General features: G+C 40.5%; 1 protein-coding gene across 17 annotated transcripts; it reads right to left on the bottom strand.

The window, feature by feature from the left end:
* Positions 1 to 7,595: 7,595 nt before the first annotated feature.
* Positions 7,596 to 138,203, bottom strand: SORBS2 (sorbin and SH3 domain containing 2). Of its 17 annotated transcripts, XM_066380185.1 has the most exons (29): positions 138,148 to 138,203; positions 101,543 to 101,592; positions 97,028 to 97,120; positions 91,582 to 91,608; positions 91,238 to 91,356; positions 89,783 to 90,424; positions 84,285 to 84,320; positions 81,706 to 81,844; positions 77,831 to 78,003; positions 73,052 to 73,118; positions 71,924 to 71,968; positions 69,196 to 69,385; positions 66,468 to 66,582; positions 58,236 to 58,394; positions 57,458 to 57,544; positions 55,631 to 55,687; positions 50,280 to 50,329; positions 47,766 to 47,953; positions 41,096 to 41,184; positions 39,655 to 39,701; positions 35,156 to 35,270; positions 34,943 to 35,071; positions 32,565 to 32,768; positions 27,472 to 28,248; positions 25,218 to 25,406; positions 21,160 to 21,267; positions 15,512 to 15,561; positions 11,406 to 11,512; positions 7,596 to 9,737 (listed from the first exon to the last, which is right to left on the bottom strand). In XM_066380185.1, exons 2-29 carry the CDS (start codon positions 101,550 to 101,552, stop codon positions 9,676 to 9,678), a joined length of 4,074 nt encoding a protein of 1,357 aa, XP_066236282.1. In that variant the 5' UTR covers positions 101,553 to 101,592; positions 138,148 to 138,203; the 3' UTR covers positions 7,596 to 9,675. The 17 variants fall into 17 exon arrangements, with proteins under 17 accessions (XP_066236282.1, XP_066236281.1, XP_066236298.1 ...); XM_066380184.1 differs by lacking the exons at positions 21,160 to 21,267; positions 25,218 to 25,406; positions 27,472 to 28,248 and adding an exon at positions 44,113 to 45,687; XM_066380201.1 differs by lacking the exons at positions 21,160 to 21,267; positions 25,218 to 25,406; positions 27,472 to 28,248; positions 84,285 to 84,320; positions 89,783 to 90,424 and adding an exon at positions 44,113 to 45,687 and having other exon boundaries at positions 91,238 to 91,293.
* Positions 138,204 to 232,602: the final 94,399 nt, after the last annotated feature.

Raw genomic sequence — 232,602 nt, forward strand, 5'->3', positions numbered from 1 at the left:
ATACAGCTGTCTAGCAATTTATCTTTGATAATGAAAGAAATACCAGACCCATTAATCCGTGTGCAGATGTCTGCTAAACTTGTTGCCATGTCGTCTGACAGCTGACCAAAGGCATAACTCTGTGTGTTGAGGGCTGTTGGGTGCATGGGAGGTCTAGATAGCACTAGCTCGGAGTTTATGAGCATTTTGAGATACCTCCATTAGAAGAGAGAAGGAGAAGAAGAGAATGAGGGAGAGGGAGAGAAGACTATATTTCAGAGGTCTCATTATAAATGATTTGAGCAAATAGTCTCAGGGTTTTTCCTGGGAGTATGTCAAAAGTCAACATGGCTAGTTCGAACTCATTTCTGTCCACCACTAACTTTGTTCCTTTGCTGAGGGGTTAGGAGGAAAATGCCGATAGTTTTAAGGAGAAGCTTATGCTATCAGCAGCTCTAAGAAGCTAAGTAATGATTATAGTTTGTACAGGAACAGCCTCTGAACAGAAACAGCCTTTTTCTTATTAAAAAGGAAGCAGATCTCATTCCCCATCTGGTCAATGGAGACCTACACAGGTTCTGAATAGCTTGATGTCTGCATACGTGTATTTTTTTTTCTTGTTTTTAATTGAACGTCCTCTATCGATATTAGTCACTTAAGTGAGCTCAGCGGGATCACTGAAGAGTCATGTCCTGCTGTGTCAACAGCTCTGAGTCTCAGGCTCCAGTCGAGATGTTGGCGGCATTCAGTCAGGAATTTTCAAGCCAGAATGTCTCAAATGCCAAGTTGGAGTGGGATTTTGGTCTTGATATCATATTCCTTGTATCAAAGCTCATCTTCTGAGTAAAAACAGTGGCACTGGCTCAAATATAGGCTAGTGTCTTTGAGCAAGGGCAGCAGGAATGTGCTACAGATTGGCATTGCATTATAGACCCAATAAAATCAATATTTATACCAGTTTAATTTTGAGACCAACCTTACCTGATTAAAAAATAATGAGTGAGTAGAAAAGGCATACTGATTCCTTGCCATTTTGTCCAAGGACATTTTTCCAGCATAAGTATTATCTGTAAATTTTGAGTTCATACCTCATAATGGCCTTATCAATTCTTAAATTCTGTAGAACAATGATATTTCAAATTATTAACTTTCATATTTCAACACTGCCCATAAAGATATATATATATACAGGGGTAAGAAAAAGTAGGTTTACAGTTGTTTTTATGGAAACTAAAGCAATAATTAATAAATAATACAAGAATAAACTCTGTTTTGTATGCTCACAATTGTAAACCTAGTTTTGCCCACTCTGTATATGTATATGGATATGTATATGGATATGGATATGTGTGTATATATATGTCACACGATCACTCAGTGACAAATGCAGTTGATTGAATGTTTCTTAGGTTTTTGTTTTGTGTGTGTGTGTGTTTTAGTGAGAGAGAGAGAGAGAGAGAGAGAGAGAGAGAGAGAGAGATGAGTAGCATCAACTTGTAGCTGTGGCTTCTTGTAGTTGTTCATTGATTACTTTCTCATATGTGCCTTGACCGGGGGGCTCCAGCTGAGCCAGTGACTCCTTGCTCAAGCCAGCGACCTTGGGCTCAAATCAGTGACCTTGGGCTCAAGTCAGCGTCCATGGGATCGTGTCAATGATCCTATGCTCAAGCCAGCGACCCTATGCTCAAGCTGGTGAACCCAACACTCAAGCTGGATGAGCCCATGCTCAAGCTGGTGACCTTGGGGTCTCAAACCTGGGACCTCAGCTTCCCAAGACAACACTCTATCCACTGTGCCACCATTGGCCAGGCAATTGAATGTTTCAATGCCATTCTCTGTCCCTTGTGAGAGGGAAAGCAGCAAACTGCTGACACTTTCTTTGAAGGCTGTTCTGACTGTGTATTATTTGAAATGACTTCTTGAAGCACATGGTTGAGCACACATGGTGAAACAAGGTAGATCTAATAGTCTGGTCTTGTGAATTGGGTACTAACTAGAGATCTCAGGAGTCTGAGGGCCTGAGGCATTATCTGAAGAGATCCAGCTACCTTTTGCTGTTTCTTTCTTGCCCCTTCAGCTCACCCTGCCAAGTTGTGTAATTATAACTTAGAAACGTGCTGTTCTTCTCAGGGACAGTGTCACCATCCTGGAAGCAGCCCTTGCAAAACTTGGGGACCTAGAGTTCTGAGAGTTAGCAAGAGGACAATTCAGAAATTCCTGGAGCCTGTGGAGACATACCAACAAACGGCTTCTTGACAGACCCGTACGGAAAGCTTCAGCATCCAAGATGAGTTTAGCAAATGGGCCAAAAAGAGATGGTGCTTCAATACCTAGCCTTATTTTCTAAAGGCTCCACGAAATGTAGTTCAATGACTGAAGACTCCATAAAGATAGTTTTTACTGAACCTCCCAAACTCACTGGGGGTGCTCACTGGGCTCTAATTAATGAGCAGATATGTAAGACAATGGAGAGAGCTTAGGTCGGAGATAAGGACCCCTCTCCTGAAGGGTGGATTGATGGGGGGGGGGGTTCCTCATCTATGCAAGTTTGGGCATAAGTAACAAAGCATAAGAGATCTTGCTAAAGTTTTGGGGCCTAGATTTTTTTTTACATTACTGCTCCCGTCTGTTGGCGTGGCTGTGCGTGTATGTATTGTGCACAGGGGAGGGAGTGAAGGGTGTAAGCTGAAGGACTCAATAGTTATCTGTTCTGTCCTTTTGGATTCAAAGCTTGAGCACTTTGCTAACGGCCAGTGTGGTCTGGATGTCATGCCCAACTGCTCTGTGGTTCACACGTTCCCGTTTAACACCTCTCTTCCTTCAGGCCCTCCTTAGCTGTAAAAATGCCTAATGCATGTAATGGCTTCTGGTGCAGAGATAATAGTTTCTTATCTCTCTTTGTTTCTTTCTTTCCTCTTCCAGTTCCCCAGATTGCAGCATTCTCGGTGGTAATTCTGCAACTTTTGTTTCTTGGTTTTGAATTAATTACATTTTCCTAAGTCCTGAGGATTTTTGACTTTTCCTCATTCTTTTTATAAACCTTGATAATGTCAAACTGACTTGAAAACATGATTTATTCATTTTATTTCAGAGTCCTGCTCAATATTATGTGCAGGTTATAAAATAATATGTTCAGTATGACCCCACTTTGGCCCATATACTACACACATATACTACACACACACACACACACACACACACACACACACACACACATACACACACGCACACACACACACACACACTCTACTACACATGTGCAGAAAAATACTCTGAAAGGATATGTTCTGAAGTATAATCTTTACCCTAAAAAATGGGACTCTTAGTGAGTCTATGTTTCTTCTTTTTGTTCATTTGTATTTTCTAACATTTCCTACAATTATGTGTCTGTTGCTGTGTAAGTAAAAAATACTTTAAAAGTCATTCTCAAGCTTTCTGTAATATCAGTTACAAGATCTGACAGCCACCCACTGGTGTTGTTAATGGTAATTTATTTAAATGACTTATTTGAAGTGGCACTTATTTTTGGAAAACGCTGGGACAACTGAGTCACCCCATCATACTTTAGGGAAAAGGATGAAACCGGAAACCCCAAAGGAGCAGGTGAAGATTTGCTAGGCAGAGGTCTGTCTTGTACCGAAAGGTTTTTGGGTCAAGATATATATGTATGTGCATGAGCTCAGGCAGAACTTTCCTGAGCTGTGGAGCGGCTGGATATAGCGGTGAGCTAAGGTCCTGGTCACTTAGTGAGTCACCCAGTAGAGAACGGCTAGTCTACGTGGCTTGGGGCTTTGTAAACTGAAGAGATGTCCCGCGAGCACACCGTGTTCCTAGAGCACGAAGGGCTTGCCTGTCCCCGAGTGACTCAACGTCACCAAGCACTTCCCAGAGCCGCCATCAGCAGCTGCTCTGGCTCACTGCCAACAGCCTCCGGGGCCTTAATAAATCACAGCTCAGGGGCGAGCTCCAGCTTAGTTAAAACAGGTCAGTAATTAAAATCATATTCTCTTGGGTCACTGTATACTTAAAAAAAAAAACACCAAGTTAGCCTTCCTTGCAGACACACTGTTTTACTGGATTGAGCCTACACCCCCTTTCTTGTCATCCTGTGCCCAGCAAGATGCTGCTACGAGCAGGTGGCTGTGTATGGTGGCCGATTGTGAGAACGCTGGAGCAGAAGGCGGGAGAGGGGTGTCGTTGTTTAACGGGGAGTGCCCTGTGACCAGCAGTGTGTGCAGCACTGAGTGGTGCGGGCTTGGGAGAGGGACACCGGCTTCTGAATCCGGTTCCCATCACATCACGTTTTTGCCACAACCCCAGAGCCTCGGCCTTCTCACCTCTCCAGGGGGCACACGGCAGAGTCCCTTCTCGATTTGTTGTGAGGATAGGGACAAGGCCCACCTGTGAAATAACAGTCTGGTGTAGAGCAGGCTTTCAGTTCTCCCTTCCCTCCAGTCAGCTCCCAGGGTTGTTGCTGACAATGAGCACAGACCAAGGGTTCACGGGATTTTTGTGTGAAGGGACAGATAGTAAATAGTATTTTGTGGGGCAGGAGGCGAAATTGAGGGTATCACATACATACTTACATAACAACAACAACAACAACAACAACAGATTTCACCAATTTTTGATGCTATTCAAAATATAATAATAGGGTAAAGTTTTTTCTAATATAGATAAATCTACTAGTGAAAAACAGGCTTTTTTTTTTTTTCTGGGGAGACACATTTCACTTAAACGGGGTTCAAAGTTAGTATTCTCTATCATCAAATTGATGCCAGTGACCTTCTGGATAGCTGTTCTGAACTTGCAGGCCATAAAAATGCAGGCTGACCCTGCTCCACGGGCCATGCTCTGCCAATTCCTGCTCTAGACTGTTCATTAGTAATGACAGTTTCTGCTTGCGGTTTGACCCAGGCACCCACGATGAGCAAATACAGGGGGTCCTCGGGTTACGACAGTCTCAACATACGATGTTTTGAGTTTACAACACTCACTCCCATAAAAACTTGAAAAAACTGAGACATGAGTGTTTTGGCTTATGCCGTTAGTGTCAAACGTACGGACTACGTGAGCAAACTAGTTTGGTTGCACGTGGCGGAAGAATATAGTGTGCAGTAACACATACAGGACAGTGTATTTATGTCTTTAAACTTTTTCTGTGGCTCAGTTGTGTTTTTATGTTCTAGATTATGATTCTAACAACTGTGTTAGGATAGGTAGGTGACTTAGGCTAGGGTGTGTTTTGACTTACATCAAAATTTGGTTTATGTCACTGTCGTAGGAATGGAACTGTGTTGTAACCCGAGGATCCCCTGTAACCTAAAATAACAATTGAGACATAAACAACTGTTGGAGGTACACAATCTGGAAAGGAAGAGGATGAAATCCTTAAATGAATGAGCTCTTGGAAGCTGACAGACTGCATAGTCTATCTGATCCAATGACTCTTTAAAGACTGGAAAACAATAGGAAGAAATGATCAGGCCACATACACAGATCAGTAAGCGGAGAGAGAGCTGGAGCAGTGAATGATCATGGAATGAGACAGTCACTCTAGCAGGTTCTGTCTGCTTTCCATCTGCTCAGAAACGAGCATGCCTGTTTTTAGTGAGGGCACAGCTGCAGGAAGGATTGAAGCTCGGCACATGAAGTATCAGAGGACCCTTCCTGGTGACTGACCTGCATGGCCAGTTCATGCACCGATGTGAGCAGGTGGAAACTGGTGAAGAGACAGACACAGCGCTTCACAGGCCTCATGTTATTGTGTTCACCACAGTGGATCCAACGCCACCTACTGTGGCAGTTCTCAGGGACATAAATGAGATGCATTGAGTAATTTTTGGTGTGTTATGATGAGTGTGCATTGGCATATAATCAAGTACAATCAGTTATTAATAGCATCAGTTCGGAAGCAAGGAAAAAAAAATTCACTATTCTGCCCTGAATCCTGGCGTGTACAGTGAGGAGCGTGGCAGGAGGGTCTCCGTGGCTGCGGCCTTCTGGACCCCACAACAGTGCCTGGACGGCTGGGACAGGAGCCCGGGCCCAGCGCCATCTGGGGAGGGGCTTCCTGAGCTCAGGGCTGAGGTGGAGCTGCACTGTCCCTCAGCAGGTGTCACAGAAAGGCACGAGTAAGCCAGTCTCGGGTGGGACAAGGAAATCTAGGTGTTTTTTTTTTTTTTTCTGAAGCTGGAAACGGGGAGAGACAGTCAGACAGACTCCCGCATGCGCCCGACCGGGATCCACCCGGCACGCCCACCAGGGGGCGACGCTCTGCCCCTCTGGGGCGTCGCTCTGCCGCGACCAGAGCCACTCTAGCGCCTGGGGCAGAGGCCAAGGAGCCATCCCCAGCGCCCAGGCCATCTTTGCTCCAATGGAGCCTTGGCTGCGGGAGGGGAAGAGAGAGACAGAGAGGAAAGAGGGGGTGGAGAAGCAAATGGGCGCCTCTCCTATGTGCCCTGGCCGGGAATTGAACCCGGGTCCCCCGCATGCCAGGCCGACGCTCTACCGCTGAGCCAACCGGCCAGGGCCGAAATCTAGGTTTTGATGCATGGGTTTCGCCATCCCAGATTTTTATTCCTAGGGTGCAGGCTGTTTCACAACAGATTCACCCAAAGGGAGAAGTGGGAAGCGACCCGAGTGCACAGACCTGCGTCTCCCATCACGGGATTCAGATGTACGTCGTTCAAACGCCCAGAGAGGGTCTGATGGAGACAGGAGCAAAAGAACATGGGGCATAGTCCTCACAAAGAGGAAGTCCTAATATAAGTGTGTATTAGTAAAAGTGGAAAGCTGATAGATAGTGGAGTTATGTGGTGGAATAGAGCGGTCCAGGGTGAGTATTGAGGTTAAGCAATGTGACATCTTTGGTAACTGAATTGCCCACCGAGGAATGTAAGTGTTTCTGAATTTGTGCACAATAGATGTGGCAGAGGGTTGAAACACACAGAGCCAAAGAGACCCAGATATCTTCGAAGGGATCCCGGGAGAACTAGCTGGCTATCTATCTACTCTTTGCGTGGGAAAAATAAATGATACCCAACTGCCACATGTAACTTGTAATTCACTGAAAACTTATGGGTATCATGTGAGTCTAAATGCCAGGGGTGATAATGCTTTTAGGGCAAGTACCTTAAATTTTAAGCTAGTTGAATTGGGAAAACGCTTACCCCTTCTTGTAATTAAATTCCCCTTAGAAAAAATAGCTGTTTATAAAGCAGAAAGATTTTAATTTTTTTTTATTTACTGATTTTAGCAGAGAAGAAGGGGGGGGGGAACATACATCAATCTGTTACTGTACGTGCCCTGACTGGGGATTGAACTGGCAACCCCTGTGCTTTGGGACAATGCTTCAACCAACCGAGCTATCCGGCTAGGGAGATTTAAAAATATTTTGATGTGTTACTGTAGCAGAAGAGCAATTTTTAGCCAAGGTGTATTTAGCAAGCAGGATTTGGTGGTGGGTTTGAAATATATTTCTTCCCTGAGCTGATGCAGACACAGCTTTCAGAGAACACAGAGCAAATACATGAATTTTCTCCTAGTTTATGTAACAAATTGGGATTAAAACACACAATTTGCTTAAGGATAAATGTCAAGAAGAAAGACTGAAGTATACATCCAAGCAAAATTTATTAGATGTCTATTCGAGAAAAACACAATGACCTTTGTTTGTAAGAATTCAAAGTCAATTACCTGAAAGCCAGGTATGAATATTTTTCCGTTTAAAATCAGATACAGAGAGTAGAAACAGTAATTTTCCTTAAATATGACAGGCAAAAGGTATTGGTGTCTTTTCTCATCAATGGCATGGAAGGTAATTACTCATTTATCAGCAAAGCTGCATGCAGTTGACCTAATTTCAAACCCAAGGCCTTTAAAATATATATAAAGCTGGTTGTGAACTTGACAGTCAACAAGGTAGGCTACTCACAGATGTTTTCGGACCTTCTTCCTATTGAAACTCCTCTGTACTCAGTATTTATGTACATCTCAGTTTGGCTGCTAAGATCTTTTAAGTTCATAAACTTTTGCATGAATGCTATTTCACAGACTGACACTATCAAGGCGTGCTGATGATCGGTGGGATATGGAAAGGGTAATCTTTAGCTTAGTTTAAGTGAAGGATAAAGACCAAATTAGGAAATCCCCTTGGTTTCTCAACAACTAAATAGCCTGTACAAAAAAAAGAGCAAACATATGTACAAAAATTGTAGAGTCTACATACATTGTGAAAAGGTCAATCACTGTCCACAGAAGAAATGCCATAAAAAGTTTTATCTTTAAGGTGCTCAAGATCCAAATATGAATAGTTCTTATGCAAAGTCATAAGAAATACAAAGCTAGTTCTCAGGGTGTGTGCAATTCAGGCACTGTTCACCACATTAAATCTTTCAGGTTCCAATATCATCTTGTAAATTTCTGCTTCAGGGCAGAAAGGTAACCTGAATGATTTAACATTGCCTCTAAAAAGTGCCTGATACATTCCAAGGAAATATTTCACACACACCGGGAAAATCAGGCTCAACATATTCCTGTCCTCAAATGTAGCCAGGATTCTGAGTTCCATAGAAGAAAAATAATTATCATAGTAAAAATAACTGTATTGATCATAATCCTTGCTAAAACCAGCCTTAATACTTGTGATGCTTCTAAATGGCTCTATTTCTATAAAATAATGTGTGGGAATTCTTTTACACTTCCTTAAAATGTACACCATATCACACAGATTGTCTGTTCTCCTACAATCACGGATGTCTATGTGCACACACAGTGAAATCTCACCTAGGAATATTGCTTACAGATACTTTCAAGTGTCTATGTTCGAATTACTGTTTGCACCTCTCACTAACACTGCTTTCATTTAAATTTTATCAGATAAATAAAACACTAAGAGCTCATTGTTCATGATGCTGATTATTACATTTTAATATAAAATAGCAATGCAACTTTACAACACAATATTTTTTTGTAGTCTAGCTAAAACCTCTTAATTCTCATGATTATTAACAAAAGTTCTTATTTACTGAACTGTCTGCACTTCTTCTAAAAAGTACAAGAGAATTGCAGGAAAAGACTGCTAGTTGAAAACTCACATTCAATCAACACAAATCACACGCATCCGAATGAACTTTCCTATCTTCCTTTAGGTTTTTGTCATCACTGTGCACATTACAACATATAAGTGCCGGCAAACAATTGCTGACGTACAGTTGTCATATCGTGTAAACGAGGACACTAGGCAAACTCGTGAAAGGAAAAGATACCGCCAAGCTACGAGTGTGAAAATGCACACCATGGTCTTCAGTAACAAACACCTCCTGGTTGCCTGAGGGGAGGAACACCTTCCCAAGCGGACCAAGGAGCCTTTTTCAGACACGTTCATTATTTTGCCTCAACTATTGAACCCTTCACTTAAAAGTGTGACGGTTTTCTTTCTGATCCCAGCACAGAGACTTTGCAGTTCAGAGCAGAAAGCAGGAATATGCACTTTCACACAGAACAAGTCTGCCTGTCTCCCCACGGCCCTGGCAGTACGTTGCTGGTGTGTTGGGGCAGGTGGCGATGGTGACGGTGGGCGATGTCGATGGGAGACCATAAGGCGTGACAGCGGGGCGGGGGCTGCGGGGCTCTTCCAGGCAAGGTTATGCAGACGTGGCGCTGAAATGCGGCTTACACGGCAGGGGGCGTGGTTCACAGCCTCTTGACGTAGTTTCCAGGGAAAGTACCGAAGAATTTGGTTCTTCTTGAGGTTCCTGCGAATAGAAGCGATAGATGAAAGGGGGGTAATAACAAGGAAATATCATTTCACGTACGCGGGCTGGGAATTTCTTCCTTTGCGAGGCTTCACTGCGAGAGCAAGCCCTGCAGGGTTCGGGGAAGAGGAAAGCCACTGGGAGGCGTTAGGAAGGCCGGGTCAGCAGTTCCATCTGTGGGGGCCACAGCCTCTTAGGATGGAGCACTGTGCTTCTCTCTCAACCTGAAGGGGGACCGCCCTGCCGGGGTGGTGGATTTTAAGGATAAATTCATAGGAAACAGAGGCAGAGGCTGTGGCTGCCACGTGGCGGGGCTCCTTTATTATTTCCCTACCGGTTGCCTGTCTGTAGAAAGCCCTCCTTCCTTCCTCTGTTGTCCCCTCCATCCTCCTAGGACCTTATTTCTTTCTCCCCTCTTTCCTTTATGTCCTGATATATGCTACTCTTGTCTACAAACGTTCTCTCAGAAAACTTCAGTCTTCCTTTAAGATGGTAAGAATGCGGTTGTCCTTTCAGTGGGCAGATGGAACTTTTCTCTACCTCCTCCACAGATTAAAGCTCAGATGAATCCCTGGACTTTTACGGTAACTACAGCAGAACTGGTAAATGGGTGAGCCATCCACTTGACCTTATTCTCTCAAATTGAGCCCCACTGCTAACAACAAACATTCTCTACTGAACAGAGTATTAATCCTTTGAGCAGTGAGTTTTTTTTTCATGCTTGCTGATCCCAGGGAGTGAGGTTTGGTTTTTTTTTTTTGTATTTTTCTGAAGCTGGAAACGGGGATAGACAGTCAGACAGACTCCCGCATGCGCCCGGCCAGGATCCACCCGGCACGCCCACCAGGGGGCGACGCTCTGCCCACCAGGGGGCGTTGTTCTGTCGCGACCAGAGCCACTCTAGCGCCTGGGGCAGAGGCCAAGGAGCCATCCCCAGCACCCGGGTCATCTTTGCTCCAATGGAGCCTCAGCTGCGGGAGGGGAAGAGAGAGACAGAGAGGAAGGGGGGGGAGGGGTGGAGAAGCAGATGGGCGCTTCTCCTGTGTGCCCTGGCCGGGAAGTGAACCCGGGACTCCTGCACGCCAGGCCGACGCTCTACCACTGAGCCAACCGGTCAGGGCTGAGGTATTTTTTTTTAAGTGAAATTAGTTCCAGTTACAGTTTTATTAACTTAAAATCATGTTTGCCTGATAACCGATTTATGGAAACAAGAAGAACATACATTTGCCTTTTTATAATGTTGCTGTAAACATTTTTAAAATAAAAATTTTTGTATGATCATACTCGGGATGGTCAGAAGGCACGAGGACATACGTGAACATTCGTACTGCTCAAAGGGTTAATATTTCTTATCTAGGGAACATTTTTGTCATTGTTCTTAGATCTTGGTCTTTCCCAGTTGGTGCTGTTTAATGACATTCTCTTCTCCCAGTTGAACTGGAAATAAAGCTAGCCGAAAATCACATCTTCCTGAAACAGTCAATATTAAACTATGTGCTATGTTCAAACCGCAGTTGCCTTGGGATGGCACAGTGCATGAGAATGTATGAGAAGTCAAAGGCATTATGAAATCAAGCAGAGCCTGACTGTCACGTCACGCCATGCAAGGGAGCAAACACAGGCACACGTGAAACGGTCCAGTGTCTCTGACAGGAAGCGCACACTTACCCACAAACCAGCCATCGTCACACTTTTCCATGACGTCAATGACGTCGCTTTCTCTGAGCTCCAACTCGTCTTCGTTCCTAGGAGTATAGTTATACAGAGCCTGAAACCTTAAACAGGACAAACGGAGGCATTTAAAAAAAATCTGTAAACCTTTGAGAAACTAGAAAATATATACAATATCAATTTTGCTTTTAACATTTCTATTCTTACTAACGTTATACTTTTAGGCAACTGTAAGTCTTGGGGAAGCATGTAAACAGAACGACTTAGACTCTCCTGGGAATTTAATCACTCTGGTAGCCTTTCAAAACTCGCAATGAGGAATAGTCATGGAAGATGATCATATCCATGAGTAGGAAAAACACATTTTAACCTTTGTAAGTTAGACCCACATTTCAATGGTCAGTCATAGATACCTAGCTTCCAGATATTACATAATAGTACAGAATATTAAAGAAGCTCCAAGTGCCTTATTCAGCGATATTTAGAAACAAGGAGTTGCTGTGTTAGCTAGCTATAATGAGAAAGAAATCATTGCAGTTTGCAAGTTGGATTTTCAAATGATTCTAAATTGAGATGTACAAAATGTTTCAGACATATGTCTTCTAAATCACTATGTGGGAAGTACTACTATAAAGGAGAATATTATTATTTTTTTCACCAGGAAAAATTCTTGAAAGCAGTTTACTTTTATAGTTTGAGTCAGTGTTTCCTGAGGAATTACAATATGAAAATCTGATGTTGAAATGAAGTGGATATATTCTATGATCAATTATCATTGAGCTAATCTCAGAGTAGACAGATTATAGGCATAAATTCCTTTTTAAAAGGTCCCGGAGCAATTGTGTTTGATGTAAAAAGCCTCTCTTAAAATAATTTTATGTAAAGAAGAATTACTGATAGAATGCTACTACTTTCGTTTCTCTGAATTTTTTGAGAGCATATATTTTGGTGACATTAATCAGTAACAAATTCAGACATTAAATTTTTGGTAATAAAATAGCTTTCATTTTAATGCATATTAACATGGACTGGCATTTTCAAAAAGTGAAGACACAAATTCTAGCAGCTGATGGGGTCAAGAACCATTGAATGTGCAGTTAAGAAAACTTCACAGCCCTTCTCAAGGTTCTCAGTATTGTGAGGGGGATTTCAAAAAATCAGTGAAATTAATTCTGCTTCTTTCTGAACAGTTATATAATTCTGCCAATGTAAGGAAATAAGAACCTATTTCAGAGCATTTTGGACTGTTTAAAGCCAACTTTGAAAAGTTGACAATATTGAATACTGCTCAAGAATAAGAAAGGTTTATTTCTGATTCCTTCATTCAGTCAGAAAGTCCTATTTTGGTAGAACGAAACTGCGCTATCAGTTGGACTCAAACATCGTGTCACAAACCAGGGACACGGCTCCACTGGCTTTCCTCTCTGTCCATGAACTCTATCAGATTGGGGACCTGGATCAAGTTGGCTTTGGTGGGTGGAGGGTGTCTGGGAAGGGGGGGTAAGATGTGGTGCCTGCCATATTTTCCTAGAGAACGTCATCTTCCCTGGCTTGGGACCAATGCCCGAAATTCCGACACTAGCGAGTTCTTCCCCATTAATATTATATTTTGTCCTCCTGGTAAGACTGTCCAGCTGCTTGTACTCTTTGAGATGGGGCTTCTGGGGTCATGTGTTGAGAGAGGATACTGATTATGGAGAAGGACAGAGAAAAGTAGCCACAGTCTCAGAACAGTGGCAAAAAAAAAAGACAGGGAGGTATTGAATACCAACGCGACTTAGTTTGGATGTTTGCATAGGGCCAGCTCTGATTGGAGAAGTCAAATAATTTCGTTGTTTGCTTTAAGGATTTGACTTCGTGGCCCTTGATGGGAAGGGATGATATGTTTTGTGTATCCGGCAGTGGGGGGTGGGAGGTGGGAGTTGATTTTGACAGAGTTCCTTTCCCCATGTCACACCAGAGCGGGAGCGAGAACCATTCATCCCTGGCTGCTAACTCAATGGGCTTGCGTGGCACCTCTCCCGCTGGGAAATGCGGGTTCTCTGCGGCAGCTTCTGGGGCTGCAGCTGCCCCCAGGCCCGGCTCCAGCCACTCACCGGGACAGGCCTATTTAAGGCCACACACCCCAGCTGCTTGAAGGATCTCAAGGTCCCAAGAGCTAAAAAAACCCAAAACTGGCATGAACCCCAACTTCACTTTGGTGTGATGAAAACCAGAGTGCCTGTCAGAATTTACTTGCCCTTCTGGTTTAGTTAGACCACAGGAAGGGGCGGGTGACAGGGAAACAGAAACACAGCTTTCAGAAAGCCTCCTGCCTCATCTGGCTTTCGTGGTCAGTGCTGCACGACTGGAGGTGTGGCCGGGCTACAGTGAAAAACGCTATTTGGAAAGATGGTGGTGGTGGTGGGGGGTGTCTCAGAGACACATCTGTCTTCTAAATAGGAAATGCCCGGCCACACTGGAAGCTTTCTCTAACTTGTGACTTTCTCTAGAACACATTCCACCAGAATTCTGAATTGTAGCGACATAAAATGTCCCTATTTTCATTCAAAACCGATTTTTTAAATGAAAGAGATTGACATCCCATTATCCTACTAACTGCGGTTGTAATCAAATAGAAATTTAGTAAAGAATGGTTTAAAATGTCCAAAGCAGGACTTTGAGAATGTGCCTTCTCTTACCTGTGAGCTCAGTGGTTTCATAAACATTCAAATTACTACGATTAGGAGGACTCCATATGACATAAAACAATGTACCTGTTCATTCATAAAAATCCTTAAAAGCTGTTATTATAATCTGTTGGTAATGCAGTAAACCTTAACATCCCTGGAATTTATTTTTTTTGTGATGTGATCCTATTGTCGTTTGCGTAAATAAGAAAACAAACCGAAACTTTAGAATTACAGGTCATATTTAAAATTTTTCCAGTTAAATGAGACTTTGAACGGTTCTTATTTCTAACTTGTTTTTATCACAGTTTTTTTCTTAACAGGACCTTCTGGTTGTCCTCGGAGATAGCCGGTCTCAGGGGAAAGGCAATTTCTGAAGGGCTCGCTTTTAGCTAAGTGTCAGGTCTGCGCGAAATGAGGGGACACTTGGTGATGCGGGCACCATGCCGGCCCTGGCGGGCGGGCCGCTCTGCTCTGGGCCAGAGGCCTCGGGAGTGGCTGGAGGCTCACAGCTTGTGCTCAGATACGCCCGCCTCTCCCTCCAGGGGACTAGCCAATAGGAGGCTGATCACCTCTGATCCCTCCAGGGGACTAGCCAATAGGAGGCTGATCACCTCTGACCATCCATCACGGGCAAAAATGGAGCAGAAAAAGACACACGAGATAGGCGTCTTAAGGACAATGCCTGACCCCTTCAGCTGGATTTAACTTTTGTGTCAGCAAGAAGAGGGCATTTGGAAGTGTAAATTTCCATACTGTCCTTTCTGAATATCCTTCTCAGAATGCAACTTTGCAATGATGTCACTAATTTTTCACGTCACGTCTACTGTTGCGTTCTTTCCTGTTCTTTAAATATGTGCAGAAACAATGTTAGGAGATTTTTCTGTGTCTTTAGAGCTGTTGTTTACTCGAATCTACATGGTGAGTGAACAGAGATGGAGATATTCATAAATCTCAGAAATCACTGCTGCTTTGGAAGGCTTCTTTAGTGCACAAATCAGTCTTCTTGGCAAATCACAGGCTTTTAGAAACTAGCTTCTGCCTGACCTGTGGTGGAGCAGTGGATAAAGCATCAACCTGGAAATGCTGAGGTTGCTGGTTCAAAAACCTGGCTTCCCGGGTCAAGGCACATATGGGAGTTGATGCTTCCTGCTCCTCCCCTTCTCTCTCTCTCTCTCTCTCTCACTCTGTCTCTCTGTCTTCCCTCTCTATAATAAATAAATAAAATCTTAAAAAAAAAAAAAAAGAAACTAGCTTCTTCTCTCTGTTCTGAAAGACGGGCACTTGCAACCCCTCTTTATCTAGGAGGTCTCGTGTTCGTTCCTGCGATCTCTTTCACTTGGGTAGTTGGACCGCCCTCTACTTTGGTGCACCGACCATCCGTTGTGCGGGTCAAGGTTAGTCTAGAATCTAGAAGATAAGAAGAATACTTACGGTTCCCCCCCACCTTGAATGCTGTCATGAGTAAACGCAGGACGCTGTGGCTGAAATGAAATGATTTTCAATGTAATCAATGTTTAAACTGGCACTAATTAAAAGATCATTTGGATAATGGCATGATACTTTTCTTGACATTTAGTATTTCCTGTTGTAAAAAACCAAGAGGAAGAAATAAAAAGCAAATAAAGGGTTTCTACAGGATTAATGATTAAAATATGTGGAAGGGTGCTTCAAATGAATTCAGAATAATCCAGGATCAGATGTTTTGAACATAGCTACAATCTAGCCTCAAGTTTTAAGGAAAAGTCAGCGTTTAGTCCCATTGATTTTCCAAAGGCCAGGAATATAGCAAGAACATAGACACCAAATCACTAGAACAGGAAGCCTGGACATCTTCATACAACCTTATTCTTCAGCATTTTCTCAAACAAGCAAAAATAAATAAATAAACTGCATTTAGTCCAACAGCAAAGTATCCACATTCATTCTAATATATTTTCCTTCACACACAACATTTTCACATACAGTACAGATGAAAATATCACTAGTCAGACATCTCGTGCTACATTTGGATGAACACTCTATTCTCAGTGTGGGTAAAACACATGCATTTTTAAAAAAGAGAAAACAGAGAACTTTAAATATAATGCAACAAACAATATCCAGGTAACATGTAACATTTTACCTTGGAAGAGAAATATTGGTAGAAATTCTCAGTGCACTGAACTCTCAAAAGAGTTTCCTTTCTTTTTAAACTAAGCTTCAAGACCAGTATCTGTAATAGATACTTATAATATTGGAAATGACAAGCCTTAGCATCTCATATATCCACATAAATATTGCAATGAATAAAAGTTAACATGTTTGTTAAATATGTAAACTCAATGTCATTTATACTGACTACCTTAATGTTACCTTTCAAGGGGAAATATTATAATTTTCACACCATGTTTCAAAAGCACTCTCTTCGAGATGATGGCTACATGGTAAACCATGGTAATGAGGTAAATCGGAGTCTGCATGGCTATTATCAAGTGGCCCCTTGATGACTATGGCATTAGTTATTAGATAGATCCGTGTTCTTAGGGCCAGTTCCTGAACCCCAGAGTTATGAGTAGATTACTGACAGGCCGGCTAATTTTTTCCTACAAATTGTCCATAGAGACCCCACTGGTCCAAGGTTGGATGGGAAATTCTGGGGTTCCTTTCAGTCTGGGAGTATTAATCTGTTCAATTCCTAAATTCTTTATCCATTCTCTTTCCATTTAAGCTGTCTAGCTTAAAAAGACTAGGTACTTACATTTCTGAAATTTTAAACTTTGTCTTAATTGGAAATGTTGTTAACAGTATTCTTAGAAATTTCACTCAGTAGTCTGTGCATGGAATATATGAACTTAAGACTAAAGAATAGATAAAAATGATTGGACACATGTATGACTTAAGAGAGTACAATACTCCTGTAAGTCAATACAAATTACTAGCAATGTATATATTTATTATTAAAATGATAAACTATACCATTTAAAAAAGATGAAGACTAAGCTCTTTTTCAGTCATTTTAAGGTTATTTAACATTACTAAATCAATTTAAATATATAAAGAGGCAAATATAAGTTATTTATAAATATGTGCTATTATATTTCTTTAATGTCTTATCCAGTCATCTACATATATAACTTTGAATGCAAAAATAAGAAGTACGTATTAATTGCCATTGATATTTTGTAATAGTGTTCCATTCTTCTTTATTTTAAATTACTGCAGAATAACGTTCCCTCACATATCTGTTTTATGCAGGTTAGTTCTGAGCCATTTTCTTGTTTCTTTATTTGTTTTGAAATTAAGATTGTTATAGCCTTTTTTCATTATCATAGATAACAACGCTATGAACATTTTATACAAAGAACTATTTTCTTCTTTTGAACTGTTTCTGAAAACATATTTCCAGGAGTAAAATTTCTGCCCAAAGATTGTACATTTGAGCTACACGCTACTGAAAAGCTCATGTTAGTCACTCAAACATACTGTATACAAAAAAATATAACTTTAAAAATACCTGAACTACCATATTTCCAATCACTTATCAAGATAGGTGCTGTTCTCTCCCCAAAATAGTCACAGCACATTTCCAGCACATAACAAAGTTATAAATAACAAATATTATTTGTTCTTGCCTGAAGAGAAAATGTTTTGTAAAATACATTTCACTGTGCTCTAAAAACGGTGTGCTTATTCCTGAATATTTAAATCATTCTAATACTTTTAAGTTGGGTAAAAATTTGAATTTTATGTGTGGCATCCAGGGCTCAGTGAAAGCCTGGATAGTATAGTTTCCTTATGCTAAAAAGTGAATACAACTTTAAAAATCAGATTGTTTATTACTATAAAACAATCTACTCTTAAAATCAGTATACCACCATTTTGTTATTGTCATTACAATTTTACCAGTTTAGTTCAATTTTACTCATCTCATAAATCATTTAGATGAGTTGTCCCTTTGACAACGATAGAAACTGGCTCCCCCATCACACAGGCCTCTGTGTCTCGAGAGCTGGCGCTCCTGGACACGCCGGCCAGTGAGGTCTTTGCTTTCGCCCGTCTCTCCCATTCTGTCTTGTCCTTCCTACCCTTCAAAGGACCCTCCTTTACTTTTCTCCCCCCGAATCACCAGTGTTCTATAGTCTTCACATTCTCAGGCCAGGATTTATCACTGCTTTTATTAGCCTGGAAGTTATTTACTATAAAGGTGAGTTTTAGAACATCTCTAAGTTTACCTTTAACAGGAATCATTTCCATGTGAGTGTGTACGGCTGGGAATCCATTGTGAGGAAAGATGACCATTACAGTATTTTAGAAATATTTGGTCATTAGAGAACTAAGTGGCATTAATAGATACAGTTATGTCTCTGGTGTTGGCATTGACTATATAACCTTGGATACCCATCTAAACTTCCTGATCTCTAAAATCAAGGAGTTGGCTGAGATGAAGATTAAGACTTATTTTTTCCTCTCAAGTAATCCATAAAGGAATCCACATTTCCACTGACATATTTCCTGAGTTTTTTATGGGTGTCATCATCATCCTTAATTGACATTGGCTAATTCTCAAGTGTCTCAGTCATGTAAAAACAGTAATAGTAATAACTCAACTTTCATTTTACAGCTCAATACACCAAAACCCAAAGATGATTCTTTAGTATCACAAATAGGTAAAAAGAAGAAAGAATGATATATTTTGACTCTTACTCTTTATTGCATAAAAGATTACTATGATGGAATAGATGGCCTAAGTGGGTTAAAATAAGCATCTTTATTTTGCCCTTTAGGTAGTTGGTTATGTTCTGTGTAGATACTCAAGCCTATTATCTTAGGGGACTATCTTTTGCCTTTCCCCTTGGTATTAACAACCATGGGCACAAACCTTGAGAAAGAGATCTGTGATGTATCTGCACTCTGTTGCCACCTAATGGTGAGTAGGAGCAGCAACATGCCTTTAGTCAGCTCTCACCACGTTCCTTCCTTCAGCCTGGATTCATTTTGAAAGGGTATTTTAAAGACCACAGAGAGACGTGGGATTGATACTCACCTGTTTGTTTTTTTTTCTGACCATGTTTTCCTCATCCCACATTTTAAATTCATGAGAAAGGGTCACTCTTTGGCCACCAGAATTTTTGGTCTATGATTATTTTTATTTTAACTATCTACTCAGGAATTTCTATTACTCATAACTTCGGAGCAGTTTAATTTAGAGGAATATACCCTGAACTGTGAATTTTTGAATGTGGTTCGCAAGTGAACAGATCACAGACACTGTGCTGAAAATTCTGGGTGAGAACTACATCGTGCTTGTTTTACCTTGATGAGTCCTAAGAGTACAATAAAATTTAGGAAGCCCAATGGAGCATCATGCTGTTTTCATGGAAGCCTAAATATTTAACTTTCTCCTTGGTAACATAACAATGATTTTTTTCTCTTTTAGTGTAGCTATTTTTTTAATGTCAAAAATGAATACCCTTGAGACAGATTTTAAGTACATGCTAATTTTCAAAGAACCAAATTACAAACCACGGATCCTACAGGAAGCTGATTTGAAATTTCCTAAAATCTCTGGTATCAATGAAATATATACTTCCCTATCTCAGAAAGTCAGATACAGTTTGTCTAAAACCCACCTATTTATCTGTCCTTCTGCATACCCGTCTCTGGATGATTACCTATATCTACTTTTGAGTAATTCTTAAATAAGGATTGACTGTTACTTTAAATACTAATATTTGAAAGAGTTGTAAGTAGTTCTAGAGTTTTAAGTCAATTTTTTCCCCCAGAAAAATTATTAGTTGTAGTACTTGCTAACTAGAATTAAACAAAATTTTCCTTTTAACACTATCATGTTTATGCTTATAGGTTTATTTTTCCTTCTTAAGTTATGAAGTTAAATCAAACTTTGCATAAATCTAATGAGTATATAGAAGATTTATGTCCCACACAAGCACATATAACATACAAATACATAATGCAAAGGTCTGGCAACAAAAAAAAAACTGAAGGTGACCTAAAGCATACCATGTCACTGACCCATGGGAAATTTGAGGAAGGCCATATTAATTATGGAAAAAACTTTTTTTGGGCTCTGGAAAGCCCTTTCTGTGGAGTCTAAGAAGCTCTTCAAATCAACATTCCTCTTTCTCTATGGCAACACAAGTCTCTGCCTCAGAAACAAAACGAGGTCTTATTACGCAAAGCACAAAGTCCAAAAATGGCATAAACACAGAGAAGTCTCTACATTTTTAAAAGTGGAAATTTTCTTTGTAACAGCCCTTAAGAACTTGGAGATCCACAGTCATGTAATAGAGCATGTAAGGTTAAACCAGGTCCACCGAAATAGAAATGGTGAAAGGGCTGGCTTAGGCAGAGACGAAACTTCCCAAGCCCCTTGGCGGCCTGCCTTCCGCAGAATTGACAGTACCATTTAAAATCCACTCATTGTAAAGCACTGTCCATCTTATTGGACTGAGCAGTTAAAGGGAAAAGTAATTGACCTTTAAGTCCAATGAAGGCTGTTGTCCTGAGTCTGCGAGAACCTGGAATCCAGAGGAGGAGTGTTGGTTTAGAAAGGGTCACGGGGTGAATGGAGCACACGTCACCAGAGCAACAAGATATTTTGCAACAAGGATTATAGATTAAAAAAAAAAATCCAAATAAAATGAATGACACAGAAGCAAACATTACCGGAAGCACAAGAGTTCAGTACTATATGATTGGCGGTAGTTTTATCCTTTGCACTAAAGACAACGACTGGAAAGCAAGGATTTCCAGAGAACACAGGCACAGAAGCATGAGATGATGAAGACAGATCTAGTGGAGAATTTGGTCATGTCTTTCTGGATTGGGGCGCGCGCACACGCACGCATGCGCACGCACACAAACACACGAAAGGGATGCACATTTCGCAAACGCTTAGGGTAGGATTTTCACGTCGATCTGATATCATGCTCATCAACAGTCAGTCACTTCATCTCAAGGGTACCTCTACCCTATGTTACTGGCAAAGGACAGCAAGGACAAGTAAGGAAGAGCCAGCCTGTGGAAGGTGTGCGTGTGTGGCCAGGGTCCCCGGCTCAAGGCGGGCGTTCCGTCCCTACCCTGTGGGAACCGCTGAGCCCTCTGACAGGTGAGCTGCAGGATCTCCTAGACATCACTGGGCTACGCGGAGGCTTACCCAAGACAAATATCTCGCTTTTTAAATCAGCCTGGAAAAGCCACAAGAAGTTCGTTAGTTCTCGTCTTCATCCTACAGCCTTCAAGAGGAGCTTTCCTGTGGAGCGCTTTCATGCACACACAGCACACCAGACTCCTGCTCAATCCCGGGGCGGGCAGGACGCTGTAGCCGGCGGCCCCTGCTTTGCACAGCGCAGGCATCAGCTTGAATCTGAACCCCCAGGCAGAGCAGAGAACCGGTTGCAAAGAGAAGCAGGCACAGAAAAGATGTTTGGGTGCAATGTCCGTGCCTAAGAACTTACGGCTTTGATAGAAGGCTTCACAATTGGGTGCAAGACACCCTCAGATCTGGCCTGTTTTCTTTGGGCTTATTTGAATAGTTACAAAGTAAGAGGGAGGGGCACTTTGATCCCTAACCATCTCAACTCACATAGAAAGTGGCAATTATTTGTCGGGGGGGAATTTTCTAACAAAACACATAAAAAGAAAATAAGACTTTTCTGGGGAAAATGATGAACTAGAATTAAAAACTGAATATTGTCCTACGTCCAAGCACTGCGTGATTATTTTGGTATTCTTTCAAAGCAGGATTTTAATACGGCAGTGAAGAAACCGACCATTCCTTTGTTTTCTCTCCAGTAGTGGACGGGACCTAGCCATGTATTGTGTGGTGTTTGGTTTGGCTTATGAGAAGTTTAGCAGGATCAAAGGACTTTTAAATAAAATCATGTGGTTTTCTCAACTCTTATTTAGGAAAATTTTCATAATAATCAGTGATGATTGACCCAAGCTCTGCAGTCTCTGGAGACGAAATGAGATAGACATTTTTCTGTTAGGGCTTAGGCAGAGGAGGCTCGATGTCCTTCAATACCCATCCTCATCTCTCTCCCTCCTCAGTAATGGAATCCCGGATGTCAGGCAGGCACATGGCCGCATCCCGGATGCCAGGTAGCACAAGTCTACATCCCAATCTTTTGGGTATTCAGATGTGTTCATGTGATAAGTTCTGACAGATGGGGTATGCAATTTCTGGGAAGTGGCCTTCAAGAGGTATCAGCTCCCTCTTTTCTCCTTCCTGCTTGCTGGAACCAGGAAGGGACTGCCGGAGCTGGGGCAGCCACTTTGCAGCATGCAGTGGGAGCTTCTCTTTCAGGATAGTGATGTGCCCATATCCGATGGGACCTTGTGGCTTCCCTAACGACTATATAGCCACATACCAGCCCGGGATGTTTATATGTATGCGTGGGAGGATGCACTTCTACCTTGTTTTAAGCTATAATTATTTTGAGTTTGCTGGCACGGTGGCTATCCCCATCTTGATTAATACAGGGGAGTCTGTCTGTAAACAGCGGGGCTCACCGAGAATAACACCAGTTGTGGGATGATGGGGATCAACAGCTGGCAAGATCATCTGAACATATTAGGAGGAATCAGGGCTTAATTTGATGGTGGAAACTGTGGTCAAGGGGACCATCTTCTGACGGGAGGGCTTTAGGGTGATGAGACTGCCTCAGAGGACCACAGTAACTGCCTTTCCTAAAAGAAACCAAGTCTCCTCATCTCTTCATAAAGAGCTTCCATTGCAATTTAAGTCCTCATGTTATAAATCTCTTTTTAAAAATATTTTCTTAGATGGAATTGGAAGCTCTGTTTGTAAAAACATTAAGGATTTTAATAATTTTTTTTATTATAAAAACTATTATTTAAAGAAAAATGCTCAGAAGACCAGAAAACATAGTGGATTCTGATTTACATGTCACACTCATTATTTATATGTACATTTCAGTCTTCTGTCACTTAAAAGAGGTTGTAAATTTTACTTTATGGAACATTTTGGATTGCGTGTGGCAAACTTACATTGCCTCAGGAAATACTTTAAAGGAATAAAATTGCATTAAATTAATATGGGTTAAGTCAAACAATGGCTGATAGGGGTTGGGCAGGTTGTAATGGTTTCATGCATATTATTCTATGCCTTTTAAAAGAGTAGAAAAAGTTTATTTTCTCCTGGCTTTTAGAGCTGGGTTACTTTCCTTTGTAATGAACTTAACTTCTACCATCTTTGAAATGGGAGAAAGAGGAAGCCCTCTTAAAGGTCTCAAGTCAGCTCAGTCTGTTACTATGTCAGATGTGGGGTTAAAATATAATAATGATCTAAAATTTGTAGATGATTCAATTTGTATTTATATTTACCAGCATAAACAACTTGAGTCAACTTATATTCTCTCTGTGAATAGAAAGTAAGGTTTCAAAAAACTCAGTGAGAGATTAAAAATTATTTGCTCTCAAATATGAGATAAAACAGAGAAAAAAACAACTTGTTTTTTCCTGAAGGTACGGTAGTTATTTGATGTAGCTATTAAGGTATTCTTTTAAAACATCTTTTTTTTTTTTTTATTTTTTATAAATACCTCCATTTTCTTCTAGCATTCTGCCAGCAACTGAAGCCTAAAGTATGTTATGAGATGAGCTTGGTTCTTGCAGAGGAGTACACCTGTTTAAATCCTTATTGTGCCCCTCCTAGTACAATGTGGAGTCCCCCGTCTCTCTAAGTTACAGAACGGTCCTGCAGTTACTGTCCCCCTTACGGACTAAGTCTAAGGGCTGGAGAACAAGTAGAGGAAGGCAAGGGAAAAAATACTTTGGCCTTAAAAAGAAAACCACAGAAAGAGGAGGGAAGAGGCAAATGCGTAGTCTTAGACATTATCCAACTATTATTATTATCTTAAAAATTCCCCATTTATTTCCTGCCAGCTAAGATAAAACCTCAAAGGGCAAAAAGCAATTAGTCTTTGAGTAGTCTCCTCTTGCAGACATTTTTCCTTCCATGCGTAAGAGGAGTTCACACAGGCAGACTCTCTCGGCGGAGGGCTTTGAGGACGGGGTTTGGAAGATTGCCTCGTGGCACGGCTCAGGTGCCGGTCCCTCCTAGGACAGAAACTCGACTCTGCCGGAGCCTCTGCTCTCCCTGCCACTCCTCTGCCCAGGTTCTTGCTGCCAGTTCTAACGACGGAAGGTGAAGGGAGTTATTGTTTGAAGTCTATTACCTTTGGCTGAAAGGGGGAAATTTGGGATCACTCTGATCATAAATGCAAAACTTCTCTATGACGGAATGAGCTCATTTTGTGATTGTCATTAAGTCTCTTTCCAAGGCTGGTTGTTCATTTTTTTTTAAAAGTCTTTTAAAATAATATCCTTAGGGGGAGTTAAATACCACCAGAGTGGTCAGCCTGCAAGTCTCAGAGATAGATGCTTTGTTAACCCTTTGAGTAGCGAGTTTTTTCATGCTTGCTGTCCCCCGGAAGCGAGTTCTTTTTTCAAAAAATGAAATCAATCAATTCCAGTTACAGTTCTACTAGCTTAAAATCATGTTTGTTTGATAACCAATTTATAGAAACAAGAAGAACATACATTTGCCTTTTTTTTAATGTTGCCTTGCACATGTACCATTGTGTTCTGGATGGTCAGCAGGCATGAGGACGTACATGAACGTTCGTATTACTCAGAGGGTAACTCCTAGGAGAGAAGCTGCCTGCCTGCACCCTTCTTTCTCGCTTTGCTCAGTCCTGTGGGAGAATAAGGCTCAAGGCAGTGGAGCCAAGGCGCGCCCCTGTCCTCGGGCTCTGCTGAGCCTGCGGCTCGGTGCGAAACACCAGAGGCTAAAAGCCCAGTAAGAAGAGACAGAATGACAGGTGCACAGCTGATGCCTCTGAATGGGATGGTTCTCCTGTGGACCCTCAACTTGGGGAAAAAAAAAATCTAAGTTTTCTGTTTTTCTCCTTGAGGTGGGGGATAACTGTTCTATAAATATATATATTTTTTAACTTTTTGGAGAGAGGCCATGCTGATGATGTTAAAAGTTAGCAATCAATCTTTACACGGCTTTTTAGATCTTGTAAGATGGCACAAAACTCAATATAAACATCTAATTAATGAAGTCCCTTTAAAGACATGCAAGAAACCACACGCAAGATGCAGTTACCTTTAATTTTGGCGCACTTGTTTCCTGTTGGTAAGAGTATTTGGGGAGGAGAGGAGGTGAATAGGACTGGGCGGGCGGAGAGAGTGTGGAGCACAGCTCAGAGGCCCAGGGAGAAGGAAGGGGGTGGGGGGGAGGCAGACAGCTGGGGAAAGGCACAGATGTTCCATCTCCCGAGGAAAATGAAGGCGGCTTAAATATTGAGGAGAGACAAGATGAGATTATGCTTGTGTCTAAAATGAGGTTACATGGCCTTTAGATAATATTCCCCATATTTAAATAATTTTAACATTAACTTATACTGGTAAGTGACATTTATGACACCTTCTTGCTTTAAAAGTACTAGCTGTTGGTCCTGGCCGGTTGGCTCAATGATAGAGTGTCAGCCTGGCATGTGGACATCCCGGGTTCAATTCCTGGTCAGAGCACACAGGGGAAGTGCCCATCTGCCTCTCCACCCCTCTCCCTCTTCTTCCTTTCTATCTCTTTCTTCCCCTTCTGCAGCCAAGGCTCCACTGGAGTAAAGTTGGCCTGGGCGCTGAGGACGGCTCCATGGCCTCTGCCTCAGGCACTAGAATGGCTCCGGTTGCAACGGAGCAATGCCCTAGATGAGCTGAGCATCGCCCCCTGGTGGGTATGTCTGGTGGATCCTGGTTAGGTGCATGTGGGAGTCGTCTGTCTCTCTGCCTCCCTGCTTCTCACTTCAGAAAAAAAAAAGGTACTAACTTTTTCTTTTAAATTTCACTGAAGATTTCCAATAGGTATGATCAGTTTAATTTTTTGGATGTGGGAGATAAGAACCCCCAAGTCCATAAGGAGTAAGAGTTCCTGGGAGTCAAGCCCCACATCTAATCATGTCTTAAAATTAAATTGAACAGAAAATTAGTTATCTAAGTAATGAACTTAGATTCCTGCTTGACTGACTGCAGTGAATGCTCTCCATTATAAAGGAGTGTGTTGAGTTTTTTGAAATGTAGGCGTGGCTGGGTTCTTTGTTCAGCTGACATTTTCTCTCCCGGTTGAGGAACAGCTGAGCCTCAGGGTTCTGTGACTGTCCAGGGACCTCACAGGCACTGACCATTATTTAAGCCCAAGAAGACCTTGTGTACGCCAAGTGCCTCTACATTTGTTATTGGTTAAAACCTTAATAGCTAATTATGAGGTTTAAAAATGACTCAGTTTCAGAAAATTTTCAACAGAGGATCCATGGGGCAAACCAGTTGCATAGTACCATTCTCTTTGTTTTATAATTTCAATATTTGCCAGTAATCATATTTGCTATTTAGTTCACAGGTTACATATTTGAGATATCAAGTTTTTATTTTTTAAGAGAGAATTTTATAAGCTAAAGAGGGTATTATCCCTCTTGAACAATTAAAATTGTTGCCCAACTTTCTTTGTTTTTAAAATGAAAATGGAGGACCCATTTTTTAAGTAGTTAGCAATTTGAAGAAAATCACCTCTGCAGAAAGAGTTAAGAGGGAGCCAAGGGCCTGACCTGTGGTGGCGCAGTGGATAAAGCATCGACCTGGAAATGCTGAGGTTGCCGGTTCAAAACCCTGGGCTTGACTGGTCAAGGCACATATGGGAGTTGATGCTTCCAGCTCCTCCCCCCCTTCTCTCTCTCTGTCTCTCCTCTCTCTCTCTCTCTCTCTCTGTCTCTCCCTCTCCTTTCTAAAATGAATAAAAAAAAAAGAGGGAGCCAAAACACCATCTTCCTTCCTTCCTTCCTTCCTCCCTCCCTCCCTCCCTCCCTCCCTCCCTCCCTCCCTCCCTCCCTTCCTCCCTCTCTCCTTTCCTCCCTCTCCCCCTTCCTTTCCCTGCCATTATATCAAAATATGGTATATAATTTTCTCATCCTGGAATTAGACTAATTTTTTTTGTATCAATTTCCTCACCTCTAAAGTCAAGATAAAAATGTAACCCACCTTTTGAAAAGTAAAGATGTGAAGTTCTTAAAATAGTGTCTGACACTCCATAAGAGCTCAGCTATTAGCTATCATAATCAGTTTTGAAACATTAGACTTATAAATGATAAAAACTTTAAATATGAATTTATAGTTGTAAATAATGGAATTATGTTATATGTTTACATCATCTGATTAAAATTTGGCGTTTTTCCATATACCCCTCCACCCCAACTTACATAGTGCTTGTTTCTTATAAGGAAAACTCTTAAAGCCATACTTATTAACATGCACTAGCTAATTGTAGTCAGACCGGTTAGTTCTTCGGGAATCAGGTACCGTTCAAATACCTTGTTGCTGGTCTGAGCTGCACTGCGGTCTTCCTGAGGGGCTCTGGGCTCTGCACAGGTGGCTACTGCGTATTCTAAGTGGCCAGGCTTCCTGTCCGCTTCCTCCTCTTCAATGTACAGGCTTGCTGTCACCTCTGGGCCATCCTGGCCACACCACAGGGCATCTGGCTCTTGAGATTCTGGCCTCCTTCGGATGCCTGACACCACCCCCTCACAAGTTTCCTCATCCTCCTCTCCGATGATGGGGAGGGTCTGGGGCGGGGGACCCACACCGGTGTGTGCAGAGGCCACAAACTTATCGCCCAGGACCTCAGGCACTCTCTCAGGGGCTGCTGGGCCTTTTCTGGCTTTTGTCAAATCTACGCACTTGTTTTGAGCTGTCTTTCTGAGATCCTGGAGTGGCGTGGCCTCGTAAGGCTGGACAGTGGTCGGGGTCACACCTGGGCCAGGGAATGGTGGCCAGGAGGCAGGTGACAGGGCAGGTACTGATGCTGGCGGCAAAGGGAGGGGAACTGTGGGTTCCTCTTTAATTTCGAGGGTGATCTCCTCTAAGGTGCTGGGTTGGGTTTGTTCATCTGAGAAGGTTAAAGAGCCAAGCTTCTCTAATTCATCCAAGAAGGTGTCCAGAAAAGAAGATGGTGTTGGGGTCATAGGGTTTGCCGGCGGACACTTAGCTGTCAGGGACAGCCACCCGGGGGCGACCCCCTGGAGCGCTCCTGTGTCTGGGCCAGCTGAAGCTTTGTGTGTAAGAGGAGGGGCTGGTGCGCTGGAAGCCAACTTAGAAATGAGCGGCAATATGGAGTAAAAAAAAAAATAAAATAAGATAAACCAACAAAATAATAATGTATCCAAACACAGAGACAGAAATGCAGAAAAGGGATGGTAATGAATACAAAAAATGTTATGCTACGGTATAGATTTGAAGATATTTTGCTGAATTTAAAACATAAACCCATTAGCATGTTAATTAGAAAGCTATCTGAAAATGAAACTCTCCTAGTATTTGGAAGGGGTCTTAGGTGTCCAATGACAAAATAAATCTGTCATAGAGATTATAAGGACAGACAGCCAATCCTTAAGAGATTTAATTTAACAGACTTTCTCTTTTAAGCCAGGTTTCCAGATACTGACTAAGTAGTAGAAGTGACTTTGCAATAATATTAATGTATTATAGCATGAACCCCCATAATGAAACCTTTCTTCATTTCCTGAATTTGTTTACTCTTCTTTCTTCCTACAGCAGTGCCAAATCTTTTGGGCATTCGTAATTTTCCTACTTATGTTTGCAAGGTGATTATAACATATGGCGTAAAATAATTTTACATCGTTCTACACGAACACATTTCTAAATGAATCAGTTCTGAAAAATATGCTTCGAGGACAGAAACCCGTGATCAGAATGAAACTAAACTTAACGTGGACTGCTTCAAAGTTTTTTTAAAAACCCGAAGTAAATGATTACATTGAAAGAGAGCGTATGATGTTAATGGGAGGACTTTCTGCTAGGACTCCCATTCTTTCTCAAAAGCTTCATGTTTTATGGAAACCTGAGAAGGTATAATTTATGAAGCTTCATCTTCTGAAGTAAAAACATATTCTGTGTATCTTAATACTATTGCTATATTCTGGATATATGGAACACAACAGAATGTTTATGTAAATTCAGAGTTTTAGGCGCGCTGGTAGCTAACATTCTCACACATGTATCTATCGTTGCCGGGCAAGAAATAATGGCACACGTGATGCATGAGAAGGCCTTGAGAGAGGATGGGGTGCCTCTTACGTTAGTTCTTTCCAGGTAGATGATTTTGGTTTGGAAAAAAACAAATCTCCAAGAAGGATTTCTAAGCTGCACTTTCTAGTTGGCTGTTCAGGATGAGATTCACTCTGCACTCAGCACTCTGGGTCCCAGGCCTTAGTATCTATCAGTGCAGAGTGAACCGCCACTTAACTTTTGACTTCTGTGTCCTATTTATATAATATAGGAATGGGGCATTAATAGAACTTATTAAGCTTTTTGTTTTAAAGCAAATATGTCATGTGTGGTGGGATAAATGAGACAAAGTGTCATAAAACTCATGTGAGCATCTTTCAGAAGGTTCGGGACTCAAGTGATACAATTACATGTGGTCCATTACTGGATAGATAGATACTCCTAGTAAGTCCTGTATATATTTAATTTTGATAAAGTAGAAATGATCGAAGTCTTTTTTGATAGCCCAGAGAAGTTCCCTTGTTGACCAGAGTCCTGTTTTATGCTCGATGCCATACAGCACATTAATAGATTTTGAAAGTCTGCGGAATATATAATAACTCAAGGTGATTACTCTTCACTTTCACTTTCTGTCATGTACAGGAATATTATGTGAGAAAGAAAGACCTTTAAAATCTATTGTTATCATTACTACCCCTATCACTGCTACTGCTCCAGTGTCATTACCACCATAATCATGACTGAAAATCAAATTAAGTATCCTGGGATACCCATATCATAAAAATATAGCTATGATACGAAAATCATCCTACCTTCCAAAAGCATTCGAATTGCATTCTACTATGCTAAAAGCAGAAATAGAAGAAATATTATCAACTTACATTTGAGTTACCCCTAAAATACAGTATGTCAAGAAATGTGGTTTGAGTATGTCAGTGATTCATAAATCACTTAATGAACTCTTTCCTTTATTTACAAACATCTGTCAGAAAATAGGGTAACATATGTTGGTTATCATTGGTTAGAATAACTTTTTTTTTCCTGAAAATGATGGGAGTTCAACACTACTGAGATGTTTCATTTATTAAGCCAATGACATTACAACATAGATTACCAGATGGAATAAAACTATTAAATTTTTTTTTTCAAATTATGGATGTAAGCTTTTCAACATATTTTTTTCCCCAGCAGGGAGAAAAAAGTGCTAATTAGTTATCTGTGATATTTATACATTTCTCCATAAAATGTAAAATCAGGCACTCTAAGGAAAAAACTTAGGAAACTGAAAATACATTTAAATCATATTCTCAACAAAAATTAAAACACTGTAATGTAAGACATTACATTGCCAAATATTAACTGGGACATTATGAGAGAATTTCTTAAATGTTAAAATAAGCCTTTGTAGATACATGCTTATTCTTTCTTATAAAATTTTATGTGAAGATATAGTTGCTTTAAAATCTATCTGGTAGTTTGTTTACGACTGAATGGAGGATAAACCAAATATATGGATGAAGATTCTTATCTCTTCATTTATCAGTATGAACTACTAAAGGGAGAATGTTGACCTCTAAATGCTAAGCTCTGATAGTCAAGTAAAGATACTGAAGAAGATTCTGGAAAACCTTATAACCAATCACATAAAATTTGGTGGTACTAAATGGTCCCATTACCCCGTGAAAAAGGATCGAGAGTAATGACTTTGCAGCTGAAACCCAGTCTTCAAAGAGAAGAAGAATAAATATAATGTCCCAGCCTTAGCCCTTTTAAAGAAAATGCTTCTCGGCCCTGGCGGGTTGGCTCAGCGGTAGAGCGTCGGCCTGGCGTGCAGGGGACCTGGGTTCGATTCCCGGCCAGGGCACATAGGAGAAGCGCCCATTTGCTTCTCCACCCCCACCCCCTCCTTCCTCTCTGTCTCTCTCTTCCCCTCCTGCAGCCAAGGCTCCATTGGAGCAAAGATGGCCCGGGCGCTGGGGATAGCTCCTTGGCCTCTGCCCCAGGTGCTAGAGTGGCTCTGGTCGCTGCAGGGCAACGCCCCGGAGGGGCAGAGCATCGCCCCCTGGTGGGCAGAGCGTCGCCCCTGGTGGGCGTGCCGGGTGGATCCCAGTCGGGCGCATGCGGGAGTCTGTCTGACTGTCTCTCCCCGTTTCCAGCTTCAGAAAAGTAAAAAAAAAAAAAAAAAAAAAAAAGAAAATGTTTCTCTTAAAACAGGAGATTGGTAGATGATTTCCTCTTGTAAAACCCTCCTAATACTCACTGCACTGAGTAGTTGGGGTCACTGCAGATGTTGCCTTGAAAGGAGCTTGCGTTGGAACGGGAGAAGACTGCGCGCATGTTCCAATAGTGGTTGCTATGTTGATGCTAGTGGGCTAGCTCTAGATGCTTTAGTTTCCCACGGCCTGGCCTGGATTTTAATTATTAATTAAAGTACTTCATAAACTATGCAACTTCATACAATTTTTAAGTGTTGAGTAGTACTTAAAACATTTTGGACCTAATTACTTGGTAATTTAAAGTTTTATACTTGGAGGTTAATGAAAAGGAGAAAAAAAATCCCTAAGTACCATCCATCAGTACACATTCTATTATAACTTCACAGAAAATGAAGAAAAAAATCACATTGTGAGTAAAGGAAGTAGGAGAATAGCCTTTTCTAATTAACCAGTCCAGGAAGCAAAGTTCCTTTTAGACTAAATATTGAGAAAGATAATTATCTTCAGCCACTAGCTCAAATAAAGTAGTAGAACCGGCACATAATTTTCCTAAAACTAATTAAATGCACACGAGGATTTCTAATGACTAATGACATTTCCATTCGAGCTAATAAACAAACTGACTTACAGAATGTAATTTTAAAATGTTACTCTATTTCTCTTTCTATATTTAAAAACCCTGAGATTTTTATAGAATTGTGTCAACCCCATTTCCATGTATAGTTGAACCATTTTGAAATATATCAATTTATCTATTAGATGCATATGTATGAAGATGTACATATGTACCTAATCCATAGGAAATATACATATATAAATAAAATTAAGCTTTAGAAAAAGCAAGTTTCAAAAAAACTGATTTTCACAAAGCAGATATATATATATATTTATGTATATGTATCATATGGCGTCTCAAGATACTAATGTTTTCTCTTTCAGTATTTTAACTTGAAAATGAAATTCTCAAAACCAAGCATTCAGCATTTATGCCAGCACCCAGAAGAAAAATTAAATTATATTGACTTGACTTTTCACTTACACGTATAACATGGTAATCTTTTGCTTTGTGATAAAGATGATATTCTAGCCTAATGCCCTAAAATCACCTCCTGAGTATCTTACTCCATGCTCCCCAATGTTAGACTGACAGGCTGTCTTCTTACCTTATTTGAACTTAAGCTGTGGATTCTATCACTCGAATAGCTGTGAGGTATTGGAGGATCAGGGTAATCCTCGGCACCTTTGGGTGGATTCCTCTTGACGACTTCTACATAGGAAACAGGGAAGATGCCTTGTCTGGTGGTTCCTGGAATTTTACCTTCATACCAGTTTTGATCAACTCTTTTGAGAAGAATAATTCTATCTCCCTGTAATGAATATTAGGAAAATGCATTATAAATAGAGCTGCGATAACACAAAAAATAACTGTCAATGTTTTCTAATAAACACTAGTTTTCCATTTGGGAAAGTTTTATTCTGCCAGTTTTATTTAGTCAGGAGCATGCAACTACAGTCTCAGAAGTCATTCCCAAATTACAGCTTATCAACATATAGGCAATTTAATCATCTATTCATGACATCCTTCCCTAGGGATGCTTGGTTACTGTGAACGGGCTTATACCAGTTCATACTGGTACTGTGTAAAATGACTTGTGTAAGTTGCAGCAAAACTTACAGCCAAAAGCAAAAACGGTTTAATAGGCAATGTCCCAAAGACAGTAGCATCATCCTATCACTGACAGATTCAACAGAAGAACCTTCTGTAGGAAGAGCTTCAGAAAAGTGTAGCTCGGCTCTCTGGGATGATGTGTCTGAAACGAGCTGCAGAAATCAGTCTCTATAAGGGATGAAGTGGGAGGATTAACCTACACATGCGAGCTACTGCAAAGAATGAAGAGTGGGGCAAGATGGCGCTCGAGATAATCCGTCACCGTGCCAAGGGCCGACACCCACCGGGTCGGCATCAAGACGGTGGAACACCAGCGTCCACCCTGAATGATGGGTGGCTATGCCATAGAGGTCACTAAATATCATATTTATATAGAGCCCCCGGCTTTCGGAATAGTAGAACTTTTTAGAATCATTATTCCTGCTACCTATAGTGATCGAGCCAATGCCACAAAACACAAGTTTAAATTTTAACTCAAGCCCACATGTAGCCCAGAAATAAATAGGCAAGATGTGGTTAAACAGTAACACTCTGCAGCAGCACCTGACGGGATGACAGAGGTGACACAGGGTCAAAACTTCTGCACAGGAGGGAGGCCTTTTTCAGGTGGTTGGTACTCGAGGTAAAAGTGACCTTTTTGCCACAATGCTGGATGGTTTTTACAACTGGCCCACCGCCACTGAGCAGAGCATACCCAAAGCAAAGTGGATCTCCCTACGTCTTAAAACTGCACTGCTTTTCTCTGCCATACACCAAGCCAAGGCTGTTGTTGCTAGGCTATTGCTTGAGCTGTAAATTGTGTTGGCGGAAGCTTCTCCATACAGTATGAAACTTAAACTGAGCTAGTTCGTGTAATGCTGTGTTGCAGCTTGGAGGGTAGGGGAGAATCAGTTGATGAGGCAGAACCCGGACTCAATGGGGTGAAAGAGATGAGGTTGTAGAGCCAGGACAGGAACCGTGGTGTTTCCCCTCGTCGCTGCGGGCTCACACCCTCCAACAGGCAGGCGAGGTCCCAGGACCGCCCTGCGCACAGGGGTCCCCAAACTTTTTACACAGGGGGCCAGTTCACTGTCCCACAGACTGTTGGAGGGCCACCACATACAGTGCTCCTCTCACTGACCACCAATGAAAGAGGTGCCCCTTCCAGAAGTGCAGCAGGGGGCTGGATAAATGGCCTCAGGGGGCCGCATGCGGGCCCGTGGGCCGTAGTTTGGGGACGCCTGGTAGTGTCTTGTGTGCAGACAGGCAGTTACCTCAAACAAATGTATGGGATTGCTTAGCAAACAACAAAAACGGTTCATTTAATCATTTTCAACCGTGTGAAGTAGCAAGTCAAACAGAGGCCTTTTCCATGTCATTGAGAAGAGGTACTAGAACGGGATAGGTTGCTGGTGAAATTTGGGTCAGTCATGAGGCTTAGAGAAGGAAGAATGCTCCCCAGGAAGAAATATCTTCTTTACCTTAGGACCTTTCTTCAATTCCAAGATAAAAGTGTTATTAATTAAAATTTATTTTACAATGGAATGATAAGGCAGCAGAACAATATTTGCAAGTATATTCAAGTGCTCTTCCTTTTGACCCCTTTCCACAAGTATAACTCAAGGACGTCAGGCCAAAGCACCACTTGGAGAAGAACTGGGGACCCCCAGACTGCACCATGGAGGGAGAGTCTCTCTGAGACGCTTTGAGTCCCACAGGGGACCCCATCTGGACACGAGGAGTGGGAGGAAACTGACTCAGGGCAGCCTGAGGGAGTCCTGTGTCCTTTCATTAAGGGAACACACAGACATGTCTAAGGAAGAAGATAACCTATTTGAGTTTTGAAACCACCCGGCCTTTCAAATGCACCAGTGAAGAAAACAGCCAGGTTACCTTCCTCAGCGAGAGCTCCACGTTGGTGTCGGCGTTGAAGTTGTATTTGGCTATAGCCTCTCCGATTTCCCCGGGCTGGGCTGGGGGAGGCGGTCTCGCGGGCTGTGCTTTCTCAGGAGGTGTGAGTTTCTATGAGGAAAACAGTCATTTACTCTGGAGCTGTGAGGGCTCTGGGGCCGGCAACCACGTGAGCAGGAAGGGGCAAGGACTTACCTCCACGTATGAGATGGGGAAGATGCCCACTCTCCCGTGGTGCTCTCCCTCATACCAATTCTGGTCAATTTTCCTGAGGATGTAGACAGTGTCTCCTTTCTTAAATGACAGCTCCCTGGAACAGACATGTTCAAGTGGGTTTTTTTTTTCTTCTTGATGTAGAGCAATTATTTTTAAAAGCATTTGGCTAGGAAATATGCTTCCAATATTTAAAAAAAAAAAATCTCTTGAGCCCATTTGGATATTTTCCTTAAAAATTCTTAGAATTCACTTTTAACATTATAACTTTAGAAATGATTTCAAAAGGAGCAGGTACAAACTTCATGTCTGATATAAATCACAGGTAGATTAATACAAAATTTAATAGCGGGACAGACAATTGCTGTCTAGTCATTAGTTTATAGTAGAGAAGTTGCAAAGCTTGGTATAATGATGGAGTGATTTTGTACTGATGTTTTTTTCTCCTGAAGCTGGTGAGCTATTTAGCTAGTTAGTTGCTTTTCTCTGTCTCTTTCGGTCTCCTTTTCACATGCTAAAGCTTACAATAAAGAAAATAAATATCGTTTAGCCTTAGCACAGAAATGTCAACACCAGAAAAATTTTTGTGTGGACCGTTAAAGCTGGTTGACAACCATTTAAGTAAAATATTCTTATGAGGAATTAATTTTGTGAAGCAGAAAAGTGCTTATTCTTCAATGGGGCACAAAGATAAACCCATTTTAAGTGTGAAGACACGTAGATTGCTTGTTGCCTTCTTTTTGTTTTTTCTTTTTAAAGAAAAAATATTTTCAAGGTACTATGCTTGTCCATTTGGGCTCTTTCTAAGGAGATGTTAGGTATGCTTGGATATTTAATTTTAAGTGATAGGGACATTACTCATTTTGAGTAACCCATGATTAAATTCTCACCCTCGATCAGTTTTTCATGGCTTCATCATGCAGGTCACTGTGTCTGTGTGGTATTTTGCCTCCACAACTGTGTTTTGTGGGAGGTCACTTATTTCATAGGTTTTCCCAAGATCCCCCCTCTCCTACACATCTGCCTTCCTACTTCAAATCTTCTGTGTTAGTTGGTTCAGAAGTTTGAGTTGAATCATTTTTGTGTATGAGATATTTGATGAAGAGAGGCATATATCACATATGAACTATTTCTCATTGATTAAAAGAATTAATTGAAATAACCATTGCACATTAAAAGAATCATTACACATTTAGAAGCGCTAAAATCTTCACATTGAAAAAAGTGCATTACATTTTCAGTGACCAGGAAGACAAGGAAGAGTCCCAGAGCCTTACTCCTAACACACTACCTCCCTCTGTTATGTGTGTGCCTGATAAGAAAACAAAAAATGAAACAAAAGTTTTCATGTTTGTAATCCAGTAATGTTCTTTGTGCCAGGTATGTTTTGTTTCTGGAAATGAAATTAGAAAGTTTAGCTTTTAAAAAGAAAACAATCATGTAAATTATAGCCAGCCAATTACTTTTCTTTTAAATGTGAAAAGAAATCTTTTCTATTTGTAAAGGCTTGTATGTAAAATTTTGAAGTCATCTTTTTTTTTTCTTCTGAAGTTGGAAACAGGGAGGCAGTCAAACAGACTCCCGCATGCGCCCGACCAGGATCCACCCGGCATGCCCACCAGGGGGTAATGCTCTGCCCATCTGGGGCGTTGCTCTGTTGCAACCAGAGCCATTCTAGCGCCTGAGGCAGAGGCCATAGAGCCATCCTCAGTGCCCAGGCCAACTTTGCTCCAATGGAGCCTTGGCTGCAGGAGGGGAAGAGAGAGACAGAGAGGAAGGAGAGGGGGAGGAGTGGAGAAGCAGATGGGCGCTTCTCCTGTGTGCCCTGGCCGGAAATAGAACCCGGGACTCCTGCACGCCAGGCTGACGCTCTACCACTGAGCCAACCGGCCAGGGCCTGAAGTCATCTAGATAAAGGCCAGTAGTCTTACTTAACAGTTTTCAAAATTGTGGCTCTCTCAACCGAGAGTTAGAATTTCTAGGAAGTCCCCTTTGATGAGTTCACGCCCCCTTCCCCATTTTGAATAGTGGCATTGACAACCTTTGGATGTGTTATTTTATCTCTTTTTTCCTATTTCACATTTGAAACATTACATTCGGCGAGTTACTTAGCTCTATTTAAAATTTTTAAAATTATTTACTTATTTTCTAGAGATTTAAAAATTTTGTTTGTTTGCGTCCCCTTTCTCATTTCTTATGTTGTACATTTATATTTTTCTTTTTACCTTGATTAAACTTACCAGAGGTTGTTTTTTTCCAGTTGAATTTACTGAGGCGACACTAGTTAACAAAATCATACTGGTTTCACGTGCACAGCTCACAGCACATCATCTGTACACAACATTGTGTGCTCACCACCCTAAGTCAAGTCTCCTTCCATCACCATCTATCCCCCTGCCTTCCTCCACTGCCCTCTCCCCTTCCCCTGGCAATCAGCACACTGTGGTCCATGTCCATGACTTTTTTCTCTTTTTTGCTCAATCCTCCCCATGTCGCCAGCATCCCCCCCCCCCCCGAGAGCTGTCAGCCTGCTCTCAATCAGTCTGTCTCTATTTTGCTTGTTAGTTTCTTTTGTTCACTCCACTTAGGAGTGAAATCATGTGGTACTTGTCTTTCTCTGACTGGCTTATTTCACTTAGCATAGTGCTCTCCAGGTCCATCCATGCTGTCACAAAGGGTAGGATTTCCTTCCTTTTTATGGCCATGTAGTATTCCATTGTGTAAATGTACCACAGCTTTTTTATCCACTCATCCACTGATGGGCACTTGAATTAAACTTTCATTTATTAGGTAAAAAAAAAAAAAGCTTTTAAAGTAGATATTTATTTAAAACAGATATCCATCTCTTGCGTTTTAGACGTTAGCCATGAAAAGCACTCACATCTAGTTATTAATTGAAATTATTTAAAAATGAGGCTAGTCCTTCCGTAAAGTTCAGCGTTGTGTGGGTGTGTGAGCCTTTTAAAGTTGCCAGAGTCATCCATAACCTTGACTTTTGTGTCACATGGGTAATTATATACAGCAGCTCTGTATATCTGAGAACAGAGCAAGAGGAATGTGATTAAGCGGCAGTAAGAGAAATTTCTTTATGGCAGGGGAAACATGTTTTTGTTCCTAACATTATGTGATGATTTCCATGGGCGATTATTTACTCTGCTTCTCTGAGGGCCCATCCAACAGATGTAGCTGCTTTAAGAAGGAAGACCTTGGAGGAAGGATGGTGCAGACAACGCCTCAGCAGGTCTGTGCCATTTACACTCCCACAGGCGGTGTGTGAAGAGCGGGGTCCCCAGGCTCTGCTAACCTTTGACTGTCACAAGGGGGAAATGAAATTCACGTGTTCTCTATCGGTATTTTGTAAAACGGACATGTGTCCTACCAGTTGCCACACCGTATCCAAAGAACAGTAGTTAGGACCAGAGCACATAAACACAAAGCAGATGTTACTTCTTCTCTAATGATGATGGTGATGATGATGATAAAGGTAAGCTTATCTTCAGGAATTTTCTTTTAACACCAGATTTAAGCCAGGTTTGACATATTAATTTCTAAATAGCATTTTTCTTATTTGGTTCATTCTCTATCTCAGCAGCCTTAGCCAATTCTGAGTGATTTTATTTTTTATACGTCTTTCTTAGAGACATTTTCTGGGACAATGAATTTATATAATATGAGCTCTTATGAATAAATATTTTGGTTATTATATATATTCAGTCTCAACTACACAGCATAATTTTATGCCAATTTACAATGAATTGAATATTTTGAATTCTAACAGAGGCTAGTTTCTTAAACAAGGTCTGGCCACTTGGGCCACAATGAGGTGGACGACTCCCTTCCATCTGAGCCCCTACGCATGTACGTAGTACTAACTTTCCTCAACTGCATGCCCATCTGGTGAACGAATTCCTAAAGAAAAAGGTAAAAAAAAATATATATATATATTTTCACCACAGAATATATATATATTTCACCACAGAAGTATGAAAACACCAACATTAAAAGACCACAGGAGAGAACTTTGCTTAGCATCTCTAAGCTTTGCATGTTGAGACATGGAGGTTTTATGACAGGAATCTTTCTACACAGTTCCTAGTCTTTAACCGCACAAACGATCCTTGATATAGTTAGATAAATAAATGTTTTCAAATTCTCCCAGGTAGTGTTAATCACTCCCCAACACTTTATTGTTGGGGAAATTCTAGAAACAAAGATTCTTTATTTTTTGTTTTTGTTTTACCTATCCTTTTGAATTCACTGAGCTGTAATATGTTTAGTGCAATTTAAAACTCAGTGATTCCCAAATAAACTCAAATGAAAATAAAAATGACCATATCCCAATTAATTCAGAAGGAACAATTTAATGAGAGTGGATTGCTGAATTATTTGTAACATATCTCATTGCCATAGTTATCTCTTAAAGGATTACTAAAGTATTTAAAGCCAACTTAAATCATGTGATGAATATTTATCTTACTTACTTAGATGTCTGAGCCTTAAAATCATAAACAGCTTTTGCAGGCAATTTCTGAAAAGGAAGGTAAGTGATTAGCATTAACTTAAAAATTTGAATATCCTACAAGAAAGCAATTTCATGTGAATTAAAGAGAAGTGAAACCTCAAGGAATGATTAAAATATATATAATGTAAACTCTTTGCAATTTATGAATAATCAATCAGTTCTTCATTTAGATATTTAGGCTATAGTGAGAATATGGCTTATTCACCATAACTACTGACTATCATATTCCATCTTAGTAAGTAAGGCACATGAATGCCATCATGGGGAATAAAATGCCTGCAGAGGATTCTGTACTAGGTAACATTTCTGCTGTAATCAGGGCATTTCCTGGGATAGTTGTGGAGGGTCAGTTGATCTACGTCTTGTGTACTGACACAGCTCCTTCTGAATCATAATAAAAGGACTGGTAAAGGCATGAAGGAAGTCATCATCCTTTTTTCTAAACACTTATTAACAGAATACTAGAGAAATATTAACCTAATTGTCACTGGGAGGCTAGTTAGTGGCCAAAAGTATAGTCTTGATGATCTTGCCTTCCCTGGAGGGGTCAGGACTTCCTTAGCACACAGTAAGCCAGCTACCCATCTTTCAGTCAGACATGATGTGACATGTGCTCCCATCAAACCTTGGGGCCCACAGATCTGATGGGGACCCCTGTAAGCTAGCTACTCCAGCTCTTCCTTTCCTACTTCCCAATAATTCCCTCATCCCACTCTTTCCCCCTGTGATTCTGGTGAACTTCAGGAAACCTGGACCACTCCTGACTTCTTTGGGAGGGGGGTCCCACAGGCCCGGGACTGTATAAGACACCTAAAGAGATACTGGGGCTTCCAGTACAAGACCAGCACTCAGACTCCATCAAGCCTTCATGGCTCCAAGGCAGTGTGAACCAGAGCTCCCGCCTTGGCTCAGGGCGTTGGTCGAAGAGCCAGTATGTAGGCGGTTCTCATTAAGTAGGACAGTGGTTGTGGAGGGATCCTCTCCAACAAAAGCAGGCTAGCAAAAATTATTTATGTAGACTCTGTATTGATTTGCAACACAGTTGACCTGAGGCTCTCCCCTACATCCCTGGGCCAAGAATCCGTACAGGGGAAACCTCCTTCCTCCACGGGTGGCCTAGCTCAAGACTCTTTTAGATCACAACTGTTCATTCCTGGGTCAGGATGCAGAGAGACCTCACTGCCACATCTGGACCGCAGCTGGAGGAGATGGGCAGCGAGGGTCAGGATGCCAGCTGCTGCAGTCCTTTGCTCACAATCCAGGGAAAACATTCTAAGTTTCTCCGTTGTCATTTGTGCTTTTAATCTAGGTTCTTCACTGGTTTTGGACGTAACTTTGACTGGCAAGTGCTTTACTGAGTATCTTGTTGAAAAGAACTCAGATACCATTGAACCAACTACCTCTTTTTCTGGAGTTCCTCTTCTTTCCCTTGGTGCGCTTCTCCCCAAGTCAGTCAGAGTGGACGAGTAACTTCTAGGGGACTCGCGGTCTAATGGAAAGGACAGGGCAGAGTGAGTACCCACCCAGGAAATGCACACTTGTGTAGCCATTTTCCCTGGAGGCAACTATTTCCCCCCTTAAATGTGGAGAGACATCACAATGGAGCACATGGGTATAACACTCATAGACAATCATAAAGTTGTGATATGAGACACTAAAACAGAGCATTTCAAAAAGAAAAATACCTGAGGTTGCAGAAGTGGTATAATCGTATAGATAAACAGAACTGTTGCATTGCTGATGTAAGTACACAGCAGCATCCGGTCCAGAAAGTTCATAGCTGCAAGAATTTTTCATCTCAAAGACTTTGTAATATTTTCTATTTCTAGTCTCTTTTGCTTCCAATTTATAATTACTATTATAAGGCCTTTAGAAGATGGAGAATAACAATAATTTATAGAAATGGAAGAAAGAAAAAGAAAATATGATGACAGAACTATGGTCATGACCATTCTCTCTCTCTCTCTCTCTCTCTCTCTCTCTGTCTGTCTCTCTGTTTTTAAACGTTTATTGAGTCTTGAGATGTCATCTGGAGGCTTAATGCTCTATTTTCTCCTGGAGCTCAGCTAGTTTATCAAGAAGTAAATATTTATTTCAAGAAAAAAAGAGATAAAAAAATCCTCTAAACAGAATGGATCATATCAGTTGCTTATGAAATATGATACATATTGTATTGTTTTTGTGTCCCTTAAATAAAGTATAAATAAATACTTTACAGTATTATGATTGCAAGGATTTCTTAATGGTATCTTAAACCTTACACATTCACATGTGGAAATGTAACTAGAGGTTAAAAGTATTCCGGTAGCCTACGTTATAAAATTTTGCCAGTATAACTGGGTCAAAATTTGTTGTAAATTCTTTCTCTTAGACCTTTAATCCATTTAGTTATCCTGAATAACAAGAAGTATTAAATATAAAATAAATCCATCTGTAAGGTAATGAAAAATGTTGATTCATTAAAAAAATTATAAAGGTTTTGACTACTTTGATTAAAAGGAAGAATTATCTACATGTAAGAGGTGGGGTATCAGTTATGTGACAGAAAAAGATAAATCTCTAACTCTCTGCAAAGTGTGGATTCCAAAGCCTTTAGGCTTAGGAAGGTAACATGGCCATAAATATTTCAGGTAAACTTAGCCAGTTATTTTCATGAATGCTAAAGGATTATGTGCAGTATATCTTTCCTTGTGCAGTATATTTTTCCATGTAAATTAATATACCTTTATGATCATAGGGCTCTCATAATGATCATAAATATCATGGAATATGAACTATTTTTCACTGGGCTACACACAACTGGAAAAGTGGATATTTTATTAAAATACAAAATACTCTTTACATGCATTTCAAAGCCCTCTCAACCCATGTTTCAAGGATAGTACATACTCGATCTGCACGTGAAATTGAGAGTTGATTAAACTAGGATTTTGAAAAGCTAGAAAAGGTAGCTAATTTATTAAAAGATAGATTCTGACGTGTCTCAGTCAGTGAAAATTTCAAATAGTAGAAATTGATTTTCAAAATTCTAATTTATTGTTTTTCAATCATGTTTCATACTATAAATGGAGCAAAGTTCAATACTAATAATATAGTAAATTTGGACAATGATAATTAACAATTGAGCCATTATAGTACAAAGAAACTTGAATTATTACTCTTTTTTTTTTTACCTATAAACATTATATTCTATATCACAAATTCTGAAATACTAGGAGTTTGAATCTGTTACTGCTACCTTCTCTCTGCATGACCTTGGTCAAGGTTATTGTCCTCTCTGGGTCTCAGTGTCCTTAATTGTAAAATAGTGCTTATAATAATACCTATCCCCTAAGTTTATGCCAGTGCTAATTAGATAATATATGTAAAACATTTTGCCCTATCTGGTGCATTGAAGACTGTTGATGGTCTAAGTTTCAGCCTAGAATGTTTATTCTGACTTCTTAAAATTTACATGGAAAACAGATGCACTTTAAGAATTAATGAAAAGAATTGTATAGTGATATCAAAACACCTTGTGTTTTTCAGTTAGGTGACTCAAATATGTCCTCTGCATCTGAATTGCTATTAGTCTTTGTGTTGCCACTTCAAGGAGATAAATCCATCTATGAAAACAGAGTTGAAAGTCACTTTTAACCTAAGTGGTCTAATTCAAGTGTCACTATAGAATTGTTTAGTAGAAACAGAAAATAAATGAATTAATGAAATGGAAAGAGAAATAAATACATTGAGTGATGGAAATGAGATTTATATATATATATATGTACAGCTTAAAGATACATTCACAAAAATTTAATCCCAATTGTATCTTTTTAAATGGGGAAGTTATTAAACAAGTCCTAGTCTCCTTTAATCATCCATCAATTACTTCGTTACATATTTCAGTTGTGCATCCAGAATGTTCTGATATAGTATCTTTTATATAGAATGTGAGCAAATTATTTATTGGGTGAATGACTACAAAGTTAAAAAATAATCAAGGAAAAGACTATTTGTTAAACTTTTGGTTTTGGTTCATTTTCCAACAATAAAAGAGCTAACACAAAGTTGTTAATCTGTTAAGGATATTGACATTCAATTATGGTTTCTGTCTGGAAATCTTTTTAAATTGGTAAAATGTTTAATTTCTTGTTTCACTGTTCTTAACAGTTGTTTCAACTCTAACATTAAGCTTCAAAGTTGTTTTCCCTTTTGATTTTGAATGAGTAAATTTTTGTGAATTGAGGATCACTTTAAGCCACACATCAAGCCCAACTATCACAAGGGCAAACGGGAACTATTCAGTAAGACACGTTTGCACAACAGCGAGGCCAGGTGGTCTCACAACGCAGGAATGATGAGATGTAGAAATGGCAAAGGACAGAGCTGGCGGGTGGGTATCTGAACCACAAGGAGAAACAAAGAAAGGGGCGTCCACCTTGGAGACTCAGTGCGCTCTCGGGGTCTGGGTGGTGGTAGGCGTTGTTATTGCTGTCCATATCTTGGAAAGAGGCACTGTGAGGCATTCTCCCACCATCGTTCTGGTACAGTGGGCCGTGCGTAGCACCATCTTGAGGCAGTGGGTGGAAAGGCTGGCGCCCCGGGCTCCTTAGAATCTTCAGGGACGAGTTCCTCTCGGGAACGTCGGGCATCAGCTCACTAATAAGACGGTGCAGGATACTGTTGTCTGGCAAGCTCCCCCTTCTCTTTTCAGCTTTAATTTGGTCGCAAATGTCTTTCAGGGCGGAGTCCAGAGCCTCGAAGACAGACGTCTTACTTTTTGCCTTTTCAGTCTGCTTTTTGGGAGTGGAACTTTTTTTCCTCCGGAAAGGCACAGGGCTGACGAGAAACGCGAGTTTAGAAAGGCCGGGGTCCATGTCTTGTCTTCTGGGCTCCTCGGGGTTTTCGTGTTTGGCTCTTTCATGTTTCAACATCGTGGTAAAGCGCGTGTAGGAGGCAGGGCACCTGCCTTTGCAGGAGCTGACGAGGTGCCGGTGATGGTGATGGTGGTGGTGGTGGTGGTGGTGGTGGCTGGCGCCGTAGAAACTCTCCGAGGACGTGAAAGAAAAGTGATCGAAGTCACTCTCGCTGCAGAAGGACGATCCTTCGACGTGCACGTAGTCACTGTGGTCGGACACCACCCCGTCCTGGTCGCTGTCGGAGAACTCCACGTGGGGTCTCGGTTGGTCCTCACTGGTGACTTCGATGTGAATCGGCACCAGGGCTTTGGATTTGTGGCCCCGGGGCCCCTGGCAGGGGTGTCGGCTTTGACTTTCTTCCTCCAACAAAGACTCAATGGAGAACCGCCTTTGGGGGCATAAACCGTTCTGTTGTGGTTCTAGGATCACAGGAGACAACATTTCATCTCCTAAATTCGGCATGGATTTTGACTTCTGGATCAGCTTCTCAAATTCAGAGATGCGGGTGGGGACCATGTCCCTGGGCACCTCCTCGGTGGAGGACTGGCTCCAGCCGTGGAGCAGACCCTTGTTTGGTGGCTCATTTTCGTATTGCATTATTCTCGACTTCACGGAGCAGATCACCTCTGAACTCATCAGATCCTTCCGGTTGATGCGGTGCATTTTCTTGTACATTTTCAGGAACCCTGGGGCGTTGTGGGCGGACCTGTGGCGGAGCCGTGATCTGCCCTCCGGGAGGTACGGGGACGCCCACGGGACGGGGCAGCTCTCTTCCGGGTCCTCTTCGCATAGCAGGGAGCCCATGCTTTCCGACTTGGCCTTCGGGTCTGGGAAGCTATCGCTGTCATCGTTTAAGAGGTCGTCACAACTACGGGATTTGATTTTGGGGGACACCGTTTCTTCAGTGCTGCTCCAGACCTCAGCGTTCTGCCGGGCCATCTGCCAGCCGTTTTTGAAAGTAATGGCTCTCTGTGAGTCACACGGGACGTCCAAATGCTGTCTGTAAGTGTTACAGTAATCTACCTCGTTGGAGGGGTTACCGTTGAGCCCTGAGTAACTGCAAAGGGATGGACACATTTTGCTATCGTCCCCACCTTTTAATCCAGAGCAGCGTGGTGGAAGAGAGACATTTGAAGAAGTTAAAAGTTTCACAGAGAGGACAGCATGTCAGTTAGCATAAGACAGCACAGCAAAGAGAAGGCAGTGTGGGTTAAGCCAGACACTGATTGTTACACATGAAGCTTTGACTTTAGAGAACAAGGTCTACATCTGGAGTGTGATAATACCTTTTCAATGATTGTAGCTTTACAGATATTAGAGTTAACCAAACCATGTAGAAAAAGTAACTGGTGTAGTTAATCAACCATTTCTATTGAATACTTCATATATCTTTCTTATAGAGTATAGCATCTTATAAGCTAATATAGCATGATGTGGCAGTAATTTAAAGGTTTAACAGCTAATGACAAAAGTGATACAGATTTAATCAACCTAATAGGGTCAGAATTTGAACCTCATTTGATATATAATAATAGAGAGGTAGAGCCTAATTTGTAAATTTATATTTCATTAAAACTCCCACAACTGTATTAATTATTTTTTCATGAGCATTAGATAGAAAAGGCTATAAGATAAAATATTTTCCAAAATTGCAAAATCAAGATGCTTTAAACTATTGCTGCTAACATCTTTCCAAGAAAAAATAAATTAAACAAAACTCTCCTTAAACAAAACTAAGTTGCCTCTTTAATTGCTCTACCTAGAACATTTTATTAGGCAAGGTCTCATAAGGATAACTGGACATAATGTAAAACTTTCATCAGAGATAAAGTCATCTTGTTTTTCTGGGGGGGGGGTGGTCATTTAAAAAAATAATTTGCAATTATTTGATAATAGAGAGCTGAGCATGACCTTAATTTGGAGCATCTATGCAAATACCCTTTTCATTTGCTCTGCTGAGTTAACTAATATGAGAGAGGCCAAATGCATCTAATGATATACATTTTCTTGTTAGAAATAAACCTAGTGGAAGAAAATGTCTCTATTGACAGCTCCTGCTGTACAATCTTCCCCAAATTCTTCAAAAGTAGATAAACACATAAGTAAGTAGGTATGTAGTTCTTAGGAAAGGAAGTGGCTTAACACTCCCTAGGATAAAAACAAATGTCTAAATCAGTCAGAATTCTTTTAACTTTTGGGTGGTATCCAAACATAATGAATCAGTGGTATTTCCTGACCTATGTGTTACCTTAAGCTATTTGCTTGCATAAATGAGTAGAATCGGATAAAGGTGTCCTTGTTAATTTGAGGAAAGGAATCCTGAAAGGGGTTCACTCCCTCTGAGGCTTCCGGTCAGTATTCACAGCTTTACCAGGACGGGAGGAGAGCTGGTGTCTTCCATTTATCCGGACTCTAAGCATCAAAACCAGCCTGTCTTTTGCACACACACCTGCTGCCTCTCACCTTTGACTACCATGTGGCAACACTTTTAGTGCCTGCATTTGCTCTATGTTGTGTCATGGGGACTTCTGTTAGAGCTCGCTTTCCTCACACATTTCATGTTCCTTCTCTGTTCTGTTACAGCCTCAGGAGACTGGAGGAGACTGTGGTCTAGACTTAGGTGCGTAGGGACGCTGGTTCAATTCCCAGTCCCCATCTTAGCAATATTCCTGCTACGGTGGCAGTAAAGCACTCGGCAATATTTCAGAGACTGGAAGGAGTGACTTGCTCCTGTTCAGCACAACTCAGAGTTTCCAGGGAGAAGACAGGTCATATGGAAAAAGGGCTTGGTAATGTCTAAATTTTATCACTGTGGCTGAAAACCAGTTACTGGTTGTATTATAGAACAATAGAAAAACTTGATAATATGCAAATATAATCTTTTAATAGCCTGACAATAAATTAGTTGCTAGTTTGAATTTCTCCATCCCAACCATAAATGATATATTTGGAAGAAATGAAAGCATTAACCCATGATAGTCAGAGTCCCTTACGCCACTTAAATGGCTCCCCAACCTGAATTAAGTCTGTGTAGAAAGAAAGCTATTGTTCCCAAACTATATTTAAATGCTAACGACCTCTGGATAGTTATTACTGGTCCAGCTGTCACAGGGAACTGTAGGGTCACACTTAAGCTAGTGACTTGTCTACACTTCAGTGTATTGCTGTTTACCTTTTGCTCTGGACGGGGAAGAAGGGGAAGAACTAACGAAGGACTGAGTCAGGATGGCGCTAGGTCCTGGGAGGTCCGCCCGGCCAGGGCTGGTCCTGCTGGCCCGTGGATCCCCCAGGCCCCTGGGCTGCCCCACGGCCGGCTCGCTCTTCCTCCTTTTCCTGAAGTCGCCGGCCAGGCTTGCAGAACTGAAAGAAGGCATCGGGGTAATGTGAACCGGAAAGACTGGCGGAATATGATGGGAACAGTGTTATCATTCTTATCTCTACCCCCCAAACGGCATTGATAGGAATTCCTCCCTTGATATTAAACAGTACTTTTTTGTAATCATCTCTTTAAAATAATGGATCAACTTTATTTTTTTAGAGCAGTTTTAGGTGACTGAGAAGTGATTGGAAAGTACAGAGTCCCACCCACACATTCCCCTGCACAGAGCCTTCCTATTACTGACAACCTTTATTAGTGTGGTACCTTCATCACAGTCGACAAACTATTCTGATACATCATTATTAATATAATTAGAGTCCATTTTTTACTTGGGTTTATGTTTCCGTGTTGAGCATTCTGAGTTTTGGCAAATGTGGAATGACATGTGTCCATCCCTGCTGTATTCTATAGAATAATGTCATGTCTATAAAAATGCTGCACATTGTACCTGTCATCCCTCACTCCCCTGAACACCCGGCAACCTCTGATTGTTTACTGTCTCCATAACCTTGCATTTTTTGGAAGGTCCTATTCATGGAACCAACAGTATGCAGCCTTTTTAGATTGGCCTCAGTCATTTAGCGTTACGCCTTTAAGATTTCTCTGTCTTTTTTTTTTTTTGGCTGATAGCTCATTACTTTTTATTGTTGGATAATATTCCATTACATGGCTGGATCACAGTGTGTTCACCCATTCAGCTACTGAAGGACATCTGGGTTGCTTCAAAGTCTTGGCAATTATGAACTCAGCTGCTGTAAGCATTCATGTGCAGGTTTTTGTGTGGATATTAGTTTGTAATAATCTTTTAAAGTAAAAATTCGCCAATTAGTGTAATATGTCATAACTGACAATTCACTCTTACGAGCTGTGTCATGTCTCTGTTCTCTATAAAAGGGTCTAACAACATGAATAGGTCCAGAGGAGGGATGCCAAGATGGAGGAAGGGACCAGAAAAAGGGAAGACATCCTGGTGAGACAAATTTCTTATCTGAGGGCTTGCCTATGGCTCTTCTAATAACCATAGCTTTAAAAAACTTACCCTGGAATTCCAAGGTTTTCCTCTTTAAATAATGAATGACCAATGATTAAAGAGTCCTTTCATTCAATTGTATTAAATGGTGCTAACAATCTTAAGGCAGGAAATCTTTATCATGGTTCTGGGTCTGAGTACAGTATCATTTAAGACAAACGTTAGTGAACAGAGATGTACATCACACAGCATGCTGTCTGTCAAATCCCTAGATAAAATTAAACCAGCGGCAGCAGCAAAAGCACACCAGCTCCTACAAGCCAGCAGTATGCTATTTGCTTTCCTGACATTAAGGTCCTATGGAGCCCACAGTGTCACTGTTTCACAAAGGGGTAAATGGGACACACACTCTTCGCAAGGGTAGAGGTGGAGCGAGCCAGATGTTAGAGTTTGTCTGCACTCTTTGAAAGAGGACGCCCCATCTGCTCCTGGACCTGTTTTGCCTTCATTCTTCTTTCGTGTGAGGGTCTGTGAGTCTTTACAGCAATCCTTGGGTCAGATTAGAACTCTAAATTTCAGACATTTTATGGGCATATATAGGTGGAAAAAAATATAAAAGCAGAGGTTGGGGGAGTGCTTTTTTTAGTGACATGAATGCCATTGGATAGCCCTCATGAACGCAATTTACAAAGCTTTCTTCTTTGTGTAGACATCTATACATGAGGGCACATTAATGTCACATAAATATGTGTTGTTGAGGATACAATATGGCTGGGAGTTTGAATTATTTAATATTGCTATTGAACTGTGTCTGAATTTCTGTAATATTTTAAAGTCAGTATGATATTCAAAACCCACCAACAGAACTTACCTTGGTGGACTTTTAAGGCAGGACTACTAGTGTGTTGTAAGCTATTTTGGTTCCATTCTACTTTGTCCCTGCTCCGCGTTAACTGTGTTAACTTAGTAAGTTATGGAGCCTAAGTGTCAGTCTGCTCAGAGATGAAATGGGGGTAAATGGTACTTAACTCATAGTGGTGTCTTAAGGATGGAATGTGTTTATGTACTTAGAATGTCTGGAATATAGTAAGCCCTCATTTAAAAGAGACAAGGAAGGGGAGAATTTCTCAGTTTGTAAAGCAGTTCAGAAATATTTCACTTAACTTTTATAAATTCTTAAATATGAGCATATAAAATAATGCAGAAACAAAATAAAACAACTTCATAAAGTACAGTGCTTAAAATAAAAATGTGATACATAGTCCTCATTACTACTTCACTGAAAAAAAAATCACAGTATACCATACTCTAGTTGTATCCTGTACTGGCATTCTTACCTAGAGGGTCTTTCCAGGCTTCTGTCTATAGAGGATTGATACAAGGAGGCCTGTGAAGATAGAATAAGAGTACCATGAAAATTTTTACCATGGCAAAATTTATTTTGTCCATGAACAGTAAGTTAGGTATGCTAAAAAGAATATTGTAAAAATTGAGATTAAAACTACCATTTATTATTACCACCAAAAATATCTTCCCCCAGAAGAAATCAGGCCACCTCATATGTCTACTTTCTTCTCATCTATTTTCTCTTCTGATACTCTGCTCTGGGTTTCTCTGTTTTACTCAAATCACTTATAACCTAAACACTGCCTGAGAAAAAATAGAAAAATCAATAGCCACTCCTTTATGTAGAAAATTGACTATAAATAGAAATTTCCTACAGAAAGGAATGGTGTGATTTTTAAAAAATTGTAGTCATTCAATCTTTATAAAACATAAACTCTATTTTTGTCATGTTGTCATATAAAATTTAAGCAAACTTGAAACACCTTTCATCTGTCAATGTAGACATATTTTAATAAGAATCACAAAATTTGGCTTGAAATTAAACTAAATTACTGCTACTTAAATCAGATATAGATAATATCTTCTAAATAGTTATGTTCCAGGTTAGTTTAAAATAAATGATTGAATGAACTAACATATAGCTTTTTTTTTAAAGTCCATTTTTAACATTTTGATCAGAAAATCAACTTTGAGTGGTTCATGGTTTTAGGAACAAAGAAATATAGGAAATACAAGTTGATAAATAATTCCAAATGCATATTATACACACCATTTTCTTATTACTTCATTTTGAACACTACAATGAAATAGATATTAAGCTAATATGTTACATAAAAAATTTTCACTTCCCATGGCCATCTACTGGAATAATTGCGAAAATATCTAAGAGACAAGAGGATCAGTATTGAACATTAGAATGTTAGGTGACACTGCTGAGCAGTGTGGTATGATGTCTAGAATGCATGGAAAAATGCCTATACTAAATAGTCTTAGCTTTTGTCATATTTGATGATTAAATCATCATCACAAACAAATTGGTCTCACGAGGAACTGAAATTATAGGTTGAAAATGTTCTTTTGTATGAACATCTAAAGATGTCAGCCAGAAAGACAGAATTCACACATTTTATCTTAAGGCTTTACCACTAAGAAATATTTTACCAGAGTGCTAAAAACTTTCTTAGTGGAAATTAAACTACACTTTAAGAGCTATGTCTATAACTAGGGTTTTTATTTGTAAATTAGCACCAATTAACTAGTTATTAGTATGTAATTTTTAGATTCTTTATATAGATCAATCTGACAAGCCTCTTTATGCAGAATTTTAAAATTGCTTCTATTCAGTAATATATTTTTTACTTCCATCTTACTAAATGAGAATGGAATCTTGCCCAGAAACAAACAAAAGAATCCTCTGTAAGAGAATATTTCCCCTATGTTAGACAGAACAAGTGTATGCTAATAATTTTAGTTCCTAAAAAACATTTAGGTCTCTAGGTTTTCAGCAAATATAAAATTAGAAAAAAAATGTGTGGTATGCTGATCTGATAAGTTTACAAGATTATTTTAACTCATTGAACTCTGAATCAGACACTGGAAAGGTGGGAAAATAAATACAAAATAAGAAGGAAGGCCACCAAGTAAATAAATAAAACCAGATACTTATATATTGATTTAGAAATATTAATTCTACATGTGTGCAGAAGAGCAACACCAAAGAGCCCCAGAACATTGCCATCAGTGTGGATCACTCCTCTCCTGGGACACCCAACCACAAACCCCAGTTGGTCATCAGAAAGTGTCAATGTCAGAGTACTCTTAGAATACCCCTGGAAGGCCCTGGCCGATTGGCTCAGTGGTAGAGCATTGGCCCAGCATGTGGAAGTCCCAGGTTCGATTCCTGGTCAGGGCACACAGGAGAAGCACCCAACTGCTCCTCCACCCTTCCAGCTCTCCTTCCTCTCTGTCTCTCTCTTCTCCTCCTGCAGCCAAGGCTACATTGGAGCAAAGTTGGCCCGGGCGCTGAGGATGGCTCCATGGCCTCCACCTCAGGTGCTAGAATGGCTCAGGTTGCAGCGGAGCAATGCCCCAGATGGGCAGAGCATCACCCCCTAGTGGGCATGCCGGATGGATTCTGGTCGGGCACATGCAGGAGTCTGTCTGCCTCTCTGCTTCTAACTTCAGAAAAAAAAAAAAAAAAAGAATACCCCTGGAGTGATCAGAAAATTTGAATTCCCAGTTTGTGATGAGCCTAAATAATAAGGTAATATAAATTAAAACATTGCATAGGGAGTGAAAGCTCTATACTTCTTATTGTTTTAGACTTAGGCTAAGAAGCTACAATAATTCCTCTTTGTGTTGGTTTCCATACTCCAAAATAACCTGGAATGGACTGTGTGATTTTATGTATACTGTGAGGAAAAGGTTCAATATTAAATTATAAGGAAACAGTAAGAAGTCTAGATAGATGACTAAGAGAAAATCTTGTATGATAAATGCAGGAATGGTACTCAACCTGAAGTGGAAGTTGCCTCCAGAAAAGAGGTCACCTGTTTTACCAATAATGATCTACTGAGTATGTATTCACATGTTACCATTATTTTAACACATCGAAACAAAGGTCATTTTAAAAAGTATAGACTCTTCCTATTAAGTGACCACATGATTATACTTTGTTTAAAATTCCTTAATTGTTCTTCATGAATGCCAGTTTCTCAGTTACATGTATAGATTAGGAAATATGTTATTTATGGCATTACTAGGCACTTGATAAATAATAGCTAAGGTATGTATAATCAGTTGCAACTTTTACAGAACAGTTTTACATAGGTTATTAAACACAGAATTCGGTACCTTATTAGAGTATGTTTTTATACTCTGAAAAACCATAAAGTGAAATTAATGACATAATTAATTACATAATTAACAACATAATGCTATCAGAATCATACAACACTCCTCTCAATCCCAAAGAGATAATAGCAAGTCAGCTTAACCATCAGCAAAGTGATTTTTTATGATTTTTAAATTGCCACTGCCTAACCATATAGAATGCAAAAAATAAGTTTCTATTATGTTTAGCCCATGAATTTAACAGAAATTAATAGTTAGTAAGAAATAGACTTAAGTACATAATATGTTTCTTAAAAATTTGAACTCTAAATATATCTCTTAGAAATGCTAAGAATTGTGGTGTAAGGAAATAGCTTGGAAGTGAAGGTTAAGAGATTTGTTTTATTTTTAATTTCGCACTATCTTACTATGTTATTTTGGACATTATCTCCTAAAAGAATTGAGCTCTACTTGTCTTGACTGAAAAAATAAAGGAGTTAAATATGGTGAGCTCTAAATTCTATTTCCATTTTCCATGAACCAACTGCCTTGAAAACAGTCTAGAAATATCTGACCAAAACATATGAGAGAAATATCTGACCGAATTGAGTTCCAAAGTAATTCCTGGGTTATTCATCTGTTGAAATGATACCCTTTCTTCAGATGTGAAGAAGGCATAAGAATAGAACTGCTGTTATATTTGATTTTCTTTACATTACATGCCCATCTCCAAAAAAAAGTATTTAGAAATGACTGAATTCACTAACCCAGAATGTTTCTGATTATGCTGTTTTACTTTTAATACTGAAATATTTTGATCACTTATGTTTAACGTACACCCTGATGTACAGCTCAGGGGAAATACTGTGAAATTGTAGATTGAAGCTCTAGAAAGTTGGCCATTTCCTTCGGAGACTGTGCTTGCATTTCCCATTTTTACCACCATGTGTCAGTAGTGCTTCCTGCAGCACAGGTGTCCTACTAGCTTTGTTTTATTTTCTAGTTGCACTGAGAATATTTAACTGAGTTAAGACTTTTCAATGAAAATAAAATATTTCTTAGGTGTTTTTGTATTTACTAAGGACCACAGAGGAACTACTGTTCAAACACCAGTTTATTTATTTCATCCTTGCTGCTTCTAAGAATTCCCACAGGGAGGTTTTTATAGAGCTGATGTTTTATTTTAGCAAAACTGTCACTTTCGCTTGTGTCTACTAATGAGTCCTAAAATCTGCTTTCCAAAATATTTTATGTTTCTTCATAAAAAGCAGGATAAAGAACTTTTGACTCTGGATTATTTCTGCCTTTTTCATTTCTCTCTTTGACCAATTCAAATAAAATCTCACATTGCCTGGCATAATTTATTTTTTACCTAACAGATTGTCATGAACATTTCTCAACAGAGACGGCAAACGCATTTCATGTCCTATGCCTGTGATAATCTGTGACAGTGGCTGCCGGATGGCAGTGTGGAGAAGGATCAGTAACATCTGTCAAGGCTGTAGAACCAGAAAGCCGTGACATAGGTGCCAGTTGTCAGCCCTATTCTTTTTTTAGCATTTAAAAAAACCTTTTCAATGACAGTGTACATCCAATATTACTTTGTATTAGCTTCAAGTAGACATGTCGGCCCTCTTCTTGGTTTTATTTGATGCTAACGTGCACAGATTGTATCTAGGAAAATGAAAGCATGAAAGTACATGTCAAGAATATGTGAGATGTAAACAGCTCATTAGCTAAGAATATGAACCGTCATTCTGTCCCTCCACACATGATGCTAAAATGGCTCTGAGAAGCCTTCTAGTAGTGTTTTAGTCTAATCAAAACAGGTGCTGCCTGACCAGGCGGTGGCGCAGTGGATAGACTGGGATGCGGAGGACCCAGGTTCGAGACCCCGAGGTCGCCAGCTTGAGCGTGGGCTCGTCTGGCTTGAGCAAAAAGCTCACCAGCTTGGACCCAAGGTCGCTGGCTCAAGCAAGGGGTTACTCGGTCTGCTGAAGGCCCGCGGTCAAGGCACATATGAGAAAGCAAGCAATGAACAACTAAGGTGTTGCAACGAAAAACTGATGATTGATGCTTCTCATCTCTCTCTGTTCTTGTCTGTCTATCCCTATCTATCCCTCTCTCTGACTCTCTCTCTCTGCCTCTGTAAAAAACAAAAACAAAAAAACAAAAAAAACAAAACCAAAAAAACAACAGGTGCTTGCTTATTCTATGCACGAAGACCACTACTCTTGATTTTTGATGGTCACACTCCTGGATACCAAGACTGCATTGATAGTACCACTCAGTTATGGTTGGAATGATTCTTCACCCACATTTCAGAAAAAGCCAATGCCTTTGGTATAATTCATGGCCAAGGAATGGTACTGGTGATAACACCACGATGCAAAGGGAAATTTTTCAAAAACAGCTGAGACACTACAGTGAATTGTAAAACACAGATGTCCAGAATCACAGTAACAGCTCCTACGAGAGAAATCTGAAAAAGAGAAGAATTCGTCTTTACCTCATTGGAAACACCGGAAGAATGATCTTGAACATAGTCCAGAGCCTTTTTAGGAGGCTGGGTGTCGATGCACACCACATAAGCAGAAGTGCAGAGATGAAATGGAGGAGAGTCAATGGCAGCAAGGAATGACCATGTGGAAAAGGTGACAACAGTTAGAAATCGAGTGACGACAGCATCAGATAAACATAAAGAGTGATACGAATGGAGCAAAACGGGGGGGGGGGGGGGAGGAGTCTAGGAGGAAGAGCGCCACGTGCGTGAATATTCTCAAGCACTGGGCAAAATTACTGGCGATGTGATTAGTGTATTTAATGATTCATTTCATTAAATCGAATTAGCACTCCTCGTCTGGAGCCACAGAGGAACGCGAGGTTTATCAAAGAAACATTAAAGGAGCAGTGGACAAGTGGGTAGCATGCTGGTGAGTTTTCATGTGTGGCTGGAAATGATTATAGAAAAATGCTGGTGATTTAGGCTCAGAACAGAAATAGGTAGAGTCCCTATAAATTGTCTGATCAACAATAACAGTACATATAAAATAAAACTAGAGCATTTGTTTCCTCTGAAATAAAATACACACACGTGGCTATTTAGATGCAAATTAGAAAAGAAAATGAGAGAAAATATTCCTCTCATTAGGCATAGAAAGTCTGATTTATATTTATTTACAATCACTTTTGGTCTAGTTCAATATGATAATGAATCTAACCAAGTCTCCTTTGCATCTTAATGGACAAAAGGGACTACTATAACCACTCAGTAGGGAAAATGCCATTTAGTATATGAGCATATAAATCAGTCTATCATATGGCAAAAAAAAAAAAAAAAGAAAAGAAAAAAGATTGTACTGTTAGTAAAATTCTGTGCAATGATAATCAGTATGTTCTTCGAGAGTTTAAAATTCAGAAACACCACCAGTAAAAAAGTATAAAAACTATGTAACCGACACTCCTCAAATGTACTGCTGTTGCTGGATAAATGTTGAGTTGATAAAGGAAATTGTTAGTTGAAGCCTGGGTTGATTCTTTATGCCCAACAGACTGATTCTCAGAAAGTCTACCTTTGGTGGTGGCTTAGGGACTACAGGTGTTGTAGTGGCTTTTAGTAGCAAGCCTAGAAATCACAGTCCACAGGATATCCTTATTTTGCCCTTTCCTCCCACCCCTAAGAGTAAAGGAGGTGTTCTGTGGTGGACTCTTCCCGCAGTATGTTAGAGTGGGAATTGCCCGGAGGTTTTTTTTTGGTTTGTGTGTTTATTTGTTTGTTTGGACTGCGCTTAACATCTGACTCAGCTGCTTACTATCTTGGGCAAATTACTTAACCCCTCTGGTCTCTGGTTTCTTCTTATTGGAGGGGCTTTGTGAGGACTCACTGAGAAAATGACCACAGACCCACCACCCTCCACGTGCTTGGCGATTCTTCAGCAATCGGGAGCTATAATATTAGTAATGATTGTTGTTATAAATGTCATAGTGCTCTTCTGAGTGAACTCGACCAAAATGGACTGTAAACAAATAAAAATATTCTGTAAATCTGTAATTTTCTGACTACTCCAAGACAGAACCTATCTCAGCATTTTGAATGCGCTGAGATATAAGTAATCCTAGCGAACGTGTTGGTGGTAAAGGCTACAGAGCAAGCGTCTGAGCACGTCGAGCCATCTGGCACAGACACGGCTGTGGTCTACGCTGTAGCCAATTTGTGTATCTAAGTACACACTCAGCTTTTGTTCTCTGAATGACACCTATCTCTTCTGGTAATATATTTCATAAGTCAAACAACATTCTCCTAATTTTCTTATATTAAGAGTCTAGCCTCACTTACCGGGCGTCCAAACTCCAGTTCTGAAAAGAATTTATACCAGGGCTCATTTTCTAAATCTATGTCATCTGGACGTATGCGATCAGTAGTCTGGAGCAGACGTGAAGGAAAAGGGAAGGAAAAGGCACACTGAGCTGAGTGAGGGAGACGCTGCGTGGGATGAAAGACGCGCGCGCAATCACACGCACACGTGCGCCCACTCGCCCCACAGACCTCAGCCGCGGAGAACACAGGAAGTAGAGTAAAATGAGTAAAATTAGGGTCTGGAGATGAGCTTCGATAGCATCACTGAGACCCCTAGTTGTCTCCCCTGCCCACCATTTCTGCCTGTGCTCCTTGGCTTAGGGGCATTAACAGTGAAAAACTGTCTGTGACAGCGAGAAGAGCGTCCACAGCACATCCGAGTGTGGACACGGGCTCAACTCCACCACCAAGGAGCTCTGCTGGGTGGGTCGCGGCGTCGCCCCTGCCCTCACTGGTCCAGCATGTCCATCTGCAGTGTGCAGACAACTCACTCAGGTGCAGGCAGGTGGAGAGCCCGGGGAAGCGGGAGGGGAGAGGGGGGCAGAGGTACAAGGTGGGGGAGGAGTGAGAGGTGCAGGGGGACTGTTAGGGGTCGACCGGCATGGAGAACCTGGGCTCTGGGTGCAGAAGAAGAGGGGCAGCGAGGTGGAGGTGATGGTGAGTAGCCAGCCGCTGATGGTCTCCTAGCCTCAAGGACAAGGACGTCACCTCCACTTCCCGACAGGCGTTAGGCAAGTGAAAGAAGGAAGGAGCTCACCCAGACGGGAGAGAGAGCCGGGGTGCTCGGGCTTGGTGTGGGGAGCCCGCTCCTGGGCGGAGGGGAGGGGCTACCCGTGACTTCTCCACATGGTGACAGAGAAGTGGGCTTCCAGCCGGGTTCCCTTGGAACAGGTGTCGGAGTTGTTGGGAGAGGGGGCTGTAAGAAAGAGGGGGGAGCAAAAACTGATTCATTAGGTAGAGGCGCTTGAGGGGATGGAGGGGACAGCAGCATTAGCACTTTGTGCCCTGCCTCAGGTGGAACAGGAGGGTCCCTGGGTGAGAGCTCAGGATGGCTGGATGGCTGGAGAGAGGTGAAGACGAGGAGCCTCTTAGGAAGGGAAGATAGATCCTGTTTGGTGAGATGCCCTCACTATCGCCATCTCCCTGTCCACCTGGAGCTGAGGGAACGGGTTTGGGTGGGAGCTGGGTTTCTTTGCACTGTACTCTGGAGGCTTAGGGGTGGGAGAGGGTGAGGACGAAAATCCTACCCTGGTTGGGTTGGCATGCTAATTTAGAGAAGAAGTCAATATTTATTGTTGACGTGCTCTCCTTCAGTGGTTTCTAAATATTGTATTTAATACAGAAAAACTAAGAGTGTTAATGCAGTTCAAAAATATATACACAATGACTTTACTAAGAGAAAACACAGCCATGGAGCACACTCTATACCCATCAGTATCCTTAGAGCTTTCCAATAATTCATGCCTGACCAGATTGATTTGAGCTATTGATTTTCTATTAAAAATGGATGCTTAAAGTACTACATACAGGTTATCATTTCTTTGATAATTATGACATGGCACTAATCAAACGTGGTGCAATTGCACAGTAGTATTTTAAGTCAGGGAAAGAACAAAACCAGAAACCTTCTTAAAAACCATAGCTCCTGGATGGGAGAGGACATATTCTTTGTAATACGGGTTGCTTTGCGATAGTCTATATTCCAACAAAAGCCATTATTTCGAAAATAGCTTGTTCAGAGTGTTTTACTGGGTTTTTTTCCCAATAGTTTTGTTAATAGTATCTAGTCTGTAGTTCTTAATCAACTATATCCAAAGTCTCTAGAGATGTGCTCCTCCCTCCACAATATTTTACAATATGAGGTTATAATGGTTACTACCTATAGTAATAGAAAAGGTGAGACATCATAGCAAAATAGTGACAGGGTCTAAGTTACCTGACTTGTGCGGTGATCATCATTTTAAAGGCTGTGTAATGACCCTTGGAAATGTTGAGGACGGGACACCAGGGAATAAAAGCAGACTATGACCGGATGTTTGGATAGTAGTCACAAAGCCTGCGGCTGGCTGAGCCCAGTAAGAAGACACTCACATTTAAATGATAGCTGCAGCATGTAACTGTTTCCTGGAATAGTTCAGCAGAAGCTGCTTTTTTAGGGTAAATGACATTAAAAAGAATTTTTTTTTTCAGCAAATTTTGTTCCGCCTCTAGAGGCCTGGTAATTCTTCCACTGAAAAACTAATCTTTGGCTTTTTCAAAACAATGCTCATTGTTTCTAGTGTTACGTACTAAAAAAAAACATTATTAATTCTTGATTGTGTAACCTCTGCTTGCAAGTCGAGTTATTGTTTTGCTAAGGGGAGTTAGACATTTCTCTTAGAGGAAACATATTGATTTTAAAAACATATTCAACAGCAGGGGGCAGCCCATGTACTAAACACATACATATATTTACCCAGGGTTACCACTGCACTGTGACTTGCACTTGAAGAAACTACATAAAGAAGGATACAGCCAATCCTGAGTTACAGAAGTAGATTTCTGTTGTACAACATCGAAAGGGAAGCAGAATATCTACCATCCTGCACCCCACCTTAGAATGGCGGATTCTGAAGATTAAAAATCAAATTTATAGTCACGATGTGCAGCTCCCTAGAACCCACAGCAATAGCAAACGGAGGAAACGCCCCTTACAGTGATGACTGGTCACTGTAACTCTGGAATGTAGTGGAAGGCACATGCTGAGGAATGCTCTCTCTGCTGTGACTGACCTAGTGAGTCCCGCTGGCCATGCGACAGTTACCTGTGCTCCATAGCAACCTGAGACCATTGCTGAGATACACAGAGGCCTCAGGATGGTCGGTGACACACACCCAGATGGTCAGCCAACAGACAGAGACACACTCATAATCTCACTAAATCAGCGCTTTCCACTTGTAACCTGAACGTTCCTTTGAGTTGTTCGTGTGAATATTAACACCCAGAAACTCATATAGGAGGCTGTATTTGCTCGTAAAAGACAACAAAAGAGCAGATAAATTGTTGCACATCTTCCTAAACTTATTTTTTACTTCTCCCATTTTGAAATGCCAGGCAAACCTGTGCTTAACACAGAAATTGTGTCAACAGTGCAGAAGGAATGGCTCGAGAAAACCTAAAACTATTATGCATCACACATGACTCTCATTTCAAGGCAACCAAACTTTTTAAAGTTTCTGTGTTTTCTACAGTTTAAAAGCATTTTGTTGCTTTTCAGGTTACTAAAAATTCTACCATTCTCAGTATTCTCATTGCAGGTAAGCGATTTCTATATGTTGTTCAAACAAGAAGCTGTGTCACTATAATTTGGTTCTTTAAATTTTATGCTCATTAGAGTTTTAAGCTTTAATGGCACTGGCTCCTATGATTTATATTTATTGAGGCTTCACAATAAGTACTCTCCATGTTGTTAGTTGGGGTGATTCTTTACAGTTTAAACCATCAAATAAAGCCAGAATTTTTAGTGTAAGTTTTGAATGACAATTTTCATTGATGAAGAAGCTTAAATTCGCTGCGGGTTTAGCTGCCTTTCAGCTCTACATGGTGTTTGCAATGGTTATTCCTTCCTGTGTCTATAGTTATGTGCTGGGTTACTTATTGCACAGAAAGGTAACAGCTCCGTGTTATTTACATGTTTAGCAGGCACAGAGAGGTCCTAAACAAATATTTCATTTAAATTTATTTTATTTTGATGAAGATCGCCTATAAGCATATCCAATCCAATGGGATGTCAAGTTTCTATTGATATAATCCCAGTAAAGAGTGTGTATGGTTGTCTCATAGGATAAATTGGGCTTGAAGTCAGTTAAAGATAGACTCCTGGTGCTTGCAGAGTACTTACTGAGATCAAACATTAGGATCATTTAATCAACATTTCTAAACTTGCAGTCCAGTGAATATCTATGCACTTTAAAAAACTGCATTCACTTTTACTTTCATACTAAATAAAGTAAATGCATATGCCCTGTATTTCTAAGGAAGAGGGGATCCTTTGGACCAGAGGTTGGGGAAGGACTTGATTTACACAGTTCTGGTCCTGCTACTCTCTGTCCCGAGGGCATCGTGGAAATAGTGAACCACAATCACTAATAGCAGTGCCTCGAATCTCATGTGTGTGCTTTGACGGAGACACACTGTGTCTTTTGCCACCAGAACTATAGTTTCACAGATAAGCAACAAAACAGGAATTTGGTCTCACCAGCTTGACCCACTCACGGCAAGGGTAAAACCTATATTCATTCATTCACTTATTGATTCAATGAGTATTCACTTAACACCTACCATGTGCCAGGCATTGTGCTAGGTGCTGGGGATACAACTGGTGCACCAGACATGGTCCCTGCCTTCAAGGCGCTTAAGTCTAGTGAGGGACACAGACAAGAGGCCATTGCAATTCAGTGTGGTGAAGGGGAAATGCAGCCGGCTGCAGGCACACAGCAGGGGGCGCTCTACACCTGGAGTTGAGGAGTCGGTGGTGGTGCCCTTGGGAGAAGTGAATGAGAGTTTTCCATGAGAAAACTCACGGAAAGGCCGTAGAGAGAGCCTTCCTGGCAGAGGGTACAGTCTGTGTCTAGCGGGGAAGGAAATGCTATCTCTGAGACCGGAATATAGTGAGTGAGCCAGGAAGGACAGGAAGACACACGAGGCTGGAGAGGTCAGTGGGGGCCACACCGTAGGATTTTTTTTTAATTATATAAGGAATTTTGATTTTGCTCTAAAGATACTTGAGAGCCAGAAGAAAGTTTTGGACAGGAGATTTTACGAAGGTTTGATAAAGATTGGAGAATTGGGGAATGGCAATCCAGGCAGGGAAAACCGAATGGGCTTTCTCCTGGCCGGTAGGACTTCGAGATTGGTGGGGGAGAGGGGAATCCAAGATGACATCTGGGAAAACTGGGCAGATAATGGAGCCATCTAAGAACTGGAAAGGGCCACAGAGAAGTACCTAGCTGTTTATAATTTACTTAAAATTCAATCAGACAAGAGTAAAGTGACAGGAGAGCGCACTCAGAACACCCTGGAGTCCCTGAGGGCTGCCCATCTGCTCCTGCGTCACCCTCCTAGAGAAACCTGCGGTCCCTCCTCTACATCTTGTGTGTTCAAGACACTCCGGAAGCCATGTGAACTAGGTCAACACACAGCCTGTGCCTGCAACACCCCCGCGCATTTGCCGCCCCAGCCCTTCCTCTGATTTAGAGAGGCAGGCAGAATGAATCCAGGGTTGACAACACCAAGGTCATAGCCTCGTTCTAGAATAAAAAGCCTGGCCAAAATGATACTGAGGACTAGCTCAAATCATTTCAGACAAGACTGGCCCTCAGCAAAAAGGAGGGATGAAAGTGTTGGTTCTTCCCATTTCTTCTTAAGTGAGCCGTTCTCACTTCCTCCCAAGCGTCTGGGTCCCTGCCACTGCTCTCTCCCGTGGCTGCAGAGACGTCCATACAGACTGTCCAGTGGTTCCTGTGCTCCAGGCCTTTTTATTCCTCTTAGAACAGCGAAGCATGCTGGTCTTGTGTCTTAACTGCTCGGGGCTCTGCTTGCTGGTTAAATCAGTCAAGTACACCAATTTATTGTAAATTAGCAAATAAAATTAGTTATACTGCAAAATAATTGAATAATCACATTAATTGCGGTGATAATGACTGCTGGCTAACTGTGTTTCTCGCTCAGTGAGTCCTGGCAGCGCAGCAGTCTGGCGGTGATGAAGTGTACCAGGTCTGAGTCGGCCTGGCGTCAATGCCGAGCTCCCACGCCTCCCCGCGGTGCAGCCCTGGGCAGAGCTACTGAGTGTGTGCTTCAGGCCCTTCTCCCACCAAGTGGAAGTGCCTTATGTCTATTTCGTAGGTTGCGGGGATCTTTACATGAGATGTGGTAGAAATGACTAGTTACAGGGCCTGGCACATAGTAAGTGCTCAGTAAAGATCTGCACCTATTGTTATTGTTGTTGTTGCTATTTTTTAAACTAGGAACCTTCAAAGCTTGAACCAAAAGACATGAGTAACGTGAGAATTTCAGTCACAATGACAGGGCCCATGAATGAGCTGTTAAGGAGACAAGAGGGGGGTTCTTAAGGTGCTCTTGTTTTAGGTATAGATCCGGTGGTCTATTTCACACAAATGCAGGACTACCCTATGCATCCATTAAATGATAGACTCGAAGTCCCTCGAGGGACTGTCTCATTCCTGATTGTGTCCCTAGCACCTGACAATGTCTGGCACGTAGCTTCCCATTTCAAAATTATTGAGCTAGTGCTCAATAATTTTTTAAAGGAGTAAATAATAGAAATGTCCTGGTGGAAAAGCTTCTAAAATCAGTCCTGTTCCCTGACCCATAACTATCAAAGCAGTTCCATACAATCATCCTAAGAATATCATCATCCTGAGAGCATCATAAATTGTTAGAAGATCATTAAGTTTTGGTATTTATGTTTAAATCAGAGACTCATTATTTTGCATAGTTATTTTGTTTTTCAACTTTATGCAATGGTGGCATCATGATTTAATCAATTCTCCTCTGAGAAATCATGACATTCAATCACATAATCTAGTCAATGGGTTTTAAGTTCGAAATGGAACCTGCAAATCAGTGATGTTCCTTTTTTTCCCCAGTTTTTCGGTTCAAGTTCTGTTACTCTAAATGATGAGTTCTTTGAAGAAAGGCAAAGAGGGCTGAGATAAATATCACACATGAATTATATGATTATAAGGTTTTTAAACATGTTTCTCAAGAACATAACCATAAATACAGGGTTTCAAAAACTGTATCAAGGACACTCATATTGGGTGTGGTGAGACCAGGGTTTCCGAGCAAATTCTAGGGCTGGCCTTGCTTTATGTATGAAAATATGTTTTCTGGAATACTCTTCAAGGAGCTACCAAAGAAAACCCTTTCCTGTTGACTGACACCTAAAGTTCTTCTAAGAGGAGGCAGAACGTAAATGGCAGATGATTTCAATTGTTACTCTGGGAGCAGATTTGGACGGAGACGTAGAGGAATCAGTTACAGGGTCCCGAGGGCACTGACCAGGGAGGGGAGAGGACTAGTTACAGGGTCCCGAGGGCACTGACCAGGGAGGGGAGAGGACTAGTTACAGGGTCCCGAGGGCACTGACCAGGGAGGGGAGAGGACTAGTTACAGGGTCCCGAGGGCACTGGCCAGGGAGGGGAGAGGACTAGTTACAGGGTCCCGAGGGCACTGGCCAGGGAGGGGAGAGGACTAGTTACAGGGTCCCGAGGGCACTGGCCAGGGAGGGGAAAGGACTAGTTACAGGGTCCCGAGGGCACTGACCAGGGAGGGGAAAGGACTAGTTACAGGGTCCCGAGGGCACTGACCAGGGAGGGGAAAGGACTAGTTACAGGGTCCCGAGGGCACTGACCAGGGAGGGGAGAGGACTAGTTACAGGGTCCCGAGGGCACTGACCAGGGAGGGGAGAGGACTAGTTACAGGGTCCCGAGGGCACTGACCAGGGAGGGGAGAGGACTAGTTACAGGGTCCCGAGGGCACTGACCAGGGAGGGGAGAGGACTAGTTACAGGGTCCCGAGGGCACTGACCAGGGAGGGGAGAGGGCTAGTTACAGGGTCCCGAGGGCACTGACCAGGGAGGGGAAAGGGCTAGTTACAGGGTCCCGAGGGCACTGACCAGGGAGGGGAGAGGACTAGTTACAGGGTCCCGAGGGCACTGACCAGGGAGGGGAGAGGGCTAGTTACAGGGTCCCGAGGGCACTGACCAGGGAGGGGAGAGGACTAGTTACAGGGTCCCGAGGGCACTGACCAGGGAGGGGAGAGGACTAGTTACAGGGTCCCGAGGGCACTGACCAGGGAAGGGAAAGGACTAGTTAGTTACAGGGTCCCGAGGGCACTGACCAGGGAGGGGAAAGGACTAGTTACAGGGTCCCGAGGGCACTGACCAGGGAGGGGAAAGGACTAGTTAGTTACAGGGTACCGAGGGCACTGACCAGGGAGGGGAAAGGACTAGTTACAGGGTCCTGAGGGCACTGACCAGGGAGGGGAAAGGACTAGTTACAGGGTCCCGAGGGCACTGACCAGGGAGGGGAAAGGACTAGTTAGTTACAGGGTACCGAGGGCACTGACCAGGGAGGGGAAAGGACTAGTTACAGGGTCCCGAGGGCACTGACCAGGGAGGGGAAAGGACTAGTTACAGGGTCCCGAGGGCACTGACCAGGGAGGGGAAAGGACTAGTTACAGGGTCCCGAGGGCACTGGCCAGGGACGGGAAAGGACGCAGAGAGGGACACTGGGGACCTAGAGACCAAGGGGCGAATGAAGAACCAATTTGTTAAATTGCACTTTGGGGAAGCAGATGGTTAGTTTCCAGTTTGTATATTTTTTGTTTGCATAGAATTAAAAAATAAATAATTGTAAAATGCTCCAAAGTTAAATATAATCTTGATCCACTAGATTAACAATCAATCAGGAAGTTTGAGGCTTGGTCACCTGAGAGAGATTTAATAAGAATCAATTAAAACACCATTAAACAAGGCACTTAGAAAATATCCCCTGATGCCAAAGAAATATGAATAAACCTATATGGAAATGAAATGATTGAACAGCCTGGGCCGGTTGTGTTGATGAAATTAATGAATAATTTATCTCATTAGTAATGTAGACTGGCAGTGACGTGTTGCATTTTTAAGTGTTGGTACTTTTTAAAGAAAAATTAAACTCAGGGCTATGATTCAGCATAGTTATAGTTACACGCAAATAAGTCCTATATTTGGTCCGTAGGGACAATACATATTAATGAATATGCATCTTCAATTCCGAGACAAGATGCACACATCATGATACAAAATAAAAATGGTTTCTAAATAATGCCAAATAAATAAATTACCTTTGCGACAAGAATTGCTAACTGATATGAAATTCAGGTTTACTAAGCACCCAGGAAGCCCAGAGAATGGGAATTGTTAAATGACAAGTCAAGTGCTTACTGGTCTTTCATGCTGCAGAATCGATGACTTCCCGGGTTCGTATTCAAAAATACTCCTTGGCTCCGAACGAAATTTCCTTGTGTCGACTTTTCTGTCTGGAGGATCCCAGTCATGTCTGGAAATAACCAGCAAATTGTGCATGAAAATACTTCTCCATGCTTAAAGCAATTGTATATAACCACTCACTGTTTTCAAGGTTAATTTTAGGACAGATTAAAAAAAAAAAGTCTCCTAGGATAAAAAATAAATCTGCCAGAAATACCACATTTATGTTTTCTTTTACATAAATGGTTTAAAGAAAGTCATTTATTTTATTTTATATTATGTTTTCCTCTATTTTTTTTTTTTTTTTTTTTTTTTTTTTCATAGTGATTGTTTTCCTGCCGGCTCAAACACTCACACAAGGAATGTGCAGATACATAGCCAGTGATCTGCTAGTAAACGCTTGGGTCATACGCAATGGCAGCTGCGTATGTCTGTGTTTAGAATGAGTGGTGGTTATGCTCCATTAAGTTAGCTGAGTTTATCCCACTACTCTGACCCGGCATCCTTGATTCAAAGTGACAGGGGTAATGCACACGCTGTGTTTAATTTTGCATATTACGCAAATGGCACCACAGTTTGTGAAAACTACCAAAGTGTCACTTGGATTGCAGTCCACAGGAGCAAGCTGTGGGCACGGGGGATTCTTCCGCAGCGTTACCCTTGGAAACCAGAGTCAGGCGGCTTATCCCGTCCCACGGGACACCTTGGAAGCAGCTTTTTCCCTGAACTAATAGCCTTCGAGAATCATCACCAAAGGACTTCAAAAATAAAGCTTTTTACGTAGTTGGGCTAATGAAAGCTTCCTAGGGAAGATAGATGGCTTTTGAGGAAGAAGGATTTTCCGACCGTAGTCTGACCTGCGGAGTGCGATGGCTTTCTGACTCCATGGCACGCTGGAAACAGGTGCTCTGAGAGACGGGAGAAGTAGGGGCAAGTGCTGGTTTAGGGGCAAGTAAATTGATGAATAATAACCAGCAGAGGTGTTTTGAGCATTACACAAAACATCTGAAACCCATCTGTATGAAAGCCATCTAGAAAACTTTAAGATTAGCAGAATTCTTAATGAGAGATTTATGTTTACTAAACACACAGAGCAAATAGTATATTTACATCTGAGTTAATTCTGTTTTTTTTTTTTTTTTTTTTATGACAGAGATACCATTGATGTCTAGACAGTGATTTCTCAAATTTAAGACATCACATTTCTAAACATATAATTCATCATAAGAAGATTGGTATTAAAATGAGAATCTTCCCACATATGAGGTATGTCCATTTTCATGGTGTCTTACACTCTATACAATCATCAGTTACTCTTAATGGTACAATGCAGTGTTGAATAAAATATTTTTGAGATGGGTATGATAGAAGAATGCTTAATAACCAGTGATAGTACTGAATAATTCTTATATCCTTATTTATTTATTGCCAGTATAACATAAGCTATGACTTTAGCCAGAGGTAAGTTTGAATCCTGACTTACATGAGCTGAGCAAGTTGCTTTAATTTTCTAAATTACAGTTTCTTTCTCTCTAGAATAGGTTTTATTTATTTATTTATTTATTTATTTATTTATTCTTTTTCTTTTCCAAGTGAGATGAGGGGAGACAGAGAGACAGACTCCTGCATTCACCCCAACCAGGATCCACCCTGGTGACCCCCTTCTGGGGCCAATACTTTGACCATCTAGGGCCATACTATTTTTAGAGTCTGAGGCAGAGGCTTCATGGAGCCATACTCAGAACCCAGGCCAATGTGCTCAAACCAATCAAGCCATGGCTGCAAGAGGGGAAGAAAAAGAGAGAGAGAGAGAAAGAGAGAGAGAGAGAGAGAGAGAAGGCAGGGGGATGGTGGAGAAGCAGATGGTTGCTTCTCTTGTGTGCCTTGATCAGGAATTGAACCTGGGGCTTCTACACACCAGACTGATGCTCTACCACTAAGCTAACTGGCCAGGGCCTAGACTAGGTTTTAAATAAAACTTATCTCATTGGGTTGTTCTCAGAATTAAATGACATAACAGAGGCAAAGTGCTTCGCCTAGTACTTGGCTCACGCAAACTTTCTATAAAGATTACCTATAAGTAGGATTATTAGTCATAACCTTAATTTTCAAGTGGCCCAATAAAAGTGTATTTATAAATTTTTACTCTTGTGAGGATAGTTTCTATAAAAATAATTCAGTGGGGAAATAAAAATTAGTACTTGAAACACTGGTGGAAATGAGTCACAGATAGACACTTATTAATGAATGCCTTATTTATGATTTATAAGTAACCTTTCTACTTTCAAAAAGATATTTTGCATATCAGAGGGAAATTTTAAATTATTAATAGACCTAACCTTTCAAACCCAAGGCAACTGAAAACTGACGTCATTGTCTCTGACCTGCTGTGCCAAAGGGAGTATGTCACGATTATTCCTATTTGCCTTCTCAAATGCATTTGATAAAAAAGTAGACACTGTGCTCATGCTCTGTCAGGCCTAACTTAGATCACTAGGATATTATGAACCAAGCTGCGAAAGGGTTTACTCTAATCTTAACAGAAGAGGTCAATGTGGTACATGTCTTGACTAATAAGATTATTCATATACTATCTCCATCAATTCTTCTACTGAATACCATGTATATATATATGCCCACTAAGCTAAATAATATAGGTCATTTTGAAGGGGAAACGCCTTACTTTTCCGTTGAAGACCGATCTCTGGGTCGAAGCGGTGGGACTGGAGGAGGAACGTGGGGGGGAGGGACAGGGGAGGAAGCATCCTTAAAGACATCCGTGCCATTGTCCGAGTGGCTTTTGGAGAGGGGTCTGTAGGTCTGGGTCTTTGCAGCAGGATGTGACTGAGCACTGTAGGGTGAGTTGTACAGGCCTATTGTGAAACACAACACAACAAAACAAAACAGGAAAAAATAACATTTTAAAAGTGCATTGAATTATTTGTACCCCATAAACTATCCAATGTTCTTGCCAAAATTATAATCAGTAAGCATATTCATAATGCATGCATTCATCACAGAGATAATCTGTATTAATTTATTAATCTTTATTAATATATTAATTTGTTATTATTGTATTCTGTACACAAGCATTGATTACAGTAAATCTTTGTCAATTATTTTAGAATTAGTAATAATTCAGACTAGTACTAGGTATAACTTACAGGTACTCGGCAAATTTTCTCCTGGATAACACAAACTAATGACATAGTTAAGATTTCAGTGGAAGATGAAGAATACTTAACAGAACTGTGTCCAAATATCTCCTATTACTTTAAAAGCTCTTTGATTTATGTGTGATAATTAACATGTTAATTGCAATCAAACAAACTTCTGAGCAAGTTATATATGTACTGTGTGCAAGGCTTAGAGAAACAGAAACCCTTAATAAGCTGATAGTGCATCTGGGAAATGAGACACAAATAGAACTGTAATTGAAAATATTGGTAACGTGGTCAAGGCCAAATGCGAAAAATATACTTCAGTAATTAAAGGATTTTAGAAGGTGATGGATTGGTCAGAGAAGATGTTATAGAACCCAGGGCCCTAGAGTTGTCCCTGAAGGATTGATTGGTTTGGCGGGTAGGGAAAGAGGGTAGCAGAGATGACACAGAGACAAACAAGAGGGAGAAATAGCAAGACATACAACAGCAGGATGCAGGCTCGGTAGAAAGGGAAGAGGCTGGTTGTAGTTGCTTTGGCTACTGAGTAAATGGTAAAACTCACTCTAAAGAGCTCTGCCAGGCTATATAACTATTGTTCGGATTGCTAATTACTAATGGATACAAAACAGCAATACTAAAAGTAATCACAAACATTCTGAATTTCCTGCAACCTCAGTCTTTTGAGCTAAGTTTACTTTCACTTGTCTTCTTCCGAAGTTTCATGCAAAGGGCCATGACAAAAGGAGATGAGGCCTGCGCTTATTGTCTTGCCCGAATTCCAGTCAGATTTCAGCTTCAGAGCTTGTTAAACAAAAGATAACAGGCCCTGCAGGGGAGTTTCTTATGCAAAGCCCCAGGTCACCAGACCAGACTTAATTACAGTTTAGGCCTCTTCCAGAAATGGAATCTTCAACCAATCAGGAATTACCTGGTGAGCCCTCATTAGCTCATCAGCCTGATAGGCCCCTGCCATCCCCTAAGGGAAAGTCACCTCAATAACCAATCGCTTTCTCAAATAGTATGCCTTTCCCGCCCTGCTCCCTGCCACCTGTAAGTCGGTCATTTCCTACAACTCCTCCGAGTTCCGAGTTCCTTTCTGCCTGTTAGATGGATGCTGTCTGATTTATGAATCAATGAATAAAGCCAAGAAGATCTTTACAATGGACGACTCAGTTGAGCTTTTTTTTTTTTTTTAACAAGCTGAACACAAGAGGTGAGTTCCAAGTACCTGTGGCTAGGAATAAGGTGGAGGAAACATCGTAGTGGGCCCCCTGCTACTGAGTGGAATATGGGGAACAGAAAACCAGAGGTCTTGTCACTTCTAAGCTGGTTTTCCTTGGGTTTTGTTGCTGTTGTTGTTTTGTTTTCTCTGTATTTGTCTTTGGAGACTAGATGTAGAATCCCTAAGAGCTCGAGGGCCTGTGCGCTGGCTCTCAGGTGTCCAGGAGGGGGGACCTCGTGCAGTTCTGAGCCAGGCTGGCGGGGGGGGGGGGGCTCCCACCAGTGAGGGTGCAGCTGTGTAAGGGGAGGCGAGACTGGTCCACGGAGTCAGCTCTAAGGAAAGGAAAAGCAGACACCGTGCAGTGGCCTGGATCCTGAGCGCTGTGTGGGACCCCCTGATGTGACATTTAGGAAAGAGTGGTGGTGAGAAACATTTTTTAAGGGTTCCCTCACTTTAGCCTGCAACCATTTCACAAGATACCAGCACGCGCAAATCCAAGTAGAAATGCCCGGAATTGAAGTCATTCATTCCATCCTGACCCCTGGCAACTGTGAGTCAGAAAAGTGGCCCAGCAAAGTGGGGTTTTAAAAAATTCTTCAATGAATGGTTGCATTTTGGAGCAAAGCATGGACAAGGTCACAAAATACTGTGCTTGACTTGTTTTTTGTGAAGTGTGTCCGCAAGATCTTACGCAATGGTAATCGCCCTCTCCTCTGATAAAAGGAGATCTTTCTCTTATTTTGTACCAGATACAGTGTGTTCTTTCAGGCTGGCCTCCACACTTGGGTTAAACATTCCTGAGCAGAGAATCAACTCGCAGTGAGATAAGCAGTATTAGTTCTCATTTCCATGAGAAAAGATCAATCCTTTTGTTATGCATGCACTGAGAAAAGGGGGGAGAAAGAATCCCTCTCACTGTGTAAACTGAAGACATGCACTCAGCCACTCAGCGTAAAGAGACCCTGAAGCTCCTCGAGCATTGCAGGGCGTCACGTACGCGTTGCGAGCAGGGAAACCCATCCTACCTGCGTTATATGTGTAAGGAGTATTATACATGTCTGTGTCATCATCTAGAAAACGAAACATAAATATTATGGTGATACAGATTCCGTCACCAGAGCACAACAAGACAGCAGAACTTCAGAGAAACAACAGGAATTTGTTAGCAAATCAATGTATTTCGCCTCATTCAAAATACCATTAAAAAATTATTTTTTCAAAAACAAGAACTACATGATTCCATACATTGGTGGAACATAAAAAACGAGACTAAGAGACATGGACAAGAGAGCGGTGGTTACCAGGGGTGGGGGGAGGGAGGACGCAGGAGGGAGGGAGGGAGAGGGGGAGGGGGAGGGGGAGGGGCACAGAGAAAACTAGATAGAGGGTGATGGAGGACAATCTGACTCTGGGTGAGGGGTATGCAACATAGTTTAATGACAAGATAACCTAGACATGTTTTCTTTGAATATATGTACCCTGAATTATTAATGTCATCCCATTAACATTAATAAAAATTTATAAAAAAAAAAAGAACTGTACATCTGAAACCTGTATAATTTTATTAACCAATATCACCCCAATAAATTCAATAAAAAACTCAAAAAAAATTATTTTTTCAAATATTGTTTCTTGCTGGGCCTTTGCAGTTTGACCTGTCTCACCTGTAAGGTATTTACTTGCTCTGTGGTCCCCTTTACAGCATCAGTCCCTGCACCTCACCTGCCAGGTAGCTTTCTCCTCTGGGTCATCACTTTCCTTTAGTAAGTGCTCTAAGTATCTGTCAACTCAGCGAGACTAACCTACGCTCACTCTCCACATAAGGAGCAGACATGTGTGGACAGAGGAATAATGAGTGTCTAAGCAGACAACACGCCATGCTGGTTCAGATTGTGGATAAGGAAGGATGAAGGGAACAGACCAGAACACCGGGCACCTCTTCACGGTCACCTTTTAGCAGGTCAGGGGTGGGGCAGGAGCACAGGGGTCTGAGATTTGAGGGGTGATACAAGGAGGAATGTTCAAAGGAAAGAGTGAGGGCCGTGAAGTTTGCTAGGGTCTTGACATTGGGTGGACTAAAACTATACAAAAGGGATAGATACACATGCAACCCACCAGGACCCGACAGGTCACAGAGCAGCATACATACATACCCGGCTTGTGCACCATGTGAATTTGCTTAAACATCGTCTTGTACCAGTCCTTCGGTCTGTCCACCGTCTGGAAAGGAATTGGCCAAGAGTCAGAAAACTGCTTCCAAATAAATATTGTTCCTTAGTGTTTTTCTTTCTATATTTTATCTTTGTTGAGAGCAAATTTTTGTTCTATGATTTAAACAAATCTATTTTGTAACAGTATCAGTAATTTATCCAGTTATGCATACAGTGTATAAATATATTACTCCTTGTTTGAGTTTTGACTTAATTGGAACATTAAATATGCTCTAATTTTATTTTATCTAGATCATAGTTTTGCCCAACACTAGACAGTTAATATTTGCACAAGCATATTTATATAAAATTTGCTGAGTAAAAGTTATAGCGTGCTTATATTCTAGCGTGCTTCACTCTTTTTGGTGATAATTATCATTATTCTTAAATAACTTTTTAGTGAGCTGTTTAAGACATTATTTTTAGAATTTCAAAGGATTTTTTTTTTTTTTTACTCAAACTGTATTCTGGTCAACTTAGAGTCAGAGAAATAACAATTTGATATTTTCTAGCCTAAGTTACTAAAATATTAAATGTAATGATTCGATCCAGAGTCTAAGAGCAAATCTAAAAATACAGATATCGTTTCAAAAAATTTTTAACCTGATAATTTAATATATATAACATTTGCTTTCATAAATTGTTAATTCCTTGAGAGTAGAGGCTTCCCTGTATACAGCCCACCCTGTTGATATGATAGAGACAGTGGGTTGTAGTGGGAACACAAAATTAATGTCAAGTCAACCTGGATTGAAATCTTGGTTCCTTTAACTACTGTTTCCTGGCAATATAAATTTGGATGTTAGGTAACCTCTCACAGCCTCAGTTTTCTCCTCTGTAAGATGAAATAATTATATCCACATTATAGGAGTGTTATGGAAACTGAATGAGATGATATATATTAAAAGATCTAGAACAATGCCTACAATATAAGAAGTAATAAATAATAACAATAGGGAATAAAAAATAACTGTAGGGAATGTCAACTATTCATAGAATAAAATAATGAATAAATCCAAGTTATTGGATGGAAGTCTACCAAATTGTGAACCTGTAAAATTAGACACCTTCATAATCATAATCAAAGATTTTCCTTGTCAAGATCTTTATCTCATCGTTTTCAGCGCTACTAGCGCAAGAAGCTCAACTATTCTGTGCATAGTAACTAAATATGCCACATTTTCCGAGACAATTCTCTCGATATAAAATATTCTGTTAGGATCGCCACAAAAATATTGTTCTCATTAGACTCAGCTTTGGTTTCGATTTTTTTTCTCTCTCAGAAATGTGGTCATTGTATTTTTCATCTGGAAACTGAAGGTTTTGTGCTATATCCAAGTTTATTTTGGTGTGTGGGAGTGTGTGGTTCTTGTAATCACCACAAATACAGATGACCATTAAGGGCTCCCTGACTTTGTTGTGAATCATCTCTTCATTCATTCCAGGCTCTTTCTACAATGAGGAAACTATGGGGAGTGTTGACTGACCTCACAGTCAAATGGTGGGGAGCTGGCGGGTCGGGGTGCAGCAGGGGTAGAGCAGGAGCCTAGCTATTATTTGCTGGTTGAAAACAAAGTAGCCGATCAAGTTATCATTAAGGGACATTTGTTTCCATAAGAGATCGATGCCTTTTTCATTAAACCTTATTTCCTTTACAGTATTCAGCAACGAAAAAGAAGGCATAACCTTGTGCAGCAATGTTTTCCTTGTGCAGCAATGTTTTTCCAACCATACCTGGACACAACCAATGGCTACAGGGACGCCTACTAAGTAAGTTATACCACTGTATATGGCAATGTATCCTGACAGACAGGGTGTTTTTTCTTCCCTTGCCGGAGGGCACAGATCAGGCAGGATCTCAGCTCTGCCATCTGCTAGCTTTATATGGTGAGCCAGAGATGCCAGGAATGCCCAGTGGGTTGGCAAAGGGGAATATGAAACTGGTAAAAGGGAACACACAAACTCTGTGTCCTGTTCTAAAAGAAGTCCTCTAAGTATTTAAAGTTCCTTTTATAAATGCCATCGTGGGGATTGTTATGGCTAATATTGAGATTAAGTAAACAGGAGTCTACTTGAATTTGAGGATGTTTACTTTTATACATGTCCTTCAAAATTATTTTGCATGGACACTGACTACTAGGAATTCCCTATCCAGTCATTCTAGATCATTTTGGCTGAAAACACCTGAATTTTTCCATTCTTAGAGTTTACAGAACTCTACCTTGATTTATCATGCAAGGATTTCCCAAAAGGGGAAATCCACGTATATCCTCCACACCAGCATACAGTTGTTCTATTCTGTTTTTGCTCCTTTCCAGCTTTGAAAACGCTAACGGTGTTGCATTTGAACTAGAAGAAAAGAGTCTTGTATTTCACCTAACTAGCTGGCCTTAATTAGACAATGTCATGGGATCTGAACCCTAGTGGTTTTTGTTGTTGTTGTTAGAAATGGCAGTAAAAAGGCTAACACAGACGACCCAGGTCACGTGAGAGAGGGCGGTCGCGGGAGCCCCGGCCCTTCATTCAACTATCTCAAAGGTACATTTGTTGACTCTTGGCTTCCTAGAGTTTCTGGGTGACTTTACAGAATCCCGTTTTTGTGGTATACACTGGTGGTCTAGCAGGAGACGACAACACGATACACTGAGACGAGACACTGAGAAGGCGCTGCCTTTGCCTATGCCCTCGGGCCGACAGTCCACCTGAGGCAATTGGAGTCTGATAATCACCACTTTCTATGTGGATGAGAAAGAAAACAGCCCTGGAGATTCCTGGCCTGCAGTGGCTCAGAGATAGCCTGACTCAACATTTATAAACACAGCTATACTTGGGGATGTGCTCGGCGAGGCAGAAAAATAGGAGACGCAAATCAGAGCCTTCCCAGACCTAGCCCTTCTTTGTAAAGCATTATGAATCTGGAGAAGAGCACCACTGTACATAAAAATTATACTGACTTTCTATCTGATGGAAGGGAGTCAGCACTGAGGGGTGAGTGTGTGTGCTTACTTATGCGTGTCTGAGCATGCTTTTGATCTGGCGGTAGATAAACAATATAAAATTTTAATACCGTACTACTTGATTTTCACTGTCTACAACATTTCAGCTGTTTCTTCTTTTTAAAAACCAATAGGCAAGGCCTTGCTATTTAAGAAAATTATGTCTTATGGGTTAAAAAAGAAAGATCCAGCTTTGCACATTCATATATCACTTGTTGACTTAGAAATACACCCAGAGATCTCTTACAAAATATTTTCAGACAGAATCTATACCTTTATAAAAACCAGAGCTCTCCTAATTTATGTATATATTGTGCCTCAAGGATCAATGAAATAAAACCAGTGACACACCTGTCTGACATTGGATCCCTGCGTTATCAGGAGGAAAAAATGTAAACATAACCATTTTGAGTCAGAAATCTTAAAAGGGAAACAAACGACCAAACGACTTTCACCAGAAACATGAAGTCACCGTAAGATTAAGAACGTCACGCTCCCTGAGCTTTCCCCTTCCCTTCCATATGACAACCATCAGTTCTGACCGAGAGAGTCCTAACACTTTATAATTATAATTAGTCCCATTCCATGTTCTCAGAATCTAGTGAACATAAAAAGCCACAGCAACTGCTCTAACAGATTTACTTCTTGGCTTTCAATTCTAATACAGATGCTTGGAATAGTTAATTTTTAACTCTTTTCTCTGAATATAGAACATGTCATCTCCATATAATAAATGCGAAATCAAAGAGAGAAAACCCCTTCCCCCCCCCACACACACTTGGTCTCAGCTTGAGTGTTTCCAATCCGACCACTGCTTTTCTCTGATCTCTTTCCCATTCTGTCCCTCTGTCCACTATTGTCTCTGCTCCCCCCCTCTGCATTTCCAGGGCGGTAGCTCTTAGCAACGTCCCAGCCAGGTATGTAGGTGTTGCGGACAAGTGCAGGCAGCCACAGCTCCATTCTTGAACCACCCCCCACGTCACCTGCAAAGGTGCTGCTGCTCTCATCCTGGCTCCCAGGTCCTCCTTGTCGCGGCTAGCACAAACCCTGTCTTCAGGGGGACTGGCTCAGCGAGCAGCTGCCTGCCCGGCTCTCAATAGCGGCCTCCGCGGCTGCTGAGCCGTGCCAGAAGGGGCTGCCCCGGCACACTGAGCAATGCTTTGGCAGGGTTTAAAGACTAAGAAAAAAATCCAAACACTTTCGCTTAGCGTCCCCGAGAGCTCTCAGCAGGCACAGCGGAGGAAGGATGCCCAGAGGCGTATTTTTCTTCAGGTTTTTTCTTTTGATGACATTAACTCCCTTCAATTCAATCGCCTCACCCCCCAGCTCCCAGTTCACAGCCCCTCATCTCCTGGTGTTAACACACTTCCATTTCAAGAAACAAATCACTGGCTTATTTGCAAAGCACGTGAGAATTCAATGCAGCCAAAAAATTCACATTTTCTCAGTCCTTCTCTTTCCCCTCTATTGCCCTAATTTACTCTTTGGTGAAAGGTAACACAAAACATACTTTTGTTGTTTTAACAAAAATCACAATTTTCACGATTTTTAATTAAAACGGAGAAACAGATGGTGTGAGCATCTCCAGCTCTCCCTGCCACACATCATAATATTCATGGGAACTCAGATGGCACAAGAGGGCGACCCTCCTTACACCAGCCGGAGGAAAGCACAAAGCCACGACAATCCGTCCTTTGTAGAGTGCGCGCGCGAGCGCAGCCCCTACCGTTCTGATTGCTGTGGGGATCCCGGATTCGTCCACGGGTCCGATCCCGGGATAGTGCGGGGCTTTGATGACGGTCACCCTCTTCTCTTCCTCGGAGGATCTGTACAGCGGAATGGAGCTGCCCAGGGTGCCGTCCAGAGATTGGGCATGCTGGGGGTACGCCTCTGCGGAGTCTGCGGAGAAAGTGTGGCCACACAGAAGGGACGTGAGGCTCAAGGAGTCACAGATTAATGAGATGGTGCCTCTTTCATATTTATGCCCAAATGTGAGAGTCTGCGTTTCCACCACGATCTCTTCTAACTCATTTACCTAAATCCTAGCCGCTCCTTGTTAACATGGAGGTGTGTATGGAACAGACCTGTAACAAGGCCCTCACCATTTTATGAACAAAGGCAAGCGGAAGAGCCGGTGACCTGCGGCAGCCACAGCAAGGAAGCACTAGACGCGCACTGTCTTATCTCATCCTTCTCATGATCTTGTGAGGGCAGCAGCGGAGACAGCTTGGTGATTTCCTTCAGGTCGTAGTTCACATTAAGAGTATTTTTGTGAAACTACTGATGACCATTATTTAAAAGTACTGAAATGTCCTCTTAGGACAAAAGATATGGCTGTTGAGTCTATGAAAGTGATTTTATAAAAATAAAGTGGAAACAAAAATCACATTAACACATTATCTTATCCAAACATATACTTGGATGTGAAGGCTTATGGATAAATAAATGGTTTTAAATTATTAGTATTAATTTCCATGTAAGTAGACGTGATGGCCATATCTTCGCTTTTAGTTTAAAATACCAAAATCCATGACTTATGAGTATAAAAAATTGCCCTAAGCATATAAATCAGGTGAGGTTTATCATGTTCCTATCTTCATGTCATGTTTATTAACTTTTGCTATACTTTCATAGAAAAGGAGAGGACTTAGGGACTTAGTGTATTATGTATTCTACTTAATCGTAGTCCACAGATATTTATGAAAATCAATATTATTGCCATTCTTCTGGTATAACTGATAATATGATTTCCCATTTTTTCCTTTTTGTTTTGGTTTGCTTTTTCTTTTTTTTTTTTTTAAACAATAAACTTCAAAATGTTCGTGACCAAGAATGTCCTGGCCATGGCCAGTTGGCTCAATAGTAGGGCATTGGCCCGGTGTGTGGAAGTCCTGGGTTTGATTCCCAGTCAGGGCAACAGGAGAAGCACCCATTTGCTTCTCCACCTTTTCTTCTTTTCTCTATCTCTCTCTTCTCCTCCCGCAGCCATGGCTTGGTTGAAGCAAGTTGGCCCTGGGCACTGAGAATGGCTCCATGGCCTCACCTCAGGCGCTAAAATAACTCGGCTGCTGAGCAATGCACAGCGGCCCCAGATGGGAAGAACATTGTCGGTCCCAGACGGGGGTTGCTACGTGGATCCCGGTCAGGGCACATGAGGGACTCTGTCTCTCTGTCTCCCTGCCTCTCACTTGACGACAAAAAAAAAAAAAAAATTGTTCTTTGCCATGGTTTGTCAGATCTCTCATTCAGAAAGTTCCCTTCTTATGTGGATATGGAAAAGTCCTGATGTTTCAAGGTAACATTGATTCAGATATACACATATCACAAAAGATATGACTGTGCTTTGTAGAAAATTTACATAAAACTTCATATATAAGATTTTAAAAAGTTAAGGATAAGAATAAGGATAAGTAGAGATAAGCTAAGTGTTATAACTGCTATTAGTATTCTGAATATTGTCTCTTTAGTTTGCAACAGAAAAGCATTTTCAATCCATTTCTGGTTAAGAATGAATAAGGCAAGGAATAAATGGCTTTATGGACCATTGTATATAAAAGTAATCTTTTCCAAGTAACTCTAAATTAAGACACAATGTGATATTTAGCTCTGATTTTCCATTTAATTCTAAAAAGAATTTAAGTGGGAAACCAGGATCTAGTATTTCTATCAAAAAACAATTTTTTTGAGCTCCTTGTATGTGCAGCGTCCCAGCCTAAGCAAACACTATGAACTCTTTCTTCATTTAAGGTTCATAAAATTCTATGAACTTACAGCTTATATCATACAAATTAGGCTTTTATTTTATTATTCTCTTATATGGCCCACTAATTCATTTTTGTAGTCTTTTGTTCTCAACTAAATGTAAAACTTGTCTGGGGCAGGATAGATTTGTATATTCTCCTCTGGACCTATCTGAGCATTGGCCAGCTGGAATTTGTTCAAAGTTTATATAAAGGATTTCTTTCCATGTATATAGTTTATATATAAAAATCTACCCATTGGTATGTTCTAATATAAAACCCTGTTTACATGCAAGTATTTATATATTTTTGTTTATTGAGGTGGAAGGGAAAAAGTTGTTTTCATTAAGCCAAGCAATGGGGAGATTCAGATGTTGAAAGTAATTATTTGGGAAAATATTATGGCTAGAAAATCTGTAGAGTTTTATTACAGATGTGTGATAATGCAGAGCTCTGTAAAAAATCTATATAAAATGGGCTCTTGTTAAATACTACCCCAATGACTGGGTAAGGGGAACATTTTGACACAAGGACATTGTACTTTCATATACTCTAAAAAGACATCATTGTAAGAGTCACAGAAGATCCCAGGAGCAGCATTAGAAAAGGCGCAAGTATATTTAGACTTTTCTTTAACGAGTCTCATGGCTACATGTAAGTCCTAGAGAGATTTCGTTGACACAGTGCACACATTGAATGTTCCTGGGTAAACTGGTAGCAACATGTTATTTCAATACCCAACCAGTGTTCGGAAGCAAGGATGCAGCTGGCTGTCAAAGAGGACACGTCAAAGAAGCCCTGTGTTCTAGCACCTTTCTCTCTGTGGTTGGGGGCCAGAGGACAGTCCCCTCCTACTTCACTGAGAGCTGTGCCCTCCACCTTCCTCTCTGCTTCCTGCTAGGCCCTGGAAGCTTTATTCAACGTCATGAAACCTTTATTCAGCTTGAATTCATATGATGGTTTGATTTTGTCTGTGTCAATGTTCTCATTTATTATTATTAATATGTTTACATTTTTAAAAAGTAAGCAAGATTTATGACATTACGTCTTTAAACCATTCTAGTATATTCTGCCACATAAAAATGTATCTATCATTACATAGAACAGTTTTGTGTGTGTGTGTGTCTAGAAAGCTTCAAAGAGGTCATGAGCCCCGTGAAATTATATGCTGAACATTTTTTTTATACCTGTTCAAGTGTTTATTCTGTTATTCTGGAGGAAAGCTAAGTCTTTTGTCTAAGTCTTAATTCCCCAAAGGTTAAGAACTAGGTCTCTGTGAAATTCTGGAATCATATTTGAAGGAACTCACATTCCTGACTGATGGTCTTTGGGCTCAGTTTGAACAGTTTACTGCTTTGTAAGGCAGTAGTTCGGTGTGTACTACGTTGTGAGGCAGACTGTCCTCCTGTTAGGCTGTTTTAACTGTTGACCAGTTAGTTCTTCTTTATATAAACCAAAAGAATTTTCTACAGTGGACCAACAGGGTGCCTCGAACATGGATGGTATTTACCCTTCGCGGAAACGCACTGTGTGAATGTTCTCCTGGTGATGTGAATGCTTCTCTCCTAAATAGCCCATCTTTTTCTTCCTACCTCACCATCCCCAGTATCTTAACAGCCTTCTTCAGAGGAAGGCACGGTAGCAGTCATTGCTTTGGAATAATAGCTGGGTGCCTATTTCTTCCGATGTTGAATACGTGTGTTTCCTAATTCCTTCCCGAAGATTGGGTCATTAAATCATGAAGTGTTGAATGTTTCTGCTTCCTTTTAAAAAATTACTTTGATACTTTATATTTTCATGATGTGGTCCGCACTTGCTATTTTGAGATCGTCCTGAAAATCATGACTATCACATGACTTACCGAGTGACCGGCCATGCTGCATGATAATGCTTGAATTGAGCGAGCCCGGCAGAGAGTACGCTGAGGGGGAGAAGGGCCTCTGGTAGTAACTCATGGGACTCACAGCACCTCCCGAATTTCCATTCACTGTTATCTGGCTCTGAGGAAAGTGCAGAGACACCCTGTTAAAAGCACAGTCCCCTGGAAAACCTCGTTCCTTTAGATGACAACAGATGACTTCATTCACATGACAGGACAGATGTCAAGTGTTTATTTACTTTGAAAACTGCTGTTTAGGGGGACAGGAGACCTATTTTCAGTGTCTTCTCAATCTTCCTTTATTCCTCAACATCGCTTTCTTATGTGTCAGATGGCTTAGGAGGTGATTAAGCAGCAGCTGACGAGTGGGCGTGTCACTCTGCCAACAGAGAGGCCAGCGGTATCAGCAGGAGACAGCACAGTAAGCCCGGAGGGCAGGCTTGCTCCTCCAGTCTTGAGTTAAATGGTCAGGACACTGTCACATTGGTCTGTGTGTGCAATTTGAAATGAATGTCCTTGGACATGAGGAAAGGATTGGTTCTCAGACTTGGGGACATCCTCATGAACCCATGTTTCCAGGGCCAGGTGGTTATTAGTATAAGGAGCACAGTTGTTCGGACTTTTAGATATCGTAAACTAATCTTTTCTAGAAGAACCAAGTCCCTGGTAAAGCATCAGAAAGCTCTGGCATCTCCCTCCTCCAAGCTCCTTTATCACTTTATGGGGCCTCTGTTTGGTTTCTTAATTAATTTATTGTTTTGATTGCTGTATATCTGAGTATTTTATATCCCCAAAGGTATTTCAAGATTCTTGTTGGAGAATGATATATATATGCTTCTTTCAGAACATATTTTATAACATGCATCCTGATGCTAACAGCACGGTAGAAATTCAGCAGGTGCTCATCCTAATTGAATTGAATCGGCTTAGTTCACAGAGGCGGAGCTTTCCGCTAGGAACCATGCCTGTCTGCCCACAACACAGATCGGAGCGCTGTGGAGATCACGTAATGCAAGCGAAGGAGACAGAGCGTTAGTGAGAGCATGTGCCCAAACGCTTCAGAGCTCTCAGTTACCATTGGTGATTATCTGAGAATATTTTTGCCTCCTTGCCCAAATCAAGCTTGCTCGATCTTCATAACTATAATGTTATTACTGCAGTTATAATGTGTTATAATTAATGTTAAAACAGGAAAATTTTTATTAAAAGCTATCACATTACTATGTTACTAAACTTAGGAAAGTTGACCTAAATCCCATTTTGTCTATGTGCTTATTTAAAACTTCATTATAAAATCATTTTTTTTAAGAAGAAATATTCCCTTTTTCTTTGTCTGAAGTTATATGCCTTTTATGTTGAAGTCACAATATACTTGAAAGTCTGTGTCATAAAGCATTTTAGCCATTTGTAAATCATTGATTAGAGATTGCTGGTCATATAGATGTATTGAAATGACATAGTATACATGGGAAATATATATTGCTTTAAGTGGAAGATAAATTATTGATAGATAAAACAATACATGTATTCCTAAATTTCTATACTGGAATGGCTCAGGAAAAATAATTCCAAAAAGTTTATAGGGTTCAATTTCTACAGTGTAGGTTAAGATTCTTTACATCATTCATCCTGTAAGACAGATAGGTTCAAAGGATGAAGGTGCTGTTGAAGGGGCAGCAGGAAGAATTAGCACGATGTAGTCAGCAACCGTGAGAAAGAAGGCTGCCTGACCCACTCACACAGAACACAGTCACATGAGTCTCTGAGTGAAACTGTTAGCTGCCAAGATACAATACTGGGTTACAATTTCTGAAAAATTTTACTTTCTCTATAATCCAGTCATAATACGGTTATATGTGCACTCATCTAAATTTCTGAAATAACTCTTATTAAGGCAGTTCACTGTTGGATTCATAAGTAGAGCAGCCTGGTGTAAACATAAGTGACTCTACAGTGAAGGAGGAGACTGGAACTGACTTTCTCAGCCTGACGTGGTCTACGTGGGTGACTGTCATGGATTTCCCTGGTGGACGACAGAGAATCGGTTTACTGATCACCAACACCCATGCGAGTGCAAACCCTCGGCAGCAGAAGGAGAGGGCAGATACGAGGCAGTTCTCTTGGCCTTTGGAGATCTGTTTAAACAACGGTGGGGTCAAAGGGAGGAAGAGTAACTCCATGCACGGCAGCACGGGATGCTAAGCAGATGCCATCTGCCACGGCAGACCGCTGACCCATGCCTGAGGAGGTGACTCCTAGCTGTCAGTGGTGTGAGAGTCGGCTGTCCACGGTTCATCTGGGGCGGCCGAGGGCCCTCACCCAGGAGCAGGGGAATCTGTAGTGAGAGCCTGCGGGACTGTGTGGATAAAGTGGTCAGGAGCAAGAAGGGGTCATATAAACAGAGGTCTGTGCAGGGGTGAAGGCCCACGTCAGCCGGTGTGGCATGGTAAGGGATGCTGGCCGGTGGCCTTGGTTTGGGGAAAGTATTTCGGTTCAAAGGTAGCACAGAAGGGAACACGAAGAAGGAGCCGTGGAGGGGTCAGTGTGTCTGTGAAGCATACCTCTGGCACATTGGCAGGTGAGTTCTGGTTTCCATGCTGAGTTTGAGGAAGAAATAATAAGAGGAGATATAAATGATCTGAGAAATAAAACACGTTTTTGTAATGTGGCAGAGAAAGGCAAGCCATCGGTTTTATCTGCAAGCGCTTTAAGGAAGTTCGGTCAGAGGATTAGGTGCCCACACAGCACAGAAACAGCGTGAAAATGTGAAGAAAGGGACTCCAGTAAGTGTTTCTGGAGATGAGACCAGGGTGCACACAGCACTGATTGTTAGTTTGCACGGGGGCTTGAGAGTGTTGGCATAATGGACTTTTTTCATCCTCAGAAGTTTTAGGTTTTGTACTTGTGATGTAAAGTGACATCAGGTTGTCTATGGGTCCATAGGATTAGTTTTCCCTTTACTAGAAAAGTCTTTGTAGCCTACCTACTGCACCTTTTCCCTCCCTGGAAAATGTCCCCCAAATATAACTCAGAAGTCTGCCTACCTTTTTATGATTAACAAATATAAAGACTGATCAAACTAAAGATAACTAAATGGAAACAAGAATTTTGTTTTCTTTCCACTCACTGAATCTCTTTCTTGATTTCAGAGTAAAATACTAAAAGAATTAAACTTTAAAATAGCCTAATCGTGCAAAGAGTGGTAGCTGTGTGTGACAAGGAAGTGAGCAAGGAGACCAGCCACCAAAGCGGTTAGAATACACCCTAGTTGGTTAGAATGACAGCTGACCTACCTACCAAATCACAGGTAAAGGAGAAAGAAACAGAAGGAGAAAGAAAAGGTTTAACTCCCCTGAGGCTACAGAGCCCAAGAGGCTCAACATGGTGGAGGGCTCTCTGTAAAAGGAAGAGAGCGGATGGCCCATACCAGGTGTGTGGCTACCACACAGGTCCAGTGTGATGGTGAGCACCAACCTCAACGTGAGTGAGTGAAATGCTGAAGCCAGCTGATGTCTTTGGACTGGCTTTCGCTCTGCAGGGCCTAGAGTCAAGTTTGCTTGCAATTTGAACTCTTCCTTCACCACCTTGTAACTTCAGAATAGAGGGTTTTTTTGTTTTGTTTTTTGCTTGTTTGTTTTTGGTGTCTGGTGTAGTGCCAATGGTAAGATAGGTAGTCAAAAGTATTGCAGAATATTAACTTAAGGATGGATAATGAATTCAAGAGAACTGTATAAGCTCGGAATCTTGCCTAGTAAGGACGTACGTGGTGCCAGTGGTGTCTTTGGCCATCATTTTCATAATGTTGATGTCAAGCAGGCTGTTGACCTTTTTATGTCATAATTAATATTCCTTTAGACCTTTAATTGAATATTTAAAAACAAATCTACTATATCAGAAGTTCTCTCTCTTTAAAAATCTAATGAAAGCTTTTTATCCTCTTGTGAAAAATATACAAATTCCTCTAAGTATACATAAAATTCTGCATAAACTTTTGAGGTTCATAAACATATCCTTAATCTAATAGGTTAAGAAACTCTAACTCTGGATAAAAAGATTTTCTATTCTATTTTTATTTAATATGTCTTTTTGTTATTGTTTAAACATATCATTGTAAAAGTGATACATTCTCTTTTTTGCTGTACATGGTTTTAAAATCCCTAGAAATAACTGATGAATGTCTTAGTTATCCAGAACTTAAAATATTTTAGGAGAATCTATCTGTGTTTTTAGTAAATTTTTATAATAGTTACCAGTTTTATTGGAAATAAAACTGCAATAATATGGAGCTATAATATAATAATTACAACTTAATATGTTAGAATTTTGCTACAGGTCTGAATGTATAGCGCAGTCTTGTGTTGCATAGTGTCAATGGAATTTCACATTAATAATGCAGTTTCACTAAAGAGGTTAACATATAACATGAATCTCTTTTAGTTTTACTTATGCTAAGTGAAAATTCTGTTAAACAATATAAATCATGCAAAAGACTTGGAGTTGTCTTCTCAAAGGATTTTTTTCCCCTTAAAATTAAAAGGAAAAATTTAATGACCGTAATTCACATGGGATTGGCTTGCCCATATCTTTTGGAGTAGAAATCATGTCAAGAGCTGAAGCATATTCTATTTAAAACCACTATTGTTGCAAGTATTATGATTAGCTTTTACAGCACTGGGTCCAGGAATGGCCTGTATCCATTTATGTGTTCTTCCAAAGGGACTGTCTACAGGAAACAGACTGTTTCACTTTTAAATTTCTTTCACTGTCTTCTGATATGCTCATAATTTTGAGTCTGTGTGTGTGTGTGTGTGTGTGTGTGTGTGTGTGTCTAACAGCTGAAATGCCTCCAGGTGAGTCATACCACACTTCAATTTCTACAGATAAACTCAACAGTTCAACAGTCTATTGGTCACCCACACAAAAGCTTTGAAATATTTGGGGATAGAGATGTAAATGACCTCTTAAGACTGGTGGGGGCTCCTTTCACACACTGCAGATGTTCACGTAGAGAAATGCCCTCTTAGACACAGCGGGAGAGAGAATTGCAGTGTGCGTGTTCCCCAGAGGATGTGAGAAGGGTAAGAGGAAAGAGGAAGGTGTGAAAAGGGAAGAAGGAAGTCTTTTCTCAGTCTGGACCTCCTTACAGGAGGAAAAAACAAACTTAAAACAAGAACAGGTTTTTTATTTGTTTCGTTTTGTTTTCTCTACGTAAGTGTTAGCAGATCGATGACTGCAGAGAATCATCATAGCTGTTTGTGTCCCTGTCTTTTCAAGACCATGTAAGGTTAGGTTGTTTCAATATAATAAGCCAAGGATCCCCAACTTTTTATGAGTTTCAGTTCTTTTTTACTGTTGAGCTATTGGAAAGGAGAAGCACTGGAAATACTAGCTTGCTGCTGTCTGGCCTCTATAAAGGAAACGGATCGTGCTTAAACCTCAACATTTGAAAGAGCACCTTGTTATTCAAGATAGCATTGGGCCTCTTGGTCCAAATGAATTCAATCCGGGATGCCAAGGGGAGCCCGTGGCTGAAGGGGATAACTATATTTAGGTGAAAGCCCTTGAGGAGTTAGGGAGTCAGGGCATTCAGGAAGGTCGAGCTTTGCCAGTGGAAAGACGTGTGTTGACTTGGATGTAGGCATTACGAGCTCAAGTGCATACCCTGGCCAGCGGTGTATCCAGACTGCAGGCCAGGTGTTAGATAGAGTGGTAGGGTGAATGGACAGAGCACGCCCTCCTTAAGGTGCCAAATTAAAAATAAATTAATTCAGTGGCAACCAAACAGAACATTTTCATAGTCAGAAGTTCCCAGGCCATGACTTTGTTGACTTAGTGGATATAAAGGTGGAGGGAGAGGTGAGTAAGGGAAGTATCTTGGGTGCAAAATTTAATGGAGTGATGAGAAACTCAGTGAGAAATAAGCACTATTTCAATGCAGTCTTAGAAAAAAAAGATCAAAATCAATGCCCCCTAAAATTAATATGGAACAAAATATCAAAAATTTAAATAATGACCAGTGCCCTATGAAGTCATATTAAAGACTGAGGAAAAGGACAGTCTTGCATCCTGGCTTTTTAATTCAGGCAATAATATCACAATAAAATGTTTTCAAAATCTGTGTTTTCCTGATCTCATTTTCAGTTGAGAGAATAACCATGTTTGATCATTTCTCCTTGACCAATGATAATCTTAGACCATTTCTGACTAATTTAGAATGAAGTCAAATTATAATAAATTCTATTTTGGTATAAATAAGATATTTCAACTTAAAAAACTGTTCAGTTTTAATCCGTCTCAGGTTCTAATTGGCTTAACCTATTCCCCTTCCAACTTCTTAATGGCTGAGCTTCTAGACCTTATTTCTTAAGGAACATACAGAAAATGTTAATACCAAGCACAGGGATTTGACAGGTTTTATTCTCCTTTTTCGATAAACCTGAGAAAATATCTAGGAGGGAGTGAAATAAAACAATCTTTATATTAAGAAACTATTTGTATTTATTGGTTGTCAGTGGCATTATTATTTTTTCTTTCTCTTCACCTGTTAGATATAGGTACTAAATTTCAACAAAAATAAGGAACTTACACTGACTTACTACTGGGATCATTTAGAGTTGACAGTTGAAAATAAATGACAAAATAATGAGAGGCCCTGGCCGGTTGGCTCAGTGGTAGAGCATCGGCCTGGCGTGCAGGAGTCCCAGGTTCGATTCCCAGCCAGGGCACACAGGAGAGGCGCCCATCTGCTTCTCCACCCCTCCCCCTCTCCTTCCTCTCTGTCTCTCTCTTCCCCCCCAGCAGCCAAGGCTCCATTGGAGCAAAGTTGGCCCGGGCGCTGAGGATGGCTCTATGGCCTCTGCCTCAGGCGCTAGAATGGCTCTGATTGCGGCAGAGCGACGCCCCAGATGGGCGGAGCATTGCCCCCTAGTGGGCATGCTGGGTGGATCCCGGTTGGGCTCATGCGGGAGTCTGTCTGACTGCCTCCCTGTTTCCAACTTCAGAAAAATACAAAAAAAAAAAAAGAATTGCTGAGGCCTCGCGATGGGTTCTTATAGTGGGTTGTATTATATCATTATCCCTCTCACTGGTAAGATTTTAAATTTCCGTGGTAATTTCAAAATAAAGAACTTAAGAGTGCTTGTGCAAAAAAAATATCTTTACCTCCCACCCCACCTCCTGCTACGAGAATCAGCCTCCTCTCCTACGGCCCCTCAGAGGGGATGAGGAGGCTGTCTGGCAGCCAGGTGTGCACAGGTGACCCCATTTTACGGGCCATACCTGATTGTTCGGGAGGGGGAATAACCGAACTGAACCGGGCCAGGGAGGCCCTGCCTCCTGCCTGGGACTTTGAGTTACAGAACACTGTAACTCAGGTAGTATTGTTCCCCACAACCCCAGATGCAAGTGGATACATAGTTAGAGGCAGAGAATGTCATGGAAATTCACAGGTGGCTTGAAGTAATGAGGGATGGAAACTAAGAGATGGGAATGAAGTCAACTCCCAGAGAGGGGAGATGGGAAGTACGTGTACCTGAGGTGAGAAAGAGCGAGCAGCTAACGTCATCCCCAGTTCCTCCAAGGCCTGGCGGTACCACCTGCATTTTATGACTCAAGATTGCCCTGTAACCTCATAATAAAACCTTTTACACCAGAGTTCTTAACAGCCTTACAGTCTCGAGTCAACACTTCAAAGTACTTCAAGCACCGAAGTGGTCTGCAGAGTCTGAAGTGATAATTGGCCTTCGATGATCTCTAATAAATGCCTAGAGGGAAGACACTTGTAGAATATGATTTCTGGATGAAAAATCATATATATATATAATATATATATATAATATATATATATTATATATATATATATATTTTTTTTAAACTAAAAGAAACCTAAAAATGTATTGATGAGTTTAATAGGGTTTTAAATAGGAAGATGGTTTCTTTCTCCTTTCCCTTCTGGATTGGACAATAACGAAGCAGTACGTTATACAAGAAGCCCAGAGCAAAGGAGTGAGGGTTTCTGCAGGACACCTGTGAGAAGAGATTGGAAAGTGCAATGTATCACCCGGCAGTCTGAGGACTGAGAGGTCGCAGCAACTGCAGATTTTTGTCTCTCATGCTGAAGAGGTATCTTTGTAGTCTCTGGAGGAAGCTCAGGTGGCTGTTTGTGGCTTTCAGGATCGTGTCCTGACTTGGGAGCTATCTGAATGGAAAGAGATGCTGTGTGTATCTCAGGCACCGGGGGAGGGGGTGGTGAGCAAGGCCTTTGGAGGAATGATGGTACGTCAGCGGACTTGGAAAACTGTGGAGTATGAAAGGGGATGCTACTCCCTAGGTCCTGGTTATGGATTAGTTTCAATGTAGAAGTTTTCCGAGTTTGAGAATCTTGCGTGTAGTCCTCTTGTAGAAATGAGGTGCTCGGGTCGGCACTGGGTGGGGGACCTGTACTGGAAGCTGGTGGCAGCAGATTAGTGATTTTCTGTGTATATGACACAGTTGTGTTAGATTCTTCAGAATATACAATTGTCTGGCTGGAATTGTCCTCATTAGAATGCATCATTCCCTGAAGAGGCTTTCTATTAGTAAAGTACTCTGTACAGGAGGGAACTTGTGTGTTAGTTACTAATTGGTCTAAAATGTCACCCTTTGTGTGATTGGTTATCAGGGAGCTATGAAAGCTCTCTTTTCTGGGTGCTGGAAGGGGTGCCTGGACGGCCAAAAGCATCCGGAGAAAGAAAGAATGTTGAAGGAAAAAATAGAGAGAAAGTCAAGAAGTTAGTCATTAAAGAAATCAGGGTTACTCCATCCTTAGAGTAAAGCAATGCTGTACCTTCTTACTATGCTTATACATTCAGCTGACTAGATTGAGCAATTTTAATTCATTTAGAATGTTTTATTTTATTATCAAAAGCTACCCTCTAGGGAAAAATAGTTTTTAGAGAGAATATATTATAAGGTTTGTCTCCATCAACATCCTGGGAAATTACGTTAAAAGTGAACATATGTTCTCTTGCATATTTTTAGGCCATGAAGCATACATATATATTATATATATAAAATATACATACTTTATATATAATTTATTTACATTGTTTTGATAATACTTTTCATGCTGTGGCACAATTTTCCTAATATCTCCAACGCAGAATTCGTTTAGTTAATACAATGAGCGGTTGTAAAACTCCTATTTATTAAGTATATAATGTATTGCTGACCTTGTAACTTTGAAGTCTAAGTCATCAGCTGACAACTTTTTAAGAATCAGAAAATATCCCAAACATTAGTTAGAAACTGACCTGCCTCTATCAGCTGAATCAGAAAAAAACAAAACAAAACCCTGTTTTGAACTTAAGACTTGTCCTCCATGTTATAAATGCAAGTCTGACAAGCAATACAAAAGCAAAAACATTAAAAACAAAATGTATCAAAATACGCACAAATTCCTAGAAAAGAGATGCTAAAGTGTTGGTCTAATCATCTGGCTTTAAAATAACAGGGCTGACAGGGTGTGCAGGCGTACCTGAGTTGGCGATCTTTTCTCCTGAAGGTTTGGTCGAACGCTTCTAAAACCTTTTGCTGCAAGAGAGGAATATGTAGCATCTCCGTTCAGTGTCTCTTGATCATTGTAAGATCTCCAAGCTTTTATTAAGGGAACACAAATTGGATACAAAAATATCTACATTCACTTTTAACATTTTTTGAAATAAAAAGAAATTTGAAGTTTTCTTTAGGAATGTAATTTAATATGCATAACTGTACATACAATTTAACTTTTCTGTGAGGTTAACAATGTGGTTATGAATATGTTTAAAAAAAAAATCTCAGAACAAATGGAATGGTTATTCAGAAGAGCTTTTTCTGTACCTGAGTCTGGTGACTGAGAATCACGCCCTAAAGAAAAAGAAATGTTGGAATTAATATGAGGGTAAAGGAAATGTACAATTGACTAAAGATCATTTGCCAAAGAACTACATGCATTTTTCTGGGCAACATTATTTCAGTTCTAAAATTCTGCGTATAGAAAATATACCTATGAGAGGTTTGTACATTGATTTTTACTTCAATTGGAATATTCATTATGTAGTTATAAAACATAATTAACATGTATTGCACTGACACTCCCCCCTTCAATTTTATTGCAACCACGTAATTTTATCTTATTATTGCCCAAACTGAATATATGAATTTCTAATATCAAATTAAAGCATCAAAGGGTATCTGGTTTGAGCACCGTTAAGTGTTCTTGTAGCATTGAATCTAACCACCAGATTCTTAGCTTTTGATGCCCTAGTGTTACCATGTTCCACTCCTGTGTTAGGTAGCAATCAATTTTTTTGTAGTTTGTATTTTTTTTTAATTTGAAGAAAGTGTAAACGTGTCTTCCATAATATGTGATATTTCAAATCATTCTCTAGACATTGAAATTTCTTATTTTTTTATGATAATTGCTAATTTATATAGTATGGATTGTAACTCCAGCGAATTCAAAATCAGAGTAATAAAATGAGTACCATAGAGTGAAAATAACTGTGAAGAATTATAGGTGAAATGTTTACTAGACCCCGTTTCTAGGTGTTGATGGGAACAGAAATGACTGAAAGTCTCAATTACTTGGATGATAATGAGGACTCTATTCAGCACACAAACGTAGTGTGACGCGCAGAGCCGTCATTAGAATTCTGCTGTGAGGCAGTCAGGGAGAGAGATGTACTAACCACCGGGTTACAACATGCTGGCGGTGGATACAGAGCACGTTCTGGAAGTTGGAACTTGGGGAAGCGGCAATGGAAAGACAAGCAGCATGAACAGTAATAATTATTATTTGTGTTATTAATTATTTTCTTGGGACCAGGGATTTCATTTTACTCTGGTCTGATGTAACTGAGCTCTTATCAAGAAGAATGTGCGGGAATGTCCTGGGGATGGAGGCGGGAGGAGCCCGATGCTCGGAGGTATGCGAGGTATGGATGTGGTGAGGATGAAGAAGGTATATTGAGAAGAGCTGAAGAACATTTTTTTTTTTAATTTTCTTTTTTTTAATTTATTTATTTTAATTTTTTATTTATTCATTTTAGAGAGGAGAGGGAGAGACAGAGAGAGAGAGAGAGACAGAGAGAGAGAGAGAGAGAGACAGAGAGAGAGAAGGGGGGAGGAGCTGGAAGCATCAACTGCCATATGTGCCTTGACCAGGCAAGCCCAGGGTTTCGAACCGGCGACCTTAGAATTTCCAGGTCGACGCTTTATCCACTGCGCCACCACAGGTCAGGCTGAAGAACATTTTGAAATCAACTTCCACTAATTGATAGTTTGTAGAGGGCCAGTTCGTTTGCTTACTGGTGATCACATTACAGATTATGGGAACTTGAGTGAGATAAGCATTAGGTGTGAGAATCGGAGGACGGTCATTCTAAGCTCAGTGAGGGGTTCCCCTCCTCCCCCATACTGGGCCCAGGGATCTCCAAATGCAACTGTACTCTATGTTATAGGAAATATGAGATAGTAGTCATGGTGTGCTCTACTGAAAAGTCATGTTTAACATAGTAGACATGAATGTGTAGAGTTGCAAGAAAGGAGAAAAGAATAAAATTGGCAAAGATGAAAACTTCAGGATGAGCCCATATTTTAGTGAAGTTAATGTTTGTGATTCAAGTATACTCTTAGGAGGGTGGGCTCTTAAGGGCATTCAGGTGTACTACATTGCAGTTTCTTTAAATGAAATACAACTATAATATTTAAAACACCCAGTCCTGATTTGCTATTTTATTTTGATTCTTCAGAGGTGCTGAAGGATAAATAACTTCAGATATTGTTGACCACAGCCCTGCTTTTAGTTCATCCCTTCCAGGAAAGCTTAGGAAGGGACAGCAAGCATGGTTAGGAGCAGGTGACAGAAAACACGAAGGCCTCCTGGATCCATGTCCAGTAGAGAGAATACAGCTTTAAAAAGTGACTTGGCAGATGCATGGGGAGAAAGGGTTTTGTCCAATATCTTGAATACTATCTAGGATCATTCATTGTGAGAACATGGAGCTAGAAGTCTAGGGATCAGCACTATAAATGTCTAGTGTTTGTTAGCAGGTGGCCATTGCTTCTCTGAAAGTCTAAGATGAGTTAATGGGACAGATTGATCATTCCCTGGCTTTTTTGCATGTGACTATTAATAGCGCTTTGAGGATGAAGAACTACAGTCTCCTCACTGGTGCAGTGAGCACTCCTGGTGTCCAGGCAGGGGGTGGGGGAGCACACCTGTCAGAGAAGTGGTCGAGGCCTCTGGGCTTGGTGTCAGGGGTTGGGCTGGTCCCCTCAGAGGCCCTTTCCAACTTTATGATTCCAACACTTAAAATCTGATGTGGTATATTAGACATTATAGACTATACTTTTCTTTAAAAGCATGATGATTTTAATTCTTATAGCTCCCTCCTTTATGGGGCGCAGTTACTTTGTAAGAATTGATTTAAACATATTAGTTAAATTCAAGTGAACTAATAATTAAATGCCCACAGTGTTTTTAAGTACTGTGATAAGCCTTTTTATTTATTTTCTTCATTTACCCTCATTTAATTTTGACAAATCTTTGGGAGTCTAGGAAACAATTAAGTTCTCTAAGAGGTAGGAAATTGACAAATTCTATTATTATTATTATTTTTAAGGAAACCCGAGCAAAAGACAGGTGAATTTTCCTCAGGGTCTAAAGCATGCAGGTGGTGTTTCTTGGCACAGTGTTCTGGTCACCACAGCAGGTCATCCTTACCAGTGTTACCTTAGACTGCCAGGTGGTTTGGGTAAAAATAAAATGTACTTCAGAAAGGCTAATTGTTTCTCTATACTCATTGTTTTGGTTCTAGCTTAGATTTAAAACATTTGTGTGTGTATGAATTACCAGTGGGACTCTACTTTTTGAGAATGAAAAGGAGAAAGACTGATTTAGGGTAAGAAGAGTTGATGACTGGCAGCTTTTGAGAGGTGAGAGAGAGAGAACCATAAAACTTTTTTACTTAAAGGCTGGAGTGTTTCAACAATATCTAATGCAATAAATATTTACTAATCCCCTTTTGATTAAAGACTATGTTAAATAAGGTTTTAGGAAAGCTACCATAGAATGTGAAGGGCATAAAAAGGAGGTGATTTATTTCTTCAAAATGTCATAAAAACTTCTTTTAAAAAGGGATCATACTGGCCCTTGCTGGTTGGCTCAGTGGTAGAGTGTTGGCCCGGCATGTGGAAGTCCCAGGTTTAATTTCCGGTCAGGGCACACAGGAGAAGGGACCATCTGCTTCTCCACACCTCCCTTACCCCTTCTTTCACACGCTCTCTCTCTTCTCCCACAGCTGTAGTCAGAGCAAGTTGGCACCAGGCACTGAGGATGGCTCCATGGGCCTCACCTCAGGTGCTTAAATAGCTCAGTTGCCAAGCAACAGAATAGTGGCCCCAGATGGGCAGAGCAACACTGGGCAGGGGGCTGCTGGGTGGATCCTGATCAGGGCGCATGTGGGAGTCTGCCTTTCTGCCTCCCCACCTCTCACTTAATAAAAAAAAGGGGATCATACTTACGTGGCTTAATACAAAAGAGGTTTATTTTTATGTAAGAAGTCCAAAATTCAGGGGACTTCATTCTCCATAAACCTAATTCCTAATCATATAAAATTTAAAATGACCCATAACCACTACAAACTTATTACTGAAGATTATTTCATATTCCTAAAGTGTTAAATGTTTTCTATTATTTTGATTCTGAAGCATTAAGTATTTCCTTTTAAGTTCAGTACTCTATATGAAATTGCTGTTATTGTAGTGTTGACTCCAAAGGGCGATCTCTGATACAATCAATATTATTCCTTTCGTGGTTACTTTTATAAATAGCAACAATTTGGCATTGTGGAATCAGTGCTGTATTCCCTAGCACGTGCGTCAGTCAGGGTCCACATCTGAGTAGCATGGGCTAGAATTTTACTTGGTTGAAATGTCAATAATATTCGTGGCATAGGCATTTCGATTACCTAATGGCTCTGGACTTTATTTACTTTTGTATTTCCCTTTATTCCCATTTCCCTCAGGTAACCCATGTAAACACATCTGTAGTTTCTCTAACAGCTTCTCGTGCTCATATACACATGAGCAAACATGTACACATGCATATTTAGAAAGATTTTTTTTAAACCAAATTGTATGACATACATTGCAATAAAACTTACATTAAAAAAATGCAACATATATTATGGAACCACCTGGCCTGGTGTTTAAACTTGGACATTGAAATCCACTTGTGGATTGGAGGTGCCGGGCAGGGGCAGCGTTCTCCACATCGAAGACTGTTTTCCTCAACAAAGCCGGGCAGTTTAGGATCAAGAACATCCTGAACATATAATTAACTACTAAATGTGTGTGTGTAAAGGACACTGACATGCCCAGTGAGAATTAAAATAATTTAAACATTTTCCATCTCTTTCCCACTGCTGCTCCCAAACCCCACAAATGTAAATAAAAAACAAAGAACCCCCCCCCCCCCCCCCCCCCCCGCTGCCAGGTAAGCAACTGAAGGTGTAGGTGTATTTCTGGGTCTGGAGTAATGGGGTTGACGAGCTCACTTTTGATGGCAACGTCCCCTCTCAGAGCAGACTGTGCTACAAGCTGCGGTAAGTCATGACAGACACTTCCTACATAGCCACCTACCTTAGTCGATGCTTCCATAGCGTACTCCCAATTACTTCCTAGAGCATAGTTGTACCTGTGGTTGCACCTGAATTGTCATTGCATCCAGATGTTTAAAAATAAGTGTTAGAAGGATCTTTGCTGACTAGATTAAAGGAAGGCTTAAGGTCTCTTTCAAAACAAATAATCTATCATCCAGTTTGCAACTTTTGGTGAAGAAATGAATTAATAAATATTTGGTTTTCTACAAATCCCTCTTTCTGACCTCCCATGTCCCCGCCCCTCAACAGTGTTTTAGCTTAAAACACAACAAAAGCATGTATGAGTTACCTCGATTAAATATTATGCTTCTTTAGTTCATAAGAGAGAGAAACTTAGTTATTAACTCTTGCAGTACTTAATACATTTTTGGCAAGTGACTTGTTTTTAATTATATTTTAAAAATATTTTCTACACGATATCAGTTTCCTTGAGCTTTTTTAGTTTTAGAACAGGAACAGTCAGGAGGGATAGGAGCTATTCTTGAGACAAGAAAAATAAGAACCTGTGGGACATTGAAAAGGGATTTACAGTCACTTTCTTCATCTAACAAGATAATTCTGGAAAGAGAGAAAGGTCAGATAAAGCCATTCAAGTGTGACGTTCTGTGAGTTAGTTATACCTGCAGCCAATAGGTTTGGAGAACTCTGAACTCTCTTCACAGATGTTAATGTAACAGACATGGCGGCACGTTTGCGAGCACACCCACCGCTATCTGGAAGCAAAAAAAATGACATAGCAGAGGCCACAGCAAAGGAGAAAAAGCACATGCGACATCATGCATTTTAAGTGAAATCTGCCAGACAATCATGTGGAAGGTGAACAGTCAGAATTAGTAACCATGGACTCTGTCAGCAAATTGCACAACCATCCCAAACTAAAACAAGCAAACGAAAACAAAAGAAAAGAAAAAAGCAGGGGTCTGTTTTAGCAAAAGATGCCAATGCTTTGGTAAAAAAAAAAAAAAGAGTCAGATTTACTTAACATTTTATGCTTTTTTAAAAATAAAAACACAAATATAAAACTCAACTTTGCTTATGCCACTTAAAGACTATTAAATTTATAAGCAATGTAAACTAGCTTTTAGAGTTATGGATAACCTCTATTTCAGGATTAAGAACAATGGTATAATATACTTTTGTGTTCATGATTTAGGTTTACTGTATTTTAGCTATTATGATTCCTGAAGAGAATTAAGTACCTCTTGCAGTAAACATTTTTAACTGATATAGGCATGATATATTTAATATACAGGATTCATAAATAAGCATAACATTATGGAATGTCTATATCTTTCCATAGCTCTTATCAGTTGTGGAAATAATTAGCCTAATTGAAAACAAAAATAATATTGATATATATATATATTATTGAAATGAAAATGTTTTAAAAAACTAGTTTTTATACTTTTGAAAATCTATAAATTTACACTTGTGCAAATCACAACATGAAGCAAAGTAGGCAAAAATGTACCACCGAGCATAATGTGATACAAGTTTAGAGTTACAAGACTTCTAACATTGGAAGGTTAAGGTTCTATTTACGAACAGATTCCAATTCCATTCCCACATTCCTTTGTAGATGGAATGTGCAATAAATAGTTTTTCTCATTCCCCTGGAACCGAAACAACTTAAATTTAATTTATTTTGAAAGTTATAACAAGAGAGAAAAATAATGTAACCACCAATATAATATAATTATTATGTATTCCTGTTGGCTATTCTGTTTTTCTTTCTCTTTATTTCCTTTTTCATTTTTCAATTGTGGTTGACATACAGTATTATATTAATGTCAGGTGTACAGCTTAGTGATTAGATATTTATACTTTTTATTTCTTAAAGAAAATTATCCTCTTTTTTATTGTACATGAGGGAACTTAAGAGTGCTTGGGAGTATGACTTGAATTAATTATTGGTAAATCATAAGTAGTAAGTCAGTAGACCTAAAAATGGGTAGAATGAGTCTCCTATCAAAATATAATTTCTTAAATATGTATAAAATACCAATTTCCTAATGCAGATGATAAAATAGGAAAATAACTCGAAACAACAAAGTTAAGTAAAATAAATCAAAGACATAATTGTAATTCCATGACCAAACCTAGAAAGACATAAATGGTGAAAACAGACAATGAAAGATGCCTTCAAGAGAGGCACCAATAGGATTTAGCAAACTCTGCAAACTGAAAAGAGCTATGAAGGGATGAGCATTTCTAATAAAATGGAGATAATGTCATTGAATATGTGGTATGCAGTAGCTATGATGGTCTAACAGGGTTCTATAACCAAAGGTGTTGAAAATGCCAACTGATGGCTCTTGAAGAGATTTACTCTTTTCGTTCTATTCATTCTGAACATCTGAGAAGAAGCAGTGAGAGGATTTCGGAATGAGGAGATCCAGGGTCACTGCTTACATCCATGGTTCCCAAACTGTGTGTGGAGATGCCCCGGGCTAACTCAGTTGATTCATTAGGTTTCGGAGGGGTATTTTACATTTTTGAGGAAACTCAGTGATATTTATCAGATACTGCATGAACTACTTGAAGATATTTTTTAAATCTTAAAATGAAGATGCTGTCTTGCACACTTTTGGTCATTCTGAAGAATCCTAATGCTACTCTCACCCTCCCACTCATTAATGACCTGCAGGGCTACAGTCATGAGTGACTTGTACCTGCTTCCTCCCAGATGCAAGACTCTTAGAAGCTGTTTCTGCTGCTGAAAACACTCACGTGGGCAAATCACATACAATGAATCACTTCATGTCTTTCCTTTCTTCCATAGCTAAGATTTGCCTTAGAAAATAATGGATCACGAATTCTTAGAGGGAAATGTAGCATCTTTTGTATGTATCTTTATATATCATTCAGATCTTTCAATGTGAGAAATGAACACATTTCCTTTGGCTTGTTCTACTATGTATTTGACTAAAAAGCAAAGAGCTGCTTTGCTTTAAAATAATCTTTTTTCTTAAATCTGAGTGACTGACACATAGATATTTAAATAGTGACATAAGTCTGTAGTGATTGATAGGTAGATAATGAAGACTAATTTTATTTATTGGGTATTTAAGCACTCATTTTTACTCTGTTTTGCTGTACAGCAACAGTGCTTTCTTCACCTTCCTACCACAATATTTATACGTAATTTTAAAGAGTGGTAGGTTTTTATAAAAATCTTAAACAAAGGGTTAATCGCTTTTTACCCATTTGGTATACATAAGTTTGATATCATCTTTTCTATGCATATATATGTAGGTTTACCCATATAAACAAAATAACTGTGCAAATTAGCATTCTACATAGAACCAAGCTCATTCATTTGAAATGAGAGGGTGTTTAGAGGGCTTTATTCCTTCTGCTATAGCAGTGACTTGGCCCAAGTACCCAGAGACCTAAAAAATACACAGATTTCTATTTGCCTACTTTGCCATTAGGAATTAAATTTTATGAATAAGAAGGTTAATTGAATGCATTGATCATGAATATGGTTTTTTTAGTATAATTACGTATTATACCTCTTTCATAATAGGGTTATAATTAATAGGAAAATCAGCACTCCACAAAGTGAAGGATCCTGGGAAGTTATGTCTGAAGTCAATTTAAGTCTGAGAAGATGCCTCCGAACAGTTATGGAATTCTGTGTCTTCCCATAGTTATTATTAGTTGTGGAGACAGAACTTTCTCATGTGGACATTCTGTTGGAGTGACTATACTTTCACAGCAGGACTTATCCTAGTTCATCTTTGTAGGGGCTGTCTATTCTTCCTTATTATTTTAAACATAGTAACACATTTTATTTATGTCTGTTCCTAATGGTTGGGATAAGTCAGCACTGAAAAAAGTAACAGAACAGCTTAGACAACTGGCAAAATTACAGAGGTGTGGCCCCTGCCACCACCGCTCTGCCCCCCACCCCCACCCGGTGGTCCACATGTTGGGAGAGGAGGGGTAGACACCTGTGGCAGGAAGCTCATGACAGGTCTGGCATCTTCTAGGCTCTCCCTGCTTCTGATTTGCCTCCTTTAATCTCTTTTATCTAATAATAGTTTTTCTTTTATTTCCCATGTCTAATTCCCACACCTCCAATTCATTTCTAAGGTCAAGATTTCTCTTGATTTCTAAGCTTTCCTTCCGCGTATGTTTTGCCTTCAGTAGCCTCATCTTGGGTGTTGCTCTACACATGTATGAGTTGACTGCATCTTCAGGGGCCAGCTGACCTAGATAGAGTTCAGAGGTCAGGTGGAGCAGGTTTCTGCCAAGGGGCAGCCCCAGGACCACGGGCGGTGAGGCACATGTCTCCACATGATCTCGGGATTAGATTCTGGTCCTCACCAGTGGCTGCAATCCCATGAGGCACTTTGTGATAACACGAAACAGCAGACTTTCCAGTCTTTGCTTGCAGACAGGAAAACAGTAGTTTTTAAACACGAGTTACAGAATTTCAGTAAGAAAGTTGTTTTCAAAAATTACTTAATACTGAGTATAAAGATTTCAGGGGGGAAAGGTGAAAATGTGTGCTAAAACATTTCTACTATGGAAAAGAACTCATATGTACATAGCATGCATTACAAACCCTTGGATAATTAATCTGTATATGCTACAGAGTTCAGAGCCATCCATATTGTTAAGCTAATTGAAGATACTGTTCTCACATGTAAAAATATAATGCTGATGACTTCAGCTGTATTGTGCCTATGGATTAATGAAGCTGACTTCATATGAGACTTTGGCACTATCTGTTGACCGTCAACATAAAGGGTTTATAGAATGGGAAACTTTAAATATTTTCTACTAGAGCAACGTGCCTTTGAATTTAGCCTGTTCTAAAAGGGGTTTGAAATGTATGCATGCAAATGACATACTACCTCTTCCTAGGGTACGCAGGAGTAAATTTCAAGATATGATTTACAGAAAAGGGAGTAAAAATAGATAAAACCCAAAATTTTGCTTTTGATTGCTTTAAGATTGGAGCACGAAGACAAAGAAATCAGGTAATGAATTTAAACTATCTGTCTAATCGAAAACTTAGTATCACATTTAGGATCAGTAGAGTGCTAAACTAATGATTTAGGGCAAAGGTAGTAAGTATTTAGAGAACAAGGCTGAAAAGTTTAAAGCTAACAGAAATGGCATACCTGTATTCATTTTGACCTTGGAGGGTTTGTTATTAAAGTCTTCAGTTTTCCTGTAGAAAAAAAATGATGTATTAATTTGTTCACTAGCATGTGGAACAAAATATTATGAAAGTGTGATCATTATTTTTTGTTTTTGGTGTACCTGTGAGTGAATAATTACATTATCATTATTCTTATTTAAATCAGTGTTTAATATGGTGGGCAGAATTTATAATTCTACTGAAGTTAAATTTCAGTTATTATTAGTCTTCTTATCATAACCATAAACTTCAATTTTTATTTGAGGGTGATCATTAATGGGTGAATTGAAGAGACCTTCTCATTTTAAAAACTCAGTATTTTTCACAACACATTTATACTAACAAGTTTGTCATTTAAGCCTGAAAAGATCATTAGTTATAAGTGTCATCTTTCAGAATTTTAAAATATACCCAGGAACTTTGAAGCCATTACTGTACATTATTCAATTTATTATATTCAATTCATTACTGGGTCAATTTATTGCCACCAGATACTTAATGGGTTTAATATATATTTTGAACAAATAACCAAGGAAGATGAGATTCATTATTTCTTTTAAGATGCAGGAAATAAGTGGTTATTACAAAGCCATCCCTGTTTCAGTATCAGACGCTGTGGTTTCTCCCAGCAAAGTGTTTGATGATTGAGATGAATTCATTAGAAATGGTTGGCGGCATGGTGATTGTTGTAGAAAACAGTTTTTTAATGTTGTGTATTATTTTTATGACGCGTGAGATGACTTTGTTCTTTCCCTGGCATATTGTCGTAGCCCATTTTTAGAAATTCTGATAATATCCACACCCTGTGACCACAGAGGAAGGACATGCTCTCATAGGAAGCAAATCTCGTAAAAGCAGGAGCCCTCTGAAGATGTTTCACCCCAGCCACTCTGCCTTGGTGCCCGGGGGGTGAGGGTGGGGCTATGGATGGATGAACACGAACTCGCCCAGTGACACACTGAGTTTCCATGTTCATTAGCACTTTAACATCTGATAATTAAAAACATCTATTTATACTCTAAGGAGTGGAGGATAACATTGAAACGAAATCACCTGTCATGAAGTGTCAAGAGAAACTTTTGATAAATAAGTTTTTCTTTGGCCTCTTTAAAGAGCACCAAATGAGCTTCCTGGCTTTCTTGTCTCTGTCCACCCGGGTTCTAGCCCTCGCCACATTTCAGAGCGTGTCCCCTGTCCTCATGTGTTCTGCTTTCTTCATCCTCTATCATTTTCTTTCCATATGGCCACTGAAGTTCACCTGATAGAACGCTTGGCTTTTTGTTCATTACTACTGTGAAATTCTAATAATAAAATCAAAATGCAAGCACCAGCTAAATATAATGACACCTGTTTTCTCTCCCAGGGTGGGGGAGGCAATAGTGAAATAAAGGAGCATGAAAAAAACACACTTAAATGACATGAGATATAATTATGAACCAAGAAGAAGAGGATTTTCTCTTTTACGACTAGATTGAATTAATGAATGCTTTGGCACTCAACAAATACTAGAGCAATGAGCATATAGAAGGAATAAAACCACAGTATTGACATTCACCCCAAGTTGTTTTTGAGAATTATAAACAAAAACAGGTGATAGTCTTAGAGTGTTTGGGGCTCACCTGATTGTGTTCAGTGTTATATTGAACATTGAAGGTCCAGTACCATGATGCTATAGCGAATTTTACTATAAAGTTTCATACACCAGTTGACTTAAAAATATGATTGGGGGAAACTTTATCCTGACAGATCTTATCCCTTATTTTACAGTGTGTGCTGATAAACAGGCACATTTCTCCACCCGCCCCCCCTTATTTCCAGAATACACTGAACAATGACACATGGCTAAGAAACTCTGCTTGGTAGCCTTACCACCACCTGTCCTGAAGAGATGCCCACGCAGCCAGGGAAGAAGGCAGTGGTCCAGGCAGGAGCCTTGAGAAAGCTCTGCCAAGCTCTTTATTTTCATCTCTCAGTAGCAAAACTCCTAATCTATTCACCTTAAATGGACAAAAGCAGTGGAAAGGAAAAGCCTCAGGGGACGTCTGTGACCAGGGCTGGGGCCACGGCTAAAACAAGAAGGGATAAACATTCTCCACAAATTGACCACTGTCGGGACACTCCCCAAACTCCACTTTCTCCTTTTCAGAACACTTGATGTTTAAAACTGTTTTTTAGTTTTAAAACTGAATGACAAAGGGAGTGTTCGGGCTGGAGCAATACTGATTGATAAAATATCCAGCGTTGGAAGGTCAGGCTCTCAGAGCACAAACTCCACTAATAACAAGGAACAGTGCTTGCATACCAAGTTAGAGAACGAACTGTCAACGTTTGCTGGTTGAACTCAACTGCATTTGTTTACAAACTGACACTCAGTCAAACAGGGTTAGCAGGGACAAAGACAGGCGCCACAAACCCTTGAACATTTCATCTTTAAAGCGACATATCCCGTTACTTAGTAATGTCATTTGTGAGGTTGTTAGACTCCACATTGTTTCAGATGTCAAAATGTAAAATGGCTAACTTCCTAGTCAGGTGGGACATCTACGTTGCTAGAAGCAGCGCTATGCTGGTGGACCTCCAGCGCAAACTGAAACCCAAACGCTGCTTGGGCGACTGAGAAAAAAACACATGATTCTATTTCCATTATTTGTGCTAAGGCCACGAGCAAACCCAGGACTGAGAGCGCTCTTCAGACAATGTCAACTGCAGCGAACCTAATCTTTTTTGCTTTGTTCTGAAAAAAAGTGTCTTTGTGCTTATAGCAAGCACAGATTATTCTGGAAAGCTGCAGATTCCAGAGTGTTTCATGCTACCGGAAAAGACAGTATTTCAAGTATTTCCTTCCATTGGAATTGAACCAGGGCCAAGACCATGAAAACTGTGATAAGATGTAGATGACCTTAAACCTTGACAGATAATCCACAGAGCAAAGAACTCTGTGCGTTAGAGTGTCCAAATGATTGTCAACAGCGGGTGTGGAGCTCTATTTACTTCAGTTCAGTTCTTGCCGACGCCTTCTATAAAAGGCAACTGTCTCTGTATCCGAATTTGTGTTCAGCAACAGGTTTGCTTACTGTTTGGGTCAGAGCTACTTCATTCCCGGCATGCACATGGCAATGGGCTGTGTTGGTTGTTCATGCACGGGCAACGGCATCAGCTTGTGTCTATAGTTTTCTAATTCTGCTTGAATTTCTTTCGCGTATCAGGCATCCTATTTTTACCTGTGTATCAGAACGGGCTTTTATTCCCAACATGCATTTGACAGTAGACCGGATAATTTAACTTTTCAGTGAGGGTCCTAAGAAGATGTTGGATTGTTTATGCACAGGCACCGACATGATTTTGGGCCCACAATCTTGTAATTCTGCTTGAATCCTTTTGATCAGCAGGCATCCCGTTCTGAAGGGGAGCAGATGTAAGTCCTTCCCTCGGTTTGGGCCAAGAATTCTGTGTGCCATTTTAGTTTTAGAGACTTGAATATAAGCATTGAGGTCATCTGAAAATCTACAGGACCAAGTTTTAGCTCAGTTAATGTGAAAAAGTTGCTCAAGAGATTTTTCATGGAATAATCTGAACCCAATAACTGCTAGGGTTATTTTGAAATTAACCTATGACAGTTCATATATTATTTGGAAGAAAGGACACACAGTCTAAATGGTAAGAAAACATTTAAAGATATTCAATTTTTTTAGAGATGTATTTTAAAAACAACACATAAAAAATGATGCATATTAAGGTTATGCATCAGATTTAACCTGATATTACTTTGAAATGGGATCACATGGACCATTCTGAATAAACTACACCGAGTGGTCAGTGCATTTCTCTCTCTCTCTTTCTGACTGTGGTTGGATTAGAAGTACTCATAAATGCCAAATGATTTCATTTTTAAATTATAGTCAAATGACTTAATTTAGGTTGATGACATTTATTTTTATTTATCTTTCCTAATACTATGTCAAATACACTGCTTTGAAATTTGCACAGGAAATACCCCAAGTAGTTTATTTTGTCCTTTATAGTCCCTGAGTTTAGAAACATAAGGACCCATCTCAACCCCTCTTCTGAATGGCTACTTTTAATTGACAGCAGTATATGATGTCAACTCAGAGATCCCTTTGCCTCTCGGTGGGTGGTACAGTTCATCACAGTCAACAGTGGGGAAAAACAAACAGTGGGGGCTGGTTGTGCGTGCTCACCCCCCCACAATGAGAACTCAACTCCTCCCGCCCTTCCTGAGCTAGTGGTGCCCGAAGATGGGTCCTTAGTCTGGGAGCTAAGTTATCCACGGCCTTGATGCATGAATGCTGGGGTCAGAACATATTCATCATTTGGAGGAATAAGAAGACATCACCATGAACAGTGAAGAACAAAAGCACATGAGACCACTGATTATTTTTACAAGAATATACAAAGTATTCTTTTTAAATGCACCAAATTTCCCAATACCTGGAAGAATTTCCTGAAGAAGAACACCCCCTGTTTTTCAAGGAAACTAGCAATTTTCCTTTTGAGGCTTTATAAATGCAAGCCAATGAAAATACATCTTTTTCCTAAAGACTGTACTGGTTAGAAGTAAGTAGTCATCACCTGTAGATAATTCTCTCTCTGATGCTGTTCCAAAGCCTCAGAGTCTGTAAGTCACTCTCATTTAACTGTGAAAGAATGCTGACTTCTTTACACTAGTTCTACTAAATGATCTTGAGGTTGAATGCTTTAGTATCTTCATTGCATGATAGCTTTTACTTTTATGTGGTAATTCTTAAGGATAATAAGAAACATCTAAATACTTACAAACACATCCTTTTTTTCTAAGACAAAGTCACCTGTGTAACTTGATAGATTTAGAAAAATTCCATTGGTTTCCACTATGCATCCATATATCAAAAGCCAAACGGATTCCTAATATTTATTTACTTTTTTTTTTAGATTTTATTTATTCATTTTTATTAGAGAAGGGAGAGAGAGAGAGGGAGACAGAGAGATAGAGAGAGAATAGGGGGAGGTGCAGGAAGCATCAACTCCCATATGTGCCTTGACCAGGCAAGCCCAGGGTTTTGAACCAGCGACCTCAGCATTCCAGGTCGACGCTTTATCCACTGCGCCACCACAGGTCAGGCCGATTTCTAATAAAAATCAGTAAGATACCGAACAGAGGTCTGCTGAGTCAGGTACATTATCAGAGACATATGAGGAATTAGAGTACAGGAACCCATGCTATAGGGGAAGTGCACAGTGTTGGAAGAAGAGGTCTTAGAGTCAGGCAGAGTTGGATTTATATCTCAATTCTGCCATACCCAGATATTTAAATGACTTAGACCAGTGTCATTATCATCTTCAGCATTAGCAACAGCAGCAGGATCAAATCTATCCCCTCCCCAACTGCAGCAAACTGGCGCCATTCCCATTCATTAATATTTCAAATAGTGTGAGGCAGAACTTTACCTTTGATTGAGTCTTGAGAGAATAACCTAGACTTTCTTAAAAATACATGGAACATTATTTTATTGGTTTAGATTGAAATGTGCAATTATGGTGTTTTGGGTTAATTTATATGTATTTTTCCATCTTCTAATTATCCTATCTCCCAACTTAGCAACATAATGGAATTGAAAAGAAGTCTGTTTTCCAAGCAGTTTTCTTTCTTCCTTAAACAGAGCCTCCTCTAGCTGAGCTCCGCCCCCACTTCATATTGCAGGGAACAAGAGGAGATAGACATAAGAAATAGTTCAACCCACACTTGCCTCCTAGCCCAGCTAAGTCACTGCTACTGAACCTAAAGGAATGTGACACTTAAGCTTACGACAATTAGTCTTTTAAAAACCCCTTTCATTGCCTTTGACAGCTTATAACCCAAGATGATGGCTGGAGGAAAGGGATGTCTATAAAATGTCACATAAGAATCATGTGACAAATTGCAGAGTGATAAAATCCTGATATCAGCGATTCCTGTTTAGCTTACTAAGTGAAAATATCTTCCTTCCTTTTCACCAGTGTATAAAGTATGATAAATTTCAATTTTGAGGAGTGAGTCTCTGATCATTTAAGAGAATCATTTACTTCTTCATTTCTAATTTGGAAGAAGTAAAACTGTCCCTAATGGCAGATGACATAATATATGTAGTTCACGCCCTAAGACTCCATCAAAGAATTGTTAAAACTAATAGACACATTCAGTAAAGTTTCAGGATGCAAAATATGAAAAAATCGGATGCATTTCTGTACACTAATGAAATACCAGAAAGAAAAATTAATAAAACAACCCCATTTACAATTGCATCCCAAAATACCTAGCAATAAACTTACCCAAGGAAGTGAAAGATCTGTACGCTGAAAACTATAAGACATTGATCAAAGAAATGGAAGAAGACAAGAATAAGTGGAAAGATATTCTATGCTAATGGATGAGGAGAATTAACATTGTTAAAATGTTCCTATTACCCCAAATAATCTTCCAATTCAATGCAGTCCTTAACTGGATTTCAATGACATTTTTTTATAGAAATAGAACAACCAATCTTAAAATTTACATGGAACCACAAAAGATTCTGAATAGCCAAAGCAATCTTAAGAAAGAACAACACTGGAGGCATCACACTTCCTGATTTCAAACTAGTGAAATAATCCTGCTTATTATCAATTGACTACAACAGAAACGTCATGTTTTTCTTCTGATTGAACACACTTGCTTCCGACCACTTGAGATCATGCGGATACAACTTAGTGATGACCGAGGTCACTGTATACTGACCATATTATTATAAACTTGTATTTGTATATGTTTCAAATATAAATGGTGAAACTCTACTTGCCCCGTGGAATTTGAATTTGGGGGGTGGGAGGTGGTACAAATTTGCCCCAGTTTTGGCCTTTGAGTTGTAAAAATTACAGAATACTTCTCTTACAAAGCTTATCTAGAATAAAAATGTATGCTAAATCACTTCACATATCCCTTAAGGCAATTTGACAAATTTTAGAAAATCCAAAGAAAAAAAAATAATGGCCCAATTGGGAGAAATACTGTCTTTGAAAAAATTTGAATTTATTAAAATTTCAAACTTCTGATATTTTTGTTCAACAGTGGACAGTTTATGACAATATTAATTTGGATCTAATGAAAGTAAGTAATAATGATAGATCTCTTCTATTTTTTGTTAACATTATTTACTTCTGATACCAGAAGTGTAATATTAGCTTCATCATTTGTATCCTACTGCTATACCTTGGGAGTACAATAATGGTTCTCTAGATTTTAACAAGAAATTTGGAAAACTCCTTCATGACATCTCTAAGTACCACGTGTAACAGTGTTAGGGGGAATCATGTGTGAATGAAAAGTGTTCAGGAGTGCCTTCCCTGGCTGTGTGTCTTCGACATTTTTATTTTGGGGAAAAATAAGATGGCGTGCTTCTCAGCTCTACGGCAGGTATATACATACACAAGAGAGGGCGAGGTAGTAAGAAGGAAGACAGGTTACACTGACAGGCTGAATTAAACTTTATCAGGGATAGACAAGAAGTTCTGAGACTCAGCTAAACCCAGTCATTTCATGAGTAGGTTGAAAAGGTTGACTTCTCATAACCTTATCTGAACTAGAAGTCCAGGACGTTAGTTGGTTGTGAGCTCAGTGTGATTGAACTATAATGAAATAAGTATCAATATATCAATGAACAGTGATTGTTCAAATCAAGGGAAGATTAGGTCCTGCTTTCCCAGCCATGTTTGGGCCTCATTGTCTCTATTTTAAAACACCCTCTTTTTGTGTTTGTCCCTGAACTAGAGTGGCATGGGTGTGACTTCCTAAACAGCCCTGGGAGGCTGTCACTGGGTGCCGAAGGAAGTTGAGGTGGGGCCAGTGGGTGATGCGGAGGACGGACTAGAGGGAGCGGCCGGGAGAGTGTTGGGAGCAATGGGAGAAAGCACTGCCATGCACCCCGATTTTCTTTGTTCATCTCAGGGACTTCATCCCAGTGGCTTTTAGAGATAATGCTCTTAAATAAGCCAAACTTAGGCTTCGCATTGACAGGAAGACAGATGGATAGGAATAGTAGTAGAAGTTTCGATATTCTCTTAAGATGTTCCTGAATTTAAGAGACATGGTATCCAAATGAGACTTTCTCTATGCCGTTTTTTTGCTATTTTTTAAAAATCAAATTCATTAGAGTGGCATTGGTTAATAAGATCATACAGGCTTCCAGTGTCCATTTCTATGGTACATGACCTGTATATTGCATTGTGAGCCCACCATCCAAAGTCAAATCACTTCTGTCACTATATATGTGATATATGCTGCGTTTTTTACAATGTGGTTGAAAACTCTCATCAGAACTCGGTGCTTTAAGGCTTCTGAATTACACAGCAAAACAAAGGGTGATAGCGAGTGCCCTTCGGTTCAGCAAAATGCCAACTCCAGTGACCTCATTTCTAGTTCTTCCCCACTCACATGTTCTCGGCATTCTTTGTTTTTATACCTAATATAGTCCTCATACCCTGCCACTATTTAAAGCTAAACCTTTCACTCAATACACCAAAAATAGGCAAAGAAAATATACAAATTTATACTGAAATTATACATTGGAGAACTAGTGAAAGTTACTTGACCGGAGACTTTGCGGTTTCATAACACCCTTACTTATTGCATGATGGCTAACTCTAGAAACGCTTTTTAAGATGTTGTTGGGTGTATGGAAACATATGTAGTTAAATTTTATTTGATTTACTTGGCATTAATCTCCCCTCCCCCCCTTATCTATGGAAACAAGCTTTCCACTTTTTTCCTTTTACTCTGTCTGATCTTTTGCTGCTCTTTGAAAAGCAGGAAAGATTTCATCCTGACTTCCCAACTGCAGGAGGAGGGACCTCTTTTAGGGCAGGCTGGTTTCATCTATAGGGTGGGGTGTGGAATAGGGTCATGACCTTAGAGACCCACACTAGGCATTTTGTTCAGTGGACTCTACTGTGCTACATCAGGATCACAGGTGGAGACTATGTCTGCCTGGACATCCCCATGACAAATGCCTGAGACTCACTGACGTCAATAACGTTTCTTCTTTTTAAATAGAAAGCAAAAGCATTTCCTCACTTCTCTTGCAGCATTTGGTAATGGAAAGCTAGAAACTTTGTTGTGAACTTTGCCATAGTACTGAATCCAGCAAATCTATTTGAGGAGAGTGGTCACTTCTCAATAGCACGTAGAAAACTTCTAATATGTACCATTATTGTTGGGATGTTGGCTGTCTGCTCTTGGTCAGAGTTAAGGGTAAGAAAAGTTTTCAGGAGTGCCTTCCCTGGCTGTGTGTCTTCGACATTTTTATTTTGCAGAAAAATAAGGTGGTGTGCTTCTCAGCGCTACAGCAGGTACATACACAAGATAGGTATAGGTAGTAAGTAAGAAGACAGGTTACATTAATGTATCAAATCAATAGGTTATACACTTTAAACTTACACAATGTTATATGTCAATTATATCTCAGTTAAAAAGGGGGGGGAATGTAGATGATATTAGGAGGGAGTAAAAGGTAACTGACAGGCCAAAAAAGTTAGCAATTTTCTTGTGGGAGGGGGCAACGTCAGAAATATATATACATATATGCTAATTCTACAGCTAGTAAGTGACAGAGTCAGGATTGAAGCCTTACATATGAATGTGTGCTTGGGCAAATCATTATATTTCTTTGGGCCTAAGCTTTTTAACTTATAAAATGAAAAGTTTGTTTTAAAATTCAAAAGCTTATAAAGTCCTTTTATGGTATGAAATTTGCCAATTATAAACTCTTCTTACATTTAGTTGACTAATATTTATTTGACTTCTATGTACAAACAAACTAATGTGCTTAGTAACATGATTGAAGTATTTGATATCAAGCAGACTCTAAGTGGAAGTCAATATTTTAATGATTTATTTATCTATTAATATTCAGAAGTAAGAGACTTTATAGATTCCTGTTTCTAACAGCATCAGAATGAAATGGGTACGGATTGAAATGAGTCCAAGCTATCATCCAAAGCTGTCTTCCCTTTAGCTGCCTAGTTTACTTCAGTCCAGAAATCGGACCTACAGAACTCTCACTGTATAACATGCCTTCCCGTATTACCTCCCAGTGCCTTTCAACTGAGATGATCAGTTTTAGGATTTCACTTGCCTAAAATACTATCCATTTTATAACTACCCCAAAACCATTTGTATAAAAACAAACTTTGGTCAATAAACTATCACCACCTTTTTTAAACTTTTTCATCCTGGGTGGTGTGGGGGTGGCAGGGACATTGGGGGTGACAAGAATCATTGATTTTTTGTTTGTTTCTATTAGAGTTTGCAGTAGAGAAGAACTTCAAAACAGATAGGTCACAAATGCAGTTTCGCATTCCAAATGCTACATTCTTTCGCGTATCTCTTATTTCAAAGAGTAGAGGCTATTGGCCTTTGAGGAGACAAAAGGCTAAAAGATCTAAGCACATTGTGTTCCAAGCCAATATTTTCATTACATTTTCTTACTGGCCGAATCAGTCATGTCATCACTTGCTAAATTACAACAGCATGAGAAGTGCAGTGAGTGAAATCTCAAGTTATTTTTTCGTGTGGATGATGTCAGTCTTATATATGACCCACAAAGCTTTCAATCAGCCTGTTCCCCTTTGCAGAAGTTTTAGAATTAGCATAAATTATGATCAGATATATGTGGCTCTTTGTGAGACCAACTATGTGGTAAATGTAGCATTCATTTAAAATGACTAAGAAAGACAAATTAGGGAGAAGTATAAATTATGGAATGTTTGTGACAAGATATTTTCTTTCAAAAATATAGATAAACTCTCAGTCCAGGAAATAATGATAAAAATAGGACATTTGGGGTCATATTTTAATGAACACATAAGAATGATTTGTACACATGACATTAATTTATATGTAGTCAGTTTTTCAAAAGGCTTATTTTATGTAGTTTAAGTATTTATGGTAGCATTTTATTTAAGAACCTATTATCATCAAAAGTATACAACAACCTGGACCCTCATCGAATTAACCCAATTTCTAAGTTGTTATGTCTAAGTTACAATTCAAATATATTTCATATTTATTTCCCAGTTTATGCTTCAACCTCACCCCATTTTTTCAGTATTCCCTACCCCAGAGGATGGCATCATTCATTCATTATTGAATTCATTCATTAAAATGTGAGCACCAGGCATTGAATAAGCAGAACCCGGGGTTTACCCATGACATTTCCCTCTCCCTCAACTCTATGTTTCTGCAAACAAGAGACATTGAGCTCTGGAATGGACAATATGCCTCAATCTTGGCGCCAAAGTTCACTTGGCCAGAAGATTTGGGTATGAGAGAATAAGTGGTCCCCTGGATATTACACGGGGAAAATATAAAAAGGTCAGTGCCCCTGACTAAACAGGTATTGTACGTTTTAAAATTTTTTGCGGCACACCAGTTGAAAATCACTGATTTAACCAATAGTAAGTTACCAATTTACATCATGTACTTTAAACAAAGTCATCTTCGCTCTGTGAACCCTAAACACTGACATGACCTGTCATTTTGTTTTTTCAAGAGAAGACCGATGATATTTATCTTAGAAAAATTCTCAGCACATAGGATGTTTATATCTATCTTACCACTCTATATTCCAACAAAAATTAGCTGCAAACAAGCAATCCCTGGACTCTTTTACCTCTTAGTTATTTGTAATATAACATTAGTAGAATTGATTATAACAATGGACAATGATTGCTGTTATTTTTGGGGGAGGTATGTCTTCAGTATACACAATCTGATAGATTGTAATCCTTGGGTGTGACAGTCTTATCGTAGGTCCACCTACCTCTTCCTCCCTTTCTTCTTTATCATTAAACCCCTACACACCCACCATCTAAAACTTTGATAAGAAATTACACCTAACCAGATGGTGTTGGCCATTACTCTATCCTTCCCTTCCACACCCAAAGTAACTATCATTACAATTCTATGTGGCTCATTCTCTTGCTTTCTTTTTTATGCGGTTTCATGGACTATATGTCTCTATAGTTATTTTTTATCTTTATACTGATGTCATCATGCTGGATGTAATTATATTGCTATGATTCATTAATATTATCGCCTGTTTCAACAGTGTGTTCATTTTGCCTCCTGAATAATGTTCTAGAATTCATGCATCTACTTTCTTATTCATTGGCATTTGGATTGCTTCTAGATTTTTGCTATTTTGAACAATGCTGCCATGAGTGTTTATTGTACATGTTTCTTATGTCTATGCTTGTTGATTAGTTGCTTGCCAGAGAACTTAAATGGTAATAATGGCTCTTGTTTCAGTGCTGACAGTATTTACATGTATATTAATTCATTTGAGCCTCACAGCAATCACATGAGGTAACAACTATTGTTGTTTTACTGATTAAAAAAATGAAAATTCAGAGAAGTTAAGAAACACGCCTAAGGCCACACAGCTGTTAACCAGCAGAATCAGGTGTGGGAACCCAGGTAATTTGGCAAATTGTTTAAGAACATAGAGTTTGTTTTGTTTTTATTTCTCAAAGATTTTATTTATTGATTTTACAGAGGGGGTTGAACAAGAAGTAGTTGCTTCATTCTAACTATTCGTTGGTCACTTGTCATATGTGTCCTGACTGGGCAAGCCCAGGGTCTTGAACCAGCAACTTCAGTGTTCCAGATTGTTGCTCTATCCACTGCACAAGCACAGGCCAGGCAGAGTTTGTGTTCTTAAACACTGTGTTATAATGTCTTTCTTAGATCTAAAAACTCGAAAGGTTATAATAGTTTATAATATATACCTTGGCTATTGACCAAAATCTGAGCATAGAAATGCTATCATTTGGATCAATCAATGTATGGAACACCCTGTAATCAGCAATACTGAAAATGCCCGTGAGTATTACAACTGCCCTACAACACATTTCATATAGACTTTCTTGTATATTTTTAATGAGAACAAAAATCTCTTGGTAAATTTGTTTCAGTGAGATGACCACTGCTTGTGATGCTAAAGATATACCCTCAGGACAGTGATGGCAGTCCTCTGACAGCTCTCTCACGGTGACATCTCTAAGTACGTCACCCTCGACCACTACTACCGGCTGCTCCGGGCCCGTCTTTGTTCCCCTTAAGGAGCCTGGGCTTCTTCTAGGCCAGGCATCCCCAAACTACGGCCTGTGGGCCACAAGCGGCCCCCTGTGGCCATTTATCCAGCCCCCCGCCACACTTCCAGAAGCTGCACCTCTTTCATTGGTGGTCAGTGAGAGGAGCACTGTATGTGGCGGCCCTCCAACGGTCTGAGGGACAGTGAACTGGCCCCCTGTGTATAAAGTTTGGGGACCCCTGTTCTAGGCCTTTGTGCGGAGGCAGCTCTCACAAAGCCAGACCATGAGTTGAAGGCTGAGGTGATTTGGATTCTTACTTCCCAGCAGGGAGATGCTTCTAGATGAAGAGCAAAAAACGCTCAGCTGTTAGCAAGGCAGCATCCTCAAAAATGCACGGGAGTCGCGGCGAACATTTTATGCACGTCCGCCCTGAAATTTATATACAGCACTGCGAAAAAGAAATATATTCAGCCCAGAAACTTTATTTTGTCAGAGATACAAAGTAAAAGACAAAGGCAGGAAGCACAGACGGCATTTGTTTACTTTGCAAGCACCGAAGCCATCGTGAGAGCCACCCTTTGGGGCTCCACTAATTTCTTGTTCATCCTGATTATGAAGGTGTAGTCTCAAGAGGAAGAATGAGCCATCGGATGGATGAGTCATGTTTTAGTTATAATCACAGAAACACTCAAAAATGAAATCATTTTGTTCAGCTGAACGAACCCTATAAAAAGTACATTGCTTCATACACATTTGGCAACAGACTACCTCGCTATTTTGAGTTCTCCGTGGAATTATCTCACGGGTCCTTTCCACACTCCATGATGCCTGTCGCTGTCTCTCTCCTGTCCCCCTTACTGGTGCGTCCCTGGGCATGCCAGTGACAACCTTCAGATCTTTAAAGCAAGGGGGAAAGGCCCTACAATAGTAATATTTTCAAAGTGAGCATCTTTCAAAGATGCAAATAAAATACTTTCACGATGGTGTAATATTATCTTTATCATGGCTTTTAGATACTATCTTTTAAAGTCTGGATCAGAACATTATGTCAGGATTTCCAAATTGTAACTATATCTGTGTCTATCTTTACCTGTGTATGATGTATCTATGTTTCTCTATCTCTTTTCTTTCTCCATGCAGATTTTTCAATATATATCAACTATTAAAAGTCAGAGCTGATTGTGTATAAACTTGAATTTTTCTTCTTCTGTTTGCTGAAAATTTCAACTCAGTTTTTCTATGAACCAAAGATCTCTCCAGCCATATATATATATATATATATATATATATATATAGTCATATATATATAGTCATATATATATAGCCATATATATATATATATATTAGAGGAAGCTAAATTTACAATAAAAGAGCTTATGTTTTGCTGAAACTAAATGGCAGATTTCAAAGGATAATCATTTGTAATAGGGTAGAAATAATTGTAGGTGAGTTCTCCAATTTTACAAGTGTTTGTGAAATTTTTGTTACTTTTTAAATGAAGTGAAAATGAGCATATAAGTAAATAAAAGCACACTCACAAACCTACATGTAAAATAATATAAAAGTATAGATCCATGTGAGTCGGCAGCAAAAGTGACCTCCTCTCCCCTTTCCCAAACCTTCGTGCTCCCTCTGGTATCTCCCACGTCCTCAAAATTCTGTCTTCCCTCATCAAAACCACACACACTTGCTTTTCAAAGTCTGGTTCAAACTCTTCATCTCTCCCCACCCCAGCCAATCACCCACATCCTTGTATTTCTGTATGCTTAGCACATGGGCCATTCATCTGACATGGAGTCATAAACTCTCTTGCAGCTTTGCAATGACTGCCATTTTATTGAACTTTTTATAGACATTTTCTTTCTCACCATAAGTACCTGGAGCAGGGAGACAAAGTCATTAAGAACTTGGACTCCATTTTCCCATCTGTAAAGGTAAGGGAACTGGACGGCTAATTTTTGTTCACTCTGGCATGTTATGATTCTGGTTCCTGGGACTGAAAGCACCATTATTATCTTGGCTTTGCTCCTACCAAACTGTCCCTAACCCAGAGATCTTGAAGTCTGAACTTGAAGATGCAGAGCGCTGCTTCAGTCCCAAGGCCTGCTGGCTGCGAATACCTTACTGTTTCTCATCTTGGGACATAAAATAACATCATGTAGTGGCCAAATGGTAAGTGTTTAAACTTATTACGGATGTCATTTTTTGTTAAATAAGCAAAGATGGCTTTCCTATTACCGATTGTGTCTGAGGTCTTACATTATGTATTAGATCTACAGTCATCCTAAATTTTGTATTAGATCTGTAGTCACCCTAAACGTCAAGATGAATTGAATGCGCGGTCCCCATGCTGACCGCTGAGCCCCTTTCCCACGCGAGGGACGGATGCCTGTGTTCGCACCACGGTTGTTAGCTTCCAGCCCCGACGTGGTTTCGTTTCTGACTTTGCTGAGTGCGTACAATACCCCGTTGCTTTCCTGCCGTAGGATCCCCTGTCTTACCAGCTACAGACTTTGGGCGGTGCATTAGCGGTGACAGCTAATGACAAAGTGAGCCTTCTCCGGGCTGCTGCCCGCACTGCGTGGGGGGTGAGTGGGTAGGCTGCAGGGGAGATGCCCAGAGACCTTGCTGTCTGGTGGAGTTTAGAGAAGCCCAGCTCCCCGGGGCAACATGGACGGGCTTTCAGAGCTGCAAAGCTGAGTCACAGCTCTATTAGAAAATTGCCAAGAAATATATCCAAAAACATAACAAGTATATTACTAATTAGATATTTGGAATGATTATTATTATTTTTGCCAAGGTTCAAATTTTTATTGCTCGCATGTAATTTCTTTTGAAGCAATGTTTATATGTATTTATATTACAAAGTAGAGGTTTAGAAAATGAAATGAAATATAATTATTAAAATACATTCAAGAGTCTCTAATAAGAGAGTAAAGATCCAGTTGAAGAATTCTCAGAGAACATGGAATAAGCAAAGAATAGAAAGGAAGAACGAAAAGATATATGGCTTACGGATCCAAATCTTCCCAAATCTTTTCTAATTTCAACAACAAAGAGGCCATAGAGAGGAAAAGATGAAGGAAAGAAAGTAAAAAAGGTTGAATATTTCCAACAACTAAAGAAACAGAGTTATGTCACCCAATTCTTTCTTAAATCTTAACAAACCCTTGATGTCTTTTGTCTGAATCTGAGCTTTTTTTCATTTTATTTTAATTTATTGTGTTAACATGGGTTCAAGTGGAATTATTTTAAAAACCAATTTAATGCCTTCCATAATTCAACATGAGAGAATTGTGTAAGAGATCTAGACAACTCGTTTGTACAGGTATTTTGTTTCTCAAGTTCAACGCGAGTATTTTGTAGGGTTTCTGGGTCGAATCCACGCTTGGGTCATGGCCTCCGGCTGTACAGCGTCATCCCCTGAGTTCCGAGTTCCGAGGGGCGGAGCACCGGGAGGCGCGCCTCTGACGCCCTCCTGCCCTTGTGCCGCCTTTCCGCCTCCCGTCACCCCCGGTTTGCTTTCTGTTTCATTTTGTCACAATTGGATCTTCACTCCTCCCAAGCACAATCCTCAAACTTACGTTGGGACATAGGCAGTCAGACTTGAGGCGGTTTCAGATAAGATATGATGTATTTGGAAAAGGGCCTATGTAGCCGACATTATAGAGATTTGGAGAATCCTAAATTTACCTCTCCAGCCCCTGCCTGTCCTCAGAATGTGAGACATGGAGTGTCAACTGCCTATCCGCTGTGTCTGTTTATATGTCCACCCGGCCCATGCACCTGACCTCCCACTCCACCCCACCATCCGTCCTTTCCTCCTGTAACGTCTCACTATTCCGTAAACAGCATCACCATCTCGGTTGCTCAGACCGAAGCCAGTGTCATATTTGGCTCATATTTTCTTTTACATCCCTTCCTTTCATTTATGAGCAAATCCTACATCTCTGCCTTCAAAATAAATCCAGAAGCCAAATCATCCCTTTCTCCGATACCACTTACACCTTAGTCTAAATCTGAAATATTTCAGGAGCCTTATGGTTGATCTCATCTACTTCTGCCACCTGCATTCTACTGTTCCCCTAGTACCCAGAATGTCTCCATAATATGAGAAAGCGCACTTACTCTCCCGTTCGGAACTCATCAGTGGCCTCTGGTCCGTCCCCCCCCCCCCCCCCCCCCCCCCGCCCCGGGGTCCGCAGGGCCCTCCATGTCCTGAGCCCTGGCTACCTCTCTGGCTTCATTGCTCCCACCCCGTTTCTCTGCTCACTCTGCCCCAGGCTCGCCCACCCTCACTGCTGCTTGAACAGCTGAGCTCAGTGGATCCTGGCGTCTTTGCCTCTGCCTGGAACACTTCTGTGTATCTCCAGCTCTCTCTTTTCATGCTTCAGGTCCACACTCAAACTCCACCCATCAGAGACCTTTCCTAAGAACCCTGTATAAGATGCTTTCCTCTGTATTTCCTTAACCGTTATGAGTGTTTTCTTCAGAACCCTTCTTACCATCTCTCGCCTTACATGTTTGTTTATTATCTCCTTCCCACCGCAAGAATGTAAGCTCAGAAGACCAAGGAGGACCGCTATCAGGAGATGTGACTCAGAGGCAGGAAATTCAGTCATGGGGTGGAGTCTACAGAGGCGGTTCTGCCTACACACTAGCGTCCGATGACCCCGCGGAGGGCACTCAGGGGAAGGGATGAGTATTATGAATTGCTAAAACCAATCACTTTATTCCCCCTTTAGGAAATGCTAAGAGGTAGTTTTTTAAGAACTTGACCATTGAGGCAGCTGTGAGATAGATTGCTGTTGTGGACAAGAGTACAAGAGAAAGTCAAAGAGTGGGACAAGTCAGTGCTTTATAACTTGATCAATAGAAATGACAGTCATTATTATTTGCGAATCGCTTACCGTCCTTATATGGCAGCTTTGTATAATTAATATGGCCCTATGTCCACCCCTGAATACCATTATCGGCTGCTTCTATTCTCCCAGGTAAAACTGGAGAATCATGATCAAACTCTGGAGATGAGCACAGATTCCAGACAAGGCTGACACCGTTCAGTGAGATCTGGAATCACTACCACTACTCATGATCTTAATTTTTAATCCCCTGGGTGGGATAGAATAGCTACCCCCTATCCTAAGTATAATGAAAAAATTTCTTTGTGACAACAACCCTCATTATTTAAATGCATAGATGTGTGTTTTCTTGTCTTACATTATACATCTTTGAGTTTTGTTAAGATGAGCAATGAGGTGTTTGCCTTATAAAAGTAACACATTTACAATGAAACATGTTGTTTTCAGTTTCTTCCCAACGGAGTATCCCAAATAATGGGGGAAGCCAGTAGGCTGGAGTGAAGGACGTTCTTGATGTCCTAGAGTGAGCCCCCACCCATACCACTGGTGCCCCGGCTAGCTCTCTGCCTCTAGACGTGGTCTATCTCTGAGCATCATAAATACACTCAGCTGGTGTCAGGCAGAATAACGCCGGCTGCACAAACTTTGTGTTTATCCACATTTACTTAAATTTGCTTTCGGCTCTTTTCTACTTCATCTGTACATGGAACTTGTAACCTGAAATATACATAGGAAAAATCTGTTTTACAGCAGTAATAAGTGATGCCACCTTGCTACCTGTGTATCTCAAGTCATTTTAAACTTCCAGTTCAGTCATATCAGAACACTTTATTCTATGAAAAGATAAGGCATCGTGTTTTTTTGGACCACAAATGAAAGCCTGGTAAACTATTATGTAAGAATATATCTACTTTACAGTGGTATTTTTCATGATAGATTTTTAGAAAAATCAAGATTTTCCTCATATATTGACATGAATTTGTTTGCAACTAAAACCAGGTTTATTTTACTTAATCATTAGGTTTATACTGCTTTTGGAAAGCATGCCTATAAAATCTGTTAAAATAGAAAGAGGTATTAAGAGTAAAAGGGGGTATCATTATATTTATGCTGACTTAGTGGGCATAAAATAAAATGGGATTATCTCAGGCAATAAGGCCAAACAGAGATACCGTAACAAAATTCATTCTGTATTAGTATTAATTTAGTCTCCAGCAATGTATAGCTTTTTAACCCCTGCCCTTCAAGGAAGAGATAATGAAGATGGGAAAAGACATATAACAAGGTCAGAGGTCAGAGACAGATATAAAACAAAATAATTAACTTGTCAGATTAAAGAAGAAAAATGTTAATTTAGCCCAGAATAATTAAGGCCGAATAAAAGTGAGACCGAAATTCTAAAATCAGAAAAAAAAGAAAGTAGTACAATTAACTCTACCTTTTTCCTAAGCTCTAACTTAGTGGGGGGAAAAGCACTCCATTGTACTCCAGAACTTTTTTATAAAAATAGATTAAAAACTATTTTAGGCCCTGGCTGGTTGGCTCAGCGGTAGAGCGTCGGCCTAGCGTGCGGAGGACCCGGGTTCGATTCCCGGCCAGGGCACATAGGAGAAGCGCCCATTTGCTTCTCCACCCCTCCGCCGCGCTTTCCTCTCTGTCTCTCTCTTCCCCTCCCGCAGCCAAGGCTCCATTGGAGCAAAGATGGCCCGGGCGCTGGGGATGGCTCTGTGGCCTCTGCCTCAGGCGCTAGAGTGGCTCTGGTCGCAATATGGCGACGCCGAGGATGGGCAGAGCATCGCCCCCTGGTGGGCAGAGCGTCGCCCCTGGTGGGCGTGCCGGGTGAATCCCGGTCGGGCGCATGCGGGAGTCTGTCTGACTGTCTCTCCCTGTTTCCAGCTTCAGAAAAATGATAAAAAAAAAACAACTATTTTATGTAGCAAGTAGACAACTTCTAGCACTCCATAATTTGAAATATAAAGAACTGGAACTGTAGACAGAATCAAAATCCTTTTGAAGCACGCACGAGTGACGGCTCCAGCCATGTTTCCCTTGTCTTGGCTATAAGTGGCTTAAAGACAGAGATCATAAATAATAGATGAAAAACACTAAATGCTCACCAGATAAGTCATACACATTAACCGCTCAGCAAGTGTTTCTGGGACATGTAACTGAATATTTTTAAAAGAAGGCTACTCATGCACACTGCACAATGTCTTATATAATGCTACCAGAGGACATGGGGCAAACCCAGAGTATTTATTATGTTTCTTAGTCTGCTCGAACAAGAACACTTTACTATATACTAACCACACAGCAAGAGACCCACAAGAAAGCAGTCCTCTTCTTCTTTATAATAAATAGAAATAAACACAATTTCTTTTTCATCAAAGGAGTTTATAGAAAAAGTATTGCGGAGTTAGTGTTTATGTTCCAGATCATTAAGCTATTTTTATATCACCCTCTGCCCTAGGGTACCAGACAGAGAGATGGGAATGGTGTTATGATGATGCCTCCTGCTGGGGCTGGTGGCTGACGTGATCTAGAGTGTTGACTTTGGGGCCAAGACAACTGGATTAAAAACCCATTCTACCAGCCCAACATGGATTAACTTTGGGCAATTCACTAATCCTCTTTCTGAACCTGGCCGAGTTTCGTCCTCTCTGAATCAGGATAACCACGGCGCCAAACTCCTAGGGTTGAAGAAAGATCCATGATTAACATATAAAGCCCTTGAAAGTGAATCTGACAAAGAATGCCCCAGATGCTACTACTACTGCTATATTAAAAGTGGATGTTTCTTTAGTGTTGACACATGTGACTAGTGGCTAAAGCGTTTCTTGCCTTGGTCATTCATTTAGATTCTCTAGTCGGCTTTTCTCTTTGTATCATCTCGTTGTCAAGGACTGTACGGAACCTCTCATGAAGAGATGGAGTGCACCTCCTGGTATCATGTTGGTTTCTCTCACGCACAGATGGCTGAGTGGATCGGTGTGGATAGCACCTTCATTTTGTGCCTTATGGCTCCGTGAGCAGCAGCTTCCCGACACTGACAGGAAGCTGTGTTTGATTGATTGGGCTCCCGGGTGCACCAGACTGTGGGGGCAGATGAGAAGCCCACTGGGAGAAAACATCAGGGGGAGGCCAGGACGCTGTGAGGCCGTCCAAGCCTGGGCGACAGATGTCCCCTTGCAGGAGAGTGGGGGGGGGGAGGCTTCGGCAAAGGGAAACTGCAGAGCAGCAAAATGATTTTGATTCCTAGTGACATTTCATTGCAATTAGATTTTTAACAACCACACAGAAGACCATAAAACTCTTTAGTCTCTTTCATACAAAAGTGTCTGGGCTTGGGACATGTGAGGGCACATTCTTCCAGCAACAGCGTCCAGACCAGGTTTATTGTATTTGCAGACTATGAAAGAGTAGCCAGAGCAGGATCTCTGCTGGCTTCAGAGTTTGAAATTATACGGACTCAGACTCAGCACACAAATTATTCCCGACCAGTAATCTGCAGTGAGTTGCTAGGAGATGACCGGTGTATGTTTGCCTTTGATTACAGGGCATAACCGCCCGCTGTCAAAATGCCAAAAGGAAAATCAAAGGCGGCGATTGCTTAAGAATCATTTTTTTTTTTTTTTTTTGCCCCTGTTACTTGCAGTGGGTTTTGAAACCCGGGCTGTCTTACATGGAGGGAGGAGATTAAGGGAGCCTTGGAGATCTATGATAAGAATTGCTATCAGAGCGACGGCAATATTTCTCCAGTTGCGGTGGGCATGTGATCAAGGTTCAATACACATTATTTGTTTTATCAAACCGAATCATACATTTTTGGCAATTTCTTTAAAAACAGTATTATGCATAGAGATGGTGGGCGACTTATGGTTTAAAAGACGCGCTTACATATGCGTGTGGAAGCCTAGCACGGGTCACAGAGATAAAGGGCTGCGCGCGGAGAAGTGTGATGAGCTCAGCCCTCCAGAATGATGTCAAGTAAAAAGAGAAAAGACCAAACCTTCTGGCTCCAAGACCAGGACTCCCCTCTCTAAACCGCCTCTTCTTCTGCACACACGGTTATGAGATACAGAATGCCTTTCCTGTGGTAGCCAACATAGCACTGTGGTTAAAAGTTAACCACCTGGGCTTACACCGTAACCCTGCTACTACTTACTAGCTGTGTGACTTGGGGTGAATTACTTACATCTTCTGTGCCTCAGTTTCTACAACTATAAGCCAGGGAAAACAATAGTACACACGTCACAGGCTTAATGTGAGGAAACAATATATGTTATTGTAATGAAATCATGTAATATACTTAAAAAATTATATGCTTGAAAAAAATAGCAGGCACAAAAATGATTAAAGAAATATAACCTATCATTTTCACTATGATTATCAGAATTATTAGTGCCCTGAATACAGCTCCTTGCCACCTTAGCGTGTGAGGATCGGTGTAGAAAACTTCAAAACGTTGGAAAGCAGAAGTTGAAGGAGACAGAGGTTTCCTTAAATCTCCTGTTCTGTTACTTGTTGGTTACCAGTGGATTCTCGGTGATTCAGTGTACACGTGCTTTGGGCTACGTCAGGCTGGCTGCCTAACGGACAGATCCTGCGCCCAAGGACACTTATGTTTATTCCACTTTAAGTCATGTTGTCCCGAGTGTCAGTCAGGCTTTGGGCGTTCTAGGTCTGGTCGCTGACTGGGTGAACGTCTTTAGGAATCTTTCTTCCTTTGTGGACATATATATATAGCAGCTTGTCTTATCTATTGATTGTATAAAGAAAGGTATGTGACAGAGTTGTTAAATGGTACATTTTTAAAACTACTCTGACCAATCATTTTCTTAGAGAGAGGTTGCCAAAAAATAAAATAAAGAGAGGGAAAATTCAGTCTTTCTGGCTTGGAAAAGCCACAGGTGTGAGTCAGAGCTCTGGTACTAACGGGAGAAGGCTCCTTGGAGAATGATGTAACCAGACTTGCCAGGATTATTTTTATGGAGACTCTCACACTGGCATGAACTGTACACTGTAATCAATTATTAAACGTGAGCCAGGCTAGGACAGTCTATGCTAACACAATTCAGCTGGGTTTTTCTCTCTAGCATTGGGTTATCAGTTATGTGATATATAGAGTAACAGTTAGAAGGATCGGTTTCTGCAACTTCATCCTTCAACCTACTTTTTTATTGTAAATAAACCAGATGAGGGGGGAAAATGCAAAGGGAGGAAGTGCCATGTTTCGAGGTCGTTTGTCTTGCTATTTTAGTGACACGCTTACTCTAGTTCATTATATTTGGTTCTGACAGCTTAGCATAAGGCATGCATTTTCCGCTGCAAATGAGCAGCACTGGACAAGGTGAGAGAAATCCTCCCTTGATTGTTGAAATCATCCACAGTGCGTCTCTAATCTGTGTTTGGAAAATGAAAGCGCTGGTAATATGTGATAAGAAAACTTGCATCACGGTGATGACTGTGCTAGGAGATTACCACACGGTTACACGGCTGAGAGAGCTCCTTGTCCTCTCCCCCCAGCCTCTCCTTCTCACCTCATTATGGAAGTGTCCGCGGGACACTCAGCTTCAGCCAGGCTAGGACAACATCTCTGTGTCCCTTGGGTTGTGACCAGATTTTGACCAGTGAGTGTGCGAGGACATGGTGGGTAGGGAAGGACCAGGGCTGGTGCTTCCCTGTTTTCTCCTCTCTGCTGGCTGCAATGCAGACCTAGTGTGAGGGTCTGGAGCAGCCCCCCTGATCACAAGAGGGAAGCTGTGTGCCGAGGGTGAGGAGTAAGGACCCTGGCAATTATGGACATACTCGTCCTGCACCACCAATTCCTGCTTTCACATAAGTGGGCAATAAACATCTCTCTTGCTTCAACTCTATTACTTGTGATCTCTGTCACAGCACTGAGCATTGATCCCAATTAATGGACTGCTACTGTTCGAATCCAGAAAATTTAATGATGTCATTTAATTTCTGTGTATGCATAGTTATAAGGAGGAAATCTCCAGTTTTATAGTAAATTTTATTTTCCTTCTGTCACACAGTGAGTGCAAAGTTGGTTAGTAAACATTCCTGGTGGCACTATAACCCCTGTACCTTTTTGAAAGGTGTAATTTCCTTCCTTCCTTCCCTCCCTCCCTTCCACTCTTTCTTGAATGTCTTATTATCTCCATTGGACTATAAGTTCCTTAAGGACGAGAACTTTATTCTATGTTCCATGGTATTCTATTCCATAGACTAAATAAAATGTTTTGCACATTAAATGTTCTTAGTGAGCCTTTGTTAAAGAAATACTCCAAAGACATGCGCGCACCAAACTGTATTCATTTTTGACATTACCATGCATTTAATTGAATGCCTGAAATGAATGATTTGAAAATAAGTGCCTGTAGTAGATATAAAATTTAATATCTAAGTTTCCAGACAAACATTTTCAATCACTAGTAATAGCAGCACATTTAAAGAGCAATTTCAATGGAACTTTAAATGATTCAATACCTCAAGAAATAGCCTAGACACAACAAATAGTAACATAATATATTCAATAAGATGGAATTTAAAAATCCATAAAGCCTTTAAGAATCAAGAACCTCAAACCCAGTGTTTATTCCCTTACTTATCATTTCTAGCAAAAGTTATCTGAAGGTTAAGAAAGCCCCAAACCATAAAAGACAAACACCCATGGAATGTCTTACAGGAAACAAAAAGATTTATTCAGATGTTTAGAAAATAAATTGAAAAGCTATCTTAAATTCTTCATTTTCTCTGAATTCTTCATTTTTCCTGAGTCTTTATTATAAATGTGGAGTCTGATTATTCACCTGTAATGCAAATATGCTTCAGCATGAGAGGATTCCTACACCCGGATGGTGACTTAAGTTGTATCTATTTTCCCTTGTATATAATGCAGTGTGTATGTAATACAGTCTGACTTTGAAGTAAAGAAATTGGGACAATGATATATATATATATATATATATATATATATATATATATATATATATATATATATATGTATATGTATCAGATCATCACATTGTATAATTTTGTCAATTATATCTCAATAAAGATTTTTTAAAAAAGTTTAGATCCCAGCCATGATCTCAACACCTAATTATCCACGCGGCCAGGGGCACCTCCCTTTGTCTTTCTGAGTGAATCGCATTCGTTGTTTCTGAATGGAACAGGTAGCAGCAGCCTGGGAGCCTGTGTGAGCTGCTGTGGAGCTGTCCTGTCACATCCATTAGAATCTTGACCCGGATGTGAAATGCAAATGAGGCTGGGAGCCAAACACCATGGAGGCGGAACCATTCTTTCATTCTGACCAGATGATGAACTCTGGACCACGGTTTCAGAGAAGCCCAAGATTTTACTGTGAAGTGGGAGAGGAAAACACCCAGAACTTTCTGCAGAGTGAAATGGTTTCTGTTCTAACATGCCCACTGGAACCGGAGAAAAACAAGAGCTGATTTAGGAGACTCAATCAATCACTCGGGAAAGGGCACGGGTCCAGAGTGCCGAGCACTTCCTCGGAGAAATTAGAGACTCTTGTTCCCTATAATTAGGCCTTGCGTTGCTCAACTTCCAAATAAAGTAGAGGAAACGATCATGTGAGATTATAACTTTTCTCCAAACAAACTTCTCAATCTGCAGCAGAATGTAGTAAGGGAGAAAAATGAGAAGTTCTTTAGATTTTAGCCAAGACAATAATGTAAGCCCTTAGTCGTTATATAAACGAACACCATGGAGACCCATTAAAGGGTCAGGAGTTCTCTAAGAGATGTCAGAACAAATTACACTTCAGAAAAATCCACAAGAAATAAATGAAAAGGAGATCGTGTCTTGTCCCTGGGCCCAGAAAGGGTGATAAAACAGCTATGTTCACACATAAGCTTCATCTGCTCATCTGGAGAATGGTGTTGGGGATGTATGCCGGACCTTCAGAGTTTTGTTTCTAAAAAAGTGATGAATATCCATGAAACTCTAATAAGACAGGAGAGTTCCTAATTCTTTGGATCTCAAAATGATTCTTCTAATGAGCTATGAACAATTATAGTTACTTTAAATTATTATAATTATTCATGTGGACATTTAATTTAGGAAGTAGCATTCTTTGGAAAACTATTTCTGCAGCTTTTTAAATCGAGTTTGACGTGAAGCAGCTATGTTGCCTTTTTAGATATTTATAGAAGTGTGAAAATCCCAAATAGCACGTCAGGCTTTGCAGAATGTTACTCTACAATGACTCTGTTTCTGGCATCTGACTGGTGATAAAAAGCAGCAAAAATGTATCATTAGTTAGTTTGGGACAGGGTTTTGAGAAAGCCATTGAGAGAGTGGTACTCCCAGAGACCACGGTACCCTTTTCATTCTCCCTGTGTTTGATCTAAAGCTTTGCATCCTCTTTCCTTTAATTAAGGCTGAAGCATTGATAATACTTTTGATCTTAAATGTCTATTTACGAGAAAGTACCTGAGCTTTTCTTAACCCTCCTCTAGTGTTACCCCCAAAACCCTAACCAAAACGGGTACCCAGAGTGCCAGGGAATAACTAGTTTTCACAGATTTGCAGCATAATTTTATTCTGTTTAATAGCTGAAGTGGACCCGAGCTGAATCAAAGGGGGAAGAAGAAAGAACCTCTGAGAACTTAATCCATCCCAGAGCCACTTAAAGGTATGTCGTATTTTGGGCACAACTTGGGCCATAAAGGTAAGCACCTGAAATAACACAGATGTCTTCCTGCTGTCGTGTGGTGGTGGCAACTTCCCTGAAAACAGAGAAAAGGACCCTTTGCTCCACTTTCCTTAAAACTTTCAAAACAGTCTTCTGTTTTTAGAAAATAAGTACTAATTTAGTTTGAATCATGAATCACATACAACAGGCTACATTTTAATAAGTTTAAACCTAAGCAACCCATGCTAATGGAACAATCCATTTCTGTGGGGATTGTGAGAATATAACTATGAAGTTTTAAGGGAAGCCAGGAGGAAAAAAAAAAAAGCTCCCATGCGCCAATACAGGGTATTCTCAACACCCAGAAAAAAGCAGAGATGCTGATTTGCTTCAAGTGCTACACTGAGCCATAATTATTCTATTCATTTCCTTAGAATAATCTCTAGTATTTGTTAAGGCATACAGAGTATGGGGCTCTAGGTGAGGAGTGTTTTACCCACGCTGGGAATAGTATTGTTTTTGGAGTGTTGCAATGTTTCTTTTCCAACTGTGCATCTTTCTAGTGCACTTATCTCTGTAGAGTTAAGGAAGAAACAGAACTCCTAGACACAAAGCAGAATGTTGACCTTGCTTCAGTGAATGTCAAGGTCCTGGGTCCATAAGGAATGAGGAAAGACCAGTTATAGTGTATTAATCTGTAAACGACTCCAGCAGCATTGCGGCTATGTATTTTCAATCACTTTCTTGGTATGCCTTGTACCCAAAGGGCAGGTCCCTAACAGGTAACCGTTTTCAGGGTTTATAGCATTTACATGCTAGTGTAATTTTGCTCTTCTCTTCCGTGTGCCAATTTCTTTACAATCTGACAGCAGGAAGCAGTTTCCAGGGTTTGGAAAGTGAGCCTTTCATTGTTTCCCTTCTCAGTGGAGTCACCAATCCGTGGCGCTCAGTATTAGGAAGGTCTTGGGTTTCTTGACTTACATACAGCCTCTTTGGGTTTTGTGGGGATGTTTGGGTATTTTAGGGGAGGGGAAGACACCATAAATTTAGATTTTAAGCTGTTCTGGGACAACTTTTGTGTGTTTTTATGGAATACTTGGGGTATTTCATGCCCGGAGTCTGAAAAAGTGACAGAGGAATGAGCAGCTAGTTAATGATCTTCGTAGCTACAAGTATTTTCTAGTATATTTGCAGTTACCCCGTAATAGTGCCGAATGTGCCACCCCATGATCAGATTATCATTGTTTGCCTTTCAGCTCTGAAGTGGGTGTCCTTGATTTAACTTTCCTTCTTACCTTTCGCCATAATCATTTATACTGTTGACAGATGACCCTTCCTAAAACCAAGCCCAATTATCTCTCATTTCTTCCAATATTTCTGGGGCTCTCTGTTGTCTGAGAGGTCAACTTCTGATAGCACAGTATAACCTGATGGCCATCCCCTGGTCTGACTCCAATTTCCTTTTCAGTCTCATCTTCGGCCATGGCCCTAACTTCAGCTGCGGCCATCCGCTCTCCCTGAGCTCCACCAAGAACCTTCATGCAGTCTTTACGATCTGGATACAGAATTCCTTAACTTCCTTATTTCCCCAAGTCCCACCCATCCTTCAAGTTTTCCCTCCTCCTGAATTAATTACTCTCTCCCTCTCTCTGTTTTTTTTTTTAAACACTCTTAATCTGTTCAAAGCCTGTAACATGCTATTTATTTTCTCCAAGTCAACAGTAGTCTCAAATCAGGCACGTACCCTCACAGCCTTGAACATGGAGACTCAAAAACTAGGTTGTTCATGAATCCGACGTAGCAACTATGATTACCGTTTCCGCATTCTCCAAATCCTTTCCACGAGCAGTACTGGAATACTTATTTCCCTCATGTCTGTGAGAGACATGCGATTCTCACTCTAATATCTATGAGATCAAAACAAATTTCTTTTTCACGAGTGGTCTCTCATTGCGTCTAGTTCAGCACCTTGCATAGCTTAAATGCTTATTTTGTGTTTTAAAACAGAAATCACATTGTAAGACTGTGTTGCCAGTTTATATTTTAATGGAAAGAGGTTCTTTTTCCTTTAAAAGCAATTACAGTCCATCTTTGACTAGTTCCATAAGAAAATTTAGACATCTATTTTTGAGGATTTCTCTTGATAATATTTACACTGAACTTTAGCCTTTTGTGGGTCAATAGCTACAAACCATCAGTGGCTGCTATAACCCAGTAGTTACAAAAAGGTGGGAATTACCCTGCAAAAAGCACCGTGCGACAGAGATTCCCGTTTGGAATTATTACCGCTGATGTGGGATGTGCTAGCTAATCATTTGTATGTGATTCTTCTTTTGACAAAGCTTGTAACTATGGGTTTCTGGACCCTACCCCATAGAACTCTGTTCCAGAAGATCAAACAAAATGGAGCATCCTAACGTTGCTTCTAGCAGAGGAAGTTACTTAATTTCTCCAGGTCTCAGTTTCCTCATCTATAAACTTGTGAATTACAACTTTGTGGTAAGAGTCCCAAGAGGGAATCAATCAAAATTTTACATTGTTCTTGGACATAGCCTTGATCACTTGATCACAACGTATTAGTTATTGTTGTCTTTCTCACTGTTTTTTGCTGTTCATATAGTAGTATGTGTAACTACTGCTATTAATCTCAGGCTCGCCATCTGTCATTTCCACTTCATTTTATCAAACAAATTGTCATAATAATCCTTTGTTTGGTTTCCTTGTCTCTAGTCCTCCCCCAGTCTCTCTCTCTTTCTCTCGCTCACTCTCTCTTGATCTCCTGTTGCAATTGTTGCAAAGTTAATATTTTGAAAAGGACCAGTGACTTCACACTCTCTATTAATACATTCCAAACCAAGCCCAGCACAATATGTTCCCAGCCTAATTTTCAAGATGTTATCATCTATTGCCCTTCTCATATTCTGTTCTTTAGTCAGACTGGACTTTTTGCTGCTCCATTTTTTGTACATGTTATAATTCAACCTTCATTGGAGTTTCATCGGCACATTTTTCACAGGACGCCCGCCATGTGTCAGACATTGTTCTGGGTCTAGGGGTGCCAAGGTAATCAAAGCAAGTCCCTGTCTTCCAGGAGTGAGTGACTCCGTGTGGCCCTGGCCGGACAGATAGGGTTTGGGGTTACATCTTTTGTGATGTTTATTCCATTGGGATTACTCTTAATTACTCTTAAAATCACACCCATTCTCAGAGGCCCATTTCAAAGTAGCCCCCTATGTAAACAACATAAAAGCTCTCTCTCATTTAAAGGAATCTAATTCCTTGTCTGTTTACATTACGGTATCTGTGTTTGCGTTTTCTTGAGGGCAGAGACCATGCTTTATACACTTTTGTGTTCTTCAGTGTGCCTTATACATGGGAGGCTTTCAGCAAAGAACTTACTGAATAGCAAGGAACATATTGGTAGAATTTTAAGAGTAGTAGAACTAATTTAGAAATAGAAAAATTTCCAAAGTTTTCATGGTTCATTTTTAAAAAAGATTTATCCCCAAATATACTGAATCTAATAAGGCTTACTTGAGAGAAGCTCTGTGCTACGTAAGCTGAACAGATGAAACCACATTAAAAAGTGTGTATGTATGTGCGCGTATATATATGTTTCCAATTTAACTAGACTTAGCTTGAGGCAGTCAAGAGGTTGGTTGCTTATGGTTCTTGATGTTCTTTCCTTTTCTTGTACTGATGCCCTACAAGTATATGTGTATTAAAATATTAGCAAACTATGGAACCAAATGCCAGAAAAACAGAGACACAAATATAAAGATAAATATAGTCCGGGAGCCTGGACACTGACCAGGGCTTTCAGAAATAGCAGTAGTAGCAATGTGTCTGGGAGGAGGGTCTGTTTTTAGTACATTTGGACATGCGTCTTTAAATATGAGACACATTTCTGGAACGAACATAGGGTCCTGTGAGTGAAGTGCTGTCTTGCCTGGCTTCATTCTCACTTGAGGCTGTTACAGAGAATCAGGGAAAGTGTGAAGAGAAAGCAAAACCAAAAAGCGTTGGGTTGTCGAGACATGAAGTACGCCTCTCACACATCTGGATCCTGCACAGATGCGTCCACAAAAGCAGCCGATCTGGAAGGGGTGTTCCTCCCTTCAGCCCCCTGGGCGTCATCATTTCCATAGTTACTAAAGGAGCCACTCTGCACAACCGGCCCTGGTGTGATGGAAATAGCTTCATCAAAGCAATTCTCTGCCCCTCTGAAAAGCATACAGATTATTAAGAGATGTCCAGAGTTTGTGTTAATGATCCTATGACTTATGTGATCACAATTACCGCTAACGAAATAGGTGTCAGAGTCAACATATTACATTCAGGACTTCCTATCAAAGTAATAATACATAAAGAAGAATTTAGGAGGATTGTAGTAAATTCAGTAATTGCCTTTATTATACTCTTGGGTAGAGCATTTTTAATGAGCCAATCTTATTTGTTTGTTTCAATGCTTTTGATTTTTTTGAAATCAGTGAAAAATTTAGCGATTTGGCCGCTACAGTACCAAATTAGGCATGTAACCAGATGATGCCTACATTGAGAAAGAAAAGCTGAGTTCATTTCTTTTTCTGAGCCCCTTTACATAAGCGTGTTCATTAGAACACCAGAGCCTTATCTATCAAGGTTATTAAACCGTTATGCAACAATAAAACTTGATTTCCAAATAATGTCCCATGATTAGGCTTATTTTATTTTGATAAAGCCAGGTTGGCTACACATTTTAAGGTAAAGCGAGAGAAATAGCTTGTTCAGGAAAGATCATTAAAGCCAAAGAAAACCACCTCAATCACCGTTTTGAAGTCCTGGGTACTGTTTGTCCCCGAATCTGCTCCCGCCAGCTCTTACGCTTCCTTTGATGACTAGCTCTCGTGGGAATATGATTGGCTCTTAAGATTAAACCCATCCTGGTGGTGTAACCCTTGACTAGGGGGACTGGTAGTACAACCACTTGAAATATAAATGGTCAATTTCTTAGAGTTTTAGTAAACCTATGGAAAATAACTTCTGTAGACATCATTAGATTGTTAAATTTTTTTTTTTTTTTTTATTCCAAAAGCAAAGTGCTTGCTTTCTAAGTCTGTGAGTCTATCCAACCGGCCCAGGGACTTGGTTAAGGTTCTCTCATTCGTCTTTGGAGAACAGAAGATTTAATATAATGCCAGGAACTGTGTTCCCTAAAAAAGCCTAGTGTGTGGTATTGTCGAGAGACTGTGGCCATGGATGGATACCTTCGAGTTCTAGTTCTCCATCTGTCACTGAGGCAAATGCTTTCACCTGGCTACGGGTGCATACGAGCCCTTGGACTGACAAACAAAAAACCGTATTCATGGATGAGGATCACTTGAAAAGATTTTGCTAAGGTCTGCCTTTGTCTTTTTGTCTAACTGGTCATTGTGATGACTGTTGTGTTCTTGGTGAATACCGGTAAAAACATATCTCGCTTCCTCTACCCTGGAAGCCTTCTTGTTTCTTCCTTGGGGGTCAATAAGATTCTTTTCGGGGCAGGAGCCAAGCACAGGGCCTTGTTTCTAAACGTGTTTAACCAAATGCTTCCTGCATTCACCTAGCTGTCACAAAATGATGCACAATAGCACTCATTATTTTAATTCCTATTTCTAAGGTTAAGCATGCTGATTCTCAAATCAGGAAGAAAACAAATGAAGGTGAAATGTTATTTACTGATCTGCTGTGAGATCTCACAGGTTTCTCATTAAATTGCACCGTTAGTCTTGTGTTCAGCAATTTGGAGACAGGGAAACAGCTGAAAATCTGAACTGTCAGTCCCGTCCGCTCCACCAGGAGGCAGAGGTGGCGGCCTCATGCCTCACCGTATCTCCAGCACACAAACCATGCTGACCACACACAAGGAGCCAGTACATGGGTTCCAAGGGAACAAGTAGAAGAATGAATACAGCCAGCCCTCCAACCTTCCTTTCCTCAGCTGTAAGATAGAATGATGTGATCTATAAATATTTACTACTGATGGTGCCAGAATTAAGTGATATATGTAAAGTGTTTAGCACAGAGAATAGTGTATAAAACTTCTATGGCTGGTAATCATTATCTACTGACAGGAAAGCCGTATCTCTGGTTCGTAAACTGCTTTTTAAAAATTTTATTGCTCACTCTCCTTTATTTTCTTATATGGTAAAATTCAAGTCCTACTGGTATTAACAAGTAAAACTCTTGTTCAGGATAAAGTTGCTAAAAACCTTCCCATATGCATACTGGAAAAACGCAATCTAGACTTTCATTGACTTTCTACTCATCTCTCTCTGGGCCAGTGGAGCAAATCTCCCCTCTTGCAGAGGGCTCCCCTCTGAGGGCCTGGAGACGGGATTTTCTTCTGAATTTTCATGTTCTGAATGAGTAAGAGCAGAACTAGATGCTTCATGCCTTCTCTGTCCACTTTGTCCTTATGTAGACTGACTGAGGAAAAAACATCCCTCTCCCTTTGGTCAATTGATGGCCACAGTTGTGTGGGAATGTGAATTACAAACACTCTAGGTCAGTTAATTCTAGAAAACCATGCAATCCAACCTTTGTTTTCAGCCTGAGCAATACAAGAAATAGCACAGGACTTCAATTTCCTGGGAAGGTGCTGTTTTACCCTTTCTCTTTTTCTTCTTACTTAGTCGAGTGACTCACGTTCCAGATGGTTCTGCCCAATTTTAGAATTATCATGATCTACTTTGTAGAAAAAAAAAAACCTATCACATTTCACATACAGTGATTTATGTAATTTATTTCAAGGAATGAGAAAAATACAACACTCACTGCCGAAGAACTTCTGGCTCCTTTCACTTGTAGTATTCTATCATGGGGGTGGACTGTGACATACTTGTTTACTGTATAGTTTCCTGTGCAGGTAATGAATTTACTTTCTTAAAGATTACGTAATGATACGAAAAAAATAGTCTCAAAACAATGAAGTGCGAAATGGATTTCAGTACTGACGGTGTAATTCTAATTTTGTTTTTTGAAAAAAAAAAGGTTACTATGAATTAAAAATGATATATATAAGCACAATCCCTAAATGTTTATTTTTATCATCTCAACAATGGGTTGAAGTTTTGTAAAAATCACCTGCTTTTCTTTTTTGTGAAACCATACCTTCTCCCACTCACAGGGACACTGTCAGGACACCCAAGAAACTTGACTAAGTAAATTTTCAGCATTTATGAATCTTCAAAAATAGAGACAACATATGCATTCAATGAAATGTAATGGAACACTGATCACTCAGCCTTCCTGACAAGAAGTCCTTGAGTGAGTTTGTTTTTTTTTAAGTTTCTCAGAGAAAAGACAGTCAGAGATTCCTCACGTGACCCAGTGCGGGCCTAGGAGAGGAGGCCCGTGACGCAGTGGTCAGTTTGCTCTGCGCATGTCAGAGCTGGGACTTGGGTCAGCTCAGCACGGGGCCCTGCCCCAGGCGTTCCCAGACTGGGCATATCCAGCTCCAATGCAGCCTCACTTTGGAGCTGGGTCCCCAGGCACTTGTCCTGCTGGTTGGAACAGGGGAACAACTATCCCTTGTGACACCTGGAGGGGGTTTTATCCTGACTTACCTGCCCAGCAGTGTTTTACCCAAATACCATTGTTAATGATAAAGTGTTATATATATAATATATATATTATATGTGTATATCATAAACCTATCTTTATGTATATCATAAAAATATGTTTCATGTATATAATTGGTATGTATATTAAACTGATGTTACCTGCTTACTGAGTATTTTTCATAGAGAAACTACTAAACAGTTCTTTTTCTTCTATTAGGGAGCAAAATGACTCATGTCAATCACTACTTTGCATGTTTTTCTTTTGGTCAAGTATCCATACTCTTTTAATGACTTTCTTTAAAACCTCCGTCTCTCAGTGTTTAACTTAAATCCTTCCTTTCATCCATGACACAGAGCTTACTTCAGTGCACAGTCCCATCTGGGCAGATTCTAATCCAGAGGCTCTAACTCCGCCTACCTCCATGGGAGACGCTGGATGTGAGAATAGAACACTCCTCTCAACAGAAAAGAAGCTCAGATGGTTAATGCAAATGAGGAATTTCAATTGGCTTTGAACAGAACCTAATGCAAAACAACCACCTTATAAATCACTTTCTTTTGTATCAACTTATCAAAACATTTATGAAATGGCTTCGCACTGTCACACCTAACTAAGCCTCTTGGTATTTACTTTTTAAGTGGGATTCTCTGTGTCCTTGTACAATGTCTGCCCTCATGTAATGACCAAACATGGACTTTTAGGAAGTGGCTCTCTTTTCTCTTCTCTCTCTCTCTCTCTGTGTGTCTCTGCCTTGTGTCTGTCTCTTTCTGGATACACAGTCAAACCAGTGTGCAGATGAAGGACCAAAGTATCACACAGATTAATATTGTAGATTGTGGCCAATAAATTATACAATCTGATAACTGTGCCCTGATATCTGATCCCCTTTCTTGAAAAATATGCACATTTAAAACCTGATTTACAATTAAGGAAGTCAAAATTTTCCTTTTAAAAATAACATATCAGTAGAAAATGGAAAGTTCAGTGGAGAGGGTGACCTTATGAATTGTTGGCATGGGAATGAGCAACTAACTGCAGGACATTCTGCAGCGCTTCAGTCAGAGCCAGCGAGGGACGCAGCGGGCCGTGGACACGCTCACGCCCTGGTGGATGGTCTCAAGACTGTGTGCGGAAGGGAAGGGCACCAAAGTGACAGGAAAGGTGGCAAAACAAAGAATGATCTCCTACAGGATGACCACAGTCCTTAGGAAAAGCGGTACTCCTCCCTGCCGGCTTCAAGTTCACGGGATATTCTCTAGGGCTTGAAGTAGTTTGCAATTTCTCAGGGAGACCAAAGTGCCTCGGTGACAGTGAGCGGTGATTAGTCTTTGGTGCTCTGGTCTCACTCAGAAATAATCTGGGCCAGGTGGGCCAATTGTGCCAGTGAGACATTAGGCCATGGCCTTCTGTGGCCCCTACAGAGGGTGCCCGGTCCCTGGATGTGGGAGGGGGTAAGTGCTGAGTCTGGGACTGAAGGCTGTGTGCTGAGCTTATGATACATTCTTTGTGACATATATTTGTCAGATAGATAGGTAGGTAGGTAGATAGATAGATAGATAGATAGATACAATAGATAGATTGATCTACATATATTCATTATGTGCATTTGCTATGATATATTATTCAAATTTAGATGAGTGAATACTGGATTAGGGTGTGACCTAAATCAAGCACTTTTTGGAGACAGGCAGACACACAAGAAGAGCATCACAACATGATACGAAGCGAAATAAGTAAATCAGAAAAAAAAACAGGAACTGTATTATTCCATACGTAGGTGGGACATAATAGTGAAACTAAGAGACATTGATAAGAGTGTGGTGGTTACGGGGGGGGGGAGGGGGGAATGGGAGAGGGATAGGGGGTGGGGAGGGGCACAAAGAAAACAAGATAGAAGGTGACAGAGGACAATCTGACTTTGGGTGGTGGGTATGCAACATAATTGAACGACAAGATAACCTGGACTTGTTATCTTTGAATATATGTATCCTGATTTATTGATGTCACCCCATTAAAAAAATAAAATTATTAAAAAAAAAAAAATTTAAATTAAAAAAAAAAAAAAAAAAAAAAAAAAAAGAAGAGAAACACATGACAGTGAGCGAGGAGAGATGCTGCCGTAGCCCAGGAATGCCAAGGGTGCCCAGCACCCAGAGCAGCTAGAGACAGGTGGGGCACGTGCTTCCCTGGAGCCTCCAGAGGCAGCGTGGTCCCACTGAGCCTCGGTCACTGAGCAGCTTGTTGCTGAAGCACACACACAGAGACCGCCTGAGCAGCTTGTTGCTGAAGCACACACAGAGACCGCCTCCGGCCCTGCCAGCCCCACGCCCGGCGGCCGCGCTCCCCCACGAGGACAGGACAGCGTACCTTCTGAAGAAATGCACCCAGATCAGAATGGTATATGAGTCTGTCCTATTCTGGTTCTAGAAAAGAAATGTCACAGTAAATAAGGGGGTGGGATCTGCCCCACAATCACAAAACAACCCAAACAGCAGTGAAATCATACTGAGGAAGATGCAAGTTTACAATTACATACATGTATCCATATAAAATATACTTTTTTTCTCTACAAGATTTAATACCTACTTATCAGGAAAAACCTATAAAAAGGAAACTGCAAATACCGAGGTGGGCAAAGGGAGGGTTGCAGTTGTGACACTAATCCATAGAGATACAGGAACCAACTGGGTTGTGCACTCTCACACCGGCAACCCTACTTTTGCCCACCCTGTCTTTGTCATTATTTTTAGTGGGTTACAGACCACGAGTCACCCTAATTTCAAAGGGAAGGGTCAGTTGAGGCTGTTTTACCCAGGGTGGGTCTTAGGAGGGCTGAACGGGCAGTGTGACTTTAGCAGCCCTGATCTGGTTTGCTGATTAATTTCCACTTTCCTTACCCCTTTATTTAAAATAAAAAGTCTCGGACAGTGCCGCCGATCAGCACTGGCTAGAATGGACACGCAGTCAGTCTAGCAAAGACCACAGCGTTGACACACGTTATACCTGCCTTTTCCAGTATTCCCAAAGCTGTGTGGAGCAGAGCAGTAGGGGAGGAAGGTATAAAGGACAAGAGGGAGCAAGCCCGTTTCCTGCCGGATGAAGTCTGTTCTCTCGGGGACCCTCCCCGCTCCCCGCTGAGCGCTCTGACATCCTCTCTCCTGCCAAGGCCAATCCCTGCTGTAAGGAGACCCCTCGGCTTGTCTCCCTCCTCACAGCGTCTTTCCTTAATATTCACACCAGCTCTTAATCATTCCTTTCTCTGCAACTGGCATCTTTGTAGCCCGGATTCTTTTCACAAACTGCAAGTCACCTTTCAGGGTCTGCTCTTGCAATGGAAGGGGGTCCAGTCGCTTGTCTGACTACATACAACTCGACAATCTGCTAATAGAAGGTGAACGCTCTCTCAGGTAAATTATGTTTTAAGCCAGACATCTGTATTTTCTAAACACAGGACGGACCCCATGGGCAGGCATTGCAGACCAAGTAGGAGGGAGGGTCATGGGATGTGGGGCTCCCCGGGGGCCAGTGGGCTCTCACCAGGGGTCCGCCCATCTCATCATGAGGCTGATGCCTAGTCAGCCCTGGTTTTATGGTGAGAAGCAATATGTGTTTCTGCAGATAAATCAATCCTCTAACAGCAATAAATACTCCATTTTAACAACCTAGAAGATTTGCTTCAAATGACTCATTGTAAGCTGTTTTTTCCCCTTCTGGGCAGAATACTATTTGCAGGTGTCTGCAAATTTGGCAAGAGAGTGGGTTTCCTAAATAGAACCATTCTGACAACTAGGAGAAGAAGGCAAATTGCACAAACACACACACAGTCACACAGAAGTCTTCATTCAAATGCATCTGTTTCTACGTTAAATTTTAAATCGCTATTCCTGGTCTATATTCCTGAGTGTGTGTGTGTGTGTGTGTGTGTGTGTGTGTGTACTTTTGTCTCCTTTATCTAGTGTTGATCAAAATAAATGTTGACCTACAGCTAACTAAAATTCTGTGCATTTGCCTTGATGGTGTGTAGATTTAACAGTTGCAGTTAACAAATATCTCATAAAATATTTAGAACTTAAACTTTAATACCAGACTAATTGTTGCCAAGTTACCTACAACCCAACTGTAGCACTCACGGTAGTAACACCTCGCTCACTGTGTGCCAAGCTCTTTCTCCAAGCTTTCATGTTAACTCAGGTAATCCTCCCAACACTACCAGACGGGGCTGTTGACAGGTGCCAAGTTCCCTGGGTCTAAGTAAGGGACAGGGTCTCCCACACAGGCAGCCTGGCCCTGGAACCCAAGCTCACACGTCCTCTGCTGTGGCTGTGTGAAAAGTGTCCCTTAGTTATAATCCTGAATAGTTTGCTTGTCATGGCTTCTTGAGTGCTTTGAAGATGTGATCTGTTAACTCTGCAGTTATTTCATCCTTAAAGAGTACTAACCACTAACCTTCCTGCAGGAGTTCTGGAGCAAGTCTGGGCTTGTGCCAAACTTAAAAAAAAGTATGCTTTGCAACTAAGGCATTTATAGGATTGAAACAAATAGCAACTTGATGTCCTCATTTAAAAATTAAGGGTAACAGAATATGCCACCCCAAAACAGGCCTTTAGTATATATTGATTATTTTGAGCTATAGGCTCTTGACAAACAGTAAGTCAGGGAGAGGTTTTCCCTGAACTCTCATGATCTGCAAACAGACAGAACCTCTGAGAGACACTCAATTGTCATCTTTTCTGGGCAGCATCACCAGCCAGGGAGGACGACTTGTCACAGGAGAGAGGACTAGATGTGGACACCACACCCAGACACACCTTGTCACGAACCATCATACCTCCCATCTGTTCTTCCAAGAGCCCATTCAGCTTTCCTAAAAATCATTTTTTCTCCCCTAAGAAGCCTAGGTCCCCTCCCCTTTCCATATTAAGATGTGTTTTGTTTTGTTTTTCTGTAGTGGGGGGGGGGGGAAGAGAGATGAGAAGCATCAACTTGTAAATGTGGCATTTTTTTTACTTGTTCATTGGTTGCTTCTCAAATGTGCCTTGGAGGGAAGGGGAGGGGGCCTCAAGCTGAGCCAGTGACCCCTTACTCAAACCAGTGACCTTGGGCTTCAAGCCATCGACCTTTGGGCTCAAGCCAGAGACCATGGGGTCATGTCTACCATCCTATGCTCGATCCGGCAACCCTGCAATTAAGCTGGTGAGCCTGTGCTCAAGCCAGCGACCTCCGGGTTTTGAACCTGGGACCTTGGTATTCCAGGTCGATGCCCTACCCACAGTGCCACCATCAGTCAGGCTAAGATGGTTTTTAAGCCTGAATTCTAAGCCACTTGGGGAGTTACTCATTTTTCTCTGGATATCTCCCATACACAGATGAAGTATCTGTGCTAATAAATTTGTCTGTTTTCCGCATGTTAATCTATCTCTTATGACAGGGATCTCAGCTAAGAGCTCAGAAGAGTCCAGGGGCAATTATTTTTTCCTCCCCTGCCAACGTTTTCCCTGGTCTGAGAGAGCTTCACGTTAAAGGAAGTCTGTTCACGAAGGAATGGGGTGTTCTGGAGGTTTCTGAGCAAACCTGAGGACCCAGGAGAAAGCAGGACGGGCAAGTGAGTTTTAGGGAGTAACTGAAGCTGATGCCGTTCAGCGATCACAACATCAGTTTCCATTTGTATACTTTACGGGCCTGAAAATGAGGCTTTAGACAGTATACCTACCCCAAATGGAGCCCAGGCTGGATGAGGCCCAGGCTCAGGGTGTGTACTATGGAGGACACCAGCCCCATTAGGCTTCTAGAGTCGTCCTGAGTGGCTTGTGCAGCCCCAGGCCACTCTGACACAACCCACTCAAACCCTAGGGTGCTCTGTGGGTGAGGAATACACTTTCCTCTACCCTCAGGGTTCTTCTAGCTGGTCTAACAATCAAATAAGACAGGTCAGCCAGAGAACCAAGTTCAATACATACATATGGGTGGGAACCCCTCATGCATGAGAGAGCCAGAGACCCCACATGCAGGAGAGGTTCCGAGAGAAAGGGGGACGGAGGGATATAAGACTTCCTGAGCTAGGGATGGGGTGACTCGCCTTTGGGGCTTCAAAGGGTCACTGCAGGATGATAAGAAGAACAGAAGTTTAGGAAATAGAAATGTGTCCTGCCCTGCGGACAGGTCAAATGAGGTTATCTCTGGTCATCTCTCATTCTGCTTAAGGCCCCTGTTCCAAGGTCTTCTAGATAGTGAAAGGGAGGGGCAGAAGTTTCTCTCGAGCCTGAAGCTAAAATTGCCTTTAGCTCAAAACAAGCGGCATATCACAGAAGCACATCTTGGGGTGACTAGCTCTGAACCCCGACAATTCCAGACCATGCTTAAGATTCACTTGTTTATATTGATACCTACTCACTTCACAGCCAGTGCAGAGCAAAATAACCCCTCAAAAGTAACCAAAACCAAAACCAAAATGAGCCATCCACACAACTGCTCCCTGTAGGCATGTAAACAGAAAGGGTCCCCGACCAGGGAGCCCCCCACTTCGCCTAACAGCAGCACACTGACTGGCGCAGTACCTCCCTCTGCGCCCAAGTACTGACATCCGTACTCGGCCTCAGCAGGGCCAGCGAGGTATCGTGAAGCATCCGAGTCCTGGGTCTCTGCTAGAGTTTCCAACCTCCTTTATGAGAGAACAGTCACCAAGGCAAGAACTGGGGACATTCCCAGGCATCGAGATGGCTCACAATTTCTCCCTTTTCCGAGATAATTTCAGTGCTCTCAAAACACTGTTTCTTTTGCTGTTTTTCGGGACAAGAGAGAGAAGAGGTTGATTTTCCAGGGATTGTTCTGCCGTGGCACCTCGACTTCCCGCTCCCCCTGAGCCTGCTGACTGCTGGGGCCGGAGGGCAGAGGCGGGGCCAGGACGGTGGGACATCGAGCAGCCCCCCCCCCCCCCCGTGTCAGGCCGGCCGCCCCCCCCCCCCCCCCCCCCCCCCCCCCACCCGGTGTCAGGCCGGGCCTGTGCCTTCCGACCTCAGGCCCAGGGCGGCGGGACTGCGTAGGGAGGCCTGCACTGGCAATACGGCTACTAGTCAAAGGAAGTGAATTCTCTGGGGAAAAGTTGGGGATGGAGAGCAGAGGCAGAGGATTCCAACCTTATAAAACAAACAAACTTAAAACACTGTTTTTTCAAAAAGTAGGTGGTCTGTGAGGCCCCTAAGGGCTGAGTCCTCATTCTAAAGCACAGGTGGGACCTTAGGTGCACAGGGCGAGGTCCCAGCTGCAGACAAGGAGGGCACCCTCCCGGGGGTTACAGTTTGTATAGCGGAAGAGCGGGTGCAAGCAATGGAAGGGCCTTCCCATCCATAAAGCAAGGTCTCCAGAAAACCAGGCTCTGCTACCCTCTGTAAAGCCAGTAGCCGCGGCCACCATCAAGCCGCCTGGCCCATGCAGGTTCAAATTTGATTCGGACAGACACTAATGAAACAATGGAGCCAAGAACTGGTGGGCCATTAGCTTTAATCCTAGCTTGCACCCGGTGGGCAAGAAATATACACAGTGGGAAAACACTTCCCTTTCCATTCAGGGCTCCCAAAGCCACTGACTTATCCGAGTCTCCTAGAATCAAAAGGTTCCTACTTCACCAGCCTTATTCACCTCTGTTCCCCATCTCCTTCTCTCTGCACAAACTGGCTTCTCCTTCAGCACTCCACCATCTTGGCTGCTTCTCCTCTCCTCCATGTGGCCTTTCTCTGCTCTCCTCTCTAATGCTAATCTCAGGAACCGAGAGAGAGCATGCTCCTGGTCTGCCCCATCTTATAGTGTAGAAATCAAAACCTTTAATCCAATATATTTATACAAACAAGAAAGTCTCTGATACAAAGTCTCTTAGGGTGGGAAAGGCTTAGTCTTAAAACTAAGCCTTAGGGTATAACAACCCTGCCTGTTTACAGCCAGTCCCCTACACCCAATGCAAACTCTACGTGAGCAAACCTATATACCATATTTATAAACTTATTTTAACCAACATCCTCTGAGGACCTAGAACTCCTGTTGAGCTCAAAGGTGAAACAAAGGGTGGAAAAGAAAAGGTAATAATACTGTAAAGCCAGTAGCCACAGCCACCATCACAGACGCCTGGCCCTAGCAAGTTCGAATTTGATTCGGACAGACGGTAATAAAACAATGGAGCCAAGAACTGGTGGGCCATTAGCTTTAATCCTAGCTCACACCCAGCAGGCGAGAAATACACACAGTGGGAAAACACTTCCCTTTCCATTCAGGACTCCCAAAGCCACTGACTTATCCGAGTTTCCTAGAATCAAAGGTTTCTACCTCACCAGCCTTATTCACCTCTATTCCCCATCTCCTTCTCTCTGCACAAACTGGCTTCTCCTTTAGCACTCCACCATCTTGGCTGCTTCTCCTCTGCAATGCTAATTTCAAGAATCGAGAGAGACAGAGAGAGAGAGAGAGAGAACGCAAGCGCCCCTGGTCTGCCCCATTTTAGAGTGTAGAAATCAAAACCTTTAAGCCAACATATAAATAAGGAAGTCTCTGATACAGAGTCACTTATCTGAGGCATAAATGGAATTCCTCATAAGACTGCACCACCCCACATCATGCAACAGTCAAGGGTGTGGGGAAAAGCTTAGTTTTAAAAAGATCTTAGTATTAAAAGGGCGGGAAAGGCTTAGTCTTAAAGCTAAGCCTTAGGCTATAATGACTGCCGGCTTACAGCCTGTCTCCCACACCCAATGCAAACTATTAAGCGAGCAAACATATATATCATATTTACGAATTTATTTGACTGACAAATACCATGAAGCTTCCTCACAATAAACGAACCTTTCCACTCTCCACTGGGCACATGGAAACACACTTTGTTGACTCCAAGTACGAGACAGAGAGAAGCTCACTGGCTTACTTACTGGTTTGAAGGACTAGTCGCCAGTTGCTTAACACTGTCAACGAAACTGCTTTCCACAGTACAAGACACTGAACTACTGGACGAACACTCTGGGAGGACCCACAGAGCTAACTAAGCGAGACCAGCCACAGAACAGTCTCGTGATTTCCACCTCTTCTCCTCCAACAACTGCCTGCGCTTCTGGTTCGGCTGTGGGCAGCTGCGTCTGCACGCTCTGAGCATGCCCACGCAGACACCGTGCTGACCCTAGAACGCATCATTTACATTCTGAGCAATCTTCATGTAAATGATCGGGGTGCTAAGCTCCCAGGGTCATTCAAATATTTTCTGAGAGATTGGCTGCTTTAAGTTCTTTCTCAGGATGCCATGTGTTCCATTTTTGCCCCGAGCAGATGACAGGCTGGGCATTCCAGGAGGGGCTTGGTTAATGTAACTCAGCCCTGTCGGAAGTGAAGGGACGGGCCCACCGGCCAGTCTCTGCCCAGGGTTTTCCCTACTTCTCCAACAGCCAAAGCAAAACTTGCTGTGTGGTTCTGCAACCCGGCAAGCTTAGAAATATGTTCCAGCTTTCTGCTCTGCCGAGTGTTTCAGGAACAAAATTACAAAACTCCTTTCTTCCTATTTCATGCCAAAAAAATGTTACCTCTTAAATATTTGTTCCTATCTCTGGCTACATGTTCAGGATTTCTTTATTTTCTAAGAATAATAATTTTTTTCTGGAACATAAAAATGCCACTTGCTCTATCAGATCAAACATCTCTTTATATAGAAGAAGCATCTGAAACATTCCGCCAGTGGCTCTAAGGAAGGACCTTTACTTAATATGATTTTAAAAAAATTACATGTGATGAACTATGTGGTCTTTGAATTCTTTTTGTGACTCTCAGTGGAAAGTTCAAGCTCATTTTATAACACTTTAAATTCTACTCATTTTTTCCCCCTCATTGTCCTGTTACAAGTCCCTTTCACCAGAAAGCATTCAACAAGAATTAATTTCTGTCTTTGACCATAATAATACCTTGGAGATGGAGCCAATGAAAGGGAACCCTCTGGGTTCCAATCTCGATTTGTAATTTAGCTGCAGCTGGGGGGTTCAGCTGTTGAGGTTTTGGGCACTCTAGTATTAAAAAAGTGTGAACGTGCAAATTAGCTGTCAAGTTTAATAGAAAGAGAATAATGCGGCCCAGAGCTGACTTGTTTCTGTAGCTGGTGTCCTACTGATCTGGCCTTTAGGTAAAGCAAGACACACAGAAACACCGAAAAGCAGCAATTTGTAAGGAGTTGTTTGGTAAGTTTTTTTTGTTTGTTTGTTTTTTTACCAGCTCAAAAACATAATTACGTTCACAAAGTCAAAAAGCAAATAAACAATCTTAGAGTCAAGAATAGAGGACAAAACAGAATCATGCTTGAAGACGCAGTAATAGCTACACAACTCAATTGTGATCCATATTCACAGAGAAATAAATTGTAAGGCGTTAACTCTCATAAACCCACTAACAGCCTGGTAAAAATACACTACAGACTTAAAGCTTCACATTGGGTAACTTAATGTATGGTCATTAGTTCCTGATATTTAATGAATCATTGTAGGTAATTCTACTGTAGGTGGAAAGCATTCTATGCTGATATGTTATATTATTGCTAGTTGGCTGGTTAATTTTTAAAATCTCTGTGTGTTTGTTAGTGTGTAAAGGTGTGTGTGTGTGTGTGTGTGATTGGGATGGAGGGAGCTATGGGCCTTTATAAATGGTTCCCTCTAAACTTCCTGGCTTGAGAAACTTTGTCATTCCTTTTAAAATCTCAAAACACAAGCGTATTATATTTGGAGAGCACACAACGATGAGGAGACGGAGACATTTCAGAAAGAGCACATGACAATAGGATTCTGAAATGTCACAGAGTTGCTTCAGAATAACCCAAGAGTCTCTCAAAGATTAACGACATACTGAGAAGCTGGAGGAAGTAGCAAAGCTGTTGTGCTTGTCTTCAGCCCACTGTCACCCTCCCCAAGTCACACCAAATAAAATTTCCGCCCCTCTCCTAGCTTATTATCCCACGGCCCTTTCCCCCTCACGCATGGGGAAGTAGGCATTTACATTTTGAAATGTCAAGCATCTCAGAACACTTACGTTTTGTTGAACCAGGTCTCCCATGGTAAACGATGAAACCCAGCACAGCGAGCCTGCCTCCTAGGACCGGCAAATCAGCATCGTGATACACCCAAGCCAGAAATAATACCCTTCATTTGCTGCAATTGGGTTAGTATCAGTGCTATAAAAAATAGATGATGGAAAACCGAAGCCCTCGACAGAAATACAAGTCTGCCGTGTGTGGCTTGCACAGGACTGGAGCACAGTGAAGAGGTGGTCTTGTCTATACACTGAACTTGGGCTTCGCCTGTGCTGGCCGGCAGATGCACGTGCACAGCGTCCTCCTGTGGTCTGGGTACAGATCATTTGCATAAATGACAGAGCTAGGCACATGCGTTCCTGTTAGATGTCACCTGACACAGAAATTTCAGCCTATGGAATATCTCTGTGCAGTGGGCAGGCCAAGTTATTTATGGTGCTTGAGATTTTCTCTTTGTTTTTGCAAAGAAAAAAAAAAGATGATTTCCAACAAAAGAATGATCTGTGGCTGTGGCACAAGGAAAGCTGGAAGTCAGGGAAATAAAGGCTTGGAGGTCACCTGGTCAGCGCTGCAGCATGGAGTGATGTTGGGAGGCCAACATGCCAAATAAGCGCCACAGACCAGCTGTAACCGCGTGTACTGGTCCTTCGGCTTAGAATCTGAGTCCAAAAATGTGCAGAGAAAATCTAACAAAAACTTGCAGAATGAGGATCTGTGTCTGGACACTGATACGTGAATGCATAATATGACATGAGGACAGAAAAAAGCAACGTCGTTTGAAAAACTCTAACATTACATAAGAGAGAACAAGAGGAGTCAGGAAGGAAACTGGCAGAGAGAAAAATGCATGAAGAACACCTTCCGCCCCCCCACTACTTCCGGTGATGCGCCTGAGACCCGCCCCCCTCCCCACCGGTCACGTGCACCCTTGCTTTTGTGTCCCTTGATGGGCCGTTGCACAGGAGTCTACAAAAAGTAAACTATCAATACATGTTTCTTCTCATCCTCTCCTTTATTTCTGGTCCACTAGGTTGGACCAACCCAGCCATAGACCACGCACTGGTCAGCTCACAAGAACGCACTTGAGAGCTGGCCTCAGCGCTGAGCCTTCCGATGCTCATCGCCTCCTCCCCCCCCTGGTCCTGGCCGGCCTCGACCTCCTCATCTCTTACATTTCAGAGTCCCCGTGGCTGGATGCGGCCTCCAGCCCCTCTGAGCTTGGAGGCTCTTCCCAGTGGCCCCACTGGCCTCGCTCTGACGTTGGTGGCTCCGCTCCCTGCATCATTTCTGACTTAACAGCCTCACTGGCTTCTTCCTTCTGCTCCTTGGGGGTGAAGATCACAATTTCCAGGTCTCGGGGTCAGTCCTGGCACCAAGAGTGTGGGTGTGGAGTTCCAACCCCCCTCAAGAGTTCTGTCTTTCAACCCCCCGGCTGGCGCTTCAGGGCTACTCAATTCCTCCAGTAAGCAGTCAGGAAGAACCGAAACCACACCAAGCCCCCTGACCCACGGAAAGGGAGCACTCACACACATCAGGAGCCCTGGCTGTGGGGACAGACGTCTGACTTTGCATCTCGTTCTCACCCAGGATCGGCCACTTAAACCTTGGCCATCACAACATGGGGACAGTAATAGTAACTGCTTTACTGGTTGCTCTCCCTCACTCATGCATTTGCTTATTCATCCAGCAGATATTTATTGAGTCCCACTACTACGTCTTAGCGAACAGGAATCCAGAACTGATAAGAGTCCATGCTCTCAAGGAGTTTGAAGATCACTGATAACATAAATCACCTGTACCATTCACCTCAGTGCCTTTGACATAGTAAATACTCAAGTGTTGTTGGCTATTATTATAACAACAATAAGTTTTTAGGAAAGGTTTAAACTTTGGGAAAAAAAGATATATCTCCTATAGTAAAAAGAAAAAAATATATAAGAAAGACAAGAAAGAGGAGTATTTGGTAAAATCATTCATGCATATGACATGAAGTAGATTCTGAATGCTGTTTGATGTGATGCCGCACAACTGGAACACGCGTTTGCACAACTGGAACACACGTTTGCACAACTGGAACATGCATTTGCACAGTCCCTCCCTACGCACACCGCCTGACACCGGCACACAGCTGCACGACCTTCGGCATGAGTCAGCACCCCCCTTACTCTAGAGAGCCACTGAGCGCCTGGCCCCTGGCAGCACAGAGCCCTTGGGGCACAGTCCACACCAGCTCCAGTTTCCTGAGAGAGTATCTCATTTCCACCCACCCACAAAAGCACCCTGGATCTGAACCTGAGATCGCAAGATCAGACGGTGGGGGAGATAGAGGTTTCACTGTCCTGCTTAAGTCACCACCTTTTCACATGCATTTCCATTTATTATTATTATTATTATTTGTAGCATCCTAGTAAGGCAGACTTGTTTTACATCTTGCTGCTTGAGGACATTTGTGATTGCGAAGACATTTGACCTCACTAAGTTTTGGCATGGCGTGTGAACCGAGAGTGTTGTAGCTCCTTCCTCTTTCTTGTGGTTCGACCTGATGCCTGATAGCAGTTGACGTCGCAAAGACTGCTCTACCTGCTACCTGACTGCTCCCTAAGATGACGGAGAACAGGACCAATAACCCCTCAGTCAAGCAGTCTTATACCAGGTTGAGTCCTGTAATCGTTCGTTCCACATTGCCTTTCACTGCTGAGGGTGAGATCTGAGATGACTGACACCTCCGTTCAGTACATACACACAAAGTAGTTTAAAACTTGGTTTCTTCCCTTCACAGTCTGCTCACTACTCTGCATTCTTCTGTCCACTCACGCAAATTCTATGTTATAGACAGGGTTTGGGTATCAAAAGTGTGGTTGAACAAGACAAACTTAAAATTCACTGTATTTTCTCCTTCTTCTTCTCCTCTTTCCCTCCCCTTCCACACCACCCTTCATCCTTTCCTTCTTCATTTTTATTTTTTATATTTTGTTATTCTGACTCCCACTTTTGCTTCCTAAAAGCTCATGGGCTTGCATGCTGTTATCCCTGTACACTGTGATCATGTGAGTGCTGGTGGGTATAAGTCCATTATGCCCGGTTGTCTGTTACCGCATTTCTGTAGGATTTGGAAACACAGTCACTCTGTGCAGCCTCTTCCAGGGTCCCAAGGATATTGATGAGTATTGGATCCAGTCTTCTGTATTAGGCAATCAGTGTGTGACTGTGATTATATTATATATAGTAGAATACTAGCTTAATACATGCAAAGAATTTGAATATTATTTTCATGGGTAAGAAACAAAGTAGAAGCAGGCAAGTAGCATTTCTCTTGCTGGTATATTTTATTTTTTAAGCTCCTCCCTCCCCACGTGGTTTCCGTTTTACCTTTGGCAACTAGAGATATCCCTGGGCTGTCCCTGGACATGATTTACTGACAAATGCCTCCTGCACAATGATGCACGTTTCCACCCGCACAGTGAAGGCCTCCACCTACAGAATTCTTGGACGAGAACTGGAGGAAGAGAGCCAGAGAACCCCAACAAGATGGCGTTCTTTCTCAGAGGGGCGCAGACAGTGGCCACAATGGTGTTGAGAAATATGGCTTGCTTGCTGTAGTTATAGCTTGTTTTTATTTAGTGCACATTTAGGGAACTTTGAGCAAGACCCTCTTAGTAAAAATTGGTCCTTGTTAAATCCATGGAATTCCACAGCCACCGCTAGGGACCAGGGACCACATTGCCATTAGCTAACTTCCGGAGGGGCTGCCGAGGGCACGCACCGAGCCACCCAGCCTCCCCGGGTGCAGAGCCGCTGCAGGCCGTTTGAGGAGGAGAGAAGCCCCGGAGCAGTTAGTGAGATGTGCTATGGCAAACTGCTGGGGGCAGGGACTGTTGCCAGCGGCAAGAAGGCCGGTGCTGTTGCCAAGGGCAACCCTGGGCCTTGCCCCTGCCCGGAGCCACCTCTGGGAACAGCAGAGACTGTCAGAGAAGATATAATTGCTTTGAGCATCATGCTTTCTTGGTATCCCACTGAGAGTCAGCCTTGAGTGAGAACAAAAGAAAAACAAGACAGTTTTCACCAGAAATCTTGATGGAATTGGATACCAGGGCTGATTATATACCAATTAGTCAACCACATGGCCCTCTGATTCCTGGCTATTCTGGTTCACAATTACAGAGACAAATGTGTGAAGTTGCATAACCAACTGCAGGGTACATGGACTTTTAGACCAGTGGAAGTTTAGGGAGGAACAAAACTGTACCGATAAATTAGTTCAATGCATGCATTAATGTATGAGGAATAATTCTGGAGATGCAGAGGCCAAAGCAGAGTGGCCCAGAGCTGACTGCTTTGCCCAGAGTTTACGGACCTGGTAAAAGGCTTTCAGATGTAGGGAAAACAAACCCAGAGCTGGAGGTCAAAGCCCTTAATGCAACAACACAAAAAAAGAAACTGTATGCCTACTAAGTGGATACCCTCTAAACTCTTATAAACAAAAAATAAGAAGTTATTCTTTGGGGACTGTTGCTCACCTGCTGCCTGGACTGGGCACAATGGCTTCGTTTCCTGTCCACAAACATGGGCCGGGCTGTGGCTAAGTGTACTCATTGGGGAAATAATAAACTGTTCGAATGTGGCCACTTCTGTGGATACATGCAAATACCACCCACCCTTGAGTCCCATCAATATGCATGGAGAGACCCTATGCTACAGTGGCTGATCCTAGCTGTTGGAGTTAGGATGCCTGGGTTAGAATCCCTGCTCTGCCGCTCACTAGACAAGTGACTTTGAGCACGTTATTCAACTCTTCTGAGGCTCTCCTCCATGTATAAATGCAAAAGATGACACAAGGGTCACCTTAAGTGTCAACTAAGTATATTGAATATGTATAAATCATAAAATCCTAGTTAGTTTCCTCACCATCAAGCTGTGGGTTTAAATTTGCTTGTAATTCCAACCATGATGTCTCCCATGGAAAAGTATCAAGCCCTTAGAGCCACCTGTATGCAGAATCTGCACCCCTCAAGCCATACACAGGGTGGGCAAAAGGAGGATGACCGTCCGTATAGAAAAATAATACAATAGTTAATAAATAGTATTGTAAGAATAAACTCTGTGTTCTGTGGACTCACAACTGTGAACCTACTTTTACCCTGCCCTGTATTTGAAAAGAATCTCCCAAATTTAATGGCATCGTAGGACCTGTCATTACAGAATAGCTCAGCTGATCAGCGTGCTTTGTCCCCGTCAGGTGGCTGAACGACACAGATTGGCGGCTGCTATGGTGTCCCCAACCCTTGTTTTTTTTTTTTATTAAAGTTTACAGATAAACTCGGTGTACGCTCTGCCTAGTTATGTAAATTAATTCCAAAATACAAAAAAGCACCACTTCCAACCATATTTCCTGGTCGGTTCTCTCGTTTGAGAATTGACCACTCCCTCTGGATGCAGACCACAGCGCGCAGAGCGAGTGAATTTGGATGGGACAGTGGGACTCTTTCTCTTCTCTTTTGACTTTCACTTACATTTTGGGACTTGGGGGTAAATGACAAGCTACTTAAGAGCACCTATTTTCTTCTCTTTTTTCCTTTTGATATCGTTTCTCCCTCTTCTCCTTGGTCTTAGGTGGGTGTTGAAATTCAAATTACAAGAGCAAGTAGCAATTAAATTCTTATTATGTACAGGGCACTTCAAGGGATGCAAAAAACTTTACAACATAGTTTTTTATCTCCAAAAGTTTATATCCGGCCTTGGCCAGTTGGCTCAGTGGTAGAACATCCTCCTGGTGTGTGGATATCCCAGATTTGATTCCTGGTCAGGGCACACAGGAGAAAGAACCATCTGCTTCTCCACCCCTTCCTCCTTTCCTTCCTGCAGCCATGGCTCAATTGGTTCCAGTGAATTGACCTTGGGTGCTGAGGATAGCTTTGTTGAACCTCACTTCAGGTACTAAAAATAGCTTGGTTGCCAAGCAATGGCTTTAGACGAGTAGAACATTGCTCCATAGGCTGGGTGGACAGTGTATGTGTGCATGTGTGTGTGTGTGTGTGTCCCCTTGCACACATCCACATTAAGAGGATGGGGCATCAGAGCGCAGAGGGAGTACAGAGAACAAATAAGCCACGGACAGTTGTCTGAACTTCCCCATGAGAAGCTTGGGCACAGGAACAACTGGGACAAGTCCAGGATCCTTTGGAGGAGGGTTTCTTCCAGAGTCAGTACCTACACACAAGCAAAATCACCTTCCCAGGGAGGTGTAATGTAGGGCTATTTTCTTATCTAAGGCAGCAGATTGATTATCTCAGGCCAGAGCAGTTTCGTTCCCAAGGGATCACTTGACAATCTGGAGATGTTTTTTAGTTGTCACAACGTGTATGTGTGTGTGTGTGTGTGGGGGGGATCCTTCCTGCTGGTGGCCGGGAAGAATGAGGACTGGTATCTGGTGTGCAGAGAACAGAGAAGCCACCGAACACCCGACAGCGTGCAGGAGAGTCCCTCCCAACACAGCATTACCTGGCCCCAAATGTTAACAGTGCTAAGACTGAGAAACGTCATCCAGAGGATCCCTGTGAAAATGGGACACAATCCTGAAATAAACTACATTACTTAGTTACAAAACAGTACTGCATCATTGACAAATGTTAACACTGAGCATTCATTGAACATGAGTTGAAGCAACGGTTACTATTGTGGGTAATATAAACAGCTACCACAAGTGTTAAAAGAATCTAGTCAGCTCATCACCCTTTTCCTAGTAAACAAAACACTTCTGTCCATATCGTGCCAAGGGAAAGTACTGACACTCCAAGTGCAGTCCTTTCCAGAAAGAATACAAATACAATGAATGGGAAATTGCCTTTAAAAAAAAACTAAAAGAGGCGGCAACTTAATTTAACCCAGCTACTGGTCCCATTTTGTATTTGTCTTTCAAACGGCTAACAAATTCGAACCCATTTAGTCGTGGCAAAATGTATATCCTGAAGAATCTGTGTCACTTTTGAGGTAATTAATATATAGATGTTTTTCAGGCAAGGAATATGGCTCATCTGCTATCTGATCTTTAAAGTGGCCTCCAGGGGCCACATCGAGAACACTAGGGGAAACTCTGGCCACACACCAGAAGCAGCGACCGAGATGAAAGACATTCGTGGGGGGGGGGGGGGTGAGGGGGGAGACCAATCTCAGAACTGAGCTAACGCAGCCATGAGTGCTTTGTGGGTTCTACAGCACATTAGCCACAAGCAATTTCCATCCTAGGAAGTACACTCAGTGCCGCTACTGATGCATAAGAAATATTTGATCCTAATTCGACCTAATGAATGAATTTTTATTGTGTATCCACTATGTTTTTGTAGGACACTGACTCACAAAGTCCCAGAAGACCCAGGGGGAAAAAAAGGTTTTGGAGCTGTGTGTATACAACCACAGCCATTTGAACACCACCAGTAGCAGTTTTCATTTCCTTTAGTCATTTACTGATGATGAAAACTTGTCTGGAAGTGTCTTTAAATGATAGGTTGTGGTAAAACACACACATACACACACATACACACATACACGCATACACACACATTATCAAGAGAATTATAAATTACATAAGAATTCAATATGATGTACGGCGTAGTAAAATTTCTTTTGTTTATTTTAATTCACTGGGAAGTTCTGGTAAAATATGCTCTCTAAAAATTTAATCTGGCAAATTTTAATTGGGGTACTGATTTAAAATTTGACAAGTTCAAGTCGATTTTCAAAGATGATTTATAGAAATGTTCCCCTCAGATTAAGTAAAGAGGATAACAATTTAATTTGGGAAAATTTTAAAAAGTAATGTTTTGCACATTCTTTACTTTTAATAGAATAACTCTTACCCTCTTAGAAGGCAGAAATATTTAATCGGCATTGTCCAAAAGACACATATGTAACTTAAATACTTCCAAATGAAATAAAAAATTAAATTCCGTGTTTTTTTTTCTTCTCTTTTAAAATCATGGCATCTGAGTTTTTAAAATTACTTATCTATCTTTTCAAAAATTAACCCTTGAGAAGTATATCTTCATATGTAATTACAAAATCTATTAAAGTACATTGACATATTACATTATAGAGTCATGTGGCCCTCTAGTTTCACCAACTGTGTAAGGAAGGTTGGCCAATTTCTGTAATCTACAATCCCCCAATTTTAGTGGCTTAACGCAAGAAAATTAAATATCCGGTGCAGATCAGTGGACGGTGGGGGCGGGGCTAGGGGTGGGGGGCGGGGAAGCCTCTGTCGCAAGCAGCCATTGAGGAACAGCCCTGGTCAGTTATGCTCAGACCGCCCTCTTGGTTTTCCAAGCAATCATGCTCTTTCCTCCGTGTGACTGACAGTCCTGCTTCCCGTAGTAATCGCATCTAGTTCAAGGGAAAGATGATTCCCTTGATTCATTCCAATGATTCGTGTCACCTGAATCTTTGTCTTAGCATGAGGAAGAGTCACCTGGAATGAGACGACAGATACCACTATCCTTTGATTATATCAGAATTATGCTCCTTTAAAGTATTGGAAGGGAAAAGCCACAAGAAAATAATAGGCACCAGAGTCTGACACGGAAGACAGTTTTCTAGTCCTAAAATACCACGCCTGAAATTTGTGTAAACATCTGGTGTAAACATCAGATCCGGAGTTATGCCAGCCAGATTCTTACCAGCGGACATCCGCAGAAGGAGACAGCAGGATGAACGTGCTCACGGAGCTTGGAAGTAGCAGCAGGTCTTGGGAACCCTGATTTGCCTATCAAGCAGGGACTAGAGCATCCATTAACTTGAAACACAAGGGCTGAAAGACTTATTGTGACCTTTTTCATTCAGCAAACATTATTCCATGCTGAACTCACCAGCAACACCATTTTGGATGAAGAACAGTCATCATACTTGTTCTTTTTTTTTTTTTTTTTTTAACTGATTTTATTGAGATGACAGTGGTTAACAGAGTCATACAGGTTTCCGGTGCCCAATTCTACAACACAGCTCTGTACACATCATTGTGTGTTCACCCAGCCCCCCAAGTCAAGTCTTAGTTCATCACCATTAATCCCCCCTACATGTTCATTCTTTTTTTTTTTTAAATTTTTTTAAAAATTCATTTTAGAGAGGAGAGAGAAAGGGAGAGAGAGAAAGAGAGGGAGAGAGAGAGAGGAGAGAGAGAGACAGAGAGAGAGAAGGTGGGGAGGAGCTGGAAGCATCAACTCCCATATGTGCCTTGACCAGGCAAGCCCAGGGTTTCGAACCAGCGACCTCAGCATTTCCAGGTCGACGCTTTATCCACTGCGCCACCACAGGTCAGGCACATGTTCATTCTTTTAAGACCTTTCCTTCTACCTGTAAAGCAGGAAATGGCCTCTCATCCCTCGTATCTCACTTGGGATCAAAATCTTTCATTTGTTCATCTCGCTTATCCTGACCTCATATGGAGTCGCATATATTATAAGAACAAACTTAATTTAGAAAGTCAGAACACAGATCTGAGGTAAATATCAGTGTATTATCTGATGGTGTGATTAGAATTAAAAAAAAAACAACAGAAAACTCTCCGATTCTTACAAACGTCGTGTTTTAAAGCAACCACAAAAATCAAGGCAGCTTGATGTAAAACAAATGAAGACATTCAGGAATCTTAATGGTGTGAGAATTATTCTGACTAGTGGTTGACAGAACAGCAGTTCAATCAGCTGAACTCCCCATTTACAGCTCCTTGGAGAGAGGAGGCTCCAGGAATATCAGATAGAAGACACTCAGCAGGTCTTCTCAGTCGGCTTGTGACTGTTACTTTGTTTATGCCGTCAAAAGTCACTGCTCACGTTAGAACACGTATCTCGGTAAGAGTTAAGATTGCTGTAAATCAAACTAGAAATTTCTCCTCAGTACCACATAATCATACAGCACAATTTTGCTGTTTACTTTACATAAACTTTTTTTTTAATTATTTATTTATTTATTTACTTTTTTAGATTTTATTTATTCATTTTTATTAGAGAGAGAGGGGAGAGAGGGGGGGGGGAGAGAGAGAAGGGGGAGGAGCAGGAAGCATCAACTCCCATATGTGCCTTGACCAGGCAAGCCCAGGGTTTTGAACCAGCGACCTCAGCATTCCAGGTCGATGCTTTATCCACTGCGCCACCACAGGTCAGGCCTACTTTACATAAACTTTTAATGATGTTTTTCATAAACCTAGGCAGTCAATTTCTGGAAAATAAAAAAAAGGAATATTTCACAAAGTTCACTCTTCTATTATTCTAGGACTGTGGTTCTCGGTATCCTATTTTCCAGAAAGAAATCGTATTAGTCAGTCCACAGAATTAAATACACACACACACACCATCCTAAAACTCAAGTCCTGCTCATTGTTGGGTATGGTCTGAACTCTGTATGACTTAATTATGTGATCAGCTTACAAAATATTTTTGTTATGTGTGCCTCGGTAATATAGGTAACACCCAGGAGCCGGAAGAGGGTTTCTACTTCTCCACTTTTGCAATGGTTTCCTCATCAAGCTGCATGGAGAATCAGGTAAAGCCCTGTTCAGGGGGATGATCTGCTAGAAAACTTTAAAATTTCGTCATTTAGTTCCCTTTTCTGGACTTCAGTGGCTTCTATGATGACATAAGATATTGAGATCATACAAAGCCCCTTTAGGAAACAGGATTTTATAAAGAGAAACGTCTCATGGATTATGTTGTTGTTTCCTAATTAGCCTCAGAAACGAGACAGAAAATTCACCTCTGTGAAGAAAGCGGAGCAAAGCTAAAACCCTTACTGTTCTTTCCCATTTTGATTTTTGGGTCATAAAAACACACAACTAAACCTCATAGCGAATTTTAGTCTTGAATTACACATTCTAACTTTTAGAGATTTTAGTTAATGTTCTTTTTTATCATTAACTTGATAGTCAAGAGACTTCAGAAGACAATGCTTTTTTTTATAAGGTAACTTCAAGAAATGAAAATAGTGTTTATCTTCAATGTCACTTGCTTCGTGCCAATATCACAATTGTATTTTAACAGTTCTGATTCTGAGTCCTTGGAAATTAAGCTACTGTACCCTTCAAGGTAACATAATCAAGACACAGAAGCACACCAGACTAGCGGAGGGAACCTATCTGGTATAGGATTGCTCTGTTTGTACAGCATATCACAGAGACAAGGGTATAAATTAGTTCAGCTATTGCAAGCCCTTAAAACATCTGCTTCCCCTCCAGTTAGATCTATCCAGTCTGCTCTTACATATTTAAACGTCATCTACATAATGGTGACTGTGTTATTTTACTCTTACAGGACCTATACAAATTGGTTGGCCCATGGATGTGACTAAGTATAATAATAAATAGAATCTGCTAGAGACTACAACCATATAGGTTGATGATAAGAACTTCTATATATAAAGTATCTCTGGTGGTGTAGAGGCTGCTATTTGTAGCATTGCTGACGTCAAGGGCATGCAATTGTCTGCACAATTAGTAAGATTGGTGGTACGGGAACTCCCAGGCCCTGTATAATAATTCACAAATTACCAGTAAACCAGCATTATTTTGCTTGTGTTATACTTCAGTTGTCTATATGTTTTGGAGTAAATACATTCATTGATACCCATTTCAATGAAATAATCTCTAAATATAGCAGTGGTTTGTTTTTTTTTTAGGAGGGGCTATAACTATTGTCCATGTAAATATTCAACAGTCAGCATCATCTATAGGAGGCTGTCTAAGCTACACCGTGAGCTTTACAGACCTGAACATACCTATGTCATTAAACAGCAGCATTTACGTACGTACTCGGGTGGCCCAGGACTTTGGAATATCTGACTACTGGGCATGTGGAGTAAAATAATGTATTTATATATGTTTAAGTCAATGGAAAGGAAATGAACCATGAAAAACAACAACAAAACTTCAGTTTTTTACTAAATATTATGCAAAAGACTTTCTAGAATTATGCCACACCACCAAATTGCTCTTGTCAAGGTCATGACCGATCTCCAAATTATAAATTCACTAGCCAGGTCTGAGTCATCATCTGACTTGATCAAGCCTCCCCCTCAGTTGCACTTCCTTCTCTTGGCTTTCAGCACACTGAGCCCTCGCGTGTGTCTTCCAGTCTCCCTGATTGTACCTTCTCAGTTTCATTGCCTGCTTTTTCCTTTTTCCTGATGACCAATCTTGAAGTATCCCAGGGCTCTAGACTCCCACGGAGAGCCAGCCACTTCTTGTAACCGCCTCCATCTCCACCTGGTTCCAGCCATCATCTTCCCTCATGGCTGTTGCACTGGGTTGCTAATTAGTCTCCCAGCTTCCACCCCTCCCTTCTTACAGACTGCTCTCCATGCACAGGTCAGAGCGATCTTTCCATAGCGTTAAGTGCCCTGTGATCTCATCGCCCGGTAGTCTCCCCTTCCCTCTCTTGGCTGTACCTAGACCAGCCTCCCTGCTGTACCGCAAACAGGAAAGCCATGGTGGCCTCAGGGTATTTGCATGGCAGTTCCTCATGAAGAACACATCTTCCCTAGATACCCAACGCAGCTCACTCTTCCCCTCCTTCAAGTTCTTTGCTGGACATTTACAATTCTAAGGTGCAATGTCCTTGACACATGTCCTCCAGATCCTCTGTACCCAGCTGTATTTTTATAGCACGCATACTTTCTTACCTACTGTGCAATTTCTAATGTTTATCTTCCATTGCTTGATTCCCCCCCAGGAAATGGAAGCTCTTTGGGGGCAGGAGTTTTTATCAGTGTCGTTCCTGATGTGTCCCCGGCGCTCAGAAGGGCACTTTGCTCCTGGAGGTGCTAGATTACATCTGCGTGAGCGAATGACTACACTATCTCTAGGGTGACAAGGAGGTCGGTATTTCTAAGTTTAGGCATGAAGTACGTCCTGTGGTACCTCAACAGCCCTCAGGACACATGACAGCTTTTTGTTGAAAGATATGAAATTGGAGTTAAAATTATTTCTGCCTAATAGAAAAAAAAGCACCTTTCAGGTAAGAACCTGAAAAAAGCTAATTGCCTTTTTTCCTCAGGAATTCTCACAATACCACACATAATTGGTCCTGTTCTCCTTTCATAGATGCGGCTAAGGTGCTCCATTTGATACAGTTGTTCCTAGGATCCACAGGGGGTTGGTTGTAGGACCCCCGTGGATACCAGAATCCTGAGATACTTGAGTCCCTGTGTAAAATGGAGCAACATTTGCATATGAGCGCTACCTGCATGTAAGTTACAGCGGGGTAACCTACACACCACTTCATTCTTGTGGATTCATGGTAGTGCTCTCGGGGTGTGGCAAATTCAAGGTTTACTTTTTGGAACTTTCTGGGATTTTTAAAAAATGAATAGTTATGATCCCCAGTTGGTTGCCTCTGGGATGTGGAGCCTGTGGATTTGGAGGGCTGATTGCACCTAGAAATAGAACAAGGTTTGTGTGTGTGTGGGAAGAGGAGGTGGGGGGTATCTTTTTCCAAGGGCTGAGCTACAAGACTATATGATATATATTTTGTTTTTTACGACAGTGAGTTGAGGGAACATAGTCACAACAATTCACAAAATCTCATAATAATGGAGGAATAAAGTAGCAAAAACCTAAGAAATCTCTGAAATAGATATTTTCTAAGAGTTAAATGATATTTTTCCTTCATGATTTTTAAAGAATGTGGAAAAATGGAATAATTTGGTAGGGTTTATCGGCACTTTGGCGGGATGCTCTAAGAAATGACCCCCAGTGATAAATATTCAGTGATAGATGCTGATGTTTCAGATAGGCAATAACATAAATCCGTAAAATTTCATACTTATAATTAATTATTTTCATGATCTTATGTTACTAGTATATATATATTTTTCAAAATGTACCACATTTTGCAAAAACCTATACTTGTTAGCAGCATTTTGAGTCAACTATAGCAATCGATTAAGGTTAGATCTTCAACTTCTATGAAATACTCCATGCCACAGCAAATGTCCCATGTAGCAAGTTTCTGTCTCCCCCTGTAAGCTGGCTCTTTGAAATGGCTTGCACTCAAGGACAGCACAGTGAGGGGTGCCCAATAGCCTTTCTGATTTCTACTTTAGTCAACGTATTTCCATTCCCCATCCATGCCCAGATTGGTCAGTGCTCAGGTTCAACTTATATCAGGAACGACTATATGTATGTGCTTTTTTTAGTATGCATTAAGTGGAAATAACTGATTTTTACTCCGTTTTGTTACTGTTCATAGTTCAGCCAAACATGAGAAAGGGATAATCTGAAAAATTAACAAAACCTGTCTATACAGAAGTCTACTTTGTGATTTCAACAGTATTTTCTAGAGTAATATTGATCCCTAGAAAATAAATAACCATAAATGTGCTCAATTGCCTTTTACAAATATGAGTTCGTGAACATATCCAGAAAAAAATGTGTAATGCATTACAAACCACATTTCTTTCTTTTTAGTTGCAGCAGATATTTTTGTTTCAAAACATCCTTAAATCAACCTGGTTGCCAATAAAATATGTGAATGAGTAGAAAGAGCAGAAGAAAAAAATCATTATTAACCCTACTCGGAATAATTTATTATCATACTATTAAAGCAGAAAATATTTTATTTTAAATTATTGTTGTGTCAGTTACATAATAAAAAATTCAGCTATAACCACAAGGTTTAATTTACACATACACACACACACAAGCACACATTTATGCTTGTGGGTATAAGAAATATATCTTTTACATCAAAATTATGTATTTCTTTGAAATGTAGTTCAAAGTGAGGGAGAAACTTTAAACATTTTCTTTTACTTTTAACTCCTTACATGCTTTAGAGCAAACCACTGAACACATGTCAAAATACTCGAATTCAGACCTGCAATCAGTAAGGTCTTTATTCACTGAGAAATTTTGCTTCAATATCCCTCTGTCAGAGGTCTCCTTGGATGTTTGTCTTGAAAATTCTTACTCAAAGCTCAAGATTTTCTCAAAGTCACATTCATCTTTCACAGATCATTTTGGAAAGCCAACTCCTTCAATATTTAGATAGGTGCAACTACAACACTATATCCATAATCTAAGAGCATTTATACATCCACATACAGCAAGCTATCATTTGAAAGATATTGTCCCCCAGAAACAAAGGCTATTACATAAAGTCACTTGTACGGGGGAAGTGGATGTTCATGGTGATGCCTGGGGTGTGTTTCTAGAGGAATCGTGGCCATATCCCTCTATTCTTCACTCACAGTTACTGACCAAAAGGGCTCTCATTCTCAGCATAGTGGAATGCCTCTTCCCATTCCCACCCCAAGTAATTCATCATCCTAATACTTTCACTAAACTCCAAGTCTAGAAGTCCTATTCTCATTGACCTTTGGTTCTCAAAATGGTAGATTCTGCCCATCACCTCCTCCATCTTTCTATCATAGCTCTTATTACAATTTTAAATACATGGGTACTTGGGCAATTACTTTCAGTAACTGTCTCCCGCTGTACTGTAAGTTCCATGGGGGGGGGGGGGCGGGGGGGCGGGACTAGCTCTCAGTGACTGACAGCCCCAGAGGCCAGGACACAGCACCAAGTAGACTCTCAACAAATGATTGTTGATTAAAAGACATAAAGACCAATGATGCCATAAATATTAAAAGATCCTGAAGATTGGTATTTGGAATTTCATCCTTTATATCGTGCTAACCAGATAAAGTTATATTTACTTTAAGTATAGTAATAACTCAATGAGTAGGACCTTTATGCTATTCCAGTACATGATTCTATCACTTATTTTTGTATTTTTTACTTAACATTATAACTTGGTACATTCAACACTTGGCTGTGCTTATATTTAAGAAGGAAATTAGGACTCGACTAGTAAAACCAACCACTGTTTTAAGTGTCCACAGACAATGACTTTTAATGCTTTAAGCAATTTCATATTCATTGAATGAAATATTGTCATAAGGATCTAATTTCATATTGCTTCAGTCATTGATTTCCTAAAGACTCATTTCACTATCACATATGCATCATGTGGAATTTGTGGTTTGAAACTTTGTATGCTGACTATGGCATGATAACAAAAACTTGTATCATTTATCATTTGCCTACAACCATCATAGCAGTACATAAGGGCAGTGAAATGGGAGATCTGTGAACATTGTCGTTACTCTGTCAGAAGGAGAATCTGAGGAAAAGGGTTCTTTGAGATAAGTACCAGGACTGACATTGGATCTCTGTTCCCTGCCCGGCACAATAGCCACACCCTTTCCTTACTATTGAGTCTGGAAAAGTTGCCAGGTCGGCCTTTTATGTGGGAAAACACAGGGCTATTTATGCTTCAACACCATGCGCTGAATTTGCTTCCTTTGGCTGACATGGTCCCCTTTCTTGGTCCTTAAAGCCTGAAGAGAAAGCAAAGTGAGTGTATCTGCTGTACGATAAGGAGTCTGGGAGATGGGAAGTCTCCAGGCAAACAGTGTTTGTTTTGGTAAAAGAATTCTGGCCTCAAAGGATTAGACTAGAAGGCAGAGAGAATGGATATAAAGAGTGGTCAGGGCACTACTGAGAAGTCCTAATAAAAAATGTTGCAACAGCCTTCTTTTTCTTTTAGCTAGGGCAATGGGGAATATTGAAGATGTGCATGTGGTAGAATCAATGAGTACTGGTGTCACAGTTATTAAGATATAGCCCTGGGGAAGAAGAGCAGGTTAGGAGTTGGAAGATGATGAGTTTTAGACCTATCGTGTTTTAAATACTACTTTGTATTGATTGTGTAATATTTGGTTCTCAGCTTTAGAAATGATGACATGAGGAAATTCAAAGTTATTCTACGTGTGATGGAAACTTCATGATTGCTCCCATCATGTTTGTTTCCCATTTAAATATTTTTATGTACTTTCATGGACTTTACCTAGAAATGTCGAAAATCTCTTTTCTTTGAAGTGTATTACTTATAATAATAATAAAAAATAACAGAAAAAAAAATCACTCAGTATTACCCATCAGTTGTCAAAACTCTTAACAAGATAGTAATATCCTCTAGCTTTTCCATGTTAGTTTATCAGAATGACCCCATGCATAAAACAAATAGAAAACATCAGAATAAAAATTAAGTATTGATTCTTGCCAAATGGTAATAAAAAATCATTAGCTCCCCTCATCAAAGAAATGTTAAGTGTAAAACTTAAACAGTTGTACATATGTAAATCTTTTGAATAAATTAAATTTCAGGAAATGTATGAAGTTACAGAGTCAAGTCCTAAAATGAAATACAAGCAGTCCTTGCTTCCCACAGTATCATGTTAACTGAACTATTGCTTTCATGGTCCCATGGCAAATGTATCAAACCACTTTTCGTTCATTTATTGAACAGTGTGTCTTAAAACTGGAAGATACAATAAGCTTATTTACCACTGGATGCAAACTACATTACAAATTCTCAGAAAGCATGGTGACAGATTATTCAATAATTTAAAGAGTAAATATCACATTTAGTAGGTTCTAAGAATTGTATGTAACAATGCCTTGTGGAATGATACACACTACAAAAACGGCCTTCAGTGGAGGTTTACAATAGATATTTATCTGCTAAAGAACTAAATTCAGTTTTTTCTAGTTCACCATTACCAGACAGTTTGGGCCCTAAGAAAAATACAGAAATGTAGACCAAACATGATAGTAGTTGTATTACTTCCTCTTGTCAATTTCCAGGAAATATGGGCTGCTTTAAGTAAAAAGCATAAATACTGTCAATATTAGCAGCTACAAAATGTATTCTGTATATGAGGTGAATCTTAAGTTTTAGGCATGGGATATAGAGGAAAAATACTTTTTGATACAGGTCTTGATCCAGACATTTGAAAGATAAAAATAATAATATAACATTTGAAAGATAAAAATAATAATATAACAAATATCCATGTGCCCATCAATTCATCTTAAAATACGATATTACAAATGCAATCAAAGCCTGTTGTATCCCTTTCTGAAATATCTTCCCTGCCTGCAGAAATAACCATTATCTGAATTTCTTATTTTGGGGTTCATATATTTGTTTACACCTTTATGATATAGGTTTATAAGTGATGTCTTTTCTTAGGGTGAAAGCAATTCCTTTCTATGTTTGGTTGTGAATTTTTTTCCTTGGAAGGGTGTTTTGGATTTTATCTTTTTTTTTTTTTTTTTTTGCATTGAGATTGGTCTATAGTCTGAGTGTTCAAGTGTCAAGTTTTAACACTCATGCCCATATGATTCATATTTGATGATGAAAGGAGTCTTGAAACAATAAATGACTGGAGGAGCATAAAAAGATCCTCTTGACAATACTTCATTCGATAAATATGAAATTGCTTAAGGCATTCAAAGTCATTATCTGTGGTCACTTAAAACACTGTTTAGTTTTACTGGGAAACTTCTCATTTCCTTTCTTCCTCATTTTTTTCTATGTGGAGCATTCCTCTTAATAAGCACAGCCTAGTGTTAAATGTACCAAGCTGTACAAAGTGGTCCCTGCCAAGGGTTTTCACACATATGTTCTTACCTAGTCATTCAGAATATGATTAGAAAAAGCATGTATGTGAATATATAAAATTATGAGGTGCACACATATGATTTTTAAAACTGTATGCTTTTGTTTAATTCCAATATTCAAAATAGATAAGGCAAGGAGAATAAAACTCTTAACTGCAATCAAGTTTTCTCACCTTAGCAAAATTATCACTTTGTTTTCAGGCGAGTCTGTACAAGCTGAGGTTCTAAGTGACACATCTTACCATGTGAGACCAAGAAAACCTGCCACCAATATGAAATTAATTTTGGAACAGGAAATATATCTATTAATTTTTAAAGTAAGGTTGCTCAAACAAACACTGAAATGAAATATATTTTATATTAAAGGCCAATGGTCATCTTAAAATTTTTTTTTTAAACTTTCATTATTCTTTCAGCAAAAATCATCTCTAACTGAATTTATCATTTCACTCAGTTTTTTATTCTTTTACCTAATTTTTAAGAGGTTTTTTCATGATAAATTCCAGTCTTCTGTGATAGTAATATAAAGTTTACAAACTTTTCTACATCTAATTTTGGTTTTATTTAGACCTGAATAAAAATAATATTGATATAAAAAGCAAATTTTAATGATTTAATTTTGTCAGAAATAGTAAGAGTACACTATTCATTTTCATTTTAAATATTTTTAAAAGAATTATTTACATGTCATATGTAAATAACACATTTCAGATAAATTAAAATAAAATGATTGATTGAAATTGTATATTTAAATTAAATAAAAACGTAACACAATTTATATTTCACATTATAAAATAATTTTTATGGTAAACAATTTGATTTCTTGTTTAAACTCCACCACTAAGAGGAGATAGACAAGCTATTTACTTCTTCTAAAAGTAGCATTTTACTGCTCTGTATGTATAGTCAGGGACAATGACTACTTCCTACTTCAGAATGAGGCCTAGATCTCTGACATTTAACACCCTTCTTGCGTTAGGCACAACATTTCTTTCTTTACCCCCTCCTGAATCCTTTAGTACAAGCTCAGATGTAAACATGAAAGTCAACCAGACTCCAGGCCACACCTTCCAACACTTAGCTCTGCTGGTACCACAGGATGTGGTTTCTAATCTAACTGCACATGTAGATGGCCATGTTTGTTTTTAGATAATTTTACATTCTTAACCATGGCCTTTAATTTCAGTATAATAACAATTGTTTTAAAAGTTGAATGCTTTCACGCCTGACCAGGAGGTGGCGCAGTGGATAGAGCATTGGACTGGGATGCGGAAGGACCCAGGTTCGAGACCCCGAGGTTGCCAGCTTGAGTGCAGACTCATCTGGTTTGAGCAAAGCTCACCAGCTTGGACCCAAGGTCGCTGGCTCAAGCAAGGGGTTACTCGGTCTGCTGAAGGCCCACGGTCAAGGCACATATGAGAAAGCAATCAATGAACAACTAAGGTGTTGCAACGCGCAATGGAAAAACTAATGATTGATGCTTCTCATCTCTCTCCATTCCTGTCTGTCCCTGTCTATCCCTCTCTCTGACTCACTTTCTGTCTCTAAAAAATAAATGAATAAATAAAAAATTTAAAAGTTGAATGCTTTCATAGTAAAAATGATAATGTGGAAAAGAAATTATTTTTGATCCATAGATCAAAACTATATCTGTTAACTATATTTGGTCGTATCTTCATCAAGTTCACTTAAAATGTGCCCATTTATAACTACTTCAACATTGTTTGATGTCTTTACCATTAAAATTTTGTTCTGAAAGTTGAGTGTTGCATAGTTTAAAAATATTTAAGTGGTTAATTCAAACAAACATGAAATTTCTGAACACCACTTGGAGCTAAATTCAAAACCAACCAAATTTCTTAGGTTTGCAAAATTGACCAAAAGAAGTACCACTGAGCTGAAGACATGTCAAGAGCAATAAGCCCACTAGAATTAAACCGATTTAAAGTTGTACTTGGACCAGGATATGTAGCAAAGTAACCAAAATACAATGCTTTAAAAACAAATGTTATCAGACATGTGTTTTTACATTAAACTAAATTTAATTTCTTTTTGAAGGCCCAAATTTATCTTTAAAGTAAGAGATTAATATTTCTATTCTATCATTTTTAACATCAAACCAACCTTTCATAAGCAAATGCATTGTTTTATTTACACCAGGGGTAGTCAACCTTTTTATACGTACCTCCCACTTTTGTATCTCTGTTAGTAGTAAAATTTTTTAACTGCCCACCGGTTGCACAGTAATGGTGATTTATAAAGTAGGGAAGTAATTTTACTATAAAATTTCTAAAGCAGAGTTACAGCAAGTTAAAGCATATAATAATAATTATTTACCAAGTGCTTTATGTCGGATTTTCGCTGTTTGGCAGAATAAATCTTTATAAAACAATTTAAAATAGTTAAATCTATCTTTTTATTGACACTTTGGTTGTTCTGCTACCGCCCACCATGAAAGCTGGAACACCCACTAGTGGGCGGTAGGGACCAGGTTGACTACCACTGATTTATACTATATCAAATTATTAACCTGATTCTTTTTACTGTTCTGTATCTTTTGCTTCAATCAGCCAATTCATAACTTTCGGTTCTTTTAATACCATTGGCACACACATACATGCCTACTTGTAATCTTCCGCTCCCATTTGCTTATGTTTTTCTCTTAGTGAAGTATAGAAAATCAAAACTTGCCTCAAATTGAAAATATCTCCTTTATTGCTTGTACCTATAGTTTCTTGTTAGGCTTTGGCCATTATTTATAACCTGTTTTATATTTTTGTATTTTATAATGGGGTGGAATAGCACACTTGGAAAGATCTTGACATACGAGTCAATCTACCATTTGCTATTTTCTAGAGAGGTAGGTAGATGGTGCAGCAACTCATCTGGTGTCAGTGTTCTCACCTGAGCACTGGGTACGTAATGCCTGCATGATCAGCCCCATATTAATAGTAATACTACTCTACATTGAAATAATTAAGGCAATCAAAGTAGTTATCGAACATGACCTAGCTATGCATTTGATGAAATAATAATAAAGATACAACTCCTTATCTTTGATAATACTAAGTATTAAATAAAATTTCAGGTGCAATTATTTTGCAGGCAGTGTTAGTTTGTAGGACAAAGTCTAGTTAGAGAGCAGGGCTGAACCGTCCCAATGCCTCACGCTCTATACCTGTGATTTCCGCTCGTTTCATTTCTCATCTTTGTCTCCTTCTTCTCAGCTATATCTACTCAGAAGGAGCTGTCCAGTCTTTTAGCTCTCTAATCATTTTGAACATTGATTGTCAATAATACTAACATATAGACCTAACTGTGAGAATTTTCTTCTCCATAAATGAATGCCAACCTAATACACCTTTCCAAGGATACTCCCATCAGACCCAAGTTCTTGCTATACCAGATTTCTGAATATTCTCTGAGTACTGAGTTGTCTCTCTTCTGAGCCTTTAGTCACAACCACCCTCTTCCAGTTGAATGCCCTTTTATCTGACCTGAAGTCCAAACTCAAATATAGTTTTTCCTTCTGTGATTACATCTCTGATTTCAAACACTATAGGCGCCTGACTCTCAACCCCGATAGCACTGTAGACCCCTACGTAATCCATTTTATTCTACCATGTTACTATCTGGCTGTCCCACCGGACTATGAACTGTCTGTGGCACACCTCTCTGCACTAAATAAGGGGAAGACTTGGGAACAGAACCCCATATACACTTAATGGTTTTGATTGATCAAATTTTAAATCACTCATGATGTCCTTACACTTATTTAAGGAAGAAACAATGAATTTCCACCTTTTAAGACTTCTGAGGACCACAGCGAAGACTTTGAATCCCCCGCCAAAATTAATTTGATCATATTAAATTGAATTTGTTTCAAAATGATGGACAGGGGTGTATGCAAGGGTAACATGTAGCCTGTAAGTATGAAAAAGCAAGAAAGAATATTTTATATACCACAGTAAGGTATTACCAGCTACAGACTGCAAATCCCTAAACAAAAAACCAAATTTTCTTTAAGTGAAAGAATAAGGGGGTGATAAGGTCACATTTGAAAATTGAAACGGATGCCTGGGTCTTGGTGTGTGATACCATTCTTCAATAAAAGAAACCAGGGCTTCTTGAAGAAATGATTGATTTCAGGCCTGAGGCAGGAAATATAGAAAATGAGCCTATGATACCAGGAAAAGAAAACACCCTCACAGTGATGGGACTATGTCAGGGGACATCGGCGCCAAGGAAAGCTGCCAATAGCTAGAAGATTTTGAGCAACAAAAGTCAAGTGTATTGTATTATCATCCAAAGTATAAAATAAATATCCATGTATTCATGCTGATATAAATAAATAACTGAACTTACATAAATTGAGAAGAAAAGAAAAATCTCCCACTCAGAATTTCAAATAATTTGTGTATACACTCTACCAGGGGGAGGTACATAGCTCTCTACTTCGTAAGTGTGGGCTGCACAAAGTCACTTCCTCCCAAAGAGTTCAGTTTGGAAATAGGGAGAAAGAGTAACATTACAGTTATCTTAGCCAGATAGTCAATGCCAACATCCACAGTGAAACCTCATGTTGACAGTATGTACCCCTGATACGACTTAATAAGTAAGAGTGGCACTTTATGTCTGTGGTCTTCCTTCCCAAAACCCATAACCCTGGCCTAATTATGAGGAACACAGACAAATTCTAACAGAAAAACATTCTACAAAATACCCGACCAGTACTCCTCCAAAATGTCAAGGCCATAGACAAGGAAAGGCTAATAAACTGTCATGGCTGGGAGGAATCTAAGAAAACATGACAACTAAATACAATGTCATTTTCTGGGTAGGATTCTGGCACAAAAGAAGGACATTAGGCACAAACTAAGGAAATGTGAATAAAGTGTGGACTTCAGTTAATAAAGTGTCAATACTATCTATTAAATATGACAAAACTTCCATGTTAATGTAAGAGGTTAGTGAGGGGGGAAACTTGGTGTGGGGTATATGGGAACTCTGGTCCAATCTGTATAATTTTTCTGTAACTTTAAAATTGTTCTAAAACAAAAAGTTTGGTTGAAAAAATGGCTATATTGTTTTGACCTAAAGGGCCGCCCTCATGACTATTTTATTTTTATTCTGATATGAATTATTCAACAGTTACTAAAAACATCTCTACTTGCAAGGCACATGAAAATGTTCTTGTAACTCAGGGGGCCACAGGCTAGCTTTGTGATGTGTGTGAATCTTATAGTCTCCAAAGCTAGGTACTTCAGGCTCTTTCCTCCTTTAACAACTCAAGAATGGTGAAATTTGCAAAGGAACACGATTGTTTCTCCTGGAATAAGAGAAGGGGAAATAACAGAAAAGAGGGATAATGCCATGAAGAAAGAAAACAAAAAGTTGAGCCAAGAGGCCAGGGAAGCTCTCAGCCCAAGTCCAGAGGAAGGAGTTGGCTTCTCTGTTCTCCATTTTAACCCCAGCCGCAGTGGGCTACACCTCCCCGGGGGAACTGGAGTGATTCAGAAGGTCACCAGGGTCTCCTACTCCATCATTTCTCAGGATAAAGTTCAGGAGGAGCGTGGCCTGAAGGGGACCTGACTCTCTCCTGACAACACCGTCTATATTTAATCCTACAAGAAATGCCTGCATCTTTTTGATGGTCCATCTTGGGTAGGTGAGAGAATGCTTTAGGATCTTTGCAGTGTTCTGGCATTGTAATTATTAAAGCATTAGTTTAAGTACTACTTCTTATTTCAGAGAAAATTATATCCAAGTAACAAATAAAAATGTAGTTGGAGAATGCTGACTTTCCTGGAAATGATTGTTTTATCTGTTTCAGGCAAATGACTCACCGTAGTCTATCAGGGGAGGATTTTTGTGTGTGTCATCATGGTCTGATCAGACCAATACTAATTTCCTTTTTTAAGAACACAAGTAGAATGCATATGTGTGTGTGTGTGTGTGTGTGTGTGTGTGTGTGTGTGTGTGTATAAAATATAATTCAGGTTTTAATAACATATCCTTGAGGAATGGATAAGTGTTACACGGACTCCATTTTTCTGACAGTAAATTAAGCACAAGAGACAATATTTAAGGGGTCGGCATTTGCATTCTTAAATGACTAGTGAAGTCATTCCTGAAAGAAGCAGGTCTTATTATGATTTAAAGAAAATCTGCGTATGCACAAGTTTGTTGTTTATTTTCAACCTGGTGTTTTACCCTTATTCTTTCCAACCGACTGGAGGATGGTTGTTTCCAAAATATTGAGCACCTGCCACCTTGATGTGTTTGGTGAGAGCCTCTTGTAAGACTGTCCTGAGATAGCATCTCCATTTGAGCATCTCTGCTCGTTGTTCTAGTTTTGAGATATAAAACTCAGATATGCTGAGAAAGGCCACATTATGAATAGTGCAGTTGGTGTTAAAATGCAGCTCCTACATTTGGGATTCACAAGTTTTGTTACTGTAAGCTTTTTAAATGCTTTCCTTAGAATGGGCTCAATTACAGTCGTTTTGCAAATCACTTGATAAATGCAAATGGTATCTTAATAAAAAGTCTATTTTATCACACAAAAATATGCTCATAGAATTTTCAAAATAAGTTAATGACAATTTAACTTTATAATAAATAACTACCTATAACTGTCACTAAATTTAATTTGAATGAATAAATGCTTAGTGAGGTCATAAATTTATTTTTATGAAAATTCTTCAGATGAGTTTGGAAACCCCCCAACTAATAAAATGACATTAAATCATAGTTGCCTGGACTTAGCAGGCCTCGTGGCCGTGGAACCATGAAGACATCTCTGAGACTGGCTCTTGCAACTTCATTTACAACTACGTAGGTCTCCCGATTGGTCATATTTTCATTGGAGGTTATTTGCCATTTCTGGTCATCTTTGGTATCCTCAATAAGAAAAATAATCCCCCCCCCCAAATTCAATATTCAGCCAACACAAATTTAGATAATCGACAAAAGATAGGAATGTTTTCAGATCCTGGGCTTGAGTATTTTTATTTTCGATATGACAAGGTTTACAAGCCCTCTTTCCTCTCCACCCAACTACCCTCACCAAAACACACACAGCTTCACAATCCCGCTCTGTCTGCCTATGAGCACACTCAGCAGCCCAAAGTCACCAGCTTTTCTGAAGGAAATGGACGCTGCTGAGTACTCCCTTATTCTCAGGATACGTCACAGGTAATAGTACTGAACTTTTCAATACTTACAATGTTCCTGGGAGTATATCACTTGGGCAGGCAAAAAAAATATATATATATATCTGGAAGTTTATTATTTTTTCCACCAATATATTTGACACCACCTTTGGAGAGCGAACAAAAAGCATACTGTCCAGCGGATAGACCAGGACAAAATGTTACTGTTTGTTCCTCACGAGCACAGAGGTATATTTAAGCAAAGAAAGACATTCCATGACTCTCCTGGGACTTCCTTCAGCTGAATTACACCAGCATGTTCACACCACTTGGTTCAGACTGCGTAGGAATTTAAAATGCAGACTTGTAGTTGCCAATGCTTAAATACCAGAGCTTATAAAAATTCATATTAGGATTGAACCTGGCTTTCAGATACCACAGAACGAATGAATAGGAGTTTATTGGGGGAACAAAATGTGTGTGCACATGAAATTACACTGAAGATAGGGGAAAAAGGGACATCCTTGTTTGACAAATACTAGACTTACACAGCTAAGCCTCAAAGTCACTCAAAGTCACCTGGCTTTGGATTAGGTTTCAAATCCAGGCTCACTGACATTCATGAAACTTTTGGCGAAACATGGGCCAAGTTTCGAGCAAGGCTGGGTAGAATACTTCTTTCATGTGGAACCTGTGTGAAACTCAGTGGATTTGGCTAGGTTTCACCTTGATTCGCACATTCAGACAATCCACAGGTTCAGAGTGAAGTGAAGGGGTGAAGAGACACAAAGAAACAAAACAACAACGCAGGGAAAAAAAATGGCTTCCCGAGAATGGAATGCTGTCCATCGTCTTCCAAACCCATTCCATCCTGATGCCACTGGCTTCCGCCACTGAACCGCTGCCCATGCCGGTACCTGTGCACTCGCCAGGACACATCAGGGCTTCCCAGGACTAGGGCGGGGGTGGGGGGACTAGTCTAGGTCCCCAAGGGCGGGGAAGGGAGATTCAATAACGAGGACTTAAAATTAGACCCATCACAGAAATGTAATGATTAGTATGCTCCTTATAATGTAGATTTAAAAGGGAGTGGGGGGAGTTGGTTCTGGAAATAAAAATCAGACTGAGCATAGAGCTGTAAATTTTTCTACGATTAGTCCAAATTCCCGAGAATCTGTTGCCTGTAATCCCGAAAAGCCTCCCCCACCGTGTTCTCCCGGGCCCCGCCCCTCTGTAAGCCAGTCCTGTGGCCACTTGGGGCTTCCTTCTCGGCAAGGTGCAGAGTACAGGGAGCAGACGGACGCTGTCAGCCCTCAGGAGCCCCTGTCCTTGATGGCGACATAAACACAGGCTCCTGACAGGATTAGGCTCCTTCTAGTCCCAACCTTCCACAGAACAGGCAGGGACAGTTGGCCAGGAAAGCCAAACTGAGAAGCTGGCTGAGGACTTTTGAAAACACCCTGTCTCTGCGGCAGGTGGGCAACAAACAAGCGCAATGTACACGCGAATCGTCATTGAAGCGTCGAATGGCTAGAAAGTGCTACATTCATACATTTTTCTCATTCCTTATCTTTCATTCAGCAGAAGTTTCACTGTCATAAGACTTTTGGCTACAGCTGAGGTTTTTTTTTTCTTTCTTTTTTTTTCCTATTTAAAAAATTTCTTTTTTTTCTTTTTAGCTTTTCTTATTTTTTAAAAGTTACCCAGAAGATCACTGACTGTTTTAAATATATGCTTTCATTTGACATGGGATCTAGGATATCAATAAACTTTTTTTTTTTTTTTTTGAAATGAGAATCAGTAAATAGCAAGGATTTCTGGGTCCATGTTCAAAGAGCAAGTTAGGCGCCTGGTGATTTTGAGGCGGCCGGGCAATGGAGTGAGGGGCTGACCCAGTGGGACTCGGCACTGCTGTTTGCCAACTGCAGGGGAGAACTTGCCATAAAGTCCCGGTGGGGAGAGCACCTTGCCTGCCGGGAAACAGTCTCTTCCCTGTAGTTAGGGGGTCTCCGTACAAGTAAAAACCTAAGATGTATCAGTGAGGGAAAACCAAAGCCCAGTCGATTATTGAGAGGAAATGATTTAAAAGCATTCAACAGAAAGAGTTTTTACTGACCATAGTAAATACCCGCAATCAAAGTAAATGTTGTGTTTGAAGTTAAAGTCCACAGATCAAAGGACTTGGCAAAATGTTAAGCACAAGCATAAGGAGGGGTGGGTGGGAGGCACAGGAAACTATCCAAAATGTTACATTGTCACATGAGAGAAACCTGCTAGCAGAAGACTCTCACTAGGGAAAGACTTCTCCGACCTGAGCCACCCAGCTGTGCCAGGAACATACAAAAAGCAAAACAAACAAACCTCTGCATTCCACACCAGAAATGACCCAACAGCAGCCATTGATCAAAGCACAAAGTCCTTAAAGAACAATCACTAATAGAATTTCTTTACTCAGGTGATTGCATCTTTTTCCTTTTTAAAAAAATGCCCTTAGAAAGTTAGAAGTAAGTAAGCAGTCTAAACAACGCAATGAGGATGTCTCAAAGGCAGGCTGTGATTAGCGTCCTGGGCAGCTCAGACACAGGCAGGTTCCTGTGGCAGGGCAATGTGACAGAGAGAGCTTGAACCTAAGTCAGAAATTCCAGCCCCGACCCGCCCCGCCACCAAACACTCAGATGCGTCTGCTGTATTTATTCTGCAACACCACGTTTACCTGGAGATTGTTGGAAGCCCCCTGCTTATTTCCACGACCATAGGTTACTTCAAAAACATCAGTCATAAATGTATCACTAACCAACGAAATCGTGCCAGAATAAAAATCTTACCTCCAGGCAGCTGGGTTCAACAGTGGCTCTGAGCGGAGGAAGTGGGAGCCAGTGGCCTTTACATGTAGGGATTGTTTATTTAGCCCTTTTTAAAAGGTCTTGAACTCCAGCGATTTCAGATTAAGTCCAATCGCAGTGTCTGAAGGGGAGGAAGAAAAAGGCAGGAGAGAAGGCAAATAAGAGAGGGAAAGAATCCCAGCTGCTGGGTGGTGCTACCGTTCCGAGAGCATTGGAGCTATTTTCAGCATTAACAGCAGCGGGAGTTGACTGGGAAGGGATGAAAAAATCGTGTCGGAACCGCCACACCCACCATCCCCTGCCGAGGAGGGGGAGGGCACCAACCAGGAAACCCACAACAACTTGGTTTACTGTGCAAATATTCATTTACGTTTTGAGGAAAACTGCCCAGAACAAAAACTTGACTGGAATCTTAAAGAAACAGAGTGCCTTGCCGTAGGTAATTCTCAAGTTTCCAAAATGATTTACCTGATTCATTTGAAAGAAGATGTTCTTTTTACACCTTATCGAGAGAAAGACTTTAAATCTGATCTTTTCTGGCTTCTTTAGACAAAGGTCTTAAAAAAAAATGTGTTAGTACTTTCTGGTAGGAATATCTTGTCAGCCTGTCGTTCTTAAGACTGTAGGCACATGGTTTATTTTTACTACGCACCCGAATTTCCAGTTTCATCAAGTATGCTATTTTGGAAAGCCACTTGGTTAAGTTGTTGACATTTCTTATCTGTTGGCAGAGACTGGGGACCATTCAGTGACATGATGCAGATAGACACCAGTTACCCCTGCGTCTCCCTCCAATGAGCAGTGAAGAAATAATTCAGATAGAGTCACCAACAACGACCAGCAAACTTTGACCTTTCATTTTGTTTCTAGAATTATAAGTTAAGATCTAGAAGTTGCATTCACTCATTCATTCATTCATTCTGCAAATATCTGTGGCAATTACTTTTTAACCTAGTATATGCCAGGCACCTTGAGAATATAGTGGGCAAAATAATGTGTCCTTGCTGCCAATGATTGACAGCACACAAATGCAGCAAGAGTAAAGACAGACTCTGTTACACACTTATACAACTTCTTTTTTCACAAGATGAGACAATGAAAACCACAGCGATTGGAGATGAGATCTCTTTGTAGCACGACTGAAGGAAGATGTTATGCGCCCTCAGACCTGGCTTCCATTGCTTTGTTCTGCCCTTTCCACCCCTAAGGAGGAAAGTTAGTTACTTCCTACAAAGGCAATACTTTAAGTATTTCTATAAAAGCTTTTATTCATTGTAGATGAAACCCTGAATCCTTTCAGCTCCCCACTCCCTGTAACAAAAAAGAATGCTTAGGATTAAGAGTTCTGCCAAGAGGTGACAGAAAGTGCAAGATTCTATCATCCTAGTCCAGTATAAAAACCACCATGATATAGTTTATAATTAATATGGTGAAGGTTCATTACTGGACACTCAGATCAAATCCAATCCTTTCCTTGCAATTAAAGAGAGACACAAAAACTGATTAGAGAAAAGACTAAGCATTATGCATGATATGTTTTTTAAAAAAAGTATAAGTGCTATTTCAAGTACTATGGTAAAATAGTGAAATCCTTCAGCATAATATACTTACATTAAAACTACACAGATATTTTAATATAATAAAACTACAACTTAAGTTTGAAATATCTAGTCAAAATTTTAAAATAAGATTAACATTATTTAAAAATATATACAGCAGGGTTTTAAAATTCTCTGTAGAGTAATGGATTTTTCTGTTCATTTATTTTATTATGTCTTAAATATCTGTCAGTTTAAAATAGGATATTTACATTACTTGGTCAAAATGATAAATGGTAGTTCTGACAAAAAATGAAAGCCTACTCTCAGAAAGAAAATTTTAATTTTTTTAAAACCTTTTTCTCCTTAAAGTAATTTAAAATAAAAGAAAAATACTTTTTTTTTTTTAAATTCATTTTAGAGAGGAGAGAGAAGAGAGAGACAGGGGGGAGGAGCTGGAAGCATCAACTCCCATATGTGTCTTGACCAGGCAAGCCCAGGGTTTCGAACTGGCGACCTCAGCATTTCCAGGTCAACGCTTTATCCACTGCGCCACCACGGGTCAGGCCAAGAAAAATACTTTTAAAAATTGGCCTTCCTGGAGAAAATATGGAAGTTAAGGAAATTAATAAAGATGAACTATTTGACTACTAAGTCAACCATTATTTTAAAATTCCACACTGCCTGTTTTCCACACCAATGCATTTCCTCACATTTAACTACAATCCTGTGGGGATATGTGCTGGGAAATGCATCATTAGGCGATTTCATCCTTGTGCAAAGATCATAGAGTGCGCTTACACAAACTGAGATGGAATAGCCTACCAATCGTCTCAGCTGTTTGCTCCTAGGCCACAAACTTGGAGAGCAGGTTATGGTACAAAACAACTGAGATTAAATCAAGCTCAACAGAAAATGATGCTATCGAGAGATGCAGTAAGCAGAGAAGATGTATGCAGCTGTGGCCTGTGGACCACGGCATACTCTTTCACAGGGTTAAAGGAAAAGCACAGGCCCAATATGGCGTCACTCCTGCTAAAAGCCCATGGTACCATACCTAGATTTAATACCTGAGCTAATTGCAGTTTCAACCTCTCCCAGGAAAGGAAGTGTAAACAACTAGTCTGGAATTTTCTGGTCAAGAACCAGTAAAATAATCTGTCACTGTGGGCCTTCTTTATCTGCCATAGAAAACAGAGGCTATCTGCATGATGAAAACCCTTCCCAGTTCTCTTCCCACAAGAAAAAGGTGTTCTGGCCCCCAAATCATGATTTCCCTTCTTCCCGTAAACCCTTCCATTTTACACACACACACACACACACACACACACACACACACACTGCCCCCACTGCCAGAGTCCCCGACTAGTTGCTGGATGGGATGCATCCTGATTTATAAATCACTTAATAAAGCGGCTTAGAGCTTCACTTTTACAAATTGAATTTTGTTTTTTAACATTAGCAAACTTTTTTTCATAAGTAGAGACTATACTTTGAACCAGGAGTAGTCAACCTTTTTATACCTACCGCCCACTTTTGTATCTCTGCTAGTAGTAAAATTTTCTAACTGCCCACCGGTTCCACAGTAATGGTGATTTATAAAGTAGGGAAGTAACTTTACTATAAAATTTATAAAGCAGAGTTACAGCAAGTTAAAGCATATAATAATAATTACTTACCAAGTGCTTTATGTCAGATTTTTGCTAAGTTTGGCAGAATAAATCTTTATGAAACAACTTACTATAGTTGAATCTATCTTTTTATTTATACTTTGGTTACTCCGCTACCGCCCACCATGAAAGCTGGAATGCCCACTAGTGGGCGGTAGGGACCAGGTTGACTACCATTGCTCTAAACCAGGAGTCTCAAACTCGCGGCCCGCGGGCCGCATGCGGCCCGCCCACCAATTTTGTGCGGCCCGCAGACTGGCCCGCAGACTAATCCACGAAGTTTGATTAGTCTGCGGGCCGCACAAAATTGGTGGGCGGGCCGCATGCGGCCCGCGGGCCCCGAGTTTGAGACCCCTGCTCTAAACTAACCAAAATGACCATGAGTATAGTGTAGTAAATACATAAACCCGTAGCATAATCATTTATTATTATCAAGTATTATGTCCTATACATAATTGTGTGTGCTATGTTTTTATAGGACTGGAGGACCAGCAGGTTTGTTTACACCAGCATCAGCACGATCACATTAGTGCGTTGCTATGACATTATGAAGGCTGTGACATCACCAGACAATGGAAAATTTTCAGCAGCATTATAATCTTATGGGACCACCATTGTATATGCAGTCCACCATTGACTTACATGTCATTGTCATGTAGTGCATGGTTTTATTGTTAGAGGCATTTTGTATCAAAATCTGAGCTTGAACAGATTATGACCTTGCTAGCTACTTCCTTTTTTTTCTTTTCTTTTCTTTTCTTTCTTTTCTTTCTTTCTTTCTTTTTTTTTTTTTGAGAGAGAGAGGCAGGGAGACGGAGATAGAGACAGTTACATTGAGCTGTTGCTCTATGTGCCTGGCGGAAGCTGCTTCCTTTTAGGATAAATCTTATCCTGTCATTTGACTCACCCAAGGTCTCCTTTGTTCCCCAAGGATCCTGACTGATAAACCAGCTTATCAATAAATATCTTATAACAGATTTGATGTCACAAAGAATTGCATGTTGGACTTTACGCATATTTTTTTCTTCTTTTTCCAAGTAAGAGGAGAGGAGATAGAGAGACAAGCTCCTGCATGTCCCCCAACAGGGATCTACCTGGTAGCCTCCATATGGGGCCGATGCTCTGCCCATCTGGGGCAGAACGTGCAACTGAGCTAGTTTTAGCGTCTGATGCAGAGGCTCCAGAGAGCCATCCTCAGTGACCAGGGACAATGTGCTTCAACCAATCTAGCCATGGTTGTGGGTGGGGAAGAGAGAGAGAAAGAGAAGAAGGAGGGGGTGTGGTGGAGAAGCAGATGGTCACCTCTCCTGTGTGCCCTGACCGGGGATCGAACCTGGTACATCCACATGCCGGGCTGACGCTCTGCTACTGAGTCCAGGGCTCTAAGCATATTTTTAAAGGTTGGAGGATAGTAAATTTGGACTTTTCTAGTTTCCCAACTATTATGCCTTTTGTAAGCTATTGATGTCTTAACAATGGTATTTAATGTTAATGATTTTATTTATATTCTTAAACTCTTTTTTAAAAAAGACAAGTAAATTGATTTTAAATAATTGGGAAAAGCTTATATTAGAGTGGGCTTCTTATTTGGCTTTGGGCATAGCCCCTCCTCTGTACACAAAGGGAATAATAGCAGTACTAATCCACAGAGCTGTGGTAGGGCTGATGAAAATAATGCACATAAGACGCTTGACTAAGTAATGTCTGAAGGCATTTAATAGGAGTTAATGCTGTTATCACTGTTGAAAGTCGAGAACTTGGCTGTCCAATATGGCAGAATCATGTGGCAGCTGAGCACTAGACATGGGGCTAGCCGGACTGAGATGGGGTACGAGTATGAAATGCACACTGGGCTGTGGAGACTTAGTGTGGAAGAAGAATGTACACTACCAAATTAAGTTTTTATATTGAGATATGTTGGGATGATAACACTTCAGACATATTGGGTTAAATAAGTTATTTTGTTAAAATTAAATTTACCTATTTCTTTTAACTTTTTTAAAACTGACAACTAGAAAATTTTAAGTTATATATGCGGCTTGGAATAATTTCTATCGGGACTGCCATCTGGGCCAGTAGGTCCAGATGTAAGTCAAACTGTCAAGACACAGATTGCTGGGCCCCACCCCCATTTCGGATTTAGTAAGTTTGGCGAGAGTCCTGAAATTTTGTTTCTCTAACAAGCCTCCAGGCGATTCCTGACCACCCTTTGAGAACCACCAGTCTGAGCCTTACCTTAAAGAGCGGTCTGTGGACCAACATCAAAGTCATCACTCGGGATCTTGTTCAGAAATACAAAATCTTGGGACCTTCACATACTTACTGAACCAGCATGTACATTTTAACAACATCCCCTGGTTATGTGTACGCACGTTGCAATTTGAGAGAAATTGATATAAAGTAGTCTTTCGTCCCTGGTTACAAATGAGACTTATCCAGAGAATTCTTTTCTATACCAGTGTCCTGAATCTACCTCTAGAAAGTCTGCATATCTGAAAAAGCTCCCTGGTGGTTCTCATGTCAAAGCAAGCACCGAGAGTTTGCTGGGCAGAAGGGCCCATCAGACCAGACAGGCTCCTCCTCACGAGGGGCAGTTGTTGGGCGGATTGTCCGGTGCTAGGAGGACGAGGCCGGAGCAGATGGTGGAGACAGTGGAAACCAACAGCACCAGGTTGGCTGGGTGTTGCAAACATCTGGAAGAGCCTGGCATCAGGTGCCCCATGCCTCCTCAGCTCTGACAGGGGTCACTAGCTGCTCAAGACTGAATAAAGCAGAACATAGCCTTGGTCTCGGAGGAGCGAGAACACCAGGCAAGGCATCGGGGCAGACGCCAAAAAGTAGGAACTTGGTTACAAGAACGCTAGTGCAAGTCATGAGTGGGAAGGACCAGCCGCCACGTTGACTGAGTTCTCATCCAGAAAGATGAGATTGGTGTTAGAGGCTCAGACAGGAATCATCTTTCAGAGATGAGGAGGGAAAATAAACGGACAGAAGTGCTGAAACTCAGTTTGGTTGTATGTACGTTTCCTTTTCTCCCCCAAAGCACACAATAAAAATTGAGATTGATCTTGGCTAATACTGGTTGAATTATAACAATGTATGCTAGGGCATAGTGGACAGGCACCAGATCGTCCTAGACTAGAGGGTGTTCATATCTCGGAGGAGGGCCTTTGTAACTCAAGTCTCGAGGTGTTAGACCCGTGCGAGGAGGGTATTTTGGAGTCGAGAGAGGCCTGCTACTCTTCAGCACACTCCATCCCACCCTTAGATAAGTGCACCCACTATTTTGAATGGTTTCACCAGTTTGCTCAATGACTCCTCACTTTTTCAGGTGGTCACCAGTGCACTGTGTGCTCCCGATGACATCACAAAAACAAAACCATCACTGTAAGAGAGAAAGTCGCCCACCACGGTCACATTTAAAACTTCCAACTCTGCATGCAGAGACCATTTGTAGCTTTTTTCCCCCCTCACTTATTCAGTTGATTGTTTTAGAAAACTTAAAAAGATGTATATATAATGCTTCAGAGCAGAGAGTCTGGAGATGATATGTCTGGATTTGAATCCTGGTCCTGCCACTTTTATGTAATGTTGGGCCAGTGACTTTGCCTCCCTGTGCCTCAGTTTCCTTCTCTGTCATAGGACCCGTCCCATTGGTTTGTTGTGAGGATTAAAATAGTTATTTTAAAGGAATGTAGGGAAGTCTGGCACATTGTAAACGCTATTGTTGGTTAAATAATTAAAACATGTCAGAATAACTGTACAGGTTTCCATATATGGCAAAATGTAGTCATTTTTATCAGATACCATGGTGACTTCCAGGGACTTTTATGTGCACGATTTCTCGAATACATGTGTTTTGAGAGCTCTTTGAGAGTTGTTTAAATTTTCTTCCTGAGAGAACTTAGAATTCTCAATTGATTCCTCATCACTTCCTATTATTTGAGAGGATCTCAGCAGGAAGGAAGTGAATGTAGTTTTCCCAGGAATATTGTTTTCCAGGTTACATTTTTTTTACCTCCCTGAAGTCCTTTGAAAAGTGAGTTGCACTGTAAATGTTTGAAGGCTTCCTGGCCCACGTCAGTTTAGTAGCATTGTCTAATTTTCCAGGAGAACAATGTATCATTCTCTTAGGTATTTTAGTGCTTAGGGAGAGGCGACAAGACGGCCTGAAACACTGGCGTGAGTTTCAAGGACGTATTGAAAAGGCAGTCAGATTCTCATACTATAGGGACGATAGAAATCAGATAATGCTCATTAAACAGCCGGGTGGGCTGCTGAAGTCAGGCACGGCAGATGCAAACTGAAGGCTTAGATTAGGTGTGGTAATATCTTTTACCCTTGCCTGCATCAACCACACAAAGCAAACTGAAGCACGTGCCACAGAAATGACGACACTTGGTAGCATCGTGCTCTCAGCGCCAGCCAGGACGTCGCCAGGCAGCTGGGTCCAGGGAGAGCTCGGGCAGGAATAAATGCACTTGAGTCACGCCATTCTCTACGCTTGGCCCTGGGGACTGAATGTGATTATTTCAAATTTATCAAATCATATGTCCAAAATTTTTACTACTTATTATTGATGTGAAGCAAATGGTTTTTAGGAGGTGATTGGTACCCCATGTGCCATTGGACACTGGGCTTCACCAAATAACATGACATGAATGGTTAAAGAACTATTATCAAATGCAAGAGATTATATAGGAATGACTTCTTAAAACCTCTGTTAATGCCTGACCAGGCGGTGGCGCAGTGGATAGAGCGTCAGACTGGGATGTGGAGGACCCAGGTTTGAGACCCCGAGGTCGCCAGCTTGAGTGCGAGCTCATCTGGTTTGAGCAAGGCTCTCCAGCTTCGGCCCAAGGTCACTGGCTTGAGCAAGGGGTCACTCAGTCTGCTGTAGCCCCCTGGTCAAGGCACGTATGAGAAATCAATCAATCAAGGAACTGCAACGAAGCATTGATGTTTCTCATCTCTCTCCCTTCCTGTCTGTCCCTATCTGTACCTCTCTCTGATTCTCTCTGTCTGTCCCACAAAAAAACAACAACAAACAGACAAACAAAAAAACCCCTCCTCTTTTAAAACTCACTCTTCTGGTTAAAACTTTTCTTTTTAAACATACCATGTGAATCCCACGTGTATTATAAAGCCCCTCTGCTGGTGTACGTAACCATGCCTTAGCTTTCCTTGGTATTTATATTCTATTCAAGTTGAGCATATGCAACAGTTGCTAGACATGGTATAAAAATCTTTAAGATAAGCTTTCTCAGAGTGGCCTACTGAAGGCTCCGCACGATCTGGTGTCTTCTCACGTGCCCCCCCCCCCTCTCCCTACGTCTCTTCTGTCTCCAGTTCTAGTTCTCTGGTCTTATCTCAGCTCCTGGAATGGGTCGCACTCTGGGCTTTTGGGTATGCTGTTCCCTCTCCCTGGAATGCTCTTCCTGCTCAGCAGTTAATACCGTGCCTCCTGGGCCCTCAGCTGAAGTGTCCTTTCGGCAGGAAGGGCTTCCTTGCTCCAGCCAAGGTCAAGGTTTTTGTTTGTTTTGTTTTGTTTTGTGTGTCTGTTTGCTTTTCTGGCTTGACAGATGATATTCTTCATTCCCTGGAGAGTCAGACTTAGCTGCATTTATCTGAGCGGCCGAGTCACGTGTTTCTCCTCCTTCTCCTGTAAGCAGCCGTCCCCCCTCTCATCGTACATGTTCCCCTGCCCCGTGTCATTGTGCCTGGCACCAAGTAAGTGCTCAGTATGTATTTGTTGAATGAATAAATGATTTAACAAGTTCTGCAGAAGGCATTAAGCACCACACAATGACATTTTTTTTTGTTATACCTGTGTCAGAACTTGTAAAATAGGTATTTTCTCCTATAAAAAGCAGAAAAGCTATGTATTCTAACTAAGCAGCTATTCCAACTATGAAGACTCTGCAAATAGACTGCTTTGTAGCTACATATTTGGTTTAAAACTGTCATAAGAGGCAGATGCCACTTATTTGCCCCTCAGGATATAACACATTCTATTGTGTTAATAATTTGCATTCATCTTCTAAAGTAGATTTGAAATAAACCAGGCCCCCGCCTCAGACAGCATGCCCCCCAGCTTTCCCAGAACCACGTTCTACTCTCTTAGAATGTCTTAATCACTCCGTGGAGGTCCCCGGTAAAAATATTCTTCTGACCAGGAGTGTTGAGAGAATTACATATGTGTCTGTAGACTGCTAGGCTGTTATACCACTTGGATCTGTAAGGCATATCTGATATTGTTTATAAGATACTTAAGAGCAGACAGACAGACATGAAGCATCACACCAACAATGTTACGTGGTCAGTCCATGGTCATTCCTGTGGCATGAAACCCTTTCTCATGTCCATGTCATGTATTAGTTATAACAATACAATGAATTACTGGTCACTGACTGAGGAGCTGGAAGATTTGAGATCTTGTTTTCTGGCAAAGGACCACATGATCTCAATAGGAGAGGAAGGGAGAGCTTTATGTGGCCTGAGCTACAGAGAGTCCCGAGCTGGGGCTGGTCTTTGCCCTGTTGTTTTAGAAGAGGCTGTGTAAACTCTTCTATCCCGGGCAGCGGAATGCTTTGTGATAGCCTGTGAATGTTAGAAAATGTACTATTTGCACACGGTGTTTATAAATTTGTACAACACTTTGAAATCACCAAGGCACAGCATGAAATACATCTTTTTCTGAGGTATTCAAAAAATGAACCAATGAACCCAACAATTCATGGCACATCTCACTCATTACTATGACTGCAAAAGTTAATTTCGCAAGGATAGTCACACATGTAGATAGCACACAAAATGTCAGAAAAGTGTCCTTGCAACTCAGACATGAAGGATGAGTAACGGACAATACGGAGCCGTGGACCAATACTCAAGGGTTAAAAGGGAACTGCAGAGTCATTATATCAAGTACCTATGAAAGACATCTTCCTAAATGAATGCAGCGTGGAAAAGGGACCCTGCAGAGATTGAGCACATTCATATTTCCTGTCCTCTAATCAGCCCTTCCTACCTTTCTGTGAGACCTAAGGTGTGTCCCGAGTGGGCAGCATGTTGCTGCAGTACGGATCCCCTGAGTGACCAGGCGAGGCCCACGGCAGCGGGAGCCCCAACACCGTCACCTCTGGCAATTAGCAGCCTGCTGCGTTGACCTCAGTGTGCCTCCACGTATTCTCACTTTCATGATGCCAGACACAGAAACATTTGGGACGGAATGCTCTAACCAGCAAGGTCACCCTATTAAAAACAGCAACAATAGTCTTAGTCACAAAAGGAAACACAAGAAATAAGATGGTATGGGAGAGGCATGTTAGAAATGTCGAGACATGAGTAATGAATGATATTTTGGTTTTACAAAGTAAAGGGAAGGCGGAACCCTTGTTCCCAGTCTCTGGGCTGAGCCGGACTGGACTGGTCTCCCATGGAAGGCACGAGAGGGCCTATGCTGTGTGCCACCTGGACAACGCCCTCTGTTTCTCAGCAAGCGCTTCTCTGATTCACGTTTCTCAGTGATATGTTTTATTTTACAGTCAAGGCACTATTTCCGTACTCATTACTCTTTAAAGTACACAATAAAGTATATAACACGGTTGTGGCGGACATAGCTGTCTATCTATGAAGGATCCATTTTCTCTTTGATCTTTACTGTAATCCTGATAATATGCCTATAAACTCACCATCCCACGTTCCCTGCAGTTTCTTCTGGCTAATAAGCCATGGGCGAGACACTGCACATACACAATAACAACACCGAACCTCCTTTGCCCTTTAACCCTAGGTGATGGCAGTGCAGATGCCATTCCGAGAGGCACAGGCTAAGGAAGGGGTGACAGAGTGGAACACTCTGGGGTTCTAGTGGTCGGGGACAAACTGACCCCTTCTCTGGTTAAACGGTTGTCTTGAAGTAACCTGTTTCTTGAAGCTAGAAACGTACCAGACACAATCATCTAAGAACAACTTTATCACCCTGGGCTGTCTGGAAGACAGTTGTAGACTGTTAGGCCGGCCATTAAGAGATCACGTAAAAGATAGTTTCAGAAGTTTGGAAAGAACTTCTGGACACGAACAACTAGCCCGCACAACAGTTGCGTCATTCAGGTTCAGGCCCATTATTTCCTAATGGGGTGAAAATTGCCACGAACAACAGCCATTATGCTTGAAACTCTAGGAGCTGAATCATTTGAATATTTTTGGCTCTCTATATAGTCAAGTCATTGGCTTTTTCATCCTAAAACTAATATTTAATGATTAGTGAGATCAAGTGGCATGCAAACACAGTAATAATGTACAGGAAATACAAAACAGGAACCCACTGTTTATCCTGTCCTCAGTGTACGTGGCCAGAGCATTGTTCAGAAAACTTTGAACAAGGTCATTGCGGTGTGGTTTACTGAACTGTTAAAAAGCTAAATTGAATGATGATGGAATTTGTCCTTGTTAGAGAGAGAGTGATTTTGAAAAGATAGTCAAGGCTAACAATGTATTAAGTTTGAATATTAAATAAGCCTTATGATTTCTTAAAAATGGTGAATGCTATCAGAGATGAAGGTATGTTGGATTAGAAAGCCAGTAATTTCCCAGTTTTAAATAAAAGGAGAGACACATACACGTGTGGAAATTATTTTAAGCATTCTTGTCTCATGGTTTCTGACTGAGTACCATACAATTGAAGTAATGAGTATAAATCGTAATACATTTTACTTTATAAGAGGCAGTAATGTATAAGTAGTGTCCCTTTCTCTTCATATTTGCCAAGAGGATCATGATTGGGAACAAGGTTCTGGAGTCTGTTGGCCACCATGGAATCTGACTTGACTGCCTCCAGCAGTGTGGCTACTCAAATCTCCTTAACCTTCAGTTTTCTTATTAACAAATAAGAATCATAGCAGTACTTGACTCATACAACTGTTGTGAGGACAGACCCAATGAGTTAATAGATGCAAAGCTCTTCAGGCAATGCCCGACATGCAATAGGACTCATAAACGTTGGTCATTGCCATTACCACCATCTCACTGATGCACAACACACATATTTAAAAGCATGGGCTTTGAGAATGCATAGTCCTCAGTTAATTTTCGGGTTCTAGCTCTTACTAGCTCCTTGATTGGGGCACTCTCTCTGAGTCTCAGTTTCCTCAGCTGAAAAGCAAGATGTCCATGACCTTAGACAATGCATGGTAACCACATCTAGCACACAGTAATCATCAGGAATTTTTGAAAATCAGGTAGGAAAAAAATTCTTAGTCAATATATTAATTGATCTTTGTAAATACATGTACTTTTATTTTGCTGATGGGAAAAATGACATGGATTGGGCAAGTGTAGATACTGAATTTAACTTCCTTATACTTTATTTCAGAGAGCTCACATTCAGAGTTTTATGGGTTTTTAAAATTTTTAATTTTAAACAAGAATTCATGGAATTGTCAAAACAACAGGATTAAAAAAAATTCCCATCTCTGCTAATGACTCTAGGTCTGTGGTTGACATTAACAGTCTCTTAAAAGTAAAAACATTATTATCCAATGATTTTCTGAGTAAAAGAAGGTTGAGAAGGATAGATATTGCTATTAAAAGGACCCACCAGGAGGAAGCAGGGGAGAATCGACTTTGTAAGGCCCGGTGAGCATCCATTATTCCCTGAGCAGATGGGAGGTGCAGAGTGATAATCCATTTTTGTAACACACACACACACACTAACTTTTTATCTATTAACTACAATGATAATGCATAATGATTAAAGTAGGAGTATCACTTTCCTGCAAGAATTACATTGCAGGAAAAAGAAATCAAAGCTTCCAAACCAGGCACAGTTGACCTCAAAGTCTAGCTTCCCGGGGGGCAAGCCCTGTCACTTTGGGTGAGCTACTTAATCTGTCTGAGCCTTGATTTTTCTGATCTAAAATATACATACCTACTTTTTGGGGATCTTTTGAAAGGATTGAATGAGTCTGTGTGTGAAAATTAGTAACTAGGTCAAGTGCCTGATGCAGAAATGGGTTAATAGATCATTGTTTCATTGTTACTATTTACCTGTCTTTTCTTATTAGACTGTAGGCTCCTTGAAGCAGGACACCCTTTAAAGATATAAGTATAGTCAGTTCCTAGCACAGCATCTGCTCACTAGAGCATACTGAGTGAATATACGTTGATCAAAATAAGACAGGGCTACCCTGAGTGGAAAACTAAACCTCCGCAGTAATGCACAGAAGGCTTGACTCGTGGAAGTGACCATGGCTGAGAGAGATAGGCATCCACAAACTGAACTGATGTTCTGAGGAACAGGTTTAAGTAAAATTAAATAAAAGACATTTTCCTCAAATAACATTTTTAGAAGGAAAAATCAAGTAGTAAAGGATGGAGAAAAATTGTCATGGAGATCATTATGTTATTTGAGGGGGTTAGAAATAGCATCTTTAAATGGGGCTATTTTTATATATCACCTATATTTTCTCCCTTTGTAGAAAGGTCCATGATTTCTATTAATTCTGTCTGACTTCTTTAATTCATAGGAGTTGTTATAAAAAATTCAGATCTTCTAATTTCTCTTGGAGGCACCACACACACACATTCTTGCTTCCCCACACTGGGTGAGTGTCTCTGCCTTGGGGATTTGTAGTTTTTGTTTGTTTGTTTGTTTTAGGTGAGAGGAGGGGAGATAGTGAGGCAGATTCCCACATGCACCCTGACTGGGATCCAGCCAGCAACCCCATCTGAGGCCGATGCTGGAATACCAAGCTATTTTTAGTGTCTGAAGCTGATGCACTTGGACCAATGGAACTATCCTCAGGACTTGGGGCCAACACTCACACTAATCAAGTCACTGGCTGTGGAGGGTAAGAGATAGAGAAGGGGGAAGGGAGGGAAGCAGATGGTCACTTCTGCTGTGTGCCCTGGCCAGGAATCAAACCTGGGATGTTCAAACTCTGAGCCAGTGCTCTATCCACTGACCGCCAGCCAGGGACAATTTGTAAGTTTTATGCCTAAATCCAGTGATGCTGATTCTAGAGGGTCAGGTTTTATGTGTTGGTTTTAACGTAGGTCTCTATCTCCAACATTTTTCAGATATGACATAGTCAGGAGACTTTCAGCACCGAGTTTGGCTCCTCCTACCTCTTACTTTTCTTTTAACCTGGAATCATAGCTAGAAGGACTATTAAAAAACCTACCTAGGCCCTGGCCGGTTGGCTCAGTGGTAGAGCATCGGCCTGGCGTGCAGGAGTCCTGGGTTTGATTCCCGGCCAGGGCACACAGGAGAAGCGCCCATCTGCTTCTCCACTCTTCCCCCTCTCCTTCCTCTCTGTCTCTTTCTTCCCCACCCACAGCAAAGGCTCCATTGGAGTAAAGTTTGCCTGGGCGCTGAGGATGGCTCCATGGCCTCTGCCTCAGACGCTAGAATGGCCCTGGTTGCAATAGAGCAACACCCCAGATGGGCAGAGCATCGCCCCCTGGTGGGCATGCTGGGTGGATCCTGGTCGGGTGCATGCAGGAGTCTGTCTGACTGCCTCCCCATTTCTACTTCAGAAAAATACAAAAAAACCCCCAAAAAACAACAAACAAAAAAAACCCCTCCCTAATTATTCCCTTTACATTTAGAAAATTGTAGCATGGCATATCACTTTATAGGAAAGCCACTGATCACTAAGACCAGGGTCTGAGAAACATTCTCCCAGTGGGGGTGGAAGGCCACTATGAACAGCATATTCCAGATCTGAGATCGGAGGAGAATTCTCACTGGGTCCTGTCAGTCTGGACCAGGAGCACCAGCGACAACAACACCAACTGCTACTCTTTTCTGCTTGGGAGCAGTTTGGATAAGGACTTGCTATTCAAACCCCTAAGAACGCAATTAGAGGTTAATGCTACCCACAATAGTAGACTCATTTAAGTATCAGATGATGGCTCCAACTGCAGCAAAAAGAAAGGTTTTTAGAGAGAAAAGAAAATGGACACAAAGAATAGAGAAGATGAGATTCACAATGGTTTTAGTGAGAAGGGATTCACTGGGGGAAAGAAAATTAATACACTATATCCTAAAGAGAGAAGCAGTCCAATTTGGAACCGCAAAGTTCAATATCAGGTACATTTTTAACTGAGACACTCGAGTAGAATAAAGTGATCTCGGAATTAATTAACAAAGGAGATTAACAGCCTTTAGGATAATTAGGAAAATGGCTCAAAAAATGAGATAATTTTCAGTGAGAAGTTATTTTTATTAATGCAGGATTTGCTTAGTAAGACTTTCCTAAAAAATATAATACCTGTGGCTGAGTTCATTTTATAGCATTCTGTTGGGGGGCACTTAATTGACAAGTTTTATAATTCCACCCTGTAATGGATGCTACCTACGAAGACAGATAAAGAGGACTACATTGAGGCTGCCTTTAGATTTGCACATACAATGTTGGGTAAGAGAAGAAGGAATTGGAAAGGTCTTAACAAATGGTGCCCATCACTGGTGGCCAAACCTGAGCTATAAATTGCAGTGGCTCTACCATTCTGTAATGCGAGCTCTGTTTTCATGTTACCGATGAACATCTATCCTCCTGGCCTCTTTTTAAAAGACCTGCGCACATTTGAACAGCCTTTGAAACTCCAGATTGAACTTCTGCACCGCATTCTATTTTGGGTAACAACAAAAGCGCTGGAAATTTCAGGTAGTAACAAACACCCCAACCTACAAAGTGAAGAATATGAGCTGGGAGTTCAGGACTCTGGGCTTCGGAGCACCCCTGCTGTGGGCTCCAGGGGATGCTTTGGGCTGTTTGACTCACAGATCTAGACCAGGGTAGGTCATCTTTGCTGTGTTGGTTTTAATCTTCCAGTGAACATAATACTGCTCTTTTTTTCCCTTTCACCCTCAAAAAATAGACATAAGGTCCATTTCTGAAGTTTAATTCTGCGCTGCCTTGAGAGGAACATTAGGGACTTTCATTGGTTAAAGGAAATGGTACTGCCTTCTTTCTATTCTTAACTGTCACTGTAAAGAGCTCATTCTCATTCATCACAGCTTGTCTTATCTGGCTTTGAATATAAAGACACTCGTGCAGAAATTATTCAAAATACAGTCATAGTAATGTCACTCGTCCCAATATAATTTATCCAATGAGTTATAAGTGATATTTATAATAATTTAAGTATTATATAACTCTGTCAACATATTAATTATCTATACTATAAGATATATTTATCAATAATTAAATTTTTAAAAATTTATATGTTATATAAAGTCAGAACTTTATTTGCAAACTCATCTCTATTTTTCTTTTTAAAAGGATACATTTGTGCAGTGCCTTCTGAATACATTCGTTTCTGACAACAGAATTGTTCAAGACACACATCATAACACTTAAATCATCTTGATTTTTAATATAATATTTAATTGAACTCCATTTTAAGTACTAAAAATTCTTGAAAATGGACAAGGTGAGGAACAGTTATGCAATTTTGCTGCTATCCTTGCTTCTCAACCATCTTCTCTCGGTCTTCTTGCGTTTCAAAGTTGGTTTTGAATTGGAAGTTTATTCCTACATATAAATACATATAAACTCTTGCCCTGTTCCTAAATCAAAGTGAGCAGTTTCTCATGGGCTATATTTGCCATTTCTATTTCAACAAGAAACAATATACCTTCTGTGTTGAAAAGGTTTATGAATGGTCCTTGCTAATTTCTATGCTGGCGAAGCCCGGCTCTTGTTTCACAGACTTGGGGGAGATAGGAGACTTGGGGTCTTATTTCTTATTACTTATCTCCACTCACTGCTTCAGTGGTTATGTTAACTCAGTTCTAAGAGGAACTAGCCTTGGGGTAAGATGTAAAACACAAAATCAATGAGGTAAGTAAATCAGTCTATTAACACATACTGATTAGTGTCCCGACTCTTACACAAGGACACATTTAAACTAAAACAGTTCTGATTCTCACTTACACGATAATCACTGTGCCTCAACAAGAAAAATAAATGTATCTTTGTCATTTCATCTGTTGGATATGTGCTAATGGTTTTGTCCAAAATAGATAAGGACTATAAATGTTGGGAATTATTACAAGATACCTGAGTAGCCGAGGGACTATAAAATTGGAATTGTTTCAATTTTGACAAAGACTCAAATAATCTATGAACTCATATATTACTCCATGTATTCGCATAGTCACACTTATACGGTCTCTTTGTGTAAAAGCAACTTTAACATTTTAATGTGAAGAATGTTAACAACTGACTTTATTAATTTAGGGCACAGCTCAAAGTTCCCTGCTCATATTGTCCTGAAAGGAACCACTTCTGTAACTCAGCATTGACTCTGTACCACGAAATTTGTCTTCTCTTCCACATCACGTAAGTGGAAAGAAGAGCTGATTGTGGTTCTTGGTTATAAATAGTCCACAGTGTCTGCTGTCTGAAAAATTTGAATATTGCATTGAAAACCATAAGGGCAGGCGAAAGGTGATGAAACATAGCATTGTGCTTTGAAGAGCGTCACAGTGTGCTGCTGGTAATGACACTTATTTAAGTGGCGTTTCTCATAAACAACATTAAAGGTATACCGAAGTCCTAATCCTGAACAGCATGCTAATTTTTTAATAAAACTTAAAAAACAAAATCGGTTTAAATGAGAATGAGTACACTTTTGCCACGTGCCACATTTTATCATCACCCAATGTTGTGCGTAAGCTCACCACCTACATAGGAACAAAATAGGGGAAATACATTTATGAATACAGTCCGTGTTTAAGAAAAAACTTTATATGTTTGGTTTAAAAGGCTCATATATTCATGGGTTTGGCCATGCAGCCTCATATACAAAGTATAAATAGGCCTGGAGAGTATCAGCTCCGTGAGGGCAAGAATTTCAGTTTTGCTCATAAAAGTTCAGTGACTAACCCATAGTAAAGTTTACCTCACGCCCGTAAGACATGAGTAATGGATTAATGCATGAGCCAAGTCAGACAAGGCAGGCTATGTAATGTATACTGAACAGTATGCATTTTGAGGATGATCTTTGAATTGTTTTTTTAATTTTCTTATTTTTCTTATTCTAAAGGCCTGGGGTGATTTCTGTCACCTAGTCTGCTAGGACTTAACCATGAAAGGGAATTCAACGCAAACACCAGTGGTCATACTCGCTATTGGTCATACTGGGGATTCTTTTTAAAATAAGATTGCTTTGCCCCCCAAAATACCCACTCTCAGTGTGGCCACTTTCTTTTTTTTAGATCAAAATTCAATTGATAACAAAGGGAAATTGTTCGGTGTGTAGATAGCCACAAGATTCTTAATGCTTTTCGAACTCCAGTTGAACTGTTTTTGATTCCAAAGTAGAACTAATCATTCCTAATCCGAAGGTAAAACCCTTTCTGCTGATAAACAGGCCCACAGACTGACGCTCAGCACTGACTCACGTTGGCAGGGACCAAGTGTCCAGGGCTACAGCTTTCAAAAAATCTCCCGAATTTATCGAAGAAATCGATAAAATGTTTATATCCAGAGATTTTGTTTTGCTTTTGATCTCTATTGCTTAGTGTCTTGTATTTTCACCTGATACTTAAGTGTGTCAACCTGATTGGTGGCACTCAAATGCCCTTTGGTCCCCATCTAGATGTACCTCCTTACTTAGGCATTTTCCTAATGTAAAGTAGGTTCTGAAAATGTGAAGAAGAGAAAAGAAAATCATCCAGAATCTCATTACAAAGAAATAATCATTATCGACGGTCCGGGTTGTTTTTCCTCCCTACCTCCTTTTATTGTGCTATTTCTGGCCTTTGAGGATAAAGAAACTTGGTGTACTCTTATAAAGAAATGTTTTCATAGAGCCCCAAACAAAACTGTGGAGAGGACACTAAAATGGGAATCGTAACATTTTCTGTTGGCGGATCTGCAGTTCCCACCAATAGGCATTCTAGAGAAAAGATAGTGTTCAGGGTTTGGAATCGGGCCGACTTGAGTTGAATCCTACCTTCCTCGCATGTATGGTCCTGTGTGAGCTGTTTAACTTCCAAGAGCCTGTTTCCTCTTCTATCAAATGAGAATAATACCCTCATCAGAGTGTTTTTGTGAACAGTCAATGAGAGGTATTTGAAGAATTTGGCAAGCTGTCTGACCCAGTATGCATTCAATGAATTGTAGCTATTATTTATAAGAATACTTACAGTTATTTTGCATTCTTAATAACCTTGTAGATCAATGCCATGTAACATAAAGATTAATTTTAGACGAGCCCAAGAAAAACACAATTAAGCAAGTAAATCTATTGGAAAAAGATCATATAATGCATTCTTTAGCGAGCACTTTAGGATTGTAAGGATTAATTAAAATTCTTCTCTGTTAACATAGTAAACGGCAGCATGGCTATTTGCAATTAAGAATCTTTTCAAAAGATTGATCTTCCCCATCCTATTGAACGTCGAGTTGGCAGTTAATACTCTGCATAATTTATGACCCAAAGATTAGTTTGCCTTACTCTGATATAATTCAGTCAAGACCAACAGGAACAGAAATACATTGTCAGACTCTCTTAGAAGTTTCTTTGGGTTTTAAATCAAACTTCAAGTTTAAGAACTAGGTGATCATTGAAAGCCGGATAGGTGTTTACTATGAAGAGTTTTACAATTATTTATCTATTGTGGAAATAAATTTTTATTTTATGTGGCTTTTGCTCTGGGCCCAGCCAAGCTTTATCATATTAAGACCACTGGGGGAGCCCCACTTCTCTGTCACCCCAGGAAATCCTCATTGAGGGCACAGATGTCATTTATTGGGAGCCAGTGACGTGCTAGGCACTGTTGTATGTACTTTGTGTGTATTGTTTCATGTATTAGAACTAATGGTTCTATAACCTAGGCACACCATCTTCATTTTTCAGGTACTAAACCTATGGTTGAAAGACACTGTCACAGGCCCATGAAGGCCAGGTCTATGGTTGGACCTCACCGTAGAGGTCCCGCAGGCCCCTGCTCTGTCTGATCCCACCTTTCCCGAAACATCAGAGGAGGGACTTGGGTGCAGAATTGGCACAAAGACAAGGCACATACAAAAGGAAAATCAGTTATGGGATAACAAAATGTGAAAAAGTAATTCATACTTCCTTTTTTTTTTTTTTTTTTTTTAAAGAAAAAGAACACTCTTATTACTGACATTTAACACTAAGCAACCAAGACTAAATAACGTCGAATTGTTTATTAAATATAGTAAATGGCACTTGCAACTATAATCTGGACTTTTCTGACAATCCCATAAAGAAATGACATTAGACGGGTGGACTAAGTCAGGGGAAGGAGGAGAGACAGCTGGGTGAAGAGGAGGCATGAAACTAGGCTGGAGAAGGGCTGTGGGGGCTCACTAACTTTGATGTGTGTCTGGGCCATCCTGGTGCTCGGTGCTATTCAATGAGGCAGACCCCTACCTTCACGTATAATGTGGTCAGGGAGAGTCTGACACTGATCATTAGATTTGCATTGTTAAAGTAGGGAGGGTTCTATTCACAGATAGAGAAAAATCCAAAAATCCAAATAATGAGCCTTCGAACAGTAGCCTGGCACCAGCCCTGCAGAAGCACAGCCTACGCCCACCCTCAGCTGTTCTGGTTATCAGAGGGAATTCTAGATTATGCTCCCAGGTCCAGCTCTAGCCTCCCCATCCTCCAGCTTCTGACTTCCATGTTGTGATGCTCTCTTACTGTGAGAAAGGGGGAGGAAAGAAGGTTTCCTTGAAGGGAGAATGCTAAGGAGAAGCTGCCAGATCCCTACCGGGGTGAGGATTCCGTGGAGCCCTTAGACATGAGGCAGGATTCCGACGGGGGCCTTCTGGCATGACAGAGGCCCTGCCTGTGTGGGTGTGTGGAAGGGGTGTAGCAGGATCCACGCATCCCAAGCGTCCCAGGCTGGGGAGAAGCTGCTCTTCCTCCTGCCAGGAAGAATGCCTGCCAGTGATGAAAATGACACCCCACACTTTGTTCAAATTCATTCAGCATCTTATTAAGTTCCTACACGTTATGTGCAGGGCTGGCTTCGCGGTCCTGTGACCTGAGCATCTGCACCTGACCTTGCCCTTGGAAGGACCAGGTACTGGGTTTGATACTCTGTGAGTGTCATCTTGAAATTATTAACAATGTTTGAGTAAGGGGTTCCCCACTTTCATCTTGCACTGCATTTTATATAGCAGTTCCTGGATGGATAGAAGTTCAACACAGGTCATCAAAGTCTCCTGACATTTCTGAGGCTCTAATTTCACATCCCCATGTCTTTAAAAGACAGATCGAGGTCAGGAACAGTGGTGGCAACCCCTCCCTCTCTCCCCACTGCACACGCTCCCCCCTTCCCTGCACCTTCCTGGAAGCTTTCTTTCCTTTACATCCTAAGAGAAGACTTATCCTCATGAACAGACCTCTGTTTCTGTTTACCTGTTTTCCTGTGGTTACTAGAAAACTTAAAATTATATATATATGACTTACATTTTCAGCTTAAATTATATTTCTATTGGTCTAGCCCACCCTCTCCTTTTAAAACTATGTTTTGAACTATATATTTCCCCTAAATGTCCCACATGCATCTCTACCCCAAAAAGTTTCAAACCAATTTCACTATCATCTCCCTCAAGCATGCTTCTTTTCAGATCTCATTTTCCCAAGACAGAAACCTGGTAATCAAACTACAGCCCCTGCTCCCGTTCCCAAATGAATACTAAATACTATTGGTTTTATCTCCACGATCTCTTTTGATTCCAACACTTCCTCTCCAGACCTATTGTCTTGTCCCAGTGGAGGCTTTTGACCTTTCTTCCTGTCATATGCATTATTCTGATCTGTGAAATCCTTGGAATTAGTCTCACCCCACCTCAGTGCTAATCTTACCAGCATCCATGTTTTGTAAAGGAAACCTTAGGATGTCACTTTCTAGTCTGAACTCTTTCGATGGCTTCTCATCTGACTGTGGCACAGTGACACCGCAAACTGGCTCTGGTCTGCTTGTCTGACTTTACCTTCTATCTTTCCTTATGGGCTCCCTGCATTCCAGCCCTCCCCAGTGACTCTCAGTCCTGGGAACACTTCCTTTCTGCCTCTGCGCTCTTGCACATGCTGTTCCTCCATCACGGCGGGCTCAGCACAACCCAGCATCAACGGCCACAAGTTCTGAGCCCCCAAACATTTCCTCCCTAATTCCTCAGGAGCTCCTCGAGCACGGCTCCTGTGCACCTGCAGCTCTTTGCACACAGCACTGCCCTGAAGTAGAGCTGCCCGTCTGTAAGACTGTTTGGCAGTCTATGTCCTGGATGCATTCCGTGAACTTGGGTAAGTGACTGACACATAGTCACCTCGACTGAATAAATCCCCCACTCTTTTCTCCCTCCACCACTTTAGTTCATGCCTGTTGTTCTCTTGCCTGAGATATTGAAACTGTCTTTCTATATATAACCATTTCTTGTTCTCTGCATTTCATTTGATAGACTGTTACCAGTTACATCTTTTTGACACACAAGCATGAGCATGACTTTCCCTCTCTTAAAGGAGCTCCAATAGTTCTCTTTTCTTGTATGGAATCAATCTAAGCTACTTAGCATGAATGAGGCTGATCCTGGTGCTGGTGATAAAATAGGAGTGGCTTCCATTCCTTCTGTGTTTGTGGGTAGCAGGTGCTATGCCAATCACTTATGATCACCTCATAATCCTCATAATAATCCTCAGGGGCAATTGCTATTACCCCTAGTGAAACCGCTCTACAGAGGCCAAGGGACCTGTTCCCACAGACACATAAAAATTAGGAAGGATATGACCAGCTACCTTATTTTAACACAATACCAATTGAGACAACATTCATTAAAAATCTGGAAAGAAAAAGGTTAGAGAACTTGTCAGTGAATGGTCAAGCCCACCCACAGGAAAGGGTGACTCCAGATATTCTAGTACACGTGGCAGTTGCGAACTCATGGTCCTGATGTATTTGTTGGGCAAATATAGTTTGGTGATAGTCTTGGAATTATTTGTCACCTGGCATTATACTTGTCAGATGAAATTCTGATTTTATTTCCCAAAAGATCACACTGACCAATCAATAATCTGACCTTTTGAGATGTGATATTTCTCAATGTAAATCACGGGGGGCCATTCTGCTTTTAAAGAAAAAAATTTTATTGACTGATTTTAGAGAAAGTAGAATGAGGGTAGAGAGAGAGAGAGAGAGAGGAGCATTCATTTGTTGTTACACTTAGTTGTGTATTTATTGGTCACTTCCATATGTACCTTGACCAGGGATTGAACCCATGACCTTGGTGTTTTGGGATAACTCTCTAACCGACTGACCTAACCATCCAGGGAAGGCCATTTTATTTTCTTGGCCAGATAAAGTACTCTCTGTCTCTGAGCTGCATTGGATAACATATGCATACACATTTTTTAAAATGTTTACTTTTGGTTGGAAATCAGAACGCATAGAATTTTAAATCAATACTTCCCTAATTTCTACTGAACTCAAAAGCTCTTTTGATTGAGTGACCCCTTCCACTAACAAATCCTTCTAAGGTTCTTCCAGCTCCTAGTTGTTAAGGTCTTGTCCTCTCTTCCTCACAGGCTGGGTCAGAAGCAGGTGTAATAAAATGATTGAGGAGTCTGGGAAGGAGGCAGTACATGAACGGAACATTCCCCAGGAAACTTAATTTTATGATCACAATCTTTTAGTTCCTGACAGTTGCAAAGTTAAGTATCAGTGCCAAAAAGGGTGATGCAGAGTGTTGATGTCATGTTTTCCCAATTCATTCCAAAGGAAGCTTAAGTTTAGGGTTCAAAATGATTAGGTTGTGTTAATATACCACATAATAATATATAAGTCAAATTAAATTATTTTACCAGAGAACTGTCAGTCTGAGGCACTGAATAGACATTTGAGACACTGGGTCAAAAACGGTCATGATTTTCAAACTAAACTAGATTATTTATGACTTTCATTGTTATTTACTTTTATTTGTAAAATGAGGGAGATGGAATGCAATGCTACCAATAAATCTAAAATTTAATTTAAAATATATTAAAACCACTTTGTGCACTATAGAAGGGAGGTTTTTCTTTAAGAAATTATATAGGTCAATCAGTTATATTAAAATTACAAAATTAAATTGGTGGTAGTAAAGAAGTCAGTGATATAATCAGCTTTTAGATCATATCATATGAAAAGTTATGTTTCTAAATTAAGTCAGTGTCAAAGAATTCAGGATATATTACCAGACATCTGAATTATTAACCCAAGAAAACCCTTTTCCCAAAGCAGATATATTTTCAACAAATAAATAATAGATTTCTGGGAGAGGAGTTTAACTATGATTCTCCATATACTTAGAGTGTTTTTGACTGGGCAAGATAATAGACATGTGGTGAAGTTGTTCAGGGGATTAAATTCTGGGGGAAGTCTGTAGTGGTTAATATGAGCCAGGTCGTTTTTGGCTCGGTCTCGATTCCCTCCCCTGAGATAGTCTGATGAGTTTAGAAGGATTTCTCTGACATTTAGCTTAGTGTTTTACGTGAGAAGCATACCAACCATAAACAAATTTAAAAAATCTGTAACAAAACAAACATTTAAGAATATGTGGACTATATTAATTTTCATATGATGAAGATTCCATGGACTCAAATACAGTTTATATTACTTTGAGTCCATCTCTTTTCTTTGATGTGAATTTTATTTGTCAACATTTGATACAGTGACCCCCTTGGACTAATCATCCAGCTGTCTCTCATTTGCTCCTGGCGGTACCTATGACAAAGTGAGGGGTAAAACAGAAATAAGACATTATGGCTCTTTCATGAAGTTAATTTCCATATGGGAAGATTAGACACAGAAAAACTTTATTAAAATGAGATAAAAGGTAATATGCCGTGCAAGTGTTAAGAGCGCATCTAATGTGTTTTCATTAAATCTCTCTTTGGGAAATAATTGAAGATTGCCTGTAATACTTATGGAAAATTCCAGTTAAAATACCCTTCAAAGTTTTGTGATTTCCTGAATTCTTCATTAACAATTAATACATGTAGGCTCTGGTGGGATGGCTCAGTGGATAAAGCATTGACCCAACGCACCAGAGGACATGAGTTTGACCCCTGGTCAGGGAAGGTAGAGAAGCAATCAGTGAGTGCACACGTAGATGAAACAACTAAGTGAAATGACAATGCATTGGGTTGGCTCTCTCTCACTCTCTCTCTCTCTCTCAAATCAATGGAAAAAAAACTTTTAAATGTTAATATTTGTAAAGCTCTTGGGGTAGTAGTTACCACAGAGTAAACTCTACATAATCTGTCATTATCAATATCTTTTGGATTGAAGAAACTGTTTTTCCCATAGTTTATTAAAACCTACCTATCAGGTTTTTATTGTTTTCTTCAGTTTAATCAGAAAAGATATTTTGATTGAATATGTAAGGTTTTCTAGCCATTAAGGTTTTTAACTTTAAAACATCTTGCAGATTGATACTTTTTTTCTAGCCTTAATTCTCTTGACTTAATTCTCTCTAGCCTTAATTCTATTTGACTATCTTCTAAAACCTTCAAATAAAGAACTTAAACTTTGTAATTCTAGGTTTAAACTTTTCTGTTGAATGCTTATTTAAAAAGAAAAAAATTGAACTCTTTAGTGTTCATCACATTACATGATGAATGTGACCATAACCAGAGGTTTTTGAAAGTTAAGAGCAGAAATCAATTAGTCTTGGTGTCTGAATTATTTACTGTCTAAGCTTCTGGTTATATTCCTACTTTTATATCACTGTCTCATCTACGGTTTATTTTATTTTTTTTAATAATAGCATTTTCTATATTTTAGGTAATTTTCATTTTTTTTCCTCCTCTGTTATATGATTTCAAAAAAAGCCAGAAAAACTTGTGAACTATCATTTCATCTCTAAACTCAAGCCGCATTTTCTAATTAGTGTGTTCGTATCAGCACAACACAGGGGAGGAACTGATTACTGTGACCCACTCATTCATTCCGCGAACATTGTCTGAACATTTACTCTATTGACCTGCTTGCCGAGTGCCCACAATGCTCTACTGCGATTCTAAAGCAAGCCGAGATTTCCCTGTTCCCTTCATCTGCCAGGCAACCCACAACTCTTCCCTTCCTCTAGCTTCTCACCACGCTCAGGACCTCCCTTTACCTAACCTGGTTCAAGGCAGTGCTGGAGGAATATTAAACAGCACAAGTCTACTCACGTTGTTCAGAACATCTAGTGGTTATAAGATTTTGTCTTCACTACTAGGAATGCTATGTTATGTATTATACATTTCCAAATCTAGCTATTGAGAGGCAGGTTCTTTTAAAATCCATTTATCCCCACAGGATATAATACTGATTAAGTGTATTTATTTGTTGAAGAAGGTGCTGAAACTGCAAAGAGCGGTTGACCTTGTGATCAAATCTCCTTTCCTTCGTAAACTTGAGCAGAGAGAAGTGAAATCATTAGGTGTGAAGTCATCTTGATAGTCTATGAAATCTCTCACTTTTAAGCAATCAGGTGTCGCTTTCTTAAACTTTATTTGGTTGATAGTGTAAAGGGTAGGAAGCTCTTATAAAGCATTCAGATCTGACATTAGTACTACTCAAACAGGCAGCAGGAGCCGCCTTGTCAATGGGTGGGGGGTGATACTCCAACAGTCCAAAGCTTAAGCATGTTTCTTTATCAAAGGGGCAGCTCTTTCTAACATGGTCACCTTCTTAGATGACCACATGTCTCTGAAGAAGATAACCACCTTTGATGAGAAGTAGGTAGATACAGGGATATCAATAAAGGACAGAGTAAACATTTATACTGATACATTTTCTCCTACATGACCAATAATCTCTTGGAGCATCTCATTAGTATAAGCTTTTATTCTGCGCATGAAAATAATGTGCCATTTTTCATGCCATTTCTCAGTGTTTTTATGACGAGTGGTACAGCTCTTGGTTAGAAACCTATTTTTGCTATAGTTTTTTGGATTCCTTATGGCTGATCCTTAAATCTACCTTCATTTCTATAGGATGGTGAATTGAATAGAACAACAGAAGGTTTGGAGCCGGGGAGGTTTATGCTGTTTTCACATTCAGCCATTCCTGAAAAAATTTACTGAGAAAAGGAATCTAAAAAGAATTATTTCTATACTGATAGGACTAACTCTCCTACTTAAAACAGAAGATATGATTCATTAGAAGAAAGTATGTTTGATATGCAATTTACACCAACGAGAAAAATATCTCAAAGGAGGGTTAGAAGAATTAAATCTCTAGGTTAAATTAAAATATCAAAAATTTAAAAAGTAGGCAAGAGTTCAAACAAAAAAAATCCCCTCAAATATCATTGAAATTTTTAAATAATGTTCTTTATTAAAAATTAATGTTTCTTAAGTTATAACATGGATATAAAAATTATTAGAAAATGTAATGAGAATATTGCTTTTTTTTTTTTTTTTGAGGTAAGAAAATTTTCTTTGAAGACTCTTGGTTAAATTCAGAAAAAGCGAAAGCTTTCTGGATTTTTTGCTCAAATAATGCTTTTAAAAATTTTTTTATTGATTGATTTTAGAAAGAAAAGAAAGGAGAGAGTGTGTGAGACTGCAAACATCAATCTGTTCCTGGATGTGCCCTGATCGGGGATCAAACCTGCAACCTTTGCATATCAGGACAATACTCTAACTGAGCTAGCTGGCCAGGGTCAAAACAAACACTCTAACTAAGCTAGCTGGCCGGGGTCAAAACCTTTGCATATCAGGACAATACTCTAACTAAGCTATCTGACCAGGGTCAAAAAATGCTTTTTTTTTTTTTTTTTTAATGAGAGAGACAGATAGGGACAGACAGGCAAGAATGGAAAGAGATGAGAAGCATCAATTCTTTGTTGCAGCACCTTAGTTGTTCATTGATTGCTTTCTCATATGTACCTTGACCAGAGTCTCCAGCCAAACAAGTAACCTCTTGCTCAAGCCAGCCACTTTGGGCTTCAAGCCAGCAACCTTTGGGCTCAAACCAGTGACCGTGAGGTCGTGTCTACGATCTCACGCTCAAGCCAGTGACGCCGCACTCAAGCTGGTGAGCCCACGCTCAAACCAGATGAGCCCGTGCTCAAGCCAGCGACCCCGGGGGTTTTGAACCTGGGTCCTCTGTGTCCCGGTCTGACACTCTATCCACTGCGCTACCACCTGGTCAAGCCAAATAATAATTTTTTAAAGATGCAGAATTAATGCTGGATCTATGAATACCTGACTCAAATAAGGAAGAAGAAATCACTGTCTTTTTGGTTAAAATTCCTAGTGGGTAAAATAGTACGTGCCTGTTTTGCAGACTGGGGGACAGTAGAGAGTAGGATAGGTCAGTGCTGTGCCACCAGAACTCAGCATCAGCACCTTGTCTGTGCCCATTCACTGTCATTTATTCAGACAAGATCATCTCAATTGAGGTTAAGCTGGAATGAGAGCTCTTATTTGTCAATATTTAGAACTTGATGGTTGCAGAAGTGTTTCCTTAGAGATAAGCTGATGTCTTAACAGTCTCAGAAACGATGGAAGTCAAAAGATTTTGATAGCTGAGAATTTAATGGACATATACATAATTAAATTATTAGTTTGAGGACTGTTTAGAAAATTATCTAAGACAATTACATGTTGTTGTACTTCATTATACAATGCAACAAGATTACATTCATTTCATTTGAACATTGAATATACATAAATTAGGCCCTCAAAATAATTTATTTAAAGGTTAAAATATTAAAAATGCAGAAATACTATAAAATTATGTTTCTGAAATCCAATTACTACATGCAATTTAAAATAGATTAAATATGATCAGTCTTTAAGATGAACAGAACCAGTTTCAGCTTTAGCCATTATTTAATTAGCATGCTATACACTAAAATCAGCTAGAAGATAGCCAGAATAAATATTTTACAGACAGTATGATTGTTAGGAGTTTCTATTTTTCTTATTTTTATTATACAAGTGAATGCTGGAATATAATGTGAAAATATATATAAATATTTGCTTTTTAATTCTAAACATTTGCATATCTTTGCTTTCTTAACCTTTTTGACTTTATGTATAAAAATGCATACAATATATTTAATATTTTTTTCCCATTGATTCGAGAGGAAAGAGTCTAAGGGAGAGACAGAGAGAGAAGTATATATCAACTCTCTGTTTCACTTAGTTGTTTCATTTTTAGTTGTGTACTCATTGATTGCTTCTCTTACAGGGGTCAAACCTCTGACCTCTGGCATGCCAGGTCAATGCTTTGTCTACTGAGCCACCTAGCCAGGGCAATACATACAATATTAATTATAACTTTTGTTTTCAACATAGATCTTCTTAGGGACCAGGGGTGTATATTTATTGCATCTTAAAATTCCTGCTCTATTCTTATTCTTGATTGCAAAACTGTGTCAGTTTTTCTATAAAGAGCAATAGAAATTTAATCTTATTTAAAAGAAATAATAGTCATGCCATCTAATAGAGAAAAAAAGCAGGGAGTCTCTATAACTAAAAGTATGTCTGTATCAAATGAGTTACTAACAGGAACTCAAGTTGTGGGAAATATAATGTAACTAGTGATCACCAGAAACCTTTCAGGGTTTTTTTTAGGAAAATGAAAAGAACTTTTGCTATTATACACTTTATTTCACTTCCCTGGTCTCTTTCTAGTTCACAGGGTCTGCTTTCTTTTGGCTTCACTATGAAAAACAATTCCATACGTATCTTTGTTATAATCAGCTATTAATTATCATCAATTCAACATTAATTTTAAGTGGTCTGATTTTAGAGCAGATTTCCAATAGGAATAGCTTACTATACTTATTTTCCCTTGCAAATTTTATAATAGCTATAAATTTAAAAAAAAAATCAGCTTATTCTGGATATTAAAACTGTCAAGTTGTTCTGTTTAAAACTTACATGTTGCCAAATTTTTCCTCAGAGAATTCTGATCTATTGTAGGGTATTTATAACTATTTTTTCAAATTGTGATCCTGAAGTCATATTTTCATATCAGGGAAATAAAAGCCTCGTTGCTGTTTTTTTTAAAATGTTTTATGTTTTCTCTGATAAAAGGCAGTATAATAGATAATAGGACTTCGATTTCAAGATCAAGCCTATATTTACAGTAACTAGCGAGACAATAGTGAAATCCGAGACTACCAGTACATGTCTGAATGCCCCGTTCTGGACACTGGACAAAGTACACGTAGAGATCAAGAAAACTCTGGAAGCCCGTGAGCAAAGGCAAATGCAATACGGCGCAATGGACAGAACTACAGACATAAAATTCAGAGGTCGCTGGACGGGAGGGTGGGGCAGTGCCCAGGGAAACAGCCTAGCTGGATCATGAAGCATGAGTTACAGGTGGCTGCTGCTGTGGGGGCGTTTTAGAGAAAAAGTCTCTAAAGCGAATTTGCAAAAGTTTAGTATAGTATGTTTGGGGAATTGCATATTTGCTAGCAGGTGAGTTGGAAAGAGGCAGAAATTAACGGTTCAGAAATAGACAAAAGCCAAGGTGCAAAAAGTCTTAAAAATTAGGGATTCTATCTCTGCATCTGGTTCTTAAAGTTGTTGAATTAATAACCATGTTGATATACAGTGCACAAGTGGACTTCAAATGCTAATCTTACATAGTATATCACCTTAAAAGGTTATGAATATAGGGAAAAACAGCAGGTATAAATTTCATGGGTTGTGATAGGCAGGTATACCTTAAGTATTTCCTCACCTTGTTCTTCTAAAACTCTGCCAAGAAAAATGAATACAAAATCCCTTTCTTGCTGCAGGTCTTTGCACTGTGTTAGTTCTGAGAACTCCTCTTGCAGTGCAAAGCTCTGAAGGGAATTCAGTCAGAGAGAAAGTATTACCTTTCATCCCGCTATAAGAGAACCATTTTTTTCAGCTGATATTTTTATTTGCAGAATTTGAATCAAAACTAAGCCTGTTCATTTAGTTTTTTTTTTTTGAAAGTTCAACATAAGTGAAGTACAATACCATCTCTTCACAATATTATCCTATGGACTGACTCACACACACAAACAGGCATATCCCAATCTGTTCTCAGTGCTAAACGTTTGCACATGAGTCTCTAGACTAAGATTACTTGGTCTCTGTCTTTATATCTTGGTGACAGTTGGAACAGAAGTTTTGAAATATTTCCTCCTTATGCTCTTTAATTCTCTTATCTTAGGGCACACTGACCTACCTTAAAAGAAACCTCCCATGACACTTATACTTTGGGGAAAAAAGGAAGCAAATAAAAAACATTTCCTAGAAGTAAATCTAGGACTTCCACCTTATTTTATAGTCCATGGTAGCTCCACTCTTTAGTAGAGGTTTTTATTCAACAATTTCTAACAAAATATTTTTCCTTAAATATTTTTAATAGCAATGTAAATAATCTGACATTCCTGGTAGACCCACAATAGAACTGATTTAGGTAAAGCTCAAACAGAATTTTAGCATTATTCGGTCATTTTCTTACCAAGGGTTTCGATTTGATGGACCAATTTCAATCCACAGTCACAGCTTTGCTCCTAAGAGACTGTAAATCAAAGAAATACTCACTAAGCAGCAATTTCTACTGCAGTTCAAAGTCTGTGCTATTATCCCATAGCGATTGACAGCAAACACCCACTGCAAATATTAGTGTCCTACATTTGGAAGAGGCATGGTATTTTTGGTTTCACTCTGTAACTCTGAAACCTATCTGCTTGAGAGAAAAACTGTGCGGTAAAAGCAGTTTTACCATACTGTAGCTGAGCTTGCATTCAGTGTGCAGATTTCCCGTCCCTTTCTTCCCTTGGATTCCGAGCCGGGGGCACACAATGGGGTGTTGTGCTCTGGGCTAGCGTGGCAGGCATGATACTTGGAAGGAGCATGTGAACTGCTTCCAGGACCTCTTTGCTTTACAACTACCCCCACCCCAATCTCACACCACACCGAGACTCTGAGTTCAGAAGAAGCAAGTGCAAAATCCACTGGTTATTATGATCTGCACACAGAACAGAATTCCTTATGTTAAAAGAATGCCTAGGTGTGTTGAGAGTTAAAATACATCAATACTGAGGTTTAAAAATAAGTGCTGCCTGCTTTGCAAGCCTCTCATTTTCTGTGTAATTCTTTTAGTATGTGTCAAAGTGCAGTTACTAAAAGAATCCATTGTTTATGAGGGAGAAAGGTTGTTGGTTAGGAAAACGATCCAGAATGACAAGTCATTATGGTTTGTTAAAACAGTAAATGTTTAAAATAAATCCCAAGGCATATTAGTAATGCTTTTTTGTTTTATCATACAATTTCTAGAACTACTCACCAAGACAAGGCTATGTCTCAGCCACTATTTTGTGGAAGTGTGTGTACATGTATATTTCCTTGGTAGATCAGATAACACAATGTATATAAATGTTTCAGATTAAGTTTTGTTCCGAGTTATTGATAATGCCATGCTCTAAGAAAGGCAAAAACGCTTACCTCTGTCAGTCAAGAGGACACGCAGGGACCTCCTTCTCGGCCGTGGCCTCAGCGTGCGGGCAGATGCTCTCTGAGCCAGCAATCTGTTAAGAGGAAGCAGGTAAACCTGAGAGCGGCCGCCTGGGTTCCAGTCCAGTGCCCATTCGAGCACACACACCTGCTTCTTCAGACCTGTCGCTCACCGGCGCCAGCCACGCACAGGACCCGTGTTCGCCGGCTGGAACACCCTCCTTTTGGAGTCACTAGTTTTCAGACTAAGCAGCTAAAGAGCTGCTGAGATAATATTGCACGGAAGGCTTGCCTGCCCAAGACAAAACCCTTTCCTGCCGTCTGATAGCAGATATGCAGCATTATCTCTCTGCATTCCAGTTTCTCAAATCAGCTAATAGGAGCAGCAGTCAACAGCCTGTCCAAATGGTAGCTTGCAGGCGTGCTTGGCTCTAATCATGGTATCCTAACATGCCCATCACCCCTCTCCTCTGAATAGATTTTTTTTAAATGCTTCTTCCAGGGTAACACTCAGCAGAATATGCCACACTGTTTTCCATAAGTAAAATGGCTGGTCCTCTCAGCACTGCTGCAGACAGCTCATTGGGTTCCACTGGCTTTGCGTAGTCATAGCAACAACCAACAGACAGCCGTAGACAGCAAGCATGGCTGGTCATGTGCAGCGCACGGACACAGCTTGTTAATTTCTTTTCATCAAACTCATCATTTTTTTTTTTTTTTTTTTTGAGGAGGGTAGCTTCTGTGATCCTTCTAAATATTTCACTGATAGTACAAGTACTCTGAGTTTTCAGCTTTCAAGAGGAACTTATGTTACAGGAGCTGGCCGGTGCTACAAGTGAAACTGAGCAAGGGAAGCCCTGTGCAGTGGATAGATCTGGGTCTATCCAGGTTAATAACATACATCTATCTCACTGTGGAGACACTAATGGAATCATTGTCAAAACAGGTACTACTTTCAGGTCCTAAAATGAACCTGAAGGAGATTAACGCAAATGGGCACTTACACTTTCTGTTTTCAAATGATAATCCTGTAGTCGCTGAACGGGAGCAAAGCACTATGACTCATTATATGTGGCCGATATAGCCACCTAATCAGATAAAATATATACTTAAATTTGATGATACCTAGGGATTCCACTTACCTATTTGTTTTAATACACTTTGCATTACACACTTTAAAATAGAATTGTTAAAATCCCAGTTGTTTCCTATTGCAGAAAATGATTCTTTAACTAAATTATATTTCATTATATTTCATTTGTAATTTATAAATACTTTAGAAAACCCCAAACCAAATTAAAAATCCTTTGCTTTATACATGACCTCCAGAGCAGGATAGTTTTACCTCCTCGGTGAGATGGGTCACAGCCCCCCCTTCCTTAAAAGTTCACCTCCTCAGGGAATTTCCCATGATTAACACCATCAACCCTTTAAGTTTACCCCAGTTTTTCCTTTGACACCTTGTCACCAGTCATATTCTTTCTGGTGTATTTCCAAGACACCATCCCATTCATTTTTGTTTCGAGCAGCCTGCTTTGAAAGAGTTGTGTTAACACTTTGGACATGTCAACATAGATGCTTCCTTTGCTGGTCGTCACTGGTGGAGTATTTTTGTTAAGTACTGCCTTACCTCCCTGTGTTAGCACCCCTGCCTTCCGTAGTAATTCCCCAGCTTTAGATGCAGCAGAATCTTGTGAGTGCAGGTCTGGGCATTCCATTTCCCTTCCCCCTCCAACCAGACCCCCATGTGGGAGGTTCCGGCCAGCGCAGGGTTAGCATATCTACTGAAGAGAGTGGCTGGGCATTTGCTCTTGGTACATTCCTCATCGCTTCATACTGTTTTAAACCTGCTTGCCTGTTCTCATTTTAGTCATCTTCCCTTTAGTTAGAGTTTGCTACACTTGAACTTGCCCCTGCAAGTTCAGACTTTTATATTCTATTCTTCCGTTCCCATTTTTCAGCAATGTTGACTTACAAACCAGTTCTGATGTCCTTGCCTTCCAGCTAAAAGCCTCCCAGGCAGACCTCATGGGCCCAGCCCCTTTTACTTCCACTGCAGTCTGGCTCCTACTTGATCTTCTAACAGGGTGCGCAGATAGACCGCCTCGCTAATGACACTACCCTCCCCCCCCCCGCCCCCGGTGCAGTGTGCCATGGCCCCCTCTGCTTCCACCAGACCTGGCTGGGACCTACCTCCCAGTGTGCCATGGCCCCCTCTGCTTCCACCAGACCTGGCTGGGACCTACCTCCCCTAGTGCAGCACGGGCTGTGCCCTGTTGGCTGATTGGCAGCTTTGCTTTCAAGTTTGACTCCATGCTGTTCTGTCAACTCCCCCAAAGCCAAACTGGTCCAGGCCTTACTTGTCCTCCATTCTTGGAATATTATCATTTTTTCAGTACATTTTGAATGAGGACCTAAACCCTGTCTGAGCAGGTGCTGAATAACAGGATCGTGAGAAGTCTGTGCTCTAATTCACTTTTCCAATATCACGCGTTTTTCTATATTACAATCTCAAAGAATTTGAGTGAGTTTGATTAAATGTTGGCACGGTAAAAAAGTTATCAGGAAACATCCTAAGTTCATTTTGTGGGTTTTTTTTTTTTTAGTGGCTTTTCTTTCCTTTCTGTGTCTGAAAATGTCTTTATTCTGCCCTCATACTTGGTTGATTGTTTGGCTAGGTATAAGAATCCTTGAAGTCATTGTCCTTTGGAATTTTGAAGTCCCTCTTCTTTTATTTAAACCCCCAACTTTCACCCCCCCTCAAGTAGAACTAGAAGATTCCCGGCTTCCCAGGACTGGGGGCTGGGCAGCCCTCGGGCGGTGAGAGGAGTCGCTTTCCTCCCCTGGGGCTCACCATGCCATCTCTGGGAGTCTCTCCCACTTCCTGTCTGTGGCCCCTTTGCCCGCCCCATCCCCTCCTGCCTCTTCCCTACCTCATGTCTCTGACTTTTATCCTCTTTCTTAACTTGTTAATTAAAAAAAAAAAAAGCCAAATACAGATTCCCAAGAAACAAATATGGTTTTTCTAACTCATCTTTCTGGGCCAGATGAGATACCTCATACAGTGCCAGCAGTTTGTTCCTGGACCTCCTTATGTCAAATCCTCATCCTTGATCCAGTCGGCTATGGTAGGGACACTTAGCATCATATTGTTTTCGAATTTTTGCCAATATACTAGGTCTCAAATAGTAGCTCATTATTGTCTTTTTTTTTCTTTCCCCAAGTGCGAGGAAGGGTGATACAGACAGACTCCCACATGTGCCCCAAATGTGATCCACCCAGCAATTCCCATCTAAGGCTGACGTTCTGCCCATCTGGGGCCATGCTCCCAACTGAGCTATTTTTAGAGCCTGAGGTGGAGGCTCCATGGAGCCATCCTCAGTGTCCAGGGCCAATGCACTCAAAACCAATTGAGCCATGGCTCCAGGAGGGAAAGAGAGAGAGAGAGAAGGGAGACAGGGAGAGGTGGAGAAGCAGATTGTCACTTCTCCTGTGTGCCCTGACTGAGAATCGAACCCAAGACATCCACATGCCAGGCTAATGCTCTATCACTGAACCAACTGGCCAGGGCCTCATTGTTGTCTTAATTTGCATCCTCCACTTACTGAAAAAATTGAACATCTTTTCATGTCTTTTGGGTTCTTGCATCTATAAATTCCTGGTCACAGCTTTTGGCCTGTTTTCTCTATTGAGAGTGCTGTCTTAGTGTGGACTTTTTAGCAAAATGGTCATGAAAAAGGTTTTTCAAAATTTTTATATGTTTAAAAATTATAACTAAATGTGTTCTATGGTTAAAAGTTAATAAAAGATCCATTGACATAAAAAGAGAAACCACGAGTCAACACTGCTAATTTTTTTGATTTTTATTATGCAGAATGTGGATGAATATCACTGTTTAGAAATTTCTTTTCAGCATGAGAGTATGTGGTAGTAATACCACAATATAAAATGTGATTTTCTAAAACCTAATCTATCACATCATCAGAAAATGTTTTTAGCAAAAGTGTCTTGCAAAGTGGGTATTATTTTCATGTTTAAAGTAGCAAATAGCATGAAAGAAATAGAAAGCCTGAGGAACTAATACTAAGAGTAAGGAGACCAACTGAATGTAAGGCGTGATCCTCGGTTGGCTACAGCCTCAGGAAAAAGATGCTATAAAGCGCATTATTGAAATAATTGCTACATTTGAATAAAGACTATGTGTTAAATAATGGTGCTGTTTGTACTTTAAATTTCCGTAATTTGATAATTACATTGTGGTGTTAACAGTGTATGTCCTTGTTCTTAGGAAACAAGTTGAAGTGTCAATGGCTCGGCTGAAAGAATAATGCATAATATATTCAGATTGTGTGTGTGTTCGATAGAGTTCAGCTCTAGTAACCGTGGATCTATATATCTATAGCTATCTATCGAAGGCTAGACAAATATGGCAAAATACTACCACCTGGTGAATCTTCAGTGAAGGATATTTCAGTTTATTTTAGTGTCCTTTTCACTTTTCTGTCAATTTGAATTTATTTTGTTTTCAAGATTAAAAGTTAGAAAAATGAAATAAAATGAAAATAAGAGTTCAGAACAAAAAATAGATTTATGATAAGATCACTTGATGAAGACCTGTTCATTACTAATGTTGGTAAGATATGGACAAGGTGATTATTATTGTTACTATACTAATTATTAGTACATACCATTACTCTATACTATCAGTAATATTATTAGTAAAAGACTCCTTTGGTAGAGAGCACTGGAAACCTTTCACACTTTCTAGAAAGCAGTGAGTTACTCCCCCCACATTCACCGCCTCCCTGTGTTCTGATATTAAGCCAGGGGTCCTTCGGGTCCCATGTTGAACCCCTTAATCTGGTTGCTTCACTGCTGTAAAAATTCAGCAAGATCACTGTTGACTGAAGCATGTTCTCCTGCAGTCACACCTTTCCCCGCGGTCTCCATTGCTGGGTGACAATTGACAAAGGCATCCGGTCCCTGGTATAACAAAGAAGCTCTTTGTACAACTCAGAGGACAGAATTTGAGCACGGTTTGCCTGGGGGAGGGGGGTAGCACAGAGTGTTATAAAGATCAGACTGCATTGTCTAATTCCTGATAACAAATAGAATACACCAAAGACTTTCAAAATCCATAATAATTAGTCACGTTAGCGGTGACACAAACAATATGCCGTTACATGCGATCAAGATGGGAAGAGGGACAGCTACCTTGGACAGGATTCCGTAGAAGAGCAAATGAGACTCATTTCTAAGATTCCATTCTTCCAGAAATGTATACCAGGATGCAGACTGACCTATAGGCAATCCATCAAATGCCTTCCTCTCCTCTGAGGAAGTCTGACCTTGATAAGTACCCAGAATGACTTTGATAAATCAGAGGTATCCGAAACCAAAACAAACCCAGCAGAGTGAAGTCTGTATGGAAATCCAGTTACGGAATGAATTAAAAAGGAGAAAATGATTACAGAAGAACAAAACCTCACCAGAGGGCAAAGGATAAGAATATAAATATCAGCAACACAACCCTGTTCCTAGAAACTGAATATAAAGTGAAATCCATGAATGCAAAAATACCATATGTACACCATAGAAGAATCAATGAGTAATTCCGAGAACCCACTGGAAGCTCTGTATTCCCTCTAACTGAGTGGGATAGGAGAATTGTGGCAGGTGGTACAGGAAGATTTGGCCAGGTCTAACTGGAGAGCTTGGTCTTGACTGGCTAATAACACCATTGTTTTAAATATTTCAGGTTTATCAAGATCGGAGCTTGCAAATGCCTACAAATGCAACAGCTTACAAGAACAACTTTATCTTAAAATGTGCATTCATATGTGTCAGTACCAGGTGGGGTAAAAATGTAGTGTTATGTTAGCCAATAACAACAACAACAACAAAAACTAACCTACAAGCAACCTCCCCCTCCCCCTCCCAGCCCCGGGAACCCCAACACCAGTGCATCTTGCTGGCCCCCTCATTTGAGGAAAGTGCCCTCGGCCTGTGTTTAGCCCACAGGGTGAAAGAAAGAATCCACGAGCTCTGTAGAAAAAGTTGCACTTGCTCCCAAGGAATTTAACTGTTTAGACTTCCTAAGGAGAAGCTTTAAAAGCACCTGGACAGAGGGGGCCAGCAGCTGTCACTCTGGTGGGAGGGGCGTGCTTTGTTCTCCGAGAGGCAGTCTGACCACATTAACAGTGTATCTCAAGTGACCTTTCCCACTGCGCGCTGTTCCCTGTGGGAGGAGTGACTCCAGGTGCTTGCAGGCACCGTGCCCCGAAGCCTGACGACGCAGCGACAAACCTTAGGGCTCTGCCGTCACCGTTGTTGAATCAGTAACGAAACCCATCAGCCTCTGCAAACAACGCCTGGCAAGAGGCATTTTAAAACAAATGCTGCTGGTTTCGCCTGAGCCACTGAAACAAATTATGAAGCACAAGGTGAAACTTGGCAGCCTCTGTAAACCTTGAAGAGGCAGAAGCCAAAGGCCTCAGCAGCCAAACTCGCCAATCTCGGACAAAAAAAAAAAAAAAAAAAAAAAATCAGAGGGGCCTTTCCCTGTTAGAAGCACTTCTAATTGTTCAGTGAGATTTATTCATCAAAATGAACAAATAAGGTCTATATAATACATAATTTGGAGCTTGATTTAGATTTCAATTTTCAGATACCAAATGAGAAAAATGGTTGGAAAGCCAAAACTACAGATGTACCGGCCACAGTAGATGCTCAGTTAAAGACCTCCCAGGGACAGCGGACACCGCTGAGGAAACAAAGTATGTGCCCTGTGGGACCCTGGGGGCGCTCCATTTCATCCTGTTAGGGTGACAATCCAGACTGGGAATCATTTCACCAAGTCGACAAAAATCGGACATTTCCCGTGCTTTCAAAAGTGAGACTCGGGGACCCTGATGGCTGCTAGTTACCTCGAACCGGTAACCAGGGGGACGTGCTTTTGGATGTTTCCTACATCAAAGGAAGAAGATTGGCTTTGTCGGCAGTCTTGTGGGTTTAAATGATCAGGAAAAAAATCATTTTGCAAACACCTTTCCTATAGGCACGAGGATGAGTGAAGGAAACTCTTCCATCATATCTTGAAGGACATGGGGGACTTGATGAGGGAAGGACACAGAAGAAAGCCTGTCAACTGAGGGGGAACTTGAGCCAACTCTAAGATATGCGAGGAGGCTTGGTGGATTTTCTTTCATAAATTGGGTAAAATGAATGTATCCCCTGAATTTCTAACAGTTTTTTTTTATGAGGATCAAATAAGATAATGCATGATAAAGTTTTAAACTCAACAATTATTTTTAAAACTCAAGTTATCGTTCAATTTTTAGTAAGTCATGAGAATTAGTGTTATCACTGGATCGATCTGTTAGGAGTAGGGTCAGTTGTATATCTGAGAAAACTCAGGTCACAGTGCTTAAAGACAGAGGTCTAGTCTTTTCTCCCTTTCAGAAGTAAGAGACAAGGAGTTCAGGGATAGTAGAAAACTGGCCCCATGGACATCGGTATTGTAGCTTCTTCTCTCTGTTCCTTCACCTTTACTAAATGGTTTCTAGTCTCAAGGCATCCTCATGGTACAGAATGACTACCTGTGCTCCAGCCATCATGACCATGTTCCAGGCAAGAAGAAGAGAAGGAGGGCAAAGGCCACATTTTCTATTTGAGTTGACCTCTTTTTATTTTAATTGAGATACGATTGACATATAACACTATGAGTCGGGCTCTTGTAAAGAGCACTTCTGCTGATATCCCATTGCTCATTTTTAGCTACAAGTGAGGCTCAAAAATGCCATTTTTGAGCTGGGCATTCTATTCTCGGGAAAAGGATGGAGAATGGCAGTGGGTGGGCAATGAGCTGCCTCTGCCAGAAGTCAGCCAGGGGTCATCAGTCGTGACTCATGTCAGAGTAACCCTTTCAGGAAGAAGTCACCTTTTTCTTCAAACCTTTTACAGCTGGACTTTGCAAGTGACACTACTGACTGACAGGGCCAAGGACTGCCCAGTGACAAACACTGTAGACATTGTGTAGTTATATTTAGATGCACACTTGTTCATTTGAGCTCTGTGTATCCTGCTGGACCCACTTCATGAGAGCAGGAACCATTTCTGTTTCATTTTCACCCAGCTTCCATTGCGAGCATAACACCTTGCATGCAGATCCAGGTTATGATGAACGAACAAATGACTGAATGGACAGGCGGGGGAAGTTGCTGCTGAATTGTATCTTACTCCATGGCTGTCCCTCGATTCAGTCCAGCAAACATTCCTTTAAACTGTACAACCTGGCAGGAACCTCATCCGGTGTCAGATGATAAAGCTACCGCTCACATGCTGGGTGGGGGGAAATACAAGTGAATAAGTAGTTATGTTACAACGTGATTTGCTGTTTGGGACATTTATAACTAGGGGCCAATGGGAGAAAAATGTCTAGTCCCCGAGTTTCTCGAGCTGTATCAAAAAATTGGGGAGGGGTTCACCGGTACAGGAAACCAGGGCAAGGATTTCCGCACAGAGAGAGGGAAGAGAATTGAAAATTGGGGGAACCCGAGGAGTTGAATGGAGCTGAGGACCAGGCTGAGGAAGGCACGAGGGGAAATTGATCGAAAGGGTAGATGCATGACAGATTGCAAAGTTCCTTGTTCCACGTGTTAAATAAGGCCTTTGGACCTCATCTTTCAAGAAATGGGAAGCCACCATAGAGTTTTCAAAAGAACAACGATCTGTATTTTAGGAAGAAAGCTCAGGGACACATTAACCAAGGCAATATATATTTTAATGGAAATATACTTTCATTGGGCTGTATGCTTTGATTGCTTTTATTACTCGGGGTTATCAGACATTTGTTGAACACCTTATGTATGACATTAGGGGCCAAAGAGAGCCAACAGAACGAATGACTCATAAAATATAAGACATCCCAAAGTTTATGTTCTATTAAAAATAAAAGAACTTGTCAACGAAATTGTAACACAATGTTCTGTTAGGATTTTTATTATTTGTTGGAAGAGCTCTTTTAAGTGTATTTATTTAAACCCATTACACCGGGGAGCAATTTTTTATTTTTATTTTCTGTTGCATGAGGTTTTAGAACTGTTTCTGTATATTTCTGCATCTCTGATTCCAAATCTGAAATATGTTATTTGATGCATGCTCTAGTTTTTATGCAATTTTAATTTCTTTTTGTTACAGTTAATGGCATGCATTGGTTTTTAAATTTGAGTTAAAGGGCAACGACTCTTGGATTGAACATAACCACAAGACAATTAATGTTTTACAAATGTCACTTTTACATAATTGTAGTTGTTTTTAAATGTAAATAATTATTATCTGATAAAAACACCCTCTTATTTTGTTTTAAGATTGAATCATGGCTTCTTCAAGTAGGCGTAAATGTAAGAATAGTCCTGACACCTTCTGTTATATATGTGGCTGTTAAACACTTCAACGTCAAAGGCGCAATATTTCATCATTTGTGACACGTGCATATTTTGCCTATTTTCAAGTTCCCCTTGGCGATCAAGACAAGAATTGGGCTCCTCATATTGTGTGTCATAATTGTGAGGAAATGCTTCATGACTGGACAAAAGGAAAACACAAAGGAATGCTTTTTGGTATTCCCATGGTTTGGTGTGAATCTAAGGACCACGGCAGTGACTGTTATTTCTGTCTGATCCATACAAAGGGCATTGGTGAGAAAAAACAACATATGATCGCATATCCTAATATTCCTTCAGCAATACGACCTATTCCACACTCTGAGACACGGTTCTAGTTTTCAATGGTTTTGTTTCTTCTAAGGACGAAGAAAGTAAACATGGTGATCAAGTGTATTTTGATAAGATGCATGAGGAAATGGTTGTAGAATCTGAAGGGTCTTCTTCTGAGGCCAAGCAGTCATTAACCCCTCAGCAGTTTAGCCAACTCGAATTGAATGTCTTAGTAAGAGATTTGGCCTATCAAAGAAAGCAGCTGAGTTATTAGCCTCCAGGCTTCAAGAAAAGAATGTACTTCACCAGTCAGCTAAAGTATTTCATTTCAGGAAGTGTGAACAAATTTTTGTGGACTTTTTTCCCGAAGACAAACACTTTGTTTACTGTCATGATATCAGCAGTCTTCTCAGCCAGCTAGGTGTTACCACTTAGAATGGCGGCTATTTCTTGACAGCTTTAAATGGATTTTGAAATGTGTTCTCCTACACAACAGTAATGTTTATGCAGTGATCCAATTGGTTATTCAATTCATCTGCAAGAAGATTATAATGACATAAAAATTGACCTCGACTTTCTGAAGTATGAGGAGCATAACTGAATCATTTGTGTGGATCTTAAAATGGTAAATTTCCTGCTAGGACAACAGAGAGGTTTCACAAAGTATCCTTGCTTTTTGTGTTTGTGGGACAGCCGAACTTGGGAGAAACACTGGACACAGAACGAGTGGCTGAAAAGTGAAGCTCTGGAAGTAGGGATGCAAAATATTGTGAATGAACCTGTAGTTAATTGAGACAGGATCATTTCCCCCCCACTCTACATCAGACTTGGCTTAATAAAGCAGTTTGTTCAGGCTTTGAATAGAGAAAGTGAATGCTTCCAACATATTATTTCTGCTTTTTTTTGTCTTTTGAGAAGATAAAAGCAGGTATATTTGATGGACCTTAAATTCAAACCCTCATATGTGACAAAGAATTTGCCAGGAAGATGAATAAGGAGGAGAAAGCAGCATGGCAGTCTTTTGTGGCAGTTACAAAGAACTTCCTTGGCAACAAAAAAGCAGAAACACATGAACTTCTGGTTCAAAGGATGCTATTGGCTTTCCATGACATTGGATGTAACATGAGCGTTAAGATTCACTTCCTGGACAGTCACCTTGATAAGTTTCCTGAAAACCTTGGAGCTGTTAGTGATGAGCAGACTACTGCTGGAGCATCAAACGAGATTGTCCTCAACAAGTACACAAATGTAAGAGCTGCAAATGCACATTTTTGCCTGAATAGAATTTAAATAAGTTTTGCACAAATTTTATGATTAAAATAAGTGTTTTAATGTGTTCTATTTTGAAATTATAGACAAATTCTGATGCAATCATATCTTTTAGTGTATTAGTGTATTTGCTGCATTATATAAATTATTATATTTTCACAAAGATGATGCCCAAGAAGACATTCTACTTCATTATGTTAAACTAAATGTTGAAAATTTTACAATAAGATGAAAACCTAAAATCTTGAATTGCAAAAAAAAAACCTGTAGCTTATAGAGAAAAACTAAGTTCAGATTTGAGATCAGCATACTCGAATTAGGTTAGAACAAGTGTTTTTGTGGATGCAACAAAAATTTTGTTCCCCAGTGTTATCTGTCACTCTGTATATACTAGAAAGAAGAAAAAGGAAGAAAGAAAAGGATGTGAAAATAGTTAAGATAGTTATAAATTCTTCATGTTCAGAGTTCAGCTCTCTGAATGACATCTAGATGCAGGGTTATTGGTATTCATGGCCCTCACCTGGGCGCCACCCAATGTCATCATCTACCGAGTTGCCTCTAAAGTTTCGCCTGCATCAGAATCACTTTGATAAGTGGTAAAAATAGAGGCCCAGCCTGTGCTCCATTTCAACAAGCCCGGGCTTCTCTATTCTTTGTCCCGCTTCTGTTTTCCCTGTTGTCTTCACTCAGCGAGCTCTGATGTGCATGCTGCACAAGGTGTCAACAACTGCTGCCTGGCTGAGAACCGTGTCGTTTCCTGGGATGTTACTTTGCAGAAGGTGTGCGTCCTAGAACCACTGAGGAATGAGACTTCTTTTCAGAAGTTGGATGGCAATTTTGAAAAATATTCAAGGAGAAAAATGACATATTTTCTACACACAGTTAGTAAAATAAGTAATAGTATACTGACTTTCTGAAAAGTCAAAGAAAGATTTAAATTTTATTGATATGTTTCCCAGGGAAAACTTTGATGAATATAAGGGTATTTACTTTTTCTTTTTCATCTTTTTTTTTTTTTTTTGAGTGAGGGAGAGAGACAGTAAAGGAGAGAGAGGGTGAGAAGCACCAGCTCAGAGTCGCTTTCACTTTAGCTGTGCATTGATTGCTTCTCGCATGTGCCTTGACCAGGGTCGAGCCAGCATTCCCTTGCTCACGCCGGTGACCTTGGACTTTTCATTCCAGCGACCTCTGGGCTCAAGTTGGTGAGCTTTGGGATCATGTGGACGATTTCCTACGCCAGCTCAGAGCCAGTGACTTCAGGGCTTCCAACCAGGGACCTCAGCATTCAGGGTTTATACTTTATCCATTGCACCACCACAGGTCAGGCAATATAGAGTATTTTCAAGGAGAAAGTAGGGACCTGTTTTATGAGACTATTTTGATTCCTGTGTAACTGAAAAAAAGTGTTAGTCATAAATTGTAGTGAGAGGAGAGAAAAGCAATGAATATAGGCTTGTGCAGTTATTCTTTGATCTTTTTCAAGGTCAAATATTTGTGGATTAGAGATTTTTAAATGAATGAATCAGACTGTTTTGTCTGTGGTTTGATATAAAGGCCAAGTAGAGTGTTCAGCAGATTGGACCTCAACTATGTGTTTGTTCCACTACTGAAGAGAAACAAACTGAACAGTCTACAGCCTATCACCATCTATTAGGTAAGGAGTAACTCTTACTGGGTAGGTGATCTTGGCCAGTTTGCTTAACCTTCATGGGCCTCGTTTTTATTTACATCAAAATAGTTTCTGCATTCATTTACTAGGGATGCTGTAAGAAAGTTCCACACACTGGGTGACTTTAAAGGACAGAAATGCATCGTCTCAGAGTTCTGGATGCTGGAAGTCTGAAATCAAGATGCTGGCAGAGGGGCAGTTCCTTCCTCCCTCCACCTAACTTCTGGGTATCGCTGGAAATCTTGGTGCTTCTTGGCTTGTGGCAGCCTCGTTCCAATCTCGGCTGAGGTCTTCACCTACCATCTTCTCTCTCTGTCACTGTGTCCAAATTTCTTTTTCCTTATAAGCCTACCAGTCACTGGATTAGAGCACACCCTAATCCACTGTGACCTCTTCTTAACTCAATTATACCTGCAAGAGCCCTATTTTCAAATAAAGTCACATTAGCTTCTGGGACTTAGGACTTCAAGGTATCTTTCTGAGGACGTAATTTACCCACAGAAGTTATGCTGCTGCAGTTATTCTTTTTGTGGTAAAATGTGTTGCTCTCTATTCAGAGTTGGGTCTGCAAAGAACTAAAGCATGGACTAATCAACTGAATTCATACATCAGTGAGTTTCCAGGAAATTGGCAGACAGTCGCAAGTAAAATGTTATCTGGATGCTCCCCGCCCCCGCCACACCCCTTCTCCCGCTATTGAATCAGCTAGAAGTTTCTTAAATTGGACTTAGACTAAATCTCTCCTGAGAGAATTGAATCAACAACAACAAAAAAGGGTATATCTGATATACTGAAGAGATCCTACCAATTCTCTTCCGGATTGACCGCTTTATCCAGAAGAGTCCTCCAAAGCAACATTTTCTAAACCTATACTCTTTCCTCAGAGTGCGTCCTCCCCCTCGATGTCCAGGCGTGGTTTCTGAGAAGGATCAGTGGGCTTTCGTAGCCTCTTCAGCCGTCTGTTTCTGTAGGAAACATATATGCTTTCCCCGTATCTCTAAGTGGGCAGGCAGGCATTGTTTCTTCATTCAGACTCTGACATTTGACACGGTTCTCTGGTTGGAGATTGGGCGCGATCAGCACCTTCATGTCACCAGTAACCCAAGGCACTCACTGCCGCTTTTCAAATGCAGAGGATTCTTAGGCACGTGGAGAACATCTTTTTTTAATTTGTTCATTTTGTTCTGTTTTTTTACACAGTACTGGAAATCATTTAAGACTTCAAAGCGTAGTGTAATGCTAGGGAATGTAATTTATTTTGCTGGTCGCCATGTGCCAGGCACTAGGCTACAAGTTTTGTAAACATTAAATCAGAGTAGACCTGCCAAGTAGGAATTACTTTTATTCGACAGATAAGAAATTAGGCTTTGAAAAATCATGAGTACCAAGGTCAGAAAACCACAGGATCTTTCTGCTATACCAAATTTCTTATTTGAGCACTGTTAATTAATTGCCTGCAAATGTACAGACTACTGTTGGCTCTGTGCAGATCAGACTAATGAAAGTCAACTATAAAGGAATGGTGATGTTTCCAATTTTTTTCTTCCTGCCACTGATCTTGGATAAATTATTTTGATCAATCTATTATAGTGTCTGCCTCATAGAATGAAGCATTACATTTTTCATAAGCTGTGGAAAGGGAGAAAGCATTATCAGAATTCAGATGCTAGATTATTTTACCAGCAACAGCCATCACTTGACAATCAAAGTACCAATTTGTTTCTGAAATGAATGAAACAATTTCTGCTTCCAGCTGTTTGTTATACCGGGTCTAAGTCCCTGTGAAGGAAGATAATGGTTTTTATTTTTCTCCCAGTTGCAATGACTTTCTAGCTCATTCAAGATTTCCTCTCTCTGTTATAGAATATCTTCACCTAAAACTCCTACAAAGTGAGCTATCCCGGGTCACCACAGGGAGTCTTTCTGCAGCTAATTAAACATGCTTACCTTGAAAACATCACAGTCCAAGGCTAACAAGCCAAAGGAGAACTTTCATTCAAGCCAGATCAAAGAAGGGGAGTAAAACCATAGTCAGCAATATGTTCATCAGTGACACCCCCTCAAAGTGGACTCACATTCTTCTACACCCATCAGCCACATCAATGCATTTATAAGAACAAAAAACATTTCTTGAAGCTCATATGCTCTTCAGAACTGGGGGCCAGGTGGCATCTTTAAAGTTTTTCTTATATCTAGGACTTAGTGTAAATATTATTTTACTTAGAGTGACCCATTGGCTACACCTACCAAGCTGAGGTATGTGTACACCTTGACCATTAATACCCGTTATTCAAGTTACACCAGTCCATGGTAAGCAAAAATCCAGGGTCACAGCGGTGTGTCAGCATGTCATGGAAACCTTTACTGAGTACTATTCTTTTGAGTATTTTCTTTGTCTTTGCCCTGTATATTATTCATATACAAGTCCTATTTTCCAAACAAAAGAAGTTGGTCATGTCAGCTGGTGAACATAAGCACATTTCTTGAAAAATAATTTGGAATATTTGAAATCATGGTTATTTTGCAAAATCAGCAGCATTAGCATGCTATTTTTTTCTTCCCCTCCGATTTGCAGAATCAGTAGGGAAAATAAAAGAATGAAGAACTAATAAAATCACACTAATTTATGCAACAAATATTTTTCTGAGTTCTGTGAAGTGCCTGGCACTATAATTAGGTGAAATAACATTAAAACAAGAACCAGAAGATAAGATTTACTGCAAAATTTATCCCTAATTATGTAATCATGAGCAAATTACTGACTTTATGTTTCTCAGTTCCCCGATTTGAACATTGGAAATGATTCGGGCCCCTTATCACTCATAAGTTATTATGAGGATCAGATGAGTTATTTCACTTGCTAGTATAAAGAAATAACAATGCAAATGAAATGCAGATTATTTTCCTTCCTAACTGCTACTACAACCCCTCAACCTCCCCCACCCCGTCATGATCTCTATCATCATCATCACCATTATTGCTATGGTCTTAGGTTGGTTTTCTTGACACATGATAAAAAGGAGATTTACTGAGGAGGTTGACTGGGGAGTGCCCTTAGTTATAGTATCTGTAAGAGACTGAGACAGAGAAAATTGGACAAAGAAAGGACGTGAGCTCTCATAAAGAGAACACAGGAAGCTATGGTGCTGAGATAACACGTTCAAGTCCTCCCAGATGAAGACTGGGCCTTTGTATCCCTGCAACCACGTGCTGCATGCAGGCTACCTACATGGAAGGGCGTAGGTGTGGGTGAAGACATTCTTGGATAGAAACTCAGTTGTTTTGTTTGTTTGTTTGTTTTTTGTATTTTTCTGAAGTTGGAAACGGGGAGGCAGTCAGACAGACTCCTGCATGTGCCCGACCAGATCCACCCAGCATGCCCACCCATCTGGGGTGATGCTCTGCCCATCTGGGGCATTGCTCTGTTACAACCAGAGTCATTCTAGCACCTGAGGCAGAGGCCACAGAGCCATCCTCAGCGCCCAGGCCAACTTTGCTCCAATGGAGCCTTGGCTGTGGGAGGGGAAGAGAGAGACAGAGAGGAAGGAGAGGGGGAGGGGTGGAGAAGCAGATGGGCACCTCTCCTGTGTGCCCTGGCCAGGAATCGAACCCGGGACTCCTGCACGTCAGGCCGATGCTCTACCACTGAGCCAACCGGCCAGGGCTGAAACTCAGTTTTGAGCCTCCAGCAGTATACACCCCTGGGGGCTAGTGTGTGGGCACCTTGGTCCTGATGGGGCAATATAACATCACCATAGTCATCATCTGGGACTTGAAATGGCTTCGAGAAGGGGCACAATCATTTCATTACTCTTCTATTACATAAAAAGAAAAAAAAGATATAGCTGCCCCGATAGGAACTCAGCACCAAATTATGGCTGAAACTCAGGAGCATTTTAGGAAGGCATGGGACTGTGGTGCACCAAAGCCACGGCAGGCTGGGATCCTATGTAGCCCAGGAAGCAGACATAGGATAGGACATCAATGCCAAATCAAATAGCTCTTGTCTTCATTTCACTTGCCTTTCAACTTCCATGCCTTTCACGGAATGATAGAATCTCAGGGTGAGAGAGGGCTTCGCAGGGCAGTTGGCTGAAGTACTACCTTGTGGCTGAGCTCTCCTTAGGAGCCCTGACAAACACTACCAGCCTTTATTGGATGGACCAGCTCTAGTGATGATGGATCACTATGTCCCCAAGCAGCCTGTTCTGTCGTTAAGGACTTCTCTTTGTGTGACTGGAGTCTGCTTTCCCAGTTTTTACCACTGGTCCCATTGCTGTGCTATGGGACAATAAGACCGATTAATCTATCCTCCACGCACGTTATACACGTGCTCTTTTGAACTAAATGCACGTAATTCCCCTTACTTGTCCCCAATTTATAACCTACCCTTTGAATATGTTCTTTTCTCTCTTAAACTGTGAAGGTTGCTCTAAGTTTTCGCTTACCTCTGCTAAAAAGGATGGGATGACCACCTTCATTCTTCCTACGGGCCTCTATTCCTGAGGCCTGGTGTTAAAATACTAGACTCTGAGCTCCATGTTGTGATATGGTTGCTAAATAAAGCTCAGTTTTAAAATCATCTGTTTCTTAGCCTTGTACTAATGCAGCTGGCTTTTTTTGAATGCTAGGGTAGGACTCAACATAGATCTGAGTAAAACTTAATTTTGTCTCTTGTTCCAACTATTGAGATCTTGTTGGGTCCTAATTGTTTCTAATTGTTTCAAGATATTTGAGAACCATTATGATTACACACACACACACACTGAATAGAACAACATGGAAAGTTTAGGGGAAGGGAGGAAGAATGAGAGTGATTGTGAAGTGATTGTGTCACATTGGAGGAAGGTTTATTGCTTTTGAGTCTGCAAGGCAGTAACACATTCTGTTTCATATTACTCTTTATATGACTGTTTGGCTGTGACTAGAATAATCAACTTCCATGAAATGTTGTCGAATTCAATTTACAGTATTTTTTCATTACACTTCCTGTTTTTCCTTTCTATGGCTGCCATGGAAGAGTCACTGTAATCATAAGCTTTATTTACAAAACCAACAAAGCGCAGCCTGGTTTATAACAGATACCTTATTTCCCTTGACTTAGAACAGAATTGGGTGTAGCTTTTCCATACAATTAGCATTAAGTAGATGAAGGAAATCTATTCTGAGAGGATGGGCATTTTAGAGCCTGCACAAATGCACTTTGTGTAAAATGTAAAATTTCACATGTTCCTGTGTATTTGACTCAGAAATATTATTGTCTGAATTAATGTTTGATGAGAAGAAATTTGGCTTACTCATTTTTGAATTGCCTCTGCATAACCAGAAATGCAACAATACTTTTTCTTTTCATAGTTTTCCAACGGACCCTTAGCTTATCCCTGAAGACTGCTCTGAACCTAAGGTTTCTTTACCTGCAGTTGCAGAAGAACCTAGACCAGGTTTCAGGATGTGTTCAGGGCACTGGACCACACATGGGAGGTGCATGGCCGCTGGAGAGACTAACAAAGGATGTTGAAATGGGGAGAGGATCGGAGAAGAAACATGTTGCATTCTGTATGCCTGATGTAAATACATTCTTTCTGCATGGGTTTTCAACCTGCCAGTTGTTTATGTCTGCCATATCTGCCTTGCATGGTGTGTTCTCTGTCTTAGTGCTATGGTCGGAATTGCCGTGCCCCCTCCCCAATTCATATGTTCAATCCTAACCCCCAATGGGGTGGTATTAAGAGGTGGGGCCTTTAGGAGGTGACTAGGTCATGAGAGTAGAGCCTTCAAAAGGGAATTAGTGCCCTTAAAAAGGGACCCCACAGAGCACCCTAGCTGCTTCCACCAACCAGGTAAGAACACTGTGAAATGACGGCCTTCTATCAACCAGAAGTGGGCGCTCTTGAGACAATGAGTCGGTCAGCGCCTTGATATCGGGTTCTCTAGTCTCTAGTCTCTTAGCCTTGTTAGAAAAAAATGTTTGTTGTTTATAAGGAAATAAAAGTAATCATTATTCCATCTCCGTCCTTACCCCCAGGAGACACACAGGCACACAAACCAAGAAATGACTTCGAAGGTTTAGACGATGCAGATTGAGTATTGCACTCACCCACTTACGTCTGGATCCCAATTTCTGTCACATGCACATTAGCATTATGGTATTATAAGATGCTGGCACTTTTCATATACTTCTGCACTAGAATAAGACAGCTATTCATTCCAGCCATCTTCTCTGTACAATCCAAACTTAGTCAGTTTTGCACCCAAGTCCTTGAGTGGTACCAAAGACGTATTGCTAAGTAAATCAGAGTAGGTCGTTTGATTCATAGATTTAAATCTTCCATTGGAATGACTTTTACTGAATGGGACTGAGAAGGGGATAGGATGTAACTAGCATGTCTGCATTCTATACCTTTTAATTCCTTAATCTCCACTATAATTGTCACAAGGTTTGCAACCTGTGCATGATATAATTTTAAGAGGTGCAATTGTAATTACATATCATTTGATTATACATTTATACTGGCAACCTTTCAAGTCAAGCTGCATTCATTTAATTACTTCTTCATATTTCCCCCTTATTTTCATTTCCCTGATTACTATTATTAACCCAGATGTAGCAAGTTGAAAGGCGTTTAGAAAGAGTGAGAAAATTCACATTCCGGTTGGCCATCTAGATTCTCTGAGGCCATATAGTTTGCAGAATGAGCCACTGAACCATTGGAATATTTCCCAATTAATGAACTTGCAGGATGACCACATAGAAGCAGAAAATCTAGAACACATTTGGGGGACTCTGTGGTGATAAAGCACATTTTTTGCTGAATAGCTCTTTGAATCGCCAGTTACTGATTTTGAGTCTGCAAACAGAGAGCAGTTATGGGAGGAAGCAGCTAAACAAACATCGTCATAAACACTGAAGAAATAGGAGCAAATTAGCGTATTAGCAAAGCCTCCTGCTTTCTGCAGTGCAACCTGGTCCAACTTAAGAAGGGGCGTGGCTTCTGCAGTCAGTAAAGAAGCTGATGCCCAAGGGTAAAGAAAAACTTCTCAGGATGCAGCCTTGCTGTTGCCAATGCTCCTTTCTTTTCTTTTTCTTTTTTGAGGCAAAACCTGATTTCTCAGTTTACTGCTGTTTGTCAAATAACATGGTTAATTATTTACCTTTCCCACCATTCTGCTCAAATTCTTTTCTTATCAAACTGCGGTGTCTGAACCTAAAACAAACAGCCTCCCAGGGCAGTTGGTGATCATGTGTGAGGGTGGCAGGACCTTTTTCTGTTCTTTCTCTCCCGGTCTCTGTTGTTTCCAGGAAGCATCCTGCTAGAGGGGCGGGCTCTCTGTGCGTTGGTACTCAGGGTTGGCTGCGACTGGGCTGTCCCTGACCTTTTAAACCTGCCCTCAGTCTGCTTCCTTATTTTTCAAGCCTTCCTAATACTTTCCAAAGGGTATTTCATTTGAGAAAGAAGTTGGGTTTTTTTTTGCTTTCTATCCAAGATTTTCTTGAGAAAGATATTTTTTGATCATAGACTGGCTGTAAAATGGACCTAACATAATCATCTGGAACTGGAATGGTTTGATGATTAAAAATAATTGGACAGAAAAGCTGCTGTTTGGGGCTTTTCGCCGCTTTACTCCAAGACTCCTTTCAGATGCAGATTGCTCTGGCGAGATGTGGCAGAAGAAGAGCTGGTAGGCGGGTGGTTGCCCACAGAGGCTCCGTTCCTGCAGCAGCGATCAGTCTAAATCCCATGCCTAGTTGAAGCAGCTGTTCTTTCCTTGATCTGGGGGTCTGCTTTTCTCCTTTCTTAAAGTTGTTCTCTCTTGACCTTTTATTCTCACTGTAGAGTCTTGTACAGCTGTATCTTTATTATGATGCCTGAAATCATTTGGGGCATATGGAGATAAGGGAGATATAAAATTGAAAAGAAATAAAAAAAGAAATGGAGCCCAAAGGGTTAAGCTACTTGGCCAAGGTCATACACAGAACTAACAGCCATTCATTTGTTCATTCCAGAAGGCTTATTGAGTATTTATTATGTCACATGTATTAGGATAAGTGTTGTGCACAGAATGGTAACAAAGACAAAGTCTAGACTAAAAAGCAGATCTTTTGACTTTCAAAGTTTTGCTCTTTCTACTACACTGTGCTTTAAAAACAAAATTCTGACCCAGGCCAGTTGGCTCAATGATAGAGCATCGCCCTGGTGTGTGGAAGTCCTGGTTCGATTCCCAGTCAGTGTACATAGAACAAATGACCATCTCTTTTCCTTCCCCTCCCCTTCCTCCTTCTCTCCTTCTCTCTCTCTCTTCCCCTCCCACAGCTATGGTTCAATTGATTCAGCACATCTGCCCCAGGCTCTGAGGATGGTTCTGTAGAACCTTCACCTCAGGCGCTAAAAATAGCTCAGTTGAGAACATCGGCCCCATATGGGAAGAATATCGGCCCCAGATGGGGGTTGCTAGGTGGATCTATCTCTCCTCTCACTTGAAAAAAAATTCCATTCCCTGTGTGTCTAACTAGAGCTGAACAGAAGCAAGAGTGTGAAGTTAGAACTCAATTTCCTCATTTCTATACTGGAACAAACAGGACTACAGATTAAAGGAAATAATTCCTATAGAGGTTATGTAACATCGTGTTTACCACAACTGCTCAATGCATTTTTAATTTTTAAATATTAGTACTATTAATGCTTTCTGCTTATAAATATAGTCAGTCTTATAATCATTGTAACCCCTTTTCAAAGTCTAAATTGGCAATCATTTCTTACAAAATGAAACTCTTTATCAATAACCATTTGAATTCAAGTGTAATGCTGAGGTCTAATATTTGATGAAACTTGTATTGACTTCTTTGAAAAAAATTCTTTCCTTCTCATAATAGCAGAGTTGAGCAAGTTAGATATTTATAACATCTTGCCTAACTATTACAAAATATTAAAAGTACTGCTGCACAAGCTGGAACATTTTTTGTAATGACGTTTTCCTCACATGTGATCTTACAATGGCTAATCCCAACGAACAAAGGATAAGTTATCCAAGGAAAATGAAGTCACAATTTTATCTTTATCACCCGTCTGAGTATAACTACCACCGGCAGATCGCGTCCAGCTAAAGTGAACATGTCTGGTTGGCGCAGCGACAATAGCAGGGTTGATAAGTAAATGATCAGCTTGTCCACAGCATTCCTTTCATGGGGAGGTCACTGTCCCTTGTGTTCCTGAAAGTCCAGCAAAGCTTAAACATTGCAGAAACTGGTCATTCAGATTAATCAAATGGTGTCATGTGCACTGCTCCTGGGATTATCATATTGTACTCCTGTAGTCTCTGTGCTTTAAGTTTGCCTACTTAAATCCTTTCAAATGTAAGAAGTCAAGTAATAGCGCTGCCTACCATATAATTAATATATGACTTGAACACATTTTTAAAAATTAAGTGGTCTGGAAAAAGTATTTTGAGTAATAGATTACTACTAACATGAATGGATTAGTAATGAGTATTGCTCATGATACATATGAAATGGAAAAGGATAATCAATGTTTAAAACTATATGACTGTGGAATTTCATTTTTATGTTTCATAATATGTAACATGAGAATGACAACATCTAATACATAGATTTTTGTAAGGATTTATACACGGCATTTAATTCATTTCATGTTTATTTTTAATTAATATCTTATAGTAATTCTCAAATAATTTTTATTACAAATGTAATAAAATTCAGCACTTTAATTATAATGGAAATAATTATCCTTAAATTTGATCCAGAAAGCACTGAATGCTTTTGCATCACATAAATATTTTTTAACTCCTCCACTAAACTGAAATCTCTAGGAATTTAGTAAGCCTGTCCAACAAATAGTTGTAAGATTAATCAATAGACCATATAAATATAAATATGGCAAATAGAAATGTCAATTAATAGATAAAATAATGGGTAAACCAGCTTTCAAAACATGAGTTTCATAAGTAAACACAAAGTACCGAATATCTACACATGAGGCCCTGATTAGATAAACACATGTTTTTAGAGTACTATAATATGTGAACATTTCTACCATGTGCTTAGGAAGAAACCTGTCCCCCTGCACTTGAAAACTTTAGATTCATGAAATGAGAAAAAAAATATATAAATATTATTCTCAAATCAGGCAGAATGCAATCAATGTAAATGACTATATCCATATAGTCTACTAGATATATGCTACTAGCCCCTAAAATGAAGACTACTCTTTATGTTCCAAAAATAGTGAATATAAATATTTCTGTGTTTCTAATTTTGGGCCTCATAAATTTTAACACCCAAAATGTCTTCAATATTATGAAATATTGATATACACTTAATTTGACTTGTATACAATAAAAAGTAATCATTTTATTGCGAGTGCCTATTGTTTTTAAAAACATATCCCCAAAGTAAAGACATTTGTAAGTTATAAAATAACCTAATGTGGAAGTTAAAAAAAAAATTGAGTATATCTAAAACTAATTTTCAATAAATTTATGAAATAAGTGGAATGAAATAAAGCATGCAAGTGACTGTAAAAAATATTGCTTCATCAAGAAAAATAAAAGAATATTTCAATTTGAATGTATTCCAAATTACATCAACTTTGGTAGAAAAAGATTGAAGCCGTATCATTTTACACTCAGGTAAACCATGAACATTTTCCCTGAGGAATCTAGACTACAATAGAAAAAGAATTTGTTGGCAGACACTAGAATGTGCTTACATAAATAAAAACACAAATGAAATCTTATCTGAGCCTTGCTCAAAAATGATAAAAATCGATTTCAAATTTTGTTGTTTGTGCTTTTGCCAATTGTAAGAAAAAATTTTATTTTGGCAACAGCATTCAGCTAATGAGTACTAAGTACTAGAAAAACACCCGGGTCAGTTCGCCTCCACTCAGAAACCAACATAACTATATGGGAGTCAACGTTCAAATTTTTGTAAACCTCCGTTGAAGGTGGCAGACTTGCTTTCACAAGATGAGGAATTTCTGAAGAGATTCAATGCAGCCTGTTGCCTAGAAGAAGTTTCATAAACAGTTCATTATAAACTCAAAGGAAAATAAGAAGCTTCTTGACATCTCCACAGTTGAGGTCTCTTATTACAACAGTCACGCTTAGCTGATGAACCTAAGCAAGAAGCTAATGAACAATGACCTGGTCGTCAGCACGAGGCTGATGAAAAGATCTAGGTCGAAGAGCAGTAGCTACACACCTGGAACCTGGATCGTGAACGGTGTATTTATTTTTTAAAAAATCATGGAGCATTTCACTAAAGGAGGCGGAATCCATACTGATCCAATGAAACGAACTGAACAATGAGGCCCCGTCCAGTTTCCCACTCCCAGTCCTCAGCATCCCCTCTGCACCTGCTTTATTTTCTGCTCTGAAGTAGCAGCAGCACTGCCAGGCTCCTGATCGGAGCGGATAAAAGTCAGATCATAGAAAGGCCAGGTGATAGAAAAAAAGATTAGGGATTATGGGGGTAAATCTATTATAAAATTATTGTATAAGTTTATTAAAAATAATTCAAATAGTAATGATGAAAAACAATGTTTATTAAGTGCTTGCAATGTGCCCATCACTAAGGCCAGGTGATAGAAAAAAAGATTAGGGATTATGAGGGTAAATCTATTATAAAATTGTTGTATAAGTTTATTAAAAATAATTCAAATAATAATGATGAAAAACAATGTTTATTAAGTGCTTACAATGTGCCCATCACTAAGTGCTTTACCAAAGTCAATTATTTTAGCTTTACAATGAACCTATGAGGTGGGTGTGAAATTTTCTCTTTGGTACAGACCAGGACACAGCCTCAGAGAGTTCCATGACATGCCAAGGTCACATAACTAGTCAGTAGCAGAGCCTTGATTCAAACCTGGGAAACGTAGTTCTAGTAACACCCAAGAATCTAGCTCCTTTTAACCCAGCATACTCAT

Source organism: Saccopteryx leptura, chromosome 4 (genome assembly GCF_036850995.1).
Source record: "Saccopteryx leptura isolate mSacLep1 chromosome 4, mSacLep1_pri_phased_curated, whole genome shotgun sequence".
In the NCBI taxonomy this organism is placed as follows: Eukaryota; Metazoa; Chordata; class Mammalia; order Chiroptera; family Emballonuridae; genus Saccopteryx; species Saccopteryx leptura.

Bases quoted from the DNA above. Each gene is read 5' to 3' on its own strand.
- SORBS2 (XM_066380184.1), bottom strand. The intron at 66,583-69,195 runs GTAAGGCGTTTC...GGTTATTTCCAG, and splicing joins GATCGGTCTTCAACGGAAAA to ACATGACTGGGATCCTCCAG. The intron at 39,702-41,095 runs GTAGTTGGTTCA...CTTCCTTTTCAG, and splicing joins GAGGAACTCCAGAAAAAGAG to AAATTGCCTGCAAAAGCTGT.